The sequence below is a fragment of the Artibeus jamaicensis genome, unplaced genomic scaffold (genome assembly GCF_021234435.1).
Source record: "Artibeus jamaicensis isolate MK-2021 breed Jamaican fruit bat unplaced genomic scaffold, CSHL_Jam_final contig_387, whole genome shotgun sequence".
In the NCBI taxonomy this organism is placed as follows: Eukaryota; Metazoa; Chordata; class Mammalia; order Chiroptera; family Phyllostomidae; genus Artibeus; species Artibeus jamaicensis.
In genome coordinates this window covers 21,416,951-21,705,308 of record NW_026521812.1, presented here as the reverse complement: position 1 = coordinate 21,705,308, position 288,358 = coordinate 21,416,951, and the positions used below count along the sequence as shown (strand labels likewise).

Here is a 288,358-nt window from a genome sequence, read left to right as displayed (position 1 = left end):
ATAAGTTCTGACAAATGCATACACCTGGGGGTTGATCACCCCGATCTAGATACAGAAATTTTCCATCATTTCAAAATTTTCCTTGTGCTACTTTCAGTCAGCACGCCCACCCCAGGCCACATCCTACCTGCTCTCTGTCACCTTAAATTAGCTTTCTGTGTAGAGTTTCATACAAATAGAAGCACAGAGTATGTACTGCTATGTGCCTGGCATCTTTCATTCAAATTACTGTTTTTGAGATTCATCCATGGTATATGTATCAGAAGCTTGATTATTTTTATTTTTCCATTGTATGAATCCTTCACATTTTATTTATTCAGTCATCTGTTAATGGATATTTGAGATGTTTCCAGTTTGGAGCTCTTGTGAACAAAGCAGCTATGAACATTTACATAAAAATCTTTTCATGGATCTATATATTTAATTCTCTTGGGTAAGCACCCAATACTGGAATTGCTGAGTTACATGTTAAGTGTATGTTTAACCTCATAAGAAACTGCTAAACTGTTTTCTAAAGTAATTGCATCATTTTACACTCCCTCCAGCAATGTACCAGTTCCAGTAGTTTCAAATCCTTGTGAACACTGCATATTGCCCATCTTTACATTTCAGCCATTTCAGTGAATATATCATGGTATTTATTTTTATTTCTTTTTTAAAATATATTTTATTGATTATGCTATTACAGTTGCCCCATCTTTTTCTTCCCTTTATTCCCCTCCATCCTGCACCCCCCACCATCATTCCCCCACCTTAGTTCATGTCCATGGGTTGTGCATATATGTTCTTTGGCTTCTTCATTTCCCATACTATTTTTAACCTCCCTCTGTCTATTTTGTGCCTACCATTTATGATTCTCGTTCCCTGTACCTATTCTCCCAATCTCTCCCCTCCCCTCCCTGCTTATAGCCCTCTGTATGATCTCTATTTCTGTAAATCTATTCCATTCTAGTTGTTTGCTTAGTTCGTTTTTGCTTTTTTCTCAGGTTCAGTTGTTGATAGTTGTAAGTTAGTAGTTTTTATCTTCTTTTTCTTAGGTAAGTCCCTTTAACATTTCATATAATAAGGGCTTGGTGATGAACTCCCTGAACTTGACCTTATCTGGGAAGCACTTTATCTGCCCTTCCATTCTAAATGATGGCTTTGCTGGAGAGAGTAATCTTGGATGTAGATCCTTGCCTTTCATGATTTAGAATACCTCTTTCCAGCCCCTTCTTGCCTGCAAGGTTTCTTTTGAGAAATCAGCTGATAGTCTTATGGAAAGTCCTTTGTAGGTAATTATCTCCTTTTCTCTTGCTGCTTTTAAGATTTTGTCCTTGTCTTTAATCTTAGGTAATGTAATTATGATGTGCCTTGGTGTGTTCTTCCTTGGGTCCACCTCCTTCGGGATTCTCTGAGCTTCCTGGATTTCCTGGAAGTCTATTTCCTTTGCAAGATTGGGGAAGTTCTCCTTCATTATTTTTTCAAATAAGTTTTCAATTTCTTGCTCTTTCTCTTCTCCTTCTGGCACCCCTATGAGTCAGATGTTAGAACATTTAAAGTTGTCCCAGAAGTTCCTAAGCCTCTCCTCATTTAAAAAAAAAAATTCTTGTTTCTTCATTCTGTTCTAGTTGAATGTTTATTTCTTCCTTCAGGTCCAAACCATTGATATGAGTGCCGGTTTCTTTGCTGTCACTGTTGGTTCCCTATACATTTTCCTTTATTTCACTTTGCATAGCCTTCCCTTTTTCCTCTATTTTGCACCCATACTCAACCATTTCTGTGAGCTTCCTGATTATCAGTGTTTTGAACTCTGCATCTGATAGGTTGGCTATGTCTTCATCACTTAGTGGTATTTTTCCTGGAACTTTGATCTGTTCTTTCACTTTGTCTCAGCATGCCTGTTATGTAGTAAAGGGTGGAGCCTTAGATATTCACTGGGACAGGGCAACCCATGGTGCTGTGTTGTGCGGCTGTATGTGGGGGAGGGGTCCAAAAAGGAACAACGCCGCTTGCTCAGCTCTCAGCCAGCTTTCAGTCACTTCCCATGCTACCCAAAAGCAAATTGGGCCCTTCTGGTGCTGATTCTCAGGCGGGTGGGTTTGTGTACATTCTAGGACCCTGTTTGTCTCTCCAACAAACTCTCCTGTGAGGCCGCACGTTTCTCCCACTCCCTCAATCCCCACAGGTGTTTTCAGTCAGAGGTTTTGAGACTATTTCCCCTGCACTAGAAGCCTGGGTTGCAAGTCTGCCTTGCTCCCCAGTTGTTCCTTCCTGTTTTTCCACATGCAAATGTGGGACTGGCCACTCCACCAGCCACCCCCTTTCCCACCCGGGACCCCCAGCACTGCCTTGCCGAGAGTCCTCTCTACCCTGGTGAGTCCTCTCCACCCTGAAGGATATTTCTTCTTCAACTCCTTGGTTGTCATACTTCCATACAGTTTGGTTTTCTGGTTGGTCTGATTCTTTTTTGTTTTTAAATTTGTTTTTCTCCTTCTTTTGATTGTGCAAAGAGGCAAAGTATATCTATGTACGCCTCCATCTTGGCCAGAAATCGAGTATTTCATGGTATTTCATTGTGGGTTAATTTGTATCTCTCTGATGACTAATAATTTTGAGCATTTTTCATGTGCTTATTGGCTTTTTGTACATCTTGTTTTGAAAAATGCTTGTTCAACTCTTTTGTTCAGTTTTTATACAGTCATTTGTTTTCTTATTGAATTCTTACTATCTTCTAAACACAAGCATTTTATGATAATAGATAGATAGAAATATCCACAAAATATTCACACATATATTTATACTTAATAGTGAATATATTTGTAAATATAAACAAATATATATGGGTATAATATATAAGGTATATTTATATATAATTTATGGTATAAAATACATAAATTTGTGAATATTTTATTACAATTTGTGGCTTGCCTTTTCATTTTCTTAAGAGCAGAGCTTTCAGTTTTGAATAACTCCGGTACCTCAATTTTTTCATGGTGTGCAGTTTTTGTGTACTAAGAACTCATTGTCCACCCAAAGTCACAAAGATTTTTCTCCTGTTTCTTTCCAAAAGTTTTACAATTTTAGCTTTCTTTTTTTAGGTCTGTGTACAATTTTGATTTAATTTTGTATTGGGTATGACATAGGATTGTAGGTTTGTGTTTTTTCCAAATGGATACCAGCATCATTGGGTGAAAGAACTATCTTTTTTCATTAAATTACATTAGCACATTTATTGAAATCCAGTGACCATATGTGTATGGCTTTATTTTGAAGCACTTATTCTGTTTCAATAATAGATATAACTATCTTTATGCCATACCAAACTGTAACTATCCAATAAGCCTTATAGTTAGGTAATATAAAATCTCCGAGTTGGTACTTTTTCAAAATAGCTTGGCTATTCAAAGTCATTTTGTTTTCTATATAAATTTTAGAATCGACTTTTTAGTTTCTATTTTTTAAAATGCCTGCTAGAATTTTGATTTGATTTGCATTGACTCTACTCATCAGTTTTGGAGAAAGTGACATCTTAACAATATTGAAGCTTCTAATCCATGAACATGGTATAGTTCTCTTTTAAGTAAGTATTCTTTCATTTTATAATTTTCTGTATAGAGGGTTTGAGTGCCTTTGCTAAATTTCTACCAAAGTATTTTATCTTTCTGATACTACTGCAAATAAATAGTGTTATTTCTGTTAATTGTTTAGGGTGTCCTACACACAATCATGTCATTTACAAACAGAGTTTTACTTCTTGACTCCAATTTGTATAGCTTTTATTTCTTCATCTTGCCTATTGCACTACATAGGATCTCCAGTAAAATAATCAATCAGTTGTAAAAGTAGATATCCTTAGTATCCTCTTGACATCAGGGGGAAAATGTTGATGTTCACCATTAGGTATGTTTTGAGTTACAGGATTTTTATAGGTGCCCTTTGTGTAAATTTAAGTTGTAGTTATACTATGACAGCTTTGTGCTTGTTTCTGAGCACACACAGAGCCATGAAACCAACCCCTTGGCCAAGATAGGAATGAGATGTATTGGCTAGTGATTTATAATGTGCTATTCACAGTTCAAAACTTCCCTAGAAGCCCCCTGTATCAGCTTGTCTACATTGTTTATTGAAAATGTATAGATTGCTGGCATGAACCTGGCTTACTGAAACACAGCCTGGTTTCAGCTATGTAAGAGCAGAGAGAAGAGACTGGCTTGGGGTTTAATGGTGGCTAGTGCTAGGGCTGGCATGAGGGCTCCGGTGCCGGAGGAGTGGGGCTGCATGGTTTGGACTTCCCACCAGCAACAAAGGAGGGAGCGTCTGGGTTTTCCATGGGCCTGTCCAGATGTAAAGCACACAGGGAAGAGGGCAAAGGATTAAAAGCTGCCAGTGGTTAAACACCAAAAAAGGGAGTCAGATAGTAAGGCTTTTGTGCATATTACCTAGGTGTCAAATTTAGTGGCAAAAGTTAATCATGGTATTTCCTTAGTATGCCTTTAATGGCTGTTGAATCTGTAGTGGTGTTTCCTTTTTCATTCTTCATATGGGCAACTTGTGTTTTGTTTGGTTGTTCTAGCTACAGATTTATCAATTTTATTGAACCTTTCAAAGAACCAGCTTTGGGTTTTATTAATTTTACTTATTGCTTATCCATTTTCTATTTTGTCGATATTCTCCTTATTATTTCCATTTTTGGCCAGTTTTACTTGTGTTTTTCTAGCTTCTTAAAGGAAAGGTTATTTGTTTTAGAACTTTGTTCTTCCAGCTTTATTGAGGTGTGACTGATAAATAAAATTGTATAGATCTATCTACAGTATACAAAGTGATGCTTTGATATGCATACACATGGTGAAATGATTACCTTCCTTCTCTCTCAGTAGAGGCATTTAGTGCTTAAAGTTGCTTCCTGGCAATAATGCTTTACCTGCACTTCACACATTTTGATATATTATATTTTCATTATAATTCATTTAAAATATTTTCCAATTTCCCTTATGATTTGTTCTTTGACCTAGAGGTTCTTTAGAAAAGTATCATTTAACTCCAAATTCTTGGATATTTTCCAAATTTATTTTTGTTAATGATTTCTAGTTTAACTTCACTGCGCTCAAAGAATATACTCTGTATGAATTTAATCGTGTTAATTTACTGAGACGGGATTCACGGTCAGGAGTCACGTTCGCTGGGGAACGATCCCTGTGCTCTTGAAAGGGATGAGTGTCATGCTGTCATTGGGTGGAGTGCTCTGTTAATGGTGGCAGCTTCAGATTGAGTGGCCAGAGAGGACTTTTCTGTGACATTAGTCACAATGTACAAATGACAGAAAAACAACCAACCAGGCAGAGACCAGGAAAGGGCAGGCTGAGCAGAGGGAGTGGCTGGTGCAAAGTCCCTGAGATAGGAGGCGGGCCCTGTTCCACGGCCATTAGTGGACCATATCCTCCTCATAACTCACACTGAACTCAGCTGTTAGAGACCTGGACGGGTTCTCACACCCGCAGTCCTTCCCACTGACCAGAGGCCAGTGGAATTGAAGGGAATGGCACCCAATTACCCACATGGTGGGCCTGCCCCTGGTCTTTGTCTCAGTTATGATTTCCAGGCAGCTGCCTGATTCCCCAAATTCATCAGAATAAAGAGCATATCTAAAAATAACATCAGTTTCATATATTGTGCAGTGCCAAGCACATAACAGCAGGTATCACTTAATCCTCATAACTACCTTAAGAAGAGGCATCACTATCCTGTCTACATATAAAGAAAGTGAAGTTCACTAAGACTGAGGAACTTGTACAAGTCCAGGCAGCCAGAAGTGGCGGAGCTGGACTGTAAGCCCAGATTGTTCTGCTCTAAAACCCATGTTTCCAATCAGGAACAACACCGCCTCTACCCACCCATCTTGTCTACCCCAGTTATAACCCCCCAGTCCCTCTCCAGTCTGGATCCTGCCAAGCACTCAGCACACAGAGCACACAGCCTGCCTTGTCCCTGCTACTTCTGCCCTGGACAGAAGCCCAAGGCCAGCAGCACCTGCTCCATCCTGACTTCCCCAATCCCACTGCCCACTGCACTGTGTGACCCTGGCTTGCATCTGGCTATTTCATTAGGGGCTTGAACACTTTGCTGTACCGGTGCAGTTCCCGTTTTTGGCTCCTGGCCGTGGCTTTCCCCAGGCCTCCCTGTCCAGGGAATGGGCCCATTCCAGGCCTCAGCCTCGTGCCTCTGTGGTCCACTAGGCCCCAGGATCTGACGGAACTTGCTCTGCCCATCATCGCCCTTCCTCTGGGGTCCGGTGTAGTTTACAGTCCTGAGGCTGATGGGGACTCTGCTTGCCATTTACATCCTGGGCATGATCTTCAGCAGTAGATACCAAACTGTTTTTGTCAGAATCCCCATTGGTAAAATATTTTTGTACCTGTACTCCCAATGTATGTACATTTATATATAAATTGTAGACATGCATTACTGTACTTGTACACCATGTATGGGAAGTGTTAGAGAATGAGATCAAATAAAAGACTCTCCAGAATGTATACATTTTAATATTTCACATATAATACACATACTGCTATACATAGTCTGTGTGTATGATAATATATATTACATGCACATTAATTTTTTCTACCTTAAGAATTCCACCTTAAAAACACAGGTGTGCATATGAGAGACAATATTTTATTTTACCTCGTTCTTTAACACTTTGTACAGCAGGTCCTCGAATAGCATTATTTCATCGTTTTATTATAACATTGATGAGATACTGTAGGAACTTAACTCTTGAGTATATTAGTCTATGGTGCAATTGGCTTCATTATATATCTTTTGCTTATCAATAACAGTGAGGACTTACTGTATATTTTTTGTGCTTTATGAAGTATGTAATATATATTAGTACATGTCTAATATATATACACACACTAATATTTTCTATACCAAGAATTTTTGTATGGTTCACATGAAGTTTATGCCCCTCCTCTGGAGACCCCTGAGCCACAGGATCCAGGCTGAGCCCCTCTGGGCCTGTCCTATGTCTTCATGGACTGACTTGCCATCTTTCCCACTGCAGCCCAGACCTCCTCCCCTGTCAGGCAGCTCACCCACCATTCCCCTTCCCCCTCTCCCAACATAGGCTTTGAGTGAGAACAACCTGGAATTAACTGTGGGCCGCTGTTTACCAGTGGTGTGACTGTGGACAGTGTATATAACCTCCCTGGGCCTCAGGTCTCACCCATAAAATCAGGACAATAACAGCCACTTTTTAGGGTGGTTACAAGGACAGGAGGAGGCAACACCCAGAAGGGGATCTGGCCTGGAGATGGTGGTCGATGAGACGATAACTATCACCGCCATTTTGCCAGAGGGGCTCGCTCCTGCCTCCAGCCCCAGTTCCTGCTGACCCCTCTGCCCTGCCGAGGACCCCTTACCTACTAGTTCAAGGACTCCTTTCCAGACCTCCTGACTCCCCACAACATGAGCTCCCCCCTACCATCCCTCCTCTGGGAACCTGGCCTTATGCACTGAGGCCTGGGCAGGCCCAGATCGCCAAATACTCATTTCTGTCTCTTCTCACTTGCCCAACCAGCTAGCATGCTCCTGGAAGACAGGGGCCACAGAGGGCCCTGCCTGTTTGGTGCCCACTGCAGGGGACACTCAGACAAAGCAGTTGATGTGGACATGTGCCCTCAACCACAAGAATCTTTCTGAAGTCTTCCACCTCCTGGCATTTTACCACCTTTGCCCATTTGCTGAAATCATAGGGTTGCATGTGTTGGCCTGTGAAATCCTAAAGGCTGCTACAGAAGAGGCTACTTCAAGCAGGCACTCCGGCAAGTTCTGCCAAGCTGGGATCAGCATCTAATCATGTTTCCATCACAACACCATGAGAAACGTGTGACTGGCCCTTAGCAACGGTCTCTCAAGAAAGCTACCCCTATAGAGAGTTCATTAAGTCAGCTGAACACACGTGAGGCGCGATCTAAAAACAGACCTGTGCTGTCTGAAGCCTCATTCTGCACGTGGCAGAAGCTGGAAAGGGCAAGGATGAGCCTTGCTCTCAGTAATGGCAAAGGAGGGAAAGAAAATCTGCTGGGCAGCAGCCCTGGGGCAGCTCCAGATCTTTGAGATGAAGACCCAGAGGCAGGGCCAGCCCACCACTCTCACCCCCACCCCCACATACAGACTTTAGCTCCAGCTCTCCTCCACCTCCTAAACCCCTGTGTCATTCAGAATCCAGGACAGGGCACCACCAGAAACTGGCTGTGAAAAGCATTTAAAAGAGTGAGAATTTAAAATTCATTTCAATTCAGCAAAACTCAGTCACCTACCATCCTGCAAACCTGTGCCCTGAATGACACAGTCCTTACTTTTAAGAGGTTTTCAAGGAAAGATAGGACACGTAACAGATACTCACAACTCAGGATAACAGCACATAGTAAATAGTCTAGTGCAGAAGCAGGCAAAGCATTCTGGGATCAGAAAGGAGAAAGGAAAAATAACACCAAAAATAGTGTGGGCAAGTGGGAAGGGCCTCATAGGAGAGACAGTGCTTGCCTTGGGGGTGGGCTCTTCACTCCTGGCACCTGCTAGTTTCTTCCTCAGCACTCAGTTGAATTCAACAAGTGCTGGTTAAGCGGTTAAACAAGAAGGCATCCCAGGAACTTGGTTATCATCTCCCAGGTTGCAGAGGGGAGCCTTGAAGTACTGTAGCTTCTTCTGTTGTCTTTGGGGAACCAACTGGAAGGGGCTGGAGGGACTCAGATCTCAGAGAAGACACCCAGGATCCTACGGCTTTGCATCCTTTCTGGTTTCACCCCTTTATCCCTGCTTTATGGGGACCATGGGGCTAAAATGGACTCTTTGGCTCACTTTGATGTAAAAAATGGGAGAGCAAACCAGGGCAGCACACTTCAGTGAGTCACTGGTTTTTGAATGGTTTTGAAATGCAAAACAATCTTAGCCACTTTCACTGAATACTTGCCTTTAAGCAAAACCAGCGCAAAGTATTATACTTGTGCACTTTTCTGCATTAAAGGATCAGCGACCCTTGAAAATAAGCAAAAAGCGATGTGTGTTTTTCTGGCAGTTTGAAAATAACACAGGAAAATGGGAAGGAGTCGACATCTTCAACCTGAAGATCTCAGCAGCCCATCAGGACAGTGAGAAGCGGGTCAGAAAAACCACAAACCACACACACATACACGCTCCTATGCTTGTGCACACATATGAATAGAGAGGGAACTTTCAAGGGTATCCAGGGTTTAAAACATAGGACCTCAGACGTCCACTGGAGCTCGGGTCAGAAGGCTCTGAATCCACGACAGTGAGTAAAGGTGCAGCAGTGTCCAACCTTTTGGTGTCTCTGGTTTGCACAACATGTAAGCAAAAAAAAAAAAATCTCATAATGTTTTAAGTAAATTTACAATTTTGTGTGGGGACCCATTCATAGCCATCCTGAGCTGCACGAGGTGCGCAGGCTATGGGATAGATGCCCCTGGAGAGGGAAGAGCGGAAGGTGCGGTGTGTTGGTAGCTGGGAGAGTTCAACTCTCATCCTCCAAGTTACCAAGAGGCTCCACCCCCAAGAGGAAACCGCTCTCCGAGGAGGGGGGAGGTTGGACCTGCTTCAGAGAGAGCCACAGAGAGGGCACTGGTGGAGTTGGAAGAGACATGGGTCATCTTCCAGACCTGTGGACCCGGTAAAAGTTGGGGACCAAGGGGTCTGAGACCTGGTGGCAGGGGGCAGAACTCTCCCATGAGAAAATCCTCTGTACATTCTGAAGCACACCATACAGATGCTGGGGTTGGGGTTGTTGTTATTGTTGAGGAAATTTATGTCAACATTAACTTCAGTTGGAACAAGTATCTGATTCCCAGCCTCTTAGCTGTTTGCCTCACTCCCACCCTCCCCACTGAAAATTAACTAGCTTCTTTCTTCATTCCTTGCCTCAGTTCATTCTGTACATGCGTATAGAGCAGCTAACTTGTGCCAGGTCCACCAAAATGGGTAAGACGTGGCTGATGCCCTCAAAAAATCCACAGCCCAAGTCTTCTAACGGCACTAGATAAGCCGGATGCATAGGAAAGAAAACAGGCCAGGAGTGGCTTTCTCCGGGGACAGGAGAAGAACGGGGAAATTGTTATTGAGTGCTTTACCAGTGAAAGATACAACGATAGTACCCGAGTGTACCTCTGCTTTTTTAAAAAATGACTCAACTGTGAGCTGGTTTTTCACAGGCAACCAGATAAAAATTTTTTATTTTGGAATAAGCCGCCCTTTCAGTTAGTCAGGGGTGTTATGGACGGGGCTGGACCACCTCCAGCGGCTGCTCCCAGCTGGCTCCTGAGTGACTGTCGCAGCCCTGCAGGTCGCACGGACGCCAAACAGCATTTAATTATTTGCTGTTTCACACTGTCCATCCGGAGGCCAGGTGAGCTCTGCTTCACGTGAGCGAAGCTCCTTAGGCTCATTTTACTTCCCTTTTAAACTTCCTGTTGACCCAAATCCCTCTCTGGCCCCAGGGCTTAAGACACTGTGTTCCCATTACATAAATTCTAGGCCTCAGAATAGCCATGCATGCCAACAGCCATTTGCCCGGTCCCCTCTGCCCCTCGTTCTGCTGTCCTGCCCTGTCAGATGGCCACAGCTCCTGTCAACCCTCTCTGGTGGGCAGGGCTGGCAGGGCTGGGAAAGTTCCCCGAAGCGGGGCTGAGACCACCGAGCCTCGAATCCTAACTCCAAGTGCCCACTTCCCATTTTAAACAAGCAGAAGCCACTTAAAAATTAATGAGGATTAAAATATAATTCATTGGTCCTCAGAGTTTAGTCCCAAGACAAGCAGAGGCAGCATCACCAGGGAACTTGGTAGAAATGCAGGTTCTTGGGCCCCACCCCAGACTTCCTAAATCAGAAACTCTGGGGCCCTGGCTCAACTGCCTCAGAGTTATCACGTTCTGCAGGGGATTCTGATGAGAATAAAGTCTGAGCAGTACTACTGTAATCATTTGAAGCTGGGAGAAGAAATGATTGGTCCCTAGTGCATGAAACTTGTAGAAAATGCTTGGCTTAACTGCTTGCCTCAAAAGAGTGTGAGTGATCATTTCCTCAGGCATTTAATTCTACAGATAAGTTAAGTGTTTTAGGAAATGAGAATAAGAATCATATTAGTTTGCCAACATTGCCATTATAAAATACCATAGATTGAGTGGATTAAACAGCAGACATTTCTTTTTTTCTCAGTTCTAGAGGTTGTAAGTCCAAAGTCAAGGTGTGAACAGGTTTAGTTTCTCCGGAGGTGACTTTCCTTGGCTTGCAGGTGGCTGCCCTCTCGCTGCCTCTTCAGGATGGTTGTCTCTCTGTACATGTGTTGGGGGTTCAGAGTGAGTCACCCCAAGATGTGCCCTACGTGGTATGCAGATTACTTTGAGCTAAAGCCAATTTTAGCTTCAAGCTCCTGTCCCTCCCTTTAACCACCTAGAGGAACTTGAATCAGAGATCTTGTGCATTAAAGAGATCGTCAGAGATGACAACCTCTTTGGACCTGTCTATAGCGCAGGGGAAATTTCTATTTAGTATAAATGGCTGCTCTTTTTACCATCCCAAAGCGACCCTCTGAAGCCCCCAGGGTGCTGTGTTATCTCATCGCCAGCTCAGAAGTCTTACAGACCCAACCCCCCTCTCTATTGCAGGACCTCCTGTGCATGTGTGGTCTCTGACTCTCATGCATTCAGGGCTCCCACACATATGCAGGTACTAAATTTCATCATTTTCTCTTGCTAATGTGCCTCGTGTCTTTTGATAATAAGACTAGGCAGAAGAACATAAAGGAAAGTTTGTGTCTCCCCCCCACACACACATGTGTTATTTCTCTGTGTATCCTAATCTCCCCTTCTTAGAAGGACTCTAGTCACATTGAACATAAAATGAGGCCCCTGTAACAGCCTCATTTTAACCTAGTCACCTCACTACAGATCTCATTTTCTATTGTAATAACTAGGTATGGCATCAGATGAGTACCTATCAGGGTGGTCACTTTGTAAGTTAGACACATCTAATCACTGTGTTGTACACCTAGACTAATATAATATTGTATCTAAACTATAATGGAAAAAACTTTAAAATATTTTTTTAGTGTTATTTTCAAATACAGGCAACATTCTGAGGTGGGGGCACATTTCGGCTCATAACAAGTGCCTTCACAAAAGGACTGTTCACCGTATTTGCCAGTCCTGTTTGATGCACTTCCCCAGGGTGGGTGGGACCACCGTGAGGATGGCTGATGCCCCTCCCTTGTTCTCAGTTCCCTCCCCACCACTTGGGGCTCTCCAGGGCAGCTGATTCTGCAGGTCTGAAGGCCTCTGGGAAGGGCAGCCCCGCCTCCGCAGACAAGAAGAGGGAAGGGAGGAAGAGTAGGAGAGAAGAAAGGGAAAGAGCTTTTTTTTAAAAAGGAGAGGAACAAAGAAAGGGCAAAACCATTGATGAACTCAGCAGGGAAAAGCCAGCTGCCTATGTTTCCAGTCAGAAGAGAAGTTACCCCCTGACCCCACCCAATTTGGAAGGCCAATCGGAGTGCAGGTTTGGAGCCAAACCAAGGTTACGTCACATACGCTACATTGTCTGAAGTCAGCTACTTAAATCCTTGGTGCCTCTGTTCATTTACTGGCTGGCTAATTTATTCATTCAGTCATTCCACAAAACAGTACAGCCTTTCAGACACTGTCCTAGGTATTATTTCCTTGTCAGTAAAATGGGAATAATAAGCCCAATTTGCAGAGTTGTTAGGCATATTCAAGATGAACACCTAGTAAAATGTCTAACCTATTAGATAGCGATTGATTTGTGGATATCACCTCACTAGAACGTAAGCTCTTGAGAATAGAGACTTTCGGTGTTGATGTTCTTCTGTCTCCAAGTACCTGGAGAGTGACGGGTACTCATGGGCATTTGAGGAAGGAAGGAACAATGGAAGGAGGGGGAGGGGGAGAAGAAAAAGGAGTGAGCAGGGCACACTGAGTGGCCCCTGTATGACTGCCACCCCCGGGACAGCGCAAACCCGGGGCAGGCCTGAGAACACAGTCCCATCAGCACCAGACCTTGGGACCACATCACTGCCTTTGGTCCTCGGGAAGATTCTGGGACCGGAAGACTGTTAGTCTAGAGATTCCAGGTCAACTCTACACCAGTCCGTGAAGCAACTGAACTTTCTCTTTGACACTCTCTCACAGTCGCCACTGACCACAAGCCCCCTCATTCCTGTTGCCAGGATCCTCTGGTTACTTCCAGGGGGCTTAGGGCGCCTCCCGTTGAAGAAAAAAAGGAGAAGGGGAGGCCAGAGTTCTGAACTGTCCACATCCTGTCACTTTACCAGGCTGATCTCCTTCTTGAAAACCCCAACATCGACTGTGTGGAATTACCGATGAACGAGTTCTCACCGTGGAGAATAAACACAGAGGCGTGGTCTGCTGCCCCTCCCACAGCGTCCGCTCCATGGCAGGGCTTGTGCTCTAAGCCAAGGACAATAATTATGGAAAATTAGTACAGGACCTGCCGGCCTTGACCCTTCGTCTCCAATGGCAAACTTGTAGCCCCCCACAAAACATAAGAACTAAAACTGAAGCCCTAAGCAGAAGATGTAACTACCTGAACCCTCATAACCACCTGAACCCCAATCACTGTATAAACTAGGCTGTGTGTACTGACCTACATTTTTGGCTGGGCAGAGGCAAGGGAAGGAATTCTCTCTTCTGCTTCACTGCTTTCTCAGTCCCTTCAAACATTGCCAGGTATTGTCCTATTATCACCTCAACTTTGACAAGAAGTAATTTCCTGACACATGGAGCTGTCCCAAGAAGCCACCCAACTGGAACACAATAACACCAGCCCACACAGGATATCAGACCCCGCTCCCTTCCTCCCACGCACTCTTACTTTGGACCATAAGAGAAACAAAGTGTGCCTTACTTTTCCTTGGGGCAAAAATTGCCACCATGGAAAAACAGCCACTTCCAATGCTGTTTTTATAATTAGAAAATCAAGGATGTACACTTTCTGTATCTTAGCAAAGGAGGGAGGAAGTTAAAGGCAGCCCCTGCCTTCTCTGTTCTGGGCCCTGTGGCTGAACGGAAGGCTGGCCCCGGTGGAGGGAGCCCTGCATACACCCGCCCTGCCACAGGTCTCCCGCACCGTTGCCAACCAGGGAGCCCCAACAGCAGGAAGTCTCTGTTTCATTCCTGCAAGCTTGGCAGCCGCAGAGGTGGATTAATGCTGAGGTTAATGAATGAATGGTCAGTGCCTAGATGCCTCACTTCAAGGCTCTGGGTAGGGCCCTAGTTCACATGCTGTATGTTTGTATAAACTGTGTAGACATAAGATATTTTAACCTTAGTGAAGATTTTTCTCCTTTCTGACACCCCCTGCATCACCACAGTCTAGGAGAGTGCTGGAAAACACCTGGGCTCTGGTCAAGGAGGACTTGAGTAAGGGGTACATTTAATTTGGTTTCATGGGGCGTTTGATGCCGTGCAGTTACTGCTTGCTGCCCTGAGGAACGGCTTCGAGCAAATCTCCCACCGCCCTCCCTCCTGACAGGGGGCGCAAGGCCAGGGGCTGGGTAGCAACATGAGCTCGTCCTGGGAGTGTGGGGTGGTGAGGAAGAATCACGATTTGGCATATAGGAAGCCAGAAGCAAATCAGTGGAAAATCCATCCAGTTCTTGCAGCTCAGGTAGGAAACAAACCTAATCGCAGTTTTCAAACGTTTGACTACAAGCCTCAACATTTGTAGGATATTGCCAATGAAGAGTTGTGAAGCTGGAAGAAACTTTACTAAAATATAGTATGAAAAACAAACTCTGATCATCCAGGTTTAAGGAAAAATATTTTTCTCTCCATAAAATACATTGTGAAGCCATTCCCATATGAAGAGGTGATCAAACAGTATGCCTACAGAAAGAAGAAGGGGATGAAGTGTCCTGAAGATGTCTCAGAGAGTTAACTTTATATCATTTGAATTTTATAATGTTTGTGGTACTTCTGGTTTGTGATTTATTCTTTCATTCTAAATAAATGTTTCCTTTTAGACCTAATTTTGTAATACATACTTTTGTTTTTAAGAGTGCCTCTCCAATTATGTAAGCTTCAGGCCTCCCCGCCCCCCCAACCTAGATGGAGCCCTGGCAGGCAGTCACTAAGGAAACAGTTTAAACCCACCGGAAAGATGTCAGCCACGCAGCATGGGCAATGACCTTCTCCCTGCTGCGACTCCATAAGAAAGGCAGCAACTGAGCACGGAGAAGCTTTGCGTTACATAGTTAAAGGAAACGTTGCACTTATGGATGAGTAATACACACTGATTTGTACTAGTTGGTAGTTGGGAACTCGAAAGGAAGCCAGATCCTGGGCTGCGGTGCCCTGGGACGGGAATGGGGACCTTGCGCTCCCTGCAAGGACGTGTGAGAGAACAGGGCTTTCCCTGACCCCCTCAGAGCAGAGCAAGACTCAGGTCTCTGGAACCAATCGCCCCACCCTGTAGTCTGAGCCTAATAAGGGGTAGGGATGCTTTTAATCTCCTGGGTCTACTTGGCCCATTTGTCCTTGACTTTTGTTTTCTTCCTTTCTTTTCAAGTTATTTTATGTTTGGGGAAATGAAACATCAACAAATAATCAAATCAACAGCAACCTGCTTCTGCATGTGGGGGAGGAAGAAACTTTCTTCTACCCCCAAGGTGTTTGGGGCTGGTCTGTTTAGTAGTCAAATAGACATGAGGCATATTAAGGAGAGAAAATGACCAAGTTCAATTGCATCCATGTGTGTGGGAACCCCACACACATAAGGGAGTCAGAGGAAACTGACGCCGAACACATTAGAGGTTCAAAGACAGAAAGGGAACAGGGGTATGTAAGATACCCTGAACTAGGGATGGGGCAATGCACCTTGGGGCTTCTGAAGGTCACTGCGGGAAGAACACATGCTCAGTAATTATTAGTTTTCCCCACCACACAGACATCTAAAAAGTCATTTCTGGTGACAATTCTTGTTGTGGACCGGGCCCTAATTAACATTCTTCTGTACAGTTAGGAGGTAAAGGGGCAGAAGTTTCTCTTGCGCCTGCTGAATGTCAGTTGCTTTTAGCTCAAAACAATGTGCATACCACTGAGGCACATCTTAGGGGACCCACTCTGGACCCCCACATGCAGGCTGGGAGGGCGGCCGGAGCCCACGCTGTGCCGGACAGGAACCAGACTTTTAACAGGGCTCCGAGGAAGGCTCACCGTCACAAATGGCTCGCCTATCCTGTCCATGTTGTAAACGGTCACTGGTTTTCCTAGTAACTAGCTTTTTAAATATTTATAAAAGATAAAGAAATTTATATATATATATATATATATTTAAATCCTGTGTAGCAGGATCCAGGGGGTGGTGAAGAGGCAAAAAGTGGGGTCACCAGGCCACTTTCCCCAAAATAATCCGGAGGCTTCTTAAAATGCTTTCAGGGTTCACCCCAGAACATCTGAATCAGGGTTTCTGAGAGGGCTTGGGGCCCTGAAACTGCAGTTTTAACAAGGTGCTCAGGTGCCTCTCTCACCCAGCAGCTCTGAGGTCCCACCCCAACTCCCCTCTGCTCAGGAGAGCTGCCGCGTACTGGCGCCCGGAGTGCGCAGTCAGACTTTTGGGGTCCGCGTACTGGTGCCTGGAGTGCGCAGTCAGACTTTTGGGGTTTCCAGTCCACACTCTGACGTCATCGCTAATTACACTCTCCGATTTCTCTCCCTGAAACTCAGCATCCTCATCTGTCCTATGGGGATAATAATAGTATCTACCTCACTGGTGGATGTAAGAAATAAATGAAACAGTTTGTGTGAGAAGCTTAGGACAATGCCTGGCACATAGTAAGGCCACAACAATGTTTACTGTTGTTAGTGCTAATTTGCGGTTTTGGCTGGGACTCCCAAGCAGGACACAACTGTCTGTGAGCTGCGCTGTGGGTTGCCCTCCTTCCTGCGTCTGTGCCTGACCCACCCCATCTCTCCAGCCCACTGACCCTGCTGGTTCCATCCTGACCCCCAGACAATAGCCCACCCTGAGTCAGCTGCCACTGGGACCACATCCCAATAACTCACCTCCTGTTTCACATATGCCCTGTTAGGCTTTTAAATGAAAAGCAAGTGAAAGAAATATTTAAAAGCATTTTATATAAATTAAACTTGAAGTTACAATCCAGCTAAGCCCAGGTAGGTCAGCCTCGTTTCTTTGTTTCTTCAATTCTTTCCCCTCTGAGAGGTGAGGACTGACCAGTTCTGGAGGAGGGCACTTTGCCAAGTGACCCTTGTATTAGGGTGCTGGTAGGTAGGTGCAGGGGGGGCCAGGGGACAGTGGCCCATCCACTCAGCCTGACAGCATCTCTGAAGAAGTTCTTCAATCTTGTTTAACCCGAAGACCCAGAAGCAACATTCCCGGCCACCCAGCAGGCTGGCAGATGCTGTGAGGCAGGCAAACACTGCCACCTGTTGATCATCCCAGGTGCTGTCTGAGCACAAATGTCCACACCTCGACAAAATTAACCTGGCTTTTTATTAATGCTGAATACTTAGGAAATCCGCTATCTTATATTTCTACCAATATGCCATTTTACACAAATAACTAGTGAATGGACTAAAAAAATCACCTTTCAGTAGCAGCTGCTTATTCTCAAAGTCACCTCTGAAAAAACAGGTGCTGAATAAAATTCCATGTGCACGGATGAGAGTTATACAGGATCAGCAGAGCAAAGGAGTCTTGAACTTCAAGTCTGAGCTCTGTCCCTGCACCATGACCACTAATTAGCTCTGGGACTGGACAAGTCCCTTCACAGCACAGGCCTGCTGGTAGTTTGGAAAGTGGGGATGTTTAGCTCCAAAACACTGTGTGGTTCTGGGTAGCTAATAATAACATGTCATGGCATCTCATTACAAGTGAATTTTCTGAACTAAGTATAAGGTCAAAAATTACACTGCAGAAGTTCTACTTAGAGAAAACCAATAGAAAGAGCTCTCTTTGGGGCCTTTCCCAGGGTGCCATTACCACACTGCTATACTTCACTGGATCTCAGAAAACAGGTGCCTTAGAGCAAGATGGTGACTGGGAAAATGGCTTTTCCACGTTTTTCAGAATGGCCCACCTCTCATCCTTTCAAACAGAGGGCGGGGGGTGTTCATCACCTCTGGCTGTGGCTGCCTCTAGGAGCCCAGACTCTGCTCCCAGAGTGCAGAAAACGGGGCTACCCCACAGAAGGAACCCCTGGGGCATCAGCCAGAGACCCACGGGAGCTTGCAGCCCCTGACCGGCAGCAGCCAGCTGCCCTCCTTACCACTTCAGACACCTGTGTCCCTGGCCCGGGAGCTTGGAGGGTCTGTGGTACCAGCTAGGACTTTTTCTCACACCTGGTAAAACAGGGCCTTGCACGTCGAACAGTCAGCCACAGAAATGGGGAACTAAGGGAGATCAGAAGTACAGGTACGGTCCTCATTTGTTACACCTTAAATTAAAATGTTAAGTTACACATTTGCTAAAATAAGAAAGTCAATTGTAAATTACAATATAAAAAAGAAACTTACAACACATGAAGAAATGCTCACTATCACTATCAGAGAGATGCAAATCAAAACCACAATGAGATACCACTTTACACCAGTCAGAATGGCCATCATAAACAAAGCAACAAACAACAAATGTTGGAGAGGTTGTGGGGAAAGGGGGTCCCTAGTTCACTGTTGGTGGGATTGCAGACTGGTACAACCATTATGGAAAACAGTATGGAATTTTTCTCAGAAAAATAAAAATTGACCTGCCTTTTGATCCAGCAATTCCACTGCTAGGATTATATCCCAAAACATCAATTTCAAAGAACCTATGCACCACAATGTTCATAGCAGCACAATTCACAATAGCCAAGAGCTGGAAGCAACCTAGGTGCCCGTCAGTAAATGAATGGATCAAAAAATTGTGGTACATATACACAATGGAATTCTATGCTGCAGAGAGAAAGAAGGAACTACTACCCTTTGCAACAACATGGATGGAACTGGAAAGCATTATGCTGAGTGAAATAGGCCAGGTGTTGAAAGACAAATACCATATGATCTCACCTTTAACAGGAAGCTGAACAACTAAACAGACAAGCAAGCAAAATAAAAACAAAGACACTGAAATAGAGAACAAGGGGACAGTGACCAGAGGGGAAGAGGGGAGGGAATTTAAGGGGAAAAATGGGAGGGATTTAGAGAAACAAGTATAAAGAACACAGGGACAAAAACTAAGGGGGGTGGAAATGGGAGGGAGGTGGGGTACATGGGGAAGGGTGGGCTGGGATGGGAGAAATAGACAGAAAACTGTATTTGAAAAATAACTAAATAAAAATTTAATTAAAAAAAGAAACTTACATGGTAAAATTTTCAAAATACTACTACTCTTTTTAAATATATCGGTTATTTTTTAAATGTGCTTACTTCACATGACACATTCTCAGGTGGACAGTCTTAGTTATTCTATGCCTCAGACTCCAGTGTTCAAAGTCAGTTAGAATGACATGTCAGCCACACCCACCAATAGCAAATCTCTTTTCTCAGCTAAGACTAATTCAGTGACTTGAGAATTTAAGGCATATTCGCCCTGAAGAAGAGTCTCTTTTTCATAGTTTCTGTGTTATCCCTCCAGCCCCTGGTAAGCTCCTCCTGTAGCCCTTAAGGCAATGGCATGCTGGCAGATATTGGACAGCCTCTTCTGAGGGGCAGGGAGCCCTGATGTGTCATGTTTGCCCATTTCCATGGTGTAAATACTCCTACCTAAGCCAGTGTCAAGCTACCCTTATGTGACTGAGCAGGGAGTTGGAGGTGCCTCATTGGCAAGTGCCAGCCGCAGCATGCCACCGTACAGTGAACTCATATTCAAAACCCGGGCATTCTAAAGGACACACAGACTTTCCCCACCCTTTGATACAGAGCATAAAATATTAATCATAATATAAAACTTATTTTAATCATTTGCCAAAAAGTTGATACAACATTGTTTTTTCTCATACCTACAACCTGAGGAAGCCTGTGTTCTGACACAGCAAATGACAGCGTAGAAGAAAAGGGAGTCCCGTATTTTATTATTGCAAAATCAGGAAAGGGGGAGACAAGTCTGGGAAGGAGAACCACAGGCAAGTCAGTGGGATAGTGCAGAGAAAGCTGGGAAAGGAGCTGGGGGGGCAAACTGACATCAGATCTCAAACAAATCTCTCATTTGGGCTGAATCCTTGCAATGTGTGAATAACAGCACAATCCTAGCCAGAGAGGCTCTCGGCATCCCCAAAACCTTGGGGGAATAGATACGAAGGAGAGTCCCAGGGAATCTGTGAAAAGATTACTGTCACCTTCACTGAGACCTGACTAAGGGGCAAGCCATTGGGTGCTTTGCTCCAGTCTCTCACATGCCACCAAAGCTTTAGTGGGAGGCAACCGGCCTCAGAAGAGACTGGGAGCAGCAGAAGCGTGTGCTCGCTGGCCTGGCCGGTTAGTTGCCTTCTTCCATTTAATCCTTCCTTTTCCTCTCCTGTTTGTCCAGCTGCTGGCTGTCTTCCAGCTACCCCTCACAGCTAGAGGAAGGCCCGTCTGCTTCAACTAAGAATTCCCTTCAGAAAGGAATTTGCATGTTATTAATGGATTCAGAGAGACAGAACAGCCTTCAAGAAATCAGCAGTCAGTGCAGGCGGGTGGGGGTGCTTGGTTCCAAACACTGGTCTTCAGAAAGAGAGGGGGGAGGGGGGTGCAAACCAGGAGTCAAACACGTTCGGACTCATAGGAGAGGATGAGCACATTCTCCAGAGGACAAAATGAGAACAAACGAGTTTACATTTCAGCGTAAAATGTTTAATGGGTATAAATAAAATCCTATAGGTGGCAATGATTATTCTGAATGATTAACAGCACTGGAATGAGCTGCACTGTCTGACTTAGTGTTTCCTTTCTTTGATTTTAAATTTATCTCCTGTTCACTGGTGATGCGGCATTGGGTAGGATTGGCTTTATTTTTTTCTATATAGTGAACCAAATTTCCCAATGCATTTTTACTAAATAATGTGTCTTTTTTTCTACTGATTTATGGTGTTGCCTCTGCCCTTTGTTCCCCCACACACTTGGATTTGTCCCTGAGATCTCCATTCTGTTCACCTGTTTGTCTGTTCTTGCTCCAAAATTACACCTTAAAATATTAATAATGATTTTATGGTATGTCAATATCTAGTATGATTAGACCCCTTCCTTATCCTTCATCTTGTTGTGTAAGGTTCATTAGTCATGAATCTTTAATCCTTCATATAAATGTTAGAGTAAGTAACTGAGATTAGAAAAACTGAGCAGTAGTGTTCATTGAAATTGCATTTGATTCATAGCTTCATTTGGGAATAAGCAACATCCTTATAACAGCACAGCACACTATTTAAGAGCGTGGACGATCCACCATTTACTGGCAGTCGGTGGCAGTCTGTAACAGTTGTTAAGTTTCCTGCATGAAGGTATCATATTAGAAAAGTGGATTCCTGGATTCTTTATAGCTTTTTCTTTCTGTTAGGAAAGAAAAATTTTAAATTTTGACTATACAGTATAAGGTAGGATTACCTTTATTCAACAACATTGCTGATTTTTTGTTTTATTACTACTAATACTTTATTTTTCCTGCTTATTTTTCTAGAAAGATAATTATATCTACTGAAAATAATGATAGTTTCAACTCTTCCCTTTCAATCTTCATATGTATTTTTTTTTCTTTTTAAGTACTGGCCAGGCCCCCTAGTACTCTGTGAGACAGTGTTGCAGAGAATCAGTGGTAGTAGTAGTTGTTGTTGTAGTAGTAGTAGTATGTATGTATATAAGGGGAATTATTGTCCTGATCCCTGTCTTGAAGGAGCTGCAGCTAAGCTTTCTCCATTATGAGTAAATATGTATTTGCTGTAAGATTTTGGTCTATAGGCTTTATCAATGTAAGGAAGTATCCTTTATCCCTGGTTTGATAAGAGTTTTTATCATAAATGGGTAATGATCTTTTCAAAAGGTTTTTCTGCAAAGTTTGAAACAATTATATCACTTTCCTCTCTATGGAGAGGAGTGTGCAGAATGTGGGAAATCACACAATCTCCTGATGTTGAGCCATGATTTTCTTCCTGGAATAAACTCACTTAATTTTTCTGTGTTATGTTTTCAATGAACACAATGATGTGTTCAGTGAACAGTTTACACTCTGCTTATATATCTATGCTCATAAATGCAATGAATCTATAATTTTCTTTATCATCTGTCTTTGGAATCCAGATTATACTAAATTCATAAAATTAGCTAGGTGGCTTTCACTTAACCCTATTTTCTGGTACAGCTTGTTTGAGATGAGGATCTTTTTTCTTCAGAGTCTGGTGAGATTCACCCATGAGACTGAACCTGGGATTTTTTGGAAAGTGTGCCTTTGATATCCTTTTCAGTTTGTTTAATAGTTATCAACCAAGTTCAAGCCACTTCTTTTCTTACTAATTTTAAAACTTCCTGGAATAATTCATTTTTCTATGAATTCATTTCTTTCATTTATGCTTTTAAATTTAGTGGCAGACGGGTGTCCCTGCGCTCTTTCATTCTCCTTTGATTTTTCTATTGTAGTTATTTTCCTCTTTTTCCTGTATTTTAAAATATGCATCTTCTCTCTTCTTTTCAAAATCAAATCTTGCCAAATAGCTGTCTTGTTAATACTTGAAAAAAATATGTGTTAATCCTATCAATCATTTTTGTGTTCACTGTTTTACTAATCTCTGTCCTTATGATTATTTCCTCTTTCTTTTTCAAATTCTCTGTATTAATTGCTACTTCATTTATTATGAATATTCCTGTCTTCTTGATAAATATATTTAAAGCTACAAGTTTTTCTTAAATTTCAGTTGGATCCCACAATTTTGGTGTGTAGTGTTGCTGTAGTTCTAGTATTTCTTAAATTCCTTTATGATTTTCTCTTGAACTCAAGAACTGTTAGAAGGGTGTTATTTCTTAGCATAAGAAATGGTTTAGTTCTGCTTCTCTTATTAGTTCCTAAATATATTCATTACTCATTTGTTGCTTAAAAGATTATCTACTTTAGTGTTTCATGTGTGCTTGAAAAGAAATCTTTAATTTTATTGTAAGGTCTTTAATATCTTTGCTTTTTTTTTTCTGTCTACTTGATTAACTGTTCCTCCAGCTACAACTGTAGGATTATATATTTCTCTATGCAATTCTTTCATTGTTTGGAATATTTTGAATCTTTATTAGGTATGTTGCTTATAATGGGTATATCTTTTTCTGTTGTTCCTCTTTTTGTTATTTCTTCTTATGCACATATAATATCTAATATATTGAGGCTTTGTATGTCTGAGAATATTTTTATTATCTCCTCACATTTGATTAACAGATTGGCTGGATATAACAGTTTAAAACCAGAAACTTATCTTTACTTCTTCTTCAAATATTGTCACTTTTTTGTTTTTATTTTCTTTCTTTCTAGAACTCTAATTATGTGGATGTAGACATTTATCTTTCACTTCTCTGAGTTTTATTTTGTTAACAGTGCTGTATGCAACTTCCATTTAGTCACATTTTTTTCATTTTTATTTTATTGTATTTTTTCTGTTATCATTTCCCTCCCCTATACTCCCTTCCACCTCTACCACCCCACTCCCCACCCCAGTCACCACTGTCCATGTCCATGAGTTCTTTTTCTTTTTTCAATCCTTCCACCACCCCAAACCTTCCCCCAGAGCTGTTATCCTGCTTCTATGAGTCTGTCTCTATTTTGCTTGTTAGTTTGGTTTGTTCATCAGATTCCACATATGAATGAAATCATATGGTACTTGTCTTTCTCTGACTGGCTTATTTCACTGAGCATAATGTTGTCCAGGTCCATCCATGCTGTTGCAAAGGGTAAAACTTTCTCCTTTTTTCCAGCCAAGTAGTTCTTAGTTTTATTTTTTAAATATCTATTTTCATTCTCCTCTCACCCTTTTCTGTTGCATTCTGGGAGAACTTCTCAAACTGATCTTCCAGTTCACTAATTGTCTTTTAGCTGTTCCACTCCCACTAGTTGTCCCCCATCTGTGGTGCTCTTAATTTTATTACTTACCTTTTCTACACCTGACATTTCTATTGGATTGGACAAAAAGTTCGCTTGGTTTTTTTCTGTAAGATGACTCTAGTTACACTTAGTTGCGTTTAACTTTATTTAAAACAATTTTGTCAGATTATATTGTGATAGCTGTGTGCATTAAAAAAAACATCAAAATTGATTAATTTTTGTGTAGTTATTTTAATATTGAAGATGGAAGAAAATAAGCAATATTTTTGGCATATTATGCTTTATTATTTCAAGAAAGGTAAAAACATAACTGAAATGCAAAAAAAAATTTGTGCTCTGTATGGAGAAGGTGTTGTGACTGAGTAAACATCTTAAAAGTGGTTTGTGAAGTTTCATGCTAGAAATTTCCTGCTGGATGATGTTCCACAGCTGGGTAGACCAGTTGAAGTTGATAGCAATCCAATGGAGGTATTAACTGAGGACAATCACGTTATACTACAGGGAAGATAGCTGACATACTCAAAATACCCAAATCAACAAAGCTATTGGTGAAAATGAAAAGTGTGTCTTTTATTTCATGGAAAAAACTAAAACTTTTTGACCAACCCACTACTTGGTTCTTTTTGATGATTTTGAAATTCTTGTTAAAATCTTCCCTCTTTCTTTAGGTGTATTTATAGTGCTTATTTTAAATTCTTGGTCCATCTGTTCAAATACTTCTGCCCAATGGCATATGTTGTGCAATCTGTTTGTTTAGCAGTTGTATTTCTCCAGTCATTTTGGCTTGTGAGCTTCAATTCCTCTCCTCTCCTTCTATTACCTGTTAATTTTTCCTCTACTGTACTTTATAATATGTATTGGAAAAGGGCCCAAGACACCAGACTGGGTCAATTCCAGTGGTTGTAAGGAGAAGGGAGAGTCCGGAGCCCTAGGATGGGGAGTCTCAGGCATCATGGGACCCCTACTGATTCCTCTGAGCTGTTGGCTTTCTATCAGGCAATCCCTCCAATCGAGATCGCATCTTTAAATTGCTAGGATCAGGCAGGATGGGGAAGAGGTGGTCTCCCAGCCTGCAAACCCCCAACCCTAGGGGTGTGAAAACAAAGGAGGTGAGGGATGATTCTGAGGTTGGTTGTTGAGTCCACACCCATTTTTATCACCTCCTCTGAGAGGGACTTTCTGTGCTGCTGTGAATTTCCCTGCAGACACCAGCACCAATAGTCCACGCTACTGCTGCAGAGCTCGGCACTGAAGAAGAAGCAATGATGGTCCCAGGCTCCTCCAGGGAGACACAAGAACAGCCTTTGAAAGACTCCTCTCCAACCTGTCTCTTCACAGCAGCCCCTGGGTTCCTCCACCCCAAGCTGCAGTCACCCCTGCCACACACAAGAGTTCAAGGCCACCTTCCCAGAGCCTCTTGAGGGGGTTGTTCATTTCTTTAGTTTTTATTTATTTGTTTTCCCAAGTGCACATTTCCCTCTTGCTTCTACATTTCTTCAGTATTGATTAGCAAACAGCCTGATTTAGTATACCATCTTAGGAGGAGCCTAACAGTAAATATTTAATAACTGTTTGTGGTTGATTAGAAAATCTAACAAAAAAGTATGTCTTTCTCTCCAGGGTTTTTTTTTTTTTCCAGAAGGAGGTTTTCTACTGGTTGCAAGGTTTAGGTATATCCTTGACAGAAGAGGAGAAAGAGGAGAAAGGAATGGATTTCTCTTTGTGTGCCCACTAAGCCCTGGGCACTTGCTTGGTGCTAAATATTTGATGTGGACATAAAATTTCTTCCACGAAATGTTTCATTTCTCTCGATCAGATAACCACCCTAGACCCCATCCCACCTGGCTTGTGGAAAACACTGATCTCAGTGACAGAGGGAACTTGCTCCCTGCCTCGGGTCATGCAGAAGTCCCAAGAGAATGAGCCTTATGCAGCCTAGAATGTTCTGGAAAGGGTGCCAACTGTTTTGCTCCTCCTGGTATCTCCAAGGGGACTCTGCGCAGTCTTAGGACAGAGGCTGTTCTGCTGCTGCTCTGCCAGGCACCAGCCCAGCAGGTTTTCTCTGAGCAGTCTCAAAGCAACAACCGAAAGTATACGATCTCTCTCCCCTGAAATGCACACCCCACCTACTGGGGGCCACATACGTGTGGTTTGAGACCAACCTCTTAGATCAGAATCCATGTCCACCGATCGTCTCTCAGTTCTAGGGAATTTCTCTTTCCTTCCCTTTAATTCAGGACCATTTCCATCTCCTTTTCTCCAGGTGTCTCCATCCCCTGTGGGCTGTGACCATCCAGTCTGCTCTGCCTGAATGAGTTTGAAATACAAAAGCTCTTTCTCTTCCCTTTGTGGGGGGCTGAGTTTGAGGGTGACAGCTCAGAACATTAATAGCACAATGCCACTTTTTCCAAGAACAAGGCTGGGGAAAGATGAACCATTTATTTTTCATTCTGACTCTATTTTATAGATGTTTTATTATGTAATCCCCTTCAGTATCTTGTAGTCGCTGCAGTTTGATGCCAGGTCCTCCTTAGCTGGTGGGAGGGGGGGAGTGTTGGAGCTGCTTTCCCTACCCAAGGTCACACCCTCTCCCCAGGGGCAGCCCATGTCCAGCACCTGCCTCATCAGGATTATGAGGGAGGCACAAAGGTCTGGCACCCTTTGCCCAAGGTGGTACAACTCTGAGAGGCCATCACTGAGCTCCCTGTGAGACTGGCTGAGGCCTTGTGACTGATTGTCCCCAATTTGACCCCCTGCCCCCTTCGGCTTCCTTCCCTTCCCTACATATGTTGGCCTAAGGACATTATCCAAGGAACTTCCTATACACAAAATCTCTGCCTCAAAGTCTGTTTCCTAAGATAAGCCCGAGATAAGGTATCGCATAGTCACACTTTATAGATGTGGAAACTGAGGCTCTGGGAGCTGAAGTAACTTGGTTAAATGGGGAATGGTTTTCAATTACAAAACCTGTTTGACTCCCAAACCTTTGGATGCCTTTTTGGTCTGAGGGATTCTGGCCCTGACTGGGGCAGGAATGGGGAGTAATGCACTTACTTGCTTGTTCCCAGGTCCTCCCTGCAAAGCATCAGGCCCCAAACTTACAGTTACATTACACTCGTGTGCATGCCCACTCTCACACTTCTTTGCCTCCAGGATTACCATCTCTTTCATGTCAGGAATCCCCAAAGAGGAGTGAAGGACCACAGGCTCCCGGGCTGGGAGAGGGGACTCGGCTGGGCACCCCCCCCCCCAGGGCTGAGGTCGTGCTTCCCTGCAGAGTGTTCTGAGGAGGAGAGGCCGCAACCAGGCTCCAGGACTGGCTGCCTGCACTGGGCTCCTCGACATTGCCTGACTCCTACCACTTGCCCTCCACCTCCATTCCTGGAAAAGACCAGAGCTGGGAGGGTGGGGATTCCAGTGTCCAAGGCAGGCCAGGAGCTATGCATTCTTTAAGGACAAATGCCCTCCGTGGTCAGAGCACAGCTAAAAACTCCAGCGCCTTCATTCTAATCCACTTTCTCTCACGCCCTCATGCCCACATCGATGTGCTGCATGCTGAAATATTTGCTAAGTGTAAACCTATTGGGTCTTTGCCTAGAATCTTTATAAAGAGGTGATCCTGTCTGTGTTGTAGCAGCAACCCCCTGAGCCAGCCCGATGTCAGAAAGGCACCGGGCAGAGAGGGCCTGCTGCTGTCCCTCAGCGAGACCCTGCTGGGCGGCGGCATCCCGGAGAAAATAGACTCCCCCATCCCCCACTAGATGTCTAACCATGGTGCTCACGTGCACATGCCAAGTCCATTTCATCCCAAATTGCTGTGTGAGGCCTGGCCCCAGCTCAGCCGCCACACCTTCCTTCCCAGGAAGGTGCCTCTGTTCCCAGGAAAAGTGTCAGGGTAGATGAGGATGGGGTCGGGGAGGGAGCCTGGGGTGCCGTGCCGCCAGACCCTGGCTGGACGTGCTCTGGGGCTGTTAAGGGCACTGGACAGAGGCTCAGGCTTTGAGCATTTGCAGCCCTGGGTCTTGCCTCACTTGCCAATCAAGTGCCCAAAGCTTTGAGCAGCACCTTTGCTTGTTTTTTTCTCCTAAAAGTTGTACTAAAATATTGGAAGAATAAGAAAATTGAATGAATCACTTTAAAAGCTTACAAAAGTTCTGAGGAACAAAGTCAGAAGCACAGCAGTTTGTGGGTACCCCAGCAGCAGAGGACCCCACACCCCTCATCTGTGCACTCACTCCTCAGAGCCCCTCCCAGGCCTGTGGGGCTGGGCCACACCTCCCGCCTCCTGGACACCTGCCATGGCACTCCTGTGCTCCACAGCATCTTCCCAGAGTCCTGACCGGGAGTGGATGGCGAGGGGAAAGACCAACTTAAAAATCAATCAGAGAGCCTACCAAGTCCAGGCAGAAAAACCGACACTGATCACAGAATTGGACAAACAGAAGTAAAACTATAATTGTACCAAGTGACAAGAAAAGGAGGGACACGGTGCTGTGAGCACATGGCACAGGGAACTGAGCGAGCCAGGCTTCCCGAAGAAGTGGCGACTGGGCTGACTCTGAAGGAGGGGCTGGCAAAGCAGGTGATGGCCCTCTTGGCAGAGGGGCAGCAGTGGCCAGGCCAGAGGGGACAGGGCCTGTCAGGACTGAAGCAAGGCCAGCGAGGGCAGGGAGGGAGACTGAAGCCGTGTGAGTGAGCTGAGGCGAGCAAGGGGCCACCCTGAGCAGAACAATGGAAAGTCTTTAAGGTATTCGAAGCTGTTACAGGAAATAATCAGATGTGCATTAGAAAAAAATCACTACTGGCTGCACAGAGAACAAAATAGGAAAAGACAGTGGAGACCAGTGAGGGGTCAGCACGGAGGGAACAGGTATTAGAGAGCTTTTTGAAGGATCAGCAAGACGTGGCAGTGGGTGTGATGTGGGAGGGAGAGGGAGTTGTCTGGGAAGATACGTGGGTTTGGGCTTCAAAACTGGTTATGTAGTAAGAAGAGGATCAAATCTGAGGCCAGATAATGAATGTATGTCAGACATACTTAGTTTCAGGCGATTAGAGAGGCTCCAGAGCGTAGTCAGCGAGGCAGCTGCGTGTCTGTAGCAGGAGCCCTGTGTGAGGAACCTCATTAGTGATGTGCAGGGAGCAGTTCCCCAGTGGGAGGAGAGAGGGGGCTCTCTCCTCTGGTGGTGGTGGACGGACTCCAGCAGGGACTGGCCGCCCGCAGAGGAGGCTCAGAGGACCTTCCAGAGCAGGAGACACAGCAGGGGAGTGTCAGGTCATGGAATCCAACAGAAAAGGACACGCTTCACAAAGAAGATGACTTTGCTTCTCGCCACGATAGGACCAGAAGACCCCCGGCTTTGAACACCCACTGAAACAGACAGGGTATGTGAAACAATGGTTTTCCAGACATTAAAAAACCAGGCAGTGCAGGACGGCCATCGCTGAGAGAAGAGAAGTAAGTGAGGGGAGTCCCACAGGTGACGGAGTCTACTGAAGAGCTTCTGGGCTGCAGGCCTGGTGGCCTTCCTGGGCCCAGAAGACAGGAGTGGGAGTCTGGGGAGCCTGATTCAGTCTTTTCCTCCTCATCTTCCAGAGAGCCTGAAGCGCTTTGAAATCTGGGTCTCACACTGCACCTTCCTCAGGGGCAGGACAGTTTGGAACCAGCTGAAGTAGTGAGCAGGTGAAAACAGGTCACACAGCCTGGATGGGAAGTGACGGAGGGTCCCCATTCTGCTTGGAGCATGCAAATCCAGAGGGAAAGAGGGCCAGACTTTTCTGGCAGTGAGGGACTGGGTGAGAGGGGGTAACATAGGCTGCCGGGGGGGGGGGGGTTATACCTAAGGACTTTCAGGGTGCTAGCCAGCGCAGGTGCCTCCCCCAACCTCCACTGGGGTTGCTCTTACTTGGGCTTGTCCTTGGAGAAACCGTCTGGAAGTTCACCATCACATCTGTGTTTGTGAACTTCCTAATAAGAAACAGCCAACAGAAGCCCTCCCACAAGGCCCAGAAGCCCACCCCTGCAGAAGAGAGACATAGCAGCTATTTCTTTTCCAACCCATCACTTCAACATGCTGTAGTTTATACAATCCCCAGGTTGCCCCTCCCTGTGGCAGCCCCTCGGGTGTACCTCAGACACAGTGACAGAGAACAGCATCCTTATTTGGCTTCGGTCCACTTTTGGAACTAACGCCATACAGAGGACGAGACCCCCAAATCAGCCTGCCTAAGGGCATGAGCGATGGGAGTCAAAGAGCTGGGGTTGCCCCCAACAGCCCTGCCACAGCAGCGCGGCCCAGAGAGAAACGCAAAGCGAAGACCCTCCAGCCGAAAGTTCAGAGAGGGGTCAGTGGCCTGTTCACTCCCAGCAGCACCTGCGGCCAGCCAGGTGAGATAGCTTGGGAAGGGCAAGGGCCAGAGGATGAGGCTAGGAGCTGGTGGGACGGGAGACCCAGTCCAGGCTTGCACGGAGCTCATCACCACGCCTGCACTGGGCCCCTGAAGGAACCACAACTCTAGTTTGTGGTGTCTGTGTTTTCCTTGAGACTGTATAACATTCATCCCTGACCACGTTAGTTTTCTTAACTTCTGCGCGGAACACTGTGCCTGTCAGATCAGAGAGCTCAGGCGCCAAGTGTCACCATGTCTAGTAATTGCTGTCATGCATAAATAAGGCAAAATGCCCAACAATGGGGCTGATTTGAAATACTAACTTTCAAAAGTGCTCACAAACGAATCGTTTCACCTACAATCAATTTTTTTCTCTTAGAGATATAAAATAGATAATTACTGAGAAAAGAATTGGGGGAACTTTCCACAGGTGTATTTTGTGTTTAGAAACATAGAAGCAAGCATTTATTTCCCTGGCATGTACGAAATAACTCCACATACAATCTGTTATTGTAGACGACCTTCTGAAATGGATTCAGCACGAGAAATCCCAGTTGAAAAACATGCGTGAGTTAAGGCACGTCAAACTTGAAATATGCATGCATGGGCGTGTGGGAGTGTGCATGTGCTCCCCATAATAGAGGCCCTGTGCTCCTTCCTCACTCTGCAGAGCCCACGCAGGAGTGGGCCTGAAATGATTAATGACAAAACCCCAAGCTGCCGTACCCAAGGAGAACGTCTGACACAGCAACACAAAAGAGCAGAGTCAGTGACTGCTGTGCAGTGGGGAAGACTTGGTAACTATAGCAACTTGCTTTGGAAGTTGTTCCTTCTGTGCCAAAAATCAGGTAGGCCCTGTCAGGCCTCCTGCTGTCACGCCACATGGAGAGAGAAGCCATTCGGGAGATGCAAAGGACACAAGAAAGAAAGTCAACCTTCTAAAGTCCCAGCACCACAGGGGACTGTGAAGTGGCAGGTGAGGAATAAGAAAGAGCAGTGCGGTTGAGAAGAGTGGATTTGGAGCTCTTGCAAACAGGAGAGCTCTTTGTCATGGGTACAGTTGTGACCGTCCTGATGGAAGCTGGCACAGGGACGCAGAAAGAGATCAGCACACTCTCGAGAACCAAGACAACAAACAGGGCCCAGGCGGGCTCTGGGAACTTCCTTCAGGCTCCTGGAGAAGGCTCTGCCCTTCCACAGGGAAGAAGGACTGAAATGAACCGCAGACCGGCACCCTGACCCATGTGTTGGATTTTTGGTAGCTGTGGCAATTTTTAAAAAATGTTTAATGTTTATTAAATGGCGGATGGTTGAAACCACAGGGTGAGCTCCTTGCTTCCTCTCATCATATTCTTCATACTGTCACTAAAAAGCCTGGAGCAAAAGGAGTGCCTCAAACACAGTTAGATGGTTTCAACGCCACTGGTTTCCCAGCTTGAGCGGCGCCTCTGCAGAGAAGGTGTGTCCATAAACAAGGAAACGCTGGGTATATCAATGATCGGTAGCTGGCTTTCATCCTTTTTCTTTCATCTCCAAAATTAAGCATATAGGCTCTTCTTTTAGGTATTTTTTAAGGGGAATGAAAAGGGCTCATATGGAGATTCTAGAACCGTAAAAGTTGTTATAACCGTGTTTCTGAGTTCATTGCTCAGCAGTATTGGCAGCATCCTGCTCTCTTCTTTTTTCTTCTGTCCTTGAGGGTAGAGCTCTCCAAACCTGAGTGTCCTTTGCCTCTGGGGTCCCTGATCCCACAAAGGCTCTCAAACCCTCGACCTCATTCAGCCTCTTGAGTCCCTGACCCCATTCAGGACTGGTTTTTCTATCCTTTCTTTGTGAAAGTGCCTCTCACTAGGAAGTGGTCCCGAATTTGCAGTTAAAATGCAACAAAGCCCATGAACAGCAGACCATTCAGACTCCTGACCTCATCTGGGAATTACACATCTCGGAGGAATTCCTGACCCACGCTCCCCCTGGGCCACCTTTCACTAGGTAATCTGGGTGAATGACAAGGGTCTGAGCTATAGTGTTAAAGGCTGGAATTCAAAGGACGGGGTGAAGAGAAGAAACAATGTGGAGAAATGTGAAGCAACGTGATAACGGACTGGGTCCAGGGAATGGAGAGAAGGGAGTGAACAACCTCCACGTCTTAGAATCTAAGATTTGAAGCTCAAACAACCAGAAGAATGGTAGGGTCACTGTTGAACAAGACACTCTTTGTAAAGGGCTTTCAAAAGCCCTTATTTTTTTTTCTGGGTTGAATACTGTACTCATCAAATTTCAGAGACAGGCCAGACATGGGAAAATCTGTGAGGTAATGAAGTCTGTCTCCTACCCCTCTCGGCCCCTTTTCTCCTTCACCCCTCTGCCTGAGTCTACGGGCTATTCTTCCACGCATCTGCCTGTCACCCAAGCCCTGCTAAAGAGATGAACAGTATCAGGTGTGGGCTGATAAAGGCAAAGTTGTACCCTCTCCCAGGGGTAGCTGCATTTTAAAAAAAGACCCATGAAGAAATAAAGCCTTAAGACAAAAAAGATGCACCTACAAGGGTGGAAGTTTTGGGTCATGGGGTTAATTTTTCAGATGAGCTGGTAATCCTCGAATCTCACTGTTGGTTAATGTCAAGGTTAGTTCTGTTTTATGGGGACCATTTAATTTCAAAGCTTTTCTCTCCTGACCAGACTGTTGCCTACTGATGGAGCTTTAGACCTACTTTTGTGTGAGGGACAAAGTTACTTTCTAGCCATCCATTTATTTCTTTTAAAAGATAACAATAGAAGTAAGTTTTCTCCACATCTTCAGACAGGCTGTTTGGTGCGATATTCTGGGGTCCACAGTAGGTCTTCCCTACTTGGGATTATGGAATATTTAATAACTTGTTGGAGAATGAAAACTCCATCACCACATCCAAAGCTCTTCTAAAAAGACAGTTCCCCACACCCCCAGTTACGCTGAATGCAATTGGAACAGCTGATCTGCTATGTTGAGCAAGCATGCTCAGACTGGAGCCAGAAACTCAGTAATGAATGCACACAGCAGTCACCAATTCTAATCCAGCGGGGCTTACCAGAGGTCCAGCTAAAAGAGACACTTATTGCTTCACCTCGTCTGGCACCTGACATTGAAAATGTTCCCACTGTATAAGAAGTAGACAGTACAGTGATGGAGAACACAGGCTGGAGCCAGGATATGTGGGTTAAAACTAGCTCTGCCAATCACTGCTCAGGTGACCCCAAGACATTTGTTTCACCTGCCATGCCTGGATTCCGGGGCCACTTTGATGCCTACCCCACAGGGAGGCTGTCAAGATGAAATGACAATGCATGTAAAGCACTGAGAACAGTGCATGACATACAGATAAAGCCATATGAGTGTTAGCAGTTAGTGTTTTGACTTACTAACTGAAATGCTTCCTATTACTTCACATTTTGCAGGCATTTAATTTTGCAATTAATTTTAGTTTGTTAAAATGGGACCAAAATAGGGGAAAGAAGCAGTTTCTAGCTTTTTTTTAAACCATTATGAGTTTTCCTCTGGTGTCCCAGGGTCAGTAATGGCATCTGCATGTGGCAAGAGATGATAGCAGTTAAGCCACACACTACATGGCAGACATGTCGGGGGACTCTTCAGAGTTGTCTTTAAATTGTCACTGCCCATCGGTGCAACGTGAACCCCCTTCACATTCCTTCATCACTACACTCTCCACCAGCAGGAGATCCAATTTCAGCTGAACTCTGCCAACAACTTCTCCCTTCTGCTTCACGCAAGCACCCCTGACAATGGAGTCAAGGCAGTTAAAAGACACCACATAGATTCCCTGGCCAGTGTGGCTCGGTTTGACCACCATCCCTTACACAGAAAGGTCATGGGTTTGATTTCTGGTTGGGACACATACCCAGGTTTCAGTTTTGATCCCTGGTCAGGGCTGTGGGAGAAGGCAACCAACTGATGTCTCTCTCTCTCTCCCCCTTCCTCTCTCTAAAAAGCAATGAAAAAGGAAGTCTTTGGGCAAAGACTAAAAAAAGAAAAAAGACACCACATAGAAACATATTCCACATCCATGTCTTTAAAAAAAATAATGTATAGACCAAAGTAAGATTTTAGAGAGGTGACATCCTAATATTAGTTTCTTTGGCTAAAGGAGAAACAAGGTCCATCTGAATATATCATCTCCATGAAAGGAGATCTGTGGTACCTCAGGGTTTGGAGAAAACTGATGCCACTACAGACTGAGGAACATCTGAGAAGACACCGAATGAATGGATCTTTGTCATCATGGTGTTTTATTATCATTGCACTGTGGAGCTATACAAATATTTGTTGAATATTCTTGCTGAGTGCTGTCTCTGTACATAAAATGCCTGTCACATAAATGTTAATTACCGTTTGCTGATCTATTGAAAAGTAACGGTAACCTTACACATTTAAATTGGGTGTTTGAAAATATTTAGAGCTGTTATCATTAAGATGCCACATCCTCGGTGTCTGAGCATTTAACTAGGGTAGCTTTTTTAAAAATACCACAGGAGGAAAATTTCTATTTTTGTGGATTTCAGCAGGATCCCAATAAAGAAACATAGCGAGTTTAGTCCTTTTACCTGTTAGCTTAGCTAATGAATATCAAATTAAAGCTGCATATAACCTCAAGACAGTTTGTATTGCTACTGATAAAAATTTCATTTTGGCAGCATTATTTTGGGGTATGGAAATGGAGCATATCTGAAAGAATCCAGAGACTGCACGTTTTCTTTGAGAAGACCAATCATTTCCTGCTGAAAATATAAGGCTGAATCAAATAGTTATGTTAGGGGTCTAATAAATGTGTTGATGAATTATGGAAGCACGTAAACTATACCTGAAAGGTAGCTCATACTGGAGGAATGTATTCAATTTACATGCATATTATATATTTCTCCCTTCAATCAACTTCCCAAGAAACTGAAGAAGTATTTTAACTGTAAGCCAGCCCAGAGAGGCTGTTTCATATCCTATTCTTTGCTGTCTAATCTTTAATTCTTTTATCCTATTTCTAGATGGACTAAATCTCATACTGGATAAAGGAATACCTGGCACAATTTAATTTATCCTAAGATCTCAAAAGGCCACATTTTACCAAAGAAAAATAGGGCTCTTCAGGATCCTGTAACACATAGGGCTGGAAGACTCACCTGGCCACAGCTGGGTACAGCTGGGTACAGCACGCTGTTCCTTCCTCCACAGCTGTGCTTGTTGATATACCACCTATAGGCTCTCTCTCAATATTAAAAGCACAAAATAATCAAGATGCCTAAAGCCATAAAATCAATTCACAATCTCAGCTCTTAGGTGCAGTTAAGAGGCATTCAGGAAACAGGGGCCCAAACTTTCTTAAAGTACCCAAAATCACCTGCTTTCATTCTTTTGATTTAAGACTTTCCAGTCTTTACTACCTCCTGGTAAAGATCTTATAGGTAATAAAATAAATTAGTGATGAGCCTTTTTGGTGATGAGCTTGTTAGCTTACTGGGAGTGTGTAAGAAAGAGCTGCCAGCACAGAGGACGGAGGTGGCAGCAGAGGCAACAGGAAGGGATGTGTGGAGTGGGAGGAGATGGAGAGGGCCTGCATGGGGAGGGGGAAATTTATGCTGGAAGGAGAATGGAAGGTACCCAAAGTAAACGCGCTCTGCACACACACGTGCACACGTGTGTGCACGTGTGCTCATCTTTCTTCCCCTCCTGCCACAAGCTGGCCCTGGCTAGTGATTCTAACCCAGCACCAGTGGGGCCTTCTGTATATTTTTTTAAACTCTAAAATATGGTTTTTAAAAAGATGATTTCCTGTAGAAAATGCATATTATCTTTAGAAAAATGAAAACCTTAGAATCTAAAGAAATTTTGGCAGATTTCATCTATGTGTTCTATGTGTTTATGATTTTTGCATATTTGGGATTATGCCTGTAAGACTTTAAAGAATCTAAATATGTTTCTTCACCTAAAAAAAGCATGAAATATTCTCCTACTAAGGAAGGAAGTTATTACTATCTTAAATGTTGGTTTTTTCCCTTGTAATAACACCTAAATCCCACGGCATCCACCCCCTTCCCCCAAACTCTGTCAAGGTGTTACTTGCTTTGGTTCACTTTCAGCTGAGAGTCAGAAGTCCTTCTCCCCCTTCACTCCCCCAAATGGCACAAGGGTAATTTCGCCTGAACAGTCTGCTCCCTGTATTCATGACTTTTCTCCACGCTTCTTTCATAGCTGGACTTCCTATCCCTTCCCCCTTCCTTGTAACACAGCATGATTGCTGTTGGTTGTAGCATTTACTGCACAGCAAGGCAAATCTTAACTCAAATGGTCAACACAGATTAAACTGCCTGGTTCAAACCACCCTGTGAATCCCTTTCCTAGTTTTCAGCATTGGAGGCAGAAGGGGGAGGGCTATTTACCTGCCCTGAGGGCTTAACTCCTGCTCTAGGTTGAGTTCTCCTTTCAGAACGGCTGTCTGTTTCTGGAGAAGCAGGATATTTCCCTGTCTGGGTCTGTCTTCCTGGCTTTCTAGACCAACCTGCCTGCTGTCTTCCAGCTGTTAGGGGTTCCACATGCCTATCTCCCCGCCACTGCCCACCCGCTCGTGGCCCCAGCTCTTTGCCATTGTTACTAATCCAGAGGCAACTGCCTCCATCAGCAAATTCCAACCTTCCAGTTTATGCGTCCCAGTGGTTGACATCAGGGTTGGTACGGCAGCGAGCTGAGTGCCCCAGGTCTTTCCCTTCACTCAGTTACCTCTGTCTGCTTCCCAGGAGGGTACTTCTCCACCTACACCTTCCCTGAAAATCCTGTTTCACTGCCTACCCTGTCCTACCCTTAGAATACGTAGTATCAGGGGAGGCCATTCTTTATCCATCACATCATTTGTGTACACATTAACATGTTAGAAAGCTAACTGCCTTTTTCTGGGAAAACAGAAATTTCACATGGAAAATAAACAGAAGTTTATTTTCACCAGTGGAAAAATAAGTCAGTTATAATCTATTCCCACCCTGGCATCAGAGTGGTGCCAAGACCACAGGTGCAGAATTCCAGATAATTAAGATATTAATCTATTATGAACTGGTTCATTTTTGTACCTTTTCTTTAAGCTACATTTATTTTTTCTACACATAAAACTGGTCCCATGTGCAGCCACAACAAGCCATAATTAATAATATCTGTGTAGTGTTAGCATTTGCAAAGTGTTTTCAATCTGAGATAATCAGCCAGAATTCCTTAGTTGTCATTTTCTAATACAAATCATATGCCACCAACATATATAAAATCCTTGAGAAAATTAAGTAAATGTTTTAAAATCTTACATTCCAATAGTAGAAACCATGAAACTTTAAATTATATCCTATCCTAAGGAAGAAATGAAATTTAAAAAATTTTTTTAGATTTTACCTCTAAAAATTATACTTTGAAAACAACAGTACCTTATATAGTATATGTGCAAACTATGATATACAATATTATAATATTCCTGTGAGGTGAAAATAGTCATTTTATTGGAGAAATACTAGGTACCCAAACTCTCAATTACCAAGTTCCTTATTAAGTTCTCAAGATAATAAAAGTATTCCATGGAAATAGCAACTTCAGGGTAGCATTACTCACAACTTAATGGAATTTGGAGAAAGGTGGATCGCAAGTGTAAGCTTATCTACAGAAATTAATAGCCCAAATGTATATAACTTCAAATAGTTCATTAAAAAGTACGTACACACACAAGAAATGAGAGAAAATTAGGTAAAATGTTAGTAACAAGAGAACCTGGGTAAAAGGTGTCTGGGCTGAGTTTTCTTTGTACTAAACTTGCAAGGTTTCTGTCTGTTTGAAATTATTTCCCAGTAAATGTCAGGGGAAGAGGAGGGACTAAGAGACGGGGCAGATGCTAAGTTCTGGTCAGACACACAGAGCCCCCTGAGGCCTAGGCCCTCTGACAAGCTCTGGCTCCGACACCGCCTGCCATCCTTCATTCAGCACGGGAAGAAAGTTTTTACACGACCATGTTTCCAGGGAGCAAAGTGTCCCTTTCTGGCCTTGGTTCAGAGCCCAAACCTTGGCTCTCAGAGTGAGTTCCTCCTCTAAGATATACCCAGTTTCCTGAATGTCCCTGCAATGATGTGGAGAGGAAAAATGCAATCATTTCTGATGTCCAGTGGCAGGTCAAGTCCCAAACCACCTGACTGGCTGTGTGGTTAGAGTTTAGTCTGTCAAGGGTCTGAGCTTTCATCCCACTTGCAAGCTATTGTACTTCCCTGGGTGCTGACAGAAGAAACGAGCAGGAAATGAAAGACTATTACTCAGAGCAAAAGCAGTAGCCAAAGTGTCCGATGGTCTCCATGGTTTCCCAAGCTCTGGTTCCCATAAGAGTGATGGGCACGGGCCTGGATGCAGGTACACTTGCGTGTGCAGTGGTTTGCGTCTTGGGTTTGCACTGTAACACTGAGCTCAGAGTGCCTGCTGATTTAAAGCTGGGGAGCAGGGGGCGGCAAGCAAGTTGGATTTCAGCAGGGAGGGGGACATTATCTCCTCCCCCAAGCTTGTTCACAGCCTGAACTACCCTGAGAAATGGCCCAGACAGAGTGGCCAGGGACTCGCCAGAGCACAAGAGCCACAGAGGGCCATCTCTCAGCAGAGTCACTTCTCAGTGATAGCACCGTGACTAGCGAGGAGCACGGTCCAGCTCATCAGTCATAGCCAAACATTTTCAGGATGGAGCTAGTGAGTGGACTGTATAGGAAAATTATTAGATAGGAACAGATGGATGGGCAGGGAAGTACATTGAGCTCAGTCAAGCTCTCATCTTTGATTAAGAAATAGAAGGGGCAGAGGAAGAGAGCAGTGCCATTGCAGGCGAGGAGGCTGGAACTCCCAAGGAGGCTGGGGAAGGTCTCCCTCGCTTGTCTGTTTCCTTCCCCAAGCAGCTGCTTCCTCCTCCCTGAGCCTTTCCTTTTACCCTCCAGGGGGTGGCACTTTGGTGGCAGGCCCTGGGTTGGACCGCCTTCCTGTCTCAGATACTCGCTGCAGCCAGTGCATCTTGCTGTTCCTTTGTATCTTAGTCCTCACTAAGGTTCCAGTTTCACAATAAAACTGATGGGATGTAATTTCTCAAATATCCAAAAACCTCTCTCCATTCTAAGATCTCAAAGGTACGGAGTCACTGAAATACTCAATGTTTTTATTTTTTTTAGTCAAGAATAGTTTACTGTTTAATCACACAAGGCTTCTACCCATTCCACGTAACCTTTTTTGATCACTTTCTTTGCCCTGGGACTGTGTTAATGCTGGGGACATCAGGTTTAACAAGACAGCATGCCTGTTCCCAAATATTTTACCATCTCTGCCTAGAAAATCCAAGAGAATTCATAAACTATTAGATTATTCGGCAAGATCAGTAAGGTTGATGAAAATGTACCAATATTTTGAAAAATAGTGTATACCAGCATTTAGAAAATATAACAGACACCTTTTACTACCATTAAAACGATTACAAGGTGTCTAGTAACAATCTAACTGTAAACAGGATGCTGAATGGGACTTTGCTGTTCTGTTACCCCAGAACTGTTATGACAAAAAGAGAAGGCAAGAGACACCCAGCACACCACCTACAGTGCTTATTCTTATTGGAATACCAGGCAGGGAATTTTAAAACAACAATAATTATTATGTTAAAGGTTCTAATGGAAAAGGTTGACAACATGTGTTTTAGCAGAGAGATGGAAATGGAAAGAAAAGAATTAAATAAAAATGCTACAAAGAAAAAAGCCCATGAATGGAGCTACAGGATGCTTTGGCAGTATACTCCACAAAGCTGCAGTGAGGATCAGTGAACTTCAAAGATAAAACAACAGCAATTACCCAGGCTGAACACAAAGTGTGTGAAGGTGGTAATGAAACAGGGCACAGCGGTCCCAAGAGCTGAGACAGTGTCAAATTACCAAGCATAAACATAACCAGAACCTAAGAAGTTGGGGGCGGGGGAGCGGATGGAAAGAGAGAACAGGGCAGAAGAAATATTTGATGACATGACAGCTAAGTTTCTAAAAGGTCCACAGATGAGCCTGATGATCCGCCAAGTTTAACCACTGCCGCGTAAACGGTAGGCAATCCCCCCCCCACTCCATAAGCTAATAGCGCAAGTGAGCTGGAAGAATGGACTGAAGCTTGTAAGAGTGAGCTGCTTATTCACCGTTAATGAGGCATCAATCTCGCTGACAAGTCAACCTAACAGACAGTCAAAAAGAAGCTTGTTTAGGGCCAGAACATTCTCTAAGGTGAAGGAGGTGCTGGCATCACTGTGGGAAAGTGACTATAAGCTACCTGAGTAGCTGAAGCTCTGTGTGCCCCTCTCCTTTCTAAGCACAGGACAGTACAGGTGCCTGGCATGTAGTATCGATTAGTGAACAGTTGTTGGATGAATAAAATAAATGAGCAGAAAAGAGAGATGACACCTGGAACTTTTCTCAGAGGAAGCAGGTTCTCCACGGAAGGATGAGGGTGGAGGCTCTGTCACCCTTGAGCCGCACGCAGCACAGTCAGCATCTGTGTCCGCTTCTGCATCTGCTTTTTAAATTTTTTAAATGTTTGTCTTAGATTTTATTTATTTATCTTTAGAGGGGAAGGGAAGGAGAAAGGGAGAGAAACATCAGTGTATGGTTGCCTTTGTGCATCCCCTGCTGGGAACTGGCCTGCAACCCAGGCATGTGCCCTGACTGGGAATCAAACCGCTATCCTCTGGTTCGCAGGCCCATGCTCAATCCACTGAGCTACACCAGCCAGGGCTGCATCTGCTTTTAGACTTTTCATAGTGACCAGTACTGATAGTAATGACACCAACTCTCTCCTCCTTTCATTATTTAAAATAACTTTTACTGAAGGCATCTTGTGAGGCTGGGGGCACAGAAACAAGCATTGAGCTCTCAGATGCTCAGTCTGATATAAGGAGGCAGCGATATAAACAATTACATTACCCTCTGATAAGTGCTATACTAATGTGATTCTTACACAGAGATGATGCCCAGGATCTTCTTTTTAAAAAGACAGAAAAACTCGTAGGAGCTTTCAGTAATAATAGTGATTAAGGTCATGGGCTTAGAAGTCAGACACACTGGCTTTAATCCAAGCTCTGCTCCTTATAAGCTGTGAGACACAGGACAGCCAGGTCACAGCTCCAAACCTCTGCTCCTTTCTCAGGGACATGGACTGTTACCAGTTCCTAGCTGCTCTTGTTTTTAGAATTAAATGAGGTAAAGTAAACTACTTAGGACAGTGCCCGGCACATAGATAGACTATGGTTAACAGGGTGGTGGGGATGAGGGTGGTGATAGTGGTAATACTAATTCTTGCTTTATAATATGTAAAATTTTAACCCTTAATTATATGGAAAGGAGATTTATCCAGATGATTTATTTCTCAAGAATTCTAGACTGGCAATGTTTTATTTTAACAAGCGTGTATCGTACCAAGAACTGGGAACAGGAGGATGAGTAGGCCAGCCTCTTGCCCTGGTTGGTTGGAGCATCGTCCCATAGACCAAAATGTTGTCAGTTTAATTCCAAGTCAAGGAGAGCCAAATGATTGATGTTTCTCCCTCTCTTCCTCCCTCCCTTTCCCTCTCCCTAAGATCAATAAGCATGTCCTCAGGTAGGATGGAAAAAAAAAGACAGTCTCTGATCTCTGGCAGAGGTACTATCAGCAATACCTGTTTGGGCACCATTTGAAATCAACCAAGATCCTACAGTCACCAAAAAGTTAAAAATAGAATTGGAAGTACAAATAAATGCTCTAAACACACACACTCTTTCCTTCAGCAGGAATGCTTCAAAGTGAGGTGCCACTAGGGAATTTTGATTTATGACGAAGTTTCTTTAAGTTGTTTAACTTTAAATAGCACCCTGTGAGTCCCCAAGCAGTAAATCGGGAGCCATTTGACAGGTCTGTCACTTGCTTTTTGTCATTCTTCAGAAAACTCCAGGGAAGCACTGTCTCCACTTACATAAGCCTCTCTGTATCTGTGCTTTGGAACACTTGCCTTTGTTAGTTAAAAATAACCTGGATGGTTCACAGTTCTCGTTTTGTTCTGGTGTGTCTTTGAATGCAGCTGCATGTGGTTTCACAGTGAACAGTTTAATTGTGAGTTTAAAGAACTCGGTTAAAATTTGGACACTGCGTTTCACATACCTCATGCTCAAGATGGAAAGACATTTGGTTATTAATTTTTACTTTTCACAAGTACCAAAAATGGCTTTCACATTAATTTCCTTTTTTTGGATAAAGGAATAAATAATAAAAGAAACAGGGATGGCCAATGTCTTCTTGTACTGCCATTACCCCATTGGGTCTACCTTCTTGCCGAGGACAATTAGAAAGTTGGACAAAATAGTAAAAATGTATGCTTGAAACTATCTGAGAGATTACAAACTAGGAAATAATTGCCAGGCCAAGATCTGGGGGAATTTGATGGCCTAGTTACTTTCTCTTGTTGGCTACAAACACGCGCCATTCACATCTCCTGCTGGAGGATGCAGAGTTATGGAGGCACCGGCTGTTGCCCTCTGGATCGACTACTATGTCATGCGATCGCCAGCTTACTGTACGCTACTCCTGGTCAATGATTAAGCACAGCAAAGTCAGGAACCCTGGCCCATTCCCCTGACAGGCAACTTGAGTAAAGGACACTCCATAGACCTGGCCATGTTTCTTAGAATAACAGTGCAGTCCAAGACCCTTTTCAACCAATACTCCTTAGTCCTTCCTCTTCTTTTACCATCTAAAGGTTCACCACCTGTCTTCTCTGCTCCCACTTTTCCTTCATAGGCTTGCCCCCCAATAGATATCATGCACATCTAAGCCTGTCTTGGCATGTGCATTCCAGAAAACTGACTTTTCATTACCTGGTAGGCAAAGAGGAATGGCATCGTGATGGGTGTGTGGAGTGCAGATAGTCCCTGGCACAGGGGAGTGGCCGAACTGCTAAAGATTTCACCAATGGTGACCTGAAAAAACATCCCAGGGAGGTGACTGTCCTTGCTAGTGTAGTGATTCAGGAATGAAATGACAATGCCCAAAATGACAGTGGGATAGGCTGGTTATTGCCAAGTAGCAAGGATGCTTTGCAGTGAAGTAAGAGAATGTGAGGGCTATTCACAAGCAGTTAGAGTCTAGGGGTGAGAGCTTAGTTTGGTGGCTTATGAAAAGGCCCCCATTCTGGCTATAGAATTGCAGATACAACTGAGCAGCCAAACTAAGACCTGTTCCTTAGAGTCACAGAGTTCCAGAGACATTTAAATGCTCCGTTGACTCAGGTCTGCTAATGCCAAGGCCAGGGAAACCTGCACAGGGGCACACGAACTGCACAGCCACAGTGGCAGAAATGAGGACTGTAGTGAGCTCCCACTTACCAAGGTCAATCAATCTATTGCTACCTCTAAGTGCCAATGATTCTAAAATGTATATAGAAATACAAAGGGCCAAGAATAGTGAAGAACACCAACAAGGTAGATAGATGGGCGTGCTTTCTCAGGTATCAATACTTTCTACAAGGCTATAACCATTAAAAAACTGTGATGTTGGTATAAAATTAGACCCAGCAGAGCAGAATAGACTGTGTAAATGGGCTTGTATTTTTGTGTATCTGTATTGTGATCATTATGTAGTTCCATCAGTCATTCGAGTAGTACCAACATAGATGTATAGTTATTTTCGGCCTGTGTTTATGTATTTTTGATGAAGTGGCTCTGCAGAGGGAGCACTGGGGAAAGGACAGTCTTCAATAAACAGGGCTAACTTAATCGGATATCCATACGAAAACAAACTGAAACTAAACTCTGACCTCCCATGGCACAGAAAAATCAATGCCAGACAGACTATAAAGACTGATAATTTGCCCTGACTGGTGTGGCTCAGTTGGTGGGGTGTCATCCTACAAAGCGAAGGGTCACTGGTTCGATTCCCAGCCAGGGCAGACACCTGCGCTGCAGGTTCTGACCCCAGTTGGGGCACGTACCAGAGGTAACCGAACGCTGTTTCTCTCACATCAACGATTCTTTCCCTCTCTTTTCTAAAAATACATAAATAAAAATTTTTAAAAAAATAATCTGACTGTGAAAGGCAAAACAACAAAGTCTCTAAAAGACAAGATGGGAAAATCATTTACAACTTTGGCATAGGGAAATATTTCTTAAACAAAGCAGGAAAAGCACTGCCGTAAAAAAGATTGCTCAATGGACTACCTTGTAACTTATTTTCAAAGAGCACCATTAAAATGAGAAAACGTGCCACAGAAAGGGAGAAGATATGGCTAATGAACATGAAAGGATGCCCAACCTCATTAGTAATCAGGGAAAAGATCATTTAAGTCATAACGAGACACCACCACAAACCCACTAGAATAGCTAACATGAAGCAGAACGATACCAGAGGCTGACAAACGCATGCAGTTTGTCTCAGACTGCTGCTGGGAGTGTGAGCTGGTGCAACTTCTTTGGAAAAACCCTTTGACGTTATTCGCTAAAGGTGAAGACATGATTAACAAAAATGCCTACACTTAAATAAGAAGCATATGGAAAAACATTCACACCAGTAATATCTGTAAAAGCCCCAAACTGCAAACTAAAACATTCATCAACAGAGTAGATAAAGGGTGCTACGGTTATACCATGGATTATTACAAAGCAATGAAAACGAACAAAGCGCTGTTTACATAGAAGAGCACGGTTGAATTTTAAGAGATAGACTAACAAGTACATACTAAAGGATTCCATTTCTATAAAATTTAAAATATAGGCAAAATTAAACTGTTACATTCAGAAACATGCTTAGGTATCAAAAAGCCTAGATGGAAGTAAGCCATGGTTATCATAAACTAGGGTGGTGGTTACCTGTGGGGTCGGAGGTGAGAGAAGAGGGGTGGTTAGACGGAAGCGCGGGAGAGGCTTTCTGGAGTGATGGCAAAAATCTACCCCTCGGCCTGGATGATGGTTACAGTGGCATTCACACTGTGGCAGGTCACTGAGCGGACAAGTTCACGCACTTTCCTGTAGGCAAGTTTTATAATAAAAAAGATTAAACCACCAAACAAAAGGAATGGCTGATCTTTGAATATCAACACGAAGGGCTTACTACTTGGTTAGTATAGTAGGCCCTTCTCTTGAGTTATTTTATTGATAATGGTAAGCAGTTGGCACTGAATTATCCAGATGCTTTTACTGGGACTCTATGCCAGACATTTCTGAGATGGCTGGCTAACTATAAAAAAACCAAATTTATTGCCAAAGAGCTGTGAAAAATTCACAGAATCGAATTTAAAAATTTGGCCTCATTTTAACAGAATCAAGCATAGCATTTATTTTTTGAGCTGATCAAAGTGTCTTTAAAGGAAAATGGATCCCTGCCGACAAAGCAACTGTGGCAGCTGAGCTCACTCAGCAAAGGGACAGGTAAAAAGTCGGTCCCGAGAGCCTTTCCTGCCTCTTCTTTGTTTTGAATTGCATAACCTTCGTGGCAGAGTCATCTTTGACAGAATCCTCAGATTTCCAGATCTGAAAGATGATACAATAAAGGATAACTGAGCATGTTAAAATGAGGAGAGGGCAGAAATTCTCGGGTGTAACAGAATAAAAAGAAGGAACTGGAGAATAAACCGAGGTACTGAGAAAACCAAGGTGACGTTGAGCCTTCGGGAAGTGAAATGTAAAGTCTTACAAAGACAGAAGATTCATCTTCACGGTTTGACCATCCAGGATGGTCTACTGAATGTACTTAATGAGAAAAGGTGATTAAATTAGCATTACGACAAATCAGACAACTACTTCAACTTGGGAGTTTAGTGATGGGTTTAAGATACCAAGGCGATCGGCCAATCTTCGCTGGAGATGGTCCTTCCACCCCACAACAGTCAGAACCCCTCTCAACGAACCCAACTCTCTCTGGAAACTGTCTACAGACCTCAGGGGAAGTCACCCACTGCAGCCAGGGACCACTGCACAGTCAGCTCACCAGCTGCAGCTATGTTCTCAGGACTGCCTGACAATTTTGTTTCCCTGGAAATCTCCATTTTTCACAATGACTACTTTTCTTACAAATGTTGACACTCCTGCTTCCCAACCATCCTGAGCAGTGCTGGCACCTGCTTCCAAGAGAAAATAGGCACCATTAGGAGATTTTCTCAACTTTTTGGTACCAGACCTTCCAATCTGTTTACATAGCTATCCTTGTCTTCCTGCAGCAATTTCCTTTCACAAATACAAGATTGATCCCTCCCTCCAAACACCACAGTGACCCTTCCTCTGTCTACATCCCAAACTGTGCTGCTCATCCTCTGAAACCTGCTCCTCCCCCAGCGGTCCTTTCTCAGCAAAGCAGGACTCTGGAAGTTACCCTTGCCTCCTTCCTCTCCATCACCAAGCCCAGTGCATTTCACATCCTGAATCTCTCTCAAATCTACCTTGTTATCTCCTCTGTCACCACCATCCCCAATTATCTGTCACCTACTGTAGCAGTCTTACTGGTCTCTTGACCTCCAAGTTTACGTCTAAGTCATTTACCACTTTTGTAGCTGCCAATTATCCTACCAAAATGCTGTTCTGATGTTAATTCCTGTTTTATTACCCACGGAATAAAAGGCATGGTTCCTAAGGTCCTCTCATGGTTTGCTTCTGGCTCACCTTTCTGATTAGTTACTCCACTCGTTGCATGCTCTATGTCACGCACTTCCAGACATTTCCTTTGCCAGCGGGACGGTCCACGGGCACTTGAGCATTTGCCTGCCTGGGTGCTCCCCAGACTTTAAATGCCATTTCCTTCTGGAGGCCTTCCCCGACTTCCTAGATGAGGTTTGGTCTCAGTGCTGAGCCTCCCTAACATAACATTCATTGTTCTCTGTCAGTTTATCTGTATGGTCGGAAAGCAGGGCGCTGTGTGTTCACCGACGCAGCTCTACAGCCCAGCAGAGTAACTCTGCAAGCACCAAAAATGTCTGTTGAATAGATAGGGGGAAATATAATAAATATAAAAAGAAATATAAAAACAACCCATTCACAATAGGAGATGTGCTCCTTTACCTGGAAAATAGTTCCTATAGACTTTCTTTAAAATTGTAAGTGCAACATTTCACAGCTTTCATAGATAAGAATGAAATAGATCATTTTAAGTAATATTTGAAGCTGTTACAACAGAAGACAGATTGGGATTTGATGACTCCTGTGTCTTTTAGATTGTTTCCAGGCCAGAAAAGTGGATGAGAACTTGATCACTTTGGTAGACATCGATATCCTGTATCATAAGAGTAGAAGTACTGGGAAAGCTAATGACCTGAAGGAAGGATAAATGAGAAATTCACCAGGAAATCTTTGAGTGTAATACACACACATACACAAGGAACATATTTACTTAGATATGACAAAATATTCATTATTACTAAAAATGTATTTATTATAGGGAAGACAAACTATAAACATCCTGAGAAAGATGACCTCAATACATGCTCAGTTGTGTTTAAATATTTTTTTCTAAAGAGTAAAAGAGCAGCTGGCCTTACAATAATAAGAAAAGGTATTGATAACTGGGCTGTAGAAAAAAAAGTGCCTGAAATGTTCATTCAAGGCTGGTATTCATTCTTTATTCAGAGCCTGGTTGTCAGGCTCGAAAAGCAACAGATCACTGATACATTCTACAGTCAAGTCATGGAGAACATAAATAAATTTGTTCTTAGTACAGCAATGAATAAAGGGAGGAAAAGACTTATTCTTTGTATTACAGGGGTCCAAATGCCTTCTATTTGGCTACAGTAGGATGATTTCTATTAATTACAGTTATATGACATAATTTAGAAATATCATAATTTGATATTTTAATTAGTTCAACACAGCAAAGCAATCTTTAAATCCTGATACTACATGAGTGATATCTTGCATTGGTTTATTTGCATTTTTCATTACATGGACAATATAGAGATTGTGAAATCCAAAAGAAATTTCTTGAACTATTTAGGAGCTTTAAATGATTTATTTTATGCCTCCTTCAGTGTAGGGAAATAGTTTTAAAAAAACTAGGGTCAAGATAAATGTAGTAGAGTGAAAATAAATGGCAATAGTATGTTTACTAAAGGGCAAAGATAAAGCTACGTTTTAAAAGTAATTCATGAGAATTCCCATTAAATTTAAAATACTTGGTTAATTTTGCTCTCTGCTCTAAAAAGTGACTTCAGAAATAAATATCAATAACTTCCACTTTTTGGCCAGAAGAGCTGATCCTATGTTTTCCATTTCTTAACATGCACGCGCACACACACGGTTTTGATGAGGTGTGGACTAATTTTAGTCAATCTTGTTCCTGAGATTAGTGGTGAACATTTCTTTAAACAGGAGCAGTGTCTAGGAAGACATGATTTTAAGAGCCCTTGTGGACAGAATAAAAAGGGGAATTTCTGAACCTGTTTACACGAAGAGCTATTGTGAGTTGCCTATTTTAGACAAGGCCCCGGCTGTCTTGTGAGAAATCTATCTGGCAAGCCCGAATGGGTCAGAAGTGTACCACTTGAAGAAAGCTTATATATAATAAAAGAATCAGAGAAACTGAAAAGGAGTAAGAACTCCCTGTGGTGATCTGAGAAGACATCGTGGGAACATGGGCACGAGGTGGCTGTTGAAGGAAGGGTGGGCTTTCTAAATCTAAAGGTGGAATAAAGGGGGAGGGTTCATAATTTATAGAATACAACCCAAATGAAAATATTGGTTTTTAATACATATTTCTAATGAGAAACTGCTTCAGAAGTCATCTCTTCTGACCGAATCTATTATAAATTACAAAAAGCAGTGGTTATAGCGTAAAATGCCTTATAAATCTATAGCTTACAAAGATTCCTTACTTAGAAAAAGTTAACACACATACACCCTCTCCCACCACAATGACTGAATTTCACCTCAAACTCCACTGTGGCTCGGGGTTTCTCTCCCCTTCTCCTGTCCCACCCTTACTGGGAAGAGGAAGGAACAGTGACACAAGAAGAGCCAGGGGGATTCGCAGCTTCAAGGAGGTAGAGCACACACAGAGTAAAGGTCAAACAAAGGACTAAGGAGTTGGATTTGGTAATATGGAGGACAATGAATGACTTCAAACAAAACAAGTGAAGCCAATTATTTCCCCGTGACATTCATTTTTTCTGACTCTACGCTTACGCACAACCTTATAGGATAGTAACATAATTCAGTAAGAAAAAAGCAGTCGTTACCCAGTAACTTTCATTCCTCCTAGGATATTAAAATTGACCACTAAATGACTTGTTCCAAAATTATCTCAGAAGGTAATTTGAATATCTAGACTAAAAGATCATATATATGTATATATATATAACCTGATACATATATATAAAACCTCTTCAGTCTATGGGCATGTTCTTATCTTCCAGGAATGTTGTAAAAAACCCAAAAAGTAATCTATCATGAACTATTTAGGCTACACGCACCCAGGTTTTACAACAGATCCACTCCTGTTATTAAGAAATCTTTTTTCATTTTCTTTTTACCACCCTTAACATCTCCAACACCAACGCCAGTATGTCTTAGTTACCTGGCTATAATTGAGCTTTATAAAAACTACCTATTAGCTACTCCTTTGCCCATAAGCACACTTAAAAAAGACAAAATTTAAAGTGCCATATTTTCTTGCGTTAAATTCAACACTACAATTTTATAAGGTTGGAAAGAAATCTCAAATGTCCATGCAATCTCTTGTTCTTAGGCAAAGCTACCAAAAGACCAAAGCAAATCTTTTTGTTATTAAAGCCATTAGGAAATGTTTTTTTATGCTGCAATAAAATTCATTCATCATTCCTATAATACAAGGATACAAGTCATTAGTTATCTGCCTAAGTAACCCCCAAATTAACAAGTTATCAAGGAGCATGTATACCAGCTGTCTATTGCCACAATCATGCTATGTGCAATAATCTACCTCAAAACCTAGGTGCGAGGCAATAGCATTTATTTTAGCTTATGAGCTTACAGGTCGGCTGAACAGTTCTGCCAGGCTGGGCTAACCTCAGTGAGGCCTGCTCCTCTGCCCACACTCAGGCAGCAGGCGAGCTTGTGCGTGGCTGGTCTGAGATGGCCTCACTTGGGACTGCCCTCTGCATGAGGTTTCTGATCTTCTAGCAGCTCCTGAGCCCCTTTCTGCCATGTTTTTGGTTAAAACAAGTCTCACATTCTGGAGTCGGATTAGAACCATCTCTTGATGGGAGGAGCTGGAAATTGCATTGCAAAAGGAGCAGACAGAAGCAAGGAACGTCATTTAGTCTTTTCTTCATGGTAAATAACCTGAAATCAATGCTGCTTCCCTTCTATATCTGATTCTGGACTGTATAAATATGTACAACTCATTTTATCATTGTAAACTACAATTTTAAGGATAATGTTTAAGTCAAGGTGTGCTGAAATGAGCAAGTTAAGACTTTAATTTAAGAGTATAAGGAGTTGAAAAATACTGATTTTGTGAACTTAGGATGAAAATGTTATAAAAGTTACCCATTACGCTAGACAGTATGAATGTGTACAATTAGGAAATCACACATGCAGCCCGAGTGGATTTAAAAGTCTTTGTTTACTATCCAGGTATTAAGAAACTACTTTATATTATTTGGTAAACTTACAGAAATACTTTTATTCAAAGAGCAACACCAATAAACCTTTAAAGTGAACCATTTATTAAATCAGACTGTTATTCTTAACAGTTATGTAAGTTACATGTATGTTTATGTCAGAGTATTTCACATGGAAATCTTTTAAACTCTTATAGGCAAGCAAAATTTTACCACACAATATATAAGTGGGAAAGGGTACTGCTAAACATTCAAATAAGGCAAGTATTTAAAAACAATAAAACAATAATTAAAAAAATTCAAGCATTCCTTTAAGAGAATTCAATACTACAAGCTAAATGTACTTTCTGAGTGTATTCATATAATCAAAGTCAGTGTTTCTTTTTTGAAAACGTCAAGAAGTGGAATAAGGCTCATTAATAGATACAGTTGCCCTCATGATTTCAATCTCAGTCGCTTCCTTTAAATTAAAATTCACAAAGTGCACAATTAAGATACATCAAAAACTGAGTCTGCTACTCTAATAACAGCTGTCCATGCTTAATACTTAGTGGTTTATTTGACCAAATTATCTTTTCAGGGAAAAATAAAAAAGATAAGCCACTGTAAAACATTTAGTTTGAAATGTATGCTAATAGTTTTCTTAGAAATCAAAAATTATGGAGGAAAAAGGTTATTTATCTTAAGGGAAAAAAAAAGCAAAACACTGGAATGACCAAACATTTTCAAAGAACAAGCACCACAAAGGACATTTGCATTCAGTTTTGTAGTATTTATCAATGCATTTTTCTTACTCCAACCAATCTACTTCATCAAATTCTGAATCATCTTCTGAATCACTATATTCCACAGCAATGCGGCGGGACAGGATGGTGGCAACGTCATTTTCAATGCGTTCATGTTTAGCTTCCTGCTCACGCTGCTCTTCTACTTTTCGTAGCTGAATACCTGACACAGTAAATGCAAACCATTCATTGTAAACCAAAATACCAAATGCTAGATACTATCAATCTTTCTGGAATGAAATGCACAGAAGAAATACTAATCGAAAAATATAAAGCAAGATCTATTAAAAAGATCTTGAAGGAATTATATTTAGAGGTGCATTAATTTCTTCATTACACTATCTGTGACATTACTTGGTGGAACTTGCCAGACATCCAGTGGCTATCTAGAGTTTATTAAAACATTATAATCTATTATGCCTCCCCGCTCACCAGACCCTAGAAAGTTAACCAGATAATACTTTTCCTCTGTTACCTCTACAGTCAAACAAAATAAACACCGCTGACAATATTTTCTGAGGCTTTATTCTCCCTCTACTTGAGAAAAAGGCACTCATTCATTCTATACTGTTAGCACCTGGCATATAGTAGGTGCTTAGGAAATGCTGGCAGAATAATTCAATGAGTATGTCTTTTTTTTTTTAACTAAGGGAGGAAACTTTGAAGGCATCTGGTACAGCAAGTGTCACTGAGTCACCAGATGGAGAGCCTTTACTCTGAAGAAAATGCAGTTTTTTATTTTTATTTTTTAATTATTTAAAAAAAAATTTATTGAACTCTTTTAAAAAAAACTTTACTTATTTATTTATTTATGTTTAGAGGGGAAGGGAAGGAGAGAGGGAGAGAAATATCAATGTATGGTTGCCTCTCATGTGTCCCCTGCTGGGAACTGGCCCGCAACCCAGGCATGTGCCCTCACTGGGAATCGAACCACGATCCTTTGGTTCACAGGCCTGCACTCAACCCACTGAGCTAAACCAGCCAGGGCCTAAAATGCAGTTGTTAAAAAGTAGTATACATATTAAACGTAATATAAAGTTAACTAATTTTCTGTAAAGCTTAAGTCTTATACTTTTCTCATTCATTCATTCAATAAACATTGTGATCCCTACTAAATATGAAAATAAAATAACCAAATGTGATATAGCTTCTTTAAAATTATTTAAAATAAAAGTTGAACATAGCTTTACTTTCTAAAGACCATTTGTGCAAAACCATGATCATTTAAAATTTTATAAATGAGCAAAGGATTATTGTTTAATAAAAAAGTTGCCAGTGCTACAAGAGCAATACTTTTAATGGCCCTGAGAACATTACCTTTTCGTATGGCTTCCAGAAGTACACTCCTGGCATCACTGATTACAGGTAGGGTTGATGGATGACGCTTTGGCTCAGAAGCAGGTACGACTTGTGATGGAGGAGATGGAGGCATTAATGGAGCATGGGGACCTGGGGCAGTAGATGGAGTTGGATGTAGCCCAGAAGGAGGATGAGCAAGAGCTGCAACTGTGACAGGTGATGATGGTCGAATGCCAGGTGGAGGCAAGGGAGGCGGTGGTGGGGGTGGAGGCAGCCCCTGGACTTCGCCTTGTGGGAGTGGATGAACTGGTACAGTCTCACATACTGGGGCAGCTCTAGCTACTGGAGGAGAGGGCTGTACTAGAGGAGGTGCGATTGGAGGAGGAGCTGGGTGAAGAACTCCAGGGGCAATCTGAAGAGGAGCTGGAGGTGGTGGTACTGCTGGAGCTTGCAAAGCAGTGGCTGGAGGTGGAGGTGGGGGCGGTACTGGTGGGGGAGGAGTTGAAGTCATTGAAGCTCTTAATGACGAAGTTGACAAGGCAGATGGAAGAGGTGGTGGAGGAGGTGGGGGGGTGGGGCTCACAAACACAGGTGTCCTGCCTGTAGCTGGTGACTGAGGGCGATTTTCTATCAAACCTGTAGCAGAACTGAAATGATAAAGAGATCCTAGCAAGTTATTAAGAGAGAAAAAATTAATTACACAAAATATAAATGATCAGTAACTCTATCTAGGTAGATGTATTAACATGTTCCTATAGAAATTAAAAAATCAGCAGTATTTACTGTGGAATGAAAGTAGAAATAAAAGTACACCAAGAAAATGAATAGGTGGGATTTTGAACAATTCAAACTCTCATGCAACTTTCATATCCACTCAAGCATTTTATGCTTACGTTGGTAAGTAAATGCTCAATTTTATACCATGTATGAGTCTTGGTAATGACTCAACATTTATCAATTATAGTATTTGTATCAATACCTGTGGCCAGTAAAATTCTGTATTTGTATTGAAGCTATTAAGACTCATCATATGTCATTTCAGTTAAATCTGTGACAACTAATTACAAACCACAAAAGGAAATTTACAGTCCTCTTCCTTCCTGAGGATGAAACATCAAATGAGTCAGTGACAGAACACTGATTTCTTTTTTTAACTGAAAATTATAATGCTGACCTTGCTTTCTCTTTAAAAATTTATAATTTGGATAACACCAGAGAAAATTACAGTTCAAAACAGCTTTGCTAAAAAAACTATGAGTAACTGCCTATTCTCAAATTTTTAGACTATTTCCCCTAATATCAAATCAACACTTATAATCACATGTTTGGTTTCCATTTTTTAGTCCCTTAGCACATCACAAAAATTTTTTGTGTGTTAATATACAGCAAATCTTCCCTTATAAATGATGACAGGTCAATGACTTTAAGTGAAATGACATATAACAAAACCAATTTTACTGTAGACTAATTAATATAAATAAGAATTAAGTTCCTATAGCATCTAATCAACGTTAAACAATGCTGAACAAGGTGATGCTATTCAAGGACCTGCTATCCTGCACATCCTGTGTTTAATAACAAAGCTATAATAAAATGAAACACGTTTTAACCTTTAAAGTAAATTCTCATTAGTTAATTTTCCCAAGAGACTGTGTCAGCTTTTATCAGAGGTTGGAAAGTACTTCCCACATGCCAAATCTGCCCCACTCCTTGTTTTTGTAAATAAAGTTTTGCTGAAACACAAACATGTTCATTTAATTATGCATATAACCCACGGCTGCTTTCATGCAACAATGGCAGAGTTGAGTATGTATAACACAAACATATGCCCACCAAGCCCAGAATATTTACAATCTGAGCCTTAAAAAATAAAAAGATTACCAACCTCTGAGATAAAACACCAAGTGCTTGCCCCTACATACCTGATACAGGTGGGTATGGGCTTCACATCTCCTGCTCCATGCATTGGTGGAGGTGGAGGCGGTTCATGTGGTCTGACTAAGACCCTTTCCTCGGCTCTAGTGAGAAGCTCACTCATCTGACTAAATGGCAAGGCAGAAAGTGAGTAAGATCCATCCATATGATCCACATATGTCTGAGGTCTAAAAAAAAATACAGTATCAGTATATTTTTCTTGGTGGAATAAAATGTTCTACATGAGATAAAGTTTATCCTTTGAATATCAATATTTTAACCACCTTTAAGAAACTTCTCTCAGAAATTCATTACATCCATTCTGCTTTTAAAACAAAAAATGCTGGTCATAATGCAAATTTTCCCTGCTGTTTCAAGTTATGATGACCTCCAGCTATTCTATTATTTTATAGCAGGATACTAATTCAATTCATAAGGATAAAAAGTATTATATATATAATCTTATAAACAAGAAAATAATTAACTTTTAGCAAACTGCGTTCAAAGCAATCTGCCTCTATTTCACTTTTTTCTTTACAACAAAATGCCAATGACAAAAACTTAGAATATAAAACCTGGATTTCCTACCACCAGGACGCCTTGTTGCTCTCTCACACCTAAATGGCTTTGCGAAGTCTGTGCCCAAGGGGACAGGCCTCCCTGACATCAGCCCCATTAGCATGGCTGGCCACATCATTTTTGGCTTTTCAGTGCTTTCAAAGATGCCAGGGTGCTCAGCAAACGGATGCTCACTAATACAGCAACATGCTACTGAAGATCCGACTGAGGCAAAATTTTAGACACCGCAAGCATGGGAAGAAGACACAAATATTTACTGATTGTAGTGCATGTCGGGACAAAGCTGGATTTAAAACACACGCACACAGCAAGTCAGAAGTGCTGTCTGTGTTCACACTGCTGGGTCAACTAAATACCTCGATCACTTAGTAACAGTAGAAATAAATGTTCGCCTGTAGGTTAATCCTTTTAAAAAAGAATCTCAATTCTTTCATTATTTTTTTCAGCAATGCATATAGTTTTAGGAGTAATATACTCCTAAAATAGGCCAAAATATTTCATACCTATGACCCAATAATTTATATGTATTATTCAAAAGAAAACCTTAAGCTCTTTTCCATTCAAAAATCAGTATCTATAATATATATAACAATGATGACAATCAATCAACTCGACAAAAATGTCTCCACAGAAAGACGCTAGCATGTTTGCTAGGGTGGTGTGTCACTTACACAGGGCCCCCGGCCACTGAGAAAGGAAAGGATCGAGGCTCTATTTTTGCAAAGGGAGATGAGCAATTTTGTTTTAAAGTCCTGATATATCTGAGTGAGACGTATGGCACAGAAAGGAAGTCAGAAAGGAAAAGGAACAAAATATAACCCTTTCTCAACTATTTTATATGTAGTGAGTCAATAATAGTTGAAAAAACAGTCCAGCCCCCATTCCTGTATTGTGGAACTCTAGCAGAGTCTGCCTGAAACGCTGAGAGGAAGCAGGAGACTTCACAGGAAAGCTAAAACAGCCCTGAAGACCACCTAGTCCGACCCCCTCTTCCTAAAGATGACGACACTAAAGCCCCGGCACAAAAATGATCTGCCCGAGATCAGACCTCAGCAAGCTCATGATGGTCAGGGTTTCAAAACCACCTCTATACTTGTAACAGGGTCCGCCAGGTCAGCAGTTCATGTCCTAACACTTACAGGGATAGATATTAGAAATTTTATCATTAATTTTTGTTAAAAAACAAACAAAAGAAAAGAAACCTTGTTTCGAAATGGGAGGCTGGGCCATTAGCAACTTCAATATGTTTATGTAAGAGATTAGCATCATCTTCGGCCAGCTCCGGACCTTGGGCCAGCTTCTGCCATTCTCTCCGCCTGTCATGAGGTGCTCTTGGCACTTTTTCTGGTTCATGAGGACGATCTAGATTTTTCTGCTATAACAGATGTATTGAGACAAAGCCAAATGCTGAAGTGCCAATTTTTAAAAAAACAGGTTATAACAATCACAATAAAATTCTAACATTAATATTGAAAAAAACAATCTCATGATAATATAGGAAAAGTAACACAGAGACAGTTCATCTGTACACTGATTTAAATCTTAGCTAGTTTGCTTATAATCCAGTTTCTCATGTTTTTTTAATCTCTAATTGGAATTGATGTACCAGATAAAAACAGTATGCCTACGTAATAAAATTTGAAGTCAGAAAGCCCTTTCAGATAAAAAATGATTCACCACTTTGCTACCATATCTATTAGTTTTGTGAAATTTCTATCATTAATGGCACTGTCTATCTCTAACAAAAACCTGAAAATTTACTAAGGTTATGTTATCTGGGAAGTTACCAATTGGCAAGCCGATACATTAGAAAAAAATCCTATTATCCATTTAGCCCATTAAAACTGTGTCATTCAACAGAAAACAGTGTATTTAAAAAATAAAACAAGAAGTGATTTAAATTGTGGGAGCAAGCAGTACAACAAAGTCAAATGCCCAAAAGGGCCAAGTAGGTAACATACAAACGGAGAGAGCAGGGTGCACCTCAGGGAAGGCAGTAAACTAGACAGCCATGCCTGTTTAAGGCATTTCAGTTCAACAAATTTAAAACCACTGTGGTTATCAAGCACAACACTGCTCACAGGTGTAATCTGTGCTGCCCATCACCACTCTGCAAACTCTAGCTAGAATCCAGGGCTACTGTCCAGTACAGATGGTAACGGGAATGCGTTATGGGGAAATGGAGGAGAGGGAAGCAGAGAGAGCTGTAAGAGAAATAGAGGGGAGATGAAGACAGACTCTGCCTCCTTCATAGTTCTGCCTAAAGCCAACACTGCTTCCTCCTTCTGTATTTCTAATTGTCATTAACACAGAATAAAGTAAATCCAAGTGAATTTTATCGGAAGGTGGAAAACAACAACACAGCAAACAGATAACAGGAATTTAGTGAGAGTATAATAACCATTCCAAAACATCGGGACAGGTTCTATGGTTAGAAAATATTAGCTGCATCTCTACCAATCTCCGGACAATATCCCTTTGCTCCTTCTTACTAGAATGCCCTTCTCTTCCCTGGCCCACTTAATTTCTATTTTTTGTTCAAGATACATTGGTAAGCTTTGTTGAAAGTGTTTGCCAACCCTGTCCTATGTTTAAATCAAGTGCTTTTTTTGTGTGCATACCTCTGTTATGGCACTTATCACACCATATTATAATAATCATATTATGTATACATCTAACTATATATAATAATGTCATTATAATAATCTAATCTGCTCAAATTATACTGTGATCTTTCTGTGTGATTATAAAGACTTTAGTATCTGACTACATGAACCCAATAAAATAAAACAGTCAAAGAACAGGACTAGCAAAGTTCCCTGTGTGTAATAAAACACAAATACATGAAAACTAACTTCAATTTTTTCAATCTCTTGTAATACCTTCTGCTTCCTCTTTTCTTTCCTCTTATCTTCTGTGTCTTGCAACATTTTTTCTTTCCATAGATCAAAGAAATATGAAGGATTGGTATAAAACTTCAAACCTTCTTTACCATCATCTCTGCAATATAAAATATCAATTAAAATATATATTAGTAAGAGTTAGGCAATCAGAATAGAAATAGTTCAGTGAAATGTTTTTTCTCTTACATTCACAAACTATAGCATGTTTTAAAATAGTGGCAAAATAAATTAGAATACTATACCAATAGAACAGTTCTCACAAGTCAGACAGGAAACTGAGAAAAACAGAAAACTAGATGTTTTTTCAGAGTTGGTGTTAATAATTTAAAGTACAGCTGGACAATTTTCATCCCTAACTTCTGCTGAATAACGAGTTTTCTAAAAGTCCTTTGAGAAATTCCAGTAATTATAAATAGTTCTGCCAAGATAAAAGTCTGAAAGGACATAATATCACTTAGAATAGAGAAATTATACAGGGTCTCTGCCAATACTCTAATTTACTTATCTTACCAAACCCTCAAAATATCACCTAGTAGTCATTCTTGTAGTACCATAGTTATTTATACCCAAATGACTTGCATACTGAAAAACAGTTTCAAATAACTATCTGAATACCATTTTATTCAGGATATGCGTAACACATCTTAAATTACCTATTTAACAAATCATATGAAAGGACTCCAGAAAAAGGCTGAATAATTCCATATTTTATTTTAAATGGTAGATTACATTTTAAAAACAAATACTACATACTCATTATGTATTGTAAATTTAACGCATACAGATTAAGAGTAGATAAGACAAGAAAAAATAGTATTTATTAGTGTTTATTAAATAAACACTAACAGCTCTTTATTTTTTCGTTCCCATCTGATTAGAAATTAAATTTTTTTTAGTATTTTTATTTATTTTTTTGAGAGAGGGGAAGGGAAGAGGGGGTGTAGTTGAGAATAATTAAAAGACAATAACAACTCCTTGGCCCAGCACAGTACTGATTTTGCCATTGGTTTTCTTATTAATACTTGTGAAAACAACTCCCTTAATTGTCTTTTGTATGCCAGACCTGTGGGAGCTCTGTGAATAAAGCAGACGTTTTCTAAAGGTGGTAGAGAAGGGTGTTCCCTGTGTTGGTCAGGAGCCCAGTAAAAAAAAAGAATGTTTGGGGATTTAGCATTTAAAGGTAGACTCCTACCTATGTGAACCTGAAGTCTGAGATAAATAACCATCCTTCTTATTGATGAGTCTACTGACCTGTAAGGAGTGAGTATGTTGAGAGGCGGCGGCTGCTCACAAACATCGTATGTCTCCTGTAACGGAATAGGCAAAGTCTTGCGGTCAAAAAGCTGCTGATCTTGAATCGTAGAACTTCGGAAAGCTTTTCTCATTGTTATATCTTGCAAAGACACTAAAACAAAAATCAACAATGTGTTTTGTTTATTTTATTAAGGTAATTTAACATAAGAACAAATTCACATACTGCATTTGTTTAAGTCAGCATGGCTCAGGAGGCTGCAACAGCAGTGGTTTGAGCCACAAACCGTGTTTTGAGTGCCCTTATCATTATATCCCATGTCATTCTGGGCCTGGCCTCCCCAGTCAGACGGGATTTAATGCAACCTTTGATTTCTAAGGATAAGAGGCTCTAATGACACCTGAAGCATATCTGTATTTCCCCCCAAATATACCTTTTTCTTTTCTCTACTTGCCATCCCCAGCCCCCACTAACATACATTCTCTTCTTTCTTTTTTTCTATAACCTTTTCCCCATCACCCTTTATTACTTTTATTTAGTTTATACCAATAACACTGAACGAATTACTTAGTTATCAGTAGCATTCTGGCCTAAATACACCATTTACCTTGCTGCTACATTGATTATATAATGAATATATAATATTACATATACTATAAAGTTAAAATAAACTTGACAGTGAAGAAAATATTTTCAAGTACTGAGCCATCTATATATTATTGTCTATTTCACCTATGTTTTCCCTTGTGCCACAAGGATCCCTACTTAGCTATAAGCTCTGGAAGACTGAGACTGTTTTGTACATTAGTACGTCTGGGAACTAGCACAGCTGCCATCACATCTGATGATTCAAAATAACTTCATTTACTCGTTTTCTTTTGGACTATGCAGCATATTAAGTAATATACCCAGATATCTCAGTTATATTTTTATTTTTTAAAAGATTTTATTTATTTATTTTTAGACAGAGGGGGAGGGAGAAAGGGAGGGAGAGAAACATCGATTTGTGATCACCTCTTGCGAGGCCCCTACTGGAGACTTGGCCCGCAACCCAGGCATGTGCCCTGACTGACTGGCAACCCTTGGTGCTCAACCCACTGAGCCACACCAGCCAGGGATACTACATTTTCAAAACTCTTAAAGTGACTTCTGGGTATTAAAAAACTAGGCAATTTTTTTACATATTTAATGTGGCTTTAAGTATACAGAAAAATGCTTTATACCATTGCATTGTAGTACTAAACAATCGTTAATGATTCTTAAATTATTTTTCTCCCTAAAATAGTATCTCTAGCACGCTCACAAGTCAAGTCACTCCACACGAACACCCAGGCCTGTGGACTGGGGGAGCAGTGAGACCGCCTCTGCACTGGCCACCCCGCGGCTGTGTCCCCAGCAGTCCCACCACTGCACAACTTGTAACACACTCAGAGACACCAAACTAAAGTTCAAAGAAACACTGTTTTTCTCACTAAAAAGTAGTATGAAAAATATTTAATGACTCTGCACTGTGTGTGCTAGATGCTTTTATTAATTTTAACTTTATTTAATCTTTACAATTCAATGAAAATGGGATTATTATTATATTTTTAAACATAAGAAAACAAAGGCTATAAAGTATCAGATAACTGTCCCAAGGCTAGATGACTAACAAGCAGTAAAGTCAGAACAGAAAACCCGAATCTATCTGCCTCTGAGGTTGACACTTTTGCCACAAACCGCCTGCTGTTCTTCTGCTTTCTACAGTCAGAATGGGTCGATTCTTGGCACCCTCTCACCCCACCTAGCAGCCGTAAGTAACCAGATGGAACCAAGTGTTCATTCTCCCATAACTTTGTTAGGAAAGATGTAAAGAGCAAGGAAAGTAATAAGCACTTTTCTATCTTCAAGTTCTCTAACATTCATCTTACTTGTTAGCAGACCACTGTGACAAAGCCCCTTCCAGTTGCTAACAATGACGTTTAATATTACTTAAACAGTATTATATATAATACAGTAAGATAGCACAATACATTTATAAATATAACTTAATTAAATATAATTGTACAAGTCTTTGTTTAAAACTCATTTTTTACACACTTTCCGAATTATATTGGTAGTTCTCACTGTTATTATTAAATGGTAATTAAAAACAAAAATATTGATATTGTACTCTATAATTTAGTATTGCATTCATAATGTTATTTTGTTTGAATTCTCGCTGAGTTAAAAAAATCTAGGTTAAATAACTTTGAAAATTTCTTCCATCTAACATCCCCAAAACAATTCTAAATTAAGGAATTCCATTTTCACCTTCTGAATTCTTACCCACTGCTCCACATAACTGTAAAGGAACTGTACACAATTCTGATAGTTGTTCACACGCTAGGATTTTTTTTAAAAAACATTTAGTTATTTATTGGCATCTGTATTTTCATTTTCAATTTTAATAGGGGTGTGCAAAGATATTTGTTAAAATTTAACAGTATTTTGAAACTAAATGTTAATTTTTAATTCCATTATCATAAGGACTGTCTGTGTATCTCTGCATTATTATGTGGCATAGTAAATGTTTAACTTACTTAAAAAAGAAATTTTGGATGTAAATGATATATTTAAAGTATGGCCATAAAATATGTTTTCACTAGTAGCAAAGACTTTATATCAAGAATTTCAAGAAGTATGACCAACACACAGGCACATGTTTTAAAGGGCACCAAGAAAAACAGCCCACGGAATAGGAGAAGTATTTGCGTATCATATTATCTGACAAGGAACTTGCATCCAGAATATACATAGAATTCTTATAACTCAACAATTTTTAAAAATCCAATTTAAAAATGGTCAAAGGCTCTGAGCAGCCATTTCTCTGGAAATGATACACAAATTACTGATAATTCACTTAAACCCTAGTTTTAAATCCAAGCCCTACCACGTCCTGCTGAGGGACTTATCTCTAAATGGCTTATAAGCTATGAAAAGATGCTCCACATTATCAGTCATCAGGGAGATGCAAATATATTCTACAACATGGACCAATATTGAAAACATGCTAAGTGAAAGAAGCCAGTCACGAAAGACCTCATATTGTGAGATTCCACTCATATGAAATGTCCACAACAGGCAAATCCATAGAGATGGAAAGCAGCGTAGTGACCACTAGAGGCCAGGGGAAGGGGGGATGGAGAGTGACTACTAAGGGGTCTAGAATTCCTTTTTGGAATGTTCTAAAATGGATTGTGGTGATAGTTGCACAACTCCTGAATATGCTAAAAGCCACTGAATTGTACAATTTAACCTTAGATGGGCTCATTGTAGTGTGTATAAAATACATTTCAATAAAACTGTTTAAAGAAAGGTGCTGTTTTGGTTTTTATCAAAACCAGACCTATGAGTTTATATCTTTGTAAGCAGCAGAAACTTAGCATAGTACATATTTGCCTCTCCTTATTTAGGCATTAAATTAGGTTACGTCAAAACATATTGGTTTAATCACTAAAACATCTATCATTACACATTCTACCTTTGGGTTTCTTCAGTGATATCCTTTAATATACTTATTATTCAAGTTTAGATCTCATAGAATTTGCATTTATATTAAAAATATTATTCAACAAAAAAAGTATTTTTTAAAGAAAAGGTTACAAGAAATTCACATTAAGTAACTCTGGGATAAGTGAAAATTATTGTCCTTCATAGCTCCACTCCATTTTGTTTAAAAAAAAAAAACCAAACAAACAGAAAGGGGTTAAAGAAACATCAGTGTTCAGCATTCTATCAAGTCATGAAATGTTTTGCCACTGAAGTTTCTAGCATTATTTTAGCCATTAATGTGGGAGTTTTTTGTTTATTTATGTTGTTTTTTACCTGATATCCCTGATTTAACACTCATTATAAAACATTTTTTCCTACATATTGGCAATTTGGTTTTTTTTAAAAATATCCATTTAAAGTAGGAAGTAACATTCAAATAACCAGATCAGGTTTTAGCAATTTAACATATGCACATAAAAAAGTGTACTAAAACAAATTACATTCTTACAGAATCAATTTCAATTTACTAAGAATTTCAGTAATTTTCAGATAATTTTTATTTCTAAGACAAAAAGTACACAAATAAATTGTAAGGAAGAAAAGACAAAGATAACGGAGAAAAAAATCTGGCTAACATTTTTTATGTCAAAAACTTAAGAGTTATTTAGTATACAAAAAGAAGAGCTCAAAAAGAAAAAAGGAGAGAGGAAAAGCCATGCAGATGGCATTTGTAGATAATTCACTGATTTATTACAGCAAGTACACCAAAGGTTATGGGTAGAAAACACTTGTAATAAATTTGTTTTTAATACTGTTCTTAAATATTTCACTCAAGTCATCGAACCTCAAACATATGTGAAAAAAACATAATATGAATCAACTTACATTCTTCTTCTTTAGGGTCAAGCTGTGTAACACTAACAGACAAACGGTCCACACGTTCTTGTAGTGAGTTAACTCTGAAGGAAAAACTATGTGCTTCATTGAATAATTCTCCAAAAATATCTTCAGCATATTTACCTAAACAAAAATGAAGCATATACCATAACATTTAATGTGGTAAGAGATAAATATCAAACAATTCAATATTTAAAGGTATTGTCCTGATAAATTTGGCGTTTTCTGAAACTAGTTTAAACTTTAAACCCTAAGGTAACCCAACTGTGGCAGGATCGGAAAACAACTCAATCCCTGGGAAATCTGGTTTCGTATAATTTACAACTGAAATGGGAATGCTCTAGCTGTTTTATCTGTGTCTACCAGTCTGTTGAGGGTCAGAGAAGATTATGATATAAAAGTACATATATAAATAGAAAAAAGAGAAAGTACATACAAATAATGTCTTTTAACCCCAATTCGGCATTCATAAATAGACTCTACACCAGAACTAAATTTCAGGTAAAGTGGCAGAATCCAAAATTCTTCATAAGTCTAGTAGGTGACCTGTCCAAAATATAGATTCTGAAAATTTATGAGATAATTTATATTCTCTCTTGTTTTGGTTTCTCTCTTAAAAAATCATCATAAATCTAAAATCACTGTATTTCTCTAATTCGGTAAATTTCCATTACTGAAAAAAATTGAGACAAAAATTATCTATTTTTTTTTAAGATTTTATTTATTTATCCTTAGAGGGGAAGGGAAGGAGAGAGGGAGAGAAACATCAATGTATGGTTGCCTCTCATGCATCCCCTGCTGGGAACTGGCCTGCAGGGAACCGGCCTGCAACCCCAGTATGTACCCTGACTGGGAATTGAACCGCGATTGTCTGGTTTGCAGGCCCATGCTCAATCCACTGAGCTACACCAGCCAGGGCTCAAAAATTATCTATTTGAAAAGGAGTTTTAGATAACCTACAATGAAAATTATTCAAGTATATTTAGGACATATACACTAATGCATAATTACAACATAAAGATGCGTCCATTACTGTCTGTACTTTCAAATAGAAAAAAAGTGGATGGTCTTCCTAAACCAAGACATTTTAGACCCGAGCATACTATCTAGGTTAAATCTAGCTCAACAGTAAGCTCTATCGAGACAATTCCTATGACAGGAAAGTACTAAATACTTATTAAATGAATTCATTAATCTCACCAGTTTATATTTGAATAATGCCGCATTTTTTTCAAAGCATACCTTTAGATTATCAGTTAAACGAAAAAACATTTACTGAGGGCTCACTCTGTGCCAGGTAGGTATATGACCTACTAAATACACCAAAAAGTAAGACATTAAATTCCTGTCCTAGAAGATTTTATAATCTTTAAGAAAAGAAATCAGAATTTTAATCTCTCTATATTTCTTAAAGGATAGTTTTATATATACCGTATTTTTCAGAACATAAGACACACCTAGGTTTTAGAGGAGGAAAATAGAAAAAAAATTTTGAAGCAAAAAATGTGGTAAAATATTTAATAATATAAATAACATACTATTTCACCAATGTAAATGTAAACAGAACTCAAGAGCAGCATTAACAACCATTATTCCTCCCAAATTTGGGGCTGGAGGGAGGGAGTGCATCTTATAGTTAAAAAAATACAGTATTCATTTACTCACAGTTCTTTAAACCAAAAATGACTGAAAATGTCTTATGTGCCAAACACTGTACCAGAACTGGGAAACATAAAATGATTCCAAGAGGATCTCTGCCACTGATAAGTTTTCGGCAAACACTTAAACACATGAAAAGCGCCCTAGCTCAGCTGGTTAGAACACTGTCCTGATACCACAAGGTTTCAGGTTCAATCCCTGGGTAGGGAACATAGAAAAATCAACCGATGAATACATAGATAAGTAAAATAACAAATTGATGTTTCTCTCTGTCTCCCCTTCCTCTTCCGTCCTTTCGCTCTAAATAAATAAAGCTTAAAAAATAAAAAGCTAGCCGACTGGTGTGGCTCAGTGGTTGAGTGCCAACCTGCAAATCAAAGGGTAGCTGGTTCGATTCCCAGTCTAGGGTGCATGCCAGGGTTGCAGGAGGTCCCTAGTAGGGGGCAGGTGACAGGCAACCACACACCGATCTTTCTCTCCCTCTCCTTCTCCCTCCCTTCCCCCTCTAAAAAATAAACTCTTAAAAAAATAAAAAATTAACATGAAAAGCATTTTATTAAGTAAGTCCAACTCTTTGCTCTATTTGCTTTAAGATCTTGGTATCAAATTCTTTACTTATAAAACAAGGAAAAAAATATCTGCTTTAAAGAGAAGTGGTAAGTGCCCTGGCCAGGGGGCTCAGTTGGCTGGAACATTGTCTCATGCACCAGAAGGATGCAGGTTCAATCCCTGGTTGGGCGTGAACAGGAGACAATAATTAATGTTTCTATCTCTCCTCTCTCCCTTCATCTCTAAAATCAATAAAAACATATCTTCAGGTGAGGATTAAAAAAAGTTCTAAGAATAGGAGACACAGTGAACAAAGGGCCTGATGGAGTACCTCATACAGAGCAGGAGCTCAAAAATATACAGCTCTTACTATAATCTGAAGAAAGAGCCAAAAGAAGCCAGTATAAAGTTATGCCTTTATTCATGGAATGTTAGGGACACAAATGTGAGGGACAGGGATGGAAGACAAAATTCTATTGCTTAAGAGTTTAGTTTACTACAGGGATCCTTAGCATACAGTCTGAGTCTGTATACCACCTGAAATTATATGCAGATTTTTAAATGCATTTGCATTTTTCTGGAAAGAGGGCCCATAGTGAGTCAACAGATTTTTTAAAAGACTCTATGCTACCCCCACCACAAAGTTAGGTGTCAAGTACCTCCATGGATAAGATAAACACCCCATCGGTTCCCTTTTCATATCCTTTCTTACTTTCCTCGTACTTCCCTCCCACAGAGAAGTGAAAGGAAGAATGTTTGCAATATACAAACTGATTGTGTATGTTTCTGAATTTCAACCAACCTGACACTTATTGTACTATTTCTCCACTCAAGAACCTACAAATTCTTATTATCTATGATATTAAAAGTCTAAGTCTTCCTGTCTAACATTCTATGTCTTCCAAAAGCCGGTTCTACCATACTTCTCCAATTATTCGTACCTTCAATCCCTCTTATATATTTATTTATTCATGTTTCATTCAGCGAGCCTCCTATCATGACTTGACTTTACGCTTATCTCTCTTTTCGTAGTTCCTATAATCTAAAACTCATGATTTTAATTACATACATGTGCGTACTGTTCAGAATGGTTTCAGTATTCACGGCATCCACTCTCCAACTAAACTGGGGTATGTTCCTTTGGGACAAGAACCATGTACTGCTATCTGCCCCTTTTCTACCTATGTATTCAATCAGTTTCATCGAGCCGATCCATCCATCCTCCTCCACACCTGCCCTGCTATCTGTAATGCGTCCAATTTTCTAAATTTTCTATGTTTGAGATCAAGAAGTAGGTTCTATCAGCTCATCTTGGCAGTATGAACTGGCAATACTCAACAAGAAAAAGGCTGTGGGTAGAAAGAATGGTAAAAGACCCTACAGATAATTAAGAGTCCCACTAGTTGAGATGAAAATAAAATGGGAAATAATTTGGTTATAGCAGAAGAAATTTACATAAAGTAAATTCTTGGCTTTCAGTAATTATGAAACGGAAATGCGTTCTATCATGAAAAACAAAACTGGGATGTACACTTTTGTGAGGAGGAGGTCAGGCTGATGCTCCTCTCCAGGTCACGCTAGGCCCTGCAGTTCACCTCCCCTGCTGTGTCTCTTACCACTTTTGGTGCCAACGATCGCACCACAGTGAAAAATCTCGGTTACTTAGAACCAGTCTGAATAGCCAAGTTTTCAAAGTAATTCAGAGATTATTTAATACATTAATTATTTTTACTATTTTGGATGGAAACTGATATAAAATCTATTCTAAGTTTCCCTGTCTGAAGTAGAATACAAAATTAAACATAATTTAACCATGTCTTGAGGACTTACAGTCATGAATTGATTATAAAAATCAATTAATGTCTCAGGCTAGTAAACAGTCTCTTGAAATGTATATTTGCTCTTACATTAAATGGCCTTCTTCCAGTTTTTATGTTGCTGCTTCTCTTACACAACTTCCTTTGCTGGAAATTACCTCTTTTGGCTGGTTTCAGTAATGCCTGTTTCTACTGAAATATATTATCTCCCCTACCTCCTCATTAATGCTCTGAAGTATAAATATTTGAAAACCAGGTCATCAAATCTGTATGAACTACCAAAGTAAAAGTAAAACAGACTCTGAAAAAGGGACCCATTGGGTATTTTATGTGCGTTGTCTTTAGTGCATGGGCTTGCTTATTCTGGTCACCTAGAGGACTTCTAAATTTAATTCCAGGTTCTCCACTACATCAAGTGGGAAAGCTACCAGGAAACTTAATTCCAGGGCAGTGAACTATTGTACACCTTGCTATTGTAAAATATTTTATTGATTTTATGTTTTTGAATTTCTAAATTAAAAAAAACTGCTTCAAAAACTGCTTATAAAATGCCTCTATAGTATCTCATTCCAAATCCGAAGGACCCAAAACCTAATTTAGTTATGTTTTTCCACTGTATTTTTATGTTAAGGGTTTGGCTACAACATGACCATGTGCATGCTAACAGGTGCTGTTGCTTATATAAACTATGTAAGATTTGAAAGTTTCTTAAGTTTTCACTTTTACGTTAAGTAAGAAACAGGTTAATACTGCAAATTAATGACCTCAATCATTATATTAGTTCTAAATTCTATATTGGGAACAAATGTAAAACAAGACACCAGTATGAAACTTGAAATTCATTTAAAAAATATTTTAACCAAAATATTAATGTAATTTCTATGCTCTTAAAATGGATTTTAATATTAACAAGCATATGTCCTCATGTACATATATCACATATATGTTCTATATATGAAGTTATGTTAGATTCAATTAATGCCAGACCATAAAAAAATGTTAGCAAATACCTTTAAACAATATAGTTAATCATACGTTAATACAATATCTGGGACTCTTCTTTTGACTTTATTCTGTATTAACTTTCCCAAAGAAATAAACAGTAATGCTAGCAATTCACTGCCAATAACTAACCTGAAAAAATAACCACCAAAAGGGACAAGAAATACACTTAAATTCAAATAAACAGCTTTTTAATTTATTCTTACAACTGATTTCATAGGCAATATAGAAATTTAATGCTTTCACCAACAGCATTCAAATGTAACTTTTTATGTTGCTTTAACTAAATATGCTTATGTCCAAATGATCTCACTTGAACCAAATTAGATTAACAACCTCTCTTTATCTTGTGCTAGGTACTCAATTATAAAAAGAAAGGGAAAAAAGGGAAAAAGTACACAAAAGAAGGGCCAATCTTGCCTGTAAGGACACTCTGTGTGGGAGGGTATGAGAAGACAAGTCTAAGACTATTTAGGCAATATTTCTAGGCCAAGAAACAACTTGTTTTATCTTTAAAATGAAATATAAATGTCTTAGTAAAAAGCTAAGTCTTTGACTCAAAAGACAGGCTGGGCTTATTTTTTTAAATTTTCCTAATATTAAATAATCCCCCATTATTCTACACTGAATTTCTTAACCAGGTTGCTCTCTCTGTTCTGTAATCTTATAATGGGAACACACTGCCTCTCTCCTCCTCCCCGACAAGCCCCTTCCATTGCCTTTTATTACCTGGCCAGCCCGGTGCCTTCTGTCTGCCAGAGGCCAGGCTCACTCGCCACTTTCACATCATGCTGCACATAAGACTCCGGACTGAGATCCTCAGGTCTCGGAGACGGAGACAGCTCATTTGAATAACCCAATCTGTTGAGTCTTAACTACCCCATACCTTTCACTTGTAGTTATCTGATAATGTAAAAATATTTCCCTAGTCTAGTAAAATATATGTAAAGAAAGTGTCCCAAAACATAAATAGTTAAAGCCTCTGAAAAGGTAAACAGCAATAACAAGCAAGCAGAAACAGAACTCTGGCTCTACCTTTCACAGACTGAATCACATTTTTAAAACAATCTCAGTAATTCTTATCCATCAGGTGATTATGTTCCTAAAGATTCTGTCCTTATTTCCTTTTTCCAGAGGAAGCGCACAGGGGGAGAAATGATTCTAAAACATTAATTTCACTTAAAATGACTATATTTTTCAGGATAATTTTGTATTCTCACCAAATATCTTCCCCTCTCTCCCCAAGTAATCACAAGAACATCTTCTTAATTAATACTCTAAAGCATAACATTCTGATTTAGAAGTAATACTTTTAGTTGGTATAAGAATACTTACTTAGGCTACTTAGTTGTCTAATTATATTTGCCAAGGAAATATTGGTCACACATTCCAGTTCATTCTTAATGCCTCTGGGCAGCGCCGTGTGGCACAGGTGCCTGGGGTCGATGTTTCTTTTCACTAACGGCATCTTGAGCTCTACCTCTGTGCCAGTTCACCTGTGGAAAAAACCAAACAATAAATTAATATTATTTAATTTCAACTAACACAGAGTGAGACCTTATCTTTCACATTTAATATTTGTTAGTATAAAACACTGAAAATGGGATCATCTAACTAAATGAAATTGATTAAAATTGATTTGTTCACCTTCTTTTATCTTCAAGTAATAGAATGTCAACATTGTATAAAACATTTTTGCTCTGGCTGGTATAGCTCAGTGGATTGAACATGGGTCTGTGAAGCAAAGGGTCACCAGTTCGATTCCCAGTCAGGGCACATGCCTGGGTTGCAGGCCAGTTCCCAGCAGGGGACACATGAGAGGCAACCATACATTGATCTTTCTCTCCCACTCTTTCTCCTTCCCTTCCCCTCTCTCTAAAAATAAATATATAAAAAACATTTTAAAAAACCCTTACTTTGAATATCAGTTGCTTCACAGTGATTTCATAATCACCATCACTATTATTCTTCTAAAACCACTGATTTTACTTACTACAACTAGGAGTTTGGTAATAACGAACTGGTCTAAAAGGTCCTCTCTAAACAAGTGCCTAAAAGGATTAAAGTAGCTGAAAAATAGTATCAAATTTACATTTTCATGTATGAAAGAAAAAGGGGTCACATTCTACACCTGACGAGCTCAGGGGAGGCCTGCGTGGCAGGTCTCACCAACTCAGAGACCTCAAGTAACCACACAGGATGGTCTGAAATGAAAACTTCCTAACCAAAAGTGAGTCATGGGGATAGTCTTGCAGTAGGCCAGCATCTTCCTTGACAAAAGTCAATCTTTACCTTAACTGAGACTATCCACTGTCTTTCTGCATCTACAATAACATACCTTTGAGTATCAGAGTAAATCCCCTCTAGCCAGACCCCTCGGGCACTACCTCCCAGGAGCAGAGAAGTCCTCATTATTACCTTGTTGCCCAAATACTACTATGTGCTATAAATATTAACTGTTTACTAATCTATACCTATCAATGTAAATGAAATATGTGTCTCTCGGTTTTACTCTTCATCCAATCTCAGAGACTTTACCGCTTTTTTACTTGTCCTGCCTCCTTAATCTACCACTAGTGGCTTTCATGTAACCATCCCCCCACCTGCTCTATGTAAACTATATCAGGTGTTCAATAGCTCAGAGACCAAATGGTCCAAGTAGCCTCACATCCTCAAACTCATCAAAACCAACCAAATCTTTAATTGATCAAAGTGTTCAACCTTCTTTGAATTACAGTCAGTCCTTGCGTCCCAGGCTTCCCATATGCACAAATGTCAACTGTCACACCAGTCCCTCAACAACATGGCTCCAGTCTCACTCACCAGACACATTATCTGTAACTGCATAAACACAAGCTTTTTTTGTTAGGACTTCAGTCCACACATCACTATGTTAAGAAGATGCACATAATCATCAGTGGCCAATCGTGCTGCTTCCTTTCAAGGTAGGTTGGTGACTAGTTACTCCTCATCTGCTCCTCAATTTGCCTATAGACAGCAAAGCATGTAGCTGAGTGACCTTCTTGCCTCCCAAAGATGCAAGTGCAGCAAAGAAACAAAATATGATAATGCTAAAAAATAATGAAATTCAAACTGAATGTAACTGGAGTAATAAAAGAAATAGCTGATTATAGGTATGTTGCCACTGCCACTGTCTGAGACTCTAGACAGGTAGTCAAAGAAATCAATGAAGTCAAACTTATTGCCATAATCGAGGAAAATGGCTGTGACAAAAAGATGTCCCAGAGGAAGTGACGCCAGCAAAAATCTTCACACTGAAAGGAACTCAAGAGATATCTCACCATACTGAAAGTGCAAAGAATAAAATGTTGAAAGCTAATCTAAATTTAGTAGAAAGGAGTAAGACAATGTGCCAAGGCACAGAACAGATGCTCACTCTGCTAGTTGTTCTGTTACACAAGGCAAAAAAAGCACTGTCCAGACTATGCCTGATCGGTTTTCTACAAAGAAATAAAATGCTTCAATTCTGTTTCCAATGTTTATATTACATTATACTAAATTAAAATATTTTACTATTTTTTAATTTCTCTGTACATTTATAACCAACTTAGGATAATTCTTAATGTTTTGACTTTTTAAAAAAGATTTTATTTATTTATTTATTTATTTTTAGAGAGAGGGAAGGGAAGGAGAAAGAGAGTTAGAGAAACATCATTGTGTGGTTGCCTCTAATGTGTCCCCTACTGGGGACCTGGCCTGCAACCCAGGGATGTGCCCTGACTGGAAATGGAACTGGCGACCCTTTGGTTTGCAGCCCGCACTCAATCCACCGAGCTACACCAGCCAGGGCTGACATTTTTAAAATATCATGGAACAACTGTAATTTTCCCCATTGATTACTAAGATAGTTTTTGCACGGTTTTAGTTTGTATGGTCTTTTTTGGTCCCACTCTATCTATCAGGCAGAATGAAGACTGCCTATGTTTACCTGCTGGTAACAATGGTTACTGACGAAAATAATTAATTATTTACAGAGCTTTAAGGATTACCAAATGAAAAGTTTTAGATAATCTAATTGTACAACATTCTTTAAAAACAAACTTTTGCATGAAATTTGTCTCCTCTGACTTGTTTGTTCATCATCCTCTCTACATTTTAAACCTTTTAAAAATTGTACAATATGAAACACAAAACAGTATAAAACTGTAAAGTTCAATGATTTAAGCAAACACATGCAGCCCCATGAGACAGTGCCTGGACCCCATAACCCTCCCACTTCAGTCCCCTCCCCAATCACCCTTGCTTCCCACCCCCAAATAACTATTATCCTGACTTTTATAAGCATTTCCTTGTTTTTCTTCCTTTTACCACTTAAGCAGGTAACTCTAAACAATAGTTTTGTTTTGATTGCTTTTTGAAGTTTAGGTAGAGTCAAATGATATTATTTCATGTCGTGATCTGTTCTCAAATGGACATTGTATTTGCACCATTCACTTGTGTTGTTTCTGTAGACGCGGGATGTGCCCTTTCAGTGTTGTATTATAATTACACCACAATTTACTCACTCATTTCTACTGTTCAGTGAGTTGTTTCCGGTCTGAGGCTATTGCGTCACACTCACAAGCGACTGCATCAGCTGTGTGAGACACTGCTGCTGCTTCACACCCTCCCAGCACTTGACTGACACCGTCCATTTTAAAACTCTAGCTATTCTTGCATGTTGTGATAAATTATTGTAGCTTTAATTTGTAATTCCCCAATTACAAATAAATTTAAGTGCCTTTCCATGTTTATTGATCTTACTGGATTTTGCTCTTGCCTACTTTCTATTCATCATTCTCTGTGTTAGAGCTGACTTGTAGGAACACTGGACAAGCCATTCAAAAGTTGTTTTTGATGCAAATATCTTCTCTCATGTCACTGGCTATTTCACTCTCGTGATATCTTTTAGTGAACAGGTTTTTTACACTCAGTATGGTGGAACTTAATCCTTTTTTAAAATATGAAAGCACAGGTTTTGAAGTCATTGTCTACAATAAATCATATTTAAGGTCTTCTATATTATCTCTAGCTTTATTGTTTGCCTTATACTTTTAACCTATAACTGATATAGAATTAATTTTTATGAATGATGTGAGGCAGCAGTGAAGTTCCTTATGTATTACCTTAGCACCATTTATTAAAAACACTATTCCTTCCCTATTGTTTTACAGTGGCACTTTTGTCATAAATGTTTATATTCTTTTACATCCATTTTGGGAGCTCTGTAGTATTCCACTGGTCTACCTTGAACTAATGACACACTATCTTAATGAAGCTTTATACTAAGTCTTGATTTCCAATGGGGCAAGCCCTCCTACCTTCTTCTTCAAAAATGCCGCTTCTTCTTGGCCCTTTCTATTTCTATGTAATTTTTTTTAACTTTGAATTTTAGAATCAGATTATCAAGTTATACACACACACACCCTTACTGGAAATTTTATTGGAACTATATTACATATCTGGATCATATTAGAGAGCACTGAATCGATACAACACTGGCTTCCTATTTATGAACATATTGTACCTCCCCAATTACTTCAGGTTTTTAAAAATAAGTACCTGTCTCTTAATAATGTTTTATAGTTTTAAGAAGTCTTCTACATCCTTTGTTAGATTTATTGGTATATATGTGATTATTTTTTCAACAATGCTGGAAAAGCATATATCGTGCTTTATATCCTCCTTATCATATATGCAAAAAATTGACTTTTAAACATTGACCCTATATCCAAATATTTTCCTAATCTCTACTAACTTATCTATAATTATTTTGGATTTTTTAAATGTACGTAACCTATAATATTTTAATAATAATTTCCTTCTTTCCAATCTTTTTTTTTTCCTTATCACTAACTGAACCTTTAACAATGTGAAATAGACGTAATGATAATAAGCACTCTTGTATTTTTCCTGAACCAAGTGAAAAATCTTCAACATTTCACAACATGTCTGCTACAGGGTTTTTATTGTTACTGTTGCTTTATTTCATAGATGTCTTTTAAAAAATATTTTATTTATTTTTGGAGAGAGGGGGAGGGAGAGAGGGAGAGAAACATCAATGTGTGGTTGCCCATTATGCGTCCCCCACCAGGGACCTGCTCTGCAACCCAGCCATGTGCTCTGACTGGGAAATGAACCAGCAACCCTTTGCTTCACAGCTCAATCCACTGAGCCCCACTACCTAGTGCTAGTGTAGTCATTTTTAAATAATTGTGCATTGTTACCCAAAGGTATTGTCCACTTTATGCAACCTTAAGTGCCTTGGGACCTACAGATTAAAAATGGCCACAAATTCTTTGCAACTCTTTAATACCTTATCTCCATACTCCTTGAACATGGGTTGATCTTTGTGGTTTCTTTTGGCAACATTATCTGGTGGAAGTGACACTGTATGACGTCTAAGTCTAGGCTTCAAAAAAACCTCAGTTCCCCAGCTCCCTTAGGACCCTCCCACAGACAAGCTCAGATGGCACCTGGAGATACAGTGTGCAGTCAATACCCAGAACAAACTGCCCGACACATAAATGAGTTCCTTGTAGATTATTCAGCTGCAGCCCAGACAGCTGTAGCCAGGTAGGTGGCCTTGAGAAGATAAGCAGAAGAAGGGCTCAGCTGATCCCAGCCCAAAATGCTGGCCTACAGAATCTTAAACAAGTAAAATGGTAGTTCTGCACCACCAAGATTTGGAGTGGTTTATTATCCTTTGAGAGAGAAGATATACCACAAAACTCCCCTTCTAAGGAAATTATTTTTACATAAAGTAACATTAATAAGATGTATTATTTTTTTACCTTCAATTAAATCAAACCTGCCAATCTGATTATAATTGCTGATTTGGGATTTGATCTAAAGGCAGCCACATAAGACATAAAACAAACAAACAAACAACAATAACAAAAACCCTATCACCTAGAAAGTGTCACGGCACAAAATTCTGCCCCAATGGACAACCCCATTGAAGATAGTGACAAACTGAAATCCTTTATTAGGTAAAATGAATGCACTATAAACACTGAAATCCTGGCCACTAAAACTGCTACTGCACCATGAACAACCTGATGTAAATCCTTATCTAGTAAGTACTAGGACCCAGCAGGGGGGCGGGGTGCATGTGGTGTACCTCTGCTTGGCTGCCTTCCCTACTCTGGAGTGAACCACCACGGCCTAAGGAAATCTGGGCATTTCTTATCTTTACAATCTGAATGGCTTTTAAACATTTATAAAAGATTTCTGAATAATCTCATTTGAGAAGCATCATGGCACAGAGCACACAGACTTTGCATCAGGGAGACCAAAGTTCAATAATGCTATGTGGGATCATTAACAGTTACTTTAAGGGTTGGAAATGAGAAATATATGTAAGCTTAGTCTCTAGCAAGTAAAAGCATTCCAGTAAATTTTATTTTTTATAATTCAGTGATTTATTAAGGAACTTGATCTTACCAGTTGGCTTTTCTTATGTAACAAACAGCCTCAAAAATTAGTAGCTTAAAATAACCAATTCTGAGTCACCAACTAGGCTAGGCTCCGCTGGGCAGTTCTACTGATGGGCCCAGCCTCACCCATGCGCCTACAGACAGCTGCCAGGAAGACAGGACTGGCTGGTCTAGGATGGCTCAGCTGGGGTGGCTTCTTTCTTTTCTAAATGATCTTCCATCATCTGCCTGGCTACCCTAGACTACATTACATGTGGAAACATGTACGGTCAGTTAAGACCCAGTATGAAAACTCACAAAACCTTACTTCCAACTAGTTTATTGCCTAAAGCACATTACAAGGCAAACTATGTCTTAAAGGATGGAAGAATAGCATCAAGGAGGTGCTTATTGTGGTCATTTTTTGCAAATCATTACAGATGTATATATTTGATATTGTGTTAAGGTCTTTTAGGAAAATGTAACTCTTACTAAGTGCTAGGTACTTTGCTAAATGCTATATACATGTAGATGTGTACGTTTTTATGTATTTAATCATTATATGAAATCATTGCAAAAAGTACTGAGAAAAATAGGCTATTCCTATTTTACATGTGAGGAAATTAAAGTTCAGGGAGCTGGTAACTAGTCCAAAATAATATGATATATATAGCAGAGTCAAAGTTGAAAATCAGGTTTTCTAGGTCTGGTCCTGTCTAGTTCAATGGTTTTCCACTGTAAGCTATAAAGAATATTGATTGCAAGATCCTAGTGGTCCTATAACATTTCCATAAAGTAGCCTCTAAATAATGTCACATAACAAAACATTTTCTCTCATAATCTGAGATGTGAGTTTTACAATACATTAGCCTAACACATTACATGAGGTCAACTTTAAAAAGAAGCAGTTTAAGCCCTGACTGTTATAGCTCAGTGGACTGAGTGCGGGCCTGCAAACCAGAGGAAATGGTTCGATTCCCAGTCAGGGCATATGCCTGGGTTGTGGGCCAGTTCCCAGAAGGGAACGCACAAGAGGCAACCATATATTAATATTTCTCTCCCTCTCTCTTTCCCTTTCCCTCTAAAGATAAATAAACTAAAAAAAAAAGGAAGCAGTTTACATGGCACAGGAGTTACCCTATTTCAGTTTGTTTCTGGGAAACTTCATTTTTCTTTCAAAGAGAAGAATTCAGGCCCTGGTGAATACCTAAGGCTCCACCCCTTACTATATAACAGGAGCACTGAGACACAGAAGTATGGCCCAAATGAAAGACCAGATCAAAACTCTAGAAAAAGAACTAAGTGATGAAGAGATAGTCAACCTATTAGATGCAGAGTTCAAAACACTGGTAATCAGGATGCTCACAGAACTGGTTGACTATGGTTGCAAAATAGAAGAAGTGAAGGCTATGCAAAGTGAAATAAAGGAAAATGTACAGGGAAACAACAATGATGAGAAGGAAACCGAGACTCAATTCAACGGTTTGGAGCAGACTGAAGAATCAGAATTTGACTGGAACAGAATGAAGAAACAAGAATTCAAAAAAGTAAGGAGAGGCTTAGGAACCTCCAGGACAACATCAAATGTCCCAACATCTGAATCATAGTGGTATCAGAAGGAGAAGAGGAAGAGCAAGAAATTGAAAACTTATTTGAACAAATAATGAAGGAGAACTTTCCCAATCTGGCAAAGGAAACAGACTTCCAGGAAGTCCAGGAAGCACAGAGAGTCCCAAAGAACTTGGACCCAAGGAAACACACACCAAGGCACATTATAATTACATTGCCCAAGATTAAAGATAAGGAATCTTAAAAGCAGCAAAAGAAGACAGTTACCTACAAAGGAGTTCCCATCAGACTGTCAGCTGATTTCTCAAAAAAAACCTTACAGTCAAAAATGGACTGGAAAGAAGTATTCAAATTCACAAAGGGGAAGGACCTACATCCAAGACTATCCAGCAAAGCTATGGATAGGGCAGATAAAGTGCTTCCCAGATAAGGTCAAGTTAAAAGAGTTGATCATCACCAAGCCCTTATTATATGAAATGTTAAAGGGACTTATCTAAGAAAAAGATGATCAAAACTATGAACAGTAAAATGACAACAAAGTCAACTATCAACAACTGAACATAAAAAACAAAAGAAAAACAAAACTAAGCAAATGAGAACAAGAACAGAATCACAGATTTGGAAACCACATGGGGGTTATCAGTGGGAGTGAGGGGAGAATGTGGGAAAAGGTATGGGAATAAGAAGCATAATAGGGAAGTACAAGACAGACGGGGGAGGTTAAGAATAGCATAGGAAATGGAGAAGCCAAAGAAGTTACATGTACAACCCATGAACATGAACTAAGTGGGAGAATGCAGGTGGGTGGGGGTTCAGGTTGGAGGAGAATAAAGAGGGGAAAATGGAACAACTGTAATAGCATAATCAAAATTTTTTTTTTCAAGGCAGAGGGGGTAGGGGAGGGGTGGAGATGAAAGGCAGAAAACTATACTTGAAAAACAATAAAAAATTCAAATGAAAGAAAGGCATGGGGAGGTTAATAATAATATAGGAAATGTAAAAGCCAAAGAACTTATATGTATGACTCATGGACATGAAGGGGGGGGATGTGGGTGGGAGGGGTGTGCAGGGCAGTGGGGAATAAAGGGGGGAAAAGGGACAACTGTAATAGCATAATCAATAAAATATATTTTTAAAAAATTCATTCCACAAATTTCTACTGAATGCCTACTGCCTATGCCAGTCACTATTAAATACTTAAGACACATCATACTAATCTGCTCTCATAAACATTTTATTAAAATTTTCCCCCATATTAAGATGCCCTCCTTTAAATGTCCGGGGTTTACTATTACAATGGAAGTATATTCCGTTTTACATTCAAACTCTGCAAAAGTACAAGTTCAACAAACTGAGTCACCTATTAACAGATATTCACAAATATGCATTTAATTACTGAAATCGGAAGCTATCAATCTTTCTTGACTCCTCCTTCTACTCATCACACACGACTTTCATTCCACTTGGTTGATCCTTTGAAGGCTGACCATCAAAATATATTAACTAATCCACTCACTACTTTCCAACTCCTTTAACACTACCTTGGATCAAGGCACCATCATCTTTTGCTCACACTAGAAATGACACCCATCTGGTCTCCCTGTGTCCATTCTTGCCTTTTTAGAGGAGCCAGTGATATTGTTAAAATGAGTATGATCATGCTTTCTCCTGCTTAAACTCCTTCACGATAGCTCTCTATTCTGAATGTAATCCCTTCACTGCAGCCTCTAAGGCCTTGTTTACCTTTCAATCCTTCCCGAGCCCTTCCTCTGTTGTTCCGGTCACACCAAGCTCTTTATTGCTGTAGGACCATTGCATGTACTGTTTCTTCTTCTTTTTTATTATTTAATCTTTACTGTATGCTTTTACTACTAACACTTAGTCCCCTTATATCCCTCTCCCCTCGGCAATCATCACACTGATGTCCATGTCCATGAGTCCTTTTTCCCTTTTGCTCAATTTCTCCACTCCCTCACCCACCAACCACTAGCTGTTACCCTGCTCTCCATCTATGAGCCTCTCTCCATTTTCCTCGTTCAGTTTGTTCATTAGATTCCAAATGAGTGAAATCTTATGGTACTTGTATTTCTCTGACTGGCTTATTTCACTTAGCATAATGTTCTCCAGGTCCATCCATACTATTGCAAAGGGTAAAACTTCCTTCTTTTTTCTTAAGGCCAAGCAGTATTCCACTGTGTAAATGTCCCATAGTTGTTTTATCCACTCTACTGATGGACACTCAAGATGTTTCCATATCTTGTCAACTGTAAATAATGCTGCAATGAACATAGGGGTACTTATGTTCTTTCAAATTAGTATATTGAGTTCCTCTGGCTATAATCCCGTAAGTGGGACCATGGGGTCAAAGACAGATTCACTTTTAATTTTCTGAGGTACCTCCGTACTGCTTTCCACAGTGGTTGCACCGTCTGCATCCCCACCAACAATGTAAAAGGGTTCCCGTTCCTATTTCCCTTTCTCTACAACCTCGCCAGCACTTGGTGGTTGTTGATGTACTGATAGCCATTCTGACAGGTGTGAGATGGTATCTCGTTGTGATTTTAATTTGCATTTCTCTGATTAGTGACATTGAACATCTTTTCCTGTGTCTATTGGCCATCTGTATGTCTTCTTTGGAGAAACATCTATTCAGGTCCTTTGCCTATTTTTTAATTGGCTTGTTTTTTGATGTTCTTTTGTAAGTACTTTATATATTTTGCATATTAACCCCTTGTCAGATGTATTGGCAAATATGTTCTCCCATTCTGTGAACTGTCTTCTTATTTTGTTGATTTCTTTTGCTGTGCAAAAGCAATTTAATTCTGATGTAGTCCCATTTGTTTTTTTTTCTTTTGTTTCACTTGCCTGAGGAGATATATCAGATAAGAAGTTGCTATGAGCAATGTCTGAGATTTTGCTGCCTGTGTTTTCTTCTATGATTTTTATAGCTTCAGGTGTAACACTTAAGCCTTTGATTCATTTTGAATTTATTCTTGTGTGGGGTGTAAGGTGGTGTGGTTTCATTAAGACTATAAAGAAGTGGGTTTATTTCTGGGCTCTCTATTCTGTTCCATTGATCTACATGTTTGTTTTTATGCCAGTACCATGCTGCACTAGGGCCTTAGAGTATAGTTTCATATTAGGTAACATGATTCCTCCAACTTTGTTCTTCCTCAGGATCACTGTTGCTCTGCATGACCTTTTGTGGTCCCATATACATTTTTGAAATATTTGTTCTAGTTCTCTGAAATACATCATCAGAATCTTGATAGGAATTATGTTGAATCTACAGGTTGCTTTGGGTAGTATGGACATTTTAATGATGTTAATTCTTCCTATCCATGAACACAGTATGTGCTGACACGTATTTGTACCTTCTTCTATTTCTTTCTTCAATGGCTTGTAATTTTCCAAGTATTGGTCCTTTATATCCTTGGTTAGGTTTACTCCTAAGTGCTGTATTCCTTTTTAGTAATTGTGAATGGAATTGTTTTCTTAATTTCCATTAGTTCGTTATTGGCATATAAAAAGGCAACTGATTTCTGGATATTAATTTGTATCCTGCCACTTTGCTGACTTCGTTTCTCAGTTCTAGACCTCAAACTGTCAGTATTTGCAGATAACATGATACTATACATAGAGAACCCCAAAGATTCCACCAAGAAACCACTGTTTCTTCTTGGCATCACTGGCTCCATTTTCTTTCTCAAGGCTCAGAAAAGGCCTTTCCTAACTCCTCTTATATAGATCCCCTTGTTATCTTATTATATTGTCCATTTTTGTTTCCTTCATAGTAAACTTTCAATTTATAAGTACATATTTACTTGTCTGTTACATCTTTCCTATTAGGCTGTAAGTTCCAAGAGAGTAAAAACTGTTTCATTCATTACTGTCCCAACATTTACCATACTGCTTGCAACATAGTAAGTGTTCAATAAATACTTTTCAAAATAATCAGTTTTACTTTTTGTATGGTTACCACATTGGTTTATTTGCCAAAAACAGCAGAGAATGAAAGGAGGATGAACAAAACTAAATTTATCACAGGGAATGAAAATGAAAGGCCTTCAGGGTCAACACCCAACATGAAAATAAAATATTACTTAAAAATGAGTACCTGTGGAGACAACTATATTCGAACATTAATTAAAAAAATAAAAATAAATGAGTACCTGTTAGCATTACGTTAGACTATTAATCATGCGACAAATAACATCTAGTTCGTATGTGCCCGGGGCACCCAGGGTTAGTAGTTTGCTCCTGGGAAACACGGAGATAATCATATCACTGCTGGTGTGACTTTCAACAATATGCCCCCCCCCCACTGCTTCTACTTCTCTACAGGAGAAATACCATGTTGAAATATATAGAAAATAGAATTTATACACTAATTTCTAAATACAGTACAGTGTAGCTCCAAAAACACAATTATACTGTTTCTGGCATTAAAGAAATAACTGTATTAAAACAGATTTTTAAATAATAATGTTTTCAGAGAGAATTTCTAAGGTCAGTTATTTTAATGTAGAATAACATGTCTGTATGACATATAATTAGCATAATAATCTACACTTCTGTAGCTCACTAATTTTAAAAATTATATTGGGTAGTGGTTAGCATCCAAGGAAGTGTTTCCCCAACTGTATTCAGAAACAACACACCTGTCTTTTAATATTGTGAAATAATATTTATTGCTATATTACACATTCAATGTTTCTTGAAGAACATTTGAAAAACAGTAACATACATGAAAATAAAAACCATGCCAAATCCCAGCAACCAGAGACTACCAGTTAACATTTTATTCAGCAAATAACTATATTTTAGACCAACTACTGTATTATGTAGATACACTCTTAAAGAAAACCCAATTTTCTGAATGTATTAGGTACCTACCATCCAATTATAGACTAATGTTCATGCTATTCTCTCCTCAAAGAGTGATCCCAATGGTGGTCATTGTTATTAGCTAAGAAGTTCCCTCTTCAGTGGAACACTCGCAGGTTACTTTGTTCCTTCTCTTACATTACAGTGCCTCGTCGTAAGTCAAACATTTCTTATCTTCCTCACTAGGATCTGAGATGATGATTTGGGCAAGTTGCCAGGCCTCCCACAATTTTATACTTCCCACGTGTACACAGAAACTTAAGGTCAATTCAGTAATATTTTTTACACCTATTACCCCATCAATCATTAAGCTAGGAGACACAGAGATGAGCAATGTTTCCATTTCTGCCCTCATGTAGCTTATAATCTTTTAGAAGAAAAGAGACATTATTTAGTATAAATGACTCTAAGTTCAAAAACCCTTTTTCTGAAACCCTTGGGGACAAATACATTTCAGAGTTTACAATTTCTCAGATTTTAGAAAAGTAAAATGTACTGTGTATTTAGTAACCTGCCTAGCAAGATCTAGGTTAGCACCCTATAATCAAACATTATTATTTCTATAGTGAAATGTATGAATATTTATACTTACTAAGCATTACTAAAGACCATAAATAGTCTCACATCAGTGCAAGTCAGATCTTATCACTGTATTGGTTTCCAATTGTTGCTGTTAACAAATTACCACAACTTAGTGGCTTACACACGAATTTACCTTATAGTCCTGGAAGTCATACGTCTCACTGGGGTAAGGTCATGGTATCTACACAGCTGGGGTTCTTTCTACAGGGCCTGTGGAAGAAACTGTTCTTTTCCTTTTCTAGCTTCTAGAGGCTGTTTGCATTCCTAGGCTCCTGGCCTCTCTTCCCTCCCTCTTTCCCATATATGACCCTTGCGATTGCACTGAACACATCTGGATAATCCAAGCTAACCTATTTCACGATTCTTCATTTAATCATATCTGCAAAGTCCCTTTTGCCAAGGAAGGTAACATCCACCGGTTCCAGGGGTTAAGAAATGGACATCTCTGGGACTCTCGGCCAAGATGGAGGCGTAGGTGGAAACACTTTGCATCCTCACACAACCAAATCTAAAAACAACAAAGGTTTTAACAACAATAAGCACAACCAAACCACACAGAAAATGGAGCAATACGGAGTCTGAAAACAACGAACTGCTCAGCTAAACCGGTAAGAGGGGCGAAGCCAGCAGCAGAGCAGGTTGGGCAAAAAAGATCCCCCGACCCAGGCTGTGCGCAGGCAGTCGAGGGCACGGATCCCAGGTGCGGGCTAGCTACGGGGGGACCCAGGGAAGAGGCGTGGCTGGTTGTCTGCAGTGGGTCTCGCATTTGCATGCAGATAAACCAGTGAAGAGGCAAGCATTGAGACAGGTCACGCAGGCTCCAGCGCAGGGTGGCGGGCTCGCACATTTGCACTCAGATAAATAGGCAGGGCAAGTGGTGAGGGGGACTAGGTGCGCTGAGAGGACTGCCATTGCTCCCTCTCTGACCCCGCCCCCACGTACAGCATCACAAACCAGCAACCTGGGTGGCCCTGCCCTGGTGAACATCTAAGGCGCCTCTCCTCATATGTAACAGGCACAAACAGATCAAAACATGGCTCAAGAACAACTCAGAGCCCCAGAGCTGATAAATCTAAGACATGAAGAAATAGCCAAACTTTCAGATGCACAGTTCAAAACACTGGTGATCAGGATGCTCACAGAACTGGTTGATTTTAGTCACAAATTAGAGAAACATATGAAGGCTAAACTAATTGAAATGAATGGTAATGCACAGGAAACCAATAGTAATGGAAAGGAAACTGGGATTCAAATCAAGGGAGCAGACTAGAAGGAAGGAAAAAATGACTAAACAGAAAAATATGAAGAAACAAGAATTCAAAAAAAACGAGGAGAGACTTAGGAACCTCCAGGACATCTTTAAACATTCCAACATCCGAATTATAGGGGTACCAGAAGGGGAAGAGGAACAGCCATGAGTGGAAACCTTATTTGAACAAATAATAAAAGAGAACTTCCCCATTCTGGCAAAGGAAATAGACTTCCAGGAAATCCAGGAAGCTCAGAGAGTCCCAAAGAAGTTGGACCCAAGAAGGAACACACAAAGGCACATCATTACATTAGTCAAGATTCAAATGAAGGAGAGAATTCTAGAAGCAGCAAGACATAAGGGGACAGTCACCTACAAAGGAGTTCCCATCAGACTGTCAGAGGATTTCTCAAAAGAGACCTTAAAGGGGCTGGAAAGAGGTATTCCAAGTCATGAAATCCAAAGACCTACATCCAAGATTGCTCTATCCAGCAAAGTTTTCATTTAGAATGGAAGGACAGATACAGTGCTTCTCAGATAAGATCAAATTCAAGGAGTTCAGCATCACCAAGCCCTTATTATATGAAATGTTAAAAGGACTTACCTAAGAAAAAGAAGATAAAAAAGATGAACAGTGAAAGGACGGCAAACTCACAGTTATTAAGAACCACACCTAAAACAAAAGCAAACTAAGAGGACAGCTAGATCAGGAACAGAACCATAGAAATGAAGATCACATGGAGGGTTAGCAATAGGGGAGTGGGAGAAGGGGGGAGAAGGTACAGAAAATAAGTAACATAGACAGCAGACAGAAAATAGACAGGGGGGAGGGTAAGAGTAGTAGGGGAAATATAGAATCTAAAGAACTTGAGACACGTGTTCATGAACTAAAGGGGGGAAATAGTGGGGGAGGGGTGTGCAGAGTGGAGGGGAATGGAGGGGGGGAAATAGAACAAATGTAATGGCATATTCAATAAAATGAAAAAATATATTAAAAAAAAGAAATGGACATCTTTGGTGGAGTGTAGAGGAGGACACTATCCTGCCCACTGGAGCCATCAAATGAGGTTAAAACAAAACAAAACAAACAACTTTGGAGTCATATCCAGGTGGTTATGACTCCAAAGTTCAAATGAATGAGACCATAGTGACAAAATATCAAATCCTTAATCTGAAAGCTGGACAAATTAATTAGTAAATTAATCAGATTAATTCTAATATATTAATATTAGAATTATTAGATATATATTCTAAAACAAACACTAAAATTTCACTAGTCACAGCTATTAAGCCAACAAAGGAGACAAAATGGAATCATTAAAGAAGCCTACTAAATCTAAAACAAAAAGGAAATAAAAGGGATTGATGAACATTAAGGCAAAATGAAAACAAATAGCAAAATGTGATTACTATATCAGTAATCACATTAATCATAAAAGATCTGAACATGCCAATTAAAAGGAATATTATAAACAATTTATGCCAGTGAATTAAACATGAATGAAATGGACAAATTCTATTAAAGACACAACTAGTAAAGCTTACTCAAGAAGAAATACATTGCCCTTTGAAAAAGAAAAGCAATATTAGAAAATTTATACTACCTGACTTCAGTACTTATTATAAAGCTATATTATTCAAGGTAGTATGGTATTCTTGTGAAGACAGACAAATAGTCAATGGAACAAAATGAAGTGTTCAGAAGTTGATATAGGTGCAAAAACAACTGAATAGAGAAATGATACTTTCTTACAGTCCTACAACAATTGGGTCTCCATATTAAAAAAATGAACAAACAAACAAACAAAAATCCTTGATACCTACCTCAAACCCTGTACAAATGGGTCATAGAACTAAATGGAGAACATAAAACTTCTAGCAGAAAATTAAAAATCTTTATGACCTTGGATAAGGCAAAAATTTCTTAAATATTAACACTGAAAGCACAATCTGTAAAAGAAAAAATTGCTAACCTGGAATTCAACAAAATTAAGAACTCCTGGTTAAGGGAATGAAAAGACAATCCACAGGTTGAGAGAAAATACTTGCAAATCACTCACTGATAAACCACACATATGTAAAATAAAGAACCCTTAAAATTAAACAAGAAACAACCCATTACATAATGGTCCAAGATTTGAACCCATACTTCACAAAAGAAAATATACAAATGGTATATGAAAAGGTGATTGACATCATTAGTCTTTAGGGAAATACAAATGAAAGCCACCATGAGATATTACTACAAACCTATAGTAACAGCTAAAATTAGAATCGTGAGGATGTGGAACAAATGAACTTGTACCTTGCTTGTAGCAACATAAAATGACAGCGCCACCTTGAAGCACTTCAGTGCCTTCTTATGAAGTTAAACATATGCCTATTGTATGACCTAGCCATTCCACTTCTAGGTATTACTCAGGAAAAATAAAAGCACATGTCCAAAAATTGGCTTGTACATGAATGCTCACAGCAACTGTATTTGTAACAGCCAAAACCTAAAACCACCCAAATGTTCATCAACAGACAACTGAGTAACAAATTGTTATCCACTGGAATATTACTCATACAATGGAATGGTATTCAGCAAGAAAATGAACTAAAGATGTATGGAACAACATGGGTAAATTAAAATCACTATGCTGAGTGAAAGAAGCCAAACAAAAAGGAGTATATACTGTATGATTCTACATAAAGTTGTAAAAAAAGGCTAACTTATAATGACAGAAAGTCGATTAGCGCTTGCTTAGAATGGGTGCTGGGGTTGGTGGAAGGAGTAGAAAGAGGTAGGATACAGGGAACACAAAGAAAGACTATGAAATTGTGAGGAGGAGGGTGTTGATTACCTTGGTTGTTCTGATGGTCTCATAATGAATCCATAAATCAAAACTTATCCAATTGTGCAATATATCATTTGGCAATTATATTTCAATAACGTTCTCGAAAATCTATCTAACCAAATAGAATTAACTATTTATTCCATTACTGTTATCATGCTAGAAATGCTTATTATTTTGTACCAGCTATTCCCAACAATACATGATTTGAATTTATAATAGTAATATAGGATATCAACTTCAAATGTGCAAGAGGTTATGGTTTTTCAACAATATCTGTAGAAACATGTATGTAAAAAACTTGAAGACTAATGGATTAAAACTGTGGAAGATTAGACAAACTCAGATAGATCAGTAAGTTTTACTATCTTCTATCGATGTATTACAATCCTATTCTTGACTTGAAAATAAATGTAGTTATCACAATGGAAAAACTAGTGTGACTTTATCAATCCCCATCCCATCAGCTGTAAAATAGTAGGTGGGTTAGGTCACTAGGCATTTATATTTGCCTATGTCAAAGTCAAGTATTTCTCCACAGAAACCATTTCACATGGTGGCAAAGTTCCAAACCAGTTCCCAAACCCTATTTAAGCAGTAGGGATTAATTATCTCTTCTTTCTTCTGCATCAGTTTTCTGTCACTGGATCACTGCCATCAGCATAGACACACGCTATAATTTTATCCATCTTAAAAACACAAATCATCAACAACAAAAGCAAACCTCTCTTCATCCCACTTCTCCCTCCAGCCGCCCCCATTCCAACACACACTCTGATTTCTCTGCTCTTTATGGCAAAATTCCTTGAATGAGTTCTCTGATTTCTCTCCTCCAATTCTCACTTAAATCTGTCCCATTCAGGTTTTCATTTCCAGCGCTATACCACACCACCTCGCCAGGGTCAGATACTGCTATATCCAGCAGTTAATTGTCAGGCCTCTTCTCTTAATCTCTTAACAGCATTTGACAGTGAGTTGTTCACTCCTTGAAATCACTTCCTTAATTTGGCTTTCAGAAGACCTCAGATTCCTGGCTTTCTTCCTTATCTTCTTCACCTATAAATCTTAAGAGTGTTCTAAGACTTAGTGCTTGGACCCTTAAAAAAATTTTATCCATATTCACTTCATTAGTGATTTCATATTAAATTTTATTAAAATGAGATATCCATCTACATCTAACTTAACAAACTTGTTCGGTTCACTATCATCCTTAAACAAAGTCAAGTATAGATAAAATTATTTGGGGAGGCAGCTGCAGATAAAAAACATATTCAATAGGAACAAGAGTTAAAAAGAAAATTAAGTGAAAATTTTCAATGGACAGCACCATCTTTCTTCAAGTTCAGTATCCTAGTATAGGGAGTCACTTAAAAATTAAAAATAATAAAGCTAAATTGATAAATACCAAAACAATTTTTATCCTACTCATTCATTACATTAAAAACATTTAAATACCACATTAAATATTTCATTAAAATATAAATCAGAGCCTTAACTATGGTCCTGATCCCATGGCACTATCACAGTTAATATCTTATATTAATATAGACTTGATTCAAAAGCTTTTTATAGCAATCACCTCATTTTACCCTAAAAAAAGACTCCATAATGATATTACAGAAAATACTATATTAACCAGCAGTTTCATGACTTCTCACATAATAGACTTTTAATAAGCAAATTTAATGAATTTAAAATTAGCTGAGAAACTCTTAAATCCATCCCTACTATGGGAAATATATCTTAAAATTAATGTTCAACTGATGACAGGTCACTAATGTCACCTTTCTATACTTAGTATAACATTACAAAAGAAATTTACATTTTCTTTTTAATGCTAATGAATAAAACTAAGTTCTTTACATACACATCCTTTAAGAGATATACTTTATTTCATTTATTTCCATGACTAGACTGACAATGAAAATGATGCTTCTTTATGATATTAACGCTGATCCAGTACAGGGCTTTTGACTGCCTCTATCACAATGAAGGACTTATTTTTGCAAGTAAGAAGGAGAATACATTTATAATTAAGCACTCACTAATGCATAACCCCCTTCATCCCTCCAAGATTCCCACCTCAGACGATGTGGCCTGTACTGCACACTAACCCCAGTGTCAGAAGCACGTGGACTCGCGCAAGGCTTTCTCAAGTGCACCCCACCTTTCCCGAGGGTTCCCACTGTTAGTACTTCCGTCCTGAAGACTAAGTAGCACCTTCCCTTCTACGACTAAGCACACCAAGTATCTGTACACTCTTAAAAAAAAGTTCTACCTCTAGCAACTCCATCTCTAAAATGTCCCCTTCAGACCGAATCTTCTATCCAACTTCTCATTATAAAATTTCGTTGTCCTCATCAAGTTCCTTTATGTAATCCTTTTATTCTCCTCTATTTTCAAAACCATCAACATATTTTTGCCTTTGCTTCCTTTCCTACCTCAACTAACATTTCATATTCCTCTTCAAAGGAGAACTGCCCCAAAGCTCACACGCTGGTGCCAACAGAGCAGTCAAATCAGAATGCAGCACATTATCTATCCTCCAATCACTCGTCCTGCACCCTCTGCTGGCTCTCCTTAATTCCCACTCGGTAAATATGAAGCCAGAAGTCGACAGTTTTGTATATCCCAGTTCCTTCTATATACTCGGTTTATGCATAAATCCCTCTATTTCCAGAATCTTCAACTGTCACCTCTACAATACTTACACAAACAACCCTAACGTCCTTGTAAACATTTAGCCCTGTGCTATCAGTCTGCCAGACAGCAACACAGCGCTGTTTCATTAACCCAGAGTCAACATATCCAAAATCAAATTCATCATCCAAGACTCCCCACCCTTTCCCAAAAGAAAACTCACCCACTCTTTGGACTTGTCTATTCCTAGTGACAGCACCACTCTTTGGACTTGTCTATTCCTAGTGACAGCAACAAATCAGTTATTACTACCATAACAAAACCCTCCTTTAAAAACGTAAAATGTCCAGATAGACCCTGGTCACATTGCTCTGTTGGTTAGAGCATGGTCCCCATAGGCCAAGGTTTTGTTCCAGTCTTGTCAGGGCACATACAGGAAGCAACCAATGAATGCATAAAAAGTGGAATAACGAATCAATGTCTGCCTGTCTGTCTGCCTCTCTCTCCCCTCCTCTCTAAACAATCAATTTTTAAAAATCCTAAAAAGCTTTCAAGACTAAGCATTTGAAAAAAGATAAAGACTACCATCTTTTCAGAGGTAGATCCAAAAAGGAGAAATTCCCTGACAAAAATGGGCAGTAATATGAGAAAGGAAAAAATGAACCCTCAGGAAAAAATGGGGGGACGGGGGGGGGGGCAAGTTACACTGAGCTTCTAAATGCCTTTGAAATTTTACTTGTAACTGGAAAGAACCACAGAGGTCATCTACTTCAACGCCCTCATTTTACAACTCAGAAAACCAGAGGCCATGCCTCTGGTAAAATGACTTGTCCAACATTACACAGAAGATCCTAGCTCCTTCCAGTTTCTCTCATTCTCTGACCACCGCCCCAGAAAATATAAGGCTGCGCCACTAACTGAAGAAGATCCCCCTCTTCTCCATGCCCAGTGGGTGTCACAGGCCAAGTTCCTAACTAACAACGCCGTCATGTCTAACATAAGAGAAACATATTCTGAGCATTTCAAGATAGATTCTGAATTGATTCTCCCATAGAAATATTGTTTTACCAGTATTACAGATATTTTCAATGTTATATTTACACTAATTATTAATATAAGCTTTAAATTCTCTAATATTATTATTAGCTAAATTCCCTAATTACAGTATATCATAGGTTAACTTGGGCTGTTCGTGAATGCCACCACCAAGCTTCTTGTTTATGAGAAAGTTGCAAGTTCTGAACCATTTTATAAATTTCAAAGTATAATCAATCCCATTCTATGTTAGCAACTGTCAATAAACAGAGACTCAAAATTATAAACTGAATTTGATAAACTGAAAACACATTTTAGAAAAAGCTTCATTTCATACAAAGCTTTACCTCAGTTATTTTTAAAGTTAGGTATTTTGGTACATTTAGACTATGATATAATTTACATACATCTTTTTATTAATATTTCACTGGAAAATGAAAGTCAAAAAGAATGAAACACATGTTTATACTCATTTAGGAAAACAAAATGTACATTTTCATAAAGCAGCAAGAAGAAAATTATCATCATTTCATAAATAAAGGGTTGATAATGTATATATTGGGGCTAGTTCCAAATATGTAAAGGAATTACACATCTGAACAGATAAATGAAATTCAAAGAACCCCCAAACATTTTTCTCTTGAGATAAAGCTGTATGTTTCATGAATTAAAATGTCTGATAAATCTACTTTTTACAATTTCTACTCAGTACATTGAATAGACATTTTTCACTGGTTCATTTTATTTGTCCAGCAATAACAAAACTGAGCCCCTACTACTTGCTATACTCTGTGCTAATAAATTTGGATTTATGATAGTAAGCATCAAGTCAGTTGCTGTCCTCAAGAAGCCTAAAAAAAAACCAAACAAGCAAACAAACAAAAACCCTCAAGTGAACTCTATGTACCCAAGTGATAATGACAGCTGAATTTCAGTTTATTTAAGAAAATGTAATCAAATTAATTCTCAAAAAAAAACCCCCAAACAATAGTAATTTTAAAGGCACTGAATAGTCTTACCTATGTTAGGTATCCTCACAAAGTAATCAAAAGCACTGTTTTGGTAGAAGTTTTAGTATAAGTAGTTTTGCTATGAAAATTAACTGAGTTAATCCTCCAATAAGGAAATCAAAAGCTATTATCTACTGTGATGATGAAAATCAAGCATTTGGAAATGGTACCTTAGACTATTCAGAAGATAAAGCAAAATAAATATAGTATTATGCAATAGTCACACATTGCCTCTGAATATACATACAAACTTGAATAATAAAGTAGCTCCATATCATATCTTACAAATGATCATAACTATGTATTTTGGATTTGTCAGCTAAAAGTTTTTTTTAATTAAAAAGGCTTTAATGTTTTCTGGAGATTTTATTATTCACAAACTTAAATCAATATTCTACTTATTACCAAGTCCTATAACTTTTCCCATCAATATTAACTATACCTATATTTAGATATTACAGACAGATATTAACCATAATACCTATTAAATTATTAAAATTCTTGATGGATGAGAAACATTCCCGAATTTGGGGCCATACTGTTTCAAAGTAAAACTCAGTGTAAATCGGCCATTCTAAAAGGCCATTTTTCCATGGTATTTTTACACTGAAATATTTCGTCATTCATCAGCTAAAACATCTAGAAAATCTTTAAAAGCATAAAAACATCTTTACCAAATTTATGCATTCTACTTAGTGGAGTAAGTGGGTATTTTATCACCATTTAAATATAAGGAAACCAAGGCACAAAGGTGTCCATTTTGTAAATTGCAAGGTCATTTCCTAAACAAGCAACTGACCCTACTCCATCAAATTAATTATATTATATGTGCGCCACTTCCAAGTGCCATAAAACAATTACTGTATCTTAAAGCTACTGCCTCTGCAATGCCTATGTGCAATTCCATTTTATCAAAAGGGTTGTGGCAACGAGCTTAAACAAGAAAAGCTAGAAAGGAGGACTACCAAAACAAAAAGAAAACACTTTTGGTAGTGAATCATTTATTTTAAATTAATAAGATGTAAACAGTTTTTAACATAATAGCAAGTAACCAACAGTTGTTTCTTGTTTTCAAAAATAATGCACCTTTTAGATAGATCATGTAAACTGGAGCGTACTCATCCTTGCAGACAGAAGTTAAAGAAATGAGAAAAATTATATAATAAGTAATCCAATACATGATACTCCAAAAAAAGGAGCTGAATAAAAAATAAAATTTAGATAAATTAGGAAATGATCATAATGGTAGTTTAAACTCCATCTTAAATATTAAATGCTTCCTTCCTTTCATAACTGAAGGCTATAATGAGCAATTAAATACTGTTACTAGAAAATATATACAAAACTTTTCTTACTGAAAACTTGAGAGATTGTATGTCATGTACTTCATTCAAATATTCGACACAAATATACTTTTCCTAACTTAGAGCATGAGAAAAACTACTCCTGAGAGTTCAAAGACTGAAACTGCATTTGTAATTACAATATACTAGTACTACCAACAATTAGAAAAATTAAAGTTACCTACCTACCATACAAATTAAAGACATTAAGACGAGTTGATTAACCAATGTCAATTACATTAGTGGACAGAAATAAAACTTAGCTAAGTGAATCTAACACCAAATAAAAAATTAAAATATAATCCAAGGATAGGATTAGACCCAGTCGTATTAAAGTATCCGGTCTAGTTGGGGATTAGTTAATTAATCGGCCATAGGACAGATTGTAAATGTTCAGGTCAGATGTGCTTTCTTTTCATCATTATTCCAGTTCATCATTCGCAAGTGCAAGAGAAGGCGTCAGAGTACCGAAGCTAGGGGGCATGCTGTAGCAAGGGGAAAAGAAAAATGGGAAAGGTGCAATGGATGCTGCATAGTTGAATAATTATCTGGGTGGCACAATGGGCGAGTCCTGCCGACATCGGTGCCCAGTAAGCGGCCCCCTAACTCTCCTCGAGGCAACCCTTGTTAACAGGCATTGGAGGCGACCGCCCCGCTTCGCCTCGCTCTTCGAGCGAAGAAAGGGATCCCAGCACTTGCTTTACCGTTGGGTCTTTAGACAGAGACGCGCGGTGCAAACACGCAAACGCATAAGCCTCCTCCTTCACAGAGCCCCGGGCACGTAGCGCGAGCACAGTCTTCTCCGCCAGCGGGTGCTGCAGCCTCCCCCAGAGCCGGGAGGCTCGGGGGCAACCCGTGGGTGCAAGGCAGGGTCGCACAGGCGGTGGTACCTCAGGTGAGACCTGCAGTCTCCCCGCCCAGAGCAACCTCCGGCCGGTCCCTGACACCGAAACCCCGACTCGCCGGCCCGCCGGCCCCTCCAGCTGCGCCTAGCCGGGCTAGCGGGTGGGCGGCAGATCAGGAACCCCCGATTGGGGGTGGGGGCCGTTGCGGGGGAGGCGCGCCCATCCCCGTAACCTTTGCCGGGCTGGAGCTCCGCACATACCTCTCTTTTGTGGCCGGTGTGGAAGAGTTCCTCCCCAGCACCCTCCAGCCTCCAAAAACAAAACAAAAAACCCCAACAACAATTCCTGAGAGACTCGGGCTCACCGAGAAATCTTGGGGGGCTCTTACTTTACCCCTTCTTCATGCTTCGGCGGCAGCCGCTGGTGTTCTTCAGCTCCTGGGACTCCCCCTAGAGCCTCCAGGAAAGTCAGGCTCCCTGGTGGAACCCGCTCGGAGCAGCAACCAACGCACCGGGCCACGGGGAACGCTGCCTACGGCGCCCACCGATCGCCGGACCCACAGTGTGATCGACGCACGAGCGAACAACACGAAGAGCAGCCGCCGCCGCCCCCTAGCCGCCCCCACCCCGCAAGCACAGCTCCACAACCGGGCGCAGGGACCCGCGCCTAAAGCAGGGGGGACCGCTGGACTCTCTCCCCTAATCTCTCATCCTTCCTACAAGCTATTCCCTAACAGTCAGAGTCTTCCAATTTAAGACTCGTTTAGCCTCTTCAGCCTCCAGTGCCTAGGTGCAGCTGTGGTGGGAAACTCAGCCTCCGCCCACTCACCCATCAGTGGGGATGAATATCAATCTCCCCCCCCCCATCCTGAGGTTTTTATGGTATTGCCCAATCCTCAGTTTGGGGGAGGGGGACGGAGAGAACAGTGCTTGGCCAGGGAATGAGGGAAAGTGATAGCCAATTGAATGAATCTCCATTGAGGGGCGGAGTTAAAGAGATGCTTGCCCGTCCGATTCCGCCCCCACTCTTCAAACTACATTTCCCATGTGCCTCTCACATCTCGCCGCGTTGCACGCCGGGAGTGCAGAATCCCGAGGCCGCAAGGTATGTATGAATTCGTAGTCTTTAAACTGGCCAGAAAGGTCCTAAAACTTATAATTTATTACAATTCTCTCTGTTTTCCAAGATAAATGCTTCCAAGTTTTCAGTTATGTTGTACTTACTTTAATACTAATTCACTTATTTACAGTGTCATAAATTATGTCTTAGCAAAGGAAGTAAATATTGTGTGTCATGGCAATCTGTTAGGACCTGGGAGCCGCTTCTACTTCCGCCGGGGCCTGGTCTTCACTGTTGTGTTGCAGTCATGTCGGCTGCGATTGCTTCTCTGGCTGCTTCCTATGGTTCGGGTTCGGGGTCCGAGTCTGACTCGGACAGTGAGGGCGGACGGTGTCCGCTGCCAACCTCTGACTCCCTCATGCACTTGACTAAATCGCCTTCTGACAAGCCCTCTCTGCCAGTGGCGGTGGACTCGGCTCCGGAGGTGGCAGTTAAGGTAAGCGCTTTTGCCTCTAATGCGGTGCGGGAATTGGATTCTGCTCCAAAATCAGGCAGTGGTTGGTCAAGCCCCGGTTACATTTTCCTCAATGCTAAGAAATAAGATGGTAACGTTTGGGACTCTTCATCTTCCCACGTGCATCTTCCTTGGGAGAAGCCGGGAACTCGCAGTGCAGGACAGCCTTCCACTGCTCCCCGCCCTCGCCTCCCACCATCAGAAAGCAAGTGGGAAGAGGGAGTGAAAATGAATGGATTAGGATGTTCCCTGGGTAGAGCCGGTGTAATCTCAAAACATAAGAAAGGCTAACTCAGGACTTCGCAAACTAGAGCATATGTTCTCACGAGAAGTGAGCAGTGGACTGGCTTTGTTTTGTTTTTGAAGTTTGAAGTAGATTCCGATCTCAGCTCCACCATCTGTGTGAACTTGGCTAGGCTCTACAACCTCGGTTTCCTCCTACCTGTGCAATGGCGATAATTTTAAAAGCACTTAATCCGCACGAGTGGATTATTGTGTAGATTACTCGGAATGGTGTAAATAGATCTTTAGCATCAAGCCTGGTATCTAATAAAAGTGCAATAAATGTTAGCTCTTTTGGTTACATAAGTCCGTACAATGAGAAAAGGACTTGGGTTTAAGGAGTGGATGATGCCAGTTGAGAGAGGTGATTCAGAGAGAAATTGGGTTATATGGGTAATTTGACAAGTATTTATTAAACACATGTTATTTATCAGCAATTGTTCTAAGAGCTGAAGACACAGAGGCCAACAAGCCAGACATGTTTGCCACTGTGGTGCACACATTCTAGTGGAAGAGGCAGCCAATAAAATGTGTGCAAATAAAGTGGTTACAGATTGGATTGAGTACTGTGAAGGAAAAAAATAGAGTACTATGACAGAATAATGCAGGCGTAGGACTTCAGTAGATTGATCAAGGTAGTACTCTCTGAAAAACAGCTTTGAAGAACAAGCCAGCCATATGCAAACTCTAAGGCAAGAGTTTTCAGGCAAAGGAGACAGCAAGCCTTGAGATGGCAAAGTGTTTAATGTGTTTGGAGAATGGAGGAAAGGTCAGCGTGTCTAGAGCCTGAGGAGAATGTCCACCAGTTGGTTGTATGGGCCCAGCAGAGCCTAGTGGAGGGTGATCAGAAGCTCAAGATGTGAGGGGAGGCATCGTGCAAAAATTCCTTTGTATTTAAGATGTTCTCAAGTACAGTGTGTATATCGATTAAGTTTTTACAGGTTTTTACTGATCCGTTGTATTTATGATTTTAAGTGATTTTATTTATTTTTAGAGAGAGGGAAGACAATGATAATAGCCTTCTAACTGGTCTTTCTACCTTCTTATTTCTTGTCTCCCAGTTCCATACCCCATTCTTCCCTTCACGGTGCACCCAGAGTGATCTTTCTAATCATTTCCTTGCCCAAGGACATTGTGTTCTAAGTTTTTTTTTTAAACATTTTTTATGTTATATTTTTTAAGATTTTAGTTATTTATTTTTAGAAAGAGGGGAAGGGAGGGAGAAAGGGAGAGACACACCAGTTGTTGTCTTTTGAGCACCTACCTCTGGGGACCTGGCCTGCAACCCAGGCATGTGCCCTGACCGGGAATCAAACTGACCACACTTTGGTTCACAGGCCGGCACTCAGTCCACTGAGCAACACCAGCCAGGGCTAATTTGTAAGTTCTTTATGTAACATATGTGGCCTTCCATTCTCCCAAAAGCGTTTTCTTCCTTTTTCCTTTGAAGATTTTGCATACCAGTTTCTCTGCCTAGAAATCCCTTGCTTTGTGCCTTCCCACTCACCACTACCACCCCAACCAAACTGTACTGTCCTCCAGTCTCCTACACGTTTTCTCCTCTGTCTATGTTAGCACCTTTTCAGACATCACTTGTAGCACTTGCTACAGTACTGTGATTATTAACCTTTCCCCACCTTGGACTGTTGTATCCAGAGAGTGTGGCATCCATTCATTTTTATATCTCCAATACCCAGTACACAAGATGAAGGAAAATATATTTGGTGAGAAAGTGGAAGAGTAAGTGAAAAAGAAAGTCTTTGAAAAAGCATGTACACTAAGAATCAATGTATATTGATTGGGTGGGGATGAGGGGATGTCTCCAGAACCCACTTAGTTCAATCACTTAAAATCCAGGAAAAGAGTTTACATAAGATACCGGCAGAGCTGGGGCTAGACCACCCCCCACCCATCCAGTGACCTGGGTTCTATGGTAACAGTGAAGGACATTAATTGTCACTAGTTTGTGTCCCAACACTTCTGTGCAGGAAAGAGTGGGGAGGGAAGGCTTACACATAGTAAATGTAATGATAGAAAAACGACCAAGTGAGAAGATGTGAAGCATGCAAATCTACTCATTTGTATTTAACTAATTGTATTGTGACTAATAGTAAGCATTTTGGCAGAGTGAACTTAATGCAAAAAAAATTATGGATTAATGTTTTTAATTTATTTCCCTGAATATAGTGTTCAGTTCTCAAAGAGGTATACAGGTGCTTGTGTTCTGCAATGTATTATGAGTATTTTCTGGTTAAAAAATGTATTTTAATGCAACATTGTCAGATTTTGCACTTTGGAAATTATGTAATTAGCCCTGTTGGGTTGTGAAAGTTGCTTACTGTTTAACTTTAGAGTTAAAAAGCTACCAGGCCCTGGCTTGGCAGCTCAGTTGGTTGGAGCATGGTCCCAGTAAACCAAGGGTGCGGGTTTGATCCCAGGTCAGGGCACATGTACGGGAAGCAACCAATGAATGTGTGGATGGGTGGGACAACAAATTGATGTTTCCCTCTCTTACCTTCTCTCTCACCCTTTGCCTCTCACTCCCTTCCTCTCTCTCAAATCAATAAGTAGCAATAATTTTAAAAATAAAGCAGACCTGGCTTTCTCTCATTTCAGTTTATGACTTACTTTTGCCCCAGTATATGCCTTTTTTAGCATAGTCTACTTGAGTAAAGTGAAAATTCTGCCTCTAATTTTGAGCATATTTTAAAATTTCTTCTTGGGTGATCTTTCTCATACTGTGAGCTTCAAATGGATCACCTTTTCCCACTACATTTGTTAATAACCAAACTCAAAGAAGAACTTTGTATGAACTTCTGTTCTTTTAACTCATCCACCTAGACTCCCACTTTAGGAAGTTTACTCATTACCACTCCCTGGGGAAAAAAAAACTATACTATAAATTGATAAGTAGTTTATAATAATGATTGTTTGTGTTCTGCATTATAGTTTATAAAGTGCTTTTACCTTATTATAACAACAGTAAGAAATGTGACAAGGACTGGAAAATAAATCTTATAGTTTTGTTCTCAAATTTCTTTGAATCAACAAAAGATAAACTTTCAACACTTACTTGGTCGATAGGGTCTTCCTTCACTTATTACACTTTATATGGATAGAAATCCTCTGTAATTCTAGAGTAATTTCATTTGCATGCCTAATTGTTATTGAACTTTTAATGCATTTCAAAACAAGGTTGTAGTATTATCAAAGTTTTTCTAATTAATGTAATAACCTTTTATTTTCAGGAGGTTTTGCTCAGCTTGTTCTTTTTGTTCTGTGATTTTAGGAGGAGCCAAAGACCTGTTTATATTTTTTCCATCAGTTGCCACTGGTGCATATGTAAAGAGTAATTCTTTATAAATTGCACTGTAAATTTAAAGCTTGGTATCTCATGGTACTCTGTTCAAAATAATTAAAATTTAAAAAGATCTGGTAAAATATACTATAAAGTGGTTCTAGCAGCTGTATTCTATAAAATCTATCTTTGGGGCCTCTTGTTAATTTAAGCAGTTTAATCACTACAAGTTGAATGTTAAGAGAGAAACCACTTTATTTAGTTTTTGTGCAGTTTAAGCAATTTGTATATAACCTTTTAACTTTATAGTACTGGATTTTGCTCTGAGCCCTAGTCAAGATACTATTTCTAATCAATGGAGATTCTAGTATGTGTTCTAGCATAATATCTATGTATCATCTTTTTGGTGGCCCAGCATTTGAACCCCTTTTTTAAAGAGTCTTAATGTGAAGTATATCCCTCCCTGTATCCTACCTTTAGGAGCTGAAAACCCAGATTCTCATTTTCCCAGCTCCTTCTTAAAGTCTAGTACTACAGCTCAGGCTTAGCCCAACAAATTCAACCACCTAAATTCTAATCTAATGTTAACCCACCAAGAAGCAAGGAAATATTTTTAAGTGACAGTGGTAGCCAACATTATCTAGTTTCTTGGCCAGCGGTTTCAACAGCAGCATCCAGTGGCAGCCATAGCCGTGGTTTTCAGGAATGAGGAACCCTTGTCTTCATAGGACTGGTTCTGGGATATGATTGGTTTGGAATTGTGATTCCATCTGTATAGTCACCCCTTTATCTCTGCGAGTTTGCCCGAGCTCATTTTCCACCCTTCTTGGCAATGCTAAGAGAAACTTAGAAGGATTCAATACCGTTTAATCAGCCTGTGAGGTTTTCAATTGCTGGCAACTAGGAACCTGACCGATACTGTGCCAACTGTTTTGTTTGTTTGTTTGTTGCTAATTGGGTCTCTGACATCCTTCATTGTGGTTACTTTAAATTCTTCCCCTTCTCATTTATTCTGTTAATACTTTGGGGTAAGTGATTTAATCTTGCTAATACTTATCTCAGAAGAGTCTTGTAAGGATTATATAAAGGATTATACTGGGGTAATGTGTTTACCCCAGTCCTGGCACTTGTTAAATACTTTTTTTCATAGCAAACTATAGAGGTAATTTACTTATTTATTTATAGTGGTTATTATCTGTATCCCTCACTAGAATATAAGTTCCGAAAGGGCAGGGATCTTTTTCTATTTCTTTGGGCCTAGAGCAGCCCGGCACATAGTAGGTACACAATCAGTATTTGTTAAACGAATAAGTAAATCTGAAGTTACTGTACTGGCTTTACTAAGACGCCTATGCCCCTAACTACACAGAGAAAATAAAAGACCAACAGTGACTGCCTATACCTCCAACCAGCCCTACCCGTCTATCACCTGTCAGTTCTTATCCTTGTCATCTCTGTCTCATCTCAGAAAGAGCTCCTTCTCTTTTCAGAGGCCTGCCTTCTAACTCCCCAGGACTCCCTTCCCTCTGCCACTTCCACACCTTTGATTACCCCTCCTCTTCTGTGTTTCTCCCTGCTTGGTCCTTCCCTCTAGCCTGTGATTGACTAAGTCTTTGATCTGGTCTTTTCTTACTGAGAGAAAAAGAGAAACTTAATTTCACCCTGAAAGTCCTTTAATCTTGCACCCTGTCTCTTCTCCTCTTTATTTTCACGTTTTGAAAGAGTGAAAAGTATTGCTGAATTGTTTTTCTAAATCCCCAGTTATACCTCAGGCTCTTGCAGCTGGCTTCCCGCCCCCGCCCCCGCCCCCCACTACCAGAATTGCTCTGACAGAGGTTTTCTGTGACATGATTGCCAAAGTCATTGATTTCGGCCAGCCTTCATTCTATGGATTTGATTTTTCTTCAATTTAATTTAACAAATATTTATTGAACATTTGCTGAGGCAGTGAAGATAGAAAATGCCTTGTATTATACTAGGCAGTGAAGATAGAAAATGTGTAAATAAAGGCCATGTGCAACAAATAATATAATATCACATGCTATAGGGAGTTATGTGAAACATCCCTTAGGACTGTGGATGAAAAAGCAGTTTTCTTGAGCCAGAAGGAGGGAGGGTAGCAGAGAAAATAAGATGACATATCATCATCATCATCAGATTAGCCTCTAATGATAATAAAGGGAAATGCATAATGAACAAAGAGTAACATTGCCAACAGCGCAGAAAGCATGAAAGTGCTTGGTATTTAAAAAAATCAGCAATCAGCCTAATGTGGCAAAAGTAAAGGAATATTAAACCTGATAAGGAAGCTTTATAGACCAGGCAGGTTACAATGAAGCCCTGAACTAGGGTAGTCGTGGCTGCCATGTGGAAAAGGGATGTTGGGAGTGGAGATGCTGCAGAAATAGTGCAGAGGTAGGATCAGTAAAACTCGGTGTCCGATTTGTTAGGGAGTGCAGGCTGAGTTGTGGGGGAATGACAACTTCTGTTTTAGGCAGAGCAAAGAGTCTGATTCTGTGAAACACCCGTACAGTAAAGCTCAAAAGGCGAATTAGATATGTAGATCCAAAAACCAGGAGTGCAGTCAAGGCTGCAGATGAAAATCTGTGGTAGAAATTAAAATCATGAGGAGGGTAAGATAATGGTAAAGATTTGGGCAGTTTTAGAAGTAATAGGGAAGGAAGTTTAGCGGCATCATACCTGAAGGATTGTGCCTTTGAAAAGCAGAAAAACTAAGTTGCCTGCTTTGGTGAAGGGTGTTTTGAAATATGTAAAAATTTGCCCTGACTGGTATAGCTCAGTGGATTGAGCACGGGCCTGCAAACCAAACAACCTCGGTTTACTTCCGAATCAGGGCACATGCCTGGGTTGTAGGCCAGTTCCCAGCAGGGGACACATGACAGGCAACCAATACATTGATACTTCTCTCCCTTTTTCTTTCCCTTCCCCTCTAAAGATAAATAAATAAAATCTTTAAAAATATGTAAAATTTTGGAAGAATATCTGTGTGCCAGTGGTGTTATTTTTCATGTCAGTTTTGTAGTCTTTGGTCATTAAATGCTCTAATTCTACCAGGTCTTCATTCGTCAGTGGCATTGCTTCTTCCCCAGCATCACTGTCAGTGTCATGATATCCCGCCTGTTTTGCAAAATTTGCGATAATTATTTTCCATTGCCTTTGCATCGTATTGACAGGTGTATCCTGCCATCAGTGAGAGACTAACAGAATAAAAATGGTGATATGGTAGGGGTAGTTCTAGTGATTAAGGATACACTTATGGACTTCCGGCCAAGATGGAGATATAAGTAGATATACTTTGCCTCCTCGCACAACCAAAATAAGGACAACAACAAATTTAAAAACAAAAATAACCAAAACTGCCAGAAATTTGAACTGTATGGAAGTCTGGTAACCAAAGAGTTAAAGAAGAAATGTTCATCCAGACTGGTAGGAGAGGAGAGACAGGCAGTCCCAGTGGAGAGGACAAATGGCAAGGTGGTGGCTGGAGGACCAGGGTGGGCAAGGCAGCTGGCAGAGTGGGTAGTCCCACATCTGTATGGGGATAAACCGGAAGGAACAACTGGAGAGTAAGACAGAACCCACAACCACAACCCAGGGTTCCATTGTGGGGAAATGAAGCCTTGAAACCTCTGGCTGAAAAATCTGTGGGGGTTGCAGCAGCAGTGGGAGAAACTCCCGGCCTCACAGGAGAATTCACTGAGTAGACCCACAGGGTCCTAGAATGTACACAAAACCACCTACTTGGGAATCAGCACCAGAACAGCCCAATTTGCTTATGGGTAGCGGAGGAAGTGACTGACAGCCAGCTGCAAGTAGCATTGTTCCCTCTCAGACCCTTCCCCACATATGATACCACAACGCAATGACCTGGGTTACCCTGCCCTGGCAAATACCTAAGGCTCTGTCCTTTACTACATAATAGGCAGGCCAAGGCAAAAAAAAAAGGCCCAAATGAAAGAACAAATCAAAGCTCCAGAAAAAAATACAATTAAGCGATGAAGAGATAGCCAACCTATCAAATGCAGAGTTCAAAACACTGGTAACCAGGATGCTCATAGAAATGGCAGACTGTGGTCACAAAATACAGGAAAAAAATGAAGGCTATGAAAAGTGAAATAAGGGAAAATGTACAGGGAAACAACAGTGATGGGAAGGAAACCAGAATTCAAATCAGTGGTTTGGAGCAGAAGGAAGAAATAAATATTCAACCAGAAGAGAATGCAGAAACAAGAATTCAAAAACAAAAATGAGGAGAGGCTTAGGAACCTCCAGGACAACTTTAAATATTCCAACATCCGAATCATAGGGGTGCCAGAAGAAGAAGAGGAAGAGCAAGAAATTGAAAACTTATTTGAACATATAATGAAGGAGAACTTCCCCATTCTGATAAAGGAAATAGACTTCTAGGATGTCCAGGAAGCTCAGAGAGTTCCAAAAAAGTTGTACCCAAGGAAGCACTCGTCAAGGCACATCATAATTACATTACCCAAGATTAAAGGTAAGGAGAGAATCTTCAAAGCCACAAGAGAAAAAGAGACAGTTGCTTACAAAGGAGTTCCCATAAGACTGTTAACTGATTACTCAAAAGAAACATTACAGGCAATAAGGGGCTGGAAAGAAGTATTCAAAGTCATGAAAGGCAAGGACCTACATCCAAGATTACTCTATCCAGCAAAGCTATCATTTAGAATGGAAGGGCAGATAAAGTGCCTCCTAGATAAGGTCAAGTTAAAGGAGTTCGTCATCATCAAGCCCTTATTATATGAAATGTTAAAGGGACTCATTTAAGAAAAAAAGATAAAAAATACAATCACTAGATGACAACAAACTCACAACTATCAGCAACCAAACCTAAAAAAAACGAAAACAAACTAAGCAAGTAACTAGAATAGGAACAGATTCACAGAAATAGAGATCACATGGAGGGTTTTCAGCAGGGAGGGAGTGGGGGGAATGGGGGAAAAGGTACAGGGAATAAGAAGTATAAATGGTAGGTACAAAATAGACACAGGGAGGTTAAGAACAGTATGGGAAATGGAGAAGCCGAAGAACTTACATGTATGATCCATGGACATGAACTAAGGTGGGGAATGAGGGTGGGAGGGAAGGGTACAGGGCAGAGGGGGAGAAAAAATCGGACAACTGTTATAGCATAATCAATAAAATATATATAAAAGAAGATACTTTTTGTGCATATAAAATCCAACTTGTGTAGCTTATATTTAGTGGAGGGAGGTAGACAATAAATATGTGTGTCAGGTGGTGATAAGTATAGTGGAGATAGTTGAAGCAAGGTAAGGGGAAAGTAGAAAAACGGAGCAGGGACCTGAAAGAAGAGAGAATAGTCATGCGGGTATCCAGGTTCCAAGAAGAGGGAACGGTAAGTCCAGAGACCTGAGGCAGGATTGTCCTTCAGTAGATTCTGGGATGGCAAATGAGGCAGTGAGGCTGGACTACAGTGAGATAGGCACAGGGCTACGTGAGGACAGGGGTTGGGATAAAGGGGAGCAAGAGGGACAGATCAAGGCTAAATTCTCAACCAGTCAGATTCAAATGTCCTAATTTTGTAACAGCAATTTTGTAATATCAGCTTTACTGAAATGTAATTTATAAACAACATGTAACTTCCTTTAAAAGTTCAAAGCATAACTTGAATGTCCTAGTTAAGTTAAATGAAAAATACTTATAACATGTTTAATGTGGAAATAAAACCTCTACAAAAACTTCTTTTTAGTATGTAAAAGCTAAGTTAACAGGACAGTACAGAAAGACAAAATGCTCTATAAAACTACCGTAGGGAACCATCCCTACTTTCTGAACTGGTAGTGAGCCTCGTAAGCCTTTTTTAGGCCTTTGTTCTGAGTGAGGAAGGTGCCAGAGGGTTTAAGAGCAAAGGAGTAATATAATCTGACAAATATTTTAAAATATTCCCTGGCTGCTATGTGGAGTGAGGCTGCTGGGCATGGACAGAAGCAGAGAGACTTGTTAAGAGATTATTACAATAATCCAGGTGTGTGGTAAATTGGACAGAGGTGAGTGAAAGAGAGTCAGATAACTCCAGGAATTTTTTTATGAGCAAATGTAAGGATGGCATTGCAGTTAACTTAGAGAAGGCTGGAAGGTGTCATTGGGGAATAAAGGCTAGAGGTGTCTGTTAGACATAGTGGGAGAAAAGATAATGAATTGAAGGTTAGATACACAAATCTCTAGAGTTTAGGGGAGAGGTTCAGGCTAGAGATACCAGTTTGGGAATTGCTGTATTTTTCGGACCTAGGTTTCAGAGGGGGAAATTTTTTTGAAGCAAAAAATGTGGTAAAATATTTAATAACATAAATAACATAATGTTTCACCAATGTAAATGTAAACAGAACTCAACAGCAGCATTGACAACCATTATTCCTCCCAAATTTGGGGCAGGCACGTCTTTCAGTTTGAAAATACATAAGTGGTAGGGTTACACAAGAAGTAGACAGCCAGTGATTATTTAGTGGAGATGAGGTTGGTAAGAAGGTTGAAACATTGACATAGATGATAAGACTTGAGATTTAGATTTCGGTCCTGCCACTTTCTTTTGTTTCCTGTGCAATCCCTGACCAGTGCCATCTGGGTATATATTTACTAAAGTTTGGTGAATAAAGAAAGTGCTTCTGAATTTAGAACTAGAAGAGCAGGTCTTTTTCTCAGTTAATAGAAGAGGGGAGTTGGACTCTCAAATTTAAGGCTTTGAGTAATGTTAACTTATTTAGAAATTTTTTATTTGCTCAGATGGGGTAAAGTCAATATTTTGGAAGAAAAAAAATTATTATACATTCTAACCTTTATACTTATATACATTACTTTTATTAGTCTTTGCTTATTAAATTATTACTTATGTGGCACTAAAGTAGTAATAGTAAAATTGAGGTTTTAAAATGATTTAGTGTAGTTTTTAAATAAAACAACTACTTATCAGATATCTAATGTTCATTTGGTTTTCTTTTAGGAAGATTTGGAGACCGGAGTTCACCTTGACCCTGCCGTCAAAGAAGTTCAGTATAATCCCACCTATGAGACCATGTTTGCTCCTGAGGTGAGAAACCATGCCATACTTAAGATTCTGCCTTTTGCTAAACTATTTAAATTATACATAGGTAGCTAAATGGTACATTTTTCACAAAAGTATACTATTTAAGCTTTTAGAAAATATATCCTGTTATATGGCAACTACCTCTCAATTTAAAAAGAAAAAGAAAGAAAATATGTCCTTCTACAAAAGTTTAAATATTGTATATGCTTTTGTGAGAATACTTTTAAAAATCCACTAATGTTTAGCTACCAACATAGAACCATCTGGTAGCATGGAACTATTTCTTTTGAAAAAAGGAAATCTCAGAATATCCGATTCTTAAATGTGAACTTAGTTAACATCTTCCTCTCAGTATTGATAAGGGCACATTGCAAATTAACCATTAGGGAAGAAGAATTTGGTTTATTAACGTTGTTACTGCACAGTACATTATGAAGCATCTGGTTATGCATGCTGCTGTGCTAAACACTAAAAAGAGGCGCCATACACGTTGTGGTCAGGGCTCGACAGCAGTCGCAGGGTGTATTGCCTGCTCTGCATAAGGCGTCTTATGGAGTCTTTGTTCCACATGATGATAGTGATATATGGTGATGAACGCATTAAAGTAGGTGAGGAAGGGGAACAGATAGTGACAATTGTGCATTTAGGAACATTTGTAGAAAAGATTGCTAGCTATTTTACCTTTAAAAGACAAAGAATGCCTGGTTGACAAAATAGAAATGCCATGAAATGGCCAGAAAACAAACAAATTTGTTTTAGAGTCTTAGTGGCAGGACTCTTAAGGAACACTTTAAAAAGCCAAATCTTATTGCGTCTTGGTAGAAAAAGGTACTTAGTAATATTTTTCATTTTTTAGTATATAATCATTGGTTTTTTGGTTTTTGTGTTTTTTGATAAAGCAGAGTCAAATTTGCCTGCTTAGTCACTTAAAACATAGCGGTTGAAATATGCGGCACGGCCTGTGAAGTCAGTGGTGTGTTTAGAGAGTACTCTGCCTCTTCTCTGGGCACACAGCAAGCAAAAACCTCCTTCTCGTGCTCTGAGACTGCAGCACATTTTAAATTTTATTCCATTATTTCTTAAATCCTTCACCCTGTTGAACTACAGGCTGTCCCATATTCCGTAGCATCATTTTAGCCATCACGTTGAAGAGAGGTTGTATATATTATTACATGCTTCATGATTTTTTTAATGAAAAGTACTTCAATAAAATAGGATCACTGAATTTAGAAAATGAGAAAATTTCAAGTAATGTGGGATATGACATTCCTATGTCAGTATATGTATTTTTTATGAAACCTGTTTTTCTTAAAATTTTAGATCCTGTGTATAACTAATAAATGGCTATTTGATTACAGTTTTCAAAATTTTCAAGAAAATTTGAAAGATCAAGATTTTTGCTGGTGATATAGACAAGGCATTAGGCCTCTTCTCTTTGTGGGATTGTCAGTCCTTCTATATTCTCATGGTAGGCAGCCTCCCACTGAGTATTGGGTGGGCCCGAAAGTTTTTGTTTTTTTTTCTGTAAGGTGGCTCTAGTAGTGCTTAGTTGTCTTTAACTTCATTTGAAACAATTTTGTTAGATTTTATTGTGACAGCTGTCATTATGAGCATGTGTTTAGAAACAACTAATAAATTGGTGAATTTTTGTGTAGCCATTTTAATATTGAAAATGGGAGAAAATACACATTTTCAGTATATAATGCTTTATTATTTCAAGAAAAGTAAAAACACAACAGAAACAAAAAAAGATTTGTGCTGTGTATTATGGAGGAGGTGCTGTGACTGATCAAAAGTGTCAAAAGTGGTTTGCAAAGTGTCATGCTGTAGATTTCTTGCTGGGTGATGGTTGGGTATCAGAAATCAAGATTTTTTCCCACGGTTGAGTAGACCAGTTGAAGTTGATAGCAATCAAATCGAGACATTAATGGAGAACAATCGATGTTATACCACATGGGAGAGAGGTGACATACTGAAAATATCCAAATCAAACAAGTTATTGGTGAAAATGAAAAAGTATGTCCTTTATTTTATGGCGAAAACCCCACAAACTCTCTGGCCAACCTAATGTATAAATTAGTTTATGTTAGAAATACTTCACTTCTTCTCCACGATTTAAGAAAAGAATGATGAGATTGAAAAGTGAAGAAAAATTAGTTTTTCCTGGTTGGCAAATGAATTGTCTGTGATATAACATATTATTAACTTTGGATTTTATGACTAGGATGTATGTAACTTGGCCAAGTCTGGAAAGGTATTACCAGGAACTTTGCTAGGTGAAATTCAAGTTCCCCTATTTGAGAATGCGTTGTTAGAAACAAAGTATGACCCCTCTCTTCAAGCTAGTGTTTACTAGAGATGATAAGCTAAGTGTATTTTTTAAAAGATAGAGACCAGACTATTTCTTCTAGTGTCTCTAAAGTACTGTTCATGTGTAAAGAGAGATTGCATGTGGTTGTAAAGATTAGGAAATGTTCCATGAGAAAGATAATATTTAAAGTAAGCAGTACAATCTAGGTTAAGAACATAAGATTTGGAGTTAAACAGGCTGCCGTTTTGGTCTTGTGTGACTTTGGATTATCTTTGTTTTCTTGTTAGGTAAAATGAAGATAATTTCTACTTTACTGATTTATAAGGATAAATGAGATAATATATGATATGCTTAGGAAACTCTCTGACACAGTAGGCATTAATAAATGGTAGCACTTACTGTTCTTTATTTTACCGTTACTGGCATTGATAGCTAGGAAAGCTTTTACGAGGAAAGAGTTCAGGCAGAAGAGAACAGCATGAGCTAAATCATAGAAGCTCTAAAGAACAGGAATGCTTAAATCATTCTCAGTAGGGGAGAATGGGAGGTAAGATTAGAATGGTAGTTTTGATAACATTGCACAGGGCTCTGGGGACCAAGGTGAAGAGCTGGTCTTGATTTAATAAATTTGGTCTTGATTTCTAAGGTTCTTTAAGGGAAGAGTAACATAAATAAAACTGAATATAGGAAGGCGAATTTGGTAAAGGTTCTTTTTGCATCATGGAAAAGAACAAGGATAGAAACTAATAAAATAAAACTACCTTTTATTACTGTATGCCAAGTACCATACTGAGAGGCTTGTAAATTTATATACCTATCTTCTTTAAACTTCATTACAACCCTATGAAGTAAATACTGTTATCCCTATTTTATAGCAAGGAAACCAAGTCTCATATTATACTGCCAACAAGTGACAGATTTGCACATTTGAGTCTAGATCACTGTTAGCAGTTGTTCTATAACTGGAAGACCAGTTTGTAGGCCATGGTGGGGTTTGCAGGGTACATGCCTATGTCTTTTTACTAGTATAAATTTCCTTAATCCTGTGATGTTGTTATATACTGCTAAGATATTGACCCTCAAATTCTCTACCTACTGAAGACTTTTGAGAATCACTGCCTTATACTGTACAGATCTGTAGATTTATCAACCATTGCCTTAAAAAAATAAAAAATGCTTTTCTCTCAACTCTATAAATATGTCACTACTCAGGTGAAAGATGCAAAGAAAATTACCTCTCCCAGGAACACCACACATTTTGGGGTGTGCAGTCATTTGAATTAATACTGAAATGTGTGTATTTTTTATATGGGAGATTACAGTTATAATTGACTACTACATATTTTAACATTGTTTTAGCTAAGAACTGTTTAATACTTATAGCTAATTAACTTGAGTGTGTATTTTTAAAAATCACTTCAATTATAAACTTGCATTTAACTACCAAAGGTTGAAAAGAAGTGTTTGGAAATCAGTTATGTGTTTTTATATGCTTTTTTATTTGTTTTTTAGTGATTAAAAGAGTTGCATATTCAGAGACCAGCAACATCTAGAAGACTTTTTTTTTCTTTTTGAATAACTAGGAAGAGCAGAATCTTTTAAGTAACATTCTCTGCCTTCGTCTGTTGAAATTTAATGTCTATGAGGTCAGCTTCAATAGCTGCCAGTAACCAGGCAGTTAAGGTGAGCCAGGAGTAGTTGGGACATCCCCAGACAGCTTCCTATATCATTAGAATTTTTTTTGATGTCTCAGCATAAATATATATAAAACTTAAGGATGTTAGATGACTTCGGGTCAAGATGGCAACGAAGGCTGACCACTTCACAGAATCACATCAGAATTACAACTAAAATATAGAACAGCTGTCACTCAGAATTGTCAGAAATCGAGTTGAATGGCAGTCTGACAACTACAGAATTCAGAAACTCCTCCATCCACACTGGTAAGAAGGATGCGGATGCAGAACCGGGTGGTCCCACACCCACATGTGGAGGATAAAAACTCAGGAAGGATATCTCAAGAGCGAGATATTCCAGCCCCACACCAGGCCCAAGCCCAGGGTTCCAATGCCAGGAAGAAAAGTCCCCACAACTTCTGGCTGCAAAAACCAGCAGGAATTGAGTCAGTGGAAGAAACTTCTGGACCCCTAAGCAGTTCCTCATAAAAAACCCACACACAGACTCATCTACTCAGACTCACTTCCTCTTGAGCTCCAGTCCCCTGGGCGGGGCGCAGCTTGAAAGGCTCCAGTGATATATAGGGAGAAACTGGAGTGTCTGGCATCAAGGTGAGCAGAGGCCATTGTACTTTTTCTAAACCCTCCCCACATAGAGCTGGTAAACTGGTGCCATATCTGAGACTGGCCAACACAGTTGGACCTGTCCTGGAGATCCCCAGAGACTCAACCCCACCCAGTTTAAGGGCCCACCCACGAAGCTTTTCCATATGCATGGTTGAGCTTGGTTCATGTTTCACAACTTTCTAAATCCTCTCAAGCAATAGCTTGCCTCAGTTAGCCCCAGGACCAGCACTACCAGCAGCCAACCTAGATTCACAGCTTGTCTTCTCCTGAGAATCTCCAAGCCCAGGACAAATAGCAGCCCTCTCAGATTGCTTTATAGCTTAGGCAGCATGGCCCATGGCAAAATACAGGTGGGGGCTGACCTTGGCCTGTACCATCAGGGAAACCCCAGGACTAACGCACCCAGTACACAGCTACAGACCATTTTGGAGCACCACCACCCTGCCCCTGCACAGAGGGCAGAGGTTGGCCTTCGGTGGTCATAGCCAGTTCCTGTAGCTGACTGGTCTAGGTAAATCCCCTCTGTTTATCTGCCAATAGCAACCATGGCTTGACTACAACAGGAGGGTGTGCACAGCCCACATGAAGGGCATACCTCAAGTACCCGGCTTGGGTGATAGGGGAGCCTGTGCCACTGAACACTATAGGACACCTACTACATTAGGCCACACTACCAAGATACAGAGTCAAAGCAGCTCTACCTAATCCACAGGAACAAATACAGGGAGGCTGTCCAAATGAGGAGACAAAGAAATATGGCCCAAATGAAAGAACAGATCAAAACTCCAGAAAAAGAGCTAAACAAAATGGAGATCAGCAGTCTATCAGATGCAGAGTTCAAAACACTGGTTATAAAGATGCTCAAGAAAATTAGTGAGGACCTTAGCAGCATAAAAAGATCCAGTCAGAAACAAAGGTACTTGAAACAAAGAACAATTTATAGGGGACAACAGTAGAATGGATAAAATCAAAAATCAAATCAAAGATGTGGAATATAAGGAAGCAAAAACACCCAGTCAGAACAAGAAGTAGAAAAAAGAACCTGAAAATATGAGGATAGTATAAGCAGCCTCTGGGACAACTTGAAGAAGTCCAACATTCACATCATAGGGTTGCCAGAGGGAGAGAGAAAGAGCAAGAAATTGGAAACCTGTTTGAAAAAATAAAGAAAATGTCCCATAATTAGTGAAGGAAATAGACATGTAAGTGCAGGAAGGGTCCCAAACCAGGTGGATGCAAAGACGCCCACTCCAAGATGCATGATAATTGAAATACCAAAGGTTAAAGACAGAATCTTAAAAGCTGCAAAAGAAAAGAAGTTAATTATTTACATTGGAATTCCCATAAGACTATCAGCTGATTTCTCAAAAGAAATTTTGCAGGCCAGAAGAGTTTGGGGAGAAATATTCAGAGTCATGAAAAGAAGGGATCTATAACCAAGATTGCTCTACTTAGCAAGGCTATCAATTTAGAATCTAAGGGGAGATAGAGTTTCCCAGACAAGAAAAAACTGAAGGAGTTCACCATCACCAAACCATTATTGTATGAAATGTTAAAGGGACTTATTTAAGAAAAAGAAGATCAAAACATGAACAATAAAATGGCAAAAATTATATATCTATCAATAGTTGGAAACAGAACAAACTGACAGTGACCAGAGGTGTGGGGGAGGGGGATAGCAGGGAAAGGGGCAAGCAAAAGATCACAAATAGAGGACTCATAGGCACGGACAAGTGGGGGCGACTGACTGGGAGTGGGGGTAATGGTGTTGGGGCGAGCAAGGGGGAAAAAGACAGGATAACTGTAACTGAACAACAATACATTTTAAAAAAACACAATTGAATCTGAAAAACAAACTGAACAATTAAGAACAGATATAGAATCATGGATACGGAGAACCTTTTGGTGGATGGCGGATGAGAGGGGAGAATGGGTGAAGAGGTGAGGGGATTAAAATGTACAGATAGGTAGGTACAGAATAGCCATGGGGATGGAAAATACAGCATAGCAAATGGAGTAGCCAAAGAACTTACACACATGATTCGTGGACATGAACAAAGGTGTGGGGATTGTTGGGCGGAGGGAGGCAAAGGGGCAGAATCAGGACAAAACTGTAATAGCATAGTCAATAAAATATACTTTAAAAAACAAAAGGGTGTTTAAGTTTTTAGACTGAGTTAGGAATAATACCACATTAGATATACTTAACTGTAATATATGGATCTTTATTTGTATAGAAATCAAAGTTCTTTAACACTGAGAATTTTTCTTTACAAATTGGAGCCAGTTTGATATGTATGGCCTATAGAATAATTGTTCTCCATTTGTAAAATCTTAATGAAACAAGACTATGGAAATTGTATTTTCTACTTTCAAATGGAAATTATAATTATGATTGGCAGTTTATTATATGTGATAGAAGTAAAAATAAGAGTAGTGGGGATATTACTGTTTTAGAAATAATCACATGTAGCTATGCAGATGGTAGCTAACTATAGCAGGTGGAGCATCTAGGAAACTTTCAAATCATTTTATTGTCTTGAATTTTACGGATGTTTCTTGTTTTGTAATAAAGTTCACGACTGAATGAAGTTAACTGAAAATCCCAGCATTCAGCAATCTAGATTTCTACTCTTTCTCCCCTTTGTTTCCCCCAGCAGCGCAGGAAAAGCTAACCTGGACTACAACATCTTGTATTCTCCTTTATTTTAATTTAGATAAACAGTAATAAAAGCTTTATATATGAATGAGATACTTTAAGATTGAATCATTTTAAAATGGAAGCTATTGATAAAGAATATTATTATTAATTTTCTTAAGCAGAAAAAATAGACAAATCCAACACTCTTTAAATGTAGATTTTTGTGCATGATATAATATTGATATTTAGAGGAGGCAACATTCTGGTTAAAAGAAGATGAATAACTTTATATTGACGGCTCTTGGTATATATCGTAGGAAATGTGGTTTCTAATGCCAGTGCCCTAAGGTGCTCTAATGTCAGTGTGTGTCATCTTGACAGTAGACCTTCCAGAGTTCAAATAAAAATATCATATCTGATTGCATTATTTCCAAAGTGGGAGGTTCATTTTATTCTTTATTTAAAAACAAAAAAGGAAAAGAGTGGAATTTTCCCAATAACTTCTTTTTAAGCTAGAGGCTATGGTTGTATGTTTAAGGAATATTGTGTAATAGAATGCTAGATTAGGATTTCTTCTAGCCCTGGTTCTTCTAATTAATAAAACAATTGGCTCTAAGGCAGGTGAAATGCATCATATTTGACCTTTATCTTCATTTCTAATATGAGAATGCAGATACTTCTCTAACTTTACAGGATTTTTGTACAAATTAAATAACATTTGGAAGGCCATTCTGGAAACTGAAAGAAAGCATTATAAACAAATGGGTAATAATGGTGCTATTCTGTGTAGACTTTCATAGTTTGACTTTTCAGAGTGGAGAAATTTTATTTACAGTTGTAATGTCTCTTCCTTCAGACTTTTTCTTTTGTTGTTAAAGATTTTACTTACTTATTTTTAGAGTAAGGAGAAGGGAGGGGAAAAGAGAGGGAGAGAAATGTGGATATGTAAGAGATACATGGATTGGTTGCCTCTCACATGCCCTCAACTGGGCACCCAGCCCACAACCCAGGTATGTGCCCTGACTAGGATTCAAACCAGTGGCCTTTTGGTTTGCAAGCTGGCACTCAGTCCACTGAGCCATACCAACCAGGGCTTCCTGGAGACTTTTTCAAGCACTTTACTTTTATTGTCTATTTTACTGTCTTCTGCCCTCAATGGTATTCTGATTAATCTTTCTTTTATTAGTGCTTTCTGTATTCCAGGCACCGTGGTAAGTTTTGAGGATTCTGAGTCTCTGCCTTTGAAGAATTCATAATCTAGTCGAGGAGAAATATGTGGTTTTTTAATTACATCATGGTGCCATTATTCCTATAAAAGTTACCCCAACCTGGCCACATCATAGTTTAAACAAAACTATAGTAAGTCTCAGTTATCTAGAGAAACACTGTCAAATAGAACTTCCTGTTGTAATGGAAATATAGTAGCCAATAACCACACATGGCCTTTGAGCTGTTGAAATGTGCCTAGTGTGAGTGAGGAACTGAATGTTTTAATTAATTTAAATTTAAAAGCCACATGTAGACTTGGATGAGCTAGATTCCTCTCCTTCTGCCCTCAGGTCGACAGACTGTCCTCATCAGCCATCTCCCTGTATGCAGCCCTGAGCTAAGTGGGGTGAGCATGCTCCCAATTAGGTTATTCAGCCCCTGATGATTTCAAGTTGAAAATACGTTATACACTATATATTATCCTAGTAATTCTATCTTTATGTACTCAGAGTTTAAGTTTTTTTCTTTTCTTCTTCTTTTTTTAAAATAACATTACAGTTTGGACCAGAAAATCCCTTTAGGACACAGCAAATGGCTGCCCCTAGAAATATGCTTTCTGGATATGCCGAACCAGCTCATATCAATGATTTTATGTTTGAACAGCAAAGAAGAACTTTTGCCACATATGGTAAGGTGATTGATTAGACTTATAGTTTCAAGTTTGACTTTATTAGAAGTGGGGGGGTGTGTAAGAAAACACAATACCACTCAAAAAGGGTATTGTGTTTTTCTAATACACATCTATAAATAATTATACAAATGGGAAGGTAAACTAATATTTTTCATTGTCATTCTAAATCTACCATGATTTCTGAGTACTAGAAACATTCTCTGGTCTTAAAAACAAAATATTCTCTGTCATTGTACTTGATATTGAATGTCCATTATATGCAGATTGCTATTGAAGTTAGTAAATGACAGGATAGATTAAGAGGTTACATGTTTTATTGTATAGACTAGTTGACCTTACTCTGTTTCTCAAATCTTATCACTGAAAAATTTTCTGTTGATCACTGAAGGGCGTCAGGAAATAGAATGGCCAGAAATATATTGTGTAAAATAATCACCAACTATCAATGGCAAAATATAAAAAAGGTTCATGTGCATCCACAGGGCTAGCTATCCTCTCTAAGAGAAGCTGGTCTTCATGATGTCCTTGCTGCGAGTTCAGCAAATCAGGGTCCTGGTCACGTTTACCAGGTTTGTCCCTATTTGGTGCTGCCTTTCCTTTCGCTTCCTGTAATCCACACCTGCAGTTTGACAGACACACTGATCAGCTTCTGCTTTAAAGAGTTTTTTAATAGGGGTGGGCTTACAAAGTGAATGAGTTACAGCTGTTGTAGTTGTGATCCTTTTTATGAATTAAGTACTTGGGCTGATATTTTTCTCAAAAGAGTAATTGAAAAAGAAAACTGAATTTTTTTAGAATAGGTTTAATAATCACAGTTTAGATGTCAGCAATATTGTCTTTTTAAAATTTTTTCCTTGCAGTTAGAATTCTAGTAACTCCTTTTGTTTCTTGCTGTTGGATTTTTTTAAAGTTCTAAACAAATCTTTCTGTCCTATGTACCATTAATTTCCATTGTTATAAGATAGGACCAAAAAAAGTTAAACAACATTATGTTTTCAGTGGTGCTTTTTGATAACAGTTACTTTCATTAACAAGTAATATAAACACATTGTAGACATTTAGGAAAAAGAAAAGAAAATGTACTCATAATCCCACTGTACCAAAAGATCTACTCTCAGCATTGTGGTCTTTGTCCCTCCAGGTCTTTTTTCATGTTCATATTTGTACTACAGAGCTGTAACATTTCTAAACTGAATATTTTGCATTTCACTTTTTTGTTCAATATTTTATCATCAGCATTTTCAGCATTAGAGTCTCAAAGCTTATTGGTTTTAAGAGCTATATAATAATCCATTGATTGTGTCATAATTTACATTATATTTTAATGTTAGAAAATTACTTTTTTCTAATACTTAGTGATGCAAACAGATTCATTTCTAAATTAGTTTAGAAGTTTAATACAGTCTTAATTATTCAGCAAAGTATATTCTTAAAAACTACTTGTAGAAAGATTGTCACTTGTTAGATTGTATTTCAGCATAGTGAGCTTATAATTGACTTAACCGTGAGCCCAATATCACAGCTGTGACTGTGACCCTCTAAAATATCCCAGAAGACTTCACTGACACTTCCAGTTCAACAAAATGTTATAAATGCATTGTGCCCATTGCTTGTATAAGAGATCCGTGTAAGCATATAAGCAGTGCATAAAAATTAACTCTGTTGCATCCTGAAGTTATTGTATCTTAGCCTGTAATAAAACAGATTTAAAGACTTTGCTTATTTTCTTAGACCTTAGAAGGGCCTTAAACAATAATTTAGATAGCTTACGTCTACTTTAAAACAAGGCAGGAAAAAATGTCCATGTAAGCTTATATTGATACCTAATTTCTTAAATTATCCTATAGAAAAGAGTAACCATTTAAAATTATTTAGTTGTCTTTAGACCTGGGTTCAGAAACAACCTTACTTTTTTTTTTTAATGCCTGGTGATGTTTGCCTTTCCCGTTGGGAGAGAGTGGGGCTAGGGCACAGGTTGAACTATTTAGTGAATTTAAGACAAAAAATGAACGTGGCTATTCTGTAGAAGGCAACTTAGAATAAAGTTGCAAAACAAAGAATATTAGAGTTTGTCTCCCTTATGATTATCTTAGAACTGAAAGCAATTTCTTTGAAATTTAATTAATAAAATAGTTAATCGGTCTCAGGTTTAGCAGTCTTTTTTTTTTTATCCCCCAGGTATTAAGCAAGTATAGCTTCTATTGATTTAAAAGTCATACAGTTTTCTCATAGAAATTTTTTGTCTGACCTCAGACAGTGATTCAGAGAGTGATTCTTTCACTCTTTAGAATGTAAGGCTGTGAGATTTTCCTGTTGCCTTCCCTCATGTGCAGAGTACCAAGGAGCACACCTTGTACTGGTGTTATCTGCAAGACATAAAAGGAGACGGCACGTGAATACCTAAGTGTTATATCACTCTGTAACTCTGCTGGGGTATACTTTGTTGCCATGTTTAGTGGTAGCAGTGTTATAATCTAAGTTTATTATTTCTGGAAGATTCACATTGTACATTTAGTTTATCACAAAACTTGCCTGCAGGGCCCTTATCAGTAAAGATAATCTTATTTGCTGTATCGTCCCATTTACTGGTTCTACAGATTTGCTTTTGGCTCCTACTTGTAGTATTTATTCTGACTTCTCAGTCTGTCATGGTTTGTGTGATTCTTTTGCCCTGTTTCCCTCCCTTTTTTCCTTGGGTTCCCACCTCTTCCCTTCCTAGTCTTCCTGGGGGCTTCTCAGTGAGGTTTCTTCCCTTTGTTCTGTGTTCACCCAAAATTTTCTCTAAACCTGTATATGGAAGTGGAGGATAGAATTTAAAAGCCTTTAGTTTCACCGTCGTTATCAGTAATTTAGTTTTAACTTCAGTACTAGAAACTCTTTATTAACCTTTAAATGATTTTAAAAATATTCTACTGAATGAAGATATTTATATTAAACTTTCTTGAATCATTTAAATTTCAAATTGGTTCCAGTTTTCACTGTTAAAAATGTGGTGATGTATATATTAAATTGCAGTAACATGCTTTTTAAAAATGTGATGGTGAATATCATTGTGCATAGAACGTTGAGTTTTTCTCATTATTTTCTAAAGAGAATTGTCAGAAGTAGGACTAAGAATATAAATGTTTTTAAAGCATTTGTTATATATTGTCAAATTGCTCCCCAAAAGAATTCTCCCATCTGAATGCTGCCACGTATGAAAGTCCTATTTCTCCTTACCCGAGAGCCTTATGATCATTCTTTCTTTGTTTTTTTGATAAACAAAATATATCTCTGTTAAAATTTTATTCTTTTGGGCCACTAGTAAGATTGAAGGTTTTTACATATATAGGCTTACCTCATTTTATTGTGCTTTGTTTTATTGTACTTCACAGATTTTGCATTTTTTACAAATTAAAGACCCTCCACAAGTTTATCACTTGATTTATTGCAATGCTCCTTTATTGTGGTATCTGAAACCGAGCCCACAATATCTTAGAGGTATGCCTGTATTCGTGACCACCATTCTTTTGCAAATTGTTTAAAGTTATCTCTCATTTACCTGTTAGGATGTTAGGGTTGATAATTTTAAGGATAAGTAATAAATTGACAGCCATTTCAAAATGGACTACAAATGAAAAAGTAGGCATTAACTTCATTAAAAAGATAAAATGGAGACTAAGCTTCAGAAAGATAAGTGAGAGTATTTCAGAACTAAAATGCAAATATATTCATTTATTTGAGACATAGGGTAGTAGAAACTGAATTGGACTGAAACTCCGTAGTGTCAGAGTTACATCTTGTTCTATCACTAGCTGACTTCTAGTAGGACATACAGCTAAATATTTAACTTCTCTTACTTGTAAAGGAAACACACCCTTAACCCCTAATTACCTGGGGGTGGGGGCAGTAGGCGTAATGGTGATGGTAGCAGTAAGATTTTACCGCAGAGGTTGGAAAAGGGGAGCACAGGTTCCTTTTCTCAGAAATAAGACTGTGATCAGATGCGCTGGGGATTGGTACTTACACAGTCCATACAGGAAGGACCAGGGGTCGCCTTCCCTCTCTGCCTTCTACTTCATTCCTCCAAACACACACTGCAACACTGTTTATGTAGACATAAATTTCCTTCAAGACGATTATATTCTAGATACATTTTTATGATTGAAATGAGGATTTTTTAACTTGGGGAATTTTGTTTAAATTTTATATAAGCCTTATCTAGTCTCATTTAAAAAAAAAAAAAACCCACATCATTTAGCCCTGGCCAGTGGTGGCTCAGTTGGTTGGAGCATTGTCCCATAAACTGAAAGGCTCCAGGTTCAATCTCTGGTCTGGGCACATGCCAAGGTTGCAGGTTCGGTCCCTAGTCCGGAAGCATATGGGAGGCAACCAATGATGTTGCTCTCTCACATTGATGTGTCTGTCTGTCTCTCTCTCTCTCTCTCTCTATGCAATGAAAAAAAGTCCTCAGATGAGGTTAAAAAAATACATTATTTTCAGAAGACTATTTTGTATATCACAGAGATGAAAGATAAAGTAACTCATGGGATTTAAGCCTGTGATTTCACAAATTTTATTCTGAAGTTGCTTTTCTGCCATCGCTTTTCTGCCATCAAGTGCTCTCCTCTGGCTAAGAGCATGTTTAAATACTCAAAAAAACCTATATGCAAATGAGCTAATAGCCAGGTGGTTGGTTCTATATTAAGCTTTTCATGAAGGTGAATTGGGCACTTACATCCTTAGCTAGTTTGGAAAGTATGTTTGATGACAAATGCTTTTCTAAAGACAGTCCTTTTCATTTTTAGCTGAAAAATTTAAATGTTAACTATACCTACTAAGATATACCTATACCTACTAAGATATACCCTTAAAAAAATAGGCTAGAACTATTCTGTATTCTATGATTGTTTGCATGGGTTTTAAACCCTAGATTGATTAATCATCTAGTTCTTTTTGTGAATATGCTAGGTTTCTATTAAAATTGATCTTAACCAAACATTGATTATACTAGCAACCCCCACTTAAGAAAAAACTGATTCGAGTTAGTATACACTTTTTTCACTTAAGTTACAATAAGCCATTGAAGACCACATTTGTATGTAACCGAATACTCTTATCTCCAGTTGAAGGAGTGTATTCATATGCTAATTGATACCCTTACTTCTCTTACCAGGGGAATAATAATAATGATTTATGAAGAAGAAATGTATTGTCTTAAAACTGGTAGGACACACTGTCTTTACTCAGAATAGGATTTTCAAAATAATAGCTAGATTATATATAAATCATAATTCTTTTTAAAAATTATTTAATAGTTTATATAATTTGATAACTAAGTCAGATATTATCTATTAAAAAAAGAAGAGTTTCTGCACTTCCAATTGAGATGGAGGCTTAAGTAAATATGCCTCACCTCCATGCACAACAATAGCAAAAAAATAAAGCTGCACTACAGAACATTATCACCCAGAATTGCCAGAAAATTGAGCTGTGTGGAAATCTGACAGTCAAGGATTTAAAGAAGTCACAGCCATCTAGATGGGTAGGAGAGGCAGAGACATGGAGAAGTGCGGAGACACAGAGATAAGAAAGGGTGGTTCCGTATCCACATGTGGTGGATAAAAACAGGAGGGATACCTTGGGGAGTGGTGATCCCAGCCTCAGTCCAGACTGTCTAGCCCAGGGCCCTGTGCCAGGAAGATAAGTCTCCATAACTTCTGGCTATAAAAACCAGGAGGGTTAGGGTAGCAGAAGAAAATGCATCTTCTTAAAGGGCACACAAGGACTCACACAGACCCATCCCTTCTGGGATTCAGTGCCAGGGCAACAGCTGGAAGGGCACCAGTGGCATATGGGGAGAAAGTGAAGTGGAAATGGGGAGACAGCTTCTATCAAGGCTAGACTCCAGAGGCCAGGCAGCAGCATTGGCCCCCTTTGAGCCCTCCCCCACACAGCAACAGGGTGGTGACACGGGTTACCCTGCCTTGGCAAGGTTACCTAAGGCTCTGTGCTGTACAGCTTAATAGGTGCTCTAAGACAGGGAGTCAAGGCAGCTCTACTTAATACCCAAAAACAAAACCAGGGAGATTGCCAAAAAGAGGAGATAAATGAGACTCAAATGAAAGAACAGAGCAAAACTCCAGAAAAAGAACTAAATGAAATGGAGACAAGCAACCTCTCAGATGCAGTGTTACCCTTAAAAAAAAAAAAAAAAAACAGGGGGGGGGGGGGGGGGGAAAGGGGGGGGGGGGGGGGGAAAGGGGGGGGGGGGGGGGGAGAGGGGGGGGGGGGGTGGGGTGAGGAAAAAAAAAAAAAAAAATAAAAAAAAAATAAAAAAAAAAAGTAAAAAAAAAAAAAACGTCGGTCATCAGAATGCTCCAGGAACTCATTGGGTACTATAACACCGTAAAAAAAAGACTCAGGCAGAAATGAAGATTGCATTATGTGAAATAAAATCTATAGGGTACCAACAGTGGAGTGGATAAAGCCAAGGATCAAATTAATGATTTGGAACACAAGGGAAGAAAAAGCATTCAATCAGAACAGAAGGAAGAAAAAAGAATTTTTTTTTAAACCAGGATAGGCTTAGGAACCTGTGGGACATCTGTAAACATACCAACATCTGAATCATACGGGTGCCAGAAGGAGAAGAGGAAGAGCAAGAAATTGAAAACTTCCCTAATTTGGTGAAGAAAATAGACATATAAGTCCAGGAAGCACAGAGTCCCAAACAAGATGGATGCAAAGAGGCCCACTCCTAAGAAGACACATAATAATTAAAAGGCCAATAATTAAAGATAAAGAAAGAATCTTAAAAGCCACAAAAGAAAAACAGAGAGTTATGTACAAAGGAGTTCCCATTAAGACTTTCAGCTGATTTCTCAAAAGAAACCTTACAGTCAATAAGGGGCTGGAAAGAAGTATTTGAAGTCATGAAAGGCGAGGATGTACATCCAAGATTGCTCTATGCAGCAAAGCTTTCATGTAGAATTGAAGGGCAGATAAAGTGTTTTTCAGACAAGGTAAAATTAAAGGAATTTATCATTACCAAGCCATTATTATTTGAAATGCTAAAGGGAATTATATAAGAAAAATAAGATCCAAATTATGAACAATTAAATGACAATAAATTCACAACTATTAACAATTGAATCCAAATAACAAACTAAGCAAACAAGCATAGAACAGAATCATAGGTACGGAGATCATTTGGAGGGTTATCAGTTGGGATGGGGAAGGGGAAATATGGGGGGAAGGTGGAAGGATTAAGAAGCATGAATTGGTAGGTACAAAATAGATGGGGGTATTAAGAACAGTACAGGTAATGGAGAAGCCAAAGAACTTATATGCATGACCCATGGACATGAACTAAGCAGGGAGGGATTGCTGAAGGGAATGGGGCTACCAGGTAGAGGGGCAAAGGTGAGAAAATTGGGACAACTGTAATAGCATAATCAATAAAATATATTTTTTAAATATAAATAAAAAATTTAAAAATAAGAAAAGTTTCTAAACGTTTTAATGTGTGATGTGTGTGTATTTTTAAGCTCTTCCAATATTTAAGACTACAGTTGGACATTTTGGCTGGAAGGATCTTAATAATAATACAATACCAATGTGCTAGCTTTAGCCCAGAAGACCCTTCATACTCTACTGAAGTCATTCATGGTACAGCTCTAGACTTGGGTTAATTCTTCTGAATAGAAACACAGCTCATGAAAGAGGGATTGGTCTTAAGTTAAGGAGTATTTTTGACATCTGGTGAAGAAAATGTGAAGTGAGTTTATTTGTATAGAATTAAAGTAAATTGTAAATGGCAAAAAATGGAGTCAGTAATTCGTACTTTTTTCCTTTTAGGTTATGCGTTGGACCCTTCATTAGATAATCAAGTGACTACTAAGTATATTGGTTCTGTAGAAGAAGCTGAGAAAAATCAAGGTATTTATTTGAAATTATATATATCTGTAATTATTGTCTTGCAGATTGACTTTAGACAATAGGAATAAAACTAGTGTTTTATTTAGCTCTTGATTTTTTTTCAAGTTGAGACAGTAGTGTTGCAGTTTAGAACTATTAACAGTTTTAGAGCTTGCTTTTGCCATGTGCTAGGTGTGTGACCTTATAGGGAAGATAATGGTACCTGTTTGGGGGACTTGTTGTGAGTACTTGGCACATCATCAGCCTCATTAAAACCATTCAGTAAATTATAATCAATGTATACCTGACTTTAGCAGTTTATTTGTCAACACTAAATGTCAAGCTACATTTTAACAGAGCAGAACATATTTCATTGTGGAGATTGTCTTTGAAGATTGCTTCAGTTGTTCAGTTATTGAATGTTTTAAAATACATATTTGCGCTCATACTCATTTTGTGTTATTATAAGGCAGAGTTATTCTGAATGCTAATTTGAATAAAGCTCATCGGCCCATTGGAATCTTTTTTTATAAAATGCTTATTAAAAACAGAATGTGCTATTTGCACAAAGACACTTAGTAGCTACAGACCTGTATGATGAGGCTGTCCTCAGTGTATAAGCTAGATTATTGTTAAAGTGAATTTTAACAAGATCCTGTTATAACACACAGCCTAAAGATGATCAGTTTGAATTACTATAGATATGCTTTTTTTTTAAGTTGGACCTCTGCAAGCCACATATTTATGTAGCTAGATTCTCAGTTAACAGTTCATTGTGGTTATGACTCTCATGAACCTTTCTATTTCCAACTGAATGACTACGCACAGTGCGCCACCGTCTCCTGATCAAATCCCAGTCCAGAAACATCCTCTTTCCTCTTTTCCCTCTTACTGTTAAGGTTTATGTTGTTAAATGTCAAGTTTGGATTGAGATCACTTAAGAAAAATACCAGATTCCTGTGATACTTTATGCTGTTGTATTACAAGTAAACAAAATAAGTTATTAATTACTTAATTTAATTCAATTAAGTTTTTAGCTGATAAATTTTAGTTTATTCCTTCAAAAGTAGCTTTATTACTATTTAACAATATTAAATTACTGAATTTCAAAAAGTGGTAAAATTCACTGATATAGGTCTATGATTTATTAAAAGGATTGTGTACTATTAACAGGATTACATAGCTGGTCTTTTCTTTACGTATATTCGAATTTGCGTAACTACAGTGGTAGAAAATTCCTTTGCCTAGAACATTGAATCCTTTTTGTGTAACATGACTTGGTGTACCTGGCATGTTTATGTAGATTTTATTTTGTGTGTTTAAATAGATTCTTTGGTCACAACAGTATAAAGTAAAAGTATATATATGCTGCTATTTCTTTAGAAAATTATTCGTGATGTCCTTTTTTTTTAATGTAGGTTTAACTGTGTTTGAAACTGGTCAGAAGAAAATAGAAAAGAGGAAAAAGTTCAAAGAAAATGATGCATCTAATATTGATGGTTTCCTGGGACCATGGGCAAAATATGTGGATGAAAAAGATGTAGCCAAACCTTCCGAAGTAAGCTCTGATGTTTTTCACTGTCAGTTCAGGTGCATGCTGTGTATCTCTATGAAGGATGCCTGTGTCAATAAACGTGAGATTTCCTTAGAGAACTAAATGACTCGTCAAAATTTCTCTGTCTAGGTAAACCGAGAAAATACTGTAAGATTTTGTTTTTCTTTAGAATATTTTTACTTACATTTTTCTGATTTATTTAACAGTTTTTAATAAATATCACCTTGATAATGCTATTAAGCTGCCATGGTAGCTGCTTTTCTAGTATCAGATTGTCAGCCTTTCTATGATTTTAGAATTGATGTGACTTTTATTTATTTATTAATTTATTTTAAATGTTTTGATATAAATGTATCAGTATATTAACAAAGTCATATGTCAATATTGGTTTTTTTTTTTAATTCTACTATGAGCTAAAGCTGTAGGCAAACCCTTACCCTGTCCCTCCCCGCCTCCTAATTTCATGGTCTCCAAGCCACACACTGTTCTAGGTCTGAGGGATACAACAGTGGACAAGATCAAGAAAGTTCTAGCCTCGTGAAGTTTATAGTCTAGCTGTATATCTTACATTCGATAACATGCATATTATTATATTGAGATATTATATCTCAGTATATGTGTATGCTGCTATTTATTGTAGACATCATCTGTTGACTTCTTTGTTATTATACATAAAAGTTTTCTGCTTCCCCACCTTTGCTCTACTACTGCTTCCATACAAGTTGTGTCACGAACCTATTGGCATTGCTTATATTCTTACGACTATGTAAAAACTGTCTGCTGAAGAACAACATTGTGTACCAAAATCCAGGTTCCTGTCTGGTACTAGATTTTCTGATTGCTTTGTCCTTTCACTTGCATTAAATTAGCATGATATGTTAAAGTTATTTCTAGGTGTTGCAGAAAAATGGGTTTGGTATAAAATGAGTTTAAAATTACTAACTAGTACCCATTATGGGTTTAGTATCGTTTTGTAATCTGTTGAAGAATTGAGGTTGTTCTCCTGGGACACATACTTGAAGCTGTTCCTTCAGTAAAAAATGGACCTCATTATAAAGAATTTATAACCAACCTTGGCCATGATGGGGTTCTAGAACATCCATTTTAAAGTTGACTCCTTATTTTCCTTAGGAAGAACAAAAAGAATTGGATGAAATCACAGCAAAGAGGCAGAAAAAAGGCAAACTGGAAGAAGAGAAACCTGGGGAAGAAAAGACAATCTTACATGGTAATATATTTGTTATGCCTCTTCAGTTTGTATATTAAACTTTCACATACTTACTCTGTTCTCTGTTTGTATAATATTCATTGCCTTTATTAAGTATCTGCTACAATTAATTTTATTAAGAATTATATTGGACAGTTTGCATCTCAAAGAAATTACAACAAACTCTTATGTTCTAATAGATGAGAGGAAATAGAATGATTAATGATAGCTGCAGATAATTTTTTTAAAAGAAGAAATGTGAATTGACTCTGTTTGGTGTGTCAGTGGTACCCTTGTCATTTTAACTTTGTTTTTAACCTAAATCAAATGTTCTGCAGGTCTGCTCACTGTTACTGAATTATACTTTAAAAGAATAAACTTTGTTTTGATGTGAATAGATTGGAGATTAAGACTCTCACCCATTTTGATTTGTGGGAGGAAAGGTATATACACCAAAATAAATTTAAAATATTCTAGAATGTATCTGGTTTATAAATAATTAGCTATATTTTGAAAATTATGTAGAGATTATCTGAAACTGTAAAGAATAATTCAGCACTGAGAGTATAGATTATTCTAATGTCATATCATATATCAAACTTTTAGGTTTGGTGGAGCCATATTCGGTTCCTCGAGCTCCCGCTTTTGTCTCCAAGGAGTCCATTTAGTGCTGTGGCGCTGCAGCGGTGGCAGCGATGGTGGCCAGCGTTTATGTAGTGCCTGCTCTCTCGGACATGCTAAATGCTGTCTCTATGCAGGGGGACCCAAAAAATGGGATTGATTTATAAACACTGTGTATTTATTCTTATATGTTTCAATTTCAGTCACCTTCAAAGTACTGTCCATTTGATGCAGTGCACCTATCGAGACCTTTTTTCCACTGCTCAAAACAGTTTTTGAACATGTTGATCTTGATCCTGTGCTTCTGCCATTTTTTGTTTCACTTCTCCACATAGGCAAAGCATTTCTCTTGGAGGACTTTTGTCATCCAGGGAAACAAAATAAAGTCACTTGGGGCAAGATTGGGTGAATAGGGAGGGTAGTCCACTAGTCCGTTTTTGGTGAAAAACTGAACACTCAACGCAGTGTGGGAAGGTGTGCTAGTAAATCATGAAATGGGCAAAATGCATTGATGGAGAGTCTTGAAAACAAATTCATTGAAACCAAATGCAGCCTCTCACAACGACAGCTGGTGCACTGATACAGAAGGTTCCCAGAACACTCACCTAGCGGGGGAAGCCTGTACTACAAGGGGCCCGCCTTCAGAAGATGATTCTGGTTTTTGCGGGTGTTCCCCCTCGTGCACTATGTCATTTAATTCCCACAAGTGACTTTATACTATGTTGAAAGTAAAAAAGAGAATGGAAAGGGAACCTAGACAGACGTAAGAGAGGAAAGCAGGGGAAAAGAATACCTGCTCTTTTTTGTTTTGTTTAACTTCCTTCTTACCCTGTTTTGCTTCTGATTCTTTGCCAGTGACTCACAAGGCCCAAGTACTAATTTTTTTTTGTCTCGCTGTAATCATACTGCAGTGAAGTCTTTTACATATGTCACTAAAACCTGTAAATGAGTAAAAGAAATATAGATCTTATTTAGAGATCTAATATTTTCTGGGTCTTCAGGAGCTCCAAAATACTACTTCTAATTATAAATAAGATCAATGATTTCAGGCAGCTAAATTTTAGCTATTGTTAGCCCTAATACCAGAGTGTTATTACCTAAACCTTACTGCAGAATAATATACCAATGAATAAATGTTTGTCATTTTAAGGACATAGATTGCATGGCTATGGCTCATGTTTGTTCATGGCTCTGCTTTGCCTTCTTGTTTCAGTTAAAGAAATGTATGACTACCAAGGCAGGTCTTACCTGCACATACCTCAGGATGTTGGTGTTAATCTGCGGTCAACTGTGCCACCTGAGAAATGTTATCTTCCTAAAAAACAAATTCATGTGTGGTCTGGACACACAAAGGTAAGCAAATTGGTTGTTTTTTGTTTGCTGTAATGTGGAATAGTGAAGCCAACATAAGTTTCAGCTAACAATATGGAACATTCTCTATTTCCGGTGAAGCTGTAGGGAAGTCAAGATAGAGCAGGGAAGTCAAATTGAAGAGAAACCTAAGTTGCGCTTGGAGCTACCCATGTATATCAGTCACCAGCGATGAGTCAGTCTTCAAGGTTTATTTGGATGGGCCATGACTTAGGAATCTGTGATTTGGTCCCCTCCCCTTGTGGAAGCCCTGGCCTTTCCTTCCAAATTCCTGCCACAATTTGCTTCTTCTTGGGTGCCAAGTCAGTGAGTAATTAACAGGCGCTCATGCTAGCACCAGAGCCTTAGCACTTTCGCTTTAGCTCTTGAGGTCATCATCCTTCCAAGAATGTTAGATGTTCCCTGGTTTATAAACTATGATAATATTTAAACAAATGAAGAGACAAGATACTGTACTTGAAAACTTTTGATGTTGATAATCCTTGTCATCCCTACTGTTCCAAGTAACATTTTAAGCTCTTGGCAAAGGGCAGAGGGACTGAGCGAAAGAGAGAAGAGGAGTGGGCATTAGCAACTTGATTGACTCAGATTCCCCTGGGCGAGGAAGTCAATGTTAAAGTTAAAAAAAAAATCTTAAGAAGTTTAGTGTCAGTAAGGGCTGCTGTTATAGTATAATGAAGATTATTCTGGGGCATAAGTTTTGGAATGAAGAAAATAGTAAATTACATTGCTTAAAGATACACTGTCTTTTTCTTAGGTTTGATTTTAGCTGATCTTAGAGCACTTCTGATCGGTAACTAATTAATACCTTTTCACAGGGCGTCAGTGCTGTCAGGTTGTTCCCCCTCTCTGGCCATTTATTGCTGTCCTGTTCAATGGACTGTAAAATTAAGGTGAGTTTTCAGTACCAGAGCAGGCGCGTTGCAAAGCTACTGTTTTGGTTAAATCTGCTTAATTATAAATAAATTTATAATTTATATATTTATTATATAATTTATATAATTTGGTTTGTTGGGTAATTCAAGGCTAATAATTTTCTCCTAGGCCCTGTGAATGCTGTACTTCTTTCTAATTTATGTACTGCTTCTAAACATGTTGATTCAGATATGGTGTATGATTTCAGTTGGTGAGGCTCTTTCGTTAGCTTAGATAACTAACTAATTAGAATGTAACCAGTCACTTTGGCTTCAGACACATAAATGTTTAATCATTAACAGAGCATTTTCATAGAGGTTTTTGTAGATGGAACTGAGTTCATTTGTTCCTCAGAACCTTATTAGGGAAAGGGGGCACATGATAGAAATCCCATTTCTAGAGAGTGGATAATGTAATTCATCCTTTTTTTCTTATAAATGCTAGCAGACACCAAGTAACAGGAAAGCTCCCAGACTCTTCTCCCACTCTTCATAGTCTTGGGAAGCTGCTTCATCTTTAGCCCAGTGTTTAGAGGTGGAGTACGTGGTAGGAAGAACTCAGTTGCCAGCGTATGTCAACTTGAATGGGAAAGCCTTTTTAAAAATCTTAAATTTAAAAGAATAGTTCTTACTTCTTTTGTGTCTTGTGTGTCTGGTTCATTATGATGGTCAATAAATATCAACCCTATAGTGCTCTTGAAGCTTGGAAAGTAGAATAGTTAAAATTTTATTCTTTGTAAATAATTTATGGATATCAACAGTATCCATAAAGGCAGATGTTTTATGGGGTTTTTTTTCTGAATGAGAGCAACCATTTAGGTATTTGTCTGTACTTAGTAGCTTAAAATAACAAGTAGTTTGGAGTAAGAAAACCCTTATTTCCTCTAACTTTTACTTTATATACGCTGTCTTAATTGAGATACGGTTTTCTCTTTAACCAATTAAAAAAGCATAGAGTACAATTTATTTCACTTCTGTAAACATGTGCAAAGGCCAAAAAATTATTCAGGCACTGTCTCTGCCCTTAGGATGAACATTTCATTATGATTTTAATGATCATTATAGAGTCAGAAACAAAGTGTTCTGGTTTCGAAGAAGAAGCATATCTCAATGGGAGGGAAACTGCTGCGGGAGGGGTGGGGTGTAGACTGTGCCTGAGAACAGTGAATAGAATGATTCAGCATGGTGTGTGCTGAACACTACAGTTGGACGGTAGCTGGAGGCTAACACGTGAGAGACAGAATGACCACAGTCCTGAGCAGAGGACCACGTTGCAGGTCCTTGCCTGCTCTGCTGGGGGTGCTGAGACTGGACATTGGCACTGGGTAGCCGGAAGTGCTTTTGGTTGTAGAGGGCTAGCAGTTCTATTGAGAACTGGGTTTGAGGCAGGAAAGAATAAAGGTACTTTCGAAGCTCTTGAGTTAATTCACTTTAGATGTGCTGAGAATTATGAACCTGGTTACATTTTAGTCTGGGTCATCATTTTTGTACTAAAGCTTCTATAGTACTCGTTACTTTAGAAAAGTTCAAAACAAAACCTTTTAATACCAAAATGTCGTAAACATAACAGATTTAATAGTATTTAACTCTTTAAAAGTATAATTCATGGTATTTAATAGAAACTTTTTTCTTCATATTAAATACAGAAAAGAACAGGAAGAAAACAAATCACCTATATTAGCTCCATCTAAATTCTGATGATATTTTGATGTATCTTTTAGAATCTGATATCAAAGTTTAGTGTTAAAGTGTGTGTGTGTGTGTGTGTCCGTCCATGAGTCCAGGTAGTGCAACGCAGATTAGATGCCAAGCAGTATATTTAATGATGTCTATTGACTGCTTTTGGTTAAATCCCCTGTACACACAAAGATGTGCACGCACATGGGCAGCATATTGGCTGCTGTAACTAATTGAAAGTTGTCATTTCATCAAAGTCTAGTATTAAATTTAATATTTATGTTGGTTTTTTTTTCTCCAGCTATGGGAGGTTTATGGAGACAGGCGTTGTCTGCGAACATTTATTGGTAATGCTTCTTTTTTCCTTTACTGTAACTGTTTAGAAAGGCTTTTAAAACTTTTTATCTTCATAAACCATAATTTTTCTGCACTAATATGCATGAAAATCTTCATAGACATGAGTCTTGAAGAAGGGGTAAGTCTCCCCACATAAACAAAGAGAACTAGGAGGAGCAAGCAGCAGAAGCAAAAGTGGTATGAGAAACTGTGCCACTTCGGGGGAACCACTTGTCCTTCAGACTGCCAGGGCATGGGAATGATAGGGTGAGAAAAGCAGCAAAAGAGGGGGCAGAGTATGGAGGACTATGTGTGTCGTTAGTAACGAGTTTAGACTCTATGCTGAGGGCTTTGGGAAGGCAGACATTGAATGGCTCTTGCAGGAAGGAGGCATGATCAGGTTTGAAGTTTACAAGGATCACAGTGGCAGTATGGAGGATGCCTTAATGGAGCAGGCCTGGAGGTGGGGAAGTGAATTACAGGGTTATTTCATCAGCCTGGATTAGAGATGGTGAGAGCCTGAAGTAAAGCAGCAGAAATGGAGAGGAAAGAATTAATCAAGAGCTAAAATCAATGGGCTTAGATGTGAGTGATAAGAGGCAGGAATCTACGGTGATGCCCAGATGACACCAGGATGGATGCTGGTGTCAGTCACCTAGAGAGTGAACCGAGGAGGCTGCCGAGGTTTTAGACTCGTTGAATTTGAGCTGCCCTTGGGTGTTTTTTTAATATATTTTATTGATTATGCTATTACAGTTGTCCCATTTCCCCCCCTTTAGTTCATGTTCATGTGTCATAAGTTCTTTAACTTCTACATTTCCCATACTATTCTTACCCTCCCCCTGTCTATTTTCTGCCTACCATCTGTGCTACTTATTCTCTGTACCTTTTCCCCCTTCTCCCCCTCCCACTCCCCTGTTGATAACCCTCCGTGTGCTCTCCATTTCTGTGGTTCTGTTCCTGTTCTAGTTGTTTGCTTGGAGTTTTTAGATGAAAATGTCTAAATGTCTAATTAAGCAATTAGCTGGCCAGATGTTAAGTTTGAAGAGAGATTGGGAATTGGCATCTAACACAGAAAAAGATGAGATTGAAAGAACTTGAGGCAAAGAAGAGGGCCAAGCAGAGGACAGCTTTGTGGCAGACTAGCCTTTTCGGTAGAGAATAGTTCACAGCCTTTGTCAAATTTTGTGTAAAGCTTCCCAATTTAACTGTATTGCACTGAAACAGTGTTTGTGTGAACCTTAGTGGCTCCGTTTTTAGATTGAAGTGGGAGTGTGTTCTTTAGTGCTGTGTAATTTTAGGGCCTCACTGCGCAAAGAATACTGCCCGAGATGCCGTAGCAGCCTAAAGAAAGATTCATGGGAAGGCTCTCAGCAGCATACAGGGAACGAAATACCTCCTGCAGATGTAGTGGATGGGGTCCCCATTTGTCTCCCGTGCGCTGGCAGACAGTCTTTCAGTGGAAAAGGGAAAATCTCCTGCTCAGGAAGATGGTGGCAGCTCTCACTGGACTTCTGCCATAGAAAAAATGACCTGATTGCTTAGTTGTTGTGACACTTCGTGTCTCCCCACGGCCCACTGGCGGTGGTGGTTCGGGGCTGCTGTGCCTGGTTGACAGTTTGTGCCACGCACATTTCGCACAGTTGTACTTAGCAGTCTTGGTCATGCGGGGGTGGTAAAAAAAAAAAATACAAAGTTTCTGCTTTCATTTAGCCATGTTTAATTGTCCCCGTAACTGTCAAAAGAGTTGATTGGTCTGGCAAGATTGATTTCCAAGCAGAGCATCTTTTTTTTTTTTTTTTTAATTTGTCTTTAGAGGGGAAGGAGAGAGGGAGAGAAACATCAATGTATGGTTGCCTTTTGTGCGTCCCCTGCTGGGAACTGGCCTGCAGGGAACCAGCCTGCAACCCAGGCATGTGCCCTGACTGGGAATCAAACCTCAATCCTCTGGTTCACAGGCCTGTGCTCAATCCACTGAGCTACACCAGCCAGGGCTCAAGCAGAGCATCTTAAAATGACTTTATTGTCAAAATGTTATCCTAAAACAAAATAGAAATTAATATTGGTTTCAAAAAGACTTAGTCTTAGACTCTGAGTCCATTTCTATGAAATTTGGTAATGTGATCACACAAATATGCAGTTCTTGAGTAAGGGCTGTGATTATTTTTTTTTTTTACAAACTTGAGGAGGTTTAGGTCACTCACTCTGTTTTTACTTCCAACTTCATGAGTAATCTGAGAGTGAACCTCCAAAATGTCACCAGTCATTTGTCTTTCACTGGCAGCAATTGGCCTATTATGTTTCCTTAGATTCTTAGCTGTTTAGTCATCAGTTGTATGTATATTACATACTAAGAGATTGCCATGACAGACTTTTTAAAAATGTTAGGTCTTTTCTCTCCCTTCCTACCTAGAGGTTATACATCAGAATCAGCTCAGGAGCTTTTTGAAGGGGGTGGGGGTGGGAACCACCTGTATCCCCATTCCCACATAGAACCAGCCGAGTCAGTAAATCAGGGGGTGGGGTTCCAATGATTTTTGACTCACAGCGTGGCTTGGAAAACACTGTTTAATACTGGTTTTTTATGGTGTTCATGTTGTAAAAGAAGATACCTTAACCTGCCTTTCGGTGGTCTCTGCCTGTAGGTCACAGTAAAGCCGTCAGGGACATCTGCTTTAATACTGCAGGAACGCAGTTCCTCAGCGCAGCTTACGACAGGTATCTTAAGCTCTGGGACACAGAGACAGGTAAGAGCTCACTTATACTAAGAGATGTTTGTCTTACAAATTAACATTTTTAAGTGAAATATGTGTGTGGTCTTCTTTGGCAAAATAGTGCCTTCTCTAGCTGCTGATTCTCTTGTCATTGACTTACTGCATTTGTGTGTAGAGTTGAAACAGCTGTGTAGGCTATGAAACTTTGTTTCCACCAAATATGGTTTATAAAGGAAATGTATTGATAGACAAGGACATTTGAAATCTTCCATTCACTATTTCATTGATTGTTTTGTTCCCCTGCATCACCTAGCACATGTTCTTGCATGTAATAGAAAGACAGTAGATGTCTGATGGACAGAACAAAACTTAATTGCCCAAATCGATTAAAATGTAGTTCTAAGCTTCCATGGTCCAGTTAGTTTCATATATTTGTGGACATATGAATTGCATATTGTGGCTGGTATAAATTTATATAACTAAAGAGTCATCTTTCATCTTGCTGTGTTTCAAAGCTAAAGATAATAGCTCACATTTACTAAACACTTTGTGTTTACCAGGCATTATGCTAAATGCTTATATCTAGTTTCTCATTCAATCCTTAAAATATCTCTATGTGATAAAGTACTATTATTTTTATAGAGGAGAAAACTGAGGTTTAAAGAGGTAGCTTTTTCGGGGTCACACAGTTGGTAAGGAGCCAAATCGGGTTCAGAGTAAGGCCTGTCTAATGCCAAAGCCCTTACTCTTAACCTGCTTAGCGGTGGTCCTCAACTCCGCTGCACAGCATAGTCACCTGGAGACCCTTATCTGTTCTGCAAGTCATGATACAGATCTACTTTTGAAAAAATTATTTTAATCATTAAAAATCTGAAAAAGAATAATATGGTTTACAATAAAGAGCAAGCAGGCTGCCTTTCCTTAGAATGTATTAAGCAAATAATCTCTGGATCTTAGTCCCAGAGTTATCTTTAAGTGATCAGATCTATTTTGCCTATTTTAACGTTGGTCTTTGGTTTTAGGACAGTGTATATCAAGGTTCACAAACCGAAAAGTACCCTATTGTGTCAAATTTAATCCTGATGAAGATAAGCAAAATCTCTTTGTGGCCGGAATGTCTGATAAAAAGATTGTGCAGGTGAGTCTTTTCACAGCATTTTTATTAAGATTCCTGAGCTTTATGTTGTATGAGGGGACAGAATAAGGAATATTAACTTGTTTAATGTTTTCTACTTTTAGGGTTTGCTGATGCTCTTCTTAGTAGAAAATAGTATAACCATAAAAATAGAGTGTTGGAAATCTTTTTTTTGTCCACTTTCCATAATTACAATCTTTGCTTTCATTAATCTGTGCCACCTCTGTCTTCACCTCTTCTTGTTGGATGCACAGTGGGACATTCGCAGTGGAGAAATTGTGCAGGAATATGATCGGCACTTGGGAGCTGTCAACACCATTGTTTTTGTTGATGAAAACAGGAGATTTGTAAGCACGTCTGATGATAAGAGCCTAAGAGTTTGGGAATGGTGAGTTTCTACCAGTAGAAAATCTGATTATATGAAGCAAGCAATTTAAAAATCTGTGGCCAAAGACAAACCCTGATAATATGCAGCTATTTGAGTATTTTTAAAACTGTGATGTGTGGCTTGCCAGTCAAACTGTTTTAACTACTTAAGTATCCAGAATATGAAGATAAAAATTTAAACATGCGCCCTGACTAGTGGTGACTCGGTTGGTTTGGCGTTGTTCCACAAAGCCAGAGGTCACCAGTTCGATTCCCACTCAGGATGGGTGTCTAGGTTGCAGGTTTGATCCCCAGTTGGGGCACACAGGAGACGCAGCCGATCCATGTTTCTCTCCCTGTGTCTCCCTCCCTTCCTGTCTCTCCACAAATGAATAAATAAAACCTTTTTTAAAAATTTAAACATGCTACTTGCCATAGTCTTTGGAGAATCTATCTAAAGGATATGTATTTTGAGTCATGTTTCTGGCACTGGTGAAAAGTTTTTATAGTGCAGTCTTAGATTCTTTCTTAGCTCTCTTAGTCATCTTTGCAAAAAAGACTGATGGGAAGTAGAGGCCACAAATGTATAGACCATATGGGTTATGCTAGAGTTTGAGCATAATATTCTAGCCTCAGAACCAACCCAAAGAAAACATTGAAATAATCTCTTAATTTTTAAAATGTCTATATTTTGACTATTCAGTATTGGAAATTGCCTCATGAAGTCTCCTTTGTGTCCTGCCATTTATAGTCCATTAGGTAGAAAACAAACGTTTTACTTACAGAATATAATTAGAATGTGGTGGTTCATTTTGCTTTCCTAGAGGGGGAAAAACACTTCCTAAAGTCAAGAAATACTAAAACTAATTTTAATCTCTGCTTCTAATCTCCCATTGTAACCTCTGCTTCTGTGACTTCGATTTTCTTTGTAAGAGTGCACACAAAAGTGACAGCATGCAGTGTTCGTCTCCTGCATCCAGCTTAGCGTAATGCCCTCTAGATCGTCCATGTTGTCACAGATGACAGAATTTTTTCTTTTCTGAGGTTAGATGATGTGCTACTTTGTATGTAAGTACCACTTTTCTGTACCCATTGACAGATGCCGCGGGTCGTTTCCATACCTTGGCGTTGGTAACACTGCATCGAACATGGGCGTGCAGATGTCTCTCTGACACAGCGGTTTCTTCTGCTTTCCATACATACCCGGAAATAGGATTGATGGTTCATATACTGGTTCTGTTTTTAATTTCCTGAGGAACCTCCATACTCTCCCACAGTGGTTACACCAGTTTACATTCCCACCGGTGCTGTACAAGGGTTCCTTTTTCTCCCATCCTCACCATTTATCTCTAGTCTTTGAGATATTAGCCGACAGTGTAAGGTGATAGCTCATTGTGGTTTTGCTTTGCATGTTTCTAGTGACTTGTTATGTTAAGCACTTTTTCATGTACGGTTGGGTATTTATTTATATGTCTTCTCTGGGAAAATGTCTATATTCGGGTCTTTTGCCCATTTTTTAATTTACCTTTTTTGCTGTTGGTTCTGTGAGTTCCTTGTATATTTTGCATATTGACTCCCTATCGGACACTGGCTAGCAAATATTTTGTCCCGTTTCCTAGGCTGGCTCTTCATTTTATTGGTGGTTTTCTTTGCTGTACAGAAGCTTTTTCCTTCGAAGAAGCACCACTTGTTTATTTTTGCTTTTGTTGCCTGCTGAAGATATCAAATCCAAAAAGTCATTGCCAAGACCAAGATCAAGCAGCTTATCCCCTATGTTGTCTTCCAGGAGTTTTACAGTTTCAGGTCTTATGTTCCAATCTTTAATCCATTTTGAGTTGATGTGAGATAGGTTCAGTTTCATTCTTTGCATGTAGATACTAACTTTTCCCAACACCGTTTATTAAAGAGGTTGTCCTTTCCTGATCGCATATTCTTGGCTCCTTTGTTGCAAATTGACTGTGCACACCTGGGTTTATTTCTGGGCTCTCTGTTCTGTTCCATTTGATCACTGTGTCTGTTTTTATGCCAGTGCCAAATTGTTTTGGTTACTATAGCTTTGTATTATAGTTTGAATTCAGGACATGTGATTACTCCAGCTTTGTTTTTTCTCAGGATTGCTTTAGAGTCTTACTGTAGTTTCATACAAATTTAAGGATTGGCCTGTTTCTATAAAAAGTGTTATTAGGATTTTGATATATATTGTCTTGAATCTGTAAATAACTTTTGGTATTATGGACAGTTTAATAACATTCTTTCAATTTGTGAATGTGGGGTGTCTTTCTATTTATTTATGTCTTCAATTTTTTTCATCAGTGTTTTATAGTTTTCAGTGTATAGGTTTTTTGCTGCCTTGGTTAAATTTAGTCCTAGGTATTTTACTGTTTTTTATGCTGTTGTAAATTGGATTGTTTTACCAATTTTTCTTTCCAGTAGTTTAATGTTTGCATATTGATTTTGTATTCTGCAACTTTACTGAATTTACATGTTAGTTCTAACAGTTTTATTGGTGGAGTATTTAGGGTTTTCTATATATAATATGTCATCAGCAAACAGAGATGATTTTACCTTTTCTTTTTTGATTTAGGTGCCTTTAATTTCTTTTTCTTGCCTCACTGCTCTGACTTGGACTTTCAGTACTATGTTAAATAAAAGTGGGAAGAGTGGACAACCTTGTCTTTTTCCTGATCATAGAGGAAAAGCTCTCAGCTTTTTTGCTGTTGAGTATATTAACTGTGGGCTTGTCACATATGGGTATGTTCCCTCTATACCCAGTTTTTTGAGACTTTTTATCATGAAAGGGTGTTGTAGTTTGTAATTTATTTTTCCTTCATCTATTGAGATAATGATATGGTTTTTATGCTTCATTTTGTTATTGTGGTGTATCACATATGTTGATTTACATATATTCAAACCTACCATTGCATCCCAGGGAAAAATTCCACTTGGTCATGGTGTATAATACTTATATTATGCTATTGAATTCGGTTTGCTAACATTTTGTTGACTTTTTGCAGCTATGTTCTCCAGGGATATTGAGCTATAATTTTGGCTTCTTAAAATGAGTTTGGAAGTGCTCCCTCCTCTTCTGTTTTTGGGAAGAGTTTGAGAAGGATTGATACTAATTCTTCTTTAAATGTTTGGTATAGTTCACTGGTGAAGCCATCTGTTCCTATACTTTTTTGTTGTTGAAAGGTTTTAGATTATTTCCTCTCTTCTTAGTTGTTACTGATTTGTTCGGAGTTTCTATTTCTTCATGATTCAGTCTTGGTGGGTTGTATGTTGCTAGGAATTCATCTTTTTCTTCTAGGTTATCTAATTTGTTGGCATATAATTTTTCATAGTATTCTTGTGATCCTTACTGTTTCTGTATTATCAGTTGTTAGTGTCTCCTTTCATTTTTAATTTTATTTATTTACATCTTTTGTCTTTTTCTTAGTCTAGCTAAATTTTTGTCAATTTTACTTTTTAAGTTGTTTCATTGATTTTTTAATTGAATTTATTGGGGTGACATTGGCTAAAAAAATCATACAGGTTTCAGGTGCACAGTTCTACAACACATCATCTCTACACTACAGTGTGTGTTCACCACCCTGTATTGGTTATTTCTGTTATCTTTTTAGTCTCTCTTTCATTTATTTGCTCTCTGGTCTGTTACATTCCTTCCTTCTGCTAACTTGGGGCTTAGTTTGTTCTTTTTTTCTTTGAAATCTTTTTTTTCCTAATGTAGGCATTTGTCACTATAAACTTTCCTCTTTGAATTGTTTCTGCTACGTCCTGCAGTTTTGTTTCTATTTCAGTTGTCTCAAGATTTTTTATTTCCCTTTTGATGTCTTTGACCCCTTTTTGGTTAAGCAGCATGTTGTTTAATCTCCACATATTTGTGAATTTTACAGTTTTTTTGTAATTTCTAGTTTCATATCATTATTGTCAGAAAAGATACTTGATATGATTTCAGACCCTTAAAGTTATTAAGCCTCGTTTTGTGACCTAATATATGATTTGTCCTGGAGACTGTTCCTTGTGCACTTGAAACTAAAGTGCCTTCTGCTGCTGGTGGGTGGAATGTTTTGTTTAAATCAGTGAGGTCCATCGGATCCAGCATGTTGTTTAAGTTCAGTGTTTTCTGTTGATTTTGTCAGGATGATCTATCCCTTGTTGAATATGGGGTATTGGAGTCCCTTACTATTACTGTATTGCAAGTTATTTCTCCCTTCAAATCTATTAATATTTGCTTTACATAGTCGCACTGGTTTTGGATACATAAACATTTACAACTGTTACATCCTTTTGATGAATTGACACCTTTATCATTATCTCTTACTCCTTTGTCTCTTATTACAGTTTTTGGCTTAAAGTCTTTTTTTTCTGATGTAAATATAGCCATCTCTGTTTTCTTTTGGTTTCCGTTTGCATGGAATATCTTTATCCCGTCACTTTCAGTCTATTCGTGTCCTTACACCTGAAGTGACTCTCTTGTAGGTAGCATTTAGGTGATTCTTGTTTTGTTTGGGGGTTGGTTTTTTTGGGGGGTGGGGTTGCCCATTACGCTACTCTGTATCTTTTGAAAAATTTAGTCCATTTACATTTAAATTAGATATAAATTTATTTTTGAGTATTTTTATTGATTATGCTATTCCATTTGTTCCATTTTTTTCTTCCCTTTGTACCCCTCCTCCCTGGACCACCCCCCCACCAACCAGCATTTATTTCCTTAGTTCATGTTCATGGGTTGTACATGTAAGTTCTTTGGCTTTTCCATTTCCTATACTATTCTTAACCTCCCCCCATCTACTTAGTAGTGTAAATTTAAATTATGGACTTACCATTGCCATTTTGTTGATTGTTTTATGGTTGTTTTCTACCATATGGTTGTTTTCTTTGTTTCTTCTCGTCCTTTATCACTTGATGATTTTCTGCAGTGGTATGCTTTGATTCCTTTCTCTTTCTCTTTTACGTATCTATTACGGGTTTTTGCTCTATGGATACCATGAAGCTTACATAAAACATCCAGAACCAGAGTTCATAATCATATGGATGATAGTTAAATGAACAGGGTCTGCTGGAGAGAGGACAACTCGTGTCTAGATTGCATAGTCAGAAAATGATAAATGTGAGGATCAGCCTTGCTCTAAAGACCAGTAGGAAGCAAAACCACCTCCGGATTCCCAGAACTGTCTTCACCACACACAGCCACACCCAAAGTCAGTTACTGGTGACACTGGAAGCATGCTTGGCGGGGAAAGGGAGCCCTGACCACCTTAAAATGAGAACCAACTCCGACAGTAGGAAAATTATCACTGGGGCTTGCAGATAAGTGGTATTTGTTAAACTTTTATACCCTGTACCTGTTTAGAGTAGCACAAAGATACAGGAAAAACACATCAAAGGAAACTTAGTTTTCTTAAGCAATACCATATAGTATTAAGGGAGATTAAGAGATTATAATTAGATATGAGTAGCCTGTGGTATTCTAATTGGTGAAATCCATAACATACCATAAATATGTTTTCTTATAATAGTTTGTGTTGTTAAAATATTTTTAAAAGAAAAATTTACAGAGGTCAATACTGTTGTTTATCTTTTAGCTTTAAGTTTTCATAGATTATTGTAAGGGTTTTTTATATGATTTTGTTTCCAGACTGAAGATTATTTGTAAGGTATATGTTACTAGTTTATTATACTGAATTACAGTTTCTAATTAGAAAATAGTGTGGTGTTCATTAAATATAACTATGCCTAGCAGTCATTTTACTAGTAATAATTAAGGCCACAGGGTGTTCAGATTGGTTTCTTGTTTTAGAGCTCTTTGTACCGAAAGTCATTGAAATAACTGTTTACATTTAGTAACACATTTCATGGACATGAACCTGGATTATGGGTAATTTAATTTAGAAAATGCACTTGTGTTTTAATTCAAGTTATAAAATTGTTAGCCACTAATAATAAATATGAAGAGGGAAAAACAGTCAAACCTTTTCAAATTGAGGTTCTTTTCAGTACATTTGGGTCATTCTGATGTCAGTTTCCACTGGTACCTTAGATGTGTAAAGGGTTGGAGGTTTGATAGATGATACTTGTTCCCCAGGTTGTACCTGAAAATATTTTCCTTTAACCAGAACCTTGATAGGATTTTTTAAATCATTTGCTTCTTCTGGACAGCTAGAGAAAATCCTTACTTAAAGGCAAATTGTTGTTGTTGTTATTATTATTATTTTCCATTTAAGTAAAGTCTTAGAACTTGAACCATAGTTTGAAATTGCTTTGTATTCTGAGACAACATGAGATTACCTTTTCCACAGGTTACTCTTTAAAAGCATTTTTGGTCTGTCATGAAAAGCAACAAGACTAAAATCCTTCAGTAATTCAGATTTAATATTCTCTTTCTATCATAGAGAATATTAAATATGGAAAGGCATTTTGAACTTCTAATGATTCTAAATTTAGGTGACCAGGTTTTGGATTTTTTTTGCTTTGTCTTGTCTTTTATATCATTCACATGAGATTTTTTTTTTAATGCTATTTCTCCAGTGCCATATGTTTGTAATATTTTACATATAAACTGAAAATAGAAGGTATCTGGATACCAAGCGCTTAATCTTTCTTACCCATCCTGAAACCTCGTCATTTTTGGAGGGGCTCTGCCTGCGTGCAGACCCCTGTACAGCTGCAACCTCCACTTACATTGCCAAAGGCTCTTTAGCATTGCCACCTCCTTGCAGAATGAAGTTAATGTTGACTGGCAAGTAAAACAAGAATGTTTCCCTGCAGGCTTGCCTCGGCATCTTGCTTCTGCCTACCAGGATACATTTTTAGATGAGCTCATTATTAAACAAGCTTCAGTAACAGATTTTTTTAACATAAAGACCAAAGTTTAAATCAAATAGAGTTTAAAAACTAAATCATCGACACTTTTATAATTATCACAGAAAGTCATTTGTGAAGTAAAAGATTTACAATAAGCGACAGAATGTCATTTTGTGATTTTTCTTCCCCCAGGAAGTTCTGTGAAAGGTTATTAAGTATAACATTTCAAGAATATCTGTCCTGGTTTAGGGATAATTCTTCTAAGGGTACTTTTTAAAAATTACTTGTTCTATTGTACTATTTAGGGACATCCCTGTGGATTTCAAGTATATAGCAGAACCCAGTATGCACTCGATGCCTGCAGTGACTTTGTCTCCAAATGGTAAGTTAGTAGAAAAGAATGTGTTTTTAAATGAGCTTCTAAGACTTGGTGTGATTTCCGTATGGCAGAACCTTGGCCATTCTCTCTGCGGTCTGTCACAGTGCTGTACTGTAGAAGGAAATCTTTTCATTATTAGAAATAATCATTGGTTTTCCTATGTGAGTCACCTCACCCAGTCTCTCTTTTAAAGTAATAAAAATAAAAGAAACTATTTGAAACTAACATTAACTGAGCATCTAAGTTTTTCCATCTAAGAATGAGGAGTTTTTAAAAAATAATTCTCTTTCCACCAGAATTGTGTTCCACAACTCATTTAGTGATTAATTGTGAATTCTTTTTCTTTCAAGGGATAGAAAAAAATTTTTTTTAGGGGATAGAAAATTTCGATCTGGTTCCCTATAACAAGAACATCTTGGCAATTCAGTATAAAATATTTTCTTAGGCAAAATAAAAAAGATAAATCTATTTAATACTGTTTCCGTACTGCAGATGTCCTGCCAGTGGACTGATATAATTATAGCTCTGCACGAGGGTCTGAAGGGGGAATGTGGGTATTTGGGCAACATTGTTATCAAAGCCACTGTTAACTCACAGAATCACTGTGAGTGTAGATGAGGACAAGAAGGTAAGAAGCAGTTTGCTCTTGTATTGGGGCACCTGCCACAGGCCAGTCAGTAATCATTTTTGTCAAACGCCCTATCATCTTAATGAGAGGAGCAACCTAACCAGGTCCTCTGTTAATAACCACCGTGCTGTAGACTTTGTCACATTTGACGCTGCATGTACATTTTATGTAGTGTACTTTTAAAGTACACATTACGAGTAGCTTGTCCATCTTGAACGAGGCCGTTTACTCTCAGACTGAGAGCATTGTTAGGCTCGTTCCCATAGTTACTGACGTCTGCAGGTGTATAGGATGCAAAAGGACACTGCCATTTGGGCTCTAGGGGCTTTGGGAAATCCTGGCTGAATAAAAGCAGTGTGGCCTTACAACAATAGGTACTAAAATTTTTGTAGTCATTTTTTAATAATTTTATTTAATAATCCTAGTTTTTCTCACCTCAAGTTGATCTTTCCTTTTTTATAATTAACATAGAGAAGTCTCGCCCTATAATTCTATTGTCTATATTTAATACAGGTTAATTTCATATAAATTTTAGTTTAGTTCTGATAATACTAAACCCAGAATATCTGTATATCCTTTATATATACAGAACCAAAAAAAAGTTTATAAAGAGTGCTTATGACATAGGATTGTATGAGCCAATTCTATTACTTTAAATTTAGACACCTCTTGCCAGCAGCAAATCTGTACACCTTACAGGTGGTGTGGTAAATTTATTTTCCTATTAGTATAAAGTAGTTGGGAACAAATATTAATGACTGACTATATTTAGAATACAAATTCTTTTTAAATTTTCTGTTTTTCTCTGAAATATTTCTTTTATTGAATTTACAGGGAAATGGCTAGCATGCCAGTCAATGGACAACCAAATCTTAATTTTTGGAGCACAAAACAGATTCAGATTAAATAAGAAAAAAATATTTAAGGGCCATATGGTAGCAGGCTATGCTTGTCAGGTGGACTTTTCACCAGACATGAGGTAAGTCTCACGTGTTCTGACATTCAGATAGAATGATATAAACTTCTATTGTACAAGTAATACTAACACTTTACACATCACATTCACATATGTAATTGTATGAGAAATATGTAGATTGTCAAAATGCCAGGTAAAGGGGCAAGTTCTTTCCTGTGTCTCCTCATAGTGATCAGTCTTGTGCCCTTTAACCACATAGGCAGTGCTTTCTTTTCTCTCTGCTTTTCTGAGCAAGATTTGGAGGATTGTAGTCGCCATATTGCTGTGATTGAATGAACACCAGGAGGATTAATTCTCTGTTGCATTGTTGAAGTTAACAACTTCACTGCATCTTTTCTGTGCTGAAATCTCCAATCCAGCTACTTCAGGATGGGAATAATTCTAGGTCAGACTAGATTTGTGAAGCCTATAGTCTTTCTAAGTGAAACTCTGCATTCATTTTCCCATTCTTAGCTAAAATATATAGGTATAAGTCACTCACAGATCCCTGTAGCTTTATATGTTTAGCCTGATAATTGGGCCTTAGACTCCTACCTCTGAGTCAGTCTTAGATGTATTCAGAAGGTATTGGAGCCAAAAAGTAACCGGGAGGTGGTGGAGTTCGCTGTAGTAGAACGGGTCCAAATGTGTTTGCTGTTCTGTGTGACATTGGGTTCCCTACAGTTTCTGTCTAGAGGGGGATTGTGACATCGTATTCATTGTGGCCCCTGGGCCTCTCAGTCTTAAGTTAAAAGTTATTTTTTACTCTTAGATTGGTGCTCAGTGGGGATGGTTTTAGAAGTTTAAATTATAGACTGCTTTATACTCTACCTTGTTCTTCTCACTGAGTGAATATATTACAATATATAAGGTAGCATAGTCACTTTGATATTTTATGTTACGGTAGAAAAGATAAACTCTTTCTCTGTTCTTCATTTACTTTACCAGTTTTAAGTGTTTGAATAATTTGAATTTATTTTTCTTCCCATTGTAGCTATGTGATTTCAGGAGATGGAAATGGAAAATTAAACATCTGGGACTGGAAGACCACAAAACTCTACAGTCGGTTTAAAGCTCATGACAAAGTGTGCATAGGTGCAGTGTGGCACCCTCATGAAACATCGAAAGTCATAACATGCGGTTGGGATGGTCTCATTAAATTATGGGATTAATGAGACTAATCCTTCAACTCTCTGGATTATTTTTGATCCAATACCATATTTAACTATTTCATTGTTAAATGTGTGGGATGAAAACTTTATTTACAGATGTCATTTCCTTACATGGCCTTATAAAGTTGATATACATTGTTTTTTAAAAAAAACTTTGTAAATTTGGCTCATATGATTTCGTTGGCAACTTTAATTTGTTCTTTATAGATACTATTTATACAGAGAATGACCATCGATTTTGTATTTGACAAGGCAGTCTGGGCTTACCCCCAAGACACACGGAAAGGATCCCTTTGGAGTTGGAAAAGGATCCCTTGTGGATTTGGGGTTCTGACGGAGCTTGATGTGACTCTGAGAGCAGGGTACAACCACCCGCGGTGACTGTCTCCATTATTTCCGGTGCGCCGAGTTCGGTGTTTTGGACTCAGGGGTTCCTCTGACTCTTGCAGATGTTGTGTGTTTCTCGTCGTGAGCCAGCAGTCTTCTCTGACTACAGCGCTCCTCTCATTATTAAACAAGGTAAAACACAAGTCAACCCGGAGTTCTTTCCTTGACTTTCTTCCCAGTCTGTCTTTAGCGAGAGAATTATGTAATTTTTGAAGATGAAACTCAAGAGAATGAGTCAAAACTTTGAATTTTTTTTGTATTTACTGTCAGTAAGAACCTGGCTGTACTTTCAGAAATCAGGGTCTCTTTGGTCATTTCTTCACAGATGTTACTACTGAAATACTCAATGGAGATAGGGCAAAGAACAAAATATCAACCTGCAACTTCTTTAAAATTATTCTGATTTGGCTTGTGAATATATTTGACGAAACTTTTAAGATTAGAAAAGTTTTAAACTTCTTTCTAAATATTTGAGTGAAATTGACAATCCAGGAAAATGGCTAGGGTTCCCCAGTTTGAGAAGCAGCAGCTGTAAAAAAGTTTAAAAACTTAAGATTGTGAAATGAAGATAGCCTCTTGAATGTAGTAGTTAATAGCACTTTAGTTCGACACACCGTTTCTCCAGCTTTATCGCAGGTCTGTATCAGATGTGTGAATGTGGTTCCAGATATTTCCACAGTGCCGTGCTAAAAACGGTCGGCTCGCAGCAGCTCAGAGCACCGAGTGGGGGCAGGGCCACACTGGTGTTGGTGTCCTGGAGGCATCGGCTCCGAGCCCTGTGCTGTCACCAGCAGCGGTGCTTGCTGCTTTCCTTCAGAACACCCGTTCTAAACAGTTAAAATAAAAAAGGCCTGGTATAGATGACCAGGCTATAGCCACACATTAAAAACATTGAAGACAAAAATAGACCAAGAATACAAGTGGTAGAGCTGTATTTTTGGACACAGAAGCACTGAGAGAAATAAGAATACACTGCCTAGCTGCTCCCGTCTCTGTATCTGCCAGGAAGGGTGGCTGCCGTTTCCTGAAGAGGAAAGAATTCAGACAAGACCTTTTCTTTAGTCCCAACCACTGGGTTTAACCAATGTGAATTAATCACATTTCATTAATAATAAAATCATATATTTAAACTATCTTGCTCACCACCATTATTGTGTATGTTACAGATCATAATTTCTAAATCTTGGTTTATTTTATTGTGTTTTTACTGTTTGTAAACAATTGTATATAAAAGTTGTCTTTTTTAAAAAATCATATTTTTTAAATAAAGCATTTTTATTAAAAAATTTATCAGAATTTTTATTCTTGGTCTCCTTTTAAGTCTTAACTCTATTGACACCAAATTATACCATTTACAGATTTTAAATGGGTCATTTTGATTTCATGGAGGAAAATCATGCTTTAGAGGTATGTATGGTATGTTAATGGGTTCATTCTGATTAACAAAAACACAGGGCAGTGCCCTCAGAACATGCAAGTTTAACATGTACCACATTTATTCACTCAGTGGTGACACTGAGTCCGTCACAATTACACTCACTTCAGAGCACGCACATGAGTGGGGCTCTGCACCAGCGTCACCACGTCTCAGTCACCGGGATTAGGTGGTCGTCCCTGACTCCTCCTCACTGTGTCCTTTTTGCTGCACCCAGAACAGATTTCCTTCCTACAAGTCATTACAAAAGTGATGCTTTAGCGAAAGTTTCAATGGGATGGCTATTTAAATATTGAAGCACAAGCTGGTAATATTTTGTCTTAAATAACAAGAAGGTTTTAAGATAAGCAAATAGCCACTTCTGGAAATAAAGAGTTTAGTTGGGGGGGGCACGGTTTATGTGAGATCCTAATTAAAATTGATTTAATTTCATTGGGCGTATAATGGGTGTTAGGGTTTTTAAAAATCCTTAGTGTATATTTTCCATTACCATTTAGTCCCCTTATACCTCCCTCCCCCCCAGCAATCACCACTCTGTTGCCCATGTTCATGAGTCCTTTTTCCTTTTTGCTCCATCCCTCTATCCCTTCACCTCCCCACTCCATTAGCTGTCATCTGCTCTCCATTTATGAGTCTGTCCCCTTTTTCCTTGGTAGTTCAGTTCATTAGATTCCACATATAAGTGAAATCATAGAGTATTTGTCATTCTCTGACTGTCTTATTTCACTTAGCATAATTTTCTCCAGGTCCAACCATACTGCCACAAAGAGTAAGATTTACTTTTTGTGGCTGAATAGTATTCCATTGTGTAAATGTCCCATAGTTGTTTTATCCGCTCAACTACTGTTGGGCACTCAAACTTCTTCCATATGGTGTTTTTAAGTAAGGCTGCAATGAACATAGTGGTACTTAGGTTCTTTTGAATTAGTGTTTTGGGTTCCTTTGGATATATTCCCAGAAGTAGGATTGCTGGGTCAAAAGGCAGATCCATTTTTAATTGAGGGATCTCCATACTGCTTTCTACAGCTGCTACACCAATCTGCATTCCCACCAACAGTAAAACAGAGGTTCCCTTTTCTCCCAGCACGTTTTATTGGTTGGTTTATTAATGATAGCCATTCTGACAGGTGTGAGATGGTATCTCTTTATGGTCATGTCTCTGATGATTAGTGACATTGAGCATCTTTTTGTATGTCTGTTGGCCATCTGTGTGTCCTCTTTGGAGAAGTGTCTGTTCAGGTCCTTCGTCCATTTTAATTGTGTTGTTTAGTTCTTTATAAATTTTGGATATTAAGCCCTTAGATGTATCAGCAAATATATGTTCTATTCTGTGGGTTGTCTTTATTTTGTTGACAGTTTCCCTTGCTGTGTGAAAACTTTTTAGTTTGATGTGGACCCATTTGTTTATTTTTTCTTCTGTCTCCCTTGCCTGGGGAGATGTATCAGATAAAACATTGCTATGAGCAGTATTCAAGATTTTGCTGCCTATATTTTTTTCTTGGTTTTTATGGGTTGGGCTCTAAATTTAAGTCTTTGATCCATTTCGAATTTATTATTGTGTGTGATATAAGAAGGTGGTGTAGTTTCATTTTTCCATACCTATCTGTCGTTTTCCCAAAACCATTTATTGAATAAACTACCATTAGCCCATTGTATGTGCTTGATTCCTCTGTCAAATATTAATTGACTAAAAAGGTGTGGGTTTATTTCTGGGCTCTCTATTCTGCTCCACTGATCTATGTGTCTATTTTTATGTCAGCATCATGCTGTTTTGATTACTATGGTGTTGTAGTATAGTTTCATATTAGGTAGCATGATTCTTCCAATGTTGTTCTTTTTTCTCAGGATCACTGTTGGTATGCAGGGCCTTTTGTGATTCCATATAAAATTTTGAAATACTGTATTTTGCTGTGCATAATACGTACTTTTCGCCCGAATTATTGAGGGAAAAATAAGGGTGCACATTATTCATGGGCAGTGCCTGAAATACCTTGTATCCCTGTGTTTTGTCATTTAAAATGTCTTGTACCATAATATGTTCAAAAATAAATGCTAAAATTCCTTTATAATATAAAAGGCAAGTATCTAAATATAAATAAATAAATAATTGAATTAGAAAATCAAAAGATTTTTTTTCCTGAAAGTTTGGGCCAAAAATGTAGGTGTGCATTATACACAGCAAAATGTGATTTGTTCTAGTTCTGTGAAATACATCATTGGAATCTTGATAGGATTTTTCTATTTCTTTCTTCAGTGTCTTATAATTTTCCAAGTACTGCATTGTTTAGGCTTATTGCTTTAGCAATTGTGAATGTGATTGCTTTCTTAATTTCCCTTTCTGTTAGTTTGTTATCGGCATGTAAAAATGCAACTGATTTCTGGATATTAATTTTGTATCCTGCTATATTGCTGAATTCATTGATCAGCTCTAGTAGTTTCTTAAGGATGCATTGTGAGGCTGGTTGATGTCCTTAGCATGTTTGTAAATTACCTGAGAGAAAACTTTGACAATGAAATAGCAAACCTTTGGATGGCAGCCTCAAGGATTGCAACACCAGCAATACTTACAGAGTCTGTCTTTGAAGAAAAGTATTTCTCAGAGTGGTATGGACTGAGAACCGTCTGCATCAGAATCACCTGGAGGTTCTATCTTCTACTGAAAAAATTCGGAAGAAAGTAAAGGTAAGTTGGGGGAGCCATAATGAACTCAGGTCTGGGGAAGGGAAGTGTGGAGGGCCATCCAGGTCAAGATGTCCATCTTATTATAAAATCTGGGTCTTAAAAGTGAGAGCTATGGGACACTGGTGCTATATTTCATCAAGGGTACATATTTTTCACATCTCTGAAATGGAGTTGCATCTTAAAATCAATGCTGTGCCATAGTTTAATTGCTTTTCTTAGTAGATCATAAAATAATTGATTACATACAGAATAAACAAGAGAAATGATAAGGGAGGGTCCTGAGAAGGAGAAGATCCAATCAATGGAAAGAAGGTTCTATCACAGCACTTGGCACCAATTTTTATTTAATGGGTTAATAAACAAAATGAACTAACAAAATATTCCAATTTAAAATAGAAATTCACTGGGTTGAAGTTGGCAGTCCTAGCAAGGTCGCCAGGTGATGCACACTGAGTTGAGCACCCATGAAGTAGAGTCTGAGCTTATCTTCAGTATTTCAAAAACTACACTGTTTAGTACACAACCCAGAGAAATTGAGCTCCCCCAAAATATGTACATATGTGTGTGCATATATGTATATGCATGTACATATATGAATGTATATATTTTTATATACTTATATGTGCACCTTCCATTTCCTAGTCACTTTAATAATTGCAGACACAACCTTCTCATCCTAACAATGGAATATCATCTGGAACTTAAGGGAAAAGAAGTCACAACTTGCAATCAGAATCTTTATAGTAGCTTTATTTTTAGTGACAGAAAAAGAGATAACTCTTTGCTTGTGCAGCTTCCTATAATACAACACCTATCTTCAAATGAATTATTTAGCTCCCACTCCTCAACCTTCAGCACCTGAGATCTGAAGAACTCAAATCTCAAACGTTTCATTTAAGTGTTTGTTCTAGAATAGTGGTAATAGAAATACATGAGCTGTGTATGTAATTTTAATTTTCTAAAGGCCATATTTTAAAGAAATCCCGAGGATATTCTTTTTAATAATATATTTTATATAGCATGCAAAATATTTCAACATTCTATTTTTTAAATTTCTAAAAATATGTTTTATTGATTATACCATTACAGTTGTTCCATCTCCCCCCTTTATTTCCCTCTGCCCTGCACATTCCCCCGTTTAGTTCATGTCCATGAGTCATATATATAAGTTCTTTGACTTTTACATTTCCTATACTATTCTTACCCTCCCCCATCTATCTTCTACCTACCATTTATGCAACTTATTCTCTGTACCTTTTCCCCCCTCTCCTCCTCCTACTCCCCTGTTGATAATCCTCCATGTGATCTCCATTTCTGTGATTCCGTCCCTCTTCTAGTTATTTGCTTTGTTTTTGTTTTAGGTTTGGTTGTTAATAACTGTGAGTTTGTTCTCATTTAACTATTCATATTTTTTACCTTTTTTTTTCTTAGATGAGTCCCTTTAACATTTCATATAATAAAGGCTTGGTGATGATGAACTCTTTTAACTTGACCTTATCTGGGAAGCACTGTATCTGCCTTTCCATTCTAAATGATAGCTTTGCTGGAGAGAGTAATCTTGATGCAAGTCCTTGCCTTTCATGACTTCTTGAACCAAGAAGGGACTTTCCAGCCCCTTCTTGCCTGCAAGGTTTCTTTTGAGAAATCAGCTGGACAGTCTGATGGGAACTCTTTTGTAGGTAATTCTCTCCTTTTCTCTTGCTGCTTTGAAGATTCTCTCTTTATCTTTAATCTTGGGTAAGGTAATTATGATGTGCCTTGGTGAGTGCTTTCTTCGGTTCAACTTCTTTTGAACTCTGAGCTTCCTGGACTTCCTGGAAGTCTAATTCCTTTGCCAGATTGGGGAAGTTTTCTTTCATTATTTTTTAAAATAAATTTCAATTTCTTGCTCTTCCTCTTCTTCTTCTGGCACCCCTATGATTTCGGATGTAGGAATATTTAAAGTTGTCCTGGAGGTTCCTAAGCCTCTTCTCATTTTTTTGAATTCTTGTTTCTTCATTCTCTTCTGGTTGAATGTTTATTTCTTCCTTCTGCTCCAAACCATTGATCTGAATCCTGGTTTCCTTCCCATCACTGTTGTTTCCCTGTACATTTTCCTTTATTTCACTTTTCATAGCCTTTACTTTTTTCTTGTGTTTTGCAACCATACTCTGCCATTTCTATGAGCTTCCTGGTTACCAGTGTTTTGAACTCAGCATCTGACAGGTTGGCTATCTCTTCATCGCTTAATTGTATTTTTTCTGGAGCTTTGATCTGTTCTTTCATTTGGGCCATTTTTTGTCTTGGCTGCCTATTATGTAGTAAGGGGTGGAGCCTTGGGTATTCACCAGGGCAGGGTAACCCAGGTCACTGTGTTGTGCTGCTGTATGTGGGGAAGGGTCTGAGAGGGAACAATGCTTCTTGTTTGGCTCTCAGCCAGCTATCAGTCACTTCCTCCACTACCCACAAGCAAATTGGGTCCTTCTGGTGCTGATTCCCAGGTAGGTGGTTTTGTGTGCATTCTAGGACCCTGTGGGTCTCTCCAGTAAATTATCCTGTGAGGCTGGAAGTTTCTCCTGCCGCTGCCTCAACCCCCACAGGTGTTTTCAATCAGAAGTTTGAGGCTTTACTTCCTGGTGCTGGGACCTTGGGTTGCGTGGTCTGTCTCGCTCCCCAGTTGTTCCTCCCCGTTTATCTGCATGCCAATGTGGGACCACCAAGTCCACCACCTCGCTGGGTCCACCTGTTGCTGCCTTGCTGCAAGTCCTTTCCACCCTGCTGCCCCCCCTTCTGGGCTGGGTAAACGTCTCTTCTTTAACTCCTTGGTTGTCAGACTTCCATACAGTTCGATTTTCTGTCAGTTCTGGTTGTTTTTTGTTTTTTAATTGTTGTTGTCCTTCTTTTGGTTGTGCAAAGAGGCACAGTGTGTACCTACGCCTCCATCTTGGCCAAAAATTTTAATTATTGTTTAATTAATATTTTATTTTTCTCATACTAAATCTTTAAAATCTGGTGTGTATTTTACATTTAACAGCACATCTCAATTCAGACAGTTTCATACAAAGTACATTATATGCCAAAGTCGTTACAGACATACCAGAGAGTTTTCTAATAACTTAACTAAGGATACATTTTTAAATGTAAAGAAAATATAAGTTAAAATTCAGTTGCAGTCACACCGGCCATAGTCGAAGTGCTCGGCAGCAATGTGTGGCTAATGGCTCACACATTGTTCGTCCCAGCACTGGCTCAGTTGGTCCACTTCACTGCCTGGTTGTCTGAAAGGCATTCTAAGAGTCAAAACAACTCCTAAGTGACATATGACACCAAGCTGATAGTTTAAAAAATGTCAGTAACATATCTTGTAAGTAATATATTCATATTTTTCTTTTTTTGAAAAATGCTATTTTATTTTTTGTTTTAAGTCACACAATTATTCAGGAGTGATCAAGGAGATAATTTTATTGAGGACTTCATTTATACTTTCTTTTTTTAATCCTAATTTTTTTCACAATTTTTTTTGTTGTTCAAGGACAGTTGTCTCCATTTCCCCCAAATCACACCTCCCCCCCCCAAGCCATCCCCACTTCCCACCCTTGATCCTACCCCACTTTGGTTTTGTTCATGTATCCTTTATATATGTTCCTGAAAAACCTTTCCCCTTTCTCCCCTGTTATCCCCTCCCACACCTGGTTACTGTCAGTTTATTCTGAATTTCAATGTCTCAGATCATATTTTGCTTGCCTGTTTATTTTGTTGATTAGTTTTCACTTATAGGTGAGATCATATGCTATTTATCTTTCATTGCCTGGTTTATTTCATTTAGCATAATGCTCTCCAGTTCCATCCATGATGTTTCAAAGGGTAGGAGCTCCTTTTTTCTGATGCATAGTATTCCACCAGTTTTTTGATCCACTCATTTACTGATGGGAAGATTGCTTCCAGGACTTGACTATTGTAAATTCTGCTGCTATGAACATTGGGGTGCATAGGTTCTTTTGAATTAGTGTTTCAGGATTCTTAGGGTATAATCCCAGCAGTGAAATTGCCAGGTCAAAAGGCAGTTCCATTTTTAGTTTCCTGTGGAAATTTCATACTGGTTTTCACAGTGGCTACACCAGTCTTCAATCCCACCAACAGTGTACTAGGGTTCCCTTTTCCCCACACCCTCTCCAACACTTGTTGTTTGTTGATTTGTTTCTGATGGCCATCTCACCAGTATGAAGTGCTATTTCATTGTGGTTTTAATTTTCATCTTTCTGATGGCTAATGATGCTGAGCATCCTTTCATATGTCTCTGGGCCCTCTGTATGTCCTCCTTAGAGAAGTGTCTATTCAAGTCCTTTGCTAATTTTCTAATTGGGTTCTTTGTCTTCCTGGAGTGGAGTCCTGTGAGTTTTTTATGTACTTTGGAGATCAAGCCCTTGTCCAAGATATAATTGGCAAATATGTTTTTTCATACAGTTGGTTCTCTTTTCATTTTAATGCTGTTTTCTTTAGCCATGCAGAAGCCTTTAATTTTGATGAGATACCACTTGTTTATTCTTTCCTTTATGTTTATTGCTCTAGGGGACATATCGGTAAAAATATTGCTGTGTGGAATATCTGAGAATTTCCTGCCTATGTTCTTCCCTAGGACTTTTATGGTGTTATGACTTATATGTAAGTCTTTTATCCACCTTGAATTTATTTTTGTGTATGGTATAAGTTAGTGATCATGATTTTTTTTTTTTTGCATGTGCTTGTCCAGATCTCCCAACACCATTTGTTGAAGAGGATATTTTTACTTCATTTTATGCTTCTGCCCCCTTTGTTGAATAGTATTTGACCATAGACACTTGGGTTTATTTCTGGGCTCTCTATTCTGTTCCATTGATCTATGTGTCTGTTCTTAGGCCAGTAGTGGGCTGTTTTGAATACAGTGGCCTTGTCATACAGTTTGATGTCAGGTATTGTGATCCCTCCTGCTTTGCTTCTCTTTCTCAAAATTGCTGCAGCTATATGGGGTCATTTATGATTCCATATAAATTTTTGAAATGTTTATTGTATATCTGTGAAATATGCCATTGGTACTCTAATAGGGATTGAGTTCAATCTATAAATTGCTTTGGGTGGTATGGACATTTTGATTATGTTAATTCTTCCAATCCATGAACATAGTATGTGCTGCCATTTGTTTGTGTCTTCCTTGATTTCTTTGTTCAGTGTTGTGTAGTTTCCTGAGTACAGGTCTTTTACCTCTTTGGTTAGGGTTATTCCCAGATACTTTATTTTTCTTGTTGCTATATCAAATGGGATTTTTTCCCCTGATTTGTTTCTGACATTTCACTGTCAGTGTACCAAAATGCCTTTGATTTCCTAATATTGATTTTGTGTCCCAATGTTTTGCCATATTCACTTATTAGGTGGAGTAGTTTTTGGTGGAATCTATAGGATTTTTTATGCACACTATCATGTCATCTGTTAACAATGACAGTTTTGCTTCCTCCTTTCCAATTTGGATGCTTTTTCTTTCTTTTTCTTGTCTGATTGCTGTGGCTAGGACTTCCAATACTATGTCGAATAGAAGTGGTGAAAGTGAACATAGAATCTTTCATCTCAACAAAGCAAAATATACATTCTTTTCAAATGCACATGGAACATTTTCAAAGATAGACCATGTGATAGATAGGACATAAAACAAGCCTCAACAAATTCAAGAAAATTGCATTCATATCAAGTATTTTCTCTGATCACAAGGGACTAAAACTAGAAACCACCTCAAGGGAAAAACTCAAAACACTCAAATTCATGGAGATTGAATAGCATGCTATTAAACAATAAGATCAAGAAAGAAATCAAAAAGTTTCTGGAAACAAATGAAAATGAACTCACAACAGTCCAAAAACTTTGTGTCTGAAGATTTTTTTTCAGAATTCAGCTGTGTGTGTGATTTTGTGTGTGTGTGTGTATATATATATATATATATATATATACACACACACATATATATATATACACACATCTATATATATATATATATACACACACACACACAAAACTTTGTGTATATATATATATATACTTGTGTATATATAGTATATGTATATGAAAAAGATCCTTCTATATGTGTGTGCATGTGTATATGCATATGTTTATATATTTAAATATATACATAAATATGTACATACACACACACATATAGAAGGATCACCATAAGCATGTATCCTTGATCTAGTATCTTCAGATATTGCTGCTTTGTGAAGACAATCTAAAAACACAGATATACAAACTAGTAGAGTCTGAAACATTCTGGCTTTTAGAACTATGGGAGTTTGTGTGTTCTCTAAAAAGGTACTTTTCCTGAGGGCACTTTACTTGACGACTGGAGAGCCATAAGAATGCATTCATCTTTTATCCGAGCTTTTTCTTTGGAATAAGTACATCATTTGGACTCTTGTGAATTTATCCCAAGATTTCCCTTTATAGCACACAAATCAGGAATTATCCTACCACTGTCTAAGCCTTCCCTAATCACAAAAATCTTAGAATAATGAGATTTTTTAAGCTGGAAGAAACCTTAGAAATTAAATATTCTATCCTAAGTAAAAAAAAAACAAAACAAAAACAGGCCAGGAAAGGCGATGCTTGAACTCATGCAGCTAGTTAGCAGCAGCTTTAGAGTCTTTCTCCTTCTATCCCACTATCTGGCCTCCTCTACAGAACGCCACTTTGTGTGTATTTTTTTAAACTGTCAAGTTGGTGTCCTAATCTTTGTGGCTTCCAACTGGCTCTCTCTGAGTTAAGTGGTTTAGAAGAAATGTTCAGCTATTTAAATCATAATTATTTCATCCTCCACTAAGACAACCAGTAGCTGAAGACATTCTCGCAGCCTCTTCCATTCGAGCTGGGCCCCGGTCCATCACCTCATAACTGCTCCCAAGGACATTCCTTAGTCATCCTTCAGATGGTTTGAAAACGCAATACCTTTTCTCACCTTATTTTTACTCTTCGAACATCTGTTTTAACCACTTATGTAGCAATCCCAGTCCCTATCCTTGGCATAAGTAGCCACACATCATCATACCTTCCTTCTCTCTTAAACCAAAAAATATTCTCCAGGCTACTGGGAATTGTGGTTTTGAACACTGACTCTAAAAGTTTGTTTTCTGGGAATTGGTACAGGGAAAGAACACTGTGTTGGGGTTGTGAAGTGAAGATTGAGGTTTAATATCTGAGGATATCTTCCAGTAATAGTTGAGTCTTCGATTATTATTGTATGTATTCATTCAATTATTATATACCTTTCAAGTCCCCAAGAAAGATCCCCAGGTTAGCACCCTCTGCTTAAAAACGACGAGTACCAGAGGCAGCGCAATAAACAACCATGTCAAGAAAAGGATAAATTGTGTCCAAATTTAAATTACCCAAGATGAAAGACAGTGGTACATCTAAATTGCAAATATATTTTTAATGCCAGAAAAAAATTTTCAGTAACAAATGCTGATGAAATAAATTCACATCAGCAAATGCTGGTGAAAAATCCTATGTGAAATAACTTTCTTTATTCATATTCAACCAGTATTTATTGAGCGCCTTTTACCTGGCGGGCATGGGGGCTATAGACTTGCCCTGACCCTCATGGAGCTTGCAGTCTGCTGGGAAAGACAACCATTAGACGAGCAGATCCATCAAACGAGTAGGCCTGTGACTAGAGGGAGATTAGGGGGCAGCACAGAGACAATACCTGGGGGCCTTTAATGGGAGTGAGGCCCCCTGAGGAGACCATGTTTGATCTGACATCAATCCTTGTGAAATAACATTGTCTGCGCAAATAATTGCTAATTTTTAACATAACTGCAATTTCATTAATGTTATAGAATCCACTTGGACTTTTGCTCATTATATATACTCACCCAGAGCTGATATCAAAATATCCAACAACCAGGAACATGGGACGTGGGGCAGTTAGAGTAGAAGCTAACCTCTGTTCTGGGGCAGAGAGCGGGAAGCTGCCTAGTGTGCTGTGTGTTAATCGCTTGACCTTGGAGAGGTCTAGGCTTCCTGGGGAAGGGACTACGGTGGAAGAGAATGACAGGACCGCAGCCATTTACCAACCACTATTGCCCCCTTATTGCTTGCTCATCAGTCCTATGTGTACTGGGCTCCTGTTGAGAGTCTGCATTAAAATTCAAATTTGACAAGAAAAAAAAATCCCTTATTGTTTCAATCATCTTATTGCACAAAACCAATCACTAAGAAAAAACCTAAAATATTTTATGCAATAAAATGAAGTCAACAATTTTACAAAGCACTGGTTTTAAGGTATTGAGAACTAACATTTTTCCATATAGTGCTGAACATAAAGTATGACATTAAGCTTGCCTGATATATTTTTTTGAATAACATTATTTCAAGAATTTCTAAATTTAGGTAGTTTAAGAATATACTGAACTTTGAGGGTATGATTTCATGTGATAAGTTCAAATACCTCTTTCGATGTAAGAAAAAGGAAGACATTTTAGCAGAATGTTAAATGTATTATTGAATTCACAAAAAGCCAGCAATGGGCTAATACAAAAAAAATTATGTTATTGCTTAAAATGCAAACATAAATTTATGTCCAGAAGAAGAGAACAATTATATTAACTGAGCTTGGAGGTACCACTGTATTGTCAAGTATAATAAACTATTTAAATAAGGCCTCCATTTTTAATCTGGAAGAATATGATGAGGCTAGTTTTTGGTATAAATCCAAACTCTGCCAACTCCAAACACATAACACTTAGGAAATGCAAATCTTGTGCTATATTTACTATACACTAAACTTTTACAGCTAAGGCAGAAATGCTTACATGAATAACCAATTTGAACTAAACACTGTAAATTCATGAATTTACTTTTGTTTTACCCTGATGTAAATATTAATGGACCATTAATCAATTCTAATGGAAGTGTGTTTACTTCTCCCTGTCTCTCTTCATGTGAATATTTAAAATACCTACAAATATTTATATGATAACCTACTATAACTTCATCAAATACAATCACTCTAAGAAACAGGGAAAGGGAAAATTGTTTTTCTTTGACTTTAATCTCAAATTGTAACAGAGTTTGTGCTGAAAGGTGACCTCTAAATCTCTTATATCCTCAGAAAAAGAATCTCTTACTTCCTGGGAAAAAAAGAACAGTTTTTTAAGAGCATTATTATTTAATTTGCACTTTCAGATTCATTTATGAGCATTGCTCTGGTAAAAGTTAATTATGGCACCAGTATTCCCACCTGAGCTCAGTTTCTAGGATGGAAACATGTGCAACAAAGGGAACCGCACTTCCAAGTGGCTGTGCCCTTTCTAAAATCCAGGAGGAAAAGTGCCAAGTATTAGGACAAGCCTGGGCCAAGAGTCCCTTCCAGGGCCTTGCAAGAGCTTTTCTGGCAATCTGAATATATTCAGAGAGAATGTGTTGGGTCCCTGTATTTTTTTCAGTAAGCCTCCATTTGGCAGGCATACTTCTATTAAATAGATTGTTTAAATTAAACCTGCATGCTACAGAAATAACTCCCACTGTAAGAAATTTGCAGATCCGGTCTTAGCATATTTGTAGGGTTTTTTCCCCACTTACTAATAAGGAGGCAAAATTATGTCCTTTGAAAGTGGCATCTTATATTTGTTAGAAGCTGTTGAGGCAGCATTGTGGAGGAGGCCAGCATGGGCTTTGCTATCTGACAGACCGAGATATGAGTTCCTATTTAACCTCTCAGAGCTTCCTTACCTGTATATGTCAATGGGGAAATTATACTTTGTAGGTTGTTGGGAGAATTAGGAATAATCTATTACAGTGCTGGGCACATAGTAAGTGCTCAGTAAATAGTAGCTCTTGATTTTTGTGTTCTTTTGGGGTGATTTTGCCTGCTCTTCGACAGCAGGATCTCCCTAAACACCAGTGCTGTGGTAACCTAGACCATTTCTCATGGCTGACACCAGTTCTCTGCCATGGAGGATTCTGGCCTCTAGGGGACATTTGGCACTGCCTGGGAGCATATCTGGTTGTCACAACTGAAAAGGGATGGGGGAAGGTGCTCCTGGCATCTAGTGGGGAGGGTCAAAGAGGCTGCTAAACATCCTACAATGCACAGCACATTCCTCCCTCCCCCCCACAAAGTATTATCCAGTCCAGAAAGGCAGTAGTGCCAAGGTTAAGAAGCCCTGGCCAACACAGTAATCACAATAAATTCTAGAGGCAGAGAAACCATAGCAACAGTCAGAAAATTCATCATAAATTTCAAACTCTCCATAAAGGGAATGAAGGACAGTCTTAGAAATGAGCATAAAATCAGTACATGTAACTATTTAACAGGCTGCCTAGTAGGTGGGTGTGGTAGGTGTGTTTGTGATTTTGTCTTTTTTTTTTTTAGCAGTACACCCACCCTTGCTTCAGATACATGCGTGTGTGGTGCGCTGAAGTCAGTGTTCTGCACTACCAATCTGGGATAACTGGGAACTTGGCCCTCACAAAGGGGGTTTTTAGTAATGCCATGAACCGTTAATCCCATGAATTAAAAATCTCGATATGGATGGGTACATATCGAGACACATAAGATCAGTATACTCCATACTTTAGTGTATAAGAAGGTTGAAAATGTTTAATGTATAAAAAGGTTTATTGTATATGCTTCAATGCATAACATTTTTAGGGAAAGAAATAAAAGAAAGTCTGTGGCATAATCCAAACAGGAAGTGTGCTTAAGTGAACTTTGTTTTGGAGGCCATGCCATGCAAGCAGACGGTGTCCCTTTAGAGTTCTTGTGGGTCCTTGGTACTTTTGATGTCCCCGTGGATGGTGAAAGCCACTGAACTGCTATCACAAATCTCACTTATTCTCCTCCATTGATGACTTATAAGTGCACTATGGGTTTTCAAGTAAAAACCTCATTTATATTTTTAAAAATCATCACTAATTCAGAAAGTCCTGTTTTCTTTTGAACCCAAGTTAATGAAATCATACAACTCTAATACATTTTGGTTTCTCACTTGAGGAATGAATGGTATTTTCAAACCATTGCAAGAAACAAAAAGCCCAGGGAATGTCTGGGGTAGAAATAGGTTAAAAAAAAGAGAGAGAGAGAGAGAAAGGTATAAAGTTTAGTACTAATCAGTATTCTCCCCCAAATTTCTTGAACAAACATGTATATATGATTTTCCTGCTCTGTCAGGATGTAAAAAGTGTCAGAAAATTTATAATAAGGTAACTTATTATAAATTTTAACTTATAATTAGGTAACAATTTGGTTCACTTTATACTACTGTATTTTTCTGACTATAAGACATACCTTTTTTCCCCCAAATTTGGGAGTAATAATGGTTGTTAATGCTGGTGTTGAGTTCTGTTTACATTTACATTGGTGAAAGATTGTGTTATTTATGTTATTCAATATTCTACCACATTTTTTGCTTCAGTTTTTTTTCCTATTTCCTTCCTCTAAAACCTAGGTGCGTCTTATAGTCTGAAAAATACAGTATTTAATTAATTTATTTGAAATAGGTATTTGAAAATTATTCATAGGGATAAATGTCTAATCCAGAGAATAGAAATGAAAAAGATTATTTGAATGATTGAGAATCTGACTTTTCTGCTTACTATGTTTTTAAAAAGTCAAAAGGACTGGTACTACTGAAAGACATGTAACCACCCCAGGAAAGAGACTCTGGCCCTCAGACCACCACATACCAACTGGCAGTAAAGAAATACTCACTTAATCTTTGAGATAATATATTTAGGGGGAAAAAAGAATTGCCAGCAAAGGCAAGTCTGCTTGAGAAATCAGGTTCGAAGTCAGAAGAGACGGCAATGAGGACTCGAACTCTGCTCTCTGCTTAGTTCATAGGAGTAGAAGGGGATTTAAGGCTCCTATGAAAAGGACATCGAGTTGCAGCTCTTGATAGTCTACTCCTAAACTCAGTGAGAGAATTTGGCGTGTCTCAGTTCCCAGAGACTAGGGTCAGTGGTTTTATAAAACCCCAACATGGCCTCAGCAAAGGCTGAGGAGGGGTGATTGAAATCTACAAGGTGGACAGCACGTTATCACCAGGTGAACAGGGTGAACATGAAAGAGGTGAGTTCAAGTCAAATGAAAGATCCTACTTTAAACAACAGGCTGCAAACTTAAGAATCCCATCAACCCCATAAAAACAGAAAATTTGTACAATTTCCTTTCTATGTTGATGAATTCCTGGATTATTGATACATAATGAATTTTAGAGAAAACTGAGGTAAGCAGAGGATCATCTTCCAAATCCAAGTGAAGGCAGATGAGCATCCCCACTGTGTTGGAGGCAAACAGGCAAAGGGTCTGGGCAGATGAAGGCTGACTCCTTGTCCACTACTCGTCCACCCTCATGTTAACACATTGACATGTCCTGGCCACGTGGCAGGCACCAGGCTGCCTGTACCACAAAGGCAATGACCATGTCTGCCTAGAGCAGGCAACAGCCCAGTGGGAGGCTGCGCATGTAAAACGATAGTTAGAATCATAGACGTACTCCACTCTGTAGATATTTCCTCGAGTTCTTGATGAGGCCTTGCAGCCTATTTCCACCTTGTATTTACCCAGCTGAGAGTATAACAGCTACTTGCATTGAAAATGTCTTTCTTCAGGAATAGCTGAGGTTTAGATAAATCTTTGTAACTGTGAAAAAGCCTGAAATCCTTTCGTTCCAGCTCTTTGAGGAGGCTGTACCAGAACCGCACCACACTGCTGTCACTGCCACCAACCTCGAACCCAGGCCAGTGGAGATGGATCTCGAAGAGGAGCTGTCCAATTTGCTCAAGGACATCTTCCAGAATAAGATTTTCCAAAACTTTCCATTCTGCACTTTCCAGATCTGCTTTGAGAACATCAATCTGTAAAAAAAATAGTGATAGAATGAGATTAGCAGATTCAATAATCATTGTTTAAAATGCCATCTTGGTATCAGGAGCATCGCTGTTTAACTACCACCCTAGAAAGCAGAATTTTCTTTTCTTTTCTTTCTTTTTTTTTAGCTATTGATTTTTTAGAGAGAGAGAAAGAGAGAAACACTGATTCACTGTTCCACTTATTTAGGCACTCATTGATTGATTCTTGTATTCACCCTGACAGGAGATCAAACCCACAACCTTGGTATATGGGGGCAACCCTGTAGCTAACTGACCTACCTGGGCAGGGCCAGCAGAATTTGTTGAATTTTAGACTTAGAGGTCTTTTTCAAATGGCCACTATGAATTTCCAACCTCACTCCATACCAAATATTAATATACAAATGATGAAATGCCAGTCAGTTGTAGTGAACCCTCTTTCCTTCTGCCCAATGGGAATGGATGCCTAAGAAAGAGGTGTATCTTCCTGCTGTAGTGTATCACAAAGCTCCATGTTCACAGCCCCCCGGCCACCCGGGAACCTACATGCTGCACAGGGGAACCCAAGTGTGTCCAGACAGAATGGTGGTCTGCAGAGAGGGACTGACAGAGGATCACTGCCTGCAGGACCACCTCACTAACCATACCCGCTCCAACTTCACCAGGACCAGAAGCCAGGGAAAGAGTTCTCAGGTATCTGAATATTGGACTTGAAAAAAGACTATTATTCCATGATTTCTTTAAAAAGTATATACAACATTCTAAAATGAAAAAGGCAAAAATACCACTCTCTGTTCACTTAATGAATACAAGTTCACATTCTGGGTGAGACAGAATATAGAAAAAAGAGTAGGATGGGAAAGATTTTAATTAAGTTACGAGAATCAGCTCCTTTTTGCTGGCTTTGTACAAAATCCATTAGAATAACAGAACTCCAAATACCCCCAGAAAGCAATGAAAGCTAATTACTCACCAAGAGCCTATATGCACCTGGCATTATGCTAAGCATTTCATCTTGCAATATCCATTTACTCCTTTTAACAGTTCTGCAGGAGTGGGTCCCTTAGCATCCCTCTTCAGAGTTTAGGAAATCAGACTCACGCTGCCCCATCCCACCACACTGCTACAGAGGCAATGGCAAAATGTAAACCGGATCTGTGTGCAGGCCCAGGTTCTCAACCACTACAGGATGCTGACCCCCCCATAAACCACAAAAGGAAAAACAGTAACTTCAGAGTCCCTAAAAGGCGGTTGGTTTGGGAAATAAGGTCTATTGGAGAGAGAAGGGGGGTCAGTGGGTAGAAGTATTGTTATTGACAATACCATTTTACATTTTCAGAGCACTTTCCAGCCCTAAAGCATTATAATCTCAGTGAAACAGCCCTATCGGCAGACAAGGATTTAGTAAAGACGACTTTCTGTTCCTAGGAATGGAGGGACAGTGGGAGTGGATAAGTAGACCACACTGAGGCAGGTGACAGCATTCAGACCAAACTGGAATAATGAGGATGGAGGAAATTGCTGTGATAGAGCAAAGGCCAGCATCCCAACAGGTGACGGCGCACGCAGCCCTAATCAGCTCCTCAGGAAGCAGAGGACCAAAGTATCTGGTGTCCTGTCCATGCCAGTAAAACATCTCTGTCTGTGTGGAAGGATGGATAAGGAATCAGACCAATCCGCCCCGACCTCTCCTCTCCAGCACATCTCTGTTTGGTAAGTTTCTCAGAGACAGCTGAGTCACGAGGCCCTCAGGGCAGTGCTAACATTTCTTGTGGGATTTCAGAGTGGGATGGAGAAGAGGCATTGCTCCAAGAAAATGGTCTCTGCCCGGCGTCCTGAGGTCCTGTGGGACCCGCTTTCATTCTCTTGTCTTGGATATCACCTGCTGGTCCATCAGGGGTAGAGTGACGATGATAACAGCCCCAAGGTTACAAAGAGGCTTAGAAAAGGCTAGATCTCTACAAACCAGCTGGTTGATGCAATGGCTCTGAAGTCAAAGAGAAAAACATAAAACAAACACAAAACAACTTTCTTTTCTGAAAGGAACAGAGCAAAGGCAGATTCCATGGGAACATACACAAGACTAAAATAATTCTTCTCATTTGGACACAACAGAATTAATTCACCCTTTTTTCATCTCTGCAGTCCTGACACTTGCTTGGCTTTGTTTAATTTTTGAAATCTTAAGCAAAATATTCCTGAGTTAGGATAATTAAGCTGCCAAAAGAGATAATCAAAACTTTGCACCATTTTTCTAATTGGTATAGAAACTATCCAAAACCTAAAATCAACATTTGTGGGGACGGTTCACATTGCCAAGAATTTCTTAGGTTCCTTATAGATTTATTTTTTACTGTGGTTTTCTGTGAGTTTGCATAGTTGAATGATCAATAAAACATTAAAGGGACAGGTTAAAGTTAATCAGCCTAAAATTGTCCTAAAAACTATAACTATGAAGTGTAGAAGAATATACTTAACATATTTTTCCAAACATTTGTTTTAAATAAGCTGTTAATCAGAAGTTATGAGCAACTGGAAAATTACCAAATTATTAGGCTAAATCGTAGCAAATGTAAGCTTGCTTTGGAAATCCAATTTTCATCCACAAAACGCTAACCCATTGTAATGAGCAAAAAGTACAGTCAAACATGACAACATCCCCACCGCCTTTTGACTTCAGTGACTAACGATTCTCCCCATCAGTGGGAACTGCACAGGCTGGTCCGTGTCCGGCGCATGCAGCCCCAGCGTAGCGTGGTGCCGGGGAGTGCAGGCGGCCAAAGTGCCGTGAATGAGGCATGGTTTCCTCTTACATTTCAGAATATTCTATTACTGCTATTTTGTGAATGTAATTTCCATTATTATTGCATTATGCACCCAATATTATTATTATTATAGGCACTAAACATCTCTGAATGAGATATGCCAATTTTAAGATTGTAGTAACAGTTTCCAACAATTATGGCACTAAAAATCATACAAATGACCATATTACAATAGTCAAGTGCCAGTCCTAATGCACTTGGGTTAAATCAGGAAACAACTAAGTGTTAACCCTCTGTGATGTCTGAAATAAAGACCTTCTTAGGTAGGAGGGTCTCAAAGAAGTTAAATGAAATGGCTTTTTAGTGCATCTTAGAGGCATTAGAAGCATCCTCCTATCAAAAATTATCTCCTTTTCTTATGCCTGAAATACATATAAATCACCTTTCACAGACTTTATAAGAAAAAGGGAAATTCAATTTTAACTGGATTAAGTTGCAAGGCCATCTGGCAGCTTCCTCACTATGGGCACAAGTTTACCCCTGTGTTCACCCACCTGGAAGCAAGAGCTGAGAGGAAAGGGGGATGTAGAGAAGGGGCACCAACACTTGTATTAGTTTTCTAGGGCTGCTGTGTAACAAAGTATCCCAAACTGTGTGGCTGCAACAACAGAAATGCATTGCCTGGGTTCTGGAATCTGAAACCAAAGTGTGGGCTTTTCTGGGGACTGTGAGGGAGGGTCTGCTTCATGCTGCCTCCCAGCTCCCGGTGGTTTGATGGCAAGCTTCAACAGCCCCTGGATTCTGCACGACTCTGATCTCCGTCTTCATGTCCACACTGTGTTATCCCTGTGTGTCCGTGTCCAAATTCACCCTTTTTAAAGGATACCAGTTACACCGGCTTGGGGTCCACTTTACACTAGTATGGCATCATTAAACTAATTATACCACAATGACCCTTCAGTTAAGGTCACCTTCTGAGGTACTAAGGGTTAGGACTTCAACACAGGAATTTGGGGGGCACACAAGACAGCCCACAACAGTGTCTGAGGTAGCTATCACTATTGAGCTTTGGCAAGACAGCATGAGTTTGGGAGCCAATTCCCCAGGCCAATGCCCAGGGAAAGTGTGCTGGGCCAGAGAGCCCAGGGCCAGCAACCATCGGAGGCAGTTATGGACAACTTCCTGCCAGCTCCTACACCAGCCAACACTGACAGCTCCAATCTTGCTAAGTGTCAAACCCAGAGCAGGTCAGCAAACCGCCAAGGCCAATGAAAGCCACCATCATGAAACCCCTGTGCCCATTCCCTGGTTCTGTCTGGGCCACAGAGCCAGGCCCAGCAAGTGCAGCTTGTCTTTGGCACCCTCCCATTCCTAGCTGCACCCCTCTCCCTCCTTCTGGAACTCCTTCAGGCACTCAGCACCCTCGTGCCCCCAGCTCCCCACCCGAGCCTGTTCCCCTTCAAGGGGGCTGCTATGCAGGATAGGAGACTTGTTACGTGCTGGCTGGCTCTCAGGAGGGTGAAAATGGAAGCTGCAACACCTGTAAAGAACTAGGTTAGGACTCACCAGCATCACTTCCATGGCATTCTATTGGTCAAAGCAAATCACAGGGCCAGCCCAGATTCAGAGGGAGGTGAAACAGATTCCAGCCCTTGAGGGCAGGAATGGTGAACACAGAAAAGATGAGATGAATTGTTCATAGCCACGTGTGTAGTTCTTGACCCCGTGGGTTAAAAGCAATGTTAATTCACATACAAATCCATGAATGAACTAGTTATTACAGTAGACATGAACTTTCTACTGGACATAAGTAACAGTCCAGGAAAAATAAATAATAAAGCCTTTATTCATCAGATTATTAAAGAAGGGACATTAATTAAAACATGGCATTCACTATTAGATCTGGCTTTCCTTGAAAGTTGACAGAGAACCTAGATATCCAATGGATTAAGGATGACTAATAAAAAATACTGAAAAGGACAAGTAAATATGTATGAGTCTTAGATAGTGTATTAGTCTACTAGGGATGCTATAACAAAATGCCACAAGTGGGTGACTTAACGGAAATTTAGTTTCTCACAGTTCGGGAGGCTAAAAGCCCAAGATGGAGGTGTCAGTAGGTTTGGTTTCTCCTGAGGCCTCTCTTTGGCTCACTGATGGCTGCTTTTTCCCCGTGTCCTCATATGGCCTTTCTCCTGCACGTGAGCACTCTTCATATGTCTTGTTCTTACAAGAACGCCAGTCCTATTGGACTAGGTTCCCACTCCCATGACTTCATAACTTTAATTATGTTGATAAAAAGGCCCTGTCACCAAGCACAGTCACATTGGAGGGTTAGTACTTCAACCTACGCATTTTGGAGGGAACACGATTCAGTCTGTAACAGATATAAAACAGGTAGGTAGTCTTGCTATACTCTAGTGAGAGACAACCAGTATCTCTCCACAGAGAGTTCTGAAATACATGCCCGCTACTGTTATGGCAGCCTGGCTTCCGGAGACCCAGCGCTTCCTCCTCTGTACTGAATGGCTAACTCTACTTCTGGGCAGTAGAAAATGTGAGCCACCTAATTTGTTGAAGGTGAGTCATAGAGCCTGTGGCAGATTTTATTTTTCCAAGGGTGGCCTCACCATTAGCTCCCATCTCACAATATGGCCTTGACACTCATCCCATCAAGAGATGGGGCTGGTGTCCCCGCCCTCAGAAATGGCTTCATAAGGTGGGACCTGTGTAATCACACCAGGCCCTGCATTTAGAAGGCAACTTGATTTAATGCTCTGTTGTCCTTGACTTGAAATTCTTAATACGTTTTGAAAAAAGGGACCCTGCACTTTCATTATTCACTGGGCCCCACAAATTATTCATCTTGTCTGTGACCATCCCTTGAGTCTTCATGGGCTTGTGACTATTGACTAATCGGGTATGAGAGAAGCCCCAGACCACTGCCTCCACCCAACAGGACCAACTTCACTTTTCTCTTTTTTTATATTTGGAATCTCTTGCAAGTTTTTGCTTGAAAAAGAACTTTCCTGCTTAAGAAAACAAAGTTTGAAGGCCCCCACCTATAACCTGTTTTTAAAACTTTTATTTTTTTAAATTAATTAATTAATTAATCCTCATCTGAGCATATGTTTATTGATTGTACAGACAGAGGAAGGTGAGAGAGGGAGAAGGAGAAACCTTGATGTGAGAGAGACATCAACCGGTTGCCACTGTTCCCACCCCAACTGAGGATCAAACTCACAACCTTCTGGGGTATGGGGTGATGCTCCCTGGCCACCTGAGCCGCCTGGCCAGGGCAGTAACTTTCAAACTGCTATAATTTACTTAACCCATCCGCCTTCTGATGGACACATAGTCTCTTTTCAATTGGATGATATTACAAACTGATAGGATCAACAACTTGTAGCTAAATATTTAAGTGTGTTCTATTATTTTCTTAGAATAAGAATACCCCCAGAAGTGGAGGAGCAGGTTCAGAAGATAAGCGTGGTTTACAACGTTTAATAATTTTACCAGCCTGCAGCCCCTTCTCGTCCCTGCTCTTGAGAAACAGGACAAACAGGCTGTGCTAAGGGTGGGCGCCCTGTGCAGATACACAACAAAAGACTCCTGCCCCGGCTGGTGTAGGTCAGTGGACTGAGCACCAGACTGTGAACCAAAAGGTCACCGGTTCAATTCCCAGTCAGAGGAAATGTTTGGGTTGCAGGCCAGGTCCCCAGCTGGCGGTGTGTAAGAGGCAACCAGTTAATGGTTCTCTCCCTCTCTTTCTTTCTCCCTCCTCTCTCTCTAAAAATATATAAATACAACCTTTAAAAGAAAAAAGAAGATTCCTCTCATCATCAGCCCTGTCAGTACCCACTTGTCTTCTCACCCCAAAGACATATGATACCCCGGAACATCCCTAAACACGCCTGTGCCTTTGTGCCTCAACAATCCACTAGATGAGACAAAATCTGAGCGCCACTTAAAGAAAGAGAAAACAAGACAAATCGATTTTAACTAGCTACATGATAAATCATCTTTTTATAACTTTTCATTTGAGACATTTTAGTAAAAAGTGCTTTATCTATTGTTTTAAATTAAATCTTTAAAGGGATATAGATTCTTTCCCACTCCTGAAATACGTATTAAAACTTAAAACTGGCCATTACCATCTATTGTAAAGCTAATTAACCATTATATTAATTTTTAAAAACCTGGCTAAGAGCCAAAGCTACATGAGTTACCCCAATAAAACGTCAGGATTCACCCCCCACCCTTTCTCCCCCCCGAGCCACAAACACAGCTGCTCACCCTACAGCGGTTGCCTGTGTGGGGGCCAGAGCCGGGCCCTGCAGGGCAATGTACAGACACAGCCCACACTCTGTAAGCGATGGGTTCCTTCCTGAGAGGGGTGTGGAGACTGAGTTTTGTACTTGGGCTCATCATTCAGAAATTATTATTTACTGAGCACTCATCTAGTCATTTATGAATAGTTTTAAAAATTGTATCATGATCTGTTATTCCCAAACCATCAAGCTATATTCATTCTCCATATTCATCACAGACTGGATCATATGACTGAAAAACATTCAGTCATAATTTTAGACTTTCTGTTATTTAGATTATGAAAAGTTTTTAATGATTAAAGTAAAGTAAATCCAAGCTTGACATGTCAAATCTACTTAAAGCAAGATATGTATATCTGCACCTATAAAACTAAAGCTGAATACATTAGGAAGAGGATCATGTTTTTTGTAGAAAAAGAGAAGAAATTAATCTGTTTTAAATGAACAAGAGGATTAAACGTCTGTTTAAGAGACTTAGACTTTAAACACATTCAATCGGGCTCAATTATCACTGTTGGCTGCCGGACCTGTAACATTACAAGGTTTCTGCTACCACCAGGCAAAGGGAGATAAGACTCACCCTGCATATTATAAGAAATATTAAAGGCCACTCTAAGCTAATATATGACCAATTCTGAACTTAAAATAAAAGAAAACAAGTTTTATGAAGTGATCAGTTCTCAGAAATAACCTCTGCAGGGGAGCAACACTGGGCAAATGAATTTTTAAAAAATAAGGAAAACATTTTCAAACAAAGACTTTTTGTTTGTTTGTTTGTTTGTTTGTTTGTTTGCCAGATCTCCAGCCTGTTCCAAAGAATCCAAACTGAAGCTGCTGAGCACGACTCTTCTTGGGGTATGGGGGTCAGGGACAGGTAACTGGTGAGCTGGTGACAAGTCAAGAAGCCAGATGTCAGCAAGGCTATAGATGATATACAACAGCAAAGAACCAAGTACTGCAAATTCAGGCAGTATTGAGGTGACAGCAAGAGATGTGGCCAAGGGCAGAGGTGGCAGGACCAAGGACAGCACCAGGCAATGCCTTCAATTTATTTATTTCTACCCTGCTTCCCAGGGCAGCTGAAAACAATATGCTAGTCTCTGACTTCAGATTGCAATGCTGTGCCTTAAAGCTATAGTACCTGGTTAATTTATTTTTCTGACCTAACCATATTCATGCAAGCATTTTCAAGTATTTCCAGAAAGATGAGACACAAAACACACACCTATATAAAGTATTTCTAAACAAGTGAATGTGTAAACAAATGACCATGTAATCATCCAAATAAAATGTTCTTCAGCCAGAAATGTTCTTGAGGTTCAATAGCAAGCCTTAGAAGTGGGACCAGGTCCATCCTGGAGCACGGCGAGGCCAGCAACGTGGCTTCAGTTACTAAAAACATGGTCCAAGTGCAACAAGCAAGCACCAATTTAGGGGGACACAAAATAAACCCACTGGGTTATTCAGCTGTTTTTCAATATGCTGAAATACGAGCTGAAAATAACACTGTGCTGGGGGAAACTATGAAAGAGTCAGCAGAGAGTGGAGCCATGCGTTAGAAGACAGAGGAGAGGTGATGAGGGAGCAGGGAGGGGTCTCAGGCTATGTGCTGCAAGTCAGGGTCACCTTGATGTCCTCCATTTCTGGGCCCCGTATTGGCTTCTAGGGAAGTCCACTTCCACTAGAAATAGCTTCCACTCATTTGCTGATATGTCCAATTCCCTCCCCTCACTGGGCTATGAGTTCTTCCAGGACAGGACCTAACTCTTCTTTAGAATCAAGTTTCTATGAGAGTTCCTGCCAGGCACTCCACGTAATAGCCTATCGGATCACAAGTCCTGTGCCATCCGCCTCTGCAACACCTTACACCTGGCCCCTCTTTCCATGCCTCACCTCCACCACCGTGATCACCTTTCCCGAGACCCCACGGATTGAAATGGAGGAGGAAGGAATCAAAGGTTGGAGGTCAGGAATGCAGGCAGCCATGGATTCCATCATTCCATTCAGTACAAATGGTGTCAGGGTCTTGTCAACACTTTATGAACCCTACACTTTAGCCCAAGGCAATTCTTTGCTGTTCCTGAAAATGCCATGAAATGTCCTGTCCTTGATCCTTTGTTCATGCCACTTTCTCCGTGTGCAACACCAAACGGAAGTTTCTGCTCATCCTCACCTCTCCCCTCCACCAACACACAAGGCTCCAGGGCTGTCCTTCAAGTGCAGGCTGAATATCATTTTCTTTAAGAAACTTCAGTTGGGGTTATTTAAAAAACCCTTACCCTCTGGCTCTAAAGCAGAAACAATTACCTAAGGAGCTGTTTACCATAATTCTGAAAAGACTTGGAAATAATACAAATTGTCTTTCTCTTCTGGAATATTTCACTGGCATTAAACTGCAAGGCTCCCACCCCAAACATTTTCTACTTAAATGATCCCAACCCTGGAATGAGGAAATAGAGAACAGTGATACATAATTCTATATGTGGCGTTCATTTTTTTGGTTGTGTTACGTTGCGGTTAATGCAGCTAATGGTCCAGATGTGAATGCACAGGAATGTGCAGGATGCTATGGGGTGGAGCTGTGTTGTCCTACACAGCAGCCACTCACCATGTGTGGCCATGTAAGTTTCACATTCATTAAAATCAAATAAAATTCAAATTTCACTTCCTCTGCCACATTTCAAGTGCTCAATAGTCTCCTGTGCTAGTGTCTACCACGCTGGACATTGCGGCCACCAGACATTCCATCATCACACAAAGTCCTACTGGACGGTGCTGCTCAGGGTGTCCTGTGCACCAGCATCACCTGGAGGGCTCATGAATATGCAGCTGCTGACTTGGTAGATCTGGAACGGGGCCTGAATGTTTGTGTTTCCACCAGAAGCCCAGCTGGTGGTGAGGCTGCTGGTCCAAGGACTGCACTTAGAGAACCACTGGACTTGACTGACACTCTGGGTGAGCTTTTCATGGCGTGTGTGCACTGGAGTCTTGGCCTCAGCACAGGCCAGGTTTTCTCCCTTCTCATGAGCAGGTGCAGAATGCATCTACACCCTGGTAACCTTTGGGAAGGTATACAATGGTTTTCCAGCACCAGCTGGTTTTTTTTTTTTTATGAGGATACAGTTAGGTCAGACTTTCCTAAATAAGCACCAAGGTATCAGGTACTGCCTGGAACTGTGAGCAAAAACATGTGTTTGTGGCTATGAGCACTTTTCTAAGAATACTGAAGTTACTGTGACCTTGGCTCTGAGACCGATGCCTCATCACATGGGCCTGGGGCAGGCTGTTTAGCCTCTCAGGGACTTAGGAAAACAGCAGGGCTACTCAAGATACCACGGGTTACCTTGAGTTAAAGGAGAAATGCACAGAAAGCACCAGGCACAGCATTTAAAACACTGTATGTGCCCCATCCGTGTTAGCTGTTGTTACCCTTTTCACAAATTCTCAGTGAGGTTCACAGCCGCCCCTCCCAATTAAGATTGCCTTGTTTAAGCTAATAGTGAAGCGTGCCTTCTTTGCACCATAGCAGCTGTGTTTTGGGAGGTGATTCAGGGGAAGAATTAAAACTTGGTTCAGGAAATATATAGCAGTATTTCAAACACAATAGCCAAGAACCATTTCTGTATGGCACACTGGCAGGTGAAATAAAAAACAGAGTTTCCACAACTGCATTTCCATCTGACATGAGGCATGAGAGGTACATTCCCTGTGTCCCAGGCTGGATGTAAGATCCATGAATGTTAATCAGTTTTTTTTTTTTAATCCTCAGCTTCTAACACACTGCCAGGCACTATCAAAAAATAGTTCACAGCCCTAGATGGTGTGACTCAGCTGTTTGGGCATTGTCCCACAAACTGAAAGGTCGCCAGATAGATTCCCAGTCAGAGCACATACCTGGGGTGTGGGTTTGGTCCCCAAGTGGGGCTCTTATAGGAGGAAACTGATCTCTTACATCGATATTTCTCCTTCCCTTTTTCTCCCTCCCTTGTCCTCTCCCTAAAAAAACGTTGAGACTCCCATCGAGATGGCAGCATCAGCAGACATGGATCACCACTTCACACAACCACATCAGAATTACAAACGAAATATATAACAACCATCGCTCAGAACCATCAGAAATCGAGTTGAATGAAAATCTGACAACTATGGAATGAATGAAAACACGTCCATCCATACTTGTAGGAGAGGCGCAGGTGAGAAAAGGGCCACCGGACCCTCACCAATGTATGGTGGATAAAAATTCAGGAAAGATATCTAGGGAGCAAGGAGTCCTAGCCCCACACCAGGGCCCCCAGCTCACCAGGGTTCCAGTGCCAGGAAGATAAATCCCCACAATCTGGGGGCACAAAAACCAATGGGGATTTAGTCAGTGGAAGAAACTTCTGGATCCCCAAGCAGTTCCTCTTAAAGAACCCACACGTGGACTCACCTACTCAGACTCACTCCCTCTGGGCTCCAGCCCCCTGGGTAGCAGCTTGAAAGGCACCAGTGGCACACAGGGAGGAACTTAAGTGTCTGGCATCAAGGCAAGCAGAGGCCATTGTTCCTTTTCAATACCCTGCCCACACAGAGCTGACAAGTTTGTGCCATATCTGAGACTCCAGCAACCTGGTTAACACTGATTGACCTACACTGGAGATCCCTAGAGACTCCGCCCCACCATTACCAGCCTACCCAGGAAGCTTGTCCATAAGAATGGCTACTCTTGGCGCATGCTTCACAACCTCCTAAATCCTCTCAAACAGCAACAGCTGGCTTCACTGAGCCCCAGGCCCAGCACTAGCAGCAGCCTGCCCAGATTTACAGCCTAGCTTCCCCTGGGAATCTCCAAGCCCAAGATAAGTAGCAACCAGGTTGCTTTCCAGCTTAGACAGGGTGGCTGGCCCCAGGCAAAACACAGGTGGGGGCTGACCTTGACGAGCACCACCTAGGAAACCCCAGGGGTTAGCACACCTAGTGGACAGCTACAGACCACATCAGAGCACCACCACCCTGCCCTGGCACAGCTGATCCTCTACAGAAAGCAGAAGTTACTGGCAAATGGTCATAGCCAGTTCTTGCAGTTGACTGGCCTGGGTAAATTCCTCCCATTGATCTGCCAACAACAATCAAGGCTCAATTACACGAGGAGGGTATACCCCGCCCACACTAAAGGCACACCTCAAGAAGGGCACATCTTGAGTACCCAGCTTGGATACTAGGAGAGACTGTGCCACTAGACCCTACAGGACACCTACTATATTAGGCCATGCTGCCAATGTAGGGAGTCATAGCAACTCTACCTAGTACATAGAAACAAACACAGGGAGGCTGCTGAAATGAGGAGACAAAGAAACGTGGCCCATATAAAAGAACAGATCAAAACTCCAGAAAAAAGAACTAAACAAAATGGAGATAGGCAATCTATCAGGTGCGTAGTTCAAAACACTGCTTATAAAGATGCTCAAGGAAATTAGTGAGGACCTCAGCAGCATAGAATAGATTCAATCAGAAACAAAGGATACACTAATTGAAATAAAGAACAATTTACAGGGAAACAACAGTAGAGTGGATGAAGCTGAGAATCAAATCAAAGATTTGGAACATAAGAAGCAAAACAAACAAACAAACAAAAAAAAACCTCATCAATCAAAACAACAAGAAGAAAAAAGAATCCAGAAAAAAAGCAGCCTCTAGGACAATTTCAAGATGTCCAACATTTGCATCATTGGGGTGCCAGAAGAGAAAGAACAAGAAATTGGAAATCTATTTGAAAAAAAAATAATGAAAGAAAACATCCCTAATTGGTGAAGAAAATAGCCATGCAAGTCCAGGAAGCACAGAGAGTCCCAAACAAGATAAATGCAAACAGGCCCACTCCAAGACACATCATAATTAAAATGCCAAGAGTTAAAAATAAAAAGAGAATCTTAAGAGCACAAAGAGAAAAGGAGTTAGTTACCTACAGGTAAATTCCCATAAGAATGTCAGCTGATTCCTCAAAAGAAACTTTGAAAGCTAAAAGATATTGGCAAGAAATATTCAAAGTCATGAAAAGCAAAGACCTACAGCCAAGATTTCTTGACCCAGAAAAGCCATCATTTAGAATTGAAGGGCAGAAAAGAGCTTCCCAGACCAAAAAAAATTAAAGAAGTTCATCACCAAACCATCATTATATGAAATGTTAAAGGGATTTATTTAAGACCAAAACTATGAACAATAAAATGGTAACAAATACATTTTTATCAACAATTGAATCTAATAAACAAACTAAGCAAATAAGAAGAATAGAGACAGAATTTTGGATACAGAGAGCATTTTGATGGTTGCCAGATGGAATGGGGGTGTTAGAGGAGCGGGTGAAGAGGTGGGGGGATTAAGAAATACAAATAGGTAGTTACAGAATAGCCATGGGGACGTAAAGTTCAGTATAGGAAATGGAGTAGTCAAAGAACTTACATGCATGACCCATGGGCGTGAACAATGGTGTGGGGATTTCGTAAAGGAGTAGGGACTGCTGGGTGGAGGGGGGCAAAAGGGGAAAAATTGGGACAACTATAACAGCATAATCAATAAAATATAAATAAATAAGTAAATAAATTAACAAAGTTTTTTAGTGATTGACCTAGGGTTTACAATATACATTTTGCCCATTAAAAAAAATCAAGTTATTTGTCCTATTAAATTATAAGGATTTTTATGCATCCTAAATAAAAACTCTTTATAAAAAATAATGGAGAGATGGATGGGTGGATGGACTTATAATGAGTGCTACCCCTATTGAAAAAGTTGGTCAGGTCTTAGCCTTTTGTGAAGAAGCAGTTAGTGGCAGTGCAATAGACTGGCCACCCATGTATTGGAAGTTACAGTCCCCACTAAAAGCTTACTGTTCCTATTCAGCACTTCCTGAGATGGTAAGCAACTTTCTAGTTCTGGGATTGCTACCCTTCCTCTGGATTCCCCACATATTTCCCTCTTGCCTCCTCTTTTTTGTTCAAGAACCTGGGCAATTCTTCTGCCAGAATTCTTGTAACCCCCACATTGCACTCTCCCTTTCTCTCTGAGCCCAGAAATTTATAAGGCATGCACAAAGTGGGGCTGCAAAATCACTCAGTTCCTTATTCTGAAAAGGGGAGGTTTAAGGCATCATGTCCATGAAGTTGGCTCTCTTCTTCATCTCTTGGATACGTTTGAAATTCTAGTACATAACTAACAAGCCAGATACTGACATTATTTTCACCATTCAATGAATTCTACCTATCTGTGTATTTTTATTGACAGCAGAGATGCTTTTTCTTGAAGACACAAGTCAAAACTCAGTCAGGCCTGAGGTGGGACAAGAAAATAAAGATATCTTTAGTCTCGTAATGCTCCCATAATAGCAATTTTAAGTCGAATGTGTCACCTGAAGAAGAAATGTACTCTAATTGGGGCAGCTCCTGGCTGGGTGAAGCCTGAAGTTTATTAAATTTGAGGGACCGCTTTAGGAAAAAGAATACAAAATTATAAAATACAGGATTAGGTAAAATCACTTCTGGTTATGATCAAGACATATATATGTGCACATCCCGACCCCAGAGTAAAGAGAGGGTTAAGGAAAAGCCAACTATAAACAGATGTATGGCTAAAAGCCAGAGAATAAGGAAAAAATAAATAAAATGAGATTTTTAAAAATCTACAAGAAAAAAATATAAACAGTACCAGTTTTGAGCCTTTAAATTTATATAGCCATGAAAACGAGAGGAGAAAGAAACTTAACACACACAAAGATCAGTATGGATACCATGTATGGATATCACGCATGCGATACTCAAAGGAATACGCTAAATATTCAGATAAGGTTATATCTAAAAACTTCATCTTAGGGAATGTACTAAGACAATGACTTATAGAAATAAGTATTCATTGGCTCTCACTATCTATTACATAAAAGCCCCTAACATTTGCTTTAGATGTGCCATCCCTCAGAATATCTAGCCTTTTTAAAAAAATATTGTATCAACTGGTAGTTTAAAAACACTAGTAGCCAACTTTAATTTGGCACTTGCTGTGTGCCCAGCCGAGCAGCATGCTAAGCACTCTACATGCAATGCCCCAAGCAGTCCCCAACAAACAAAGGAAATAAATCTTTTATTATCCTCATTTTTCAGATGGAGACACTCAGGCCAATGTAGGTCACACAGCTTGTGAGAGGTGAAGCCAAAACCAAATCCAAACAGTTTCCACAGAAACCTGAGATTCAGAGAAGTTAACCAACCAGCCCAGGTCACAGAGCTAGTGAGTGGTAGAATCAGGATTCTAATGGGCTCTGACTTCAAAACAGAAGTTCCTCACACCATATTCTTAAACTCTCACAGTATTTACTGATCCAAACACAAAATATGACGTTGTCAAGGGTTTCTGGATTTACAGTTCCTTTTACAAAAATGACGGACCGGAGAAGAGTAAATGTGGAGTATTTATTAATTTAATAGGTTCTTTGTAATTTTATTTTTCAATTACAGTTTACATTCAGTATTATTTTGTATTAGTTTCAGGGGTACAGAATGGTGGTTAGAGTTGTAGATACAGGGAACAGACTTATGGATGCCAGAGGGAGAGGGGGGGGCTTGGGGCCCGGTGAGGAGCGCAGGAAGGGTTTAGTGAGCCCTTGTTGGGCTCCCCGCAGGTGGGTGGCCCACTTGCCATCATCCTAGGAGCGAAAGACAGCATCAGGTCTGCCTTCAGACAAGATACATGCATTTTAGCAGTAGTAGCTTATTTTTTCCATCACAACTAGTGCCCTTAGCCCACTATTTCAGGTACTTTTTCTAGAATATTCATTTCATAGCTTCCCTATGACCAACAGGCATAATTTGGGGCTGGGACATTTTCTTTGTCACTTCATGTTTTATCAAGTTTCACACAAATTAAGATGAATGCATAAGAGAAGAAAACCACCGTTTGCATCTGTGTGGGCTAAAGTAACTGCCACACACCCCCGTTCCTGCTCAAGAGTGGTTTCCGCCCACGGACTCTTCCCCTCCCCCGCCCTCTGCACCAAAAATGGGTTATGTATTCCGTTCAATTCTTAATTCCAGGTTCAGGCCCCGTTGGGAGGGATCCGGTCTGCAGCCAACACCATACCTCACCTTAAATTGTCAAAAGGGAAAAAAATTATTTGAGCCCTAACAGCCGCCCCCCAGGCCTCTCCATTCTGTAGAGGATGACAGCAGTTTGGAATGCTGTTTGTTTACTTCTGTTTATAAAAAACAAGACTCAGAACTATTAAAAAGGGGGGAAGTACAAAAAAGATACATAGAAGAAGGAAAAAATGTTCAAAATCAGTCCCAAGAGGACACGACTACTAACATTTTGGTTATATTCCTTTCAGTATTTCATCTACCTTTAAAAATAACTAAGTAGAGTTCCGAAATACGTTCCTAGTGGGGTTACTGTTGTTTTGCTTTAAAAGGCCATCTGCTTAATATGCATGCACAGCTCCCTTATTTTTTAGGCAAAGATAATTGCAACATCTTGACTTGAGCATTCTAGAGGAGTCTGCAAACAGCCCAGGCTTCTTTTAGGAGTAATTCAGTAGGCTGTCCTGGGACTTTTTAACCCCATAGTGGTGAGCACATGCCCACTCGGTTCATACAGCTACGTGACAAGATGACAGCTGACCTTCCTGGAAAACATGACCTCTCATTGTGCTTTCATGCTAATATGAATTTAGTGATAAGTTTGTATTTTTTCATATTTTACAAGATCTATTGATTTACACCTGGCAATGTCTGAATTGCACAAGCAGGTGTGATTGCAAATCAGAAAAGAAAGGAAGGAAGGGAGGGAGGAGAGAGAGAGAAAAAGAGAAGAAAGGGAAGGGAAGAAAGGAAAAGAAAGGAAAGAAAGAAAAGGAAGAAAAGGGAGGAAGGAAGGAGCACACAGCACAGATGGAGGAGTGGAGGAGTCATTTAAACTTTATCGAGATAAAAGTATATAAGAGCCTCATTCATTTAAAGAGGAGGAGGAGGGGAAGACCAGACTCAGCTCGGCCTCCGACTGCTGCGCCCTGTGGAGGACTTCTGGTTGAGAAATCACCTCTGCACCTGCCCTAACACCTTTCTTACTCCTCAGTCCCACAACGGGACCAGTCAAATGGCTGCCCAAAGCACCATTCCTACTTGGTTTGATATGACGATTATCTTTGAAAATCATTCAAATCCATGTACGAATCAGAGAGATCAATACATATAATAGATTTTTTTAAGTCTGTGTTGGCCCAGAACAGAGGTAGTGGAGGTAATTGTGAAATCTTATGGGTTGTCAACCAGGGACTTCATCATCTTGCTTGGTTCCAGTGGTGGGTGTTTTCATAATTTTTAAATTGCGATTCCCAGGATTCTCTCTCTTCCTTCTATAAAAGAATTGCTGGTGCCTGGGAAGCTGCCGCCATGGGGACGTTCAGTTTTATTGGAGCTGGAGGAGTTTTCCAGATGGCATTTTTTTTTTCAGTTGAAACAAAGGGTAGAAGGCAGTGTCCCTAACAGAGTGTTATTAACCGGTCATGTGAACACCTTCCCTTGAGTGGGTGCTCTATATCTGGGGGGTGGCTGGCTGCAGACAGACATCTGTCGGGCGCCAAGGAAAGGTCTGAGTCACGGGGCAGAATGAGTACCGTTATCTCCCAGCCTACTTGTTTCTTCCCTGAAAGTGGAATAACATTTGAACTCCTTGGAAAGCCACACCTCTTAGAAAAACATCACTGTGGCAAGTTTAAGTTCCTTTATTTATGAATGGTCCTCATACTGGTATTTTTCATAAATGCCTAAATGGAGAAAAATGTATTCTACTCATCTTATTTCTGATGAGGGAAAAAAAATTGCAGCGTCTTGGTTCTTCTGAGGTGAGCTGCCAAATTGGATTAAGCGCCTCAGTAATGGGAAGTTTAACTAATGAATTCCTGTTGAAAACAGCTCTTAAAATTGCATCTTCAGAGGAGAGCACACATTTCCAATGTGCTGTTTCCGTAGATCAGAATGTGATGAACTAGATGATTTCAACTGTGAGCATCTTGATCCAGGCTGGAAGCTGTCATTCAGATGCACATTTGAACTTGAAAAAATAGTGTAAAGAGAGGGACCAATAAGAGAAGAGTCCATATTCCATGTAAGACATTTGGACAGTCTGTTTTTAAAGTCAATTCTCAGTTATCTATGGGGTAATTGCCAAATCCACATTTATAAGCATTGTAAGTGCACAATTCATAGCTAAATATCAAATATTTATTTTGAGTTATCTACAATTTGGATTAACTAGATCCCTGGAGGAAAATAATAAATTGCTGATAGTGCAAAAACAGCTTTCCTCATTTGTGGAGAATGTGGCATATTTCTGTTTTCTTCATAGACAAAAATCCCAGGTCAAATTTGTTTAGAGCAAGCCCCAGAGGAACTTTAAAAGGTTTTAGTAATAAATATTTCCTTTTAAAATGAATTATTAAATAGAGCTTTAAAATGTGTTGTACTGCAGCTTTAATTTTATTGCACTGGGATTTGACTTTCTTTCAAAAGTAAGTTTTATTCAAAAGTTGGTTATAAAAATGCAACTGAGAAAGAAATGTATAAAGCAAAGTATAGAAGTCTCTTATTTCTGCCCACATTTTTAAATTTTTGGCAGGGCTTAATAGCCACGATAGCTATTGCTAAAATACCGAGGCTGACTAATGCTACCCTCGCCAACACCAGCTCTAACTGATCTTGTTAACGCTTGCCCACTCAGTTTTCATGAACCATGTCTACTTTCAAGAATTCTTAGCCTCAAATTGTGCACCTCCTATAATGTTCCCAGAAGTATCCACCTCATTTAAAACCTAGTTAGTTAAGCCCCTTGTTTCAGGGCCTCTGCAGGTGCAACTATGACGTGAAATGCAAAGCCCTTGACAGAGCTCGCCAGGCCCCGCACCACCCGGGCCCAACCCCCCTTAGTCCCAGCCAAAATGTTCACCTGTTCTGGAACTTCCAATTCACTTTCTCACCTCTATGCCCTTGCCTTTACTATGTCCCCTCCCTTCTATCTCTGATAAACTACCATTCAACTTTCAAAAGCCTGATGAAATGTCATCTTTTCTGTGCCACCTCCCTGACCACCCGAGAAAAAAGAGCTACTCCTCTTCTGTGTCTCATATGGTTGCACTTAGTACCTTATTGCCGAATTTTTGTACAAATGTTTGCCTCCCCCTATAGACCACGATGTCTGTGAGGGCAAGGGCCCACATCATTGCTTCCTTGTCACAGGCGGAGTTCTGTTGAGTGAATACCTACAACATCCAGCAAAACTAAACGACAAACAATAAAAATCCAGTCTCTCTTCATCTATAGCATGGAATGTGAAACAGTTGAGAGTAGTGTGTCCAGAACAAATGTTAACACCCTGTGGCTGACCCATAGGAGAGCACCCTGTGAAACTCTGTGGGTGGCCCCTCCATAGCCTCATCCCAATAGCAAAGAAGGTAGACCATGTTTCTCCTTCCTACCTGCCTTCTGTCTTCCACTTCCTGTGATGTCACACCCTCAGCATCCACTCTCAGATGCCCTCTGGCTGGCCAAAGCTCTTCATTATACCATGTAAACTGAGCCATACACAAAAATTTTCTATTTTACCACCTCAACCAACTTCCTTTCCCTCTGCCCAGTATCATATAACACCTGCTCAAGAAACAGATAAGATTATATGATATATGCTCAGGCAAGAATAAGCTCAATCTTCCAGACAGAAATATCTTTTTAAAAGATTAGCTAATTAACTCAAGTGAATCCAACTGGCAGAATATACTGAAAAGTTATTATTTACTGGAAGGCCTCCGGAAGTCCCTTGGACCTTCTGGGTCAGCAGAGACCACCAGGCCCAAGATGGAAGAAGTGGTGTCAGCAACCAGAACCTCGTTTTCTGAAAGGTTGCAGGAATTTCCCATTGTGCCTTCCTCAGAGAGTCAGTTCCCAGAAGATCACAATGTCTCAGGCTTTCTACTTTTGGTCTAGTGGAAAGAAATCATTTAAACACACACACACACACACACACACACACACACACACACACACACACACACACACGTAGAATTAGGGCAAGGACAGCAAGAAGAAAAATGGAGAGAAAAGATGTGTCAATATTGGGGGAACCACGGAGGGGATACAGTGCCTACATAGATGGCACTCACCCCAAAAGCCAAATGGAAGAATCAGAAATGCAACCATACCAGCATTTTTTTTCTTTTTACAATGCTTTCCCACTAAAGAAGCTGTGTCCTGTATTTTGTTAAAAAAATTACAAAAAATTGAGTGAGTCAGAAAGCCCCAGAGCACTTTTCTTCCTGAAATTATGAAAGCCACTGAATCACTGAAAATGTCTCTGCACTTCCCTCGCTTCTGGTGGTATTTGTTTCTATCTCCAATTTGATCTTATTTCCCAGCCAGCCATTCCTCTTATTGCTACACATGCTGAGATCAAAGGATGAAGAGGCTGTTAACATGTGAGACTAATGTTACAGAGAGGAGAGTTGGAAAGGGCTCAAACCTCATCATAGAAAAAAAAAATTCAAGGGATAAAAACCATTTTCAGAGGAAGCCAAAACCAAAAATAGTAGCAACTTTAAACTTCAATTTAGGAGCTTGAGGGATGTTGTGCCCCTCCATGCAGTTGCCTAGGAACGGGATTCATTTATCCTATGCTATCCAATAATTTCTTGGAAATTGCAATTCTATATTATATCTATGATTGTTAAATCCTCCAAATTGAAAAGCACCTCCAAAACTCGCTGTAATGGGAAATCCCCTCAAAGAGTGCAGTTTAGGGGGAGGGGGTAATGGGGAAAAGAAAGAGAAGGGGCAAGCCAAGAACATGAATGGAAGACTCCTGGGCTCAGACAGCAGGGTGGGGATTGACTGGGGGCGGGGGTTGCAGCGAGGGAGAGCAACGAGGGAAAGGGTGAAACAACTGTAACTGAACAACAATAGAAAAAGAACGCAGTTTAAGTTACAGTTGTGGGATCTTTGTCAGGAAAATGTCATAGACAGCTAAAGCTCCTTTAGTATCTCTTGCTTTCCCAAAACATTAGCATCCTTCCCCTTGAACAGGAGATTTTCCTATCCATAATATCTTAGGCTTCATTTTGATTATTGATCTTCTTATAGATAAGTGAATTTGTCTTAATTAGACACACCATCTTAGTATGTCAAAAATATAAATGGGGATATTCTAGTCTGAATTAAGCCAGGCAAAATTATTCTGATTTCACCCCTAAGCACAAATAAAAGAATATCCTTGATTACAAATGTGTAAGAAGCAAGAAGCATGATTTTTGGCCCCAGCTGGGTGGCCCAGTCAGAGCACCGTCCTCTACACCAAAAGGTTGCAGGTTTGATCCTCAGGGCACACGACCAGGTTGTGGGTTCCACGCTTCGTCCCTGTCTCCTAACGAGGGACTGTCAAGTGACTGTTTTGGGCTCCCATGGAACACTGGAGAGAGGTGTCTGAACACTGACGTGCTGAAGTAGGTTAAAGTTAAAAATGAAGTCAACCAACATATTCTCATCAATTTCAGGTTTTAAATTAGTAATGTACATTTGTTACTTTATTCAAGAATGTACAATTCAGCTATAGAAAATGAGAAACCAAATGGGATAGGTGAAGCTTGTAAGATGCGATAAGTAACTTATGAGACCTTAGGCCTAAATAAAATAAGTAGTCAGACATGCGCTGAACAGAGGAATAGAACACAGAATTGTCACCCAACCCTGAGTATGCGTGAGGTACAGAAGTCACTCAATATTTATGAGACCTTAAAAGGGCCACGCACTGGTTACCCCCATGCTGGCTCCACAGATCCTCTGCCACATAGACTCTGTTGCTCCTCAGAGACAAACTGGTGAGCTCACAGTTGTGGCCAGACCTACTTGTCCCTGTGTCCCTCCAACTGAGCCTCCTTGCTCCAAACCTCAGCTCTGTTCCTCTTAAACACACCACAAAGAGGGAAGGCTGATGAGAGAGCAGGAAGAGGAGGAAGAAGGAGAAGAGAAAGGAGTGGGGCGAAGTCGGGGGAGGCGTAGGAGAGAGGGGGATGGAGACTGAACAGGACTCACAGTGTGTGTGGTCCTCCCACCTCACTTGTACCCAACCCTAAATACATAAACCCACTCCATCTCTTCCCCTTGCTTCTCACTGTGTGTTTTTAATGGATTCAATAAACCATGTAATCCAAACATCTTAATTTGGGAATAGCCTGCCTGGTAGTTTAAATTTGGAGGCTACATTGCATCAAGGTAATTTCCCACATGACAAAACTCATCAGTGTTTCTGAGGCCTTCACACTATCTGCTAATTATCTGCCACCAAGGGCCAATGGAAAAAACTAAATGAAAGGTGGCAACCAATTATTAAGGGGGAAGCTGCAGTAGTCAATCCTGCTTAGTCCTATAGCTTGGTTACATCTGATCTTTGTTGTGACTTTATATTACACACATATAAGTAGTCATGTTTCCTCCTAGAAAAATTATCCCTAAATCAAATCATTAAATTACAGATATTGGTATTTCATAATGTTCCCCAAAGAGTATAGTGTCTGTAAGGAGAGGTATGACCTCAAGATGCTCAGCCAGCTGAACAAGTTTCACCCCATCATTTCGAAAGATGCTACCAACTAACTAGCTCATTTCATGGCACCTGCACTTATTTACTACACATTTCGGATGGGCCAGGCACTGTGCTGTGTGCTGCAGTGGAGAAAAGGTAATACATATTCCACTATTTTGGGAATTTCAGAGCATAACATAGCAATCATACACAGTATATTACAAAGATACACTAAGTACCCAGGTAATTGCGATACAGGGAGATAGCTGCATTCCATAAAGACATGCAGACGAGCCTTTATGGAAATTCAAAAACAGTCAGCAATCACATTTACTGGAAGAATCCCAGTTAAGCGAAATGATACAAACTCTCTTGAGGGTAATTTAGCAATGTGCATGAAAAGACTTAAGACTGCATGTGTATGGTAGTTAAAAACTGAAAATAATCTACATGTCTAACACTTGGGGAGTGGTTACCTCCATTCACTAGGACATATGCAGCTCTTAAAAAGTACATTGTAGACAGTTATTTCATAAGATGTTATGGGAAAAGAATAAAATACATACAGTTTTAAAAAAAGTATTCAAAACCTTCAAAAGGACAATGAAATATTTCTCTCCCACCATAGAATCCCCAGTACCTTTACCCATAGACACCACTGTTTAAAAGTGTACACACCTCTATTTTTAGTCAAAGAACCTCAATTTTTATTCAAATAACAGATATCATACTATATCTATCCACTGTTGGGCACTTTGGAGCCCTTACCAATTCATTTTGGCACTTTTTCCATATTAACAAAATACAGATCTACAGCAACTTCTTATACAGTCAGGAAGTATGCAATTGTATGGGTTTTTATTCAGTGCCCTATTAAAGAACAATTCTATTGTTTACAAAATTTTGTCATGACAAACAATGTTGCAGTGACTCTACATAAAGTGTTATCAATAATACATTTAAATGTTCAAGATATTTTAAATTTAAAAAAGGGCAGATGAACATCTGCTTTCCAATACCACATGTAAGGAGCTTAAAAGTTGCTACTCCATTCTCCAAGTAAAAAGTTACATAGACTGAAGAATCAGCAATTCATCTTGAATCCTTATGAGTGGAGAGGACAGGGGTCACACTGCTGCCCCAGGACTAGAAAGACAGGAAGCAGAGGCCAGCAGGGATAACCCCCCAGAAATGGCACTGGGGCAGGAAAACCAGGACCATCCTTGATAAATTGCTGGAGACGCAATGTGGTCAAGTCTGAGATTGAAAAACTCCAGGGGAACCCAGTGATGAGGTGTCCTCATGTGCGGACTGTGAGATTTACCTCAAAGAATTTGGCCATATTCCCACAGCAAATATCAGAAAAATCCCCTCAGGCTCCCTGCAGAGAGAAGGGTAAAGGAAGCATTTTGAAAGATGCCGATTTTCCTAACAAGAATCCAGCCTGTGCTAGCCACCCTGTTCCACCTGAGGGGGGCAGAAAAACCTACAAAACTTTTGTGCCATTTTCAGAGGCATAGGCTCACTACAAATATGAGTCCTGACCATAGCATTTTGGGACAGGGACCAGCCCGGTGTAGGTCTGCCTCAGGCCAGCCTTGGTGTGTGGGTTCCTGACTTGGTGCAGGAGAGATTTCACAACACGAGTTCAGGTCATTTTAAGAATACATTTATTAAGGCTGGGGACAGTGAAACAAAGAAAAACTCAGGGCAGGAGTGCAGGGGAGAGCCAGGCAGTGCTCTGCCCTGGCTCCTAGAAACGTGATAGGAAGGACTGAGCCCAGGCGGGGCTGCTGTTAGCTCACTGGGGAGTCAGAGGAAAAGGGGCCGTGGGCACAGAACCGGGAGGTAAGCCAGGGATGAGCTGCCACTGCCCACTGCTCCACCTGGTTGCAAGGCTGGGGGACCCTTTGAGTCTGGGAGGAAATGAAAGGTCCAGGCCCGGGAAGGCACATGGCCATGCTTTAGAGAGAGCCAGTGCTGAGACTCTGTCCCACAGGTGAAAATCTTAGGGGAGGGTTTCAGGAGAATATTCACTAGCTCTCTACATGCATTTTTAATATGCTGACGCATCAAAATGAGTGTATAGGGGAGTTCGGGACTATTCTTTGGTCTGCTTTACTGTTTTAATTTTATCTTGGGTCTGTTTGGCTCTAATTGGGTTTCTGTTATTTGTTCCCTGACTTTCTGTCCTTGGGTTTAGCTGGCACAAATGGCATTAATTGGGTCTCGATTCTCTCTTTTCCCTGACTAGGGTGATTTAAGATATGTATTTTTTGGTTAGGGAGGACAGGTAAACCATTTGATCTTCAGTCTTTGGTTACGGGAGATAAGGTCTTGTGATTCGCTAACTGGATGTAAGTTGTTTGAATTGTTTGGCCTTGTTTACTTTCCTTGTCTCAGTTTCCCTATTCCCCTTGCCCAGGACTTTTCCCAGATTCTCACTATCCTGTCACAATAGGACTACAGAACACGGCACCCCCCTACCCCAGCCACCTCCATCTTACTAAAGGTCTATTTACACCCCATTCCTTTTATGTGGTATATCATGTCTGGCCACTGAAAAAAATTATGAGGCATACTAAAAGGCAAAAAAACACAATCTGAGGAGATGGACCAAGCATCAGAATTAGACATGGTAGGGATGTTGGAATTATCAGGCAGGGAATTTAAAACAACTATGATTAACATGCCAAGGGCTCTAATGTGTAAAGTAGACAGCATGCAAGAACAGATGGCAATGTCAGCAGAGAGATGGCAATCCTGCGAAAGAACCAAAAAGAATGCTAGAGATCAAAAACACTGAATCTGAAATGAAGAATGCCTTTAATGGACTTAGGAGATTGGACACAGAGGAGAAAGAATCTCTGAGCTGGAGGGAATCTCAATAGAAACATCCAAAACTGAAAAGCAAAGAAAACAAAGGCTGGGGCCGAGGGGAAGAACCAGAATCAAATATCAAAAAACTGCAGGGCAACCACAAAATGTATAATATACACGTAATGGGAAAACCAGAAGAAGAGAGAAAGAAATAGAAGAGGTATTTGAAATAATAATGACGGAGAATTTCCCCCAAATTAATGTTAGACAGAAAGCCACAGAGAAAGGAAGCCTAGAAAACATCAGGCAGGATAAAAACAAAACAAACAAACAAATCTATACCTAGGCATACCATTTTCAAACTATTAAAAATTAAAGATACAGAAAAAAATCCTGAAGAAGCCAGAGGACAAAAAACACCTTCACTGAAGAGGAAGAAGGGTAAAAACTATATCCTTACCTCTCTTCAAACACCATGCAAGGAAAAAGACAGTGGAGTGAAACGTTCAACGTGTTGAGAGATAAAGACCACTGACCTGAATTCTTTTTTTTTCCACTACCACCGCCACCGCTACTTCCACCTCCACCACAACCCTGACCTGAATTCTATACCCTGCAAAATTATCCATCAAAACTGAAGGAGAGCCCTGGCTGGTGTGGCTCAGTTGGTTGGAGTGTTGTCCCATAAAGCAAAAGATAGTGTGTTCGATTCCCAGTCAGGGCACAAACCTAGGTTGCAGGTTTGGTCCTGGTCAGGGCATGTACAGAAGACAACTGATCGATGCTTCTCTCTCACGTCGATGTTTCTCTCTTTCTCTCCCTCCCTTCCCCTCTTTCTAAAATCAATAAACATGTCTTCTGGTGGTAATAATGAAAAAGTGAAGGAGAAATACAACTTTTTTAGACAAACAGAAGGTGAGGGAATATGCTGCCAATACACCTGGCTTGCAAGAAATGTTCAAAGAAGTTCCTTAGAGGGAATAAAAATAATATAGGACAGAAACTTGATTAAATAGAAGAGCACTGAAGAAGAAATAAGTGAAAGTAAAACAAAAACTTATTTTTCTTATTCCTCTTTCTTCTTAATTGATCTAACAGATAAATATCCAAGGTAGTATCAACAATGTACTTGATTATGCATACACATACATATGCTTATATATATATTACATATGGGTGCACTATACAGAACACAGTTAACATGGACTTTGGGTGACTGTGGTGAGTCCATGCAGGTCCATCATTTGTAACGAGGTACCACACTGGCGGGGATGTCGTCAGTGGGGGAGGCTGTGAATGTGAGGGGCAGAGGGTGTATGGGAAATCTCTGAACCTTCCTCTCAGACTAGAACCTAAAAGGGCTCTAAAATATAAAGCTAACAAAAAAGGGCAGATGATAAAATAGCATACCCAGGGCGATCCCACTTTAAGTTAGTTAAAATACATGTGCCACAGGGCAGAAGAGTCTGAAAGGAGAAACCACATCTATAACTAGTAGTTATCTAAATGGTAGAATTACAGGCAATCTTAATTTTCTTCCTTTTACTTTCTGGGTTCTCTATTATCTAAATTTTCTACAGTGAACATACATCGTTTATGTAATTAAAAAATTAAAATAAATTGTTTAAGAACAGCTTTGTGGATGAGACATCCTTTGGTAACAATACTTGGAAGAAAGGTGAAATTTTGACTTGTTCAGTTACAGAGAAAATACTAGCAATGAAAAGAATTGTGACTAAAGCTGCAAGGAATGAGAAATTCCCTAGACAAGTTGGAAATAAAATGGCCTAGTTAGGTTAGAACATAGAATATCTATAGGAAAGTGGTGGAAAAGAAAGAGGTTGGAAAACAGAATTGAGACCTTGCCCCACGGAGGTGTTGGTACCTGACACAGCAGGTACCCAGGAGAGGAACAGTAGGGGCAGGGGTGGGCAACTGCAGCTCTTTGACAGATAGGTTAGTTATCCAGAATATTCCTAGGCATTTAGCAGTTAGGATTACATTTGATGTGTCTCAAAAAAGAGTCAAAATTATCTTAGCAGGCAGTTTCAGAGAGAGGATACTCAACCCACAGGAAATAGTGTCATAAGGCAAATGTAGTGAAAAGCATTAGAGAAACATTGTTACATAAAATACCTTCAAAGGCATCACTACTCACCACACAGATTATTGCACAACAACGTACTTAGCAAGCCTGTGCGATGCTAAGGACTCATGCCCAAGAGATGGACATGGGAAAGATGACTGGATTTCAAGATTTCTACCAATTCCATGAAGCAGGTAGACTACCTGAAATGCACACCAATTATAGTCATGGTTGTCGCTGAAGAAAGACTGATCCCAAGGACATTGAAAGGGTGTCTGGACATCAGGTTTGCACTGCTGCTTTGTAGACACTGCCAAACCCATCCCAGAATAATGCTGATTCTCTAACAGTTTCTGGAGTAAATGGTTGACCTGTTGGAAAATTCCTACTGTCACTAAGAAAGCAGAGAGCAATAAAACATGCCAAATGGTCCATGCCTAAATATTCCATGGCAAGTATTAAAATATTGGCCTAAAACAATCCAAGCCAAGCCAACCCAACAACTGTTTAATAAACAGCTTCCAAATGGGGAGCAACCTGCCGGGCACTGTGCCGGTTTCCGTACAGACCTCTCTGTCTTTAATCCCAACGGTCTTGCACAGAAGGTGTTATTGCCTCCATTTTTATGGAAAAATAAAATGTGCCTCAAAGAGCTTCATTCACCTGTGCTATTCACACCACTAACAGGAGATAAAGCTGGCACTAGGGTTGTGTAGGCTGAGAGCCTGTGACCTTTCCACTGAGCAGCACAGCCTAATTTTGCCACCGACCCCTAAACAGCCTTCTGAAAATGTCATCACCATCGTTTTCTGTGCCAGTACCATGATCAGAGCGACTGGGAGAAACCCTCAAGACTCGTTTCAGACGGAGAACTCCATCTCTCAGGCTCCTCAGAGTAATAATGCTGTGGCAAACAGCCAAACCATTTCAAATTTCTAAGCAAAGAGCTGTGCCAAATAAAAGCAAAGAGCCGTGCAAAATCAAACACTGGACAGAATAATAACAATGTCTCTCATTGGTTTGGGGATCAGGTAAACAGATTCCTTAAAAAAAAGAAAGAAACAAGACATTTAAGCCTCCAAATTTAATGCTTATGCATTTTAAATACCTGAAATTCCTTTTAAAATCTCAAGAATGAAATTTTAATTTTAAATATCTATAAATAGAATAGAATGGAGCGAAATGTGACTGTTTGAGCCAAATGAGAATGAAGCTCTTTTGCTATCTTTATAGAACCAAATTCCCCAGGGAATAGAGGCGGTGTTCTGAGAATAGAAAGGACATTTTCTCCTGAACACCCACCACTCCCTAACATCACTCCACCTTCATCTTATATCCACAGGCAACTTTCTTTTTTTCTCCCCCAAAGAAAAGACAGAAACATAGCTGGTGGAACTATCTCAACATCTCTGAATATGAGATGATATTCAGAATTAGGAAAAGTCCATTACTGGGGAAATGTTTTCCATAATCTCACCAGAGATCAACACAGGCGACCAAGGAAAAGCTAGTCACCTGTTAACAAATACTCCCGCTGCTCTCCCAAGCCATCGTTGGAGAATGAAGGGCAGCTGAAGGGCAGGAAGGAATCCACAGAAAGGGGTCTAACCAGCAAGGGTCTGCATGGCTCACCCGCCCACCCACTAAACACTTACAGGGTCCTCGCTATGGACTGGGCATCAAGAATACAAAAATAAACGGCATGTTAGGTTGAATTTCTCTGCTAAACACTCCCATAGCACATGGTATTTCTTCTGTGTAGCACTCATTACAGAATCACATTTCTGTGTTTTTAGCAATATGTTAAATCTTCAGAGGCTTGTTTATGGGAATGTAGAATAGTACAGCCACTATGAAAAACTGCATGGGAGTTTCTTTTAAAAAATAGAGTTACCATTGGATCTACCAATTTCACTTCTGGGTCTATATGCAAAATGCCTAAAAGCAGAGTTTGGAAAACCATCTGCACCTCGTCTCACAGCAGCGTTACTCACAACAGGCAAGAGGTGGAAGCAACCCAGTTGTTCACTGACAGATGAATAGATAAAATGTGGTCTATATCTATAAGGGAATATTATTCAGCTTTAAAAAGGAAGGAAATCCTATCGCATGCTACAACATGAATGAACTTTGAGGACCTTATGTTAAGTGAAATAAGCCTGATTGGTGTGGCTCAGTGGACTGAGCACCAGTTTGCAATCTGGATGTCACTGGTTCAATTCCTGTTCAGGGCACATGCCTGAGTTGCAGGCTGGGTTCCCCAGTTAGGGGCATGTGAGAGGCAACTGATGATTCTCTTACACATTGATCTTTCTCCCTCTCTCTCCTTCCCTTCTCCTCTCTCTAAAAATCAATAAATAAAATCTTTTTTTGAAAAAAGAAAAAGCCTGTCACAAAAAGACAAATACTACACAATTCAAACTATATGAAGTCCCTATGGCAGTCAAATTCACTAAAACAGAAACTGGAATGCAGTTGCCAAGGGCTGGGGGGAAGAGAGGAATTAGTGTTTAATGTACATAGAGTTTCAGTTTTGCAAGGAGATGTTCTAGAGATCAGATGAACAACAGTGTGACTGTACATAACACTACTTAACTATATGCTTACAAATGGTTAAGAAGGCAGATTTTATGTTATGTATATTTTACCACAATTAAAAATTTTAATTAAAAAGAAACTTGTTTATCTCTGTACCTTTATTATTTAAGTACAGGTCCTTGCATACAGAATATGCTTAGTAAATATTTATTAGATGGACGGATGGATGGACTGACTGGACATACAGGTGGGAATGTGAACAGAAGTGCAACATATAAACCAATCATTACCATGCCATGTGAACAAGAGAAAAGGGCCCTGTAATTTGAAGGAGAGTTATTTTTACAGTTGATTTTGATACACTATTTATCATATAGAATTACTTTGTTTTATCTACCAATACCACAGAATATTTTTTCAGTTTCTGCATATTAACAACTTATTTTTATTTTTGGATATCACAAAATTCAATCAGAATACTTTAAAAGTATTCTGCATGCATTTAATAAATCTGACAGAGGACAAGTATCCAGTTTACTTGTATTATAGGTTCTTCGAATTCCACTTCAGCTGCAGCTTCTTGAGCATTCACTGTAGATGTGCTAGGGTGCTCTAAAAAACATTTTGGTCTAGATTCTAGACTAAATATAATTTCAACTCCTTAACACTTAAGGAGTAGTTACATTTACACAGTCCTAAAATTATTTCGGCCTTTTGAAGGCAACTGTGAGGCTGATGTGGCCCCCGGTGAAAATGAGTTTGACACCCCTGGTGGAAGGCCCTGCCCTTTCTGAAGCACACATGGAATCTGAACACTGAAGACCTTTAGTGGCCTCAGGAGTACTGAGGAAAGCCACCCATTCTTTCAGACTTTCCTCCCTTTCACTTATGGTCTCTTCCACCTGAAAATCGCTAGTTCCATCCCATGCTCGGGCAGGGATTTGGTGGCCACCAAACCACTGTCCATCAAAGGTTTGAATACAATAATCTTCTGGATTCCTGAAGGACACAGAGGTCATACCATCTGGGTGTCTATCAGAAAGAAGGAGCTTCCTAATGTGTTCAGACTCTGAACACTCTACTCGAAGATCTCTGATCTCATTCAGCACCAATGGATCACCCTCAAAATCCACAGGATGAAACATATTTTCAATGATGACCACTCACTCACAATGCATTTGGGATGGCCCATCCCTTCTCTCAGGTCTCCAATCCAAATGCTTTTGTTGCTGAGACAGCTTTTTCTTGCAGTCCTTACAATTCTTCTTTCTCTTAAAGGCACCATATTCCCTCATCCCCTTCAGTTGAAACTTTGCTAACTCAACATGCAATCTGTAGCCTCTAATTTCAACTTCATCCAAAAGTTTTAATGTGAGATCCACAGATTCCATCTTCAAATAACAGTAAATCCCATCTCCTTTTAGATTTCCTTCATTATCTTTGTAAAACTTGACCTTAAATTCTTCTGTTTGAGGATCTCTCATAATAATGCCAAACCTGGATCTGAGCTATATAAATTTGTGCATTATAATGTCCAAAGGCAAGTAACATTTGTACTTTTTGTGTATGAAACCATCTGATTCACTGTCTTTTTCTTTTTGGGGATCAGTGGGTTCAGGGACTTTTCTTTGTGGTGGTTCCTCTGCAAGCCTAGCACTAACATCTTGTACATTTGCAGCAGAGCTTGACGCTCCATCACTAGAAAAGCCACAATTGGCCTGATGTGTAGCAGTGAAATGCTCAGTGATCTTGGAGAAACAAGACTTCTTTCTTGTCCAGGTCCCATTCGTAGCAGATGTCATCTGGCGGCTGCCTGAAAGACTTGCCTGAAAGACTTGGTTTCTCTACAGGGGATCTTTCTGGGTGTCTCCATCCTTGGTGTTTTCATACAATTCTCGCATTCGCAACTGCTCGTCAAAGTCATTGTTCCCATCCAAGTTGCTGTGGCTCACTTTGCCGATTTAGCCCACGAGTAAAGACGGAACATGCACAAAGACGGAGATAAAGCTTGCTCCCCTAAGACCACAAAAATTTTAATGCAAATTTAGTTCTATCTAGTGGAATCATTTTTACTTATTTCTTTTCAAAACAGTATAGTCTGTCTTCTGGCCTAGGTGATATTAACACAGAAAAATCTGGCACCTTTGCTCTTTCCAGCACCTCTTGTAATTCAAAAGGCTAATGTGAAATAAAGCTTACACTCAGCACTGCAGAAGATGAAAGCAGGTGATAAGTTGCTTGCCCACCAATTATTAATCAGCTATCCTCTGGGCACAGCATTAGGAAGCTGTGTCATGTAATAAACAGCAGGCAAAAAAGAATAATCTCCCTTTTCTGGGTCTGAAGTGCAGGCATGTGCTATAAAACTAAACTGACATCTGTTAGCAGGCTTGTCACATGGATGGGTTTTTTTTCCTGCAGAATCTGGAATACATTAAATCTTAAAATAAAACTTGGAACAGAGAGGCCACTTTACATAATTCCCTCTAATGGTGTGCTGTGAACTCATCCCACTGAGTTCTTATAAGAAACGTTGCATTATCATTTTAGGTGCAAAACTGTTGAATGCTGAGCCATGCTAGGAAATGTGCGTTTTTAAAATGGTCCTTATATTTTTAACTAAAAAGTGGCAAATGAAACCATCCTTTCCTGATATTTTCACAGGGTGGAAAATAAATCAGATTTACCTCCCAGGGAAAGTATGACCGCCTTTGCCCCAGCCCCTGGGGTCTGTTCCATGGTGGTCTGTGATGCCCGGGCACCGTGGGGAGCTGGTGGTGCAGAGCGGAGCTCCCGAGGCTGCCGGGTGTGCGGCTGTGACCTCACAGGATCTGCTCAGGGGCACACTCCCTCAGAGGGCTCACAAATACGAAAGTGCATTCTGAGGGCTTTTCCTGTCCCAAGGCATGAAGCACTTTTTAGCACCCACTAAGGAACTTGCCGAGCTGCATGACCCCTCGGATCAGAGTGGTGCAGCACTGAACACAACACTCCTCTGTCGACCACAGTGGCCTTTAGGAAAAGAAGCCACACAAAGGGGAACCTTCATGGGCACCCGAAACCTATAGCCCCTCCGCTCCCTCGGGATTCACTTGGCTCTTAGTCCCCAAATTTTGTCAAAATTGCAAGATTCTCAGAGAAGTACACCCAATTCTGGTTCACAGTGAAGAAGAAAAACAAATGCCAGCTCTCTGGAGGCTAATTCCCTCCATATGTGACATCTTCCTCTTTTGTCATAACACCAGGCCACTTTGAAAATCTCAGAGAAGCGCTATTTGTCACAATGCTTTCTTTTCTATAAAATCCCAGTTGTTGTCTCATCAAAACTTCTCCATTTCTCTCACTGGCATGAGTTTATTTACTGGACAATCTTCTCAAATGGCAGGTATTATGCATGATATACTGTATAATAGTGGAAACCAAGGCAGGGAGGACACAGCGACTTGGAAAGGAGACACAGAGGGAGGCTGCAGAATTGGACCACCAGGCTCTGGACCAACTTCTCATTTAAAGGGTTTTATGCACAGCAGAGGACGAGGGTTTGCAAATGGAAGGCTGAGCCACTGAAGTCCTCTCTGGACGCTGAGGGTCATCAAAGGGCGATCTGCACATCACCTGGGTTAGGGTGGGGGGAGGGGGGTTTTACAAATCCATGTTCCTGGGCTCCATGCCGACAGCTACATCAGAATCCCCAGGTTGGTCCTGGGTTCGACATTTGAATCAAGTTCCCTGGGCGATTAGATTCTTTGCTCGTGGCCTGATGCTGTTATTTTTCTGTCTGTTTTCCGGTGTTCCGAATTCTAACAGTAAAATCTGAGAACCACTCAGTTGCACAGGTAGGATTGGGTTTCTGAATTCCAGAGCACCATTCACATAAAACACCAGTCATGGCTTCCATCCAAGGAAAACCTAGGGGAGAATGTATCCAAGAGAACACAAACCGCTGCTAATTCCAGATGTACCTAGTTCATTTTAGAATGGACTTTATAGCTGATGGCATCCACATGCCAGCTAAATACTGAATGGTGTGAAATTCGTTAAGAAAAGCCCAGGCCTCTTGCTTCACAGCAACTCTCACCATTAGATAAGAGTGAAAAGGATAAAGAGCCAAACTCATTTCCCGAACGTTGGGGGAAAAAGTTCTTGACTCACTTTTTCAAGATGGCTTGTCCTTAGGGCCCACTGCAGATTGATGGAGACGGGAAAGATGCCTCTGAATTTCAAATTGCAACTCAGGACCGTGAACGACTCACTACTCCTCAATTGCCACTGGCTTATTTCACAGAAACACAGCACTGTGGTGATTTAAATTCTGCAAGACGAAGCTGCTTTCAAATACACAGAAAGATACCTCTCTTTGAAGAGGAATTTAAACAAATCCAAATAGAATACTGTACTGGGAGCTAAAAGAGTCACCGAAGCTTCTCCCTTTACTGCGGCACATCCCCTTCCCACAGAGTTTTCCACCCAAATGTTCTTCTGAAGCATCCCTGACTAAGGCCTCTGGATGCTCAAGTGGACGCTTACTAATTCTGAAATAGGTCGTATAAAAGATAAAGTGTTCAAACTTTGATACCCTGCACATTTTCTGTAGGAAGGTACTGATGAGAAATTCAGGTTGGCAAGTATCACATATTTTCTGAGTCTCTCCAGCCAGTTGGATGAGATTCCACACAACCAAGGGTCTCTGGCCTTGAGCTGCACAAAGCTGAGTTAGGAACACACATCAGAGAGCAGGGGTCCAGCTAACCCATTAATCATCCAGGACTCAGGCATGTCTGGGCCTTGAGTTGGTGTGGCAAACAACCAGACAACATTTTTTATAAAGCAGCTTCCTCCCCGAGGATAAAATGGTCCCAGAAAAATACGGCGTCTAGGACAAAAATCTGAGCAATAGGCTGGTGCAGAAATGGAAGGGAGAACGGTCTGGAGCACAACACAGGGTCTGTGCCTCATGCCACACACCCTCCCTGGGAGGAACTCAGGCTGAGCCAGGAGGACATCAGGGGAGCACCCAGCAGCCCGTGCTGGCACCATCTGGGAGCTTACTAGAAATGCAGAATCTGGGGCCCCACCCCAGACTCTCTGGAAGGTTCACGTACACATTCGATGTGAGCAGTCTTGGTACAGAATATGATTTGGGGCAATATACATAAGAATTAAAAATCTTTCATTTGTTAGGGATTTTTAATATTTATTAGAAAACATAGCTAGAACAGGTGACTCCTAAGTCCATGCATATTATTTCTCCAGATAATTCTAAGTAAAAAAGATAAATCAAGTTGACTTACAAGTACGAAGGCGAGATGCAGCCCCTGCCCCATGCTGGCACAAGGCAAAAAGGGGGAATTAGAAAAGAGAGAGAGAAACAAAAAGGACAAGGCAGGGCTCAGACACTAGATGGACGACCCTAAGAACAAGCACACCAAGCAGTAAGCAGGACCAAAGCCAGGACATGCTGAGCTCCTGCCCTAAAGCAGGTGGCAGAGGTCCTAGGGGTGCATGACCTACAGGGACCAGGAACTGGAAGTGCTCCCATGAGAGAGCAGCCGAATCACATTCGTCCATTAAAACCAAGGGCTAGCGGAGCTTCCTGGGTCAGAAAGGGGCTTGACATAAACTGCCGACAGCCACTGGCCGGTGCTGGGGCTTTAGGCCAACCACTAGCCTACAAATATGGGAGGAAAAAGACACTCTAGAAAATAGTAAATGAGCCAGACCCTGGGCGGTTCGGTGACTGAATATGCCCAGTCACACAGGGAGGAGCAGGCGCCCTCCAATGCTTATGTAAGACCAGGTCTTGAAGGGTTACTGCAAAATGACTAGGCAGAGGAGGGTGAACCGAAAACAACAACAAAAGAAGCAAAACCAAACCAAAAGCCTCTCACTGAAAACGAGCCAGCAAAGGCAAATTCCAAAATACACACAGAAATCAACTGATGAGAAATAACCAACCAAAGCATTAACTGCGACATTATTTCATTTGGAGATTAAATTAATTTTGTTGAACAATCTGACAAAAGTTGAAAATAAGTGTGTTTAGAATACTCAGAGCAATCAATAAGAATAATACCTACTTTCATAAACATTCAAGCAGTGGTAATATATTTTGAAATAAAAATATGTAAAACTAAAAAAGAACAGATGGACAAGAAAAACGCCAATTCAAAATCTTGGAAGCAAAAATATAGCCATTGCAATTTCTAAAAATATCAATAAATGGTATAAACTCTAGCCTGGACATAGCTAAAAAGGAAATTAAAGATTGGAAGTAGTACTGAGGAAGTCATCCAAAAGTAGAATGGTGAATGACATTTTAAAATATGAAAAAGCAATTAAGAGACAAGGAGGATACACTGAGTGGCTCCAAAATATATCAAAAAGGAACTCCAGAAGTAGAAAATAAACAAAATGGAGGAGGAGCTACTGAAAATATTTTCACTTTTAAAATATCCACAAAATACAAATCTCAAAAGACATAGGAAGTACAGTCCTTATTCAGCCAATCAATTCTTCTGCCTGGAGCCAACTGGTATCACTATTTTCTTATGTATATGTTCAGAGAGATTCCATACATATAAAAATAATTACATGAAACAGTAGAATAATAGAAATCTATACACATTCTACAGCTTGCTTTTATTGAGGTATAATTTATATACAAAAAATTCATACATTTTAAGTATAGAGGTTAATGACTGTTGACATATATATACACCCATGTACTCACCAACACCCCAAAATGTTCCCTTGTGATCATTTCAATAAACCTCATATTCCATCACCCCATCCCATATTTCAGGCTACCACTATCTGATTTCTAAAACTAGACTAGTTCTGCCTCTTCACATAAATAAAGAATCATACAATATGTACTCTTTTGCATCTGATTTCCTTCATTCAAGAGAAAGTCTGTTCATGTTGTATGTATCGCTAAGGCTGTTTCTTTTTATCACTGTGTAGTGTGCAATCATACATGGATACAATGGTATATGGTATGTCGTATATGGTATATTCACACCATAACCTCTCTACCCATCGACCTGTTGATGGGCACTGGGTTTGTTTCCCGTTGGGGTTACTATGAATGAAGCTGCTATGAACATTCAAGTACAAGCCTTTGTGTAGACACATTTTCAGCTTTCTTGGGTAAGTACCTAGGAGTGGTTTGCTGGGTCAGTCTTTAGAAAATCTACATTTAACTAAATAAGAAATTGTCAAACTTTTTTCTTAAAAAGTTGCCTCACCATCCAGAAATGTTTGAGAGTTGCAGTTTCTCCATGCTGTCATTGTTGCTTAGTGTAATCAATCTTTAGACAATTTCAGCCATTTTGGCATTGGTGAAGTGGTATTTCATTGTAGTTTTAATTTTCATTTCCATAGTGATTAAAGATATTGAGTACCTTTTTATGTGTGCTTTGCCATCTCTATATCTTCTTTGGTGAAGTGTTTGTTTAAATATTGTGCCCATTTTTATTACAGATTTAATAATTATATGTGGGGTTATTTCCAAATTCCCTTTGTGTTCCCTGTAGCTACAGTTCTGTCTATCAGCACAACACTCTCTGGAAGGCCATCACCTATATTAAGTCTTGAAATCAAGTAGTGCTCTAACTTTGTTCTTTTTCAAAATTGCTTAGCAATTGATTTGCATTGTAAATTCCTTTTCATAAAAATATATCTCAGAAATTGTTTCACATTAGTATATAAAGATTTGCTTTTTCCTTTTCTTCATGGGACATTGTAAATAATCCGTGAAAAGATGTGCAATCATTTATTCAAACATTTCCATGATGGTGGATATGTAGATAATTTTTTATACTTTACTATTTCGATGAGGCAAACAATAACCTTCATATATCAGTTCACATGACCATACGGCATATTCATAGAAGCGGAACTGATGGATCAAAGGATATGTGCATTTGCAATGTAACACATATTGCCAACTGCCTTGCATAAAGATTGTACCAATTTACATTCATGCCACTTTCTATCTTTGATAATTTGATGGATAAAAACACTGTATCTAAGTATAGTCTCAGATTTCTGGCCAAGATGCAGCGTAGGTAGACACACTGTGCCTCCTCAGACAACTAAAATTAAAAACATCAAGAATTTAGAAACAAAAAACAACCAGAACTGACAGAAAATTGAACTGTACAGATGTCCGACAACCATTCATCCAGACCAGTAAGAGGGGCAAAGTCTGAGGCTGGTGGAGAGGGGTCCAGGCAGGAAAAAGCAGTGGCTGGTGGACCCAGGCACCCAGGCAATGGCTTGGCTCGCAGACTCCCAGCACAGGGTGGCAATGAGCAAACCCAGTGAGGTTGCAAGGAGGCTGGCTGACCGAGGTTCCACATTTGCACACAGATAAACCAGGTGAAAATGGACAGTGAGACAAACTGCACAACCCAGGGCCCCAGCGCTGGAAAATAAAGCCTAAAAGCACTGATTGAAAACACTTGTGGGGGTTGAGGTGCCGGGAGAGACTCCCAGCCTCACAGGAAGGTTCGTTGGTAAGACCCACAGGGTCCTAGAATGCACACAAGCCCACCCACATGGGAATCAGCACCAGAAAGGCCCAGTTCACTTGGGGGAAGCAGTGGAAGGGACTGAGGTGCAATAAAGAGTGGAGTAAAATGCCATTTTTTCCCCTCTCAGACCCTGCCCCCACATACAGCATCACAACCCAGTGACTTGGGTTGCCCCGCCCTGGGGAACACCTAAGGCTCTGCCCCTAATATGTAACAGGCACAAACAGACAAAAACATTATGGCTCAAACAGAAGAACAGATCAAAGCCCCAGAGCCAATACTTTTAAGCAACCAAGAGATAGCCAACCTATCAGATGCACAGTTCAAAACACTCATGATCAGAATGCTCACAGAACTGGTTGATTTTAGTGGCAAGTTAGATGAACAAATGAAGGCTACACTAAGTGAAATGAAGAGAAATTCACAGGGAAACAATAGTGATGGGAAGGAAACTGGGAGTTAAATCAATGGAGTGGACCAGAAGGAAGAAAGAAACATTCAACCAGAACAGAATGAAGAAACAAGAATTCAAAAAAATGAGGAGAGGCTTAGGAATCTCCAGGACATCTTTAAATGTTTCAACATCTGAATTATAGGGGTACCAGCAGGGGAAGAGAAAGAGCAACAAGTGGAAAACTTATCTGAACAAATAAGAAAGGAGAACTTCCCCAATCTGGCAAAGAAAATAGACTTCCAGGAAATCCAGGAAGCTCAGAGAGTCCCAAAGAAGTTGGACCCAAGAAGAAACACACTAAGGCACATCATCATTTACATTAGCCAAGATTCAAATGAAGGAGAGAATTCTGGAAGCAGCAAGAGATAAGGGGACAGTCACCTACAAAGGAGTTCACATCAGACTGTCAGCTGATTCCTCAAAAGAGACCTTACAGGCAAGAAGGGGCTAGAAAGAGGTATTCCAAGTCATGAAATCCAAAGACCTCCATCCAAGATTGCTCTATCCAGCAAAGCTTTCATTTAGAATGGAAGGACAGATAAAGTGCTTTTCAGATAAGGTCAAGTTGAAGGAGTTCATCATCACCAAGCCCTTATTTTATGAAATATTAAAGGGACTTATCTAAGAAAAAGAAGATAATAAACATGTATACTAAAATGACAGCAAACTTACAATTACTAACAACCACACCTAAAATAAAAACAAACTAAGGAAAAACTAGAACAGGAACAGAACCACAGAAATGCAGTTCACATGCAAGGTTAGCAACAGGGGAGTTGGGGAGAGGCGGTACAGAGAATAAGTAGCATAGATGGCAGGCAGAAAATAGACAGGGGGAGGGCAAGAATAGTATGGAAAATGTAGAAGCTAAAGAACTTATTGCACATGGACATGAACTAAATGGGGGAATGTGGGTGGAAGGGGGTGTGCAGGGTGGAGGGGAATGAAGGGAGGAAATGAGACAACTATAATAGCATAATCAATAAAATATATTTTTAAAAAGTACAGCTCGTTTGCATTTCTCTTAATATGAGCAAGTAAGAACATTTTTTCATATGAACCATCTGTATTTATTTTTTCTGTGAACTGTTTTTTTCATTTTTATCCAATTTTGTATTAAGCGATAATCTTTTCTTTATTGATTTGTTGAAGCTCTTTACATACCAGTGAAATTAGCTCTCTGCTTATGAATAAGTTGTAAATATTTCCCAGTTCATTATTTATCTTTTAATTTTGCTTTTGGTATTTTTACCATGCAGAAATTTTATATTTATATGTAATCAAAGTAATCATCCCCTCCCCCATCACTTCCTTATTCCAGGATTATTTTTTAAACCACCATAGTTTTTTCTAGTAGCTTTATAGCATCGGCTTTTTAAAACATTTGCTATTTGATTTTATTTTCTTTGGTAGAAGACATCAAACAAAAATCAAAATTAATTTTTTTAATAAAAGCCTGCCCAGTTGTCCACATAACTTTTACTGAACTAAGCTTTGGCAAGAAGAGAAGCAAGTACAGAAAACAAAAAGGCCCAATTTGAAAGAGTGAAAAAGAGTCCAAATATGCCAGTAGTCACAAGGACTAAGAACACACCTGTTTAAAGACAAGAATTATCAGATTGAATTTAGAAACACAATCCAGGCATATACTAAATGTCACTCCTATACACTACCTAAACTAAAACGATATCAAAAAATTACAAATAAAGGAATCTATAATGACATTTCATGAAAATACTTATCTAAAAAAAAAGCTGGAATGGCAGAACTAATAGCAGACAAAATAAACTTAAAGCAAAAAAGATTTCACTGCTTCTTGGCCTTTTGGCTAAGATTAAGTGTAAATCAAAGATTTCTAGGAATTAAAAAGTGACATCATATATAGACATGGTTGAAATTTTTTTCCTGAAAGGGTCTATCATTTTCCATTTCCAGAAGCAAAGCATGAGTACTAGTCCAAGCAAACATTCCACTGTAGGGCAGTATCAATCTCTTGTTTATATTTGCTGATTTGATAAGCAAGAAGAAAAAGGAATCTTCCTGTAGTTTAATTTCAAAGCCCATAGTCTCCCTAATAGAGCAGCAACCGCACAACAGAACTGATGTTTTGTGATCAGTGGGGAGCCCTCAGCCAGGGAAGCAGAAACTGCTTCTCCTCTAACGGTCCATGGGGACACTCAGCCACTGAGGCGGTGTCCAGAGAGAATAAGGAGCCCCCTCCTTCCTCAGCACTGAGCTGGCAGAAAGTCCAGCTGCTCCTGGGTCATCCCTCTTGGTCTACATCTGCTCAGTATTAATTTTCAGCAGCTTATTTCATTTCTATACAACACAGAATTTGCTTTCTCTACAATCTCAGCAAAACTGTTCAGGACCCCGAGGCAGCAAACAATAATAGCTCCCAACAAGCAGGCAGAAGGTCCAATTGCCCTTCAGTTTCACACAAAACTTTCATTAAGAATTCTTGACTGGAATCAGGTGCAGTTAGCAACTTCTAGAAAAATCTCTAATGTATTTCCCTTAAAACAGAGCAAGAAAATGGTTTCTATGAAATTCAGTAGAAAATGTCCTGCAATTGATAATAAATATCCTTTGACTTTACGAATAAATGACTCATCCATGCCAGGCACCTTGCTGGAACATTTCACAGTGTGTTTTCTGATCTAATTCTCAAAAACAATCCCTTTGGGTAGTATCACCCACCCAGTTTCACTGACAGTCTAACTGAGCACCAGAGAGTCATTTGCGACTCACCCAATTCCAACACCCAAAAAGAGGACAGTGCCTCACACCTGGACTAGTGCATCTGCAGATGAGCTCTGACACAGTCCTGTTATTCATGTCATCAGCCTGGTTGGGAGTGAAAATACTAATTTATCATTAACCTGACGGATCATTTAGCATACTCTGTGTAATAAGGACCTTAGGGAAAAAGCACACATTATGATTTATATGTGCAGAAATTTCGGATTCAATATTTCTAGTCATATTCTGGAAAATTCTAATGCATAGTTACAGCAACAGGCAATTCAGTAAAGACTGTTAATCATTTCAGATGGTGCCGGGTTCAGGTGATATTATTCCCTGACAGACTGGGCTTCTGGTTCCCGTGCTTTTGCTGAGGCAGCTGCTCTCACTTGATGCTTTAGAAAGATTTTTTGATTTATAGTTTGAAGCTGAAATTACCAAAGAGTTTTAAAAGCAGTACGAAAGCCATATGCATCTTTCTGTCATCATCTCAAAACACTTCCTTTCATTTTGCCTACATTTTTGCCTGAGTGGCTGGAATCACAAGGTCTGATAAAAAGAAGAAAAATAACAGCTTACCATAAAAAACATCACCAAACAATAAGAGATGTTCTAAAATCATGAAGTGACAACAACACAACCCAAACCCCTTTGTTTTCTCTTCTCACTTTAGGAAAAATGAGTGAAGGCAAGGCAAAGAGCACCGCCGTGTGTGTGTGTGTGTGTGTGTGTGTGTGTGTGTGTGTGTGTGTGTGCGCGCGCGTTTTGTCTGCTTCCCCGCCAGAGGCACGTCCTATTTACCAGTGCCTGTCCACATGCAGGAAAAGGAAAACAGACCTTGCTTGCCACAGGCCAGAAACCAGGTTCCTTTTATCTGTCATCGCATAACTCCTAGAAACATGTTCCTCCAGGAAGTCATCACTCACACGGATGGGTTTAGCTTTGTTTTTGTGAAGCATTCCCCCAAAAGAATCTCTAAAAAAGAACATCAGTCTCTTTTAAATTCTACAACAAGGGATTCTGTTTTTAAGCAGCAAAAATATAGTTGGCAGTTCTGAGCCAGATCACTTTCATTATTACTGGTTTTTTTCCCTGTTTTTATGGTGGTAAAATACACATAAAATTACCATCTTAACGATTGTAAGTGACATTATTCAGGTTTTTAATATAAATAAGTAGCTTTAAGATTACAAGAAATTTTCCAAAACATTTCTCCTTTCTAGGTATGTAAATGTTCCTGCTGTTTCGGGAGCAGTGAGGACTTCCTGCTTCATCCTCAGCAGAAAGGTTTGCCTACTTCAGCTCCCCGGGGGGAGGGGGGGAGGACAAGCTCAAATCAAGTGGGAACCTGCCGTATGAAAATGCAGTTCCCACAGGTGGTGTGACTTAGATAAATTACTTCCACAGATCGTTTTTCAAAGTCTTATTTTATCCTCACCTTTTACCAAATCTCTTGCAAACATATTATTGAAAAAGGCAAAGTTGCTTCGAGTTTCACATCTATTCGGTGTTTCCTTTGAAGAGCGGGGGTGGGTAGATAGGGCCAAGGTGTAAAAAACATTAAGGAGGAGCAGGAAAACGCTTAAATGAATACAAAGAATCAGTAGTTAGCTCTGTGAATAATCTAGAGTTGACATATGAGCGAATCAAGCCTGTAATTTTCAGCTGTAAAAAACAGGTCTATGAAGGTAACAAGCAGCGAAAACAAGATAAAGTTCTGAAAAACTCTCTCACTCCTTTGGGTCCTGTTCACAGATTTTACCCCCAAAATCCTATAAATTTTTCATTAAGACCCCTAATTATTAAATGCTAGTACTTTCAGTGGCAAAGCAAAATACAAATCAATAGTTAATCACATGTTAAAAGCACAGCAAATTCTTTGAAGAATTCTAAAGAAGCTCCTGCTGTTGAAATAAAGGCAGTTTTTTTTGAAAAAGAAAAAGGGAGAGGGGGAAGAGCAATGCAGAGGAAATGCCCTTTGATTAAAGATCAAGCAGTAAACTGAAGTTTAAAATTGAGCTCCATGTACACTGTTTCTCAGAAATACCCATTCTGGCATGTTCTGAATTACAGGGCACCTCTGGCTGGGAATAATAGGCCAAGATAGGCCAAGCCCAGGAAGGGCTGGGGACCAAACATAAGTCAACTACACTCAGGAGAATTTCTCTAGTATCTGCCTACAAAATACAGTTAGCTCAGCTCTGCACTAAAATTTGCCTTTAAGAACACAGTTCAAAGTTTGAATCTCTTTTCTTGCTATCTATTTAAACAAAATATTTGTAGAGATTTTTGACATCCTTTCAACATAAGTATCTCAGTTGCAACATGCATCACGCCCATTGAACTTTACAAGGTACATTTTAATCAAAGCTACACATATTTTCTGACTTTCAAGTGCCTGGAGACTTGAAATAGTTGTTACAACACCGAGAAACATGATACGCAAGCGATCTGTTATCAACTGTAAGCCTGAGTCTGATTCCTTTTTGTATTTGAGGCTGACGTACGTAGTTTCCCCTGCCTGGAAATTTTCAAACAAGTGCCAGTCGGAAATGGTGCTCTGGAGCCTATGCCAGAAGTAGGTTTCTTAGTCTTCCTGTCTGGGCTTAGCCAAAACCTTACTCAGCACTACTCAGCTGCACCTAAGTTTTTCAAAGCAATTTTAATATCTCTATCCTTGTCAAAACCTTATGTCTACAGAGCTGACACTATAAATAATGATGGGAGATGGGTTAGGTTAAAACTGGACCTGCTAGTTACAAAATAGTACAGCACAGAGAATATGGCTAATAATATTGTGATATCTATGTATGGTGCTGGGGTGGGGAGGGGACTGGAAATAGGGGGCATTGCTTTGTGAAATATATGATTGTCTAACTCCTGTGCTGTACACCTGAAACTGGAACTCATACAAAAATAATATTGAATATAAACTGTAACTGAAAAGTAACATTTAAAAATACTGAACCTTCATCCAATTCTTGGTTTGCATTGTTCACTTTATTAAATTATGAAATCAAATGACAAAATCCTCACCTTGTGATGCCCAAATTCATTCAAAATGGTTCCTAATTTTCTGGTGTTGCTGTGCAGTTTCTGGGCAGCAACAGCTGGATGGGGGTCGCGCCAGTTGATGGACAAGCGGTGATACCAAAGGTGCTGACTCTCCAGAATGTGAGCTGACTTAACGCTAGGGTCGAAACGATGCACTTCACACCCACTGTTGGCCATGCTAACCTCGAAATGGGTATCATCACTCCCCAGCCTGTAGAAAAAGAGGAGGATGGAAATCAACACAGAGACAAAAAAAAAAACAACACATGTAGTAAAGTAAAAAAAGTGTTGGGCTGACAAAAAGGACAGTTCCAAGGCCAAGTTTCTTAGTTGTAGCAAGGCTTCTATTTTAACACGTGGTTAACTAAACATATTTACAAAGATTGCACGCTAACTGCACACAAAAAGCATCATAGCTTAAAGCTTCTGGATAAAAGAAAGAAGGAAAATTATCTGCTAAACAAACACGGACCAGAGAATCACATGTTCAAACATGTAGAAGAATATTAAAAAAATTTAAAGATGTAAACCACAGTAGCAGTGAAACAAAGACCATCCAGCTGTCTTCAGAGATTTTCTCATATATGTCGAAATCGTAAACCCCAGGGCCAGTTCCCAAGGGGAGAGAGAGGTACCTTCTGCTAATGAGGTCACTTGTCTCCATTCTAATGGCCACAGTGCTGTGCATGCAGTTTGACTTATAGGCAGCAGCTGTTTTCTTAGAAACAGAGTGCATTTTAAAGCATCACTGTAAGGCAAAAACGACAAATGCTCGTGGTCCTACTGGATCTAGTACTCAAGAAGCAAAAGAGGCACCTTGTCTAAAATTCTCACCAACAGGAGAAAAGAATTTATATTTACGTACCCAGTAGATGGTACATTGTGTGGAAAATTCATATACTTACCAATTTTTAATTTGTTCAAAAATATTCCTCATTTAGTGATACATATAAGGTTCATCACTTTGATGAAAGCATCAATTTGAATGATGAAATTAACTGAGAGATTATTTTTTAATGGTGATTATGCCTTCCCTGCCCAAAATTCTATAATTAGATGTGATTTAAGCTACCAATATCCCATGGAATACCTATAAAACATCAACTGAACCTGGACCCAGCGTAAAAGTACTCCATTCTCTTAGACTTGAGTGTTTCCGATTATTTCATAATTTAGAAATATACCAGTTCTTTGTATAACAATCATTTACCTGATTATAAAGTAATCAGTAATCTAGCTATAAAGTAAGTTTTCAGTACGGAGATCCTCCCCTTAGACTTTCTTAATACTCTTATTTGCCTTGTCCTCTCCTTTCGCTCCCTTTGTGCAGCCCTCTTCTGTGAAGAAGAGAGCCACTGGATCTGCCACGCGGCAACTCTCTAATGTCCCTCATTATAAGGGACATTATAAGTCTCTCTGTCCTCTTGGCCAGGAAAAGATTCAGCACTCCTCCCACAAAACCTCCCATTCCTTTTATGCAAGAGATCCCGTGTCCTACTTTCAACCTCCTACTGAAGCCACATGATTTACAACATTGTCATCTCCACTAAGTTTCCCACAGCAGATCTCATCTGCTGTGGCAGAACGACTACCTAAGGGTAGAAGAGATGGATGTGGCACTGTTTTAGGTCCTTGGTTATTCCTTTAAAAATATTCCCAAGGTACTAAGGTGGGTGTCCTCTATGTTCCCCAGGAATTGAAAACTCAGAGCATAAATACATAAAAAGATGGTCAAGATCATTAGCCAATAGAGAGAAACAAATCGAAACCTCAGTGAGATACCACCTCCCATCCACTAGTGGCCCTAAGGCGGCTATCTTTTTTAAGGATAGAATCAAAAAGACCAATAATACCGTGTTGGCAATGATGTGGAGAAGTTGCAACACTCATACATTGCTTGCAGGAATTTGAAATGCTATATATCCAAGAGAAATGAAAACAAATGTCCACACAAAAACTTACACATGCAACATAGCAACATATTCACAAGAGCCAGAAAGTAGGAACAGCCTAAATGTCAATCAACTGATGAGTGAATAAATAAAATGCAATATATCTACACAATGGAATATGACTTGGCACTTAAATGGAATGAGGTACTAATACATGGTACAACATGGATGAACCTTACAAACATTAGGCAAAACAAAAAAGACAATCACAAAAGGCCATGTGTTTTATCCTTTCATTTTTATGAAGTATCCAGAACACGCAAATCTATAGAGACAGAAAGTAGATTAGTGGCTGCCGAGGACTGAGAGGTGGAGCGGGGAAGGGGTTGGGAAGAAATTGAGGGTGCTACCATTGGTACAGGCTTTTCTTGGGGGAGTGACAAAAATGCTGTAAAAAGTAGTACAGTGGCCAAAAAACATTGAATTGCACACTTTAAATGAGAGAATTGCAAGGTATGTGGATTATATCTCAACAAAGTTGTTAGAAAAAATAAAAAATAAAGTCAGAGCAGCTAAAAGGGAAAGCTTTTAACCCACATCATTGAGGGCAGAGGGGTTGAAAGAAGTATGAAAATTAGTATTTTTCCTTAGCAGTTTCAGTAGTCCATTCTTCATCCCAGCAGGGACCAGGGAATATGGCAAATGATTATCTATCTTGATATAGATAATTAGATTATCTATTATCTAATTATTAAAGTGATTACAATTAGATCTATAAACAGCCAACTACTAGAGGGAGGGAAATAAGTTTTCCAAGGCATAAATGACATTGAATGGTGAATAAAAATATTTTATAATTACTAAATTTTATTAAATAACGTTGCATGAAATGCCAAGATTTATTTTTTACATACATTCTCAACATGAATGCTTTTACCCCTAAGGGGGCAAAAATTGATTTATGAGGGAAAAGATCTTCCTCTTCTTACTTGTACAGCACAGATACGTATGTCACATAAACAGATTATAGTAAATCTATGGTATTAAAATTTCACGGGACTGATTAGGAAACAAATTACCTAAAAATGTCCTTGGGCCCATGATTTTCTGATTCCTCATTCATATACACTATGGGCGCCTGTGTTAATTAAACTATCACAAGATGGAAATTTTTGGCTCTAGAGTTCAGTCATTGCTCCTGACGGCAAGTTCATGGCAACTGGAAGTCCAGGATTTCCTGTGTGAAATATTGGCTCTGGTTGCCTTACTGTGTGTCATCTATCAAATCTTCTTCTGTCTGATGCTGAGAATTAATGTCCTGAAGCCAAATGGCACAACCCTCCGGAGCACTAGAGAAGAGATTAGAAATATCTGCCTGTGTGTCACCCCATCTCCAGTTTTCCTTCCCGCTCTCACTCCTACCCCTGAAACACAGTCTTTCGTATGAAGGATGAAATGGGGGGTGTTTCCCACTTCGCTGTAGGCACCTCCCTCAGCCCCCCACCCACGCCCAGCACCAACCCCCGCGGTCCACCCAGGAAGACCGGCGGGCAGACCCGCCTGGAGTTCTGCGGTAGACGGTGCCATCCTCAGAACCCACCGCCTCCTGTCTCTCTCGTCGTTCCCCTTCTGCGGAACATAACGTTCCTTTTCGGTGCCTTTCCTGTTTCGTCTACATAACGGAAATGGTCGGATTTTAATTTTCAACTGCACTTCACATATAGGTCACTTTCCCAGGGGGGAAAAGTGTCTTTTACATTAACTGTACAATAAAGAGTTTTGGCTCCTAGTCAAACATCAGAGGGAAGGTGGAGGTAACACCTGCTCCAGGTCTCGGGGGTGGAGGACGAGAAGGCAGGGATCCCACCCTCTGCTCATCCTCGGTTAGGATGGAGACGACTGGGCACAGCGGCGGTGCTGTCGCCAGGGCCCTGGGATTGGAGCACAGACGGCCCCGCCCTGACCGCCCGCCCCCTGCCCTCTCGCACAACTCTCCCAACACTCCCAGTGCTGGGACCCCGTGCCCCTCATTTCTGGAGCACCACATCTGCCCTGGGCTGCTTCTGCCTTCAGCATCAATCGAGATGCTGTCGGCCTGCGATTTACCTGCCCCTCAAGCAGGCAATTCACCTGAAAAAGCGGGGATGCTTGTCTAGACGCTAAGTCCTGGGTAACAGTGCACCCAGCACACATGCCCACAATCCCAAGCATCAGCCTTTTTTAGGGCATGAGAAATATTTAGTTCCCAGTTTTCAATTAAGCATTTTCAGGTTTTGAATCAAATGTTGACCCTCATAATCTATGCATTTCTATTCCCAGTAGAATTCGACTGTTCTCATCTGCTCTTTACAAAGTTGATTTTGAATAGGGAACATTTAAATGAAAAGAAGAAACTACCCTTTTTTTTGCATGGAACAATCTAAAATCTTACAGCAGCACTATTTTATCTAGTAGCTCAGAAATATAGGAAAGCAAAAAGAAATTGAAAAAAATTCTTCAAAAACAGCTTTGCCACTTTCATTCTACTCAGTTATATGCTTTAAATGAAATTATTCCAGGGTGTTAAATATCAAGCTAGGTTACGGGTTCGATCCCCAGTCCGCGCAAGTGGGTGTGTGGGTGGCAACTGCTTGATGTTCCTCTCTCACACCAGTGTTTCCCTCTCTGCCTTTTTATCTCTCTCCCTTCCTTTCTTTCTAAAATCAATATACGTATCCTTGGGTGAGGATAAAAAATAACCTCTCTCCTCTCTTTTTTGAGACATATATAATTTGTGAGTTCAGAACTGTGTGACTTGAGTACTGGTGTATTTGGTGAAAAAATTTCATTACCTTTCACTCACCCTTTTACAAAAAGCTCACTAAATCCATTTGTACCTTTAGGTAATTTCAGGCTGAATAACTGAATATCAACATTTCCCACGGTTTTGACAAAATCTCATGGTTTCATAAGAAGTTTCTTCTCTTTCTTTTTTTTTTAAATGTAAAAGTTTACACAGATTCACCATTGTCACAAAACATAAAAATCCAATAGCGGCCATTTGCTTTGGGTCACTCATTGTAACTGCGTATGAAATTTCTAATATCCTCACTGTTCTTCCTTGTTTCTAGGAGCATTCTTAATGATTTTCCCTCTTTAAACTCAGGATGCTCTAGTTCTAGCTGGGTATCATTGACTTCACCAAAAGGATCATCATTATGCTGAAAATTGAAGTTGCACCTTCCTACCCACAGAACGAGAGAGATGGTGGCCTGGCCCGAGTGACAGCAGGTGCCGTCAGCAGGTGCCCCAGTGACAGCACACACAGGTGAGTCTGATGACGGGGGGAGGCACAGCATGGCACTGTGCGCCGCATCCATTCATAACTTTGTGTTGCTGAAAGACCTTGGCCACCTGCAGGAGTATTTTTGTTTTCTTCTGCTTATAAAATGTACTCACCCTAAAGAGTAGAGACGGCACTGCTTGTTGCGGATTTGATGAGCTAAGCCAAACCTGTCATCAAGACAAACTGACCAGGGCTTCTTTGCAGGGCTGGCGTCGGGGGCCGGGCTGCCTGTGCTCATGTGATCACATGCAATCTGTAGGGAGAGGACATCCATGGAAACAACTTAAAGCATTGGGTGACAAATGGCAGGTAGGGACTTAACTGCTTCCCTGGTGCCTGAAAACCATAACAGGAGAGTTATGTCTTTCTGTGCTGCTAACCACACTCTTCCCCAGGGAAACACAGATGGCTGTAAAATGTGCAGAGGAATTCCAAGGACCAGATGATAAATAACCTCGTGGAGACTATAGGCAGGTTTGAATGGACATTAAGAGCGGCTATAGCCATCTGCATGAGGAGAGCAAAGCGAGGACACAGATGGCAGGGAAGAGGAAGGGGTCAGGAAAGGTTCTGCAGAAGTGTGTTAGTCCTGGAGGATGAACAGAAGCTGAGACCATGAAGGACAGACAGTGCAGACACGAAGACCAGTGCTCCAAAGCTGGAGGTCTGTCACCCTGTGTTTCTGCTGGAAGTTGTGAGAGGTCCAGGCGTGGGTCTTGGAAGGGTAAAAGATTGTAGATTCCTTATCTCAGGTAGATAAGGTGGATCCACCACCGTCCAGGGGTAGCAAGTGTTATCCAAGGTAACAGCTGATAAGGGGTCCTGTGAAATTAATCCACAGTCCCTGCTAAGAGGGCAGTATGCTTCGTGATGCACTCTTCTAATGTGTGTCTGCCCAGGGGGTGGGGGGAAAAGGGGAAGAAGGGCAAGGGCCCCAGCCTGAGGAGGCTCTCCCTGAACTAACACACCCCTCAACATTAGATAAGAAAAGCAAAGGGAACAAGCATCTAAGTCAAGTGGAAGCAAGTCTCTAATTTCAAATGCACATGAAGTAAACAATCTCTTCAAGGAGTTTATGACTTGTGTTTGAGGCTGACACTGTGTGAACAGCTGAGGCTGCTGGAACCAAAGAAAACAAGTCTAGGGCCAAGGTATTTACCTTGCTGAGCAAGTGGACTTCCCACTAACCCCTCAAAACTCTTGTGGTCATCACAAATCATGCAGCGGCTCTCACCGCCACATCACAGACAGGCCGTACAGATGGAAAAGGTGTTTTGAGGTTCACCACTTTAATTCATTGGAATACATAACAGCAAACCGTTTTCTTCTTAGGAAGTCAGTCTAGGCTTCCAACCCTTGTATTTAAATGATTTTCCAAAATTTTAATCTGAAAAGAGTTGTATGTGGCACCTGTTCAGCTAATACATCATCACCCTTATCCTTGTAATCTAGGGCTGGCCTGGAAAAATCACCCTAGCACTATTTATCAAGGACTATGACTGAGTCTTCTAGGATTTGGACATTTTAGAGGGAAGTGAAACCCTATAGCCCTGGTTGGTTGGCTGGTTTGTATACCAGTGGTTGCAGGTTTGATCCCTGGTCAGGGCACATATGTAGGCTCCAAGTTCAATCCCTGGCTGGGACGCACATGGGTGGCAACTGATTATCTATCTATCTATCTATCTATCTATCTATCTATCTATCTATCTATCTATCTATCTATCTTTAAAAGCAATAAGAAATGTGAAACCCTTTATATTTATATTCTTTTCTCTCAACCCAGTATCTCTGTCTATAACCACTGATTAAAGGTAAAAAAATAATAAATGGAATTGAGTCTTCTCCTAAGCAACCAGTACAGAATACATTTATTAATTGGGTATATCAACATATTCATTTGTATAATTCATTCCTATTATTATCCCACAGATAAATGGAAATTATTCTTCTGCCTGCCCACCTCCTAGTCTCTACCCACCCAGTGGAGAAGTTGCTAATCTAGTCAGTCAGAGCCTGTGTTTCTTTGGGCCTGTTTTTGCCAGTGGGAAAGTTAACATCAACACCTCCACTGGTCCTGTGTCCGTGCCCTCCATCCCACAGCAGTTCTGTGGGTCCCCAAAGCGTGCCTGGACCTCAGAGCTGAGCCATTTGCTCTGGGGCAGCTTCCTGGGGTATTTTCATTAAAGTGGCATGATGATGCTTATCTGCTAGCCTTCTAGTGTATACCTCTCTCTACAAATTGCCACAGCGACAGATTAGGATAGGGATGTTCATAGGTTCTGATTCATATTTCCCTTCTAACACCATTAAAGCCAAACACTGGTCTCCCCCACAGTGTTTCTCAAGGTGTGGTCCGCCTTCATTGGGGAGGTAATTAAGAATGCAGATTCCTGGGTGCCACTCCAGATCTGTAAAATCAGAATCTCTGAAGATGACACATGCATCTTAACAAGCTCCCCAAAAGTGACTCTTATGCCAGTGGTCCTGTGAGTTTACCGGAAGCCCTCTGTAAAGCCCCACTGAGATGCTCAGCCTGGCTTTCCCTGTGCTTTAGCAAATTAGAAGAAGAGACTACTCTTAGGCTAGAGACTGGAACTAAAACCAGCAGTGTCTCCAACCCCACTCCTAACCAAGCTGGAGCAGCAGTATCAACAAGTAGCCAGAGGCCTCTAAGAGTTGGGGAAGTACTAAGGGTCAAGATTCAGGGCTTTGGGGTTCAGCTGGTCCTCTTTTGCCAATGATGGGAGTAGAGTTTTATTCTATTAAAAAAAAACACTTTAAGCATTTATTCTTCCACAGACTTCATCTTGCACAGATATACCCCCATTGGAGGCATTCTTTTCTATTCAATCTTTCTGCTACTGTTCCCCTTTCCTCTCCTAGTTCAAAAATAAAGCAGTTTTTTCCATTTTAACCATTTACTAACCATCTCATTGATAGACATTAGATTTTGAAAATAACTAAGAGAACTTGGTAAAATTCAGCTCCTAAAATTAATTAAATACTGATTTTTCCAACTTCCTTGTTAAGATTTATGGCTAGGGCTTCTAAAACCCTACTGCAAGCAAAATAAGTGGAGGCGGTAACTCCAGGCTAAGCTTCAACTCCAGTAATTATAGTCCCTCTCTCTCTCTCATTCTCTCTCCTAATTCCCTGTGTAATTTTGGCCATATAAAATCAAATTAGGCCTAGACGAAGGAAAATAGACTCCAGGGGGAAAATGTTTTCTAAAATACTTTTTACTTCTTCAACTTAAAGGAATTGAATTTATTTTTATTTTACTTCATATTGCAAAAGCTTGCATCGCTGTTCTGCCAATCCAGAAGTAGTAGAAGCTGGCGAAGGGAGCCCTTAACATATGGAGACTTCTGGCAAGAATCATTTCACTGACCAACTGTGTGTTTACGTAATGCCATTATTCTCAAAGGTAGAATCTCGAGAGTTGTGCTTTTGCAGTTTTTATCCCAATTTGTGTGTGTGTGATAGTAAACATAATAAATACTACTGTTATGAAGTTCTAAAGTCTGTCTCTCCAGAACCTAAGCTCTTATGTTGTTCTGAAAATAGGTATATATATAGATGATTAGATAGATAGATAGATAGATAGATAGATAGATAAAGACATTTTATTTTTTTAAAACAACAACTGTTGCTTAGATTAATTTTGTACTGCAAGGCTTGCTTGCTGGGGGCATATGGTTTGGGGGCTGCCATAAAAAGCTAGATCTTTCCTTAGAACAGAGCACTGTGTTTATGATTTAACTGTTAGTTAACAGCAGCATGTGAGCGACTTTAAAACTCAGAGATGTAACCATGGTCTTTCACATTAGAAAACAATACCTAATTAAACGAGCTTGGTGTTCCTGTGTACACTCTACCCAAACACCGTGTCCTCTGATGTTTCATAAAAACAAAGGCAGGGTCCCCTGCCCTGATGGATGTGGCTCAGGGAGTGGGGTGTCATTCTGCAAAGCAAAGGGTCAGTGATTTGATTCCCCATCAGGATACATGCTTGGGTTGCAGGTTTGGTCCCTGGTGACAGCACATTCGAGAGGCAACCAATCAATGTTGTTCTTCCTCTCTCTCTCCCTCCCTTTCCCCCTCTCTAAAAATAAAGAAATAAAGCCCCTTTTAAAACTGCAGGGCCTCGGTCATGCCCTCAGAATCATCACAACGCACAAGTCTAGGAGCATCGTGCCCTGTGCTCTGTCCCTGAGCTCCCTACTCTGCTGGAGCACACACAATCCCTGCCAGCCTAGCTGCCTAGCGGTGGGCAGGGAGAGTTAGCTCAGGTTTGCTCTTCCAGCCCGTGTCCAGCACAGTGCCAGCCACAAAGCAGGAGCTCAACAAATGTCTACTGAATTGAAGAAAGAATAAGTCAATGGTGAACACATCACATGCTGGGCCTTGCTGTGTGCTTTTGAACACAGATTTGAGGAAGTAATTTTTTATTTTAAAATGCAGCAGAAGAGGATGGGGGTGGAATTTGCTTTAGTACCTTCAGAGGTTTAATTTCTTTTCCTTGCTCATCATGACTCACTTCTGCTAACTGAAAATTTTAGCTAATAGTAACTCTAATATTCTGCCAGTTTTATAAATTTTCATTTTCAAAATTAGTTCTAAATGAAGCATAGGCCCCCGAAGCAGCTCAAAAGCTCTGCATTACATAGAAAGGGAGGAGAGCACTGGGTAGTAAACGATTCTACTTAATAAAAAGTGAGCGTCATTCTGATGAGCTCCCGCCTGCTGGTCCCTGAGTGACCCGGAAGTACATGAAAGCATAGGACTTAACTGGGTAAAATGACCCCTGATTACAAAACCATTCTGCAGTCTGGAACTTTATCTCATTCTTTCTGGAGGACAATCAGCCTTGCCAGCTTCAGCAACCAAGTATCTATTATTGTACTCATCAAGCTGAATAATCATTTCGCGTCCATTTCTCCCTCTTTCCAACTTGTTAGCCCTCTGAGGCTGATATTATATCCCCAGGGCCAAAACAGTTCCTGGCACATAGTAGGTGCTCAAAAATAACAATCCTACACTGCTCTCAGCACAGTGCAAGGTCACAGAACTGAGAGGGGCCTCAGCAATAATTTAGTACTCTTCCTTTTTGAGATCAGAATAGTGAGAGACAGAAGTAAAATAAACTGCCCCGGGTCACACCATTGTAGCATGCTTTTCTTATATATAACTTTTCTTCTCCTAGTCCGTAAGTCATGGGGAAGATCTAAGAGGGCTTGAGATGACCTTGTCATGCCTCAGGAGCTTCTTCTAAGTAAACATGCCTTTTAGAAGTTACAGAACATTAACTTGCAACACATATTAGATGGAATGTAGGGACTTTCACTTGGTCCATTTATTTGGAGGTGTGGAGCCCACCATTCTTAAATTCAAGCCGTAAATTTAACATCTCATTTTCCTCAGGGGCCTTTAAGGGCTTCTTAAAGTCACAGGTAAGAGGTCCAGCTTCTTATTCTTCACATTAAACCAAACTGTAAAATTACAATTTCAGTACTTTAATTAAGTCTGTGTGAGTCCACCAAATTAATCTGTAGCAGCAAAATAAGATAAAAATTTATGGAAGCACAGAGACCAATTTGTCATCCCATTACTCATAATTAATTCAACGAGCTTTTACTTCCACGTCTAGGTGACAAATATTAAAATCCCTGATTGACTGCATCATATTAGAAATGGGACTTTCTTCTATCCCTAAATTAGCCTTTTAAAGATCTAGAAATATATTCTCTCCCACGGGTGAAAAATGGGCTTTGCTGCCAGTGCAATTTGGGAGGAAGAGTAGAGTGCCGAGAGCCAGTGGGATGAAGGGACATGGGAAGAACTGGGGTCCCCGGTGCCACCATCAGCCCTGCAGTGAAGTTCCCTGAGTCAGCCTAGGCCTCACGGGCAGCCTGAGTTGCTAATTTACTCGCACCTCTCAGTTCAGGCGGAGCTTCCCTCTGGCCTTCATTTCCTCTTCTGACTCTCTCCCCAAGACGAGGCTACTTGAGAGTGGAACCTCCTGATTAACGTGTCAAGAGTCATAGACTGTCCTTAATGGACAAGCTCTCTGCCTGCTCAGGGCACTGACTCAGCCTGCCGAGCTGGGGGTTGGGGGGGTGCTGCCACGATGTGTTAAGTCACTAACACAGGCCAGCGCTCGGTAATGACTTAAAGTGCCCTACAGAATAGAAAGTCTCTGGATTCATAGGCTTCTCTTTGCACTGCCTGCGAAGTCTCCTGTGCTCTCTGGCCTGGCACGTCACTGTCTGTGGCAGGAAAGCAAAAAGGCGACTCCTCCAGATACCAAAGGAAGCCAGAACATCCAGATGAAGGTTTTGACACACTTGACCGCCTACTCATGGGTGCAAATCTGCCTTTTCAGATGTTTTTCCAAAGCAATTTTCTAATGTGGATCATTAAAACATATCAGGACGAATCATTAAGACATTTCAGAATGGAAGGGAGAGGATACTGAAGCAAATGGAAGGCATCCTTATCTAATGCCTAAGCTCAAGCAGAAGGGCCTCAAAAACCATGTCCCTCTCAAGTCCTTATCATGTGCCCCCGAAAAACCCCCCATGCCCTCAGCGACAACCCCTTCTTTAAAAGGGGCAATCAGTATCTTTTGCATCGTCTCCAAACCCCTTTGTGCATGAAACCTGGGTGGTGCTGATATATCTCAGGAACCTCAAGGCTTCTTCATCCAGGGACTGAGCGGGGCCTGCCCAAGGCTGGAGGTCTATGTGCCACCGGGGACCCTGTGGGAGAGAAAACACAGGTTGGTGTGTAAGGGGTGAAGAGTTTGAGGGTGGGGTTGGCAAGACCTAGTGTATGAGACAGGCAGCAAGGCTGCCCCAGCCACCTGTAAAACAAACTCGTCTGGGGAATGGTTGCCCAGGAGCTGGTTCGAAGCTGCTGTCCTTAAGACCACATCAATCACAGGGAGATAAAGGAGGCTGAGAAAGCCCAGCTACCAGGGTAAGCAGGAGATTGCAAAGATTTCTCTGGGGACGTCTGACTCTCCTGATCAAAGGCAAACTCCATTGACCCCATTGGGCTCTCTGCCGCCGCAGCTTTGTACTACACGGTGCTGCTCCCCTACCAGAAGAAGCAGCCCCTTATCGACTGTGGTTTCAAAAGCTCAGTGCTTCAGAGATATGTGCCTCCCTGAGGGTGAGTTTTGTTCTCTCAGCACCATGATGCCTGAAATCCTAGGCACTTGGGCACCTTCCCCAGCACAGGGAGACAGATGGCCCTGCAGGAGGGCGCAGTGGCGCCACCCCGTGTCCCAGACCCCTTGGCCTCTGGGACCTCCCACATGTGGATGAATGTGGGAGCTGTCACCAGCAGGGCTGGCAAGGGTGGCCTTCCAGCACATGAGGCAGTCCCCACCTTTCATCAGAGGACTTGTGGAGCTCCTATGAGCACAGTGGCAGAAACAAGCCCTGAGACCCCTTTTGCAGTAAGAGTGGGGTGGTGGATGAAGGGCTGAGGGAAGGCAGTGGGCAAGAAACAAAAATGGGGATCCCTCCAGTCAACAGGAGGCAATAGTGATGAAGTCCCAGCTAGAGCTCCAAGTTCCCCATCCACGGTTATTACCACCTGGAAACTTCCCGGAGGCTCACTGGGATTCCAGGGGGTGAGTCCGGCTCACGGTGAAGGGCAGGAAAGGGCTGGGGGCCTGGAGAAGCTCGGCCACTGGCAGGGTGAAGGTCTGGTGTCAGGAAACACTTCAGGCGTCTCGGCACAGGGGTTCCTGCACAGTGCTTCGGATGATCCCCTAAACTCCCTGTCACGGTGAGAAAGGGAGCAGGGGAGGGTGCCGGGAACAAGATAAAGGGACCGTTCATGTGTGTTCATGTTCTTCAGTTAGGTATTGTCATGGGCTGAATGTCTGTGTCGCCTCCCCAAATTCATCTGTGAAATGTTAATGTCCAGTGTGATATTAGGATGCCGGGCCTCTGGGATGTCATTAGGTCTTGAGGGGAGCCCTCAGGAATGGGATCAGTGCTCTTACAAAACAGACCCTACAAAGCCCCCTCGCCCCTTCCACCGTGTGAGGACACACACAGAAGTAGGCAGTCTACAGCCCTGAACCGAACCATGCAGACACCCTCATCTGGGACTTCCAGCCTCCAGAACCGTGAGCGACAAATTTCTGCTGTGTGAAACCACTCAGACTGTGGTGCTTTGTTATGGCGGCCTGGACAGACGGAAACAAGTATTATGGCAGGAACTGTCTCTCATCCAAAAAAGAAACATCTAAACAGGTGAGCCCTGGGGTGCTTTAGGTGTTACACCTACGGTTTGGTGCTGCTAGACAGGGCGGCCTAGGTGGCCTGGGGTTAAACTGAAGGCAAGAAGTGGGGGAGCCAGCAGGTTAGTCAGCGTGAGGGCAGGCATGTCCTGGGGGAGAGGAGTGCACTCTGGACTGAGAGTCTGAGATAAATGCCCACTCTCCGTAAGTGATGAGGGGATGTCCAGGCCAGGCATTACTGACTCACCGCACAGAGTCCTGAGGGCCCACAGTGTCACCGTCCAGGCAGATCGTACTGCCTTGCAGAGGCTGAGCACCCCACAGTCCCTCCAGACTTAAAGAACCCTCACTGATTCCCCTGGGCTGCGGCTTTATTGGGAGGCCTTCAGGGGGGGCCAGTTTCAGGGGCTTGCAACCTGCTCCGTCTCTGGAAGGCCCATGCTCGGCTTCATGCTCTGCTGGCGCTGACTTGAAATTCTTCATTTTGAACAAGAGGCCCATTTCTATTTTGCATTGGGCCCCACAAATTACATACTCAGAGTGCCCTAAGGGGCACCTTTTCTGCAAAAACAGCCTTATAGCTATTCTTGTTCTGTGAAGGTTGAAACAGGCAGACATTCTATTCAGAGAGAGCCTGAGAACATTCACTCATATATCTTCCCAGTTAATGTATTCTAGCCCTCCCTGTATCTTTTCCTTTCTTGTGAATTTATTTTGGGGAGATGTAGGGGAGAGGTCAGGAAATTCCACTGCCCCCCACTTTTTTCCTTCTCTGAACTAGGTGTTGATTATCATTTCATCAAACAGTATTCACAGAGCGCCAGCCACCCTGCGCCAGGCCAGGCCGACGCAGACTGAGCACAGCCTGGATTCGCCCAGGAGGTGCACACAGTCCGGCCGGGCGGTGCCTACGCACCAAGTAACTTTGATAGGGAAATGCTGAAACTCTAGGGAGAACTGTTCTTTTCAGGAAACTATTTACTTATGGAATCACCAATGATAAGCACATTTAAATACAAACACCCCCTAGTTTTGCAGGGTCTCATTCTTTTGCATCAGATGACAAACAGTGACCTCCCAAGCTGCCTCGTGCCAGCCTGTCTAGGCCTGGAGGTTAAGGCTTCCTGTGGCTTTGTCGTGGGACCACTCACAGGTGCCCCAGCATCTGGCCCCAGAGACTCTTGATGAAAATGCTAAAGTTCACCTATCAGGGTTTTCCTCTAAATGAGGCCATACAGCTTCTGCTGCAACTCCTCACCTCCAGTTACAGCTCAAAAGCAGCCTTAGATGGAAAGTAAACAAGTGGTCATGGCTGTTTGCAATAAACTCCATTCACAACAGGCAGCAGGCTGGACTTGGGCCTCAAGACCATAGTTTGCTGACATCTGCTCCATTTAATTATAATTTGGAGGTAGACCGGCCTGGAAGAGACTGTTTATTTGAAATAAGGCAAAAGGGACAGATTATGATATCTAGATTATCATCAACTTTGGCATCTGGGTGACTCAGGCAAATACCAGTCAGGGTCGCAGTCAGATCAGTGGGCACCTTCCAACTGGCTGAGAGGAATTTAATCGACTATTTACAAAGGTGCAGACAGGTTTTAAGGAAACCAAGAAAGAACAATGTATTAATATTTGTGGCAGGCACCACCAAAAAGCCTTATAAGCCATAAGCCTGGAGGAACAAGAAGGGGGAGGGAGTTTTAGAACCTGACGGGAAAACTGTATGGAGAAGGCACACGATCGAGGAACACAGCCCATCCTATACACCCCATCCTATTACATAGCACCCCCACAACTGTCAAACCCAACAGGAAGGCAGAGGAGAGGGAGGCTGTGGTTGGTCGACATGGGTCAGCCTCCCAGGGTGCAGAGTGGGTCTCGAGGGGCCGATGGAAGTTCTCCTTCGCTGCATCCAATGGTGAATCAATTTGGTGGAACTATAGCGCTATCTCAGGGACCCATAAACAGTATCCTTCTTGCAATCTGCTATTTCTTATTTCCAGCTGAGCACTGGCCACTGCACTGCAGCTGGAACAATGAATAAGTTAAGAGACCTAAGGTGGAGATATCCGAAGTGCTTTGGCTTAGTATTTTGGTTGAGCTGTTTAAAAAACATTCCACATACAGTAATGTTCTTTTTGGAATCAGTCTGACAGTAATTTGTGATTATTTCCCTAAGGAAAATGCTAGCTTTTATCATCTCTTTCAATTACCATTTATCTTAGTTCTGTAGTACACACATCAATATTTGTTCTTTGAAAAAATCCCACAAACAGAATTCCCTGAGCACCTTAAAACACCAATGGCCAGTGTTTAATAGAACAAGGCAAAGTATATTTTTCTTTAAAAAATGTATCATTATGACTTTGATAGAGTACACAGTTGACAGACATGAGCAGAGCAGGAATGAATGACCAGGTCTAGAATGTCACCAGGGCAAAAAGTCCTTGGTGCCTAGCAACAGGCAAAGCTGGGAAAACAAGTATTATAGGCTAAGCCCTGACTCCCAGGGAGACCTCTCCTTTCCTAGCATGTTGCTAGGCCTGTGGTTCAGACCCCTGCCCTTTCACATCGGTAGTCTTCGGTTTAGAACCCCTAAGAGAAGGAACAAGGGGGCTGGAGAATAGCCTCAAAAGATGCCCAGTCAAGCTTTGCATGACCACTTCCATAAGATCTTCCCTCAGGACAGTGAGGTTCTGACAGGCATCAGGTAACCTTAGAAACAAAGCCTCAGGTCTGCTAACCATACAGATAGAGTTTTGGTTAAATTAGGAATAACATTGAGGCCTCAGCTGTGTTTTAGCTCCAGGCCCAGAAAAGGAGCAAAACCAGACAAGTGAGGACAGCTGACAAAGAGACCAGATGTAATGACTAATGTCCCCCTCCCCTAGCACTGAGCAATCAGTAGAGACCATGAACCTGAAAAGGCATACCTGGAAAGCTGATGAATATTCTACCAACTTCCTCTCTGAGACGTCCCCTAAAATTACTGCCTTGGAAACAATACAAAAACCCTTAAGGCTCCCTCTTCTTTCTCCTCCCCCAACCCCCCTCCCTGCAAGCCTTCCCCTTCCCCTCCCCCTTCCTCTTTCTCTCCCCACCCTCCGCCCTAGCATGCCAGCACCTTCCCCACCGCCTTCTTTTCTCAGGTACACTCTCTGGAGCACGCCCACCATTCCCCCACTTCTTCCCGCAGGCTGTTATCTTTGGTTTCCTTCTCCAAAGTTCCAAGAGCCCTTCTTCTGCCTCTGTAACTTGTTTCCTGAGTCCCTGCAGCCCATACGGCTTGGTTCTTCTACCTCTGTGACTCCCTAAATTAATTTCTTGGCTCTGAATTCTTTCTTAGCCAAATTCAAGGACTGAGGTCTAACACGCTAACTCTGGGGCTAACAATTTTACCCCAGACAATCTTCTAAACTCCAGGGTACACTGTTATCCATGTACTCCACATACGGAGTGGCCGAACGATGCTTCACCCATCACTGCTGGGACATAGGAACATGGATTCATTGTCCTGTCTGTGCCCCCACTTCCTCTTCAGATGGTAAAGAAGCAGCTAATGCAGAAGGAAGTTAAAGGTACTGTCATTTGGGCCTGGTCTGTCTGTCCCCAGCAGGCTTGAGCTCAACTGTCAAATGTAGCATACACAATGAGTTACCACAGAGATGCCACGCCCCTGAGCTCCTGCAAAGATGAGCGGTGGGTGCCCTCAACTTGTTGGCAATCGTTGGTCCTGCCCCCTAAACCACTCATACCAAGGAGTCCCTCCCCCAGCATGAAACAGCTTCGAAAGGAGAGCTGGGTCCCAGATTTTGAGGAAAAGAAGCAGCCCACCTTTTGTTTGGGAAGGCTTTATCCAGGAAATGTGCATTGAAAAGTGAGCTGGTTTATTCTACTGAGGGGCAAATGTTTTGAGTATGTAGAAAAATTTTCCATAAAGTAAGGATGGCAAAAGATTCTACACACAAGTAACTCGTGTTATCTGGGGGCTACTTTGCAGACATCTAAGATTCTGCTTCCTGAAGGGTAGGTAGTGATCACCGAGTCAGTCCAAGCCGGTGTACAGAGCTAACGGGCTTGCCTCAAAAAGAACGCAAAAAGCATAGCCACGAGGCTTTGGGGTATTTTTATAATTTACTGTATGATTTCATCAGCAAATGTGTTTCTCAAAAAAAGAAAATGACTCTTTCAAACTAAAGAAACTGAATTCCAAGATCCTACTATTAAAAGATTCAACAAAGAATAAAGCAATCTTCAAAAATACTCTTTTGCCTACCAGCCTACATTTACGCAACATAATAGAATTATATTAATTCAAGACCATAAACCCCAAACAAAACTCGTTGCATTAAAAAATTATAGAATAAAGCAGACCCACCCATGACCTAGAAAAGAGAGCCATCAATACCGCCTTCTGCAAAAGCTTGCTTTGTCTTGAAGTTTGGAATCACGATTCCTTCTCCACAGCAGTGTCCACATGCCCTTGAACAGCCTCACATAGCCTCTGCAGAAACTGTCAAACTAACAGCAGTACCGCCATCAATTACACAAGCAGTCTTTTCTCTCTCTCTTTTATTTTGTGTAGAAAACAAATATAAAACAAACCAAAGGAAGGTTTGCAATGGTCCATTCCTCTGTGTCTTCAATGCTACATTTCTTGAGGGGTAAAACTGTATGAGGAGTGATTTCAATGATCAGTTTCTTTATGGTGATAGATAATTACTAGAGTGTTTGGGATACTTTCACAAAGCGTCAGTACTCCCAAATGCTCATTCCCACAGCTAATAAGCTTCTGACAAGTTTGAGAACCAGCCATTTCTGTTGGAAACGGGGTGGCTAACAACGGATCCCCTGCTTCACGGTTGAGCCCCTGGAGGAGAACACGGTTTTGAGTTCTTGACTCGAACTAAACAATATGCTGAGCATGTGCTAGTGAGTTGATGTTGGGGAGGCCTCAGCTTCTGGGAGAAACAACTCCAAAACAAGCCAAATATATTTATTTTGCAATTTCATGCTAATTAAGAGCATCTGTCAGTGGATAGGAAACAATGACTGAAGAAAATTGTTCATTCCTTTTTAGAAAAGGAAGGGGATTGGTGCCATTTCTTAGGGGAGAAGGAGTCACAAAATGGTGCCTGGAAAGAACATGAGTCTGGCCACAGCTGAGAATCTGTGAGCATCCGCCCTTAGATCTCGTGGCTGTTAGGCCTTTGTTGGAAAGAGACCAGGGGCTCCGAGAGGCTCTTGGGTGGCCGCTCACACGCCTTCCCCTGGACATTCTCATGCAGTCAGCCTTTCCTCGGAGGCAGCCTGCTTCAAAATAAGCAAGGGTCAGTTACACATTTTGTGGCAATGTTTACAATTCAGGCACCCCATGCACAAAATTTATTTAATAAAAAAAAGAGTCTCGGCTTCGGTTCTGGGTGCGATGGGTAAGCACACCTTCGCCCTATGTCTCCCACTGAACTCAGCAATAGAAGAATGCACAGAGCAATTTTTCGAGGGATCTAAAAAGTAAATACTAGCAGGCAAATTGGAGGAAAAGAGTGGACTTCAAAGTGCCACCAAACAGGTGGTGAGGTCACCACTGTATTTTCCTTCTGGTGTCCTGCGTCCTGCCCCCCACACAAGCAGAGCCACACCAGACACGGGCATCAGCACAGACCGAGAGCCCCCGCAGCAGCTCTTGTGTTCAGGCTCAAGGAGGGAAGAGGTCTCCTAATGCGAGAGAGTGGGGAAGGTCCTCCCCGGTTTCCCCTCTCCTTTCTGCTTCTTCATTCTTTCACCCCAACTCCCAGGCAATCCCACGGTGGTCGCGGAAGTCACAACAGCAGCCACAAGTACCTAGAACTCTGAGGCCAAGGAAGCTTCCTCTCCAATCTGAAGCCCAAGGCAGTGCGGTGAAGCCCCATGAGTCCATCCTGGACTTGAGCACAGTCATGGGAAGCATGCGGCAAAGCACGGGGAAAGTAAAGCCACACCTTTCTGGCCAAATGTTCAGAAGATGCAGGAAACTGGACAATACTGGGGAAATAGCGGAGAAGAGAAGCAACCCCACAAAGTGGTTTATGAGTCCTCATTAGTATTTCAAAGACTTTGAGAACCAAGCTAACAGACAGACCTCTACCTGGGTGCCAGGCCGGTCACTGGGTGGTATGGATGTGGGACGAAGCTGCAAAACATGGCAAAGGCTTTGAATACAGAACTGATACTGAAACCACAATCCACAGACGCAGCTGGAACTTAGGGCCTGAACCCGACCAGGTCAACTGCCTGTTAGAACGTATATATCAACTTTATCTACAGCATTTAAACACAACCCAGAGTCTCCTAATATAATACTCAAAATGTCCAGGATGTAACTCAAAATTACTCAGCATGAAACCCGAGACAAAGACTCAAGGGAATCCCAATCAGTGCGGGGGAAAGACAATCAACAGACACCAACACAGGCATAACACAGATGTTGGAATTCTGTGGGAAAAAAAAAACTTAAAAGCAACAAATCTGAAAAATACTCCAAGAAGTCAGGGCACACACTCTTGAAACCAATGGAAAGATAGGACATCTCAGCAAAGAAACAGGAAGTATAAAAAGCCAAATGAACATTTTAGATCTGAAAAATACAAAAACCTAAATAAAAATTTCAGTGGGTGGACTCACACAAGAAAGGGTCAGTGAACTTGAACATAGATCAACAGAAAGTATCCGATCTGAACAGCACAGAGAAAAAATGACCTTGTGGGACGACAGCAAGAGTCTAGCCCACAGCCACTGGCATTCCAGAGGAGGAAGAGAAAGAATACAGTGCACACCAAACAGAAAAAAATCAAACATGTAATGGCTGCAAGATTCCCAAGTTTGACCATAAATATAAACTTCAAAGTCTAAGGAGCTCAGCAAACCCCAAACAGAAAAAGTCAAAAAAATTCATACTCATAGATGTCACAATAAAACTGCTGAAAACTAAAGACAGTAACAAAAAAGAGGTGAGTCTCTAGCAGTCTGTGACAGACCTGCCAGTGGGCCAGGGTCAGAATGACTGGGTAGGAAAGGACAGAGCCAGCCCATCCCATAGGGGGCCTCTTACCCTGCGGATCCCTCCCTGGTAAGGCCGGGTCCCACCTCCTCAAGTCCATCTGCTAAATGTCTCTGGCAGCAGACAGCACTCACGCTGAAACCCGAATCCGGAGCAGCATTCTGAATCCTTTCCCCATCAATCTGCCATCTCTGTATCATCAGAGTGTAGGCTGGTAGGCGAGGGACCAGAAATCAAATCAACTCCAACAAGAAAAAATGCACTATAATTCAAGCAGATAACTTTTATGAAGGAATAAAAAATGAAAGAAAAACAGAGTAGAGGGAGGAACACTGGTAAATGCTCAGCTCTAGATTTATTCCCTAAGTCATCCCAGTAAGTTGGAAAGAAATGCCAAAAGAATTTGAGTTGGGTTTTGTTCTTAAATCGACATCTTTAAATATACTGTGTTATCTGTGTGTGTCAAAATAGTCTGAGAGAATAAAACATAATGTATTTTAGGCTTTATCATAGACTGTAGAAAGGAAAGCCGAATTTCTGGAACAGATCCTGTGAAATGCAGAGGTTTGCACTTGTTAACATGACAAGGAAACTATATGGCATCTGCGTACATAGTAGGTGCTTACATGTCAAATCATGGATCTCCCTCGGGTAACGTCACCCAGAAAAGGAGGAAGTCATTGAATTTGCCTTATGAAATGAAGGTTATATAAGAATGCCTCCCTAATAAAGCAAGCAGGGATTTAGAAACGGCATTAACCACATTATGAAGTATCTCTCTCTCTCCCTCTCCTCTCTCTTTGTCTCACTCTCTTTCACACACACCCCTCCGCATATTGCACACCCCATTCAAAACATATAAGGTACCCAGATTTTCTGGGACTCAGAATCCCATAAGTTTAACATCATCTGAATCAACGTCCATCGTCAGAGTTCGTGAACTTACTTAGGCCAGAAAATTCCAGCCAGCTAACACCCTCCCAAACATTTACCAGCTTGCAAAACATCAGCCCCGACAGAAAGAAGGCCTGCAGCACCCCTCTAAACCTATCTCAAGGCTCCTTCGATCCTGAAAGCTGCCAAAGCCAAAGGAGAAGTGGAGTTAGCAGGGGGCAGAAAGCAGAAAACCCACCAAGAGGGAGGCAGAGAAATGGAGAAGGGAAACAGGGGTGGGGGGGCAGGAGAAAAAAGAGGGGTTGCTGCACCAACACCTGTACATCTCCATGCCCCCCACAAGTTCACCTGGACTCAGGTTGGCCTTTGGAGTACCCGAGATATCTTTGGGGGCTCTCAGCTCACATCAGTCCCCAAACCTCATACCAAACCATGTTCCTCAAGGGATCCTGCACTGTGATCCTCAGGCTGCTGGTCACATCTCCGCAGCTGCCCTTTATGGGCCTCTTGGCCTTAGAGCCTCTAACGAGCTTCTGTGGTGCAATGTCAGGCGGAAAGCTTGTCAATAGTGAAGTTCGGTGTTGCCGAGCAGTTTCACAGGGGAAATATTTCACTTCTACAAATGGCTGCGTACAATTGTGTGTGTGTGTGTGTGTGTGTGTGCATGCATGTAACTCTCAGTTTTAAGTATGCATGCATTCACTCACTATTAATGAACTCTTTCGCCATTTTCATTTTGTACTGTCCACAGTGCCACTCTCTGGCCTTTGGATTATTATAGAGTATTCGGTAGCCTGAGTGAATCCTGCTGACAATTAGAGATAAGACTCTGGTTCTAGGACATTCCTCTCATGAGTCTGTATTTGTGGAACATTTTTCTGTCTGAGTGCACCATAAATGATAGCGCCTGACAAGTAGATGCGGTCCAATAAATGTTTCTGTTTCATCTGTGGGAAGCTGCCAGCTCCATAAAACAAGGCCGAGAGAGCCGGCTAGAAAACTCAGGACCCGAAAGCACTTAAGCCTCAAACCTAAATGGAAGGAAAGATACACCATCTTTATCACTAAGTGGTCCTTTGCAGAAACGTGAAGAACTGCTGAAAGAAGCAGACCTTTTGGAGGTCAATTATTATTGGGTTTGCCACGAATCTTCAAGGTTAGAAGTGAAGCTGCCCAAGTGGCGGCTGACCTCGCGCAGTCCCCCTTCCCCATTTCAGACGGGACATGACAGGAGTAAAGAGGGCAGACGGTGCAAACAAATACAGCGGAGCCATGCTTATCAAAACTTTGACCGTCTTTCTTCATATTTATTTATTTGTGTTTATTCACATCCTTAACTTTAAATCTAAAATACGTACTTATAGTTTGTGGCTAAGATGTCAAAAACTCAAATCAGATTAGACTATATTTCTTAATTATATGAGAGCGGAGAGCTAACATTCCTTGCATTATGGGAAAACCAACTTCCTTCCTCCCACATGGAAAAACTTAAAAAGCAAGCAGATTATAGTACCCAGAATACACACTATTTGTAGCTTTAAATTTTACTTGTATTGCACTTGTAAAGAATCGCTGTATTCAAAGACACTCAAAGGACACTTTGTGTTGGTTTAATCTACACCAACTCCTTTATACTGAAGGGCGTGGAGCTCAGAGAGGTGAAAAGACAAACCGAAGGCTCACAGGCCGGAGGATCAGGGATGCGGCCCAGACCCAGACCTCTAGGCTGCTAGTCCCGTACTTGCTCCGCCACGTCCTGATGCCTCCATCACAGGCCCAGAGTTTTATCTTCCCCATACCTAGTTTTCCTTTTAATTTAGACATTACATCCCCAATAGCAACCTCAGAAGGGATTCCGGGTAAAAGCCACAATGGCTGTCTTGCACTGATACATACAGTCATCCATGCAATAAGTAACACATGTATGAAATTCTTTATATAAAAGATATAGAATACACTAAAAAGTTCACCAGTGGTACCCTGGCCAGATGGCTCAGGTGGTTGGAGCACTGTCCCGTACACCAAAAGGTTGCAGGCTTGATCCCATCAGGGCACATACCTAGGTTGTGGGTTCAATCCCCAGTCAGGGACCATATGGGAGGCAACCGAACGATGTTCCTCTGTCACACTGATGTTTCTCTGTCTCTCTCTCTTTCTCTCTCTCTCTTTCCCCCCTCTCCCCCTCTCCCCCTCCCTTGCTTTCTCCCTCCCTCCCTCTTCCTCTCTAGAAATCAGTAAACATATTCTTGGGTATGGATAAAAAAAAGTTCACCAGTGGCTCTGAAAATGTCACAGATGATGAAATCTCAGTGTGTTAGAAGGGAGGATTAGAACATGTCAGGGGAAGGATTCAGGCCTTTCGGATAAATGGCAATGGTATATCTCAGTTGACACAGGGTCAGCCTGCGTCCCTGAATAACAGCAAGAGATTGTCCCTGTTTCCAACCCCTACTGGATGTAGCAGTGCAAGAAATAAAAGTTTGTTATTTTAACCCACCAGAATTTTGAGGACGTTTGTCACTGCGGCATAACCCAGCCTATCCTGACTGATACAGGCACCTCAAAGGCACTGGGTAACAGATGGTGATCACTATTATGAACACACCCCCACAGAACCTTCCAGGTGCCCCAGCATCCGAGACTAGAACAGACCGCTGGCCTGATGGAGACCCTCGGATAAGGAGAGAAGAGAGTAGTAATTGAAGACAGAGATGAGACTCGGGGAATTGAGGAAGTGCTCAGACAAAGACCAGAGGACACTCGGATGACAAGACAAACCCTGCTCCCTGGTCTACCTCCTCAGCACCCCCTGCCCCTGACAGCGCTCTCCCTCAGTCACTGGTCAGTCCAAACCCCACGTTTTCTTCGGTGTGGTTTTAGTCCCACCTACTTCCGCCGAGGATCCTAACCACCAAGTCTCTACTATGTGCAAAATAAACTATGCAAAGCAGGTGCCTAGCAGTCCGTGCTTGTACTTCTCACGTTACACTCAAGCAAATGTTCGGTAAAATCTGTTTGCAGCGTGTCAATCTTGTTTCTCCAGGCAGACTACAAGCCTTGTGAGGACACCATGTGTTTTACTTGTTTTAAAGTCCCCCACAGAAATGACTCCAAGAGACATTTTTATATTGATTTAAATGTCAGGGAGGAAAGAACATGATATAATTCTTGGGATTCAGAACAATTTTTTTATTACTCTGGCAGAAAGTATGGAAATTTACTAACTAGGCTTTATAGTGATACTTTAATGCAGCTAAATATAAACACTCTTTATGTATTTAGGTGGAAATAAATTATTATAAACCCTAAACGTTTTGGATTCAGCTTTGTTCAAGTTAAAATAAAACCAGAGCTGACAAGTAGTTTAGCAGGAGCCCCGAGAGAAGCTGTAGGAAAGCACTGTTGAGAATTTCAAACATTTCATTTAAAATTAACATTTGTTTTGATAGATGAAAAAGTTAATAAATACTTCCATACCAGTTATTAAATTTAAGCAAAATCTGTGCATATTCTATTCCTTGAAATTGTAAAGTTGGGTTTATCCAAATCTATTTGTGAAGAAGTGCACAGAGCGTCTCTGTAAAATGAAAGTTTGCTTTCATAATTTCAAAGACTGTTGGCATGTAACCCTATAAATGTTTGTTCCCATAAATTTTACTTGTTAAATGCAGAAAAACTAATTGGCCCTGGCTGGTGTGGCTCAGTGGATTGAGTGCCGACCCTCGAACCAAAGGGTCACTGGTTTGATTCCCAGTCAGGGCACATGCCTGAGTTTCAGGCCAGGTCCCCAGTGGGGGGTTCGCGAGAAGCAACCACACACTGATATTTCCCTCCCTTTCTTTCTCCCTCCCTTCCCCTCTCTCAAGAAATAAAAGTAAATAAAAAAGAAAAATTAATTGTTCAGGTAAGGGGGGAAGCCGTGTTTCCACGGAAGGTCGACCCCTGAAGCCCAGCAGACCCGGCCCTTCTGATCACAGCTGCTCTGCTCTAGTCCATTCGCTCGGCCTGCACCAGGCCGTGCGGGGCCGTCCGGGTAAGCAGGGCCTTCCACTTATGGGAACTTACTTTACAAACAAAATTAAGTAACCCCACCATACTTTAAAACATGGTGCACACTTTGGGTTTTCTTCAATATGTATTAGAGTAGAAGCACTCTTATCCTGTCTCTACAAAACCAACTTGTCAGATTAACTGACATTTTCGCTACCCGTACGCATCTCCTGCTACCGGGCCAGTTACATCTTCACCAAGAGTCATTTAGTTTGCTCCCAAACCAGTTTATATCAGTCCTACAAGCTACTGAAATAATATAACTTAATTAAAATGTAGGTACACTGATGAAATCTGTGCACAGAAAGCAAACAGTTTCTCTATTCTATACAAACCAAGTCTATTAAAAGCTAGGTGCTATTTTTAAATGCTGTTGTGTTAGGTATCCATGAAGTAACTGTAAAAGAGAAACACAAAATTGCAAAAATCTAGAGGTGTTCTGCACTTGAGTTACCTCGTGAGTGTCGAGTCCTAAGCTCCACTTTGAAGAAACCAAAACTGAAAGTGGCAGGTGACGCAGTCTGGCTGGGTTTTTTTTGAGAAAGGCCAGAACTCCAGTCAGGGGCCATACACACAACAAAAGATTAGCAAGTAAATGTACAAGCATTTGTTCTAAGTGAGAATAGACTGTTTTAGTGATTCGCTCTCTTCACCATCTCTCCTTAGCTGACCAGTCGAGCCTGCGACTTTGGGTGGAGGCTTCTCCTCAGCGTGTTAAGTGCCTGGCTATGGAGATGCTACAGGTGCACAGTGAGAGACGGTGCAGCTTTATCAATCAACTCACACGCTAGACCAACGTCGGCGCATAGCCGGAGAAACCCAAACATAAAGTGGGACTGTAGATGGGGTGGGAGACTAGAAGACATAACCCATAACTTCCTTTATGTTTATTTTCACAAGAAGCTATAAATTTTTCCACCTTTAAAGGGTTTTTTTTTTTTAGCATTCAATATCTTCACAGCATAGAACAAGAACTTATTTACAAATGATGTAGCACAAAAATCAATGGCAGGGAGGAACCATCGGCTACTTCTCTGAAAACAAAACATGACTCTTCTTCAAGGCAAAGCTTAAGGAGACCCAGGGGAGAGGACCTGGCGGTCAGTAGAACTGCCCTTCTCCGTAGCACAGCCCAGCACTGAGCCAGCCAGGGGCGCTCCCAACTCTCTAGGCTGCCACCAGGACTCTGAGTCCCACCTCCTGAGGGCCCAGCCCAGCAGCAGTGAGGTGATTCCAGGAGAGAAAGGCCATGACACTGGGCGGCTCTTAGTGAAAAGTGAACACCAGTGTTTGTGGCATCTACCCCAAGTTTAGGCATCCACCTTCCCAACCACAACTGACAGGGAGCCCCCCTGAGGAAGGGAAGGGTCCTTCACTAGGTCAGGGGGGCCAGGCAGGTGGAGGGGAGCTGCAGTAGGTGAGGCTGAAGTATCTGTACTATGAAGACTCCCAAGAGTGACTCTGATCCACTCTTGGATTAAGAATTTAGGGTTCCCGAACTTCCCAAAATCAACCGCCAGTGAATGCATCTGCAAACATGTGCCCGGTGTTCTGGAGTGCTTGCCCGTGGCTTCCTGCACATTGTTTCTATCAAACTTTCAGAAATCAGTGAATGCAAAGAACCACCGATCTGACACCAGTGCAAGTCGTCAGGGCCCGGCCGGCCCCACAGGCCCGGGGAGGTCTGAGAAGGAGCCGGACAGGAGCTCCCCTGCAGAGCCTCCCGTCACATTTCTCGTTCTCGCTCTGGCTTTCTCCACCCCTCGGCTCCAGTCGAGGCCTCTTCCTTCACTTCTGTTTTTAAATTGAAAAAGTTTGGTTTCAGGATAGCCATAATCTAAGAACGCCTCAGATAAAAGACACAGAAAATTAAGTTTCCACTTTCCCCACTTCTGCCATCCCTATCAAATTTTGTTATTTAAATTTTTTTAAACTTAACAGCACTTTTCATGTGCTTTTCCTATTAAGTAAATGACTTGACCAAACATCTGTGCCTTTGTTTTAATTACCAGCATCCTAACTTGCTTATTTTTTTTAATAGCAAGTTATACATCAATACAGTAGTCTTGTTTTCCCCCCATTCTTGTCTTAACATGTCACCATCACAAGACAAGGACACAATGTGGCGTGTGTTAAGTGGGCTCAGACCTGTGCTGGTGGTTTAGTGTTATAAATATGAGCATGCTTTGGGAGTGCGGCCCAGGCATTTGGATTTTCTAAAACAGTTCTCAGTACCCAGGGCACCCAACATTCAAGCACTTCCATTTCAAACGAATGTGGCTGTCTGCTCCTGACTGGGGTTAACGTCCTCTAAGTGTACAACCAAGCCATTTTTTTTACTATTTCTGTACAGAATGAATATTCACTATTCAAAAGAACATTCCCTATCATAATTATATAATCAGTTCAAATTTGTTCTTAAGCAATGTAAGCCATGTTTGAAATTCCAACCTGACAAAACAGCTAAAATTAAGCTCTAAAATATATTCTTTGACGTGGAAAATATCTAAGATGCCTTAATATCAAACCTAAAATCTAGAGTCATCGAAATATTTCTCTGAGATCCAGGTTTCAGCATAGAGAGAGCCAGAGCATAAAGCAGGAAAAAAAAATACAACTAAATCTGACCTCAGCCGACCTGGGTTACAATCTCTGTTTACCTTGAGCCAGTTATTGAACAGATTTCCTCTTGGTAGAATGGAAAACACACCGGTCTCACTCACACCGCAGTTATGAGAACCTCCTGGGGTAACAACCGACCCAGTCTCGGCAAGCTGGGAAGAGTTGTAGAAAAGCAAGGTATTGATATACGGACTGTTCTCTTTAACACAATTGCCCTCCAAAATGTACACAGTATACACATCCTTATGAATGAGATGACAAGGGTCATGTGGGTAAGAATGAAGACAAGAAAGAAGAGTGAAGGTAGGTGAAGTCTAAGCAGAAGAACTCACTCGTACAAAAGGCACAACAGGCTGACAGGTACACAGCCACATCTTTTGACAAACCCCTGGTTCTCTGTGCCAGTGTTTTGCGCAAAAAGCCGACACACTAGGAGGCCAGCAAGCTCACGGTGATGGCAGGTTAAGGTTCTCACCCATTTGCTAAAGAGCAAGCTCCTAGGTTCCCAGTGCAGGGCTGCCTGTGTCCACCCCCGCAGCACGGCGGCCAGGCCTGAGAAGCTGTCGGGAGAGGGAGCACCTGCAGTTCACCAGGTGGGCCACTCCTGAGGGGCCAGGCCTGGTGCTTCCTAGAGAAGCAAACATGTGGATCCCCCATTTCTGCTAAACACATTCATCAGGCTGAGGCCCCAGGGCTCTCTCACAGTGGATTTATCTATATCTGAACAGAGTAAAGTGTGTACTTTCACAACGATCATCCATTCTATGGGCTTCTGAGAACTGTTAACTGAGGTATAATTCACATACCATCAAATGTACTATCTCAAACAATTGGATGGCTTTTAACATATATGCCAATTATCCATTGATCACCACTGTCTAATTCCATAATATTTTCATCATCTCAGAAAGAAATTCCCATCCCAATAGCAGTCACTCCCTATCACTTCCCTCTCCCCTGCCCCTAGATATTTCATTAAAATTGAGTGATGCAATATGCGGACTTCATAACTGTTTTCTTTCACTTGGCATGATATTTTCAAGGTTCATCCATGATGTAGCATCATTCCTTTTCATGGCTGAGTAATACTGCATCATATGGATGTACCACATTTGTGTATCCATTCATCAGTTGATAAATGTTTGAGTTGCTTCCGACTTCTGGCTATCATAAATAGTGCTGCTATAACCACTTGTGTACAAGTCTTGTGTGAACATACATTTTCACTTCTGTTTGTTATAAACCTAGAGGTGCTGTTGCTGGGTCATTTCCAGGCAGTCTTGAACCCAATGTTTACACTGGCACACCTGGTGTGAATTATTCCCGTGACAAATGGATACAGTTCACCACAAACCCCAAAAGTCAAAGGAGTAAATGAAGACATGTATGAAAGGAAAACGGGGTTCTGCATGAGACAACATATTGCTGCTTCCATAATGCCACTAATAAGATGTTTCTCCTGTATCATAAAACTGCAGCGCCACAGCTAGGGTGAGGGTCCAGGGTGTTGATCTCATCATTAGGATTGTGCCAAGTAGATCTAAGCTGGCACAATCCTAGTGATAAGATCCACACATAATTAATGGTTTCTACCTCAAGGTACTGTGCTGAGCACAGTATGTGAATTGTCTAACAGATGAGAGGATGGGGGAAATATGATTTTTGAAAACAAACACTGATTGCAGCCAAATGTGCCTTCCTACCAGAGTGGTATACTCCGTCTGTGGCCAGGTCAGTGGGAGAGGGGAAAACAGGAAGCTAAAGTGTCTGAGTACGAAAATGACACATATTTGGAATTTGTTTTTTGAAAGCTCAGGAGAGTAGTGTGGGCAGCAGGAGGTTGAAGGCTTGAGAATAGAAGAAAGGGGTTGATGTGTAGATAAGAGAAGGCAGGATCAATGGTTGAGCATCTAAGATAAAAACACAGCCATTTCATATAATAAGGGTTTGGTGATGATGTCCTTTAATTTGACCTCAGCTGAGAAGCACTTTATCTGCTCTTCCATTCTAAATGAAAGCTTTGCTGGATAGAGTAATCTTAGATATAGATCCTTGCCTTTCATGACTTAGTATACTTCTTTCCAGCCCCTTCTTGCCTGTAAGGTTTCTTTTGAGAAATCAGCTGGTAGCCAGCCTTATGGGAACTCATCACCAAGCCCTTACTATATGAAATGTTCAAAGGACTTATCTAAGACATAGAAGATCAAAAACTATGAACAGTAAAATGACAACAAACTCACAACTATCAACAATGAAACCTAAAAACCAAAAACTAAGCAAACAACTAAAACAGGAACAGAATCACAGAAATGGAGATCACATGGAGGGCTATCAGTGGGGAGTGGGAGGAGGGAGAATGGGGGGAAAAGGTACAGGGAAAAAGAAGCATAAACGGTCAGTACAAAATAGACAGGGGGAGGTTAAGAATAGTATAGGAAATGGAGAAGCCAAAGAACTTACATGTACGACCCGTGGACATGAATTGTGGGGAGTGGGGGGGATGCTGGAGGGAGGGGGCAGTGGTGCAGAGAAAGGGAGAAAAAATGGGACACCTGTAATAGCATGATCAAGAAAATATACTTAAAAAGAAAGAAAGAAAACACAGCCAGAAAGAAATCATCGATGGCCAAGAAAACTAAGTAATCAACTTTCGGTTGATTCCTGTTTTGAACTGTGTTAACATGTCCCTCTATTACCCGGCACCCTTCAGTAAGGCCTGCTTCGGCGGCCACTCTGAGGGATAAAAGGGCTGGCTGTGTCAAGCAGAGAGGAGGAGGCAGTGACCGGAGATGAAATGCTGAGCTGGGAGCCGGAATTCACAGGCAGAGACGAGAAATGGAAGCCCCAGACACTATCAGAACGTTGGAGGGGAGGAAAGGCCCTGGGTCTCTCCACACAGCTCCAGCCATTTTAATTTAGCTGTTATGGGAAAGGGTGACTCAAGAAGCTGGAAGAGATGGAGTTGATCTACTCAGCAGCCCCAGACTCGTGTTAGGAAAGGTGGGCAACAGGCAGAAGTGCACAGACGCCGAGATTTAAACCACTTTAATGCTCCCTCCAAGGCAATGGCCTTGCAACAAAAACTTGAAGACTTCATGATGACATTGCCCATGAAGGGTTAGAGTACAAAACATTTTTCCAGTTCCCTGTTGGGAATCTGGGACCATTCTTTTCAGGATGCAAGCGGGAAAACTCTAGCACAAGAATCTCATAGATTTCACTAGGTACACAGCAGGTCAGTGGTCACCCCCACCTGTGACAGGCACAGGTAAGTGGCCCTGAGGCCACTTCCACAGCAGGGGTTTGCAAATATTCTGTGTAAGAGCCAGATAGTAAATATGTTAGATTTGATGAGCCAAGAGGCAAAGTCAAGGATAATAAGTAGGTATCATCAATATAACCAGAGAGAAGACAAGTTTCCACATTTTCAATGAACTCAAAATAACTGCACACATTTTTGTGATATAAATCTACTGATGAGAAGAATAAAAAAATTGGTTAGTATTTTGCTTCACTGAGGTTCAAGTGAGGGTTTCCTAACATCAAATCAATTGCCAGTGTTCATCTACAGAATCCATTCTTAGCCCACGGACCACACAAAAATAGGTACATGCCAGATACAGCTCCAAATCTTGGCAGTATAGTTACCACCGTCTGAAGCAATGTGAATTGCGGGTGTTCTGTTCCGAGAGTCTATAGTGTAACAATGCCCTCATTCGGAAGTTAGAGACCTGGAGGGAACTTGGGAATAGCTCTTGAAAGATTCAGATGTTCCTCAAAGACATCAGTCTAGTACCCAGTGATTGAAATAACCATTCTTTCAGCCAGTATTTGCTAAGGACCTGCTATGTGTTGCTACTGTTATAGGCAGTAGGGGTCTAACGGTGAACAAGACAGACAAGCTCCTTACCTTCAAAGGCAACAAGACTGCAAACAAGAATTTTAAAAATTGTAAATGTCAGCATAGGAAAGCCGTAAGAGAAGGTATTAGGAGAGTAACCGGGATGAGAAGTTACTTTGAATGAAGTAATTTAGTAAGAATTCCTTTCTCAACCATCATCCTTGTCAATCCTTGTTTTAGCAGACATTCTGCACTTTTTCCAGTGTGAGGGGGGAGGTATGAAACAGAGCACTATCATGTTTTGATCTGCACCCCCCCTTATCGGTAGGACTTATCTTCTTTCCCTGCCCTCAAGCCCTCTCTTTCCACAGATACTTGTAGATAGAAAGACAGTCTTTCAGCTTTCCTCTTCTGTTAATTCCTGGTTAACTTTTGGTTTGCTTTTCTTTTCCGCTTTTCCTTACTCATAAAATTTTAAATATTAACAATCCTTTATTGGTGATAGCCACTGCAAACATCCTCTCCTAGCCTATGACTTATCTTCTAACTTTGTGGTGTCTTTGTTCACAGGAAGATTTTAGCTTGTCAGTATCTGGTAACTGATCTACATTATGTGAGAACAGGTAGCTCCCTTGATGGGCAAATTGAAAGAGTCATAGGTTTTGAGGTTAAACTTTCATTCCATCCTGTCTGTCGGCTGTGTGTTGTCCAAATGTATAATGTCTCAGAGCCTCAGCTTCCTCCTCTACAAAATTAGAACAATTCCTCCCTGGCAGATTCGTTGTGAGAATCACAGAAAAGAACATGTAAACGCGGCTCCCCTAGCGCTGTGGCCCCCTCTCTTGTGCTCTTTGGAACGTCTTTTATTTGCCAAGTGCTATGTGCAGGCTCAGTACTTAGATTTTGTTTATTGTGTGGGTTAAATTAAGTTTATTTTCAAAATGCCTATGAAGTGCCAAGTATAATTATATGCACTTAATTGACTAAAGTGTGGAAGACAGGACCAGAAAAACAGTTTAGCAAGATTAAACTGTTTTTCTGGCCTCCCTTGAACTAAGGAAGTAGCAGTTATAATAGTAAGTGGCACAGTTAATGAGATTTGTAAACATTCTTTTGAGTGAAAGTTATATTTTGAAAGCTTAGAAACACATTTATACAGTCAACTCTAACACAGACAAAAATTATCTAACAACACGCTGTAAAAGATATTTGTAATTAGTTTTCAGGGGAAAAAAATCACAAACCAATGTGAACAGGTAAGCCTCAACAATTTGGTAAAAAATGAGTTTTATGGGGAATACATTTATGGTGAAAATGTTAACAAAAATTTGCTAGTTACTGCCAGCTTTTATTTAAGATTTAAAAAATGTATCTTCCAGCTCCTCTGATTGCTGAGCATATTATATACGTATGCTTTAAATTTCAAGAATAAAAAGGGAGTTACTAAAAATACCAAAGGCTGTTGGGCTTTCTACCCCCCAGACATGCACACCGGTATCTTTCTGATGCCCAGGGGCCTGCATCCCAGCCAGCAATCCAGGGCTGAACAGAGAGAGACAACCTTCCCTTACTGCCCCGCCCCACAGGCCACTTGCCTTCACCTGCACGCGCTTGTTTAACCTGCACAACCACCCTGTGAGTGAGGTACGGCTGCTCTTCACAGAGGATGAACTGACATTTCAGACAGGGCCCCACTTGTCCACATCCAGGAACCGGGGGGAGCATAATTTTAACTTGTGACCTCAGGTGTGAAACTATGACACCATTGTACCCCCAGTAGAAAAAAATTAAACTAAAAATGCAGTGTGATAGTCACACTACAGCAAACTCTACAGCACGAATGTGGCCGGATTCTGAAAACATGTTGGAAAGTCCTTCGACTTGCTCCAGCTAAAAACAAATAAGTGATTGCCGTGAAGATGGACTTAAACATGGAGTTCAAGTCACCTCATCAGAGGCCTTCGGCTCATTGACACTCATGGCTTTATTTATTCAAATAACTTGATCATCCTTTTCCCCCCTGAGGGGCAGGGGGACCTGCAGACCATCATCCCGTCCCCACTTTGTGCGCAGACTCTCACATAAATCATGTCAACAAGAACCCCTGTACTTAACAAAATGCAGAAAGTGTCACTGAGCTGTTTATGAGATATAAATAGAGTCTTGTTTTATTTCACTGTTCTGCTAAATTCAGATGTCTGCTTCATTTTAAATGTAGGCCCCTGAAAGAGTTTCCCATGCTTTATCGAATACTGTTGAATTGCATATTCAGCAAGGCACTCAAGATGGCAAACCTGAAATATGACCTAGATGGTGTCCATTTAGGCACAGATGATGGTGGCGATAAGCACTCACCAAATACTCCCAGCTCTCTGACTTCTGTCCTCTTGCACTGGGCAGTGCCCAGCTACTGGCTCTGGCCCTGGGCTGTGAGCAGGAACGCTGTGTGTGGCTTCCAGCCAGGGCATTTAATAAAGCCATGCAAGACCCCCAGGACACTCACTCTTCTGTGGAGGCGACAGGCGATATTCCAGACAGTGGCTGCACTGCCAACCCCGGGGTCCAGAGAGAGGACGATGACCGCACAGAGCAGCACCCTGCCTCTGCCAACCAGTAATGGATACAGAATATGACCAAAAAATAAATCTTTGTTAGGATGAGCCCTGAGACTGGAGGGTTGTTTGTGATCGCAACATAAACTAGCCTCTCCTGCCCTTCCCCCAAATGGTACCATGAGAAAGGGCTTGGTATCTCTCGTGATAAGTAAGCAGATTTGTGTAATTCAGTATCTGATGCGAAATGCTATTCTCTTGTCAGGGAAAGGTCCCTAAGTCCATAGTTCACTTGGGCCCCAATCGCCATGTTCCAAAATCTGAATTACATAGGCCAAACAAAACTGAAGAGGGAAAGTTACAGTTGTAACCTTCCCAACTGCCACTTCTAATTTATTGATCTGTCCAAGTTCTTAGCTGTAAACAATAGAAACCACTCTGGCTGGTTAAGTAGAAAACAGATTGATTAACGATCTATTCACTTACAGAACTGTAAGCACAGAAACCCCCCTCTGTGTGCCCAGTGCCGACTGCACTGCCTGCCACTGGGCATGGACATGGTGGCTCCTCTCGCCCCCGGGCGCCGGGTGCCTCTGCTAGAACCTTGACCCCCATGCCACTCTCTGTGGTCCTTGTGCCCCTTGAATTTCCAAGGTACAATTCAAACTCACATAGCTGTTTCTGAATGGCGAGGCCTAAAGTGCACAGGTACAAGGAAAAGTTGGGGAAAAAATTCTGGCTTTTTCTTAGGTACGTAGAGAATTTCTCAAACACAGGAAAGAAATTCAAAGATGTGGTCAGAAAGAATGATAAATACCCACCTCAACCGTGGGCATGGGTGCTACAGGTAACTAAGGTCTCCAGCGCTGATGTCAGCTCATAACAAAGCGCCCAGAACCTTCCTGGTTCCCGCAGCTCATCCCTTGGTTCTACCCCAGTACCCACCCAATGAATCCTTATTTTCACTAGTTTCAGCTGGGTTCCGTCACTTGCAACCCAGGCAGTCCCCAAACAGAGGTAATCATACTTAAAGAACCCCAAACTAGCCAGTTGCAAACAGGGCTGTAAATATTCAGATGCTCAGAAGAATATTTTAGATCTGTGTGTGTGTGTGAAGTACTTTTCTGCATTTACAAAAAAAATCAAACAAAAAACACAACGCCCTAACTTTGGTTTGAGATTCCTGACTGGGACCATGGGCTACATACTGACTCTGTCTACGTCCTCTGCTAAAAGTCCTTACCCGCTTCTGCAAGCAGAGGTACACCTTCCTGAAGCAGCGATGGTATCAGCTATGTGAAACGTATTTTAAAGAATCGGTTCAGTGGGTAGATTTTCCTCTGTCAACTATTTTGAAATAAAACCTCCTTAAGAAGCTGAAACTTAAAAAGAAGAAAAGTCCTCGCAAATAACTTGTCCCAGACAAACAAACAAAACACTGTAGCTGCATCAATCTCGTGTGCATATCCCACCTGATTAAAAATATCAGAACTATATACAAGGTGCCAACTTAGTGCCAAATGCTACTTGGAAATAAGGTCATCTGTAAGAACACATCTAGACAGAAATACTTAATCAGTAAAGAAATTCACGTGCAGAAGCATAGATGCTGGGCTTGCATGTTATTAAAAACAAAACAAGACAAAGACCTACACTCTATTTCTAGGTGTTCCCATCCAATATCCTTTCACTGGACTCATTAAAATAATAGAATTAATATGGGGAAAGCAAAAACCTATGGGCAAAACTATGCAATAATTATACTGAACAGTTAAGGAATGTCAAGAACTTGATTTCATGGGGTAAGTCAGAGGTTTCCTCTTTCCCTAAAAATGGCTTCGAAGACAGGGAGGTGGCTCTTGGGCTCTTTACGGCTGTGGCTTCAGCTGGCCGGACTAGGGGGTCTAAGAGACAGACCTGGGAGTCAAGAGAGGGGGATGAGCCTTGGTATGGAAGCACTTTAGGGAGAAGGTCAAAGGGAAATGGGCTTTTCCAGAGCAGCCTTCCTGCTTCTCTCCAGCCCGACCACCGTGCCCTCACCAAGTTCCCCTGACTCTGGACTCAGCCATGAAGAAAACGGAAGACAGTGATACAGTCCTGTTCATTGTGGATGTCAAGGCCAACAAGCACCAGCGTACGCAGGCTGCAAAGAGGCTCTAGGACATTGACAAGGCCAAGGTCAACGCCCCGCTCATGCCTGAGGTTTGAAGGCATAGGTTTGACTGGTCTTGACTATGAGGCTTTGGGTGTTGCCAACAAAATTGGGATCATCTGAACTGAGTCCAGCTGGCTAATTCTAAATATAAACATTTTTCACTGTAGAAAAGAAAATTTGTATAAATAGAACTATTTTTAAATGGAGTCAGAGCCGCCACCCCAGAGGAAAGGCCTCACATGTCTTATTCCTTGACACTTTGGAATGTTTGACTTGGGTAACATGGGCTTTGGACTGGTTCAGGCCAACACTGTTTTACAAACAACTATTCGTAAAGCTAATGGGCCAGCCACCTCTCCCTCACAATGACTGATGCTTAAGAACATCTTTGGCATCAGTAACCAGCTATGTACAGACAAAGAGTAACTTAGCTTGTTGACACCAATAGAAATCCCTTTCTTCTACTCATGTAATTATTTCCCTTCCTTTTCTCAAAATAAACCCTTGCCTTCACCCCACAACCAGAACACTCTTTGGGTTTCTGCCTGAATCTGCATTTTCCAAACAGCTATTCTTTGATCTCAAACACTTGTTGCCTTTCGCTTTGGATTTTATTTTTAGGGTTAGGCTGGTAGATTCCAGCCTTAGTGTGTGTCTCAGGGTAAATGAAGCAGGCTCTTGTTGCTTTCTATGAATCACAGAATAAAGAGCCAAACTACTTATAAGCACAAGGACTCCAAAGGTATCGCAGCACAGATGGAAAAACTCAAGTGCTTACCACCCTTGACAGTCTCCAGTTTAACTGCATAGCTCTGATTCTCTTCACAGACTAAAAGGGAAATCCAATTCAAGAAAACTGATAAGACTTTCTTTTCCTTGGAGAAAATGGACAGGGCAAATTGCTCTCAAAAACCTAAAAGCTCCACCGCCAATTGTCGAAAAACAATGGAGCCTCCGTTGGCTGTTCTTTCTGCCCACAGAACGCTCTCGGAGGAACTGCAGGGTTGGGAAGGAGTGCAGAGGCCTAGTCCCCATCTCAGGCACATCAAAGTTTTAATCAAAACCTGCCTTTCTCTTTGTGAAACTAAGCAGCTGCTATTTCACACCCACATATTGCTGGAGAGCATTCAATTACCCTCAACGACTTTGTTTAAAATGAAAAGGCTTTGCCTCCTGAGGACAGTGTGAGAGGATTGATTAATGTTGGGCAGAAGTGTAAGTACACACAACGATCCTAAGTACTGGAAGTTACAGCTGGGCCATATTTTACAAGCAACTCAAACCTCACTTCGAGTTTTTGGCAAAGAATAAGGACTTTTAAGGCAATTGGAAATATCGAGGGGCATTCTGTGCCATTTTCTCCCCTCTTCCCTTCTGATGATAAACACAGAACTAAGAAAACTAAGAGGAAGATGAGAGGTGATGAAGAAAGGCCAAATTTTGCCATACGGTTTTTCTGGAGAAGAGGAAGCATTTTATTTTTCTTTCTGACACATTGTGCCAAAGGATCCGTGACTAACAAACCACGCCAGCACATTGCTGGATTCTGTGGCTCTGTAACTCAGAAGTCACTTTTCTATCCAACATATTAAATGTCAAGGAAAATATCTCCGATAACAGAGATTTCTTCAGGGAGTTTGGCCGCTATATGAGTGCCTTCCCTGTGCAAATGAGCCACATATTTTGCTGCTGTCATTCAGGTGAGTTGCTAACCTGTAAGGGAAACATCTACCCAAGACGACATAAAGAAGCATGAATCATGGAAAACTGTATCTTGGTCCTCTATAAATGCCCCCCAAAAAACTTTACCCATGTATTCATAGTACACGTCTATTCAAGAAAAACAAAATCAGAAAGACACATACAAAAACCAGAGAAAAGGGAAAACGAAGAAAAAGAATCACAGAGATACCTCGGTGCATGCGTACTATGCAGAACCAGGAGACTGAGAGCTCTGGTAGAATAATTAACGCCTCTGCAACATATGGAAAGGTGTGGGCTCCGGGCCAGTCCTAATCAAAAAGAGCAGTATTTCTCCGCCATGCAGACGGAGCCCCCTCGCCTCACTCCACCATGCTCTGAGGTCAGGATCCCTGATGTGAAAGAGGACTGCATGGCTTGGTGAAAGAAGGGGAAAAGAATTACCGGTGAGGGCTACACTTCACTTCTATTTCTTATAATGATTATTTTCTTTCAGAAAAGCAAAAGCTATGATCAGTGTGGCAATATAATGGCTGATTTTTTGTTTTTCTAACACCTGCAAAGGAAGCACATTGGCAAGAAACAGCAAACCAATGATTTCATGCAGGTTTTCACCCCCCCAGAAAGCCATGCTCAAAATAGATGGAAGTTTTTCTCCTTCAACAACCAATCCCGTAGGGGCCACGGCGAGAACCCAAGAACCTAAACAACACTGTGTATCGTTATTCTCAACGGACCAAAGTTATGTAAAATAAGATCCAAGGAGTTTATCGGGTAACTTCAAAACTTTAACTACACCCGTTATTTAACATTTCAGCACATCTCGATGGGACGGTAGCCCCAGGGCCACTGAGCTCTGTTCCCAGAAGTGGGAGAGCAGATCAGACGACAAGTCTTTCCATAGACTTGGGAGTTTGTAGGAACGTTTTAATTCAGCTTAAAAAAGGTGAGCAGAGAATGAAGCAAATTCAAGGGCCCTGCTAGCTAGGAATTTGAGAAAGTTAGAGTATATACCCTGAAAATAAGTAAGTAAGTAAATAAATAGAGCTAGGGAGAAGGAAATCCAGGGGAATTTTTTCCTTACGAGGCTAAAAATTTCATATTTTAAAAATAACAATAAACTCGCTTCTTTCTTATATTTTTTAACCAAAGACATTTAGAGTTAGGGACAACAGGTTGCAACAGATCCTTCCCTTTCCCACATCGGTGTTCAAGAGGAAGCATTCACTAGATGTCACGTGGGAAACACCATCCTTTCCATCAGGAACAACTCTGGAGACAAAACAGTGGACGTGAAATGGACTACCAGGCCACACCACGTGCGAAGCAGTCACGAACGGGGAATGCATTTCTGCTGCCGTGTCAAATTGGGGGATGATCAGGATGGAAGAAGGACCGAAATGGGGAAGGTTTCCAGGTGACATCCGTGATCTGAATGTTCAAGGAGGGGAAGGAAACAGGTTATAACAACAAATTACACATCAAACAGCTGAGTCTAACGACTTGGGCAGATTAGTGAAAATTAAAGCTACCATTACTGAGTGCTTACAACATGCCACACTCCACACAAATGTTCCCTGTTGTTTTTCTAAGGCAATGCTAACGAAGCTGAGCCCCGGGACCCAGACTCAGATCTCTCATCTCTGTTGGCCCCCCTCGCTCCCTAGTTGATCCCTACGCTCTCATGGCGTCAGTGGCCCTGCACTGATGACACCCACATGTCTATCTGGACATTTCCTCCCACTCCAGACCTGTATGGCCAACTGCCTGTTGGACATTTCCACCTGATGTCTAAAGAATATCTCAAACTCACTGCGTTTAAAACCAAACTCCTGATTTCCATCCATTCCCTGCCCCCCAAAAAACAAAATAATAACAACAACAGAAACTACTCCTCCCTCATCTACCTTTAGAATACGTCCAGGAGTGACCACTCCTCACACCTGCACTTCTGTCGCCGGCTCTGAGCCACCACCACCATCTCTGGCCTGAATCGCTGCAGCCTCCTAAAGGCAATGCGTGTGAACTTCCCCTCCAGTGGCCCTCAGAGTCTGTGCACTCCAGACTATTACACGTGGCATTGCCAAACTTTTACACACACAGGACAGGCTCCAGTCACAGACACTGTTGTCTGAAGGGGCGACTAAGAGTGATTCTTGGACAGGTGACAACAGAAACAAGAGGGGCTGAGAGCGGAGGTGAAAGGGAGGGTGCAGGGCGGGGTTGAGGGTATCAAAAATGGGACATCTCAGAATATCCAGAGAGACAAAAGAGTCTAAACTGTAAGAAATATCAAGTCCTAGTTCAAATGTTCCCTCTCCATTAGCCTTTCTTGACTCTCCAGGTAGAGTTCAAGACCTTAATTATAGCGTCCATCACATTACCGGAGGCCTGTGCTGAGTGCCTCCCCAACTAGGCTTTGAACTCATTTTGCAACCCCAGCACCTGCTGCAGCACCTGGGACCTGGTAAGCCCTGGGCCCAAGTGCACTGCGTGTGTAACATGATATCGTGGAAGGTGCGCTGGGAGCACGGAGAAGGAAGAGGCTGCATTCTTCCGCAAGACCAAGTTAACACTTTACGTAGGAAGTGAGGCTATAGAGTGAGAAAGAAAAGCATTTAGGTTTATCTAGGAAGATAAATAATGCTGATGGGACCACGGTGTGGTGTGAAGAGACGGAGGGCATGGCTTGAGAGGAGGTGGAGGAAAACGAAGCAGAAGAAATAACTGGGGCGTGGGGTGGATGTGATATTGAAAAGTGGGTTAGAACTAGGAAGCTAAAGAATGCAGCAGAGTCAAAGGAAGAGTTTTTCTCTCTACCCCAGAGAAGGGGCAGTGGGGAAGGGGGCAGTGATGTTTCAAAGGAAAAAGGGAAAACCAAGCAACTAAGAGTACTCGGTTGGGGGTGATGGGTGTAAGGACCAGGCAAGCTCAGACCTGCAGCTCTGAATCTTTTCATTCCCAAGTACCAAGTAAATTTCTGAGCTCCAAAAGGAGGGTGGGAGGCCAGAGGCTCCATCATCTGAGGTTAAAACTGGACTATTTAGTGAGGTGTGAGCCAAGAGGTTAATGAGGTAGGAAGAGCAACAACACTGTGGAGTGTTGTTTACTACTTGTCTTCCAGGTTCCAATGAACTCCCCACTAAGTGGTGCTGGGGGCTCAACTTCTCACCCCGCACCAGACACCCTGCCGTCCGCGGGGTAATTCAAGGGAAATTTGACTGGACAGTGGAACTTCCTCACCGCAATGAGGGTAGTATTAAAGCAATTCGCAGTGGATACCCACCCAGCTTTGTCCAGGCCTTGAGGAGAGAACTGGGGAGGACACAGGATACAAAAAAAAAAAAAAATCACTTCTTTTCTTTCAGTACCCATCACCCATACTCTCCCCTCACTCGAATGTAAGTAAGCTCGTGAGAGCAGGGCTTTGTCCGTCGCCGCTGCACGCCCGCGGAGCAGCGGGGATGGCACAGAGGGGACGCTGAGCTAATAGTGGTTGCCTACGGAATGGACTCTGCGCAGTTCCACTTGGTTATATTGAAGGATGCCACCGGTGGAGCCGCCTAAGAGAGCGCAGGGTTAAGACTATTTTGAAGGTCCCAGTGCGACGGCCTGAGAAGCCCCGAGCTGACGGCTCGGCAGGGCAGTCGAGAAGGGGATTCGAATCTAGGGCCCAAGACTGCGCGGATTGCAACTGACCTTCCGGCGGGGGCTCCCGCGCGGGGCGCAGCAGCCCGGCTCCGGCGTACCGCTCCCGCCGCCCCCCGGCGGCGCTCGGCGCCCGCTGCGCACGTAGGTCACCTGCCTCCGGCTGGCCCCGCGCGGCGGGCCAGGCGCGGGCCGCACGTGCGCCGCGGGCAGCGGGGGTGCGGGATTCGGCGGGGCGCTGCGGGCTGGGGGTCGGGGCCCGGCGCGCCGCAGCTCCGCGCAGAGCCGCAGGCCCACTAGCAACGCGGCGCCCAGCAGACACCGGCTCAGTGAGCTGCAGCCCCTCCCGGGCGACTTCTCCCTGGCCATGGCCCGGGCACACCCCAGGGCTGCGTTCGGCGGCCCTCGAGCAGCACCCGGCCCGCAGCAGGGATGTGGCCCCGCTGTCCTGGGCTGCCAACTGTGGGAACACCCCCGGGAGCCAGGGCGCGGACTCAGACCCGCCTCCCTCCTCCTGTCCAAGGAAGCCGCGGCGTAACCTTATCCTGCCCGAGCGTTCCCGGACGCTGGAGGAGGCGAAGCGCGGAGGGCCAAGAGGGATCTCGGGGGTGCGGGCGGATCCTTTGGGCAAGAACCTGAGCCTAGCATCACCTCGAAGGTCCCTAAGGAGCCTCCCTCCGCGCCCCGGCCTCCAGAGCTGGCGGAACTGAAAGCTACATTGCCAGGGGAAAAAACGCATTCCTAACGGGAGGGAACCTGGGCCGCAACTTCATTTTCTAGTGCTAGGTCTGTTAAAGAGACACGGGATAGGTGAGCCGCCAGGTTTTGCTACAAGGAGCAAGTTCTGATTGTCAAGCAGTTTGTGCCATTAAGCACAATATAAAAATGCATTGCACTTATGCCCAGGTTTACAACTTCTCTCCCTCGAGAAAGAAGGGGGAGGAGAGAAGAGCACTCGCTCAGTGCAGAATAATCAAATTAGAATTATTCCATTTCTAAATTCTGCCTGAAGCCAATCCGTGCTTTCTCTCCGTGTTATGAAATGTGTGTGTGTGGGGGGGGGGGGTGACAGAGGAGAGAGAAAAAGCCTGCTCAGATAACTGACAGCAGGGAGACAGAACAGAAAATACTGGCATGATGTAAATCAAATTAATTTAGCTCCACACACACACACACCTCCCTGCTGTCTTGCAGAGATACAGAGGGACAAATTTATCTTTCAGCAAAATGCTCCCCAGCTGGTATTTTCCTCACCACCTTGACCTTAATTAATCAGGCTGAACGCTCACAGCCTGAAGTCCAGTGTTGGCTGTTCCATTTTCAATTGTTAATAAAATTCTTTCCCACAACCCTTTTGCAGTTTGGGTTTTAGATTTGGGTTTATTTTCTTTAGCGGTGGCCACATTTTTTTTTCATACTTCACGCTTGCATTTTTCTTGTTTCTGCGTAGACTACCCCTGCTGACCCACCCTCTCCACTTAAGAGCCTATAGAATGAACAACAGAGATGAAATGTGGAACCCCCTCCGCGACACCCTATTTGATTTTCCGAATTTTTCCATAGGGAGCCCTCCTCCCTAAAACCCCCCTGGCTTTAGAAAGACCCAATTTATTCTTTGTCAGTGTACAAAGCACTTGGCCTCTTTCTGTGTAACAAAACTCAACCCAATCTAGTCCATTCCCTGAGCACATCAGGTCCTCGGGCTCCTGCGTGTTTCCTGATGACTGACTCGTTTTCCCTTAGATGCAGCTTTCCAGCCACTGCAGATGGGCTCTGTGTTTTACGGATTTTAAAGAATCCAAGCAAGTGCATTTTTCCCAACAGGCTCTAAGAGAAAACTTCACACTCTGTGTCTATTTAAACAACATATGCAGCAATGTCAGCTATGAAATGTGTATTGAATGAAGATTCTGTCTCACAGGAGCTGTTAGACTTTGGACCAAGTACTTCTCTCAGTTTTGGGTTGGATAAATAGACCTATGTATCTGGTAAGATTACACAGATCACATAAAGTACTATATGTTTAGTGCCTAAGTAATACCTGCTCCACAGATGGTAAGTAATAGCAATTATTTTTATCATTTCTTTACCATTAAAGAAAATTGTGGATGTTATCATGGAAAACAAAATTTAAGCATTGGTTCCAAGGGAGGTGAATCTAACGAAGTATAAGGAGATTCATAAATGTCTTACACAGGCTTCTCCAGAGTTAGGAGGACCCAACAATGCAAGAAACAACCCTTCAGACTCAAGATCCCACAAGTGCCCTCTATTAAGTTGTAATGGTATTTGAGGCACGATTTGTATTTACTTGATTAACCTGGATCGCTGGTGTCTGATGTAGACCCCGGTAGAAGTTTTATTTTTTCATGCAACCTACACAGTGTCACTAACTAAAGAAGTAATTGTTTGAAGGTTATACCACTAAGTTATGCCCTCTGTTCGTCTGCTGAGTTACTCTCCAGAAGGGAAAAATGAGGAGTTTCCTATATGATTAAAATGGGAATATTTAATAAGACTCTGGATGGGGGGGTGGAGAGAGAGACACGTAGGACAGTGTAGCTCTTGAAGAGAATGGGCAAAATGACCTCATATTTTCCCTTCTGTCATGTCTCTGGTTCTCTAATAATGTTTCCATTATGAGGGGGAACTCTAAATAAAAATGCAATATTTCAATGCCCTTTTCCCTTTTGCAATGGTCTCTATGTGTTTATTACTAATTAAAAAGAACTGTTTACATGTACATCGAACCATTAACTTTCTAGGAAGAAATCTCCTATTTTTAACTTCCACACAATATTTCCCTGTGTCATGGATGATAATGAATAGTGAAATGGGTCAGTTAGTAGGCTGGAGAGGCAAATCCAATCACCGTCGTAGCTGAAAAGCAGTCTTTCATGCACGACCTTTGCTTTTCGCATAGAGTTGAACTTGTCGTGGCCGTTTCTGGATATGTTTCAAAAATGCAGATAATCATTAACCACTGAGTTGTACATTGGTTAATTAAACTTGCAGGTCAGTAAATCACAAAAGCAGCCTTCATTAGATCATAAATTACATCCTCCTTGAGGTTTCAGCCAACAAAATGAGTAAAACAGAACATTTTTACTGCTAATCTCCTAGACACCAGACACTGCAAATTGCACACATGCCATAGTACACTGCTTCTCTCACTGGGTTAATTTCGCCTCTCAGGGATGTTCTGCAAATTTCTGAAGACATTTCTGGTTGTTACTATAGGAGATGGTGGAGAGAGGATGCTACCAGCATGCGTGAGTAGAAAGCAGGGAGGCTGAAAAACATCCTCCAATGCAAAGGATAGCTTTCTGCAAAGAATTATCAGTCCAAAATGACCAGAAAGCTGAAGTTGAGAAACCCTGATGACAATTATACAACACAGATGCGAATATGGTGACTTTTTTTAAAAGATTATATTTTTTAATATTTTATTTATTTTTAGAGAGGGGAAGGGAAGGAGAAAGAGTGGGAGAGAAACATCAATGTGTGGTGACTGGGAATTGAACTGGCGACCCTTTGCTTCACAAGCCCATGCTCAATCCACTGAGCTACACCAACCAGGTCTGGGTTTTTGTTTTTTTTTTGTTTGTTTGTTTGTTTGTTTTAAAGAGAGGGGAAGGGAGGGAGAAAGAGAGGAAGAGAAACATGGATGTCAATGTGCAAAACAAGCATCTATCAGTTGCCTCTCGAACTCCCCAAACTGGGGACTCGGCCTGCAACCCAGGCATGTGCTCTGACCAGGAATCAAACTGGCAGCCTTTCGGTTTGCAGGACAGCATTCAAGCCACTAGCCTACTTTTCATTACAGACTGTCCAGAGAGAAAACAGGCTGACAGTCAAGGATCCTCACCTCCACTAAGTAGTTGTTTCCGCTTCACAATGTGAAGTACTCAGCCTGAGTTAAAGTAATCAAATTTAGGAAGCAATAGAACTAAAATTTCTGGCATTAATATCTGCCTTCACCCCACCTATTCCCATTATTATTTCTTCATGTAATGCATGTTCATTGTGGAAAATACACACAAGCAGCAGAACATATCAGCAGTCATTCATATAGCATGGTTTAGAGACAGCTACCCTCTCGGACTTTTTTCTATGCATATACATTGTTTACAAAATGGGATTATATTCTTATGATATCTAGAATTCGCTTTAAAAAATCCAGTTGGGAGGTAAGAGATAACTTGGGGTATAAATGAAGGAAGAATGGCTGAGTTTATCATTGTTATAGCTGTGTAATGGGGATCACAACTCTCTATTGTTGTGTTTGAAATGTTTCATAATAAAAATGCCATTAAATGGTAGCTTATTAACCTACATTAATTTTTTATTGCAGCAACATTGGTTTACAACATTATATAAGTTTCAGGTGTACAAGGTTATAATTTGATATCTGTATATTCCATATCATGCTCACCACCGAAAGTCGAGTTTCCATCTGTTACTATGCAGTTGACCCTCTTTACCCATTTTGCCCCCCCTCCAACCCCCTCCTCATCTGGTAACTACCAATCTGTTGTCTGCCTCTATGAGTTTGTTTTTGTTTTGTATCACTTGTTCATTTGGGGTTTTTTTCCACACATGAGTGAAATCACAGGATATTTGTCTTTCTCTGATTTATTTCACTTAGCATAATACCCTCAAGATCCATTCATATTATTGCAAATGGCAAGATTTCATCCTTTTCTGACTAAGTAGTATTCCATTTTGTATACAAGTGTATTCCATATCTTCTTTATCCATTCACCTGTTGATGGACACTTGGGTTGTTTCTATGTCATGGCTGTTGTAAGTAGTGCTGCAATGAACGTGGGGTGCTCATTACTTTTTAAATTAGTGTTTAGATAAATACACAAAAATGCAATGACTAGATCATATATTTTAGTTCTATTCTTGATTTCTTTTTGAGAAACTTCCATACTGTTTTCCATACTGGCTATACCCATTTACACTCCCACCAACAGGGTATGAGGGCTCCCTTTTCTCTGTATCCTTTCAACACTTGTTATTTCTTTCTTTTTATGGCAGCCATTATGACAGTTGTGAAGTGATATCCCGTCATGGTTTTGATGTCCATTTCCTTAATAACTAGTGATGTTAACACCTTTTCATGTACCTTCTATAACATTTTTAATGGCTGCACTTACCATGATTTAATCTATCTTCCACTGTTAAATGGTTAGATCATTTCCAAGTTTCATTTGATAAACAATGCTGTAATGGACATCTTTTAGCTCAACCTGATAGATCAGATGTGGACTGTGAGGGAAAGAAAGCAGTCAAGGATGATACCAAGGATTTTCCAGAGTATTGGAAGAGTGAAGTTGCTGTTAACTGAGAAGGAAAGGACTCAATTAAAAATGATTTGGGGTGGAAAATTAAGAGTGATTTTGGTGGTCTTGTTAAGTTTGGGACTCCAAGCTCAGGAAGACATCCAAGTGAAGATATTAAATAGGCAGTTGCATTGAAAAGACTGGAATTTGGGAGAGCAGTGAAGGCTAAAAATATATATTTGGGTCATCATCATATTGATGTTGAGTGAGGAAGGGGAGAAATATTTGAAGACTTAGTCCTGGGTCCCCAATATAAAGTCAGGAAGCTGAAGAGTAGCTTCCCTTACTCTTCTTCCTTTGCTGTCCCAGAAACCAAGTGAAGAAAGTGTTGAAGGGACTGAGAGATCTAGTAAAATGTGTCCTGAAAATTGCCTATGAGGTTTGGTAACGCAATGCCTTGGTCATTACCTGTCCCTACTAGAACGTAAATCCCCTGAGGTCAGGACTTTGTCTGCCTTGATTACTGCTGTAACCCCAGTTCCTGGAATAGTACTGGCATACAGTTTGTATTCAATAAATGATTGTTGAATTGAAGAGTGAAAAATGAATCAAATCTGCATGCATTCATTATTCCATTATATTAAATTTTAAGAATAGAATCACTAAGTTAAAGCAAAATTATAGGTCTTTAGATGTGAAGTGCTATTATTAATTTTTTAATGCATAAAAATGGTTGTATTATTTTTGTTTAAAGACCATCAAATATTCCTTTGTTATCAGTGGGAAACCTGAAAGGATAGCTTGAGCCAGCCTCTGACAGACAGATAAATGGGCAGTTTATTTTTAGTTCCCCCTGCTCCTCCTTGTCACTACGCTTGAACTCTCCTCAAATGCCCATCCCAAACTGTGTCCCACATGGGATTTGTGTTTACTTGACTGTTAATTCATTTCCTCCTCCCCACCCTGAGGGTGTAGCTAAATATTCAGATGCTAGCTCAACATCACTTGCGGCCCCATCAGAAATATCCATGTTAAAGGAAGAACTCGCCAAGATGAAAATTTTCAAGACCTAGAACAAAGTTATATTAGCATGACAGACACTGGACCCACTATTTGTGGCTGGGAGCCCTGCCTAAAATCACACTACTGCCTAGTCCACAGCCTAATAAAGCTGTTTCTGGGCTAGTCTTGTGGAAAACGCCTGGGGGATGGCTTAATGCCCTGGCCTGCTTGGGAAAGAAAGCTTGAGCCTTTCCTGCCTCTTTTGAATCCCTACCACGGAGTTCTTCACCCAGTGACTAGCATTTGTGGATTTGCTTTATCCTTCCTCTAAACAGACTATTTTTTAAGCATAAGGATGGGGTCTTACTCACCTCTGGAGCCCCTGCAATGTCTTAACGTGAATGGGCCTCCCTCACGTCTCTGGAACTGTGCACAAGCAACAGATATCACATCTGATCCTGCTGAGATCAGACACCAGAGAGCATGTTTATTGCAGCAATCCTGTTGTTCATCCGTCCTAACCAACAAAGAGCCATGCTCATACCTGTGATGGCTCACAAGTAACATTTCCAACCTGGTCCATTTTTTCCCTCAAGGAACTGGTAAAGAATTGGAGAATGCGCCATACAAGCCATTGGGGCAAAGAACTAAGGTGAAAGAGGCAGGTGGGTATCAGGGGAGCAGCTGTGGCAGCTGGAAGCTCCAGAAAGTTCAGAGAAGATGCATCTCTCTCTCTCTCTCTCTCTCTCTCTCTCTCACTCACACACACTTTCCCGGATTCTGAAAAGACCTCTGAGTCATTGTTAGATAGGCTTATTCACACACGTTAACTCCCATGATGAGAAATTCTTGGGTTTTTATGACAATAAAGCAGTTTAGGTAGAGAATGAGCCAAACACTGTCCAGTGCGTAGGACCACCTATGGCGCACTCCCCTCCCTCCTACTCAGCACATCTGATCATTATAGCACATGCCAGAAATAATCTCCCAGCTACAGACCACTTTGAAGTCAAAAGCATTCCTAGTTGAAATTTTCCCAAAGTCAAGGGCTTAAAAGCCCTTTTAAGGTCAGAAAAGATCACCAGGAAACTGACAGGAGAAAGTGCGGCACAGCATGCCCACGGGCAGAAATCTCAAGGCGCTGTCATTTCAGCTTAGCTTGTGCATATATTAAAAATCCTGAGGTCAAAAGCTGTTTTACTTTCTCATCACATCACTGCTCTTGCCCTAGGGAATGCATAAGAACCGCATTATTTTCAGATCATAACCAGAGGCTCTCAAGCTTAAGTGTGCGTGAGAACCACCTGGGGAGTTATGTAAATGTAGCCCCACCTCCAGAGATTCAGTCAGAGGTGAGTCCCCAAGATCTTTATCTGAGTAAGTCCCAATTTGTGGGGGCACCTTAGCATAGAGGTGCCCCCACCACAGTGATGGTAGTGGGGCAGGGAATGCAGGAAGCAGTTATTACAGGGTGTTTGTGTATCCATCCATGGCTGCACACGTTCTCTCTCAATCCTCTAAATATCATCGCTAACAAAGTTTTAGACATGAACAAGGGGCCCTCATATCCAAAAAAGTTCAGGAGCCCCCTTGACACCCATTCTCTTCTCCCCTGTGACTCCTGATGGAAAGGTGAGGGGACTACAAAAAGAAAAGACTCCTCCCTCTCTCCCCCTCTCCCTTCTTCCCTTCCTACCTTCCTTTCTTCCTCCCTCCCTCCCTTCCCCTATTTGCTCTGGGACTTTTCAGAGCTCTAGAATGAAGGAGAAGGGAGCTGGGGTCACCCACAGGTATATTGTGCAGCCAGAGCTGTTCCATGTTTACTCTAAGTAAGGCCAGAGTGATACACAGAGGTCTGATCAGATCACTGGGGAGGAGTGGGGAGGAGTAAGGAGGGGCCGTAGGAGGAGGTTGCCCAAGTAAAAGGTAAACAGCCTAGGACAGGATTGGCTCAGAAGCTGAAGGCCTCCAGAGAGCATGGAATTATGGGCAAGAAGATCTGACATGAAAGGAGGGCAGAGACTGGCTCTTGGCTCTCTTCCTTGTGGACGCCTGGATGTTTGTGCTGCAGCTTCCCGAGGATGCTACTCTAGGTGGTAGAAGGAAGTCTGGGCACAGCCCAGGACTGGGCTGGCCCGGCAGGGGATGGCAGGGTTATTCTTCGGGTGTTTTAGAGAGAACGGGCTCTGAGGCAGAAGCCTACCATTCTTCCGAAATTGTGTAGCTTTTGTATTTTATGTTGTTTTAGTTTGTAAACTGAGAGTTTCGCCTCAATTGATAGGCTTAAGTGATTAAAGCTATAACTAAAGAGTTAAAGTTTTTAGCCTTAATTGATAGGCTTAAGTGACTAATGCATGAGGAGAGCTGCAATTCTAAAACTATGTTGCTTTTGAACAAAGACTCCTTCCCTTTATCACCAGACCTCTGCCTTTGGAATTTTGCCTGGAGGGTGGTGGCAGTCAGCAGGACCACACTTGCTATATGGTAATAGGCACACCTTGAAATCTGCCACATCCTGTGTTGCCAACGTTCAAGGCCAAGCAGGTCCATGGTATTCGTTCAGATGGAAAAACATTCATGGAGCCGTTGGGATGTCTGGCATGCCTTTATTTATGGATGGGTGAGCCACGCACGCTGCCAGCCGTGTGTCTATCTGCATGTCTCGTGTCGCGGCCCTTGCTCCCTAGCATGGCACCCATCTTGGCTCTTGCATGCATCTCCCACCATCTTCGCCCCAGCAGGGAGTCCCTACCCGTTTAAGTACTAGAGGGGAACAAAGCCAGAAAACTGCCAGAACACTGTGGAATATAACGTAATTCTGCACATGCGAGCCCACTTCATGTTATGGGAACTGTTTACTGGACCCAATTTCAAGGCTAAAAGAACACTAGCTAGTGTTCTCAAGCCCCTCCAAGGCTGCGGGAACATTGCTCCCCTAGTTACCCGGACACGTAGACAAGGAAGCCAGACTGCCTCCGCTTACCCTACACATCCTCTCTGGGAGACAATGCCCGTCCATTGGCCGTGGGGGCCCTGAGAGTTTAGGAGATGTAGACTCAGGAAAGCAGTCTAAGGAAGCTAAGGTGAAAGGTCGGGTGAAACGAGACCCGAGTCTCAGCTTGGCTTCTCTTCACTCAACTGCTCACTAGCAGCGTGGCCTTCGCTGACCTCTCTGTCCCTCGGTTTCCTCACGTATAAGCAAGAGATAGTAATAACAACCTTCTCACTGGGCTTTTATGGTCACTGAAAGAGTTAATGTATTCAAAGAGCTCGGTGTGGGTCTCGGTGTCATTCTTCTGGCCCATAGCACGTGCCGTCACAGGTAATGTGTGGTCAGTGCTGTGCACGTAAGAAAACACGTTCGCTTCAGTTTTGCCCTGGTTTCTATTCCTCTTACCTTCAGACTGAATCATCTGTTTGGGGTTTGGGCTTAGTGGGTCTTCACTCAACTGATGAAAGAGGGGAAATGAAAACCATGTCTCCACTTCGGTGTTGCTACCGAGCCCACGGTCTTTCCTTTAGAATCATCGCACGCCAGGGCCCATCTCACCACGGTTTCCACGGTTATTTCCGGGAAGGCACACTGGGCCGACTTAGCCGGCAGGTCTCTTCCGTGTCCCTTCATTGGGCAGTCTTCTGAACCATGCCCTTTCTCCCCCATCGTTCTGATTGCTACGGTTCGAGTGCCATGCAGCCACACCACTTTCCTCCCAGTTACCTTTCTCAGCCTGTGTGCTCCGCTCCCTTTTACACTTTGTCTTTAAAGCAGGCTCCATCCCCTGTGATTCCTTCGAACCTGCCCCTCAGAGCTAACAGCCACAGCCTGATCACTGGACTATGAATTTGCACCCTCAATGTTAGACACCAACCCAAACGCAGAGCACTCATCCCTAACACCGTCAGGAATGTTCATTGTGCAGAAGGAGAGTTTCCAGAGAGCAGACCCCTCCCGGGGGGACAGAGGCCAGGAGCTCTCCCTCCTCACCCCCTTCCTCAGCAGCTTAGGGGGTTGCTCAGAGAGGGAGACGAAGGCTGTCTTGAAGGAATGTGGCCGTTGCTAGGAGAGAAGCAGGAGAAGTAGCTCCCTGTCACAAAGGGAGGAAAGCGGCTCTAGGCCAGACGTTAGAAGAGTGGGGCTGAGTTCTGGTGTCTGGCTAACATTGTGTAGCTGCCATAGGTACTTCGACTGAAAAGTATGAGATCACTGGAACAGGCTTTTAACAGCGGCAGTTCTTACTGTAATGTCTTTGTGGGTTTTTAATTCAGCGTTTAGTGTGGAGAAATTGTATGTAAAAATCGGGAAACAAATTTCCATTACTGACAGAACTTCCGCTGATCAGGCACTTGACTGCCTCTGCAGCGGTTGTTTACCAGCCTAAGTCCCTCAGCAGGTTAGAAGGGTGGGGATATGGATGGCGAAGCATTTATTTTTGGCTCCCATGTGGTAACAAGTTTCTGGCAGGAAAAGGAGCTGGGGGAAAATGTGTGCAACCGAGGATTTCAAGAACCCTGCAGTATTGGATTTGGTGTATAGAGACCCAACCTGCAGGCACCCTACATTCTGGCTGGCCTCTCCACTGGCTGTACCCCAAACATCACTGCACTTTCCTGCCTCTGGACCTTGGCTCCTGCTATTCCTCCCGCCTCAAAGGAGCAACACCACCCTGCCCTGGAGGTGAGAAGATCCTGGGCAGGTTTGAAAAGACCAAGCTGAGCAGTTTGGATTTTACTTAATGACTAATGGGGAATCACGGATGGTTTTTTTTTTTTTTTAGCAGAAAACACTGGTATGGATTCAAGGCTGAGCCTGCTCAAGACCTTTACAGACCTGGAGAATGCAGATTAGGTCACTCCCCAACCCCCGCCTTACATACTTCAAAGTAAAAACAGTACCAAACAGTAAAACATAATGCATCAGCTATATTGACATTGAAAAGGCTTAATTCTGCCCTGGCTGGTATAGCTCAGTGGATTGAGCGTGGGCCTGCAAACCAAAGGATCGCAGTTCAATTCCCAGTCAGGGCACACGCCTGGGTTGCAGGCCAGTTCCCAGTAGGGGATGCATGAGAGGCAACCATACATTGACATTTCTCTCCCTCTCTCCTTCCCTTCCCCTCTAAAGATAAAAAAATAAAATGTTAAAAAAATTTTTTTAAAAAGAAAAGGCTTGATTCCACATCTTCTGAATGTAAAATTCAGAAGGCAAAAAGAGGATTCTTTCCCAGGTCTCTCTCTCTTCCTCACCACTCAAGACTGGCATAGATCTTTCTCTTTACTGTCGAACATTCTCCCAGAGATGGACACAATTTTATAAGGTTTGAACACAGAGACCCAACAAAATAAAGTGGCCATTGCCCATCTATGCATTTACTCCACCCGAAATTAGATAAGGGTGTAGCATCATTGTCTCAGGATAAAGCCTCTCACTTTTGCTGCAGCCTCACAGAAGGCACTGAGAACAGCTTCACAGCGCTGCTTCGGTGCATCTGAAGTGTCTTGAAACCTTTAAAAGCTCCACTAATGAAATTCTACAGGTGTCTTCCTTTTGTGTAGTGTGTTAGACTAGAGGCCTCCTAAGTTGGGGAGACAATAATGAAAACAGTTTGCAAGGCACACAATTGTGTTCAGATTCTACTTTAACATGGAGGGAAATGGTGAGCACCGGACACCACATAGGACAAAAGTCTTCATCCTGCCTGTCAGTTTCGCCAAGAGTCCTTTAACAAAAACGATTAAGTTAAATCACTGTGTCGTGGATAAGAAGTAAAACAGAACTAAATCCCCGTCTGTCCCAGTCAGAGAAGCCCTCGCTAACCCAAAGGTCTTCCTTCCTCGTCCTGGCGACCGCTGTGCTGCCAGCGCGAAGAGTGAAGCACAGCTCTTTCTCCGCAGCCTGTTTCCAGTCCCGCGTGAAACAAAGGGGGGAAGTCCCATTACTTTTCAGGTTTTAACTTCTCAGGGTAAATTGGCTGTTCATCTATTATTTATCTGCCATTGTTAGAAATTAAGTCTTTGTTACTGAAAGGGGTAAAACTTAGCTGGCTGGGCAGATCAATAGAACTATTTCTCTTCTCAGACAATAGAGGGTAGGAATATAATGATTAGCAATGTCTTTTAATTTTTTTTCCTTTCATTAGGATTTTATGATTCAGAAGAGGCTTTTTGAATTTCTGAAAAAAAGACAGCTCCTAAGGTTCAACAGCTTTGTGTATCAGAGAGATTTTCTGAAACCTAAGTACCTACCAAAAAAAAAAAAGCAGCATATTCTATGCATAGTCTGCTCTCAGATCCCCGGGAAAGCCTTTGTCATTAACGCTCTTTGACTCAGCAGAGGGCAATGCTAAGCCCTGTATCGCTGCATTGAAGGCCATCAGTAGCTGTAAGAGCAGAGGACAGAGGGGGAAACGCGACGGAAGACCCCGCTCCGCACGGGGGGGGGGGGGGGGCAGCCGCTCTGCTCCGAGAAGGCAGGCTGCCCTCTGCCTGGCTTCACGCTTTGGGCCCACGTGGGTTTTTTTGGAAACTACTTATCACAAAATTTTATCATCTGTTAAAAAAAAGGGTAAGAACATTCCTTCTTACCTACCTTACAAGGACGTTGGAAAGACTAAAATTAGACAGTTGGGGAATGTTTCAAATTCTCCTAGGAAAGCCTGCAGAAAGGCTTTGTGGGGGACCGTGTGCACTAGAACTCTACGGTGGTGAGAATGCGCCCGTCTCACAGCCTTCTCCCGTCAACAGCCCAGGATTCTGCTGACCAAGCAGTCCGTTCCCTCGCCTCTGAATAGCTCTTTAAAATCATTTTACTTGAAGCCCCAAAGTATTTCCTATATGGGTGACAAAAAGAAGAAAAAGAACTGCACCGCCTATCCAAACCCTTCTGGATTAGTCAGAGAGAAACTCCAGCAGCCGCGCCTTGTCTAGGAGAAGAAATACTCCCATTACCCCCTCCCTTTCTATCCTCATTTTCCTTTGTCTCCTTCCAGATGTAATAACTAGCAAATGCACTGCCTATTGTTTACAATCGGTACATATCCATACTCTGTTCTTTCACTTAAGCCCTAATGGGAAAAGCATGACCCACTCTCAGCAAAACTGTGTCTTAATACCTCTGTGTTGTGCACATCAAACCTCAGCAACAAACACTTCCACCTCCAATGGAGACACAACATATGTGTGTTTCCCAAACATTCCCACCTTTTACTCCACCACCCTGCCCATCCCCAATGCTACAGTATCAAAATCAATTTTCAGCTAAGACCTGCTACACATTTACTTTAAGTCGTCAGTCACTAGTATCTGCTAAAGCAGATGCAACCTCCTAAATATTTTTACTTCATATGCCTCTGCTTTTCAGACTTTGATATACCTTTTCTTCCCACAACCTATCCACAGTGAGCAGAGCAGAAGGGAAATTTCATTACTGTTTTTTTTTAATCTGTATATACATCAAACTAAAAAGCTTCTGCAAGGCTAAAGAAAACACCAACTAAATTGAAAGGGAACCAACTGTATGGGAAAACATATTTGTCAATGATACTTCAAACAAGTGTTTGATCTCCAAAATATATAAAGAACTCACACAACTCAACACCAGGAAGACAAACAATCCAATTAAAAATGGGCAAAGAACCTGAACAGACACTTCTCCAAGGAGGACATAGAGAGGGACCAGAGACATATGAAAGGATGCTCAACGTCACTACCCATTAGAGAGATGCAAATTAAAACCACAATGAGATACCACTTCAGACTGGTCAGAATGACCATCATTAATAAACCAACAAATAATAAGTGCTGGCGAGGATGTGGAGAAAAGGGAACCCTAGTGCACTGTTGGTGGGAAGGCAGACTGGTGCAGCCATTGAGGAAAATAGTATGGAATTTTCTCAAAAAACTAAAAATGGAACTGCCTTTTGACCTGGCAATTTCACTGCTGGGATTATACCCTAAGAACCCTGAAACATCAATCCAAAAGAACCTATGCACCACAATGTTCATAGAAGTGTTATTTACAGTAACCAAGTACTGGAAACAGCTTAAGCACCCATCAGTAAATGAGTGAATCAAAAAACTGTGGTACATTTACACAATAGAATACTATGCAGCAGAAAGAAAGAAGGAGCTCCTACCCTTCATGATAGCATGGATGGAACTGGAGAGCGTCATGCTAAGTGAAATAAGCCAGGTGGTAAAAGACAAATACCATGTGATCTCATCTGTAAGAGGAACATAATCAACAAAACAAACAAATGAGCAAAATAGAACCAGAGACACCAAAATAAAAAACAAACTGACAGTGACCAGAGGGGAGAAGGGAGGGTGATAACAGGGGAAAGAAGAGGAAGGGACAAGCAATGGAACATGAATAGAGGGCTCATGGGCACAGACAAAGGAGGGGAATGACTGTGGGAATAGGGAGGATGGGTTGGGGTGAGCAGGGGGGAAAAGGCAAGACAACTGTAACTGAACAACAATAAATTTAAATATATATAAAAATTTAAAAATGTGTGTACAATAACAGAGGTGCGATGCACATAGGAACAGCCTGGAGAAGGAAAAATAAAAGGCCTTGAGTTAAATAAAGGAAATTCTGAGAGTGGAATTTCAGGTGAAGTTTGAAGGCAGGGAACCCAGGGCATCCCCTGATGCCGCTGGACTTGGGTGCTGCCTGTTCTACCCACAGGCTCCCCAACCCCGATCACAGCGCTGCATGGTGCCAGGCACTGGGAGCTGCGTGGTGGAGATGGTGGTGAGCGTTTCTCCGGCACCTGGTATGGTTGGTTTGTAGCATTCAGTTGCAGATAACAGGTGCTACATTTAAGTTAATGTAAGCTGAAAGGCACTTATTTCCCAGTACTGTGCGGCTGCCCAGATCACGGAAGAGTAGAGGAAGAGGGAGGTGCCTACTGAGCGAGTGTAGGGAAAGCAGCTGCCTCTGCTCTCAAATGCAGCAGGTGTGGAGCCACCAGGCGTTGCCACCACCGACTCCGTGGTGTGGAGGTTTCCGGTCCTTCCTCTCTCCACGCTTTACTCCGTTCCAAGTCCACAGTTCATGCAGATGCATCGGTCCAAAGCAGCCTAAGCCACATGTGGAACCCTAGCTGTATGAAAGTCTAGGAAATATAGTTTTTACTTTTCGACACTCTGCAGGGCACGCAGAAAGGCACATTGTAAAAAGAAATGTGCTGAGCAATTCACGGAAACTACTCTTGTATTCCTAATGAGGGAAGTTCCAGTAAAACTGAAGACCAATCTGGAAGTAAAATACCTTTATTATAACTATTCTATGAAACATTTTTTGTGTGTTTTCCAGTTTTTCTAGTCTCTGTTTTAAAAAAGCTAAATGCAATTTACTTTTTCTCAATGACCCCAAATTATGACCATAAACATTAATTACTGTGCAGCAAAGGACAGCATAAGCACAGTATATACACACATATATACTCACATGTGTGTATATATGTACATAAATACACTCATAACAAAACAAGGAGGATTGCAGTCCTTGTTTCTATAACCGGTCACAAGGTCAAAACTGGTGTTAATAACTACCTTCTTCCACTGCCTACACTCTGTCCCCTTTGCCTTTAGCAAGCACCACAGCTGGTCACGGTTCTTACCTGGTGGGGCGACATAAACCTCCATTCCTGAAGGGTCTGGGCCGTTAGTAGTTTTGTAGTTTGGGTTGCAGTTTTCCATTGGCCTTAATCACAAGGCGTGGTAATACCAGGAGACACCCTAAGGGACCTCCTGTTTTCCAGACATACGCTTCCTTACCTCCTTGTGGAGCAGTAGTCCAATTTCCCCTTGGCAGTCAGGATCAGTCGCCCCAGCCAGCACGCTAACTCCCTCCATTGCCTATTGATTCAGAGGCATGAGGAGCCCAAAGTGGCTGGTGATAGTCTTTACTTCCAGTTCAAAGGAACCATTTTTGCATTTCTTCATAGAAGGACTTTTCCTTCTGGAACTAAGACCTCTAGGCCAGCGAATCCTATGTTTGTGGGAGCAGCGTGCAAAATTTTGCTAGTGGATCACTAGGTGCAATAGTGAGTGATGCCACTCCCATTTTTACCCCTTGCTTCCTGGACCCATGAGCTCTGGCTGGCAGAGAGAGAGCATCATATATATTGCATACGGACTCAGCACAGACAGCCTTCTGGAGAACCTTGCCCCAGCTCTGCAAGGTTCCTAGCTGGCTCTACACCTGAATTTTCAAAAGGATGTTCCACCATTCTATCACGCCAGCTGCCAGGATAGTGAACAACACGGTGAGAACAGTGAGTTCCCTGAACACAGGCTTGTTGTCATACTTCTTTTGCTGTGAAGTGAGTTCCTTGATCAGAAGCAACGCTGCACGGAATACTATGATGGTGGATAAAGCTCTCTGTAAGTCCACAGATGGTAGTTTTGGCAGAAGTATTGGGTACAGAGCAGGCAAATCCATACCCAGAATGAGTGTCTATTCCAAGAAAAACAAAAAGTGCCCCTTTTGTAATAGAAATGGTCTGATGTAATCAGCCTGCCACCAGGTGGCTGGCTGATCACCGCAGGCAGTGGTGCCACATCAGGGACTCTGGGTTGGTCTCTGCCACTGGCAAACCGGGCTTTTTGCAGTGGTCTCAGTCAGGCTAGCCTTGGTGAGTGGAAGTCCACTTTGCTGAGCCCGTGTATAACCTCCATCCCTGCCACCAAAGCCACTTTGTTCATGAACCCATTGGGCAATGACAGGGGTGGCTAAGGAAAGAGACTGACTGTATCCACAGACTGGGTCTGTCAACTCAGTTATTAAAGTCTTCCTCTGCTGAGGTCATCCCTGGGTAAGCATCCCCATGGCACACCAGTGTCTTCATATTCTGTGCCCATTCGGAGAGTTCTAGCCACATGTCTCTTCCTCAGAGCTCTTTGTCACCAGTTTCCAATCATGTTCCTTGCAAGTCCCTGGCCATCCAGCCAAACCATTAGCCATCGCCCATGAGTCAGCATACAGTCACGCATCTGGCCATTTCTCCTTCCAAGCAGGTTCAGTGCTTGAAGTTCTGCCCACTGGGATGATTTTCCTTCGCCACTGTCCTCAGGCGAGTCCCACCTGTAGGGGCTGTAGTGCTGTGCCTGTCCACCTTCCGCTGGTACCTGCATATCGTGCAGAACCATGTCTAAAGCAGGCCTCGGCCTTCTCTTCCAAGAGCCATAGGGAATGCCCCAGGAGGCCACAGGTGGGGGCAAGAAGGCAGCGTAGCATTCGGGCTACTCTTCACGTAACTTACTTGTGAAGTTACGAACCCGCTTGGACCCAATCACTTATACTCCACTTCTGTCTGATGATAGAATGCTGCTGTGCGCACTCAACATCACGGCTCAGTGGGTCGGATAACACTCAGGTCACGCCGAGCAGCTCAGGCCTCATGGTGGCGTGATGGCCCACGATCCTCATTCTCTGCTGAGGCCCTGTAGCAAACCAAAAGCTGCCTCTGAAAAGGAAAGTAGTTATCTGCAGATGATGGCAGGGCTTTGCTCCAAAATCCAAGGGCCTGTGCTGTAATTCACCCACAGGGGCCTGCCAAAGGGTCCGAACAGCCTCCATGTCTGCCACAGCCACTTCAGGTACCAATGGATCCACTGGGTCATACGGCCCAAGTGGCAGAGCAGCTTGCACAGCAGCCTGGACCTGTTGTAGAACCTTCTCTTGTGAATGCGTTGCTTCCAAAACCTGTGGCTGATAGCCTTCGCATCCCTGTTCCTGGGTACCAGATGTGGTGGACCCTGGCCAGCAGAGTCCGCCTGTTGTGGCTAGACATTGTGCCTCTTCATTGTAAGAGGGGCCCAATGCACACATCCTTCTCCTAGAAGGAGTATCTCGATATGCCCCACGCTGCTGGACCCCTAGAAATTTCACTAGGATAGAAGTCCCCTGAATTTTTGTTGGGTTTACTCCACCCTCCGACATGTAAATGTCTTGCTAATAAATCGAGAGTACTTCCTGCTTCTCGATCACGAGGTCCGATCAGCACAGTGTCATCCACGTAGTGGACCAGCATGACACCGTGTGGAAGGGAGAGGTGATCAAAACCCTGCAAACTAAACTGTGGCGCGGGGCTAGAGAGCTGCTGCGCTGCTGAGGTAGGACGGTGGAAACAAGGCCGGGGGCAGTTTAAAGGCCTGAGAGCCAATGGTGTCCATTCCAGTTCCACTTCTCATGAGGTCTGACTAGACAGTCAAGTGCATATCCCTCAGAAACCTCACTTTTTTAAAAAAAGTTTTTGTAAAAATGAATTTTTTAAAAGTTTAATAAAAAGTATTATATTGAGAAAAGAAATGCAATGGGGGCCCTGGCCAGGTAGTGCAGTTGGTTAGAGCATTGTCTCCATATGCCAAGGTTGTGGGTTCAATCCCCAGTCAGGGCACATAAAAGGAGACACCTATAAATGCATAAATAAATGGAACAAGAAATCAATCTCTCTCTCTCTTCCCCCACCCCCTCTTCCTCCTTCCCTCCCCCTTCCTGCTTTCTCTCTAAAATCAATAAGTAATTTTTAAAAAGGAAAGGCAATGGGAAATGGATAGTTTTAGACCCCCCCAAAAGTTATTTTTCCTGTAGTAATTTCAATAATAAGGATACTTTTTATAGCTATAAGTAAAATCTAAATACCATGGAACAAATTCAGCATTTAGTGACTTCTAGCTTTTAATTTAACATCTTGTCCTTTTTTTTTTCTATCAACAACTGGAGACATTTTATATACCACTATCTCCTTTATCATTATTTGCCCATTGTTCGGGTACACAAAGTCAAATCTGCCCAAGCAAAGCTCTTGTGTTGCTCAGGCAACAGTTTTTCTTACACTGAAACTAGCTCCCGGATACATCGTCAGTTCCTGGCCAAGATCTTGTTGCAACCAAAGGTGTCCTTAGTAATGCAGATTATGTTCTTTAATTAATAGAATGGACTTATGGCAAAATCTTACACCGTGAGAGCAATACCTGTATTTAATTCCCTGGATTCCATCATGACATATTTTATTGTAATTTTCATTTCCCTTGAGCACATTTAAGTAGATTCTCTCCTTTCAACCAAAAACCCTTGTCCACCTTAAAAACAAGTGGATCCTGCCCTGGCCAGATGGCTCATTTAGTTGGCGCATAACCCCGTACATGAAAAGGCTGTGTGTTCGATCCCCAGTCAAGACACATACTTAGGTTGTTGGTTTGGTCCCCATTCAGGACTTACCGGGGGCAATCAATCAATGTTTCTCTCTTGCACCAATGTTTCTCTCTCCCTCTCTCTCTGTCTCCCCCATCCTCTTTCTCTAAAATCAATTAACATATCCTCAGGTGAGGATTTGAAAAAACAAGTGGATCCTTGTGATGGGAAAACATTTCAACCATTCACTAGACAAGGGGTCTGTAAACTGCTCCTGTAAAGGTCCTGCTAGTAAATGCTTCGTACTTTTGGGGCCACACCGTCTTTCAGCTCCGCCACTGCAGCCTGAGAGCAGTGAGACAACAGGTAGACAAAAGTTCCAATAAAACTTTATTTACAAAAAGAGGTAGAGGGCCGAGTTTAGCCTGAGGGCTGTAATTTGCTTTGCACTAAATTATAAGTTCCATGTGGGCTAGGACATGCTTGATTTTATACTTTATGTCCAAAGACTGGCATCCCCCCAAAAATACCAAGCCTGGTATTAAAAAAAAATTGTTGAATGACTGGGTGAGTAAATTATCAATGCCACATCAATGAACAGTTTATCCCATCTTAATTTTGGAAAAACTAGTAAGTCTTATTCAACATGCTCTCTTTTTGGCTTGCTAGTTGATTTTCCTCAAAGCTGCAAAAATCTATCTCCTGATAAAATCTCACGGTTTGAGTATACCAGAAAGAGTACATTAGTGGCCTGGATTCTCAGGCGGTTGAATTATCTAAACAGCTAGAAGGAATAAGAACAAAAAAATCTCCTTAGGAACAAAGCTAGTATGTGCACGCCCCCGCCCACGTCTGCACACCTCACTGACAATACCCTGCTGGAACCTCACGGGAGCATAAGGCCGCCCCTCTGGCAAGGGAGCTGCTTAACGCTGGGTCTTGTCCCAGACTTGAGTCAGGAACCCTTCTGGTGAGAAAGGTTTCTGGTGAGCTTGATGCCTTGTCTCAGGGCGGCCCTTCCCACACCGCCCTTTGCCCCTGCTCTTCACCCAGCCCGCCCACCGCACTTTCAGTGTTTCTGGTCTCCCAGGGCTTGCCTTACCTTTGCACCCACTCAGACATGAGTTAACCTCCTACAACAAAATCCTATCTGACTGTCTGGACCAGATGTCTTCAACCCCGCCTGCGCATGGGAGTCACCGGCAGAGCAAAACAAAACAAAGACTTCATACTCGGACCCACCCCCGGACCAAAAGAATTCAAATGTCTGTGATGCGGATAGTAGGCATCAATATTTTAAAAAAGCTCCCCCCAACCATCACCTCGGTAATTCTAATGTGGATCCAGGATTGAGACACACTGATCCTGATTTTTTTTGCATCAGAATTATCTGGGGAGCTTTTTAAAAATATGGATTTTAAGCCTAATAAGTCAGAGCCTCAGGGAGTGGTCAGACTGGAATTCTCTGCTTCTCTCTGCCTCCTCTTTCTTGCCTGACTTCCTCTGTATAAACATGAACAACCGGGACCATCAGCCAAAGCCTTTATGTATCCAGAGCCTGCCATTACTAGGAAATGGAATCGCTTAGTGCAAATTCTTCAGGCTCTCACTGACTTAACCCAATTTATAATTTGATACTTTTAGCAGAGCCTTGCTAAAACTTTGAACTTTACCTTGTCAACAAGCCAAAAGACTACATTCCCAGTTTCCCTTGAATCTCAGTGTGGTCCTGAGGCTAAATCTTATGCAATGAGATATAAGCAAATGTGCTACATGAGTCTTCTAGGAAGTTTCCTTGGAGGTGGATGTGATGATGTGATGGCTGGAGCTCCTACAGCCATCTTGGAGCCAAGCGCACAAAAGCCACATCTTTGAGAGAGTGGAATGTGAACAGGAATAGCCCAGGTCACTAATGAAGACCTGACACCAGCTCTAGATTGCCTACATCTTTTATGTGAGAGAAAAATACATGCCCATTTTGTAAAAACCTCACCCAAGGATATGTTTATTGGTTTGAGAGAGAGAGAGAGAGAAACATCAACTGGTTGCCTCCCCTATGCACCCCAATGGGGGATCTAACCCACAATCCAGTAATGTGCCCTGATTGGGGATCCAACCTGAAACTTTTTGGTGTATGGGCGATGCTCCAACCAACTCAGCCACCCAGCCAGGACCACGCCCATTTTTAAAGCAACTATTGGGGGGTGTTGCTGCTACTTGAAACTGAACCAAAACCTTACTGATAGTTTCCTATCATCCAATAAGCTGTGACCAGAGAGTCAGGGCAAGGAGACACTGACCAGGTAATAAATCTCCAGGCCAGAGCGTATTTCCCAGGAAAGGGGGGCCTGCAGAGTAGAAAAACCATAGGGCGCATCCAACCACAGTTCCCGAGTTCCATTGCCAGACAACTTGGGTCTGTATAGAAGGGAAATGCTAGACTGCATGAAAATCTTTGGCATGGACTACTGCCATGGAACATGCACCAGGGAAAAATTGCAATTCAAGGAAAATGGGTTCCATGGGGGGGATTGTGGGGACCGTGGCTGCAGGCCAGGGCCCCAGGTGCCCTGAGCAGATGGAAGTCAGTTGTTCCACTAATAACTGAAGAAACATTGGTTACATTTTTTCAGGGATCTGGTTAACTCATTTCCTTTGGCTGCTTAGGGCTGTGATTTATAGGCCACAAAGCCAGTTGGGATAACAAAGCCCCCAGGCCTCGCGGCAAACTGCGGAGATTTGTCAAGAAGAAAGAGACCACTCGAACATCTCAATCGGCTTTTCCTGAGCAAATGATACCCAGGGAAAACAGGTTTCAAATGCGTCTCCATCACTCACAACCCCGAGAAGAAAGATGAGAGGAGTCAAGAAACATCGCTATGCTATGATTAAAAAAAATGAAGTGTTACATTCACTGCAAATATTTGACATGTTTTGAGAGTCCTGGAATGGGTTTCCCAGAACTGCAGCTCCCAGCGGACACAGGTCCCACCATCGTTTTTTCCCCCTGTTTCTCTAAAAGCTCTTAATCATTGAACTCCCAGGTTCAATGATCAATTGGTTTGAATGATTCTATTAAATAAAAGGAAGACTATAATATAATTATACATTATATAGTATATTTCATTGATTATGCTATTACAGTTGTCCTGATTTTGGCCCCCTCCACCCAGCACCCCCCACTCCCTCAGGCAATCCCTCCACCATCGTTCACGTCCATGGGTCATGTGTGTAAGTTCTTTGGCTACTCCATTTCCTTACTGTACTTTACATCCCCATGGCTATTCTGTACCCACCTACTTGTACTTCTTAATCTCCTCACCTCTTCACCTATCCCCCCACACTCCTACTATTCGGCAACCATCAAAGCATTCTCTGCATCTATGATTCTGTCTCTGTTCTTATTTGCCTTGTTTGTTTTTAGCTTCAATTGTTGACAGATATGTATTTATTGCCATTTATTGTTCCTAGCTTTGATCGCCTTTTTCCTAAATAAGTCCCTTTAACATTTCATACAATAAATTTTTTAAAATTATTTATTTATTTATTTTCAGAGAGAAGGGAAGGGAAGGAGAGAGGTAGAGAAACATCAATATGTGGTTGCTCTCAGGTGCCCCCAGCTGAGGACCAGGCCCGAAACCCAAGCATGTGCCCTGACTGGGAATCGAACTGGCAACACTTTGGTGTGCCCATGCTCAGTCTACTGAGCTACACTAGCCAGGGCTCATATGATAATGGTTTGATGATGATGAACTCCTTTAGCTTTCTCTTGTCTGGGAAGCTCTTTATCTGCCCTTCAATTCTAAATGATAGCTTTGCTGGGCATCTGCTATCCAACCATGCCCTACTGGGCTATGGTCTTCTGTTCAACTTCTTCTCTCCCTAAGCGAATAAATCCTGAAAGTATATACATAATCCTACATATCCTGAAGGAGCACTGTGCCTGCAACACGGGTGCCCCCAGAGCTGCCATGTCGCTCCGGGTCCCTGTGTCAAACACAGGGACTTAAGAAAGAAATCAGCTGTTTTCCATGTTCAGAAGAAAGGAATGTAATGGCCGTGATAAAAAAACGGGGTGGGAGGGGAACCCCATCAAAGTAGGCCATTGTCAGGTTTTAGCACAGACCACCAAAGACCTCCACTTAGATAGTCAAGAAATCTTTGTTGGGGGCAGAGGGTGGAGCAGGAAAGCAGGCCAACCGAGTGAGAAAGGCAACGGCTGTTTATTCAGAAGTTGCTAAAGCAAAGATGCGGCATCACTCCAAGGCAGGCAGAGGAGTTGGGAGCTTCAGAGTGAAAAGCGAGGGGACTTCAGGTGTGCCCTGCAGGGGCCTGCCATCCTGGGGAAGATGCAGGCGGGCTAACTAGAATCATGGCGTCCTGTGTGACTGGTTAGGAGAGCATATTGAGCTTTCTCTGGCTGGTCCTGCATTACAAACGGGACAAAAATTAGGGGACCTGTCAGTTATTAATCAAGTCCCTCGCCATTCGGGGCCAGTTGTTTCAGAAAAGCTTGCTTAGCTTTCTGGGTTGTTACTAGAGGTAGCAGTCTGGGCTCCTCCAAATCTGATCTAGAGCAGGCTGACTCCCAGGGCTGGTTATTATAAATGACGGTTTGGTTTACTGGACAGGCTGTGGCAACTCGCGGGCCATATTCTTTTTTTACATATGGCCTGGCCATTGTCTGTATATTGTCTCTTATCTTTCAGACAGAGACAGAAAGCAGCCTACAGGCAGGGGACCTACAGCCCGCAAGGCGATTCCCAGCATTTCTAGAGACCCGCTGTGGGAGACAGCTCATTCCTGTTGGCGTCCTTGACCAGAAGTGCCTGAGGACATCCCTGCATATACGAGCACATCCCCAAGATGATGCCCCCAGGACGGCGAGAAAGGACAGAAAGGCTGGCGGTTGTGGTGGCAGCGGGGCCTGTGAGGAGGCAGGGAACAGTGCTCAGGGAACACAGCCCTGAATGTTGTTGGTCAGAACCCCGTGGGCAATTCTGAACCAATACTGATATCGAGGCCCGCCCTCCAGAGCAGGGCTGGGCATCACTGTTTCTCCAAAACTCCCCAGGTGATTCTAACATGCAGCCTGGCTTGGCAGCTACTGACCAAAACCTTTCAGAGACAGCGGGAGCAAATACTGAGCCATCAGTGAAAACGAAAAAGGGCTACAGCTGTGGCCGCTTTCTCACGAAGCCTCCCGACTTTCCGTCTTGTAGTGTTGGACATTAGAAACGTGACAGGCAGAGGGAAGCTAAACTCTGAGAGTAGCAAACAGACGACGTCATAAGGGTGAGCCTACCTGCCAGCCTCGGAAAATGCAGTGCGATCGAACGAAATGGGGGCAAAAGCAACAAACGCAAAACACTCAAAACCATGACGAAAATGATGGAAAGATGACCTATTCTTAGCAGCATTCTTTGTTTTTATTTTTTACCATTCTGATGTGTTTTCCTGCTTTAAAATGCCATTTTATTATAACACATTATTTCTTACAGATTTCATGTAATGAGAGTGTGTGGTAGTGTGTCTGTGTGTATTTTCAGTCTAAACTTGTACATTTGTCAACTACTTTACCTGGAATTCAGAACAATAGGCATCTGGGGGCATATAAACTTGAAAGAATCACAGATTCACTCGACACACCTGGCATCCCATTTTTATTTCTAGTCATTTCTAAATTTTCAAATTTACCAATTTATCTGAATTCGATACAATACCGCCCTCTGGTGGAAATCTATAGAAAATAAGCCACATTCCAACGTTTCCGTGTGTCTCTCTCTGTCTTTCTCTCTCTCCCCCCACACCCTCCACCTCTTCTCTCTCCCAGCAGAATTTTTTCTTCGAACAAAATTAGATACAAAATTCAATGACCAAAACAGTAAAAATACAGTTGTCCTAGGGGCTTTCTCTCTCCCACACTGTCACTCAGAATATCCAAAATAGAATCATTTCTAAACATATGCCATCTCCCCCCCCAAATTAAAATGAAATTTAAAATTACCTCTGTTTCTCTAAAGCGTCTTTATCTTAATAAATAGCACTCCTTTACTACTCCTTCAAGCCCAAGCCCTCCTGAGGCTTCACAATGCACTTGGACGGATAAAAGGCTCGGAGTTGGCCCAAGTCAAGAGACTGGTTAGACATATTTGATTCAGCAATTCCCAAACTCATTTTATCATGAGACATATCCCCTTCCTCCCCAGTACTTTTTAACAACTTACAGAAAACTCTGGTTATATTTCACTCAGAATGATTGTTCTAGCTTAATTAGCAAATTAGCTCTTTGGCTGCACATGCTCTTCAATCTTCAAAACCGCCTGGGCGCAGTCAGCCGTGAGACAAGCCAACGTGCGACCCTTGGAGAACTGGCCGCAGGTGGCGACTGAGTTGATGCCAAGTCCGCAGGTAACTTCATCTGTGTCTTCTACCAGGAACACCAGGAACTCCTCTGGCAGGAGCCCTGCTGTCTTCCATTAAATGTACCAAACTTGCACTGCGTGACCACCGTGTATTACAGGGATCACAATGCTCGTTGGACACAACCTGTGAGCATCGCGGGCAGCTCAGTAATTGATAGTGAGTTCAGTGATTTCCGTACGTTATCTCCTCCTGTGGATTTATGAGCAAAACTGTCAAAATCCCAACAGCTTCCAGCATCCATGTAAATTAGCACAGGTCCTTGGACACCAGGTCTAAAAGTAATCTTTTAAAATCATAATCTCTATTTTTAACAAAAATAGAGCTTTATGTCCCATGCAATTAGTACTAGATGTAAGTCTCTAGTACCAGATTCGTACTGGATTAGATCAGTAGTAGTCCTAAATTTACTCATACAGATTGTATCCTTTCTAATTTTGAAAAGAAATTATATTTTGATCAATAGTCTCCTGGGCCATTTGCTGTCATTTCATGTCTCTTACAGCTTTGACTTGGAAGCGGGGGTCCTGAGGGTTTGCACACACTCACTCAGCAGCCTGGCAGCCTCCAGAGCAGTGCCCCAGTGCACGGAGTAGCCCCCATTCCCGTGGCCGTAGTGGTGGACCACAGGCAGCCTCTGGCCATCCCGGGCTAGAAGCTCTGTCTGCAGCCGAACGCCTGCCCTGAAGGGCCTCAGGCCCACCTTCTCCTGTATGTCCCAGGCTCCCTGGAGGGAGGGCTCCAGAGCACAGCATCGGGAAAGAATATCTCTGCTCATTTCTGCATCTGGGGACAGATTCCAGTCTCCCTTTTGCCTACATCCACCCAAGGTTACATTGAATGCACCGGGGTAAACATACGTCAGCCCACTCCCATCTCGGATGAAATGCTTCACCCAGGGAGCCTGAACTTTGAGCACTTGGCCCCTCACAGGGAAAATCTCCAAGTCTCCCACCAGCTGCCTGCTTCCAAGGCCTGAGCAGTTGACCACAATGTCGAAGGATGGACGAAGCTCCCACAGGTCTTCTACTCGCCGGGTGATTATCAGGCCTCCACTTTCTTTCACCCTGGGGAGAACAAGAGACCAGGAGGTGAGCCTTAGCGGCGGCTTCCTGCTCCACCTCTTACAGCAAGTGCCCGGGGAGGTCAAATGCCAGCCATCGACCTCTTCACATTCTTGGGACAGAGAACAGATGGGGATAGATTAAGCATATGGGGGTTCCTAAAGTTGAACCTAAATAAAAACCTACTTCAAAAAGTCAAAGCCAGGGTGGGGCAAAAGTAGGCTTACCGTTGTGAGTGCATGAAACACAGAGTTTATTCTTGTGGTATTATTTATTAATTATTGCATTGTTTTCCATACAAACAACTGTAAACCTACTTTCGCCCCACCCTGTGCTTTGTGTTCAGTAGAGTTTCTGTATCATTTTAGATGCTACATAAATACCAAGCTAATCTGGTATTTTAAATACCCAAATATCTCTTGTTTATGTCATTTACTTAGCACCTTAATTAACTGCCTTGGACTTCTTGTCTCACAGTGCAAACTCCTGCATGTTCCTTCATATTAGTCAGGTCTCCCTAACTAGACGGTTGGCACGGGTGTACACGTCCTTCCCCTTATATCTACCACAGGGAGGTTAGCATGAGAGGCTAACAATTAAGCACTAGTTCTGTGTTCCAGGTATTCCTGTTAGAACTTAGAATTGTTCTTCTCACTCAGAAAAATTAGGAAATTTACCAGTCTTGGAATTTGAGCAAATTACTCAAACTCAGCGAAATTGTTTCCTCCTCGGCCATCACCAAGGGACCAGAGTGCTGAGCTCACAGGGTGTTTTTTTAAATGACAATACGTAAAACTTCTATAACTGTAAATGTCCTTTTCCATTTCAAGGGCAGCTTGCTGGTTGAGCTACTGATAAAAGTCCACCCTCTACCTGGACTCTTCTTAAATGATCACAGCAGATAGGTTGTTGGAAAGCCTGTCGGGCTTGCTGTGCTGGGTCCCTCCCGGGTCTCTGCCCTCGTGAGGAAACCTACGGAATGTTTCCAGGGACCAGTCACCTACAGTGTGACCACGTGATGATACTCAGTCATTGTCGTATGTCCTGTGGCCAAGGCATTAAGTTAGCACAAAAGTGTAGGAGAAAACTGTACCTGGAAGCTGGATGTTAAATTAGGTGACCGGGCACCTACAAGGCTGCCTTTATGACCACAGGAAGCAGTTATTCTGGAGGTTTTGAGTGACATGGTTGGGGAATATGAAAGCTTGGGGACTTTATTCTTGGGGCTTCCTGCAACCGAGCAAGACCTCGCCCTGGACAGGGAAAATACCATTGCCCCCAGGTACTCATGAGGAAATGGGGGGGGGGGGGCAGGACTCAAGTAGCTGTGCTCACTGAGTAGCCCCAGCCCAGTGTCCTCCGATCATCACCCTGAAGCCCAAGTGTCCATTTTTACCAAGCCTGAAAGCCAGCCCTCTTCTGGACCTCATCAGTTGCATCCATAAACAGGAGGACTGGTTGTCTTTAGGGCCCTTCCTTGCACTCCCTGGGCGTCCCACTAAGCACTTGTTCACACACACACTGCACCTTCCTGGACCAAAGGGGAGTCCCCTCTTTCGCCTGCCCTTGGGAATAGAGGCAATGTCATGCACCCCACCTGCCATCCCTTGCCACAGCCCTCTCTCACCAGGCTGGTGAGGGAGGAATCCTGGGCGGCACTAAAGGGGTAGCCGAGGTTTCTGGTGTGGGACCCATGGGGGAGAAGCACAGGGGACAGGCAGGTCCCTGGCGATCTCCGGTACGAAGAGTTGGGGCTGCTTGACAACAGCACCGGGCAGGCGGGCTGCAGGAAGGAGCTGGGACGTCGGAGAGACAGGTCAGGGCAGGAAGGGGGCGGGGTCAGCCCAGCCCCGGCGGACGAGGGGCGGGCAGAGCCAATACGCCGCCCGGAATCCTGGAGCACGCACCTGGAGTTCGCCCCTGAAAGCAGACCCTAAACGTTTTTGAAATCTAATGAGTAGAGACTGCGAGAAAGATTCTGATTGTCATTTAAATTTTCTAAGCGCTTTCCATCTTGCTTTGTTAACATTCCAACAGCTCGTACTTTTATTCTGGGAGTATTATCCAAATCCGTCTCTGAGTTATGCAAATGAAAGGAAACCCTCTTCCAAGGACCTAAGACAACTTTGGGGTGAGAAGTCACAAAACCGGCTGTGTGAAGGCCAGAGGCTTCTCTGCAGACGAGATCGCTTTGGGAAAATCTGTGTCTGGGCCAAGGAGGGTGGAGGGAGGAGGGGACGTCACAGCGTCCATTCTCCGCGCTGGCTCCCCAGACTGCTGGAACTTTCTCCATGAGGAGAGGGCCAGTGAACACTGATTCTAAGAGAACAGGTGAGACGCAAGCCGAGCAGGGCTGGAGCTCGGGGATCGGAGCGGGGACGTTTACCCCACCCCTGCACGGAGCCTGGGACCAGCGACTGCTGAGGCTGGGTCTAGAGCTTAAAGTTTGTTGAGATGAAAAAAAGCACTGAGTTTTGCGCCACTATCTGAGGATAACCTGGAGATGAAAGAAACAGCGAAGAGCTAGAAAGCCGTTGCTAACCGTGTGGACGGGCACTGAGACGGCCGAGAGGACGAGGTCAAGGATCGGGGGGGGGGCAGCTGGCTCTGCGAGATGTTGTGTATTATGTATGTATTATTACAGGTAGTCAATTAAAAAACGTAATCGATCCTTGCTTCAAGCCCGAAGCATCACACCCTAGCCGTGATCAGTCTGTTTGTCTGAAAACGGAGGGGAGCAAAAGGAAATTAATTTTTAAAATCTCAGTTGGCAAATAGTACCGTGCATATTGCTTCTCAGGAAAAAGTGCACTGACTCCTTCCAGACGCTTAAGGCCACTGTTCCTAAAACAGCTCCTAATATTTAAAATTACATACAAGAGTATTTTGCATGCGTGGGAATGTAAACAATTGGCACTTAGAGGACCAGTAGTGGTGTTTTAAATATATATCCAAAAATCATTTGACACTTTACCCTTCAAGGCCGAAACCTAATTCCCCTCCCTTTGAATGGGGACAGAACCTAGTCACCTGCTTCTAAGGAATATACATAGAAGCAAGTGACTAGGTTCATTAAAAATATTTTTATTATTATTTTGGTAGCATGATTCGGGATTTTCTTCTACTGTAAAGTATGTTATTAGCTCAAAGGAAAAATCTGAGTGAGATCTATAGACTTTGGAAATGTACCTATGTTAATGGAATGGCCTCATACTGATTACTTGACCTTGGTTACATAAGAGAATGTGTTGGGTTTGAGAAGTACATATTCAGTATTTGGGGTGAAAGGGTATTGCCTCTTCAGCTCACTCTCAAATGGTTTAGAAAAATGTATATTTAAAGAAAAAGGATGAAGAAATATGATAAATTTAAGATTTGAGGAATCTAGGTGAAAAATATGTGGGACTTCTTGCATTTTATAGATAGTCTGATTTGCCTAATTTATAGATAGTCTGTTTGACCCGAGACATTTTCTCATCTGATGCCCAGGTTCCTCGTTCATTCCCTTGCAATGCATATGCTGTTAAAGTCAAATGCATTCCATTTCCCACTTCTCAGAATCTCCATCCCTGCCTTGGCCACTCCACAAACTCGTAGGAATCACTGCAGGCCCTGTTCAGGCCTGGAGCAGCTTCTGGTCTCTTTGGGAAAGGGGACGTGTATGAGGCCCCTGGGTTTCGCTTAGTCAGGGAACAGGTTCACCTCTGCCACCGTCTGAGAGTAACTGCAGAAGCCCCAGTGGAAAGGCCAGTCTATTGCGCACCATGTTGCCATCATCAGAAAAAACAAATACCATCACTTTCCAGTTTCCTGGCTGGTCCCCTCCCACTTCATCCTTGCATAGCCAGGGAGAAAGGGCAGTGCTCCCATTAGACCTGTGCTGGGGCCGTCTTTTCCCCTTGCTCCTCTGGTTTAGGAGCTGGGCAGCAGATGCTGGCAAGGGGAGGAAATACCTAAAGGTGCTGGGAAAGGAAGGCTGTGCTCTAGCAGGCGCGGTGTGTGTTGGGCGCAGGGAAGCAGAGGTCTGCTGTACACAGGGAGGGGCTCTGCAAGTCAGACATTTATAAGGCGGGGACAACCTGTCACATCCCTGATGTAGAATCCCTATTTCAGTGCAACTACTGAGGGAACTACAGGAGTTTCTTTCTTCGGCACTGCTGTGGGTCAGGCCAAGAGGGAAAAGAGAAGACAGAGGAGTTGGGAGACAGAGGGCTCTTCCAAGGACAGTAGCAGAGGACTCACTAGATGAGTGGGAAGGACAGTACAGGGGGAGCAGCCCCATGTGGTCAGTGCTGTGGTCAGTGCGGGCCTGACTGGGGCCACAGAATAAGGCGTGGCCTCCTGAAAAGTAAGCAATGCACCTAAGTTACCAGGACCCCGGAGACAGACGTGGGACACCCAGCTTTCCGGATGTTGTCAAAGGCAGGCAAGTCCTGGTGCAGCTGGGGCGATTTATTTAGCAGGAAGCCTGGTGAGGGGACAGGCTCAGCTGACCTATTGCCTCATTTCCTGGAAGGGGCAAGTTAAAAGGCAGCAGAATATGACTCCACTGGCCAAAGACATAAAACATGATCTGCTTTGCTGATTAACCCTCAGGGTTTTTGTTTGTTTGTTATGGATTTTATTGGAGACACATATTTTGAGAGGGAGATGAACCCTTCTGTTCTTTGAAAAATGATAATGATCTAATTTGTGGTTAAAAACATTTTTTTTTCCTTTTCTGGCTCGCTGAGTGAAATGGCTGTTTTTGAGTCCGAACTCCGTGCCTGAACATTCAGATTGTGTAGAAGGGGCATAGGAGGCAACAAAACAGGCCTGGGGTGTGAGGAACAAGCAGGAATTGTGTGGCTTCCCTTGGAAGAGAAGGGGTGGCAGCCCCCAGAGGGAGCCCCGGGGGTCCCACGCCCTCACCAAGGCTGCCCTACCGCCCACCTGGCCTAAATCCTTGTCCTGAAAGGTTTGCCTGGGGGTCAGAGGAGCCCCCGCCCCAGAGAGCCTCCCCCAGAGGGAAGGGGGCTCTGGCTTCTGCCTTCTTCACCTTGGCCTTCTGGCCAGGTGCCAGGCCCTGAGGGCAGGGGGCAGCCAACCTCCACAGTGGAGGCCCCTGCAGGTTTCCCATGCTGGCCCCGTATCAGGCTGCAGGGGGGCCTGAGGGGTCAGGGGCCCGGGGGAGCTGACAGGGGGTGGCGTGGGCTGCGAGAATCTCATGTCCCAGCTTATTGTCATGGTGGGTATGCATCTCAAACAAAGGAACTAAAAAAGCCCCCCACCCCAGACTTTGGGGATGAGAACACCTCCTCAGGCCTCTCCTCCCTGACTCTGTCACCTAAAAACACAGCAAGCAGCATGCTCCAGTCTCCGGACTCTAGCCTGCTGCTCATCGGGCCTGCCGGTGATGCTCAGGGGGTGGCTGCCACTGGCACAAAGTCCACTCACTTGGGGCCGTTTTAAGTTAAGTGAGGGCAGCAGACTTCCAGCTAATGGGAGGATAGTGGGATCTTTCCCAGGTCTTCGTCCCGCAGTTAGAGATGAGGCCTGAAAATAAGGTTATTATGGAAATAAGTGGCCTGTTTTCTAGGAAGCAAAACTTTAGAAGCAGAACAAATCATCCTGATAACAATACAGTTGAGCCTTGAACAAGGTGGGGGTTAGGGGAGCTAACTCCCATATAGTCAAAAATAACTTCTGACTCCTCAAAACTTAACTACAGTCTTTGGGTATCCATGGAGAACTGGTTCCAGGACCCCCAGCAGACACCAAAATCCGTGGATGCTCTAATTCCTTACATAACATGGCAGAGAACACTGCACAGAGCCAGCCCTCTGCATCTGCATTGGGGGCTTGCCGGACCCCCCAGATGCAAACCTGGGGATACGGGGCATGCAGGGAAAAGGCTGCATGTAGGTGGGGCCATGCACTTCTGCCTGTGTTGTTTGAGGGTCCGCTATGCTTGTTTTGTGTGAAAATGGTTGATGTGGGCCCCAGAGCCAAAGCATTCATTCTCAGCAGAATGGGAGAAGAGCTGAGACTGTGGCCATACTGGGGACTGGCCATGACCCACAGTCCAGTATGGGGACAAGCCCACTCACCCCCTCCCAGGAAGAAGCTTCTCACTGCCCAGGGCAGCCCCAGGCAAACTCCTCAAAAGAGGGGACAGGGACACCGGGGATGACCCTGCCTCCATTCTCTCCCACATGACAACCCATCTGCCACATCTCCAGGTGTCCTGGACCTTCAGGCTCCCTCTCTGCTTCACCAAAACTCCCTGTCTTCCAAAGATCTTATCTACTACTTGATCCTTAAAACACAGTGGAAGCGATGTGCCCTCTCTCCCAGGGAGTGTCTGTTAAAGTCTTCTGTCTATATCGAATAGCCAATGCTTCAGTGAAAGATTAGGAGAAACTCCTCATCCCCTCACTCCCTGATTACTACTCCCAGGACTCAGAACCCACCCTGGCTCATCTGAGTCGGACTTTCCTTCCTCCGGGTCACCTGGAGGGCCCTACGCTTGCCCTTCTCCAGCTGGGCATGAGAAATGAGTAGGTGGGCTGAACCTTTCCCTTCACTTCCAACCCGTGAGCTAGGGACGCAGAATCCCCCACTTCCTCCCCGTTTTTCAGGTCCTGCATCATCATCTCCTCTGATGGACAGACTGTGCCACTGTGTGCACCCCTGAGCCCAAGGGGTGGACAAGGGAGAGCTATTTTCAGGGAAGAGTAGGGCTGGAGCTTGAGTGTACTGGCTGGGGTGCCTCCTGGCAGGCACCCAAGGCCCCTTGCTGCCGTTTTCAGGTGCAACACTCCCGGGAAACTAAGAATTATGAATGTAAACTTGGCCTTCAGATAAATGCAAAGCGTATTTGTTAAGGTAAAAAAATAAATTATATCTTATTTAATGGTTCATTACCTTGGTTGAAAACTTTTAAATATTTATACATTCTCATGTGGGCTTCTGTTTTTGCTCTTGTCCCAGGCTGAGCAAGGTAGAGAAGGTTCTGTCTGATGTTGGGTCTGGATATACACCCAAAATTACAATGGAGGAAAACTTCGGAGGACAGAGGGAAAGAAGGGAAGGGAGAAAGAGTAAAGGCACTTTATTTCTGCACTGAACCCATCAATTTAAACTGTAACATTACTTTGGGTTTCAATTGAGGAAAAGATGGAGGGAAATAGTCATTAAAATGTTTTTCTTCTCATAATTGGCATGTATGGAATCTTGTTGTGCCTAAAAGTAAGAAAATGCCTTTTTAAAAAGATGCAAATATTTCAAAAACACCCAGGAGCAACTCAGAGGGGCTCCCGTTGGCCAAATCTTGCACAATTTGAACATCAAAATAAATAATAAAAGTAATAGACCAAATCTATTGAATAAAATAGGAATCCATCCTGATATAAATAAATACTTAAATAAATAAAGATAAGAAAAGGCACTATTTTTTTATAGTAGAAAGCCAACTAAATGTGGAAGGAATTAGAAAATGATCACTTGGCAGGCATTATTGTAGTGATGACTCAGCAAGAAGAATCAACAGTTGCTGAAACTAGTGAGTGAGATTTAGACAAGGAACAGCATACTTACGTACCCTCGAGGTATAATCCGACAAGGCATTTAGTAATTACAGAAGAAAGAAGCAGCGTCCTCACAGTGGAGACGCCTGGCAGGCCAGGTACCCATAGTTAATGTCACCAGAAGATGACAAGCTGACACCATGCATTTCCTGATACGAGGCAGTAAGAATTCAACATGATCTTGATGGTGTCATGCCAAAAATTCATAACTTCAATATAACTGTGAAAAAAATCAGGCAAACTCCAAATGAGGGACATTCTTAAAACAACTGGTCTGTCTTATTGCATGACCTTTACCACTATAAAGGTCATAAAAGACGAAGATGGACCACAGACTTAAGAGACATGACAATGAGATGCAATGTGTGTTGTGTGATCGTGGATTGGATTGTGGACCAGAAATATGTAGATCCTGCTATTAAAAAAACGTTATTGGGATAATTGGAAAAATATGATGAAGGGCCACAGATTATAGAATCATATCAATATAAACACCTGGGTTTTATCATAGTAAGACAGTGTCCTTGTTCTTAGCAAGTACATATGACAACATTTGGGAGTAATGGGGTATTGTGTCTGCAACTTACTCTTTGATGGTTCTGAAAAAAATATGTATAAAGAAGAGAGAGAGAGACAGTGATAAAGTGAATGTTAGGAATTGGATAAAGGGGTTACAAGATTTCATTCACTTCCCTTATTTCTGCATCCCCGGCTCTCCTGGCTCTGCCTGCTGGCCAGCCCCACACAGAGAAGCCCTCAGCCAGCCCCTGACAGTCTCTGCGATGACAAGAACCACCAACACTCTGGGGTGGGGGGTTCCTCACCCACCTCTCCCCAGTCCGCCAGAGACGACAGAGCGCCAGCCAGGTTTTCGTAGACTTTCCAGAACATGGAGCCAAAAGTCCACAAAGAGGAAGCCAAACAATAGCTTTGGGAGTAATTATGAAACTTCAGCCCAAGAGGGCTAGAAATGCCAAAAATTATAAAACTCTCCAATGACACCTCATCTTTTATACCCAATATTTTGCACATGGTCCTCCATTTGTTTTTCATCACAATTTTAAAATCAGGCAGCATGTCGACAGTAAAGCTCTGCCACTTGAGGCGTGCTCACTGGCTGCCCTGCGTGAATTTAAGATCAAGTACATGACTCTGCAACTTCGTGTCACTAACCTCAGCACTTCCGATTTTTCCCACTCGTTTTTATAACATAAGGACAAAAATGCAACGCTGCACAGGACTGCCACCAAGAAAAGTCGGTGATGCTGCTGAAACTCGAGTCCTGGCTGAGGAGCGACGCCGTCACGTGCCGGTGCAAAACGTCCATTTGTCAACAGACGATTCAGTCACAAGACTAACACACAGTCGGCGGTTTATGGGCCAGTGAACAAAGCACAGAAATGTGTGAAACTGGAACTTACAAAAGGAAACTGACAGATATAAATTACTGAGAGGTGAAAGTCAGAAGAGCACTTATAAAGCTACAAAAACATAGCACGGTGCTCCTACCTCTGTCCAGTGGACTTAGGTTTCCTTCTCGGTGCCCCCACTCAGCTCTCCTGAATCTGTACTTAACCCGCACCGTATGTGTTCCTGTAACTATTAGTCAATGTAAATATAAACACACACACATATGTACACACTGAACTAAGGTGGGGGAATGCTGGTGGGAGGGGGTACAGAGTGAAGAGGAATAAAGGGGAGAAAAATGGGACAACTGTAATAGTATAGTCAATAAAATATATTTAAAAGAAAAAAGAAAAATGATCATATTTTATTTTCTTTTTGACCAGTTTCTAGCACAGTGCCAGGTGCACAGGGGGGTTCGACACAGAATTGTGGAGTTACTGAATTATCGGAATCGGTTATTCTATATCCTACATCTAGCCCAATCGTTGTCGCCCACTTACCTAAGTCACTCTTCTAACATTGTACAGTCACTCACAGTGTTCTTGTTCATCCACTAAGTACACAGATTTAGAGACTGAAAAAGCCAATGTTTCACAACCCGCCACATGCCTGCAGTTTCTTGACTTAACTGTAGAGAGATTTATTTGATGTTTTTCAAATAAAGATGTTCTTGATGTGTTTCCTAATGAAATGGAAATAGCAAGCTCTGAAAACCAAGCCAAAATGCAAGTTCAAGGTATTTGGGCCTAAACTTGGTGAGGAAGCAATTACATAATTTAGGTAAGCCTTTAGTTTTAGAGTTCATATTCATAACAAAAGAAAATAATGAAGCTATAAATATTTTCTCACTGATGAGAAAAAAATATTCAAAAATAATTATAATAAGCATAGGATTCTCTCATTCAAAGAACTAGAGTAAATCATCTAATTTTCTGTCTGAAAGCATACTTTCCAAACCTCTCCATTTTATAGATGAGGAAACTAAGATACTATTTCAATAAGCAGGTTTTCCTGGTGTGTGGTGTGGCAGGGTGGGCGGGAACCAAGCTGTGCGTCAAGTGGTAGAAGACAGACAGACATGTCACCACCAAAACAGCGTGACTCACTCCTGGGACTCATACACTGTCTTCAAACTGTTCGAGTCCAATGCCCTATTTGTGAGCAACAAGACACAGTGCAAGAGCCTCGGGGGACCACAGAGAATTTTCAGTGTATATTTTATGGAGTTACTCATGGCTGTGCCAGATGAACAAAGCAGCAAAGAGCATCAAGACTAACCTCTTCTGCAGCCACGAGAGGTAGGCAGAACCTTCACATTTCAGGGTGGTAAACGCCTGGCCAAACACGTGTTCCGGAAACTTCTTCAGCTCTGCCTCAGTCATCATTCGAAATCCCAGAACCACGTCAGCCCAGAATGGTACTTCTTCAGTAGGAATGCTCCGAAATATCTGCCAGCTCAAACATATTAGGTGAATTGACTTTCTGAAATTTGGTGAGTTAACACATTTCTAGTGAACCACATGTGAAGCACTCTGTAAAGCACTGAAAAATCACACTTCCTACACACATAAAAACAGATCTATTCTTCCATTCTTCCGGGTTCTTATGATTCAGCTAAATTTAAAATGTTCATGATGGGGAGGAATAAGACATTTGAAAAGTAGTGTCTTTTAAAGACTGAATTTAATTTTCTTCTTTCCAAAAAACTCTTGCCCAGATTTCCTTATTTACTTATGACTATGTGTATTTGAGGAAAGGATATTTTTCTGTTTTGCATAATGCTTTATGTAAATTATAAGCAAACCATCAAAAGTTTAAAGGCTGGCCTCAATTCTGAACAAAACACCTAAAGTATAATGAGCAATGGTGGGGGTGCCAGAGGCCAGGGTGCAAATTCTGACTTATGTTGTAGGTCGTCCATTCATTAAGCTCCTGAAAAGAGAAGCCAAGAGTTGTCCGGAGGAGCCCTGGTACTGGGAAGTCCTGTTTGGGGTGCATGAGGCTGTAATGGTCCTACCAATAGCCGCTGGGCATATGTTTGATTTATGAGTGTTGAGTTGTTTTCACCAATGGGAATAAATGTTGTAAATCATGGTTGTTCTAAAATAGCCAGGAAAATCACGTGAGTGCTGTACACACTGATGAGGTGATATTAGTGTGCTAGAACTGAAGTAACTCACAGTTAAGTAATTACTCCAAAGCAGTCCCCATGGAAGGGGCTGCTTGCTGCAGGGCTCCACGCTGGGCCCTCTTGCTGTCTCATCTGCTCACTCTCCCTGGGCTAGATTGCCCTCCTCCATCTCTTCACCATCATCTACAGGCCGCACACCCAGCAGGCCACATCTCCAGCTCACTTCTCTCCCGTGAGCTCCAAAGCCAGATCCAGACCCACGTTTCCTGCTCCCCATTGGATGTCCA

General features: G+C 41.2%; 5 protein-coding genes across 10 annotated transcripts in view; 1 reads left to right on the top strand and 4 right to left on the bottom strand.

Moving 5' to 3' along the window:
• Window positions 1–51,053: 51,053 nt before the first annotated feature.
• Window positions 51,054–95,233, bottom strand: WASF1 (WASP family member 1). 3 transcript variants are annotated; one of them, XM_037159061.2, is made up of 9 exons: window positions 95,020–95,233; window positions 70,576–70,736; window positions 64,202–64,336; window positions 59,803–59,956; window positions 58,504–58,648; window positions 56,851–57,023; window positions 55,078–55,257; window positions 53,174–53,802; window positions 51,054–52,019 (listed from the first exon to the last, which is right to left on the bottom strand). In XM_037159061.2, exons 2-9 carry the CDS (start codon window positions 70,706–70,708, stop codon window positions 51,862–51,864), a joined length of 1,707 nt encoding a protein of 568 aa, XP_037014956.1. In that variant the 5' UTR covers window positions 70,709–70,736; window positions 95,020–95,233; the 3' UTR covers window positions 51,054–51,861. The 3 variants fall into 3 exon arrangements, with proteins under 3 accessions (XP_037014956.1, XP_037014957.1, XP_037014958.1); XM_037159062.2 differs by having other exon boundaries at window positions 58,531–58,648; XM_037159063.2 differs by having other exon boundaries at window positions 56,851–57,020; window positions 58,531–58,648.
• Window positions 95,234–95,977: 744 nt separating this feature from the next.
• CDC40 (cell division cycle 40) lies at window positions 95,978–147,392 on the top strand. Of its 2 annotated transcripts, none has more exons than XM_037159011.2 (15): window positions 95,978–96,210; window positions 106,812–106,898; window positions 115,918–116,047; window positions 123,890–123,970; window positions 125,368–125,507; window positions 126,636–126,732; window positions 128,546–128,685; window positions 129,522–129,596; window positions 131,596–131,641; window positions 134,276–134,377; window positions 135,367–135,482; window positions 135,734–135,867; window positions 142,955–143,031; window positions 144,491–144,635; window positions 145,606–147,392. In XM_037159011.2, exons 1-15 carry the CDS (start codon window positions 96,022–96,024, stop codon window positions 145,781–145,783), a joined length of 1,737 nt encoding a protein of 578 aa, XP_037014906.1. In that variant the 5' UTR covers window positions 95,978–96,021; the 3' UTR covers window positions 145,784–147,392. The 2 variants fall into 2 exon arrangements, with proteins under 2 accessions (XP_037014906.1, XP_053520836.1); XM_053664861.1 differs by lacking the exon at window positions 95,978–96,210 and adding an exon at window positions 115,710–115,765 and having other exon boundaries at window positions 106,836–106,898.
• Window positions 147,393–157,619: 10,227 nt separating this feature from the next.
• On the bottom strand, window positions 157,620–250,548 carry METTL24 (methyltransferase like 24). 3 transcript variants are annotated; one of them, XM_037159064.2, is made up of 5 exons: window positions 250,093–250,546; window positions 219,937–220,035; window positions 213,388–213,527; window positions 208,040–208,268; window positions 157,620–163,148 (listed from the first exon to the last, which is right to left on the bottom strand). In XM_037159064.2, the coding sequence occupies exons 1-5, from the start codon at window positions 250,408–250,410 to the stop codon at window positions 162,834–162,836; spliced, it is 1,101 nt and encodes a 366-aa protein (XP_037014959.2). In that variant the 5' UTR covers window positions 250,411–250,546; the 3' UTR covers window positions 157,620–162,833. The 3 variants fall into 3 exon arrangements, with proteins under 3 accessions (XP_037014959.2, XP_053520921.1, XP_053520922.1); XM_053664946.1 differs by lacking the exon at window positions 219,937–220,035 and having other exon boundaries at window positions 250,093–250,548; XM_053664947.1 differs by lacking the exon at window positions 219,937–220,035 and having other exon boundaries at window positions 250,195–250,547.
• LOC119059383 (HIV Tat-specific factor 1 homolog) lies at window positions 165,001–196,936 on the bottom strand. The gene is given in 8 exon segments (XM_053664878.1): window positions 165,001–165,129; window positions 193,806–193,903; window positions 194,034–195,039; window positions 195,041–195,080; window positions 195,116–195,230; window positions 195,955–196,098; window positions 196,209–196,279; window positions 196,914–196,936. Coding segments are annotated over 8 exon segments (1,626 nt in total).
• Window positions 250,549–275,121: 24,573 nt separating the features above from the next.
• Window positions 275,122–288,358, bottom strand: part of DDO (D-aspartate oxidase) — a 21,356-nt gene continuing 8,119 nt past the window's right edge. The window contains exons 4-5 of the mRNA XM_037159054.2: window positions 287,219–287,395; window positions 275,122–276,965 (exon numbers count right to left, since the gene is read on the bottom strand). Of these exons, the coding sequence (XP_037014949.2) occupies window positions 276,398–276,965; window positions 287,219–287,395 (745 nt within the window). The 3' untranslated portion in view covers window positions 275,122–276,397. The remainder of the gene's footprint in view (window positions 276,966–287,218; window positions 287,396–288,358) is intronic.

Coding starts and splice junctions, on each gene's coding strand:
- WASF1 (XM_037159061.2), bottom strand. CDS start 70,708: ATGCCGTTAGTGAAAAGAAACATCGACCCCAGGCACCTGTGCCACACG. Junction 64,337..70,575: donor TAGACAACTAAGTAGCCTAA/GTAAGTATTCTT, acceptor ATTTTTGTTTAG/GTAAATATGCTGAAGATATT. Junction 59,957..64,201: donor TGACCCTAAAGAAGAAGAAT/GTAAGTTGATTC, acceptor TTTTTGTTTTAG/TGTCTTTGCAAGATATAACA.
- METTL24 (XM_037159064.2), bottom strand. CDS start 250,410: ATGGCCAGGGAGAAGTCGCCCGGGAGGGGCTGCAGCTCACTGAGCCGG. Junction 208,269..213,387: donor TGCCGTCTCTACTCTTTAGG/GTGAGTACATTT, acceptor CTTTTTCTACAG/GCTGGGGAGTGATGATACCC. Junction 163,149..208,039: donor ATGAATTTGGGCATCACAAG/GTGAGGATTTTG, acceptor TTTTTTTTACAG/ATTGATGTTCTCAAAGCAGA.
- CDC40 (XM_037159011.2), top strand. CDS start 96,022: ATGTCGGCTGCGATTGCTTCTCTGGCTGCTTCCTATGGTTCGGGTTCG. Junction 126,733..128,545: donor AGAAAAGACAATCTTACATG/GTAATATATTTG, acceptor TTCTTGTTTCAG/TTAAAGAAATGTATGACTAC. Junction 144,636..145,605: donor GACTTTTCACCAGACATGAG/GTAAGTCTCACG, acceptor TTCCCATTGTAG/CTATGTGATTTCAGGAGATG.